The 223486-nt window shown below is 50.8% G+C and overlaps 3 protein-coding genes across 6 annotated transcripts; 2 read left to right on the top strand and 1 right to left on the bottom strand.

Moving 5' to 3' along the window:
* Positions 1 to 392: 392 nt before the first annotated feature.
* On the bottom strand, positions 393 to 78252 carry OTOG (otogelin). The gene is made up of 56 exons (XM_066360560.1): positions 78107 to 78252; positions 77660 to 77720; positions 77444 to 77513; positions 73657 to 73732; positions 72634 to 72726; positions 72316 to 72470; positions 70108 to 70226; positions 68744 to 68949; positions 67883 to 68013; positions 67527 to 67633; positions 67043 to 67152; positions 66551 to 66679; positions 65614 to 65722; positions 65287 to 65333; positions 64634 to 64779; positions 62613 to 62745; positions 61552 to 61729; positions 59154 to 59278; positions 58032 to 58244; positions 56474 to 56654; positions 54795 to 54869; positions 54484 to 54527; positions 52880 to 53033; positions 45078 to 45185; positions 43102 to 43240; positions 41447 to 41581; positions 41004 to 41150; positions 40593 to 40712; positions 38053 to 38169; positions 37281 to 37437; positions 34622 to 34648; positions 31927 to 32094; positions 28767 to 29045; positions 26501 to 26618; positions 25692 to 25771; positions 23407 to 25193; positions 22393 to 22561; positions 21898 to 22043; positions 21237 to 21326; positions 17713 to 17896; positions 14283 to 14503; positions 13875 to 14013; positions 11812 to 12006; positions 11404 to 11616; positions 10732 to 10836; positions 10433 to 10540; positions 9949 to 10050; positions 7904 to 8002; positions 6774 to 6814; positions 5673 to 5748; positions 5410 to 5588; positions 4586 to 4690; positions 4263 to 4382; positions 3087 to 3132; positions 705 to 784; positions 393 to 593 (listed from the first exon to the last, which is right to left on the bottom strand). The coding sequence occupies exons 1-56, from the start codon at positions 78216 to 78218 to the stop codon at positions 393 to 395; spliced, it is 8775 nt and encodes a 2924-aa protein (XP_066216657.1). The 5' UTR covers positions 78219 to 78252.
* Positions 78253 to 80633: 2381 nt separating this feature from the next.
* On the top strand, positions 80634 to 131238 carry USH1C (USH1 protein network component harmonin). Of its 2 annotated transcripts, none has more exons than XM_066365076.1 (21): positions 80634 to 80757; positions 92491 to 92558; positions 93902 to 94045; positions 94180 to 94318; positions 98753 to 98861; positions 98990 to 99014; positions 99221 to 99278; positions 99578 to 99672; positions 101255 to 101339; positions 102661 to 102720; positions 102882 to 102938; positions 103253 to 103395; positions 104469 to 104534; positions 104915 to 105039; positions 108484 to 108557; positions 123141 to 123182; positions 123691 to 123744; positions 124080 to 124179; positions 126922 to 127028; positions 128405 to 128460; positions 130771 to 131238. In XM_066365076.1, the coding sequence occupies exons 1-21, from the start codon at positions 80722 to 80724 to the stop codon at positions 130781 to 130783; spliced, it is 1656 nt and encodes a 551-aa protein (XP_066221173.1). In that variant the 5' UTR covers positions 80634 to 80721; the 3' UTR covers positions 130784 to 131238. The 2 variants fall into 2 exon arrangements, with proteins under 2 accessions (XP_066221173.1, XP_066221183.1); XM_066365086.1 differs by having other exon boundaries at positions 80660 to 80757; positions 123691 to 123762.
* Positions 131239 to 148643: 17405 nt separating this feature from the next.
* ABCC8 (ATP binding cassette subfamily C member 8) lies at positions 148644 to 219569 on the top strand. Of its 3 annotated transcripts, none has more exons than XM_066365103.1 (39): positions 148644 to 148850; positions 150111 to 150252; positions 152819 to 152940; positions 157935 to 158101; positions 159676 to 159918; positions 160816 to 161004; positions 168312 to 168476; positions 171554 to 171709; positions 175862 to 175996; positions 176329 to 176491; positions 185386 to 185426; positions 186592 to 186737; positions 189373 to 189478; positions 189613 to 189729; positions 190122 to 190197; positions 190916 to 191021; positions 196847 to 196882; positions 198881 to 198916; positions 199950 to 200048; positions 201086 to 201170; positions 201872 to 201952; positions 203996 to 204133; positions 205585 to 205710; positions 206623 to 206722; positions 206948 to 207189; positions 207283 to 207449; positions 208488 to 208557; positions 209012 to 209169; positions 210897 to 210989; positions 214011 to 214113; positions 214671 to 214784; positions 215159 to 215279; positions 215453 to 215583; positions 216486 to 216564; positions 216759 to 216867; positions 217244 to 217347; positions 218124 to 218257; positions 218703 to 218765; positions 219255 to 219569. In XM_066365103.1, exons 1-39 carry the CDS (start codon positions 148703 to 148705, stop codon positions 219390 to 219392), a joined length of 4749 nt encoding a protein of 1582 aa, XP_066221200.1. In that variant the 5' UTR covers positions 148644 to 148702; the 3' UTR covers positions 219393 to 219569. The 3 variants fall into 3 exon arrangements, with proteins under 3 accessions (XP_066221200.1, XP_066221193.1, XP_066221208.1); XM_066365096.1 differs by having other exon boundaries at positions 219328 to 219569; XM_066365111.1 differs by having other exon boundaries at positions 196850 to 196882; positions 219328 to 219569.
* The last annotated feature ends 3917 nt before the right edge of the window (positions 219570 to 223486 follow it).

Consider the following 223486-nt stretch of genomic DNA (forward strand, 5'->3'; position numbering starts at 1 on the left):
TTAGCCTTGGGCCCAGCTCTGGTCCTGGCTCCTCAGGAAAGCTCTCACCCCCTCCAGCAAAAGCGCTGCAGCCAGAGTCACAGATGTGCAGGCCGGCTGCCCTGATCTAAGGCCCATTCCAGACCTCCAGCCAGGGACAGAGTTGGGTTCCCCAGGCCCTCAGCTGTGACACTTTCCCAAGTGTGGAGGAGGGGCAGCCCCGAGAGTGTGCCAGGATGGGCAGGTGTAGGTGTCTTCTGGTCACTCTCTGTGCCTCCGCCCACCTTCCCACGCTCAGCACCAACCAGCTCTCCATGCCGGTAGTGCCCCCCTCGCCGCACACAGGCCAGCTGGGAGCAGAAAGTGAGGGTGGCAGAGGTGGCCCAGCCAGCCCCAGCCCCAGCCCCTGGGCCTCAGGACCACTGGCAGGCACAGTCGGTGGGCTCCTGCACTGTGTAGGGCACCCAGGTGGCGTTGGTGGCACAGAAGAGCTGCACAGAGCGCCGCTGCAGGCCCACTTCTCGGCAACACTTGCAGAAGCGGGCATAGGCGTTGATGTTGTAGTTGTAGATGCTGGCGGACGGGCACCTCCCATCACAGGACACGAGGTTCACCTAGATATGGGCAGGCCTGTGAGGTGGACTATGTAGCTCCTTCCCCCCCAAACTCCCCTCCAACCTCTTTAGCTGCTCCCCCCTCCCGACTGCCTTGTGGGTGCCACGCACAGGGGTGTTGCTTCTGCATTCATTCTTGCGGATGGTCATGCGGATGGTCACTTTCTTGCAGGAGCGCCCATCCTCTTTACCTAGGGGGACAGGGTGGGTAAGGCGGCCGTGGCTGAGAAGTGTTCCCAGGGGCAGAAGGATGGGTCAGACTGGGGCAGTTAGCGCCATGCTGGAGGGTCCCTCTACCAGCGTTAGTGCCCATGCATTAGAACCCCTCCGCATCAGAGGGAAAGCTTTTAACTCAGTGCCCTGGAAGGAGGTGGGGCAGGGAAGGCAAGGAGGATGGAGGAAGATGCCTGGGTTGGGGAAGAGAGGGCTTCAGGGACAGGCAGGCTGCCTCCCCACCCTAGTCCCAGCATCTTTCCCTAACCCCTGTTGAGTTTCAGCTTTTCTACTCAAGAGAGTTTCTAGCATCACGAGCCTGCAATTCCCTGACTGAGTGGGAACCCCAGTCCCTAGCACCATGCTTGCACACAGCAGGTCCAGTCAGTTTCCAGATCTACCACACAGGGCCAGGGTGTCACCCACCTCACACAGCTGTTACAGGGATAGGGACTGATACGTGTGCAGTTTCCTTGGCCTGGACCACACTTCCCACGGACAACAGGCCACGCCTCCCACACACAATAATCCTGTGCCTCATTCACGCTCACATCTGCTCAAATATCTCCTCACCATGGCCTATCCTGAATCCCTTCTCCGTCCACCCAGTCCTCCCTCCCTGACCCCTCTCTAGCAGATTTCTATCCAGGGCATTGTCACCATCCAGTTAGAGACACACTGCTAATCATGCTGTTGAAGTGTAAGCTTTAGAGCGTTAGTTCACACTGCCCCTTCTGTAATTTGTTGTGAGTTCTGTCCTCATGCTAAACAAACACTCACTTTCACACCTCAATACAGATTTGTAAATTTTTGTTCTTTTTCTGAATGAGGTCCTCCAAATTGCATAAGCTCAGTCCCCATTAAACAAGATGCATTCGTTTGATTGTACACTGTTTTATACTTGCTATTCTGTCTCCCCCACTAAGATGTCAGCTCCACAACACCTCGTTTATGCTGTGTCTACAGAGCCTAGAACCGGGCCTGGCACGTTGGTGCTCAGTAAATATTTGCCAGATGCATGGACTTGCTCTGTGACCCTAGGTGACTGTCAGAAATATGGGCAATCCTCTGGCCTCTGGGCCTCATCACAGCAGGTTTCCCAGCACACCAGCTGGAGGACTCCTGGCCAGAGCTAAGTTGACTTTGTCCTCTGTCTCTTGCTCCCAAGAGGCAGGAGAACTGAGTGCTATCCTGGCCATGGCCCATGGGGCCTTGGACCAAGAGCGGCTGAGTTGCCAGCAGAAGCAAAGCGGTGGCAGCATTGGGCAGTGGTGGACGCCAGGTGAGCGGTCACTGCCGAAGCATTCCCATGCAAGCCCAGGGGACACAGCTTGCTAGCCAGCATGCACTGTTGGCCAAAAAGCCTTCGCCAGAGGCAGGGAGCAGGGGTGTCACCCTCCCCGCCCTAGCCCCCAGAGCTGGGGCCACCTAGCAGAAAGGACATTATTGGAAATAGCAATGCGTCTCCCCGCTTCCAGTTCCGTGGGCTTCCAAGAGGAGTACCTGGGTGGCAGTGGACACTAACCCGTGGAGGAGAGGCAGGGCTAACGGGGACCACGGGAAACAGGGTCCCCGGGGAACCTGGGAAGAGGGACATGGGTCGCAGGTCACACGGGAGCACAGGGGATATTCAGGGAACATGAGTTGTGGGTCAGTCATCAGCCAATGAGGCACTGAGCCAACTTCCTGGGAGTATGTGAGGTGAACATAAAAAGGTCCCAATTCTATAGTGCTCTAAGCAAGGGCTGGGGCCTCGGCGGGGGAGGGGGAGAGGCATGGGTATAGGTGCTAAGACTGATGGGGTCATGCGTGCATATGTGGTTGGGGCTGTAGGCCCTAGGGTCCAGGTGTACAGACTTTTCACTCAGACACTTCAGGGAACCTGTGGCCTGAACCCCACTCTGGAGGCTCCTCCAAGACAGGGCTTCTGGCCACAGAGAGAATTCACATGGAGGGGCATCTGGGCTGGGGGTCTTGGCAGGGGCAGGTGGGTAGGTGGGCAGGTGGAGGCAGAGAAGCTGGTGAACTACTGACCTCCTCGACCCAGTATTCCAATGTCCCCTGTCTTCAGAGACGGGAACATGAGCATAGCCTCTGTCCACCCACATGTTTGTGCCATTGCCTGAACCTTGTGGTGGGGGTGTTATCCCTTCCTCTATTCATGCCTGAAGAGCTACCACCGGTGGTGCCCGGCCAGGAACCTGGCCCTCTGTGCCTCAGCATGACGCCCTTTACCCCACCAGAGCCCCTGGCCCCTGGGTCTCCACCCTGCTCACTCACATGTCCTGCAGCATCCCTCCAAAGAAGGAACCACCGAGCCCCCAACCTGGAGAGAGAGGGGGGGGATGTAGGTGTGAGATCTCATCCAGACCAGGAGCTATGCTCCCAGCAAGAGGCAAAGACTCCAAGCGACTGGACTCCTTTTTCCCCGTGATGTCCCAGGCAGGACCTCCAGGCTCTGCTGGCCACCAGGCCTCGGCCAGAGGAAGAAGGGGCCCCAGGGCTGGCCATGGGAGAGGGACAGGTGTAAGCTGATTGGTTGGGACACTGGTACTCAGACTGCCTGCAGGTCCCAGCGAGGCTGGAGCCTGGCTAAAATGCTGCAGGACCCCCAGCTTCCCAACGGCAGCTGCCCACGGGGAGGGGCGGGGAGGGAGGGGTGCAGGGGCTGGCCCACTTGGGCGAGCAGCCTGGGCTCTATCTCAGCTCTGGATAAGTAGTCCCTGTCTTCTGGGCTTAATTTCCCCATTTCTAAAATGGGGGCAATTCTCCCTTAGAGAGCTCCCTCTCTATTGTGAAGTGGATAAAACAACGAATGTGACAGATCTTTGTAAATAAGTGTGTGTGTGTGTGTGTGTGAGTGTGTGTGGGCATCTATACGTGTGTGATTTTGTGAGCATATATGTGTGTGTACATCTGTGATTTTGCATGTGAGAGTTTGTACATGAGAGTATGATTGTGTGTGTGCATTTCTTTTCTGAGTAGATCAGAAATCTTTAAATGTCCAATATTCATCTCAGGAGCTTTAACAATTTAACAATAACCCCAAGCCCTCCAGGAAATCCTTGTCCTTGAGGTGTGCCCATAGTGACAGCTGTCCATGCTAGTGCAAAAGTGCCTTGGTCTGTAATGGTGTGTGGTGTGTACACCAGTGAGCTGAGGTGTTCATGCCCCTGTGGAGTGTGTGAGGAGCCGACTGCCTGTGGTGGTGTGTCTGTAACAGTGCATGTCTGCATGTACCTGTGAGCAGCCTTGTGATGCGTGAGGACAGGGGGTGTGATGTGGTCAGAGCAAGAATGCATGGGGAGATGTGGAACTGGGGTGGGGTCAGGCCCAGGCCCCAGGGAACCCCTCCTCCTTCACTCCTGCACACTGGACCTTACCCCGCGCCACAAGTAAGAGAGCCGGTGGCCCTGGCCTCAGGCCACGCTGCAGCGGGAGGAGGCTAGCACTGACCTTGACACACTCAGTCTCATTGAGCGGCGGGCAGCTGATGGGCGAGCGGACAAGCACGGCGCCCAGGGGAGTGCTGCTGCAGTGGTGGCGGGCGCATTCCGTGACCCAGGACGCCCCAGGCTGGAGGGCACAGAGGGGGGTGATGGGGACTTGTGGTCAAATGGATGTCCTGGATGAACCAATAGGGCATACTAGCTCCAAAGACAGGTGCAGCCCAAAACCTAGCACTGCCCAGGACCCTGTCTGTACCCAGCCCTGGGTCCTGGATCTAGGTGTCTCCTCTTGGGATCCCTTTCTAGGTGGCCATTGAAGGGGTGGCATACCAAGAACAGAGAGGTGGTGCCATTGGGGAAAGTGAAGAGGCAGGACACGTTCCTGCAGGAGCCGCAGCAGGCCGCCAGGTCCCGCGGGTGCTCGTACTCCTGGTTCTGCGGCACAGGGAGGGGTGGGCTGAGCCTTAGCACATGTCCCCCGCCACCCCCTGCCTCTCCCACTGTCCCTTGTCTCTGAGCCCAGAGCAGTCCCCTGCAGAGGCTCAGGAAGGGGACTTGCAAGGTCTTCTATGGCCGGCAGGGCGGTCATCCTACATCTACTCTAAGACTCCTTTGTTGTCATGGGAATTTTGGGTGCCAGTTTTGGGTCCAGATAGACCTCAATCTGAGCCCCAGTTTCGGTGGGTCTTTTGACATTGGACTGGACCTCCCTAAACCTCAGTTTTCTCATCTGAAAAAATGGGAACAATTCTAACCCCTTTTATTCAATTAATATTTATTTAGCCCTTGAAGCCAGTCACTGTCCTAGATATTGGGCATGTTAACAAATGGCAGCAACACAAACACAGAAACCCAAAATAAGGAAATGTGCCACCACAGACGGTGTTTAATGGAGGTGTGTTCCCTCTGTCCAATCCCCACCCTTGCCAGCCCTGCACCTGGCTGTTCCCCTCCGGACCCCTCTCAGCCCCGAGCCATTCCCACCACTTTCCAAAGAGGGGTCCGAGGGGCCCCTGATGCCCCCTCTCTAGACTAGTCTAGATAGTCTGGGACAAGCTGGAAGGGCCCCTCTGGTTCAGGGAGCATCTAGGCTCTGCCAGGCCAGCCTTCCGGACCCCTCACTGCCCCTCCCCCATATCACATGCGGCCCCTACCGCCTCGCAGTGGACATCACACAGCACAGAGGTGGCGTTGATCTGGTAGAAGCCGGTGAGAGGGTCCAGCAAGTCAGTACAGCGGGAGGTGTGGCACACGCCGTCCGCCGAGAGCTCCACCACCGTCTGGCCCGGCTGCATCACCCCCAGCTCTCGGCTCAGACACACAGTAGCCTTCACTGGACGGGCGCGCAGTGTGGCCACAGTCACGGACAGCCCGCACCCGCCCTGGCTCTACCACCCTCGCTCCACCGCCCACTCACCGCACTCGTATTTGGCGCAGCCACACACGTTCTCCACACTGTGCATGAACTCCTCGTCCAGCTGGGACTTCTCCCACTGGGAGGGGCAGAGGCGGTCAGCACCTGGGTGTGGGGGGCCCCACCCCGCCCTCGAGAGCAGCCTGTCGCCTGGGCCCCTCTCTCTCCTTGCAGCCGGTGGAGAAGGGACTGGCCGGCCTGAGGACCCTTGGCACCCTATGGGCTCAGCCTCCCTGCCTCCGAGGGAGAAACGCCCAGTGTGGCTCCTGAGCCTCCCACTGAGGAGCACTCCCCAGGGTCCTGTCCCGGGGCCTCGGGCCTCTCCTGTCATCCTGAGCACCTACTGGTGCCATCGATAAGAGACCGAGGGGGGCGGAGGGCTGGCTGCCGGCTCCCAGTCTCACTCGCTCCCACTACTTCCCTTCTTCCTTTATCAGTCGCAGGGAGAAGAGAATGGGGCAGGAGACAAAATGAGAGGAGATGCATGCTAAGGTCCAGGGGGTACTTATAACTCAGGAAACTGTGCAAAATAACAGAACTCTAAACATAACTTTACATTTCTCAGAGTTTTTTGCTTCCCTCAGGGGCTTGCAGAGTTGTGGTTAACGGTATGATCTCGGGAGTCATGCTTCCTGGGTTCCAATCCCGGCACACGGTTTACTAGCTGCATGACCCTAACCTTAGTTTCCTTGTTTGTATAATGTAAGAATAGACATAGAAGCCCTAGGGAAGTTCCTGACATCTACTTAGCTCTCAATAAACATTAGCTACTGTCATAAGTATCACATCACCCTCTCACCATCATCTTTGCCATCTTCACCTTCTCCCTCATCCCCACCATCACCTCATCACCAGCATCTTCATCATCACCATCATCATAATGGTTGTACTTAATCCTCACCACAACACTGAAGCATAATCATGCCCACTTTACAAACAAGGGCACTGTGCCCAGAGAGCAGAGCTTGGGACGAGAATGCTGCCTTGCAATCCTAGGATCTTTGCACTGGATTAAAGGAACAGGATCTCCAGGGAAAGGGATGGATAGAGAGGAAAGAAAAGGGAGGCAGAGCAGGGAGAATGGGAGGGGCAGGGCCTCCATACCAGATGGCACCGGGGCACCGGGATTGTGTCGCAGTCACACTCTGAAAAACAGGAAGGGACACGACCCACCTCACCAGAGATGACTGGGGTGGGGGCCCTGGGCTTCCACACCCTTCAGTGCAGGTGCAATCCCTCCTCCGGCCTGCCTCCATCCCCCCAGGGGGCTGTGGCTCCCGTGGTTGGGCAGGTATGGGCCGTCAGTGATGGGTCATAATGCCAAGCTCCACACTAGATGTGGAGTGAGAATAAACAGGCAGATGGACCAATCACAAGTGCCTTTTCTTTTCTCCCCAGACCCCAGAGCCCATTCTGGAGCAGGTGTGGGGCCTCTCCAGGAGCAAACATGGCAAAGGTGAAACTTCTGACCATCTGCATGTCTCAAATCTATGTTTCAACAAGCTCAGCCTCACTACTTCGAGCCTTCGCCCATGAGCAGGTCCAGCTCTGAGCCAGAGGGAACCGACGGCTGAGGCGGCACCAGCAATCTTAAGAGAGACCGCAGCTCTGGCTCCAGGGCGAGGAGCTCCAGGGCAGAGTGGCTCTGACACACTCTTCTGAGAAACACGCACGCGCAGCAAACGGTTTTAAGTGCCTGCTCTATGCTGAACTCTTCTCTGTGCTCTGGGGACAAAGCAAGGACGAAAACCCTTGCCCTCCACGTTTACAGCTAGGCCCAGGAAAAAGACAAGCAAAATATCTAGGTGCAAAGTAGAGTTTCTCCAGTCTTTTTAAAATAACATTTTTATATAAAGCCCCACTGGTGGTCATTATTGATCATGGATACTCCCACCAGCTCCCTGAAAGGATTTGAGGTAAATTTTAACAAAAATCTGTTTATGATCAGATAGTTGCAACAAAGACTTTGTAAATGGAAAAAACTTTCTCAAACAAAGAACTTGGTTTTCGTCCCTTCTTTTATCCTGGGGAGAAAGAGATGTGGGCGTGCTCTCCACTCAGAGAGCGGATGCAGAGTGGGAGGAAGGGCATTTTGGTGGCTTCCCGCTGGTGACTCCAGAGAGACGGAATCGGAGCCAGTGATGGTGGTGGCCTCATTCCTCCCCACCACCCCCTCCTCACAGGGAGCCTGGAGTCCCACCCTTGGGGCAGAGCCGCCCTGTGCAGGGACTTACCACAGGACTTGTAGGGGCAGCAGCGGTCTGGGCTCCACACCTCTACCAGGGCCGTGCCCATGCCACACTGCACTTGGGGGCAGCGGAAGTTCTCACACGCTGCATGGAGGGGAAGCAGGGGACCTATCAGCTACCGACCACTTGGAGTGTGAACCCTCAGAAATGCGACCTTGGATAAGAAGGGGGAACCCCAGCTTCTCCTTAGGTCTCCCCAATGTTCTCAGATACCCTCCCAGGCTGAGTCCAGGGGAGAAGCCTGGGATTCCTGAGTCTCCCTGTAGAACTAACAAGGAGGCCCTACTTCTGCTCTGGGAAGCCTTAGCAACATGGCAATGGCAAAAACAACATCACTCAACTGGGCCTCCCCCTCTGGATTCTGTGTCCCCCTGACAGTAGCGATCAGAGGGACACCAGGGACCAGGGAAAGCTCCACCGACCCAGAACATTTCCCTCTGTAGGAGAGCATACCCCTCCTGCCTGTGAAAATCACCCACTTACAGCCCAGCAAGCTGGCTCTGCACAGCCCCACTCCAGGGCTCACACGCCCCTTCCTCCTATTCTGTGGGCAGGTGCCTCTTAGCTTAGCTGACCTTGGCCATTCTCATGTATTAAGAGACCAAGGCAAAGAGTGAAGACATCTCTACGCACAAAGTTTTGGTGGGCAGGGGAGGTACAAGAATCAACGCTGAAGGGGAAAGACTGTAAAACTTATTTAATTTTTTTTTTTTTTGTATTTTTCTGAAGCTGGAAATGGGGAGAGACAGTTAGACAGACTCCCGCATGCGCCCGACCAGGATCCACCCGGCATGCCCACCAGGGGCGACGCTCTGCCCACCAGGGGGCGATGCTCTGCCCCTCCGGGGCATCGCTCTGCCATGACCAGAGCCACTCTAGCGCCTGGGGTAGAGGCCAAGGAGCCATCCCCAGTGCCTGGGCCATCCTTGCTCCAATGGAGCCTTGGCTGTGGGAGGGGAAAAGAGAGACAGAGAGGAAGGAGGGGAGGGTGGAGAAGCAAATGGGCGCTTCTCCTATGTGCCCTGGCCGGGAATCGAACCCGGGTCCCCCGCACGCCAGGTCGACGCTCTACCGCTGAGCCAACCGGCCAGGGCCTATTTAATTTATTTTTTAAAATTATTGACCTATGTAAGGATTATCAACTGGTGTTTCAAAATATTATGAAGCGGAGGGGGAGGAGATTCATCTGGTGTCAAAGTAATGGGTTAGTTTCTGGTTGAGAGAGGAAATATATACACGTCAGGTGGAGGAATGTGACAGTCACCACCCTACTCCAGGGCCGACGTGAGCATCAGGTATAGTGGCTCAGCCACGCAGCCTGTGTCTCCTGATGGGATGTATTATGAAGCTCATGTTCTGTCCAGTTAAAAAAGTGTTTTAACTGAATTCACCAAGCCTTAGATCTAACTTCCGGTTTACATGACCAGCACAGGATAGAGGAGCAAGACAAACAGTTCTAAGAGGAACAAATGACTAAACCCAGAAGGCAGGACTTTCCGCAGAGCCACAGCCCAGGCTCCACAGTTCGCCGTCACACAGAAAAAGGGACCTGTCCCAGATTAAAAGATATTTAAGAGACATAATACTAATGTGGGGTCCAGGATTGGATCTTGGGTTGGATAAGCCAGGAGAATTGCGGACTGCATATGATATAATTTTAAAAATGCATTAACATGGAAAAGTAAAGGTCACATTTTCATAGCTGGTTGAAAAAGAATATGAACAGGTGACCTCATTTTGGTAAAACCCATACATAAAGGCAAAGAGACTGTCTGGAAAGATGTGTATTAAGATGTTGACAGTCAGTTATCTAGGAGGTAGGAAGGTAATAATTTTACTTTCTTAGATTTGCTTGGATTTTGTGCTTTCTACAAGGCATATTTACTGTTTTGGTGATAAAAATGTAATGAAGACTGGGACAAAGTAATAATATGAATGGTCCTGGGGTGAGGACTTTGTGAAGGGCCCAGTGGTACAGTTTCCAGGAGCCCCCGTCCCCGGCCATGGCCCCATGACTCGCCAGGACTCACCACACTGGTACAGCGGGCAGCAGAGCTCTGTGGTGTTCCTGTCCACAGTGAGCTCCTCCCCTTCCTGACACTCGGGGATCGGATCTGGACAGTCGTCACAGCCTGAGAGGGGACAGGGGCCACTGCTGTTACAGGAGGTCCCCCTCATGGGGGGCTCGGGACAGGACGGTTTGCTGAGTGGGGACACCTCGAAAACTCAGGTGTGAGAGGAGCTCGACTAAGAGCAGTGTTTCGGGGTCTCGTGACCTGTCCTGGAGTCAGAATTCGGAAGTTCTCCCTTGTGTCCACCTAAAGTCTTTCACTGAACACGCACCGATTTCCAGAGGCGCAATCATGGGCAGAGTGAAGTGGGGATCGGTTTCCGCTTTCTCTTACACTTCTCTCTGCCCACCCTTTCCTCCCAGCCACCCGAGGAAGCCAGGGTGAGGAGGGGGTGGCTGTGGTCCGGGTGTGCATGCTGACACCTGACGGCACGTCCACCCACCGCAGAAGTAGGAGGTGCAGCACGTATCCCCCAGGCGGCCGGCGATCAGGATCTGGTCCTGGCGGCAGCTGGGGATCACCTCTACCTCACACTGGTCTGGGTCACACTCTGGGGAAAAGACAACTTAGGCACCAGAAGCAGAGCCTGCCTGGCCGCGCCGGGCCCCCTGCCTTGGCTCTACCCCGATCTGCAGTCAGAACGGGGTCCCTGGAGCTGGCCTTGCTCCCCTACCCCAGCTGCAGGGCTGCCAGCCGCCCCCTGGTGGTTGATCCCACTGGCCCTGCCCTGGGACCTCTCACCACAGCTGTAGCTGGGGCAGCAGGAGTCCTCTTGGAAGTGGGTGATAAGTCGGTGGCCTGGGGGACAGGTGGGGGCGAGGCCCTCGCACAGAGTATGGTTGCACACTGGCCAGGGAGACACAGGAAGCTGTCACCTGGCCGCCAGGTCTCCGCCCAACCTCCAGCACTGCCCAGCCCCCAGACACCTGGTCCCTATCATGCCTCTCAGCCCTCTGGACCCATGTTCCCAGAAGGAGCCTCTGAGGGTCACACAGAAGGTCCAGGACTGGGACAAAAGAATAGTAAGAGTTAACATGCAACCCAATGGACCATGTGCCAGCTGCTGTTCTAGGTCAGTATTAACTTCTGTAATTCTCACAACAGCCCAGAAGGTGGGTCCTATTATCAGCCTTGTGTTGCAGGAGAGTCGACTAAAGCACAGAGGATGTTCAATGACCTGCCAGTGTCACAGGCTGCAGGTGCGAGAGGAAGAGTCCACCAGGCTGCCTGGCTCCAGATCCCTGGGCCACCCTAAGGGTGTGGCTCCTGTCCCCTGGGCAGGGCTCTTCACTCCCCTCAACACACCCGCAAGACATGTTCACCTTCCCTGGCCTTGTCCTGTCGTCAAGGTCGGAGCTGGAGCCTTTGAACGTCTTACAGTTAAGGCGCAGGGATGTCAAGGGTGGGACTCACCACAAACTGCCCCCAGGCAGCAGGGATCCTCAGTGGGCACGAGCAGGACCACCTCCCCAAAGCGGGGACAGCTCTCAGGGCGGGGGCCTGGGCAGTCCAGGTCCACGGGGACAATGGTGTCCTGAGCTTGGCACTGGTGCTGACAGCATCCGCTGAGGGAGCTGTTCCAGGTCTCCCCCAGGGCCCGCGGTACCCCCGAGCTGTCCGTGCAGGCTGCAGCAGGGGGGGTACAGGGGACTCAGGAGGGTGCGGAGACCCAGACTGTCCCAGGTTAGACCCTCCCTGGGACAATGACCACCCCAAAGCAGACTGCAGAGATACGGATGAGTCTCAGCCATGGGCAGCAGGAGGGTGAGGGAGACGCTAGCTTTGGAGAGTCCCCCCATCCCGGGGAGGGGAGGGACCTACCACACTTTTCCTCAGGAATGCAGAGCGCAGAGTGGCGGCGGTGCAAGATGGTGCCCTCAGAGCACACACAGCCTTCACCCAGCACCTGGCACTGCTCCGGGTCCAGTGGGCCCAGCATCCCATCCTGGCACGTCTCGGCAAGCTCACAGGCCGCCAAACAGGCCTGGTACGTGGAGTCGCTGGAGCACAGGAATGCTGCAGGGGCGCAGTGGGCACCAGGCAAGGTGAGGAAGGCGCTCAGAGCCCCCATCTGTGACTCAGCAGACAGTGCAAAGGGGTTTGGTTACCTCTTTCCTCGTGATCAGGAGTCAGCTAATGAATTTTTACTGAGAAACAGCCATAGCTGTTCATTTACTTACTGAATCTGGCTGCCTGTGTGCCACAAAGGCAGAGCTGAGTAGTTGTGTCAGAGGTCCTATCGCCCCAAAACCCTCAAATATTTATCTGGTTCTTTACAAGAAACATTTATCAACCCCTTGCTCTAGTCCAGTGTTCTCAACGTCTCTTGACTGTAAATGCTAGATTTTACACTGTGGTCCAATACACACGTACGTTCCTGTAGAACAGTGGTCCTCAAACCGGAGAGCCAAAGAATCACCTGGGAGCTTTGGAAATGCCATTATCGGGACCCCACTCCAGACCAGCGGCATCAGCACCTCTAATGGTGGGCCCAAACATCAATGCTTTTTGAAGTTTTCTGTATAATTGCAAAGGGTCACCCGAACTGCAAACTACTGATATGTTGAAACAAAAAACTTTTTCATGAAACTATACTTAACCTTTCTAGGCACAGTACATTCTAGTATTTTCTATTCAAATGCATTTTTCAAATGCTGGTGCTGGCTCCCAAGGTTGATTTCACACCCACTGAGTGGAGACCCACAGTTCAGAGAACGTCACTCTAGATGGCATTGTCTTTCCATCTTTTATCTGTCACACTAAAGGCAGGGTCTTCCTGGGAGCTGCCCAGACTTTCTGCATGGGTTCAAGTTACTTACTCCACGAAGGTAAAACTAATGGGGGCGGGACAAGGTGGACCTCACCTCTATCTTTAAGGAAGGAGGTGAAAGACTGAAAGAAGAGCAAGATGACCGACAGTGTAGAGAAAGGAATGAATATTTGCTGGACCATGGCCATGTGGTCCCTCTGTACATGGTTCATCATGTCATCTTCAAAATACTGTATTTCCCCATGTATAAGACACTCTCATGTATAAGATGCACCTTAATTTGGGGCCCAAAATTTGAAAAAAAATGTATTACATAAAGTTATTGAACTCAAGTTTTATTCATCATAAAATTCAAATAACTCCTCATCATTGTGAAAACTCCCATCCATTAGCTTGTCCTCATCTGTGTCTGATGATGAATCAGTCTTCAACAATGAGCGCAAGAAACAACACAAAAAAAGCAGGAAATGCAAGTAAAAAAAATCTACAACCACTGAATAAGACGCAGCCAGTTTTTAGACCCTAAATTTTTCTCTTTTTTTTAATTTTTTTATTTTTTTTTATTTTTACTTTATTTATTCATTTTTTAGAGAGGAGAGAGACAGAGGAGAGAGAGAGAGACAGAGAGAGAGAAGAGGGGAGGAGCTGGAAGCATCAACTCCCATATGTGCCTTGACCAGGCAAGCCCAGGGTTTCGAACCGGCGACCTCAGCATTTCCAGGTCGACGCTTTATCCACTGCACCACCACAGGTCAGGCGTGACCCTAAATTTTTCAAAAGGAGTGCGTCTTATACATGGGGAAATGTGGGAGCCCTGGAGGGAGCTACTCGTGTCCCCATTTTATAGACGAGGCAAGGAGATTCAGAGACATTAAATAATATCTATTTGACTCAATGTAAATTATAATAAAAATAAATATTAATTTATTAAAACATTTATAGATTTATTTATAAAGTATTTATAAACTTATTAATTAATGTAAATGAATGAATGAATCATTCAATCTGGAAAACCTAGACTTGGACTCAGGTCTGGAAGCCTTTTCCCACTCTAACTGTGGGAGCAAAAGAGCAGTGGAGGAGACCCCCTGCCCACCCCTTGCCCACGACTCACGGCAGTAGTCAGAGCGCCGCCACTCGATGCACACGTGGAACTTGTGGCACATAGCCACGTAGACGGCCAGGGCCACGCAGGGTTGCTGCACGTACTTGGTGTCCCGGATCCACAGCTCACAGAATGACTCTGGGGGGACCTGGGCACATGTGTCAGGCAGTGCTGCCTCTCCTGATTCCTCACCCCCTAGGGCCCAGCTCTCCCAAGCCCTGTGCAGGGGCAACAGTGAGCCTCTCTCTGCAGGCTCCCAATCGGGTTCCAAACTGAACATGTCCGGGGAGCTCACCCAGACCTGTGCCTCCCTGACCTGGCCATTGGCCCCTCTGCAGGTGGGTCCTGCCACTGCCAGCCCCACAGGGGTCCAGTATCCACAGAGGTCCCCCCACGCCAAACCCAGTGGATACGTACAAATTGGTGGCAGGCGCTGAAGGTGCCGTTGGACAACATGCGGAGGCAGGGAGAACAGTCAGCCGTGTCACAGCTGTATGAGCGGAATCGAGTCTGGCTCACTGAGGTCAGAGAACTGGGCACCTGCCAGCTGTCCAGGAAGGGAGCAGGGTCCTCGGCCTCACCCACCACAGAACCATCCTCCAGGGTGAGGTCGTTGGTTGCGTTCCCATCACAGATACCTGAAGGGGGCAGAATTTTCCAACAGCTATAATAATCACCACTACTCCCTGGTCCCCAGCTGTCACTTTGCATATTCTCAGAACAACTCTTTGAGGCTGGTGTTAGTATTATTCCACTTTATAGATGAGGAAAATGAAGTACAGAGATGCTAAGAAACCTGCAGTGTAAGAAAATGTCTTTGTTCTAAATACATACCCACGTATTTAGGGATACAAAAATACTTTCAAATGGTTCAGAAAAAATTGCATATATATATAACTTGCATAGGCATAGAAAAATAGATAGATATAAATGCATATAAATATATATGCAGTATATCTATGTCTATAACTTTATATATAGAGAGAAGCAAATGTGAACACTTGGTCAACCTGAGTAAATAATACATGGGAATTCCTTATACTATTTTTGTAACTTTGAAGTGTGACATTATATAGAAATTAAAAGCTACTCTTAAAAAATCACATCTGTTTCCTCTTCTTCCTGGGAAATCTGCTAGCCTATTTTTCCCAGGCTCCTTTGTGTTTGGGAGAGACCATGTGACTGCGTCCCAGGCAATGGAATGTGAGTGAAGGTGATGGGCACCAGGTCCAAGCCTGGTTCATGAACATTTCCCAACTCTCTTCCCTTCTGTGGGGTTGAAAGCTTGTGTTGAAATGGCAGAGTCACAAGACAGAAAGAATCTCCATGGGGGGATTTATGTGTGCAAGAAATAAAGGTCTGTTGTGTTAAGAGATTGAGCTGGGGGCAGGCTGATGTTTATCTGTCACAGCTTCTAGAGCAGAGGTCCCCAAACTTTTTACACAGAGGGCCAGTTCACTGTCCCTCAGACCGTTGGAGGGCCGGACTATAAAAAAAACTATGGCCTGACCAGGCGGTGGCACAGTGGATAGAGCGACGGACTGGGATGCAGAGGACCCAGGTTCGAGACCCCAAGGTTGTCAGCTTGAGCACAGGCTCATCTGGTTTGAGCAAAAGTTCACCAGCTTGGACCCAAGGTCACTGACTCAAGCAAGGGGTTACTCAGTCTGTTGAAGGCCCACAGTCAAGGCACATATGAGAAAGCAATCAATGAACAACTAAGGTGTAGCAATGCGCAACGAAAAACTAATGATTGATGCTTCTCATCTCTCTGTTCCTGTCTGTCTGTCCCTATCTATCCCTCTCTCTGACTCTCTCTCTGTCTCTGTAAAAAACAAACAAACAAACAAACAAACAAACAAAAACTATGAACAAATCCCTATGCACACTGCACATATCTTATTTTAAAGTAAAAAAACAAAACGGGAACAAATATAATATTTAAAATAAAGAACAAGTAAATTTAAATCAACAAACTGACCAGTATTTCAATGGGAACTATGGGCCTGCTTTTGGCTAATGAGATGGTCAATGTCCGGTTCCATATTTGTCACTGCTAGCTGTAACAAGTGATATGACGTGCTTCCAGAACAGTGACGCATGCCTTCCGCGTCACAGGAAGTAGTACTGTACGTGAGCGATGCTGCGCTTTGAGGTGCCACCGCATACAGTACTCCAGGAGCACAGGATGCATCCACCAATGAAAGAGGTGCCCCTTCCAGAAGTGCAGCGGGGGCCGGATAAATGGCTTCAGGGGGCCGCATGCAGCCCGCGGGCCGTAGTTTGGGGACCCCTGTTCTAGAGTGACTTTAACTTCCTGCTTCATCTCTCATACTCCAGGAGTCCTTGACTTTGCTTAGGCTGCTACCTCTGCCCGAAACACTTTCTCAGAAGTCCTTCCCTCCAGGGTACCTCGAATACACTGTCCACCACCTTCCCAGTTCGGTGTAACAGGCTTAGGTCTTGTTCTCAGCATAGAAATTCACATTTTCCTTCTGATTCTCACTCTCTCAGTATTCCCCCACGTTGCCTACCATGGTAACCAGGATGCCAGGTGTTAGTTTGGATGAAATAGAGATAAATTAACTGACTTCTGCTCTGATTTCTCCAGCCACCAGTTTCATGAATATAAAGCATGACTTAATACAATTTTATCAGTGGTCCCAATGGTCACATTTCTGGCATTGAGTCACTAAAGAGTGTCACAAGGGATTTTACGGAGCAGTTGGCCTGCCAGATCACTGCTGACCACAGCACTCCCTGCCCCATGTAAACAGAAGAAGATAAAAGTGGTGAGAAAATGATGGTAGTGGTGGTGGTGGTGGTGGTGTGTGTAAGGAGAGATGCTTGTGTCAGTGAAATTAGTAGCTTCATCAAATGGATTTTGTCTTTTTTGCATCCTGGTTTGTCCCCAGTAACTGGTACCTGGTAACTATGCACTGTACAAATGAAAGAATAAGCACGAAGCAGATTTACACGTGTTAGTTCAAGCGTAGGAGGCATTTTGAATATAGGGGCGGGAGAGTGAATGAACAAAATGGAAGAATGGATGGAGGCCATGCAAATATGTGTGTGTATAAGTACTCCTATGTCACCCATCATCATAATCACGGCAGTCTGTGGAGCCACTGGGTCAGAATGTGTGATGGTATCTGGATCACATACATGTGGCCTGTGTCCTCAATTTGGAACCCATACCTGCTCATGGGGGCCACTCAATCTGTGAGTCCACAGTCACTCCTTGTAGGGGTATGCCATGGGCCCGTGTCCTTCAGCCCTTACAAGGAGCAACAGTCCAGGCTTGGATTCCTTCTGTACACTGTTTTCTTATCAAAATAAGTCCAGTCCCTTAGGGCATGAGCTATGGGCAATAGTGCTGGGCTCTGAAGAACAGGAGGTCTATGTGTTGTAGTAGCTCTGCTGTGTGACCTGAAGCAAGCCACTTAACCCCTCTCAGCCCCCTTTCTTCTTCAGTTCAATGACCATCTCTCAGGGTTATTGTGTGGATGACCTGGGATAAGTGAGATCAGAGTGTGAAAGTGCTTTGTGAAGTGCTCAGGCACATGCAGACGGGAAGGATTATCTGGTATTAGGAAGCTATCAGGAAGCTGACAGACAATTCTGGCTGAAGTGACAACTGGCTGAGGCCAGAGCTCTGCTCCATCTCCCTGCTGGCAGCTTCAGCCCCAGAATATAAGACATTAGGTCTCCAAATACCAGCAGCTCAACTGGTCCCACCTCTGGTGTGGCACTCTGTCCCAGCTTTCCCTGGTATAGGAGAACTAGTGTCTGGGGCAGAGGTGGACCCAGGAAGCACCCCCCTCCCCGCAGCTGGGTCCCACCTCACCGCACAGGCCACGGCCCTGGGCCTCGCTGGCTTTGCTGGCCTCCAGGATCATGAGTCCTGAGCTGTGGAGCCACTGGATCAGAATGTGTGATGGCGTCCGGATCACATACATGTGACCTGTGTCCTCAATTCGGAACCCATACCTGCTCATGGGGGGCCACACAATCTGCGAGTCCACAGTCACCTTGTAGGAGATAGGCAATATTCAATGTGAGCACAGCTTGTCCGTCCATCCATCCATCCATCCATCCATCCATCCGTCCATCCATCATTTACCCCAACAAATAGTTACTAAGCACCTGCTACGTGCCAGGCTCTGTTTCAGGCATAGGCAGTCAAGATACAGTTCAAGGTGCCATGGAAAAGTTCGGAAAACATTTTATGAGCACAAAGCAATGATACAAGAAATGTAACACCTGGAGGCAGCTACATCTCTTTGCCCAAATTAACACAAACTCTGAGCCCTTCTAGTCATTCTTCTCTTTCTTGATCTTGCTCAGATCATTTCTTCTCAGAGATCTTCCCTAAATCCCCAACCTTTGGGTTGGGAACTTCTTCTCTGGGGTCTCCCCATCTCTGTGCTGACCATTAAGACGGAATCCCTCAGAACAAAAGTGTAGAGGTCAGACATTTTAACCACTATCATCACTATCTCTTGCCATTCTAACTTCCTTTCCATCACAGTATCCCCCCCCCCACCCCCGGTAAACTTCCTTGCTTAACATTAAGGTGGTCACCAGTATTCTAATTAAAATCACTTCCAGAAGAATCAACATAGTTAAAATGGCCATATGACCTAAAGCAATATACCTACTTAATGCAATCCTCATAAAAATTCCAATGTCGTTTTTTAAAGAAAGAAGAAAAAAATCATCACATTTGTAAGGAACCACAAAAGACCCCCAAATAGCAAAGTAATCTTGAAAAAAAAGAAAAAGAAAAAAGCAAGAAGTATCACACTATCTGGCTCAAGTTATACTATAGAGCCACAATAATTAAAACAGCATGGTATTGGCAGAAAAACAGATACACAGATCAATGGAACAGAATTAAGAGCCCAGAAATAAAACCACATATATAAGGGCAAATAGTTTTTGACAAAAGAGCAAAAACACATAACAGAGGGGAAAATAATCCTCTTCAATAAAAATGGTGCTGGGAAAATTGGAAAGCTGCATACGAAAGAATAAAACTTGACTATAGTTTGTCCCCATGCACAAAAACTGATTCAAAATGGATCAAAGATCTAAATATAAGATCTGAAGCAATAAATTACCATATTTTCCCATGTATAAGACATTCCCATGTATAAGACCAACCTTAATTTTGGGGCCTGAAATTTGAAAAAAGATGTATTACATAAAGTTATTGAACTCAAGTTTTATTCATCATAAAATTCATACAACTCCTCATCACTGTCAAAAAAGTGGGAAATGCAGTAAAAAAATCTACACCCACCATATAAGACAAACCTAGTTTTTAGACCTCAAATTTTTCAAAAAGGGGTGTATTTTACACATGGGAAAATACAATACATAGAAGAAAACATAGGTACTAAACTTATGGACTTTGGTTGTAGAGAACATTTTATGACTTTGACCCCAAAGGCAAGGGAAGTACAAGCAAGAATAAATGAATAGGACCATATCAAACTAAAAAGCTTCTGCACAGCTCTGAAAAGCAGTTAATATCCAAAATATATAAAGAACTCATACAACTCGACACTAAACAAACAAACAATCCAATTAAAAATAGTTATTAGAGAAATGCAAATCAAAACTACAATGAGATACCATCTCACACCTGTTAGATTAGCTATTATCAACAAGCAAGTGTTGGAGAGGCTGTGGAGAAAAAGTGTTGGAGAGGCTCATCCACTGTTGGTGGGAATGTAAACTAATACAACCATTATGGAAGAAAGTATTGTGGTTCCTCAAAAAACTGAAAATAGAACTACCTTATGACCCAGCAATCCCTCTACTGGGTATATACTCCCAAAACTCAAAAACATTAGTATGTAAAGACACATGCAGCCCCATGTTCATTGCAGCATTGTTCACAGTGGCCAAGATAGGGAAACAACCAAAAGCCCTTCAATAGATGATTGGATAAAGAAGATATGGTACACATATACTATGGAATACTACTCAGCCATAAGAAATGATGACATCGGATCATTCACAACAAAATGGATGGATCTTGATAACATTATACTGAGTGAAATAAGTAAATCAGAAAAAAATAAGAACTGCATGATTCCATACATAGGTGGGACATAAAAATGAGACTAAGAGACATGGACAACAGTGTGGTGGTTGGGGGGGGGGGGAGGAGAGGGAGAGAGAGGGGGAGGGGAGGGGTACAAAGAAAACCAGATAGAAGGTGACGGAAGACAATTTGACTTTGGGTGACAGGTATGCAACATAACTGAATGACAAGATAACCTGGAGATGTTTTTTTGAACATATGTACCCTGATTTATTAATGTCACCCCATTAAAATAAAATAAAAATTAAAAAAAATAGAGGATCGGATCTGAATAGACATCTCTTCCAAAAAGATATACAAATGGCCAGCAGATATATGAAAAGATATTCAACATTACTATCTAGTAGGGAAATACAAATTAAAACTATAATGAGATACCACGTCACACTTGTTAGATCAGCTGTTACCAATTAGACAGGTAATAATAAGTGTTAGAGAAATTGTGGAGAAAAAGGAACCCTCATTCACTGCTGGTGGGAATGTAAACTAGTATAGCCACTATGGAAAACAGTATGGAGGTTCCTCAAAAAATGAAGAAGAGAGTTACCATATGACCCAGCAATCCCTCTTCTGGGTGTCTATCTGAAAAACTCAAAAACATTTATTTGCAAAGATATATGCACCGCTATGTTCATTGCAGCATTATTCATGGTGGCCATGACATGGAGACAACCCCAGTGTCTGTCAGTAGAGAATTGGTTAAAGAAGATGTGGTACATATATACAACGGAATACTACTCAGCCATAAGGAAAGATGACATACTGCCATTTGCAGCAATGTGAATGAATCTTGAGAATATTATGCTAAGCAAAATAAGTCAGTCAGAAAAGGCTTAGAACCATATGATTTCACTTATATGTGGAATATAAAACTGAAACTCAGACACAGACAACAGTATGGTGATTCCCAGAGGGAAGGGAGGTCAGGAGTAGTAAAGGGTAAAAGGGTCCAAATATGATGATGGAAGATGATTTGACTTTGGGAGGTGAGCACACAATGCAATACACATAGTAGACATGTATTATAGAAATGTACACTTAAAACCTTTATGATCCTACTAAGAATATAACCCCAATAAATTTAATTTAAAATCACTTCCATATATACCTAATTTTGCATTATTTTTTAAGAGAGTCCTTCCCGCCTCTATTCCCAGTCATGAATAGGCCTTAGGGCCCTCCACCACCACTCGACATGCCTGTGTCCCCTCTGACTGCTGTCCTGCCCTGGAGGACCAGCTCCTTGGTGCACTCACCTTCCGGTTAAAGCGGTCAATGATGACCTGATGAGTCAGGTGAGTCACATTCAGCATCACAACACAAAACGGGGGCCAGTTCAGGAGTCCCTGCAGAGAAAGCCCAGCCATCATCAACCTGGAGCCCAGTCCCACCTTGTCACCCTGGTGAGCAAGTGTGACCACACTTTTCCCACCCCCACCCCTAACACCACTCCCAACCATATGCCGGGGGCACCCACCCACTGGGGCTGTGCAGTGATACGGAATCCCGTGGAACATTTTTGGCTCTACCCGACCTCATGCGAGCTCAGCCACAAAGAAACACAAACACCTGGCTCAGGGGAGCGTCCTAGTAGGTGCTTCCTGTAGCTGGCACCCTTGATCGGGTCACATCTTTGGAATGGCATCTCAGCTCCTATGCACTTCAGTGCCAACCCACATGTGCCTAGGCAGCTGGGACAAGCTGGGGATGGCACAGGCCCCAGGCAAGGCCAGGAGGTGGTGAACTCCACCTACCCTCTCCCTGCATGCTCATTTCAGGAGACCCCTGGGAGACAAAGTGAGCTTTTGCAACTGTCCTCACTTCCAACATCCCTTAGGACCCAACTCACTGCTCCATCTCCCCTCCAGACCTCGTCAGGGCCCCATTGCCTCCAGAAAGAGAAGCAGGGGCAGTCACCAGGTTGGCACTTTTGCAGTCGAGGACATGTATGGTGATCATTTCGTCTGGGCTCTGGCTGAGGATGTAGATGGCCTCCTTGAACAGGGATGCATGGCTCCCATCAAAGGTCACGAAGCTCAGGTCAGGAAAGACTGAGCACCGACCTGGGGGAGGACAGGGAGTAAGAATAAACAGATGCCTTCGAGGTCAAAACAGCTTAGGGACATCAAGCAGATGCCTGGCCCTTTTCCTGGGTAAATTCAAAGGCCCTGGCAACTGGAGGGTCACACAGAACAGGAGTCACGCAGAGATCAGCGGCTGAGAGAGTTAAAAATTTGCCAGGCCAAGGGTCACACTGAGACAGGAGTTCCCATGGAAGGTCACATTCAGGTCATGGTTAGCCTGAGGCTGGGGAGCAACCAGGTCAGAGGCAGAGGTCATGCTGGAGCAGGGGTACAAGTAGGACACAGTACGAAGAGGACACAAGGGGCTCCAATGGACCCCAGGACTCACAGGCACATTCCCAGACGGGGCAGCAGCGGTCCCCGGCCACTCTCACCGCGAGGCCCAGGACCCCACAGTGAAGGGGGACAGCGCCCTGGGGACAGTGTTGGGTCTGGTTCACACGGATCAGCTGGCCCTCCAGGCAAATGTGGCGAACGCAGTCCTCCTCCGCGATGGGCTGGGGCACAGGGTGGAGGGCAGTGTGAGTGCCTGTCCTGGAGGCCACAGCCACTCGCCAGCGCCCCACCCTCCCCACAGCCACGAGGACACAGAGCCCTTCCGGATACAGGCTGTCGCAGGAAGAGACCCTGAGGTAAACTACCAGGGAATGGTGCCCTCACTCTCCATCTCCCCACTGGGGGCCGGGGCTGGGCCGTGTGAGACCCAGTGCTGGGGACTGACTCCCTGAGGCCTCTGCATGTTTGCCTCATCTGTGCTGAGGTCCCCAGGTACACAGATGTGCGGACACACTAGTTCAGACTCACAGAAAACCAAGCATCCCTCAAACACATTCTGCCTGCCTGTCTGTCTGTCTATCTATCTATCTCACAAATGCACAAACACAGTCTCTCAACATCATGTTACACACACACACACACACACACACACACACACACACACACACAGACACCTGAGTGCTCACGGAGTCTTACACACATGAACACAAATGTGTACACACACAATCCCATGCAGGTACCTGACACAAACATGCACACTGACACACCCATGTTGTCACACTCTGGGCACCACACCGAGCCATCCAATTAGCCCTGGGGCCCCAATGGGGCACAGTGTGACCCTGCTATGGTGTCAGGGGCCCAGAGGATCTGGAGAAGTTTTCAGGCTCCAGGGCCTTGGGGCAGGGGTGAAGACAGTGACTAAACCCCCATCTGGTAGCCTGGCAGCTGGTTAAGAAGCTACAACAGGAGTGTGAGCATAGTGGTGCCCAAGCCCAGGGGCACGGGAGGAGGGGAAGCAGGGAGGGTCCAGGTATAGGAGGCCAGAACCTGGCAAATCACTCACGACACACACGGCAGATGCATTGGCCTCAGTGGTGGTTGCCAAGGCTCCGGCTAAGCCCTCTGAGATGCTCTGGACTGCAGCTGAGCGTCCAGACTGCTGCGTGGTGGCCTCTCCCACTGGCTCCGCCGGGAGCCGAGGTCCCGCCGAGGTGCCGTGGGCCTCGGCCAGCTGAGGGGGCAGAACCATGGAGCTCTCCCGGGAGGCAGTCCTGGCCGAGACGGGGCTCAAGGGGTAGGATGTGGGCACCAGTGGCACTGTGCCCACCCAGGGGCTCTTGGCCTCAGTCACCAAGGTAGCAAGAGTGGGGGCCACAGCAGGGGTGAGCTCTGTGGGCCCCTCCTGGGCAGAGCCATGGATCATGGTGGGCAGAGACACTTGCTTGGACAGAATGGCCGTCTTCTCAGTGGTGCTTTTTCGAGGGGCAACAGAGACTATAGAGGCCACCCCCTCAACTGCAGCCGGGACTCCAGAGCTTGGCAACGTGGCTCCCAGAAGCAGGCCTGGAATGGTGCCCACTGCCTGGGGGACTGTGGGACGGGGCGCATGCGCCTCGGCCACGGTAGCGGGGGTGAGAGGCAGGGAAGGGCCATGTGTCTGAGCAGATGGAGTCGTGGCCATGGCGAGAGATGTGGCCTGCTGCTGGGGTGAAGGGGTGATGACAGAGCCCTTGGGACCAGGAGTGGCCACTGGGGCAGATGTGCCCACCTTCGCCAAAGGCAGGCTGGTGTCAGGGGGTAGGCCAGAGAGGAGCTGGGGTGGCCGAGTTGATTCCAGAGATGCAAAGGGTGTGGCCCCCAGGCCATGAGCAACTGTGGCCAGGCCGGTGAGAGCCAGGGTCCCTGGGGGTGGAGCGGGAGGCCCAGTGGCTGTGGTGGGGTGTCCGGCGGGGTGGGATGGGGCAGTGGGGAGCGGGCTGGGCAGTGGGGAAGGCAGCAAGCCCGTGGGCTGGCCCGGCCCAGGCGGGACCTTCTGTGTGGACGACACCATCTCCGCTCCCTTGGTGGCCCCGGGACTGACAGGAGCCCGTTCTGTTACTGTTTGGGCCTCGGCAGGGGGGCTGCTGGGACTGGCAGTGCTCTGGGTCTCTATGGGCTGGGGCGGCCCTGTCCTGTGCGTGACCTTTGTTGTTGCAGGTGTCAGCAAAGCCCTGTGGGACTCTGGGGAAGTAGGGGGTCTGGAGGTCACTGGAGGGGAAGCCACAGGCTCGGCGGAGGGACCTGCAGGCAAGTCCAGGCTCGGAAAGGTCTTTAAGGGTGTCGTCTTAGCGGGCAAGGAGGCTGGACCTTGGACCGTCACCGCTTTGGTCATGAGCGGGAAGCGCGGGACAGGGGGTGACTGGGAGGAGACTGTAATGTTGGGGCTCCCTGCAAAGGCTACAGTTACCCTGGTTGTCTCCACGGCACCCAACCCCATGCTAGGTGTGGACATTGGCGACAAAAGGGGGAGGGGGGAGGACCCTGGGGCCCGAGGGGTGGTCGGGAGGCTGGCTGTCACTCTCCTGCTGGTCGGGGCCTCTGTGGAGCGGGCAGGGAGGTTAGATGCAGTGGCCCCCAGCGGCTCTGGGGTGAGGGCCGGAGGCAGGGCTGGCCCCTCAGTGGCAGCCGTGGAGGGGCTCAGGGCTGTGGTGAGTGGGGCAGCAGGGGTGAGGGCTGGCCTGTGGGAGGGTACCCCAGGAGTGTCTTGTGGAAACTGTAGCTCCTGGTCACTGGGGGTGGGCGGCTCTTGACTGGGAGGTAGGGTCTCATTGCCAAGGGTCTCCGTGGGAACCAGAACCGTGGGCTCTACACCTGGGGCAGATGAGAGAGGAGGCTCGGCTGGGGGGCTGACTGCTGCCCCGGGGACATTGCCGTGCGGGGCTGCGATCTGAGGCTTCCAGACCAGCATCCTCGGTGAGGGAGGGTGACCGCTTCCCATGGCCAGTTAGGCTGCCTGACTGATCTCCAGGCCTCTGCCATGTGGAAGACCCAGAGAGGTCAGCGGGTCTGAACTCTGCCCTCAAACCCTGAGCTCTGAGCCAAGAGACCCCAGGCCTAAGTCTGTCTGCTCCACCTTCTCACCATGTGACTCCATGCCGTCCCTCCTTACTCTGGGCCTCATTTTTACTCTCTGTGAAATGGGTGAACAGACTGGATGAGGTCTCAGCCTGCTCTACGGCACTCTTCCTGAGGCCCCTATGCCGACCCAGCGTGTCCAGGGGCCTGGGAGTTCAGGGCGTGAGGGGTCCATGAGACCCTAAGGATTTACTTGCAAATCTGAGGGAGGGATGAGAAATGCAGGCCACTCACAGTCCTCCAGGTAGACACATCTCTGTGTGACTTCATCCAGGACCTTGGGGGCAGGGCACGCAGGCACACAGCCCTCCACCCTGAGGACAGAGCAGAGAGCAGGTCAGCGGTCTGGAATACGAGGAGGGTCACATCTTTTCATCTGGATTGAGCACAGGCCTCATCTTTTCTTATGACATGCATGTGTTTTTATAATGTACACACTGCCGTGAGCCTCCACATACTGTCACACGTCACACCGGAGCACACATACCCAAACACTCATGCTGACGCTCCTGTCCTCAGACCAGAGGGGAACACACAGACAAGCTCCAGTTATGTACACACTGTGCACATGCTCATGCGTACTCGCACGTGTTATTCAGATACACGCGCACACCTCCTTCACGCCTGCAGGACTCAAAAACATTCACACAGACATACATAAACATCCACACAGACCACTATAAACATCAATGTATACACACTTGTGCACACAGCTGCACCAACACCCAAACATGCCGCTCATACACATGCAAATGCACACGGCTGTACAAGTCCAGGCACACCTGTGCACACAGACACACATACAAAGGGCTCAGCTATTGCACACTGTGCACAGAGTCACTTATGCCCATCTGAGGCACATTCACCCTGATACACACCTCTCATACACACAGCACACAAAACAGGCATATATGAACATAGGTGGGTACACACACATCTCAGTCTGTGCTCACGCCTCCTCCCACAGATGACACACAAGCCCATTTCCACACATGTATGCTCAAGCATGCTAATGCACACACCTTAGTGCCATGCTATCTCACCTGGGCATGTCCTGGCAGCTGGCTGCCTGGGGGTCCCGGCAGGTTTGGAAGCAGGGGCTGGCACAGGCATCGTAGCGCCACTCACAGATGGGGTAGGCAGCCCCTGACGGCTTGGCATCTAGAAAGGCAACCCGCCCCAGAGTCTCTGACTGGGCATCAGCTCTGAGTCAGGTGCCCAAGCACAGAGGTTATCCAGCTCAGTCCATGCCCGCTCTGTCCCATGGAAGAGACAAACAGACACATGCAGGAAAAGTGGAGACAGATACAATAAAAACCAACCTGGGGGAACACTGAGAGTTGGTCAGTGCTGGGAGGATCTTTGAGATGGGGCTCAGGGAACCTGGTGTAGGGGCTGAGGGTGAGGTGCTATGGAGCAGGCAGTTGAGTTGGGCTTTGAGGGGTGGCCACAACCCCTGACCTCTCCATTAGGCTGCTTGCCCCGCCCCTAGGACACAGTCCCCTGCTCTGTGCCCTGCTTCTGCCTGGGCCACTGCAGACTTCCATGTAAGCAAGAGGCTCTCCCTTGAAGGGTGGGGAACTTGTTGGGGGAACCCCTCCCCTCTCAGCTCAAGACCTTACATGACATCTGGCCCTGGATGACAGAGAACTGTTCTTTACAAGCTTTAACCTCTGTGTCCAGAGGACCTCCCTAAAGTGGCCAGTCCTGGGACACGCAGAGTAGTTTGTCTGAACACAGCCTGGGTTGCCCCTAGTAACTTGGGCTACCACTACTACTAATAACAGCTGACTCGTAAGTAGCACCAAGTACAACACTCAGCATTTCATCAGTATTTATTCACTAATCCTCACAATAATTTCATGAAGTAGCATTATTATTATTATTATTATTCCCATTTTGTAGATGAAGAAACTGAGACACAGAAGATGCTGGGAAAATTAAAGTCTCCCAGGGGAGTTCCTTATCAGACCCTGTGGCCAGTGCCTTCACAAATGAGGGTTCCTCAGGGAAAGAGTGTGTAGCCTATGAGGGGCTTCAAGGCAGACAAGACCCCAGACCTCCTTGGCATGAGTGACAGGTCTCTGCTCCACAGCGGGCTGGAGGGAGAGGCTCCACCTGCCAGCCCCTTCCTGACTTCCTAATCCCCACACTGCTGCTGACCATGAAGAAACCTGCTTTTCCAAGATCCTTGGGACCAGAACCGAGAAATTAACTCTGAGCCAGGCCCAGAGCAAAGCTCGGGAGATACAATCAGTCATCTCACAATAACCTCCTAAGGCAAGTACCCCCATTTTTCAGGTGAAGACACAGTCAGGGAGAACGGGGCTCTCCTCTGAGTGCCACGGACTGAGGTCAGGATCTGAACCCTAAAGCTGTCTGGCTTCAAAGCCTGGCCTCATTCCACTCCGCCCCAGTGTCTTCCCGAAAGAGACACTGTCCTGCCATCTCAGCCAGTGATGAATCTGTCCTAGGCGGGGCTCTTGGTGGGCTGGGTAGATGACTACTGAATGTAAGAATGAGCCGGCCCAACCCTGGTATGTGCGTGTGTGTGCAGGTGTGCGCGCACATGTATGCGCACACGTGTGAGTATATGTGCATGTGTGCATGTGCATGTGTGTGTACGTGGTGGGGATAGGGGGTGATAAGTGAAAAGCCTGGCTGGATACACGTGTGGATCCATTCATACAGTATGAGGCACCTTCACAGGTATGAACACACATGTGCACATATAGGACACAGAGGCTGGCCCGGAGTGATAAAGAAATTGTGATCACCTCCTCCAGGGTTTAGGCAGAGCATAGGAGTTTGGGGACAGACACACCTATCAGGGGAATGGCAAAGCCCTGGGGCCCTTTCCAGTCTTGGCTGGAAAGGACATAGTGCTGCCCCGTCCCTGCTCAGGGTCCTGGGCCTCCAAGGGGGCAGGGAGGGGCTGCTGGCTCGCAGGGCAGGCATGTGCCCTCATCAGCAGGAAACCTGAGCCAGAAGGCTAAGCAAGCAGTGGCCACGATCCCTTCTCCCCTCACTTCCACAAAGGCCGCCCTATTTTTAGACTGTGTAAATGGCCTGTGGGAGTAGGCAAGACCCAGGAAGCTGGCTGAGCCCCAAGCCACACTGCCCACAGCTCCCTGGCCACCAACGTGGAGGCCAGGACACCTCCCATCGCAGGGGCTGCACCCAAGTGGTCTCCCTGTGCCAGGAGAGTGAGAATGCCATCTCTCAGGGGCAACTGGAAGTGGAGTGGGAAGCGGCAGGAAGGGCGGTGACTGAGGGACTGGGGGAGGGGATGGCAGGGTGAGTACGTACCCAGGAGGCGGAAGAGTGTGCCCTGCCGGAACACCTCCGTGTGCTCATACGGCCGCAGGGACAGCGCGGGGCCTGACACATACAGGAAAGACCCAGGCTCCGCCAGGGACTCCAGGGCCACCAGGCCTGCCCGCCACGTCCCCCGGTGCAGTGAGAAGGAGGCATGGTGGTGGAAGGCATCACTGCCCTGCCATTTGGCCAGTTCCAGAGACCCATTGGCTGTGACATGGAGGAAGAAGTTGGGTCTGTCTGCTGCCTCTAGGGACACCACATCCAGGTCTGCAAAGAGCCACATGGGTAAGGTCAGCGCAGACAGGGTTCCAGATGGGGGCAGACCCAGCATCAGTCTGCATTCTCTGTGACACAAGATGGCGCCCCCTGGTGGATTCACTGGGCCTTGCTTCTTCATGCCTGCTCCGTCTCCCCCAGCCCCACTTCCACCTGCTGGTGCCCTCTGTGCCCACCTCCTCTGCCCCAGGGAAGATGGAGGGTGAGAAAAGCCACCCACTGTCAAGCTCCTCCTGTCCTCTCTCCCTCCCTTCCCTCCACAAACATTTTTGAGGACCGTCCGTAGGCCAGGAACAATTGTAGGTGCCAGGGTGCCAGCAGGGAGCAGGACAGAGAGGAACGGCCACCCTGGTGGAGTTATGTTTCATTGGTTGTACTGGACAAGCTGAGGCTTGGTCATTTGCCAGGTTTCAGGTACTCCAGCTCCGTCCTGCTCCTCACAGAATCCCAGAGGGTCAGAGCTGGTGGGACGAGGGGGCACTGAGTCCAACCCACGGATAGGAAAACTGTCCCAGAGAGGGGCAGAGGCTTGCCCAGGGCCAAGAGCTGCTTCTACCTGGCCTTTCCACAAGGGCCCATTTCGAGAGAGAAGGGCTCACTGCTGGGTGGATAGCTCCCCTCCTGCCCAGGACATTCTCCACTCTCTATCTTTTCCCACCATAATCTTTCCCATTCTTCAAGGCCCAATGCAAGGGACACCCCCATGCAGCCACCCTGGATCGCACCTGGAAGGCATTTTCTCTTTTGCTATCGTCCAGTACAGGGATCCCCAAACTTTTTACACAGGGGGCCAGTTCACTGCCCCTCAGACCATTGGAGGGCCGGACTAAAAAAAAACACTATGAACAAATCACTATGCACACTGCACATATCTTATTTTAAAGTAAAAAAACAAAATGGGAACGAATACAATATTTAAAATAAAGAACCAGCAAATTTAAATCAACAAACTGACCAGTATTTCAATGGGAACTATGCTCCTCTCACTGACCACCAATGAAAGAAGTGCCCTTTCCGGAAGTGTGGCGGGGGCCAGATAAATGGCCTCAGGGGGCCGCATGTGGCCCGCGGGCCGTAGTTTGGGGATCCCTGGTCCAGTACCTTGGACACAGTACGGGGGTGGGAGGTGGGGGGTAGAAGGGCAGGATGGAGTGCGGGGGGTGGGGGGTGGGTCCTCACTGGGTCTTCACCCTGCCTTCAGCTACCCACGAAACCCAAGCCTGACCGAGCTGGGGGCTGGCCTCTGGTGGTCCTCTCCACGGTGATGTTCTCCAAGGCCAGGCTACCAACACCCCCTCTGGACTAGACCTTACTTACTAGACTAAAATATGAAATGGAGAACAGAAAATTGCCACTCACAGACAGCCTATCACATCCGAAAGGTTGTGAGACACCCTTCTTCAAACAGGACCACCAGATCTGGGGACCAGCAATGTCTATGGAGGAAGTGTTCTCTTGGGGTTGGTGGGGTACTTCTGGCCCTCCCATGGCTCAGTGCCTGGCTCCTCACTCCCAGGTCCCCTTGTATGGTGACATGATCCTTCCTAGCACCTCCCACTGTGCTCACGGCTCATACCACCACGAACATCACCTATAGCTGGGGACCCTGGTGTGCCTGGAGCTGGGCAGGAGCTGGGGTGTCCCTCCCTTCTTACAAGCCCTCCATGGCTCCCCACTGCCCTCCGCATGAAGATCTACCTCCTGAGTTGAGCTGACGAGTCCCTTCCTTACTCCTTCCCACCCCTCAGGGGAACATCGCTTGTTCTAAGAAGCCTCTCCTGCCTCCCGAAGGTGAGTCCGGGGCTTCTCCTAAGTGTTCCCTCGGGCTTTGTGACAGCCTTTGACCCTGTTTGTCTCCTGGATGGGACTGCAAACTTTCGGTGGGCAAGGTGGTGCCTCTTCCAACCCTGATTTCCCAGTGCCCAGCTCTGTGCCTGGCCTGGGATTGGGACTCAGCGCAAGGAAGGGAAGCAAGGAGAGAGGGGATGGAGGGGGGAAGATGGAGGGGAATAGACCCGCAGAACGAGATAAGTGGCAGGCCCTGAGAATCTGAGAACTTCAATTCTTGGACTGGGATGAACTCTGAGAAGTGTCTGGGTTCAAGGTTCCAGTGGATGCTGGGCCAGGCTGCGTGGACCATCCCTGTGATGAGGAAGATCCTGACTAGATGGGGCCAGCAGGAGTTACAGGGAGAAACCCTAGTCACAGTGGCCACACCCAGAAACACGCACAAATGGCCACAGAAGAGAAGGCTCCCTGGTGCTGGTGACCCGAGGCCTTGGCTGGCCCGAGGCCCAGCACAAACAGCACTCAGGGGTCACTCCCCTCGGGCAGGGTTCGGCCACCACTCAAGCGCCACTGGACTCTGAAGCCAAAGCTAAGCTCCGGGGGTTCGTGGTGGTCCAAGACCCAGGAGGCTCCAGTCTGCATCCCACCTGCCTGGAACTCAGGATCACAACCTGAAAAAGCAAGAGCCCGCTTCTCCACTCACAGGAGGAGTCCCTGCCAGAGTCAGGACAGCGGCCAGAACTCCCTTGGCATTTAAAGTCTATCCAGCCTTAAAAAGGGAGGGGAGCAGAGGAGGAAGAGGAGGAGGAGGAGGAGGAGAAGCAGGGAGTAGGGCTTTTCTGGAGCACAGTTACTGTGTAAAGCTAAGTACAAAGGCGCATCTGGACCTTGGCCCTCCCGGAAGCATCTTTCAGGAAGAAGATGGGAAGTGTCTCTTCCAAGAAGCTAAGAGGCTGACGTGAAACCCTGTCTCAGCTGGAAAAGGAGCACCTGTTAGAGCCCCGAATTCTTCAGCCACTGCAGATGGTTCGGAGCCTCAGCATCTTCCCTCCTCTGACAACCGGCTCCCCAAGAGGGGCCTTACCGTGCGCCTTGGCCTTGTCCAGCGCAGCCGTCAGCAGGAAGTTCACGAGGTCCCCTGGTGCCACATCCTCTACGCTCACTAGGACCATGGCCCCACCTGCCGCCTTCATAGCCACCAGGGCACCACCAGCCACCTGGCTGGCCAGCTGGTAGGGACCCTTACCTAGTGCTGGAAAGAAAGGGACAGTCCTAAGGCCTGCCACCTTGGGCCTTTGCCCACCTCCCATCCCTATCTGCCCACCCTGCCAGAAGTGTCAATAGGGAAGGGTGCCAAGGAGGTGCCCTTGACCACTTCCCTCACCCCAAGCCCTAGGGACCGTGATTTCCCTGAGAAGAAAGGACAGGAACCCCAAGCTGTCAGCCCCCAGTGGGGACTGGCCCTCTGCATAGAGCCGGAATCATTTCCTAGGAAGCCTGGGAACAAGGGTCACCCCTGGGGGTCATCTGGGCCCTCCGAAGTCTCTCCATGGGCCTGTCCCACCACTTGAGACTCTAGAATGCCAGCCACTGCTCTGCTCAGGGTCGCCACTGGGAGGAGATATCAGACTTGGTCTCTGCCCACCCAAGGCTTAGAGAGCTTGGGCTCAACATCAATGTTGCCTTATTCCAAGCACATGCCACTGTTGTGTCTCTTAAGTTCCTGCAGTTGTCAGTATAGGTTGGTTTCCTAGACACTTATAACAGCTTTGTAACTGACCTCCCTGCCTCTGGTGTGCTCCCCACCTCCTCCCCAAAGGACCTGAGTCACCTTCCTAGCCACACTCCCGGCTGGGACTCATCAGTAGCTCCCCATTACCCTCAGGACAGAATCCAAGAGCCCAGCTGGATTCAAGGGCCCTTCATGCCTACCCCTCACCTCCCCACACCCATGCCCCGGCCACACTAAACCTCTCTTGTTCTTCTTGAAAGAACCGTGCTGGGTCCTACCTCATGTCTCCACTCATGCTGCCCCCTGCTCAGAGTAGCCCTCCCATTGTGTGCCTGGCAAATGCCTCCTCACACTCTGGGGCCCAGCTCATCTGCCACCTCCTTGGTGAAGCCGTCCCTGCACCCTCTCCTGCCACACACACACACAGCACCCCACCCACCCTGCACCCTCTCCTGCCACACACACACACAGCACCCCACCCACCCTGCACCCTCTCCTGCCACACACACACACAGCACCCCACCCACACTGCGTTCCACTAGCCCTGGGAGCCAGCACACACTGATTGCGGCTCTTATGAGGGCTCTTGACCTGGGGTGCATGTGTGTTTCCTCTGCTAGACAGGAGACAGGCTGTGCTGGTGAATAGTTAATAATCAGCCCTCAAAAACTGAACAAACAAAACCCCAACTTGTAATGTTTGCTGATTTGTATGGTGTAAATACTCCCACCAGTGGTCAGTTTTAAACTACCAACGGAATGCGGAGTTAGGAACACACGATGGGTTCTAGAGTCGGTGTGGGCCAGCTCCAGGGCACCAATGTGACAGCTCTCGGGGACCACTGGCTCCCCAGCACCCGGCAAGGGCCTGGACCAGAGAAAATGTGGGTAGAAAAGCAGAGCAAGGGATGGATAGGTGGGTGGGAGGGTGGGTAGGTGGAGGATGCTAGAAACAGCTTGTCGTTTGCCAGTTACTGCTACCCAAATGCCACAGAAGAGAGAAAACTGTTCAGAGCTGTCTTGCTGAAATGTCTTGCCTGATGTCAGACAGACAGACCCTGCCTGTCCCAGGGACCACAATTCTCCCATTACAGATTTATTTTTTTAGGGGGTAGAGGTGTTTGGCCATCCGGAGCCCCTGGGGAATAACAAGGCAGGTTGCAGTCCCTGTGAATTATGCTACACCGTGGCCCAGGCCTCACCATTCAAACCCCCACCTGGTGTCTTTGTCTCTAATCCATCCCCTATTATTCCACCTGCTATCCTCTTTCTCAAACCAAAATACGATAATGCAGGTAACTGGACAAGAGGACGAGGCCTTGGGCCCAAACTCACACTGGTCTGCTCCTAGCAGGCGGGTGCCCGGAAGGGATGGGAATGGGGGTGGGCAGTGTCTATCTCGGCCAGGGTCTGGCCCTGGCCCATCTGGACGGAGATCGGTGCTGAAAGCTACTCCCGGGCAGCCCTGCCCCCACAGCCCACCTGGCCCCAGTGATGACATTGACTAATTGGCTCTATCCCGCTGGACACTGGCCCCCCTGGGGTCTTCGGTCATAACCTGTTTTCACCTAGTTAATGCAGAGGTGGGGGCACATCCCGGAATCCCGTGGCCTCGGCTAAATCTGATGATGAACCTGAGCTGAGCCCGGCCATCCTCAGGGAGAGTGGTTTGCACTTGCCGTTGCCAACGCAAACTTCAGCACACCCAGGACGATGTTCCATGGGCTTGAAGAGCTAGTTTATTAAGGTCGTGGGGCAGCCCGCTGGTGCGAATGGGGTTTCTGCTTCCTGTAGAAGCTGCCCTAGGTGAGCACACTCCCCAGGAAGCTGACCTGGCCTGGGCTTCAAAGAGGCCGCGGGGGACAGAGTGCTGGGCACCCCTGGGCCCCACACTGTCAGGGCCTCTCTGCATGATGGTGCCTCTCCCTGCCCATGTCACAGCCCTGCCAGGGACAGCAGGGCCTCAGGAAGGCTGATGCTGCTGTGGCATTAGGACAGGGCTGGCAGTACCCAGCCCCCGAGGCTCCACTTGGGGAGGACGGGCTTACCTTTGTTAAAGAAGTCACAGTCGTATGCTGAAAGAGAGAGAGCAGAGCCTTCTTAAGAAGCTGGAACAGGTGGGCAGAGCCAAGGCCCCTAGTGTCCCAGCTCTTCCTGCCTCCCAAACTTCCAGATTCAGGCATGGACGTTAGATCCAAATATCTTGAGATACAGGATATACACTGGACCCTCTCTGTGCTCCCAGCACAAAGCTCAAAGCCTGGCCCAGAGTAGGCACTCAGCATTTATCAAATGGATGGATGGATGGATGTTAGGCAGAAAATTATGTTTTGTATGGCCCCAAAGGGCAAGAATAGAACCAAGGGGTGGAAGTTACAATCAGAAATGTTGTGGAAGGTCCCAGAGAAATGTAAGCACACAATAGAAGTCTGTCTGCCAAGAGCCTTCAGTGGGAAGGGACAGGCCCTTCAAGATCCAAAGTTCCTGGGTACCGTTTCCATCAAGCTTTTCACAAGCTTCTCCAAACGCGTGCTCAGCGCGCCCTCTAGTGGCCAAGACTACAAACACAGCCTGTTTCCCTGGCTGGCTCCTCAGCCGGAGTCCTCAGTCCTTTGGGGTAAACTGGGAACCTCAATCCCGGAGCAAGGCTATGAACAATCAGCTGGAGAAGCCTGGGGTAACGGTTGAGGAGGAGCTTCTCCATTTAGAGGTATGGTCTCAGAGACCCACCAACTCCACCCAACACTCCCAACCCCCTAATCAACACTATTCCTTTGCATTTGTCATTGCCCTCTGGAAAAAGGACTAGAGGTCAGAAAATTGATTTGCTGTGTTGCTATGAGCAAGTATCTGCTTCTCCTCACCTGTGAACTGGAAAGTTAGAAGCTCTCCAAGCCTCTGGTTTCAAGTGTGTACCAGGTAAATGGCAGGTGCAGCCCAGAGGAGCCATCAAGAGCCAGCTCTCTAAAGTCAGACCGGGGGCACTCTATCTCTCTCACCCACCGCTGTGCATGCTGGGACAGCTTACTCCCCCTCTCTGTAACTTAGTGCCATCCTATAAGATGGGACCACCACTAGCATCTGCCTCATAGACTTGTGACGCCTGGACAGGAGTAAGGCGAGTGCCCACCTCAATGCAATATCTAACGACCCATCAAAAAATCTCAGCAATCAAGATACATATTTTTTATTTAATGTTTTTTAAATTTCAAAACTAATGTAAAATATCCATGATGAATAAAATATCAAAATTTAAAAATAAAGACAAGATCAGTACCAGCGCCTCACTGAGTCATAGTGGAGCCTGAGGCAAAGGAAAAAGCAGTAATATTATTCCTGTCATTATTTAAAATGTTGATATTTTGTTCATTAAAGTTATTGTTACATTAGTTCTGATTTTTAAAACATGTTGTTTGAATATGTAATTTATGCTGTGCCCCAGCGAGGGCCTCACTTGCCTCACCCTAGTCCTGGGCCTGGCTAAGGCACAGAAGGCACGGAGCCGGGCACACAGTAGGGCCTCACTAAATGTGTGCACTCTTCTCCCTCCTGCAGGATCTTCGCCAGAGAAGCAGAGGGAGAAGCAGACTGCAGCAGGACCCGGGGCATCTGCGGCGGAAGGGTCTCAGGGAAAAACAGGCAGGGAAAAGGGAAGCCAAGGGCAAATTCTGCTTCACCTTCGTCCTGAGGTCATCCTGCCTGGGCCACCCAGGCTCAGGACGCGCCAGCACCCATGTCCCCATGAAAAATGACAGCAATAGCATAGAGCGCTATGACAAGTGCCTTACATGCGTTATCTCATTTAAATCCCACAGCAACCTGCAAGGAAGGTACAGTTCTCCTCCTGCCACCCTCGATGACAACTCAGGCTGCAAGCGATGTGCCCCGGGTCACCCCGCTTGCTGGAGCTCAGTTCTGAACCCAGAGAGTCTGGCCACAGGTCTGTGTAATAATCATAGCACCCCCCAAAGTGAGGTGTGCTTGCACCAGGAAGATCATTGGTATGCAGAAAGAAATAACTAATCCATTAATAATTTAAGATGCTATAGATTTTGTTTCATCTTTTAAATATTTACTTTTGTGTCTGCTTTGTGATATACATTTACACTAATGATATACATATGTACATGTATCTACATGTGCTTTTGCGTGTGTGCTCAAACTATTTTTACTTGGTAAGAGTGTGCAACCCAAAGTATTTGCAGACCGCCATTGCCCTAAATATACTGATATCTTGAGCCGCCTCTGATAGCATGTCTCAGCTAACAAAGGCCTTTCACACATACTGCCCCGATTGATCCTCACAATAAACCTAGTGGGACAAGCCTAGTCTTCTTTTTCAGATGACAAAATTGAACCCCAGAGAGGTTGAGTGACTTGTCTGAGGTCACACAGCTCACAAATGGCAGCTCCTGACTCTTCTGGCAAAGTGGTTAAGAACACAGGGTAATGGCCAGGGTTCACTACTAACCTGTATGACCTTGAGCATTTTACTTAACCCCCTCTAACCTGTTTCTGCAACTCTGAAACAGAAATAAACAGTCCTACTTCATAGGGCAGTTGGTGAAGAATTCAATGAACGATACACACAAAGCAGTTGGCACCTGGCACATAGTAAGTACGCAATGAATGCTCGCCAGGGTGATGGTACCCCCAGGCCTGCCCGCAGAGGGGCCCCACTCTCCCCTCGGGTGATCAGACACTCACGGCAGAGACGCGGGGTCCGCCAGTCAATAGCCACCCCGTGCTGGCAGCACTGGTGGGCATAGGCAGACACACTGGCACAGAAGCACTCACAGTCACCGCCCCGGCTGCACCCACAAGTGTCCGTCAGGCAGTTTGAGTAAAACCAAGTGACATCAACCTAGAGGAGGTCAGAAGTCGGCCGTCAGAAGACAGATCCTGAAGCTCTGCCCTAAGCTTCCCGGCTGGCGCCATTCAGCCGTGGGGAGCTGCAGAAGCACGAAGTGACCACAGGAGGCAGCAAGCTGCCCGCGTGGGGCTGGAGCCTAAGCTGTTGGGTCCAGGGCTGGAGGGGTGGCTGAGGAACAGACCCGGGGTATGAACTGCCAGCCAGGGTCAGAGACAGCCCAGGCCAGTCTGACAGCTGCCACCGAGGCCCTGGCGGGGCAGCACGGGGCTGAGCACCAGCTCGCCTGTCTCCACTGCCGGCAGAACAGGCAGCAGCCGAGGCCCGCGTGTGAGGCGGTTGGGATCAGTATTCAGAAGAACTTCCTGACTGGGAGGAAGAGCCAGAATGAGATAGGCTTGAAAGGGCACAGAAGCTGTTTGTCTGGCTGTCTGTCCTGCGTTGTCTGGGCAAACAGGATGGACTGTTTCATCCAAGCGGGCTGGAGGCAGGGGAATGGCAGAGATGGGTCTTACCCCTAGACTGGAGGTGTCTCTTGCAAGGCATGACAGGGGTGGGGATCCCGAGTGGGAGGGCAGGCTCTGGAATGGCCTCACTGGGCCCACTCACCACAGGGTGGCATGTCTCAAACACCTCGCTCAGGAGGACGCTGCACTCCTTCTTGGCAAACGGTTCCCGGAGAGGATTCAGGACGCATGTGTCCCGGGGATCAAGGGTGTCTGGGCACTGAGGACAAGAGCAGGGCTGCTGACCTGCCTACCCTCAGATGCCTGTTGCCTGATGTGGTGGACAGCCTCTTTGAGTGACCCCCTGATCCCCATCTCCTGGTGTTCTCGTCCTTGTACAATCCCCTCCCTCTGAGTGTAGGGGGGACCTAGAGCTTGGTTTAAACCAACAGAAGACGGCAGAGGTGATGGATGGATGTGGGCATGTGTAGGTGACTGCGTGATTATGTTGCATGATTTGGGGAGCCTGTCTTGCTGGAGCTTCTCCCCTGCTGGCTGTGAAGAAGCGAGCAGCCATGTTGGGGAACTGCACATGGCAGGAATGGTGGGTGGTCTCTAGGAGCTGAGAGTCATCTCTGGACAACAGCCAGCAAAAAAATTGAAGCTCTCAGTTCTCTGGCTGCAAGGAACTGAATGCTGTCAACAACCACGTGAGTGGGCAGGGAAGCAGCGTCTCCCCAGCCTGCCCTCCGAAGGAAAGCCCAGTCCTGGCGGACAGCCTGCTGCAGCCTGCGACACCCTAGGCAGAGGCCCGAGTCAAGCCGTGCCCTGACGCCTGGCCCACAGAAACTGGGATGGTGGAGTGCTGTTAAGTCTGTGGTCGTGTTGCTACCCAGCTATAGGTAATTAATACAATTTCCTGATGTCTGCCGAACCTCTTCCCTCGGGCCATTTTCACTAGAGCCCCCTAGGGCAGGGGTCCCCAAACTTTTTACACAGGGGGACAGTTCACTGTCCCTCAGACCATTGGAGGGCCGGACTATAAAAAAAAAACTGTGAACAAATCCCTATGCACACTGCACATATCTTATTTTAAAGTAAAAAAACAAAACGGGAACAAATATCACATTTAAAATAAAGAACAAGTAAATTTAAATCAACAAACTGACCAGTATTTCAATGGGAACTATGCTCCTCTCACTGACCACCAATGAAAGAGGTGCCCCTTCCGGAAGTGCGGTGGGGGCCGGATAAATGGCCTCAGGGGGCCGCATGTGGCCTGCAGGCCGTAGTTTGGGGACCCCTGCCCTAGGGAATGCCCAAAGGGATTAGCAAGAGAGAAATAGCAGTGGTGGGGAGGTGACAGGAGGGGAGCAGTAAAGGTTGGTCACCCACTCAGCCTCTCCAGGATGAGAATGTGGTAGAGTATATACCTTTCTGAGGCTGTGAGAACGGCCTTGTGCCACCTTATGATTACATTGAACTTCAGGCCATGACTAACAGCTCCCCTGCCCCCTGTCTACCTGGGCTCATCTCTGTTACTCCCCAATGGAGAATTTAGGACCTAAGATTATGCAGTCTAGGAAAGGCAAATATGTAACACTCTTATCACTACTCTCCATTGCTGCGCCATGGCAGGCATAACTAATCGGTCAGTTTTCCTTCCAGCTGAGCCTGACACAAGTCTTAGATATTTCTCAATACAGCATCCCTGGCAGCCTCTTCTGACTGATCAGTGTCATCACATGAGGTGAAATTTATTCACCATACCTCTCCTGACTCTCAAGCCCCTTCACAGAGGACCTGAGGAGATGGGACTTAAGGTTACCCAGCAAGTCACTGGATGATCTGAGACAAGAATCCAGGTTCAGTGCTCACAGCTTGGCAGCCTCAGTCAGACATGCCTAGCCCTTTGGGATGCCTCCCTCATTTCAGCCTCTGCTAATATTGTTTCCCTTTCAGAGGTCTTCTCTCTGATACACTCTTTCTTTCCATTTTGGCCTATCCTTTAAGTTCCACACTAGTCCCACCTCCTTCAGGAAGTTTTCTCTGGTTGCCTGACCCCATATGGGGCTCTCTTCGCTTCTCCTCTGTGCCAGATCTAGTGCCAGGCACGGGGGACACAAAGATGGTCGTGACTCAACAAGCCTCACCTTCCTGCTAGGTGATCATCTTGCCTAGGACAGAGATTTGTCTTCTTCTCAGCCCCCACTCTTCCCTTTGAGCCCGGCCAAGGGGAGGTGTATGCACCAATCTGTGAGATGGGATGGTGTGTGTCCCTGGGCCATGGGATAGTCTAGGGCTGGGGGTGCCAGCTCCTGTGAGATGGGATGGTGTGTGTCCCTGGGCCATGGGATAGTCTAGGGCTGGGGGTGCCAGCTCCTGTGGGATGGGATGGTGTGTGTCCTTGGGCCATGGGATAGTCTAGGGCTGGGGGTGCCAGCTCCTGTGAGATGGGATGGTGTGTGTCCCTGGGCCATGGGATAGTCTAGGGCTGGGGGTGCCAGCTCCTGTGGGATGGGATGGTGTGTGTCCTTGGGCCATAGGATAGTCTAGGGCTGGGGGTGCCAGCTCCAAGGCTGAGGGAACAGTCGCAGGAGCAGCCTCACACCAGCGTCCTTGTTCCCTGGCCTGGACGGGTTCTCTCAGCACTGGCCAGGGCCCATCCGAGTGAGGGAATCAGCCAGCTGGGGGAGGCTTTACCTCGACTGCAGCCCAGCTGCTGCCAAATTCTTGGGGATTGGTTAACTCTAAGTTCTCTGGAGTCCTCATCTCATTGATGGTTTTTAAGTCAAAGTTCCCACAGAGTCCTGCCAGCTGGCCCTGAAAAAAGAGAGGACACCACGTCAATTGCAGGCTCTCCAGGGTGGACATGCGCAGAGGCGTTGCCATGAGCTCAGGAGACTGACATGAACCCAGAAGCAACAGCTGGGGTCACAGTATGAAGAGGAATAGGCAAAAGGTCAGAGGAGAAGGAGAGGGGGAGCCCAGGCATAAGGCATGATGCTCCTGGCTCTCCCGTGAGGGGACAGCTCACCCAGGGACAGCCAGTGGCTTGGCTCAGCTCCAGGAAGGAGCAGAGGGCCCCTTGAGGATCACTACTCATATAACTACCTGCCACTGTGGGCCAGCCTGGATGTGCACTGTGGTCCTCTGGTCCCATAAGAGGGTGATGTGCTCCCATGGGAAATGCACCAGAGTGAAGAACCCTGCTCGCCATGTGTGGACCTCCTGCTTCTTGTCCAGGAAGCTTTCAGGACTCTAGGGGGACAAAGGTGGTCATTCCTGAGACTAAAGTATCCCCCAGCACCTGGGGTAGTTGGGCCTGGCTACAAGTCACTGCCCAGGCCCAGGACCTCACCAACTCCCATGCTTTCCTCACACCCTGCCGTTGACCTGTGTTCCTGACCCTGGCCAAGGAATTCAGTCTGGGTTGCTGACTCGATGGCTCCCAGAGAAGTCACTGTAGTAAAGCAACCAGTCCTTAGCCCTCTTCTGTCCCCAGCCCTGTCAGCCTGCAAATTGTCCCTACAACCTGCACCTGCACCAGGCCTTACGGGATTTCCTGAGTCGTCATCAAAGATGATGAGTGAGTTCCCAACATTGATGGAGATAAATTTCCTGCAGATGATGCCAGAGCTGTAGCAGTTTACATTTTCTACAATCACAGAGAAGCTGAAGTCCGATGTGCTCTGAGGAGACACCAAGTTCGTTTAGTGAAACCGGGGAGCGAGGAGGTTCTGCTGAGAGGCACGCAGGGAGGGGGACACGAACTCTGACGTGGTTGTCAATCCACTTCTACTTTTTATTGTTTGCTGTGTGACTTTGGGCAACTCACTTCAGTTCTCTGAGGCTGTTTCCTTTATGGGGCACCTAGTACAGTGTTTAAGCATGTAGTGACTCTCCAAAAAGTACCTGATGAATGAATGAATGAATGAATGACAGGGATGACAGTGGGGGAAGGGGCACTGTCTTACATACAGTGATAATGGTAGGATGGTAGTAGAAGCCTTTCTGGAGGGCAATTTATAGACTTTAAACAACATTTTATGTACATAACTTTTTATAGCAATCTCACTTCTACAAGTCTAGAGATACATTCAGAGAAGTATTCACTGAGCATTTGAATATTGGCAACAACTAAATATCCATCAATGGGGAAATAATAAAACAAACTAGAGGATGTCCTTTCTGTAACATTCAACAGGAAGAGGAAAGAAAAAAGTAGGTACTGACTATAGGAGATAATGTTCAAGGTAGGCTGTTAAGTGGAAAAAAGCAAACTGTAGAAACCTATCCATATAAACTACACAAAGAGCATGTGTGTGTGATGGAAAATGACCTTGCAGGATCCACACTGCGAAGAACGAGGAATGAAAACAGGAACGATGTGAAGAGGAATGTTTGTTTTTTAATATGTTTTTATATTGGTTTAAATTTTGGTGAAGAGCATGGATTAGCCTTGAAATTTAAAAAATAAAATAAAACGGGGGTCTGTGGAGTCATTAAAATTATGTAAAAGACCCCAGTATGGTGTCTGCCCCACAGATAGGACTTTCCATAAAAGGTTTGTGATTTGTGATTATTACTATTAGTACTGATATATAATAAGACAGGCCGTTAGCAAAACCCAGATCCCTCATGTGTCTGAGGCACTCTCCTCCCTACCCTGATGTTACCCTTTTCTCCCTCTGGAGGGCACCATGCTTCTCCCAGGCCCCGCCCCCATCACCACTTCTCTTCCTTCCGGTGCGCTAAAGACTTACAAGTGACTCCTTAAGCACACCAACTCTCAGGTCAGAGTCTTGGTTCAAACCTGACCCAGCTCTGCCACTGCCTAGCTGTGTGACTTTGGGCAAGAGGTTTGCTGTGAGAATTCAGTAAAATAATCCACAAAAAAAACCTCTCAGTAGACTACCATGCATATAATAAAAGCTCAAAAAGCATTAACTCTTATCACAGACAAGGTTATAATGATGAGTGGGCAGGCAGTGGGGTACTTTATGACTGGTGAGCTCCGTCCAGCCTCTAGCTTACTTTTCAGCATTTCTTTCCACCTCTCGATAGCCACACCCCCGGGGCTTGGATCTCCCGTCCGTCCACCCAATCAGCATTAGACTGGCATCCAGAGCATCACCATGCCCTGACAGGTCTGCAGACTCAGCTGCTCTGGGTCCCCTTGGAGCCAGCCAAGCAGACACATCCAGCTCACCTTCACCAGGTGCACCTTGCAGGCACCCACGAAGTCGAACGGGAGCCCATCAAAGGTGCGGTAATGCCGGTCGCCATAGGCCGTGCAGGTGGCAGCACAGGGGTGGAGAGCGCACTGGAAGGAGCCCTGCCGGCACACACTGAAACACAGGCGTCCGGACCAGGTCGCAGGGGCACAGGCGTCCGGACCAGGTCGCAGGGCCCACCCACCCGGGCCCACCCACCCCACCTGAATACCCTTGACAGAGACATTGCCTACGGGGCTCTCACTGTGTGCTTCTGAGCGGGGAGTCAACAAATATCGGCAACTTCCAACAGAAGCCTAGAGGGTGGGATTGTGGATCCCAACTTTATGCAGAAGACACAGGGGTGGGGCACACAGCCTGTGCACAGTCACATGTGTATACATTCATTAAGACGAGAGGAACCCCTCAGTCTAGGAGCCTTTCTTTGGCTCACAGGAGACATAGAGTTCAGGATAGCTGAGTGGTTGGGAAAGGCTCATATAGAACACACTCATCTCGGAAACACCAGACCAGGCACCAGGACACCCAGCCTGACCTCAGGCTACTTTACACAGGATCTTGTACCCAGCCTGACCCCTCTGGACAGTCACTGGAAGTGGGACCAGGACAGGATGTGGGTTCCACTGGATGGGAGGCTCCATTAGAATGAGCTGAGGCATCCTGGTCCTGTCTCCTTCCCCTTCCCATCTCCGCCCATTGTTCTAGCTAATGTGCTTTGGTTACCAACTGGAGAGTGGCAAGAGCCAGGGCTCAGGGGCCCCTGAGATGTCCCCTGGCCCCTGAGGCAGTGGCAGGACTGCCTCCATCCTGAACCACATCGAAGGCTGGAGGAGCTCTCCCAGGACCCTGGAAGGCCAGGCTGGGCCCCCTGCAGGGCTGCGAGACCACAGGAGGCACTGGCAGAGGTGGCCGCAGTAGGACCTGCCCAGCTTGGGAGATGCCAGTTGAGAGCCTTCACTGGTTGTTCAGGAGTTGTAAGGCCTTTGTTATTGGTATAGTCTCCACATTTGAATTATTTACAAAACTCAGGAGACTCTTACCTCTCCCAGAAGCAGAGGATAGGTGAAAATCAGGAAAATAAATTGCTTTAAAAATAACCACCATAGACACCTCTTGGAGCCAGACCTAACTCCCATTAACTCTTCTTTCAAAGCCTGGGTCTCTACCCACTTCCTTCACCCACCTGCTTGGCCCAGAGCAGGCCCTGCAGAACCAGTCCCCTGTTTCCATAGCACCCAATCCAGGTGCACACACTCTCACATATGTATACAGACATCACTACTGTACATACTGTATGAAGATATATTTACATATATACTCACTTTCATATATAGGCATGTAAATATTCATAGGAAAACACAAAAACACATTTACAGATATGTGTTTGTGCACATATAAATACAAATTTGTATACCCAATGAGCATACACACACACACACACACACACACACACACCTTGCACATACATGTCCTCACATATTATAGATGCATATGCTCACAAATATATATAAAAATACCTGTATACATACACAAATTCATAATTATATATGTTCGCTAACAGTTCAGGTTTATGAATGCCCACATATACATATTCAAATACATGCACATGCATGTGCATTCACATATGCACTCTATGCATTTGGATTTTTGGCCATACTTACGTATTTATATAAGTATGCAAACACATCATCCTGATTATAAATGTGTGTGTACAAATTCATATACATGTTTGAACAAATCATTCATGTAAATACAAAAAATAGCCCCCAAAATCTTCCTATGCATATACTTGTATATGTAGGAAACCCTTACAGAGCACACACAAGCACACAACATGAATATGAAATGGTGGGAGGGGGAATGCTAGACTGTGCTCATGACCTTGCATCCCATATTCACCCTCCACCCTTCCCCCGGTAGAAGTTAGCTTCTGGATGGGATCCTCACTTACCAGGTATGGCAGGGAGACATGACCTGGTCCCCAGGGAAATACTCCTTCCCCTTCCAAGTGCATGGGCACTCCTCCGGCAGGAAGCACGCATCCCCATGTCTGAGTAGGCTGTAGGGACACAGCAAGCAGGTGGTCAGGAGAGCACCCTTCCCATTTCTGCCATCTTGGAGGACTCTGAAACCACAGAGATACCTTGGGGTGGCTCTCAGCATTTACCCTAGAAGAGATTGATCAAGTACTCACTACTATCCTTCCAGGGAGGTTCAGAGGTACCTTGGTAACTGGAAAAACCAGACACAGACTTGGCCCAGTCTGGTAGTCTCTGTCATTCATCAGGAAGCAAAGGCTAAAATCTACCAACCACATCCCCCAGGCAGGCTAGATGCTAGTTGCCCCTCAGGCACAAGCTGTATACTAATAAACAGACCATAGTCATAGGCATTGACCCTCCTACCCACGTCAATCATAGAGCAACCAGTAGACCTGCACAAAAGAAATGTTAAATGGAGTTTTTCAGGAAGATGGAAATACAGCTCCTCATGAGGGAATGAAGAGTTCAAAAAATGAAAAAATATGTTGATAAACATAAAAAAATTATCTTAATTTCTTTAAGAGATAACAGCATTGAGAGTAAGAATTATGTTAGTGAATTTTAGGATTTATAACATATACAGAAGTAAAATGTATGACAATAATAAGAATGAGAAGGAAGTAAATAAAAGTATACTGTTTTGAGTATTCCACATAGAATAGTAAAATATTAATTTGTGGTAAATGATATATGGAAGACACATATAAGCTCTAGAAAAACTGCAAAAATACCAAGACATATAATTTAAAATTAATAAAGGAGATAAAATAGAATACTGGAAAATGCTTAACCTAAAAGAAGGCAAAAGAAGTTAGAACAAATAGGTCCTGGCCAGTTGACTCAGTGGGAAAGCATCGGCCTGGCGTGCAAGAGTCCCGGGTTCGATTCCCAGCCAGGGCACACAGGAGAAGTGCCCATCTGCTTCTCCACCCTTCCCCCTTTCCTTCCTCTCTGTCTCTCTCTTCCCCTCCTGCAGCCAAGGCTCCATTGGAGCAAAATTGCCCGGGCACTGAGGATGGCTCTGTGGCCTCTGCCTCAGGCGCTAGAATGGCCCTGGTTGCAACAGAGCGACGCCCCAGATGGGCAGAGCATCGCCCCTTGGTGGGCATGCCAGGTGGATCCTGGTCAGGCGCATGCGAGAGTCTGTCTGACTGCCTCCCCGTTTCCAACTTCAGAAAAATACAAAAAAAAAAAAAAATTTAGAACAAATAGATAATAACAAGATAGTAATATTAAATCTAATTAAATTACATTAAATGCAAATGCATAAACCTTCTAATAAAAGGGAGAAACTGTAACATTAACTAAAAAAGCAAGACCCAACTATATTCTGTTTACAAAAGAGATAATTGAAATATAAAGGCACAGGTAAGATAAAAGTAAAATGGTGGGGAAATACCATGTAAACACCAGTCATAAGAAAGATGGTGTGGCTATATTAACAGCAGACAAGGTAGACTTCAAGACAAGTAGCATTAACAGCAATAAAGAGGAACATTTAATGATAATAAAAAAGTCAATTTATCAAGAAAACATAACAAGCCTAAATGAGCATGCACTAAGTAACAAAGCCTCAAAAAACAAACGAACAAAAGAGAAACCAAAACAGAAACAAAAACTCACAGGACTAACAGGAGAAAGAGAAAAATCCACAATTACAGTTGGAGATTTCAATGCTTCACTCCATTAATGATAGAACAAACAGGAAAAAAAATGATCAAAGACGTAAAAGATTGGAACAACTCTAACAATACTCTCAATCTAATTGGCAGTTAAAGAACTCTCTATCCAATAACAGCAGAATGCACACTATTTTCATATATGAGAAGTTCATCAAAACAACTATATTCTGTACCATAAAAAAATACGTTTCAAAGACTTGAAATCATACAAAGTATATTATCTGACCACAAATTAGAAACCAGGAACAAACAGATATAAGGAAACCTCCAAATATTCCAGAATTTAGAAACATTTCTAAATAATCCATGGATCAAAGAAGAAATTACAGAGGAAATTGGTCCTCTGACAAGATCAATAAAATTGACAAACTTCTAGTTAGACTGGGCAAAATCAATCAATTAATCAATAAAATATTCAAACACCAATATCAGGAACAAAGAAGAGATAGGGCACTGCATACCCTACAGCTGTTAAAAGGAAAATAAGAGAATATTTGCACAATGTTAAGCTGATAAATTTGAACACCAAATGCCTATGAGTAAATTCCATAACAAATGTACAAAAACTTTCATGTACTGAAACATGGCTGAGAGAAATTAAAGAAGACCCCATAAATGAATTGATAATACCATATCTGTGCCTTGGAAGACTCACTAGTGTGAAGAAGTCAGTTCTCTCCAAATTGACCTATTGATTTAACACAATTTTAGTCAAAATCCCAGAGGCTTTTTTGTAGAAATTAACAAGTTGATCCTAACTTTAGGTAGAAATGCAAAAACCTAGAAGTGCCAAAAAACTTTGAAAAACAGCAAAGTGGGAGCGTTATCACTTACTGATTTCAAGACTTACTATCAAACTTTAGAAATCAAGACTGTTTGATATTGGCCTAAAGTTAGAAAAAAATAGATCAATAAAACCAAAAAGACAGTCTTGAAATAGACCCACATTTATACAGTCAATTGATATTTTACAAAGATACCAAAGCAATTCAACAGGAAGAGGAAAGGCTTATTTTTTTAAATGAGGATAGAACCACTAGATATCCATCAGAGAGAAATAAAATAAAACTTGACTCCATTTTACAACATATACAAAATAATTTTAGACAGCTTATAGACCCAAATGTAAAAACTAAAATTGTACAGGTCCTACAAGGAAACGTAGGAGAATATCTCTGCAACCTTGGAGTTGGAAAAGATTTCTTAGGACACAGACAGCACTAATCATAAAAAAAGAAATGACACAAATTAGACATCAAAATTTAAAACTTTTGCTCATCAGAAGTCTTTAGACATACTAAAACACATTAAGTAAAAAAACAGGCAAAACCCAGACTTGAAGAAAACATTTGCAAGACATATGTCAGACAAAGAGCTTGCATCCAGAATATATAAAGAACTTCTACAACTCAATTTTAGAAGTCAACCAAATAAAAAAATGGACAAAAGACGTGAACAGACACTTCACCAAAAAAGACATACAAAAGTGCATGAAAACGTACTTTCTCATTGTTAGTCATTAGGGAAATACAAATTAAAATCTTAATGAGCTATGAATTATATTCTTGCTAAAATGACAAAAATGAAAAAGACTGAAAACACTAAGTGGCAGCCAGCACTCATGCCGTGAGCATGCAAACTCATGCAGACGCTTTGGAAAATAGTTTGGCGGTTCTTTATCTAGTTAAACATAAATCGATTCTAGGGCCCAATTCCACGCCAACGTGTTCATCCAAGACAAAGACAGAGCAGCCTTATTCAAAATAGCCCCAAAGTGGAAACAACCCAAATAGCCATCAACATTTGAGCAGATAAATGAATTACTGTATATTCTTACAATGGAATACAGCTGAGCAATCAAAAGAAACAAACTACTGGAAAATGCAACAATGTGGATCAACCTCAAAAACATGTGCTAAGGAAAGGCAGGCAGATACCCTACTGTGTGATTCTATGGTCAGGAAGGTCTAGAGCTGGCAGAGCCCATGGATGCTGAGGTGAAGAATATGGTGAAGGGGTGGCCGAGGAACCACCTGGAGAAAGGCATAGGGCATGAGGGAATTTTTAAAAGTGACATATATTTTGAGAGGGATGTGGATTATAAGAGGGCAGAAATTTGTCAATGGTTAGCAAACTGTATACAGTACTTAGAATATGTACCTTTTACTGCATATAAAGTACGCTTCGCTTTTTAAAAATTAGAAGGGAAAATAAAAGTGAGGTACTAAAAACTGACTGGCAGCTCCATTTTAAGGGGGTGGGGCCACCATTTTCTTGGGGAATGTCCCAAATGTCAGTTTCTTTAGGTATTTTTTGTTTGTTTGCTGTTTCTCTTGCCTCAGCCAATTATCAAGGAAAGAATTCTCTTTTATCTCCAGCCTGGGAGGCAAAAACTTTGATACCACTAACCTGGAGCCAAGCTGAGGAAAAGGGCTGGGGTCCCAGGAGGCTTTCATTTAATTTCCCTGTTTCCACTCTGTCTCTTATCCCTCCTGGTCCCCCCCACACACACCTCAAGATCAAAGTCTCTAATTTGGTTTCTTTAGAAACTCTCACCACCTTTCTCCTGCTGATGGCGCTAGGGCACTCACAAGACCCAAGGGGGAGGGGAAGGCGGCCAATGGGTTGAACTGCTCCTTACACAGACTTGCAACTCATCTGCCTGACTCCCTCCCACCAACCCACCTCTGAGATTCCTGGAGCCTCCTGTTCCGACAGCTGCCAGCACGAGGCAGGCTGTTCTTGCTGTGCCAGCATCAGCTGCCAACCTCTGCTCTGCAAGGTCAGTTTCTATACAACCACCCTCAATCCTTCTTCAAAAACTATTGACCCATCTTGTGCCACTGTCACCCCACGCCTGTTCTCCTTGTCCCTGAGGATTTATACTTTATTTACTCCATTATCAACATTTCATTGTGATTGTGGGAGGAAGCAGGAATAAAAAGCATGTCTTTAATCCACTATGTTTTCCTTGAAGCCACTTAACCTTTCTAAGCCTCTATATTTTTATGTGCAAAACGGAAATAATGACACCTACCTCTCAAGGACATTGTGAGAATTTAATTATAGACCTGGGCACACTGCCTGGCGCCGAGTAATACTGTTTCCTTGCCCGTCCTTTCTCCATAGTCGCATCAGACACCAGCAGTGGGCTGGCTCATTGCCTTCCACCTTCAGTCCCAGGCCCGGCCTCTGATGCTTCCTGAGCCACTCAGCACCCACTGCTTCCTCTCTGCCCTCGACCGACCTGTGGACACCCCTGAGCACCTGCTTTGTGTCCACCACAGAGGGGAGTATGCAAAGACTGGGAGCTTTGGCTTCTGTCCCCAGGTGCCCTCAATCTGTGTAGCACCTTTTCCTTAACTGTTAAAGGACCTTCTTGTTCTGAATCTCCCTCAGGGACATTTGCAAATACATGGGGTCCAAATGAAAGAAGACAACGCTATCTGCTCACTTTGAGTGCTTGCCACTGTATGGATGAGGAAACTGAGGTTCAGGTGTTAACTGCCTCACCTAGTATGCAGTGAAATCAGGATTCAACCTGATTCAAGTCTGTGCTCATAACCATTGCACTAGATTGCCTTGTGGCCCCGGGGCCTTGGAGCCTCCTGGATAGCCTTGGTAGTCCCTACCAAGTGGCCTGGGGTCCTCTGCAGCAATACACAGCAGCCAGAGATTCTTAGAAACACTATGGAGAGAGGCATGGGAGCAGGGGGCCCAGAGGCCCCCAATAGGGGTTGTTAGGACAGTACTTGTACTTGGGCATCTTTGGGAACCTTATCCCAGCGCCTAGAAGGATGCTCCATCATGCTAGGAAATGCCTGCCCTTTCTTTACACATTGAGACTGTAATAATATCCCTTTGACAAGCCCCTGTGGAACATGTGTAAGCTCCTCACAGGGCATTTGATACAGCACACAAACCACTAGGGCAAATACCCCAAGAGGTGCTGGGGTTGAACACTAAAACGGGGGAGGGAACCAGTGTCCATGGAGACTGTGCAGTGCGGCTCCTTGCAGCCACTTCTCATTTAAATCTCACAAGAACCCTGCCCCCGGCAGGTGTTACTACCCTCAGTTCACAGATGAGCAAACCCAGGCTCAGAAAAATTAAGTGATATCACATATCTAGTGACAAGCATCAAGCCCTCCGGACTGTGGATGTTCTTGGCACAGCGCAGGGACCTGGACTGACCTGTGAAAGGCCTGGAGCAGAGGAGCTGTGCACTGCCCTGCTCAGAGGGGTCCAGCAAACAGCCAGCAGAGCCCTACAGACAAGAAAATTGATGCCCGAGTGACCACATAACTTGTCAAAGGTCACCCAGCCCATTAGAAATCTTCGCATCCTGTTCCTCCCCTTTGGAACCTGGGGTTGGAAAAAGGAGCCCCAGTCTGGCTTCTGAGATCTTCTGAGTTAATTTAGCCCCTAATGTTAGACAGTGCTTTAGAGCCTTGCTGCTCAGCGTGTGGTCCCCAGACCAGCGGCATCAGCGTCCCCTGAGAGCTCGTCAGACAGGCAGGGGCTCAGCGGGAGACTCGTGTGCACATTACCGCTTAGGGGGTACACACACCCACAGAGACCCCCCCAAAACACCTTCACAAGAGGGGCCTCACTGACGCCTCCATTCCTCAGTCCCCGCTGGGAAGGAGCCCTCAGCCCTCATTTCACAGAGGAGGACCTGTTCACACATGAGCCCGGCAGAACCGAGCCCGACTCTCCCGCCCCAGTTCCACCCGGCCTCTGTGGCCTTGCCCCCATGCTTGGCAGTGAGCGATCCTCAGTTCCTGACCCCAGAGGCCCTGTCCTCGGGTTCGTGCGTACCACGACAGCGCTACAAAAGGCCTTCAGTGACAGACACTCTTCACAAGATCCTCTGGGGCCTAAGTAACAGCAGATGGTAGTTGGGCCCAGGATCCTGTGCTGGTTCTTGAGCCCTCACAGGGTTTCTTGCGGAGGCCCTTGCCTGGGAAGGGATAGGCTCGTAACCCACATTATGACCTCTGTGTAGGGGACCAGGCCCCGGGCCTCACAGAGCAGCACACTCTAGTCAATGGGCAGGGTTTGGAGTAAACAGACTCCATAGCTCCCAGGGCAGACCATTTCCCTCCATCCTGCCCCAGGCCTCAGTTTCTTCATCTGCAAATTAGGAATAATAGTATTTCCTCCCTTTCTTCCAGGGATGCTCTGAGACTGAAGGGGATAGTAATATGCCCTTCATAACAGGGAAGCTACAACCAACTAACCTAGAAGCCCTGATTGCCACACCCCCTCACTTCCCTGGGCTGCCAGGCCTGGCCCAGGACTCCCAGCTGCCCAGTGATCTCTGCACAGGTGGAAGGACACAGCCCTGTAATGCCAAGTCATGGGACGAGGCACCCACCTGTCTTCTCAGCCCAGACCTGAAGCAAGACCAGCATCAGGAGCGAGAATGGGCAGAGCCAGATGCAGGGCCTGCAGCCACCTCCATGCACATAGTAGTCTCGGGCAACCCCAAACACAGTGCATGTGGATCTCAGAGCTTTAATAGCACCGGGGGGACTCTCGGTGGGCCTTTTTTTTCATGGATTACAGGGACACCAGCCTGTCACGTGAGGGCTCTGGTCAGACTTTTGAAGTAAAAGAGTTTGAGAGCTGAAACAAGGGTGCCCTGTCTCATGATCTTGGACCACTAGAGCCTTCTGCCCCATATTCCACTCGGTGCTTCAACTTTGGTACCTTGTATGATCCTCAGAGCAACCTGTGCAGGTGCTAGGCATTACTATTACTCCCATTTTACAATGAAAAACCGCGTCTCAGAGAGGCTAGACCCCTTCCTTGTTCAGGGTCACATGTTGGTAATAAGCAGACAGGTAGAATCCACTTCAAGTTGGCTCCCCATTGTCTTTCTCTCTCAGATTCCTCACCAGCCATTTCTCTGTCACTGGCCAGGCTGGGCGAGTGTCTGCCTGCAAGACTGCATGAGGTTTCCCCTGACCCTCATTCTAACGCTTGGTTCCAGAGTGGGAGACCATGACAACACGGATGCATACCCTTGGGGACAGGCGCAGCCTGAGAGGCAGGGGCCGCGGGCAGGCACGCTCAGGTTCAGCAGCTGCTGCTCACACGTCCTCTCTCTGCTCAGCTCGGGGTCGGTGTGCAGGTCACTGCAGTTCACGAAGACCTGGCCTGCTGGGCAGGTGCTGGCTGGAAGAGAAGCTCGTGGGTTGTGGGAAGAGCCTGGGCACTCGGCAGGATGCTTAGAACACCTGGGCCTGGGTGGGGCGGGGGGGTGGGGTGGACTGGACTCCTGGGAAGCTGGGGTGGCCAGGGAGACCTGGGTCCCAGCTCCTGGGAGGGGCAGGGAGAGAGGAAGCCGATGCTTTCTGGTGCTCTGGGTGCTCCTAAGGCATTCCTGGGGTCCCCAGATGCACATCACAGGGCGAGGGAGGGACGTGTGGAATCGCACAACAGGACAATCTCCACAGTACCAGGACCAGCTGCTGAGCAGTCCTCCCCACCAGGAACCGTTCCAGGCACTTCCCATGCCTCTTCTCATTTAACCCTGCAACAAACTCGGTGAGGTGCTCTCATTTCCCCATATAATGAGATAAGCCGTTTCTGCTTGCAAAGGGCATGATAAAAATGAGAGGAGGTGCCCCAGAAGGACCAGGAGAGGAGCCAAAAATTGGTTAGCCATTCAGTGTGGCAAGGTGGCCAGAGGACTTTTAACATCAGGAAGTCGATTTTCCATTACCCACATGTCTGTGACATGAGCCCACTCCCTCTCCCTGAGCCTCCAGCCAAGTTGGCCGTGCACGCTCAGACCTGTGTGAGTGATCTTTGATAGTGAAATCAATAACAGGGAGTTGAGTTTTGCGCCCAGCCCAGCACAGAGCAGAGAGAAAGGAATAGCCACAGCAGATGAAGTCCCAAAGAAGCAAAAATCAGAAGCCGGAGCAGTAAAAGGAAAACACTTTCAGGAGTATACATGAAACATCGGGAGAATGTTGGAATTCAGGTTATGTACAGAAGAGTTAACAAAGGCCCAGAGAAGTGAAGTGAGTTACCCAGGACTACACAGCTGGTGAGTGCTGGGCAGGATTTGAACCCAGGGTTGCCTGACTCTGGAGGCCCTGCTCTTAGCCATCAGCCACATGATTATTCTCTGATCCCCTATGTGCTGATCTCCATCCTTAGTGGACTCCTCTGTCCTAAAAGACCCTCCCTGAAGAATCCAGCCCTCTGTTCTACACCTCTAAGCCCCTCACAGGCTGACCCCCACGGTGCCACCTCGCCCCCCATCTCTATCACCTGGGAACATCTGCAAGGCCTCGGCTGACCTCCCCATCTCTGTCACCCCCATGTCTACACCTGACTGGGCAGAGGTTCAGCCTCAATAGACGTGTGACGGCTCAAACCCGGGAAATCCACTAGGAACAGCCACTAGGGTGGGGCCGAGGCTGGGGCAGGATTTCTGGACGCTACCCTCCAAGCCAGCCTTTCCCGAGAAGGCAAGGAATACAGAAGGCTTGGTGCAAGATCGGGCATGGCCTCTCCCCGTCCTGGTCTGTCCTTGAGCTCCCCACTCTCCTCTCCATAACCCCACGGCCATGGGAGGAGCCAGAAGAGCCTCATCGCTCCCAGTCACCCTTACCTGGGGCTCTGCTGTCACAGCTCATGACTCCATCTTTGCAGTGGCTGCACAGAGAGAGGGGCACTGGGTGAGCGGACCCAGCACTGCAGAGCCCAGACCTGAAGGCTCCAGTCACTGCAGGACCTGGAGACCCAAGTCACTGCTCTCAGGTCCACAGGGCTCAGACAGAGATCCGTCCCCAACCCCTGTCCCTGGCTCCCTGTGCAGAGGGCGAGCATCATTCCCTAGAAAGTTCTGCTCAGAGGCACTTTCTTCAGTTGGCAACTTCCATTTAAAGAGAAGACAATAACATTGCTACATAGGGAGCTCACCAGTGGCCCAGAGACGGAATGTCGCTGTCTCCGGGGGGATAGTCGACTCCTTGGAAGTGGCAGGAGCACTGGTTCCTATAAAGCCAAGAACAGAGACAAGTGAGCCGACTCAGGAGCTGATGCAGGGACTGCCATGGACAGGGACCCACTCCTCAGCCCGCCTGGGGCATAAGGACACAGAGAGAAGTAATGGCATCCACTGTGCAATGGGACACATCTCCAGGGAGTGAGGAGCCAACCTGGCACCAGGAACAGAGGTCAGAGCTGGGCCCCAGATTCAAAAGCCATCCACTGAGTTGGACAAGAGCAGCCTCACAGGTCTCTAGACTCCCAAAGCCAGTCTCATTTGCATGTGAAACCAAGGCCTCCCATCCAGAGCCCATGCTGTGTAGGGGCCAGGGCCCACATTCCTGTATCCTTGTTCCCACACATTCACACCCAGGATATGTTCTAATCGCTCAGTGCCTGTGCCATATAGGTTGTTACATATTTTGCACACCAGGCTAGACCCTCCAAATACATCATCTTCTCTTCCGCACAGGGATCCTATAAGGCAGGGAGCCGTCTGCTGGCTTTCAGTTCCTCATTGCAGGTTATCTGAGGGCAAAGACTGCTTCCTCCTCACACGCGTCCCACAGCACCTGTGGGTTATAGCCCAGTGCAGGCTTGGAGCAGAGCAGTTGGGAGCTGGAAGGGGAGTCTGAACGCATCCTACCCCAGGGTTTCTCAACCACCTTCTCCTGCAGCCTGCCCCCACCCCATATAACCCACAGAAGCTCCCCTTGTCAGTAATACTCAACATCAATGGTAGGGAGGGCACACATCTGGATCTCCAGGTAGGATTCTGTAACTTCACAGGGCCCCTGAGTGACTCCAGTAGGCCCCCAGAGGTGGCCTCTCTCCGGCAAGCACCCATCACTCAGCCGAATGTGATACCATTTTGCAGATGGAGAAATAGGCCTGTGGGGGATCAGGAGCCTTGCCTGGCAGCCATGGGACCCTGGGAGGTCACCACCTCCCAGCCTGCCTTCCTGCCACACTGACTCCACAACCACAGCCAGCCTCAGGGCTGGCTCCTGTCCCCTCTGCTTGCAGCACTTTTCCCTCATTTCCCTCAGGTCTCTGCTCAAATGTCACCTCGTCAGAAAGGCTGTCCTTCCATGCTCATCTCAGGTGACATAACAGTAACCTTTCCTCACCCCGAGGACTCCTAGCCTCACTCTGTTGCATTTGGCTTTATCGCGCTTTTTTACCACCAGACCCATAAAGGGTCTGTTTATGTGTTTGCTATCCACCTCACCACCTAGAACGTGAGCTCCGTGAGGATGGCGTTCTGTTTGTTCACTGATGAATTCCCAGGGCCTAGCAATGTCTGGAACACATGAGGCGGTCAATAAATGTTTGTGGAAGGAGCGGGGAGGGAGGGCAGAGAGACCCCCTTGGCTCTGTGGGGTTGTGCTGTGTTGCAGAGAGGCCAGGCTGGATGCCTGAAGAGCCAGAGCTGAGGAGAGAGGCTGGGGAGGGCTCCAGAGGAGGGGGTCCGCCCACCCACGCAGGTCTTCCCTGTGACTGCGAGATGAAGTAGGGACACGGCAGGCCCAGTCAGCTTTCCCAGCCTCAGACGCCCTGGAGAACCCGACCTCCTCCCCGAGTGACAGAATTCCAGCCGACCTGCTCACCTGGGGACACAGAGGTCAGCCTGGGTGTCCAGATAGGTGTCTGGTGGGCAGGCACAGCCCTCCACACACTCATCCTTGCTGAAGTCACCACCACAGGCCTCGGGGCTGGCCAGGTCCTGGCAGGTTTGTCCACACGGGGCCACACAGGGGCTGTACTCCTTAGTGGCCTCACAGGACAGTGCTGCAGTAGAAAATGGAACTGTGCTTTGTCTCCCTTGTCCCTACAACTGTGTAGGGTGGGGTCATCATCCTGATGAGGAGAACTGAGAACCAGAGAAGTTAAGACACTCACCCAGGGTCACACAGCAGGTCAAGGTCAGACTTGGGATTTAAACCCAGTCTGACTCCAGAGTCCCACAGCCTCCCACTACAGCAGAGCAGCAGGGCAGCAGGGCAGCAGGGCCGGCCCACCGCCCGGGTTCAGCCTGGACCCTGCCATTGGCATTTCTTTCTCTGTGCAGGGCATTCCTCTTAGGTAACGACACTGGGGGAGGAGTGGAAATCACTGCCCCCTGACAGCCATACACCCGCCCCATCACACACACAGACACACGCACATGCACAGGTGTGCAAATACACACACATTCCTGCCCCTCTTATTTCCACACTTGTAACACACTCGGGCTGTGAAAATCACTGATGCCCCTTCTAGCAGCCTCTCGTCCAGACTGCCCTTTGTCCAGACTGCCCTCATCTTCTCTGGCCACTGTCCCACTCCTCTGGGGACTCCCACTACCTGTCAGAGCAGGTAGATCCACTGAGATTGTCAAGCTCAGTTGTTCTCACTGTGGCTATGAATCAAAGCCACCTGGGGCATTTTTTTAAAATGCTGATACCCAGCCCAACTGGCAGGTGCATGGTTTTCATTGATACTGAATGTGGCCCGCATCTGTGCATTTTTAGAAGTTCCTGTGGTGAGGCTAATGTGCACCAATATTAAGCTCCACTGGTCCTATCCAATCATCCCTGGAGAAACTTTGGCTCAGAGAGAGGCAGGGCCTCACTAGGGAACTAGGGACACACAGCACTTACCTCCAGGGCTGGAGTAGAACTCGGGCCTCCTAACTCCCAAACCATTACTTTTTCATTTACTCACCAAACATTTTCCTACAGCTTACTGAGAGTGGGGTCCTGTGTTGGGGCTGGGGACACAGAGACAACTAAGACATGGGAGGTGTCCATAGAGCCACACATGTACCTGAGGGCCACAGAGCCAGTGGTCTTGAGAGAGCTCACTTTGCTCTGACTAGAGTGGGTGGCAATGGAGGTGGTGAGAAGTGGGTGAATTTGGAGTTGACAAGACTGACAGGACTCAGAGATGAGCTGGAGGCGGGGGTAAGAGAGGAGTCATGCGTCACGCGTCCCAGGTGTCAGGCCTGGAGCGACGGGGGCCCCGGCAGAGAGGGAGACACAGGAGGAGCTGCTTGTGAGGCGGGATGCTAGGCTGGAGAAGACTGGGGGACAGCCCAGTGAAGAGTTCAGGGGGCAGGTGGACACTCAGGACTGCAGCTCAGGTCCTCCGGCCCCCTCACATGGCACACAAGTGTGGGGCACTCACCACAGGTTGGCAGGTGGGTGCGGAAGTCGATGGGGAGCCCGTGGCGCCGGCAGAGGTGGGCGTAGTGGGCCAGCGTGGCACACAGACAGGGCTGCCCACAGCGGCAGGCGTCCCGACGGCACTGCTCGAAGTAGGGCACGGGGCTCAGGTAGAGGGAGCAGGGCGCAAACAGCTCCTCCGTGAGCACGCTGCAGGACTGCACCGCATAGGAGGCTGGACACAGGAGGTGCAGGGCGAGGAGCCAGGGAGCGGGTTTGCCTGGTGCCCTGGGACCAGCCCCTGCCTCCCTCCCCACAGCCCGGGGGACTGTGTGTGTGTGTGTGCCTGTGTGCACATCTGGTTGGGAACGTGTGGGTATGGTTTAGTGAGTTTAGTAGTTGGCCACGTGCTTGAGTATAAATTTAAAAATATGTATGTGTGGGTGCATGTGTTGCACATGTGTGCATGCACTACTGCAATGCATTCCACCAGGCATGAGTCCACATGCTGGCAGGAGACAAACTCTCCGCCCTTATGGAGCATACGCCTGGTCTCTGGTCAGATAGGACCATCACTAAACAATTGACAGAGAAAAGCAGGTGAAGGCTCTGAGGACAGGAAGCCAGGAAGGAGGACAGGGTTGCGAGCTGGGGCAGGAGGGGAAGTCGCAATTTTAAATCAGGTGTTCAGGGAGGCTTCAGCAGGAAGATGAAGTTTCAGCAAAAACTCAGAAGAGGTGAGAAATGTGTTTACTGAGAGAAGAGCACTCCAGGGGGAGGCCTGGCTAGGGGAGCAGACGGGCTGTGTGGGAAGAACCGCAAGGAGGCCGGTGGGGCTGGGGCCACGTGTGGGGACGGGCAGGGGCAGGTGAGATAAGGGGCGTGGGCAGAGGGTGTAGAGCCTGGTGGGCCCCTGTGGAGACTTGGGCTTTTGCCCGGAGATTGGGGAGCCAGTACAGATGTGAGTGCACCTGTCAGTGGCAGAAGGAAAACTTCCTGCCTGCCGAACCCTCACCAGAAAGGAACCCGTTTCTCAGCACTCCCACCCACTCGGACCAGCATCCTCGTGTTCAGAGTTCCCACCTCCCTCCCCCAAACCAGTCCCACTCCAACCCGTGCCCCTTCTCCTCTCCCCCCACCTCACCGGCTTGCAGGTGCACATCGCAGGGGTCCAGTGGGGAGCCAGGGACCAGCGGGGCACAGGCAGACAGGGTTTTCCAAGAATTGCCAAAGAGTTGTGGGGTGCTCTCGGGCACACCCACCGGGGACCTGCAGCCACGACACAGCCACATTCACACACTTGCCCATGTGGACTCAGGTGAACATTCAGCCTACACCCAGGTAAGCACCCACCTGGTCACCTACATAGACCAAGCATGAGCGCACACACTCAGAGGCACAGAGTACCTACCCAAACTGCAACACCATAGGCCTATGCACCCCATTTGCACACACCTTTAATACACATATACACACAGAGCACAAATATATGCCAGGCATGCAAGCAGCTGATGGGTTTACACAACCACATTCAAACACAATTCTGGCTGTGTGCGTGCACACACACAAACATCACATTTAACAGGTTTCAAAGGGACAAATGGGCTTGGGGCCACACACTGCCCTACCTTCACCATCCACCCCCAGCTCTTCCTGTCAGAAAGAGAAACAGGAGCACTATGACCCAAACTTTACTGGGTGAAGATTTCTTCCTCCCTTCCCCGGGGGCAGGTCCTGAAAACTCCTTTGCCCTCCCTTTCTCTCTGTGTAGGAGATAGTCACATGAGAGACAATAAAGAGAGGATGGGGGAGAAGCATGATCTCTAAACATCACGGGTCTCCAAAAGTCACCAAACCCGGTGTAGACGGTAGAATGAAGAGAGCTCTGAGGGTCCATGGGGGCAGGCTCTGCCCACATCACTGCTGGGGCAATGAGAGTACTCAGGCTACAGAGAGCAGTATCTCCACGTGGGGTTCACATTCAGGAGGGTGGCAAGCAGCTCACACAGTCAACCCACGTCTGCCCCCACCGTTCTGGCCAGCTGCCCTAGCATCTGCCCCACCACACAAGACAGAGAAGAATGCTACATTTTAAAGTGTATGTACATTAACAAGCTCTCAGCTTGTCCTTGTACTGGTTTTTTCCAAACAGATCGCAGCTCTTATTTCCGGCTGAGGAGAACCTGCCACGTTTCCTTTTGCATAGCCTAATGAATGTAACCCGAAGGACTAGCCAGAACCTCCAGCCTTCAAGATCAACCCTTTTGCAAATAGAACTACCTTATGACCCAGCAATCCCTCTACTGGGTATATACCCCAAAACCTCAGAAACATTGATACGTGAAGACACATGTAGCCCCATGTTCATTGCAGCACTGTTCACAGTGGCCAAGACATGGAAACAACCAAAAAGCCCTTCAATAGAAGACTGGATAAAGAAGATGTGGCACATATACACTATGGAATACTACTCAGCCATAAGAAATGATGACATCAGATCATTTACAGCAAAATGGTGGGATCTTGATAACATTATAAGGAGTGAAATAAGTAAATCAGAAAAAAACAAGAACTACATGATTCCATACATTGGTGGAACATAAAAATGAGACTAAGAGACATGGACAAGTGTGTGGTGGTTACCAGGGGGTGGGGGGAGGGAGGACAGGGGGAGAGTTAGGGGGAGGGGGAGGGGCACAGAGAACTAGATAGAGGGTGGCGAAGGACAATCTGACTTTGGGCGAGGGGTATGCAACATAATTTAATGACAAGGTAACCTAGACATGTTTTCTTTGAATATATGTACCCTGATTTATTAATGTCATCCCATTACCATTAATAAAAATTTATTTAAAAAAAAAAAAAAAAAGATCAACCCTTTGTTCTTGTTTCTGGCATGCTTGACTCCTGTCGCCTCCCAAGTTCCTAAACTGTGTCCATGCACAGAGTCCTTCTCTCTTAACTCGCAGTCAGTCAATGGGAAATAGCCCTCCCCTGGATATGGAAGGCTCACAGGGTCCAAACCTCAAACACTAGGTGGGACAGTTAAAGGGTTAGACTGGCCTGGTCGGACAGAATGCAGGCGCTTTGGCATCACTGGCTCACTGGGGGCTTACACTAAAGGTGTTCACGGTCAACTAAAGCAAACAACTGTGAGCCAGCTCAGACCCCGCCTCAGGTCTGCTCATTTTAAAACGTCACTCTAAGATGGTATGTCTCAAGGTATTGTCCACAGACCTCATAGACTAGAATCACAGCGTGCTTATTAAAAATGAGATTCGTGGACCCCAACCTAAAGCAGCTTCTAAAGGAGTGGGGCCCAGGAATCAGCGTTTTAATAAGCTGTGCAGGTGAGCCTCCTGCACATAGAAGACTAAACCACTGCCTTAAAGAAACATACGTAAGTTTAAATGCAGAGAAATAAATGATCAGTGGTGAATGTCAGGCACGGCGAGAGCCCATGGGAGTTTGAGAGAGAAACATACTCAACCCTACGGGGCCCGCCTCCCCCTTCCTCCCCATTCCAGGGCAAGGGCACATACAGAAAGTCATCCTGCGTGTTGCCGTTGAAGGTGCCGCAGAGGCCCACCGTGTCCTCCACCCACCGCTGGTCCACCTGCAGGTAGAGCCGCAGGCCTTGGCGGTCGTAGAGCACCCGCACGCCCACGTTGGTCCTCACCCGCAGGAACACGGAGGACAGCCTCTGGATCTCAAAGGCATCTGGGCACAGAACCAGAAGGAGGATGTAGGCAGTTCAGCCAATATGCACCCCAACTACTGCCATGTCTTGTGGGAGGCCCTCCCATTCGCATACGCAGCCCGCAGAGAAGGTCTGCCAAGGAGTTGGTTTGGGGAGCCTGGAGGAAATCCTATTCAATGATGAAATCAGGAGATGAAATCAGGGTCCACAGAAAACCTACTATGGCAGCTCCGGCTGAGAAATTGCTTCTAGTTTCAAGTGTCTATCAAGTAACTGGTATGTTCTTTCTCCAGCGAAGGAGAATTCCGTAACTGCCCATTCTTTTCACAGTGGCCGCTAGGAAGCTCACAATATGACTTTAGATTCAACCGCAGCAATTTAAAATTTTAGATGCAACTGTAATAAATTTTATACGCTTCGTGGTTTGTACTTCTTTGGCCATCTTTATCCTCCTTACATCCACATTCTTCTCAATCCTGAGCCCCTATTCTTTTTTTTTTTCTTTTGAATTTTCTCTGGTGTTATTTTGTTTCTTAATAGTTTTGCCATTTTTGTGAGATGCGCTTCCTATGAGCTACCACACATCCCTTGTAGAATCAGACAAGATAATAAATAATTAATAAACAAATAGTGAGAGTAGGGCTGGAAAACAGCTCCATTCATATCCTCATGTTAGAAGTCATCATACTGCTATGAAGCCTGTCATGTTGGGGTGGGGACAAAAATCATTTTATGAGCCCAGGGTCTGTGTGGCTGGGACCACAGGCCCCCTGGCCTGATTCACTCAGTATTAGAATTTGAGCTCTGTCCCGTGTGGCAGTGCCTTTGGCCAGAAGAGCCTGGAAGAAGCCTGGGCAGCCAGCTCCCAGCCAGCTCTCATCATACCCCCCCCCCAAGCCGTACCGTCCGTGTAGGGCGGGGTGACCTTGTACTGGTCAAACAGAAGGACATCTCCTGCTTGGGTCAGGGTCACCTGTCTCCGAGGGTCCTGGTGCAGAATCACTGACACCGACTGGACACAGACTCCATCCTGGTTCTGGAGAGAGAGTGAGAGAGAGAGGCCAGTGGGGCCGAGTTAGTCTGTCTGTCCTTCTGGTCCCCAAAGAGCCCTCCAGGAGCAGAGATTCGAGTGCAGTTTGGGGCCGGGGTAAGCTCCGCGTAGTGACAGGGCCTGAAAGAATATTATGCCTTCATCTGGGGGATAAGAAGGCAGAGGCTTAGGTTGGAAGTTAGTGACAGAGGATGAGCTGGACCCTTGATGGCCCAGAGTCCAGCCTCAGATACATTGGCCTTCCCACTTGACTACAAGCCAGGACTTTAACTTCCTCCTTGTATGGTTGTTGATATAGTTCTTCCCATGTGCACATCCTGCAAGTATCAAGCTCCACTCAAAGGCAGGCAGGAAATGAGCCAATATGCTCTGGGACTCAGGTTCTCATCTCTAGAACAGGTGGTACCCAGTAAGCCCGTTTGTGCCTCCCTTGCACAGGAAGACAGGTGATAAACATGACACATATAGTCCCTGCCCTCGTGGAGGGAACATATTCGTTTGGGACACAGACACTAAATGGGATCACAAAGTTTGTTATTTAATTATTATTGCGATCAGTGCTGCAGATACGTGCAGGTGCTAGCACAGAGTGAAGGAACCTGACTTACTCTGCAGAAGTGGAAAAGGTCATCCCCGGAAATGATAACAATAATAATGTAAAAATAATCATAACGATAAAACTCTTAATAATCCTACAATTTATAACAACAGTAACAGCTAACTTTAATGTAGAGTTTTAACAGTCAGGCACTGTTCTAAACGTACATTTATTCAGTTAGTTCTCAAAGCAATCCTATTCAATAAGTACTAACAACCCCAGTTTGCAGATCAGAAAACTGAGGCACAGGGAGAAAGTGACATTTCAGCTGAGGTCTGAAGGGTGCATAAGCTAGTTGGGCAAAGGCAGAAGGGGAGCAGAAGACATCCAAGCAGAGAGAATAGCCTGAACAAAGTTCTCAGACATGGGAGGATGTTTAATGCACTGAAGGACGTGGAGGAATACCAGAGGGACAGAGTGTTTTAAGATAAGTTTCATGAGGTAGGCAGGGGTCAGCTTAGACAGAGCTGACACAGCTCAGGGTCACCTCCTTTAGGAAGCCTTTCTTTTTTTTTAAAGATTTCTTTTTTTAAAAAAAATTTAAATTCATTTTAGAGAGGAGAGAGAAAAGGAGAGAAAGAGACAGAGAGGGAGAGAGAGAGGAGAGAGAGAAAGAGAAGGTGAGGAGGAGCTGGAAGCATCAACTCCCATATGTGCCTTGACCAGGCAAGCCCAGGGTTTCGAACCGGCGACCTCAGCATTTCCAGGTCGACGCTTTAAGGAAGCCTTTCTTGATCCGCCTCCTCCTGATGCCCAGATAAAATAGCAACAAGGGAAAGTTCTTCCATGGAGATCTATTCCGTACTCTCCACATTGTCCCAGCTCCTATAACACAGCGGGTATGGGGCCACTTGTCTGCCTCACTCACCAAATTGTAAGGCCCTGGAGGGCAGAACCAGGCTTAATTCATCCCAGTCTCCCAGACCTAACATAGCTTCTGGCACTAGGAGTTGTTCAGTATTTGCTGAATGCATGAATGGACGAATAAATGCAGAGATGTTGAAGATACAGTCCAAAGTAGCAGAGATTAAGTTGAAATAGAGCCATGTTAGAGATTTTTTTTAAAAAAACACTGAGATGCAAGAAAGGAAAGTGACTCTCAGATGTTCTAGTGGCAGAACCCAGGCCCCTGCCCCTGGCTCTGCCCAAGAACAATAGACAGAAGGTTAAGTGAGCTATGGAAAGACCTGAGGCCCCGCCCTAAGTCCCCAGCCTTTCTAGGGGGCAGCGAGTGGGGATGGCTGGCCGATTGTGCGTAGGTCCCCCAGCCCTTACCAGGCCACATGGGGCGTTCTGCAATGTCACTGTGAAGGTGCCCGAGGAACGGCTCTTAGCCAGGATGTACTGACACGTGGCAGGGAACGTGTACCGGCGGCCGTCGAAGGTGGTGAAGTGGATGTCGCCAGTCACCGAACACTCGGCTGAGAGGCAGAGAAAGGTGGCTGACTCATGGGAACTGCCCCATGGGGACTGACTCTGCCTCAGAGTCTCCCTGAGGCTCTGAGCAGCAGGAGAAAAGAGCACCCTGTCCTCACGAATCAGGGCCGTGTCTGGAGCCCTGGCCTGCCCTTCGAGAGCCCTGGTCACTGGAGAGACAGCTCTGCCCTGGGCAATTCCCCCTGACAGGAGACAAGGCCTTGAGCTTGGAGAACATTTTTGGTCCAAGACCTTCAAACCCAAGAAGGTCCTTGATATATAGATCCTCATAAAAAAAAGTCTTTGATGGGGTAGGACAATCACTTAATCAGGCAAAGCAGCTGTAAAAAACCAAAGGGAAGGTGTTTGAACACCCCCCCCCAATAACTGAGTGACCTCCCCCAATCTGCCACCACAGCCCCAACAGCAGGCCTGGCTCCTAGAGCTTCACTGCCCAAAAAGCTGTGAGGCCAGAGGAAGGGGGTAGAGTCCAAGGCGGGGGTCAGATGTACCTGGGCAGACAGATGTGCTGCACACCCACTTGCCCGCAGTGCATGTGCTGAAACAGAGACCAAGAAGGCAGGGGCTTACCCTTCCAGGCCTGGAAGAGATGCTGGACGATGGCAGCATCCACAGAGCTCCTGCCCCAACCCTCAGTCCTCCCATCTCTAAAATGGGTGGTGGTGATTCCGCCCACAGATTAGATCGAATTGCATCCGTGACTCAAGGTGCTAAGTGAGTCCCCCCATGTTGTCAGGGCTCTCAGACCCCAGAGAGGCAGCCCTGGTGGAAAGCCCTGGAATCGACCACCTTCTCCCACCCCAGCAGTAGACACAGACCAGGCATTGCAGTCTTCTTTCACCACAGAGCCAGTCGGGTACAGGGTCCCGTGGAACTCACAGGGACAGTCAGCTGGTGCCACACAGCCCCCATCCTCAAAGATCAACCCTAGGGTGACAGCAAAGACCCACTTAACTCACCTCTGCTCCTGTTCACAACCCTTCCCAGGGCCTGTGATAAAGATTCCCACATCAAGGTCTTGCACCATGGAGCCCACTTTCAAACTCTCTCCTGTATAAATCTTTGGCTCAGGTCAGATCTGAAAAACCTCTGAGCAAAAAAATCCCACCTCCATAACTTTGCTCAGAGACCACCCACCCCAAACAAACTTTGTACAAACTAGCTTTTCTTCTCCACCTCTCAAAAGCCTGCCATTGTATCTAGAACCAGCATAGGTACCACCTCCTCCAGGAAGCCTTCCCTGACCATCTCTCCCACCACTGAATTCCTATATATCTTCTTGTGTGAACCCCTGAGCTGGTCTTTACCACATGGGCCTTAGAGTGGAGTCATATGTGTAAGTGTCTTATCACTGCCACTAGATTCTGATCCCTAAAGTCAATGACATATCTTTACATTGTTTATCCCAACCCCTGCCTAGCCAGGTGGCCTGCACACTATAGATGTGCTGCAGAGTTATACACTGTAAAAAACAGTATGTGGATGAATGTTGAAGCAAATGCCTGAGTGCAAAATGAATAAATGAATGAATGAATGACTTGTCCTCGTCTATGCACCGAAAAAAGCTCAGGCCCAAGAAATGAACTTCCCAGAAGCTGCAGTTCTGCCCTACCCTCACTTCCCTTAAGCCACTCATTCATTTATTCTCTTATTAGTTTTTTGTTCCTTCCTTTATTCTCTGCACAAACAGGCATCCTCTGCCTCGTGCTCATCCACGCCAGGCCAGGTCAGGCACCCACTCCACCCCCGGCGTACCATCGGGGCAGTAGCAGCCGTCCACACAAGCGATCTCGCTGTCCACACAGGCCCCCCGGGGCTGGCAGGAGGCAGGGCAGCAGGCGATGCACTCGTTGTAGATAAAGGCCTTCTCCTTACAGTGCACGGCTTGGGGGGAAGGAGCAGCATGGCCTGTCCGTTACTTGCTGGCTCAGCTCTGCCAAGCTGAGCCAGCCCCTACCCCAGACTCTGGGGCAAGGATGGAAAGGCTTTGATTTTCCTGATCCCTTCATCCCAATGGGAACACTGGGTGACCAGCAAATTGGCAAGAACCACCCTCATCTCACTCTGTGCGCTTAGACCAGTCTATCCTGCTCTGAGCCACAGGAAATTTGGGGCTTAAAGCTCTGACAACTGTGGTTCTGGTTCTGAGCAGGACAGGACATTGAGCTGAGTCCTAAGAATGCCATCCACAACCCTAGGATGGAGCTTGTCTGACGCCCTCCCTGCCCACCACCAGGCTGCACCTACTGCATTGCCGGAGCTGGGTCCTCCAGCCCTGGAGGGGCTGTCCCGCCTGGGCACACGCCCGGGCATACTCCGCCAACGCCCGGCACCAGGTGGCTTCATCACCCGCTGATCTGTGCAGGAAAACTGAGGGTAATACTGGAGCAAGGCCCAATCTGCCACCAGCCTTCCACGTTTTATAGACTTCCAGGGCTCAGGGCACGCCTGCTCTCCACACACAGCCGGAACGGAAGCCAGGGAGGGCATCTCGGTGTACAGAACCCTAGACTGGACGCAGGCCACTGTGGGAGATCAGGTCCCATTTCTGAGCCTCCATGAATGGGGATCTCTGTCCTATCCATGCAGGTAAGAACTTCAGAGCTTTGGAAAACAAGTCTGTCAGTGCCCGGGATTGTCAGGCTCGGTGACCCACCGGCTGGGTCCCACCCCAACACTGTGAGGGACCTCCCACCACCCAACTCCACCCTCAGTCCTGCTTTCCACTCACTGGCAGAGATCGCTGGTGCAGCTGGCCGTGAAGGGCAGAGGGCTGACGTAGGCGTGGCAGGCATCAAAGGGGGTCCTCAGGAGCGCCTCACACCGGTCATACACACTCTGCGGCAAGGGCCAGGAGCTGGAGCTGGGGGCCAGCAGGGCTACACACAGCCCCACGTGGAACCCCAACTTGGGCCCAAGGGAGGGAAACAGGAGGGTGGGGAGGAGAGGAAAGGGTCCATGGGCACCAACATGCCTGGGCACCTGCAGCCAGTGATTTTCCAAGAGGTAGATGGAAAACCAACTTAAGCCAGACACTGGGGTAGGAGGTAGGGAGCCAGGGTGGGGGGATCTCCTCAGGGTCCCAACCTGCATGCTTCCCAGGCTCTGCTGCAGGCATGGTGGGCGAGGCAGGGAGGAGGCTGTGGGCCCTGGAGGCTGGTTGGGGGCTTGCTCCTGCCAGCTGTGCACAAACTCAGCCACGTCGTCCGTCAGCTTCCCTACAGGGAGGACCAGCATGACCACAGGTCGGGGCAGGGACAGGAGGCACAGAGAGGGCTCTGAGGGGAGGCAAGTGGAGCCAAAGAGACACCAAGAGGTGGACAAGGAGTTGAAGAATCGGCCTCCTGAGCTCCCATCTGATCTGCATTTCCCAACAAAACCAGTCTCCTGAGAAAGCTGTTCGGTGGTAAAAGTCAGGAATGCTCAAGAACCTGCAGTGGTCCCTACAGCTCCAAGCTCAGGGACAGCAACACCATGCAGTGAAGGGAGAACAGTACGGAAGCCTGGACAAGGAGTCGCAGTTTTCCTGCATGTGAAATAGGCAGATGATCCCCCCAGGAGGTGATTTTGTGGACTCTGTGAGATGATGCATATAAAGTGTTCAATGTGCTGTGGGTGCTCAAGGGCATCCCTTCTCTTCTCGGGCCGGAGTCGCCATGATTGGCCCTGGCCCCTTCACCTCCAGGGTCAGTCCACCCAGCAAAGTGCCGCATAGATCCTCATACAATCCTATTAGGAATTCTCATTATGACTATTTTACAGGTGAGGAAGCAGAGGTCGAGTGCTTAAGAACATGCTTGAGGACACGCATGTGGTAGGAAGGGGCCCCTGGCCTCCCACTGGTCTTTAGTGTCATGACCCAGGGTTCTTCCCTAAACCCTTCCCATCCCTCCCAGGCGGACTTGTCCTCCACCAAACCCACGGAAGGCCACCCAACCTGCACCTCACCGTAGCTGGTCACCAGGTCATCCTGAGGGTCGGCGTTGTTGTTTCCACACAGCCCATGGGTCCAGCCCAGGAACTCCGGGTTCATCTTGATGTAGACAGCGGAGGCGCCATCCCAGGCCAGCGTGAAGGCGGACTGATGCCGCACGAGGACGTAGCCAGCCAGCCGCTGCAGATGCACGCTCCCCATCACGTGTGGCAGCTGGACCCTGCACGGCACAGCTCAGAGCCTCAGGGCATCCACCCCACCTCTCCGAAAGCCCAGTCCCTCCCCGAAAGCATCCACCGCTGTAGCTGCAGGACCCCTCCTGTACACTGCTCCTGCCCGCTCCACACGGTCACTGTCCCATGGGACCTGTGGCCCCACTATCAGGTGCCTGTGTGTCTACCATTAGAGAGTTTCTTGTCTCTCCACAATCTTAAAATTGTTTTTTAAGATTGTAATTTCCATGGCAGGGATAAGTTTTAGTGACTGAGTTTGCGAACTCCTTTCACCTAGACAGGAGAGATGGTAGAAGCAAACAGCGGGAACGAGAAAGGGACGGGAGAAGGAAAGGCTGAGCGAGAAGGAAAACTGGGAGGAAGCCAGGGGACCATTTTTCCCGGCTTTACTCGTCTGGGGTTTGGTAACTTGCAACCCACCTGAAAATGAGGAAAGGAAAACAAATGACATGTCTAACCAGTCAAAACTGATACCGAAAGATCCATAACCCAAACCTCCACTCACAGGAGAAACCCTCCGGCCTTCCACCTTCCACTCAGCCCCAGAAACCCTGGTTACCCAGTTTCCAGATCTGACACGGAAATGAGAAAGACTCCCACCTCCCCTTCAGCAACGTGAAGTGACAGTAGGTAGCAAGGGAAGGACAGTGATGAAGGTTTCAGAAAGAACCGCAGTCCAGTGTGATAACAGAGTCCTTACTCCTTGTGTGGTCTCCTGATGTCCCAGAAAAATGACATTCAGAATGACCCTATGTCATCAGAAAAAGGTGAAAGTGTACCCAGTTCTTGTTCTAAGGATGCTTAAACTATGTAGTATCTATCCATTTGGGCAGATTTTCTTCAAATTGTGGGGGTGAAATTAAGCATGTTTTAGTAGTATACTCGCAACTATCTGGAAAATTGCTGTTTGCCTGAATACCCACCGTCTGGAAACCCACAGGGCCTGAGAGTTCCAGCAAATCACAAGGGACTCGGCTTTCTGCAAACCCAGCTGACTGACACCCAGCTGGACTGCCGGTATGTTCCTGCCCTAATAGTGGAAATTCTGCTATTTTGCCCCCGAAAACAATTTTCTTTAGGCTCACCCATCTTCCACTGGGACTGCCTGGAGCAGGAGAGGTCAGGGCAAAAGGTGTTGTAGTTACCTCACTCCTCCGTGGGTAACCTCCGTGGCCAGACGGAGCTCCTGCTCACCGGCGAAGAAGAGGCTGACAGACCGGGAGCAGCTGTATGGGGAGGAGCTGCACTGCGGGTCGTTGTGCACCTGACGGGGGGTTCAGAGGCCAGAGTGGAGGGCTCCTGCTCAGAACTTCAGTTCTGGGTCCAGTGGCTCTCTCTGAGCTGCTGCTAAATGCTGCCTGCCTGCCCACTGCATGCCAGGCACCTTTCCTCTGTGACTTCTCCCAGTCCCCACAACATCACAGGGAAGTTATATAACTATCTGAATTTCAGAGAGAACGCAGCTGGTGCTCAGAGAGGTGAACTGATGAAAGCCACACACACACAGCCAGGACTCTAACCCAGGTCTGCCGGCTCTTCCAGTACATTGTGCTGTCTCCCTATATCTGGAATCTTTGTTTATCCACCCCAGGTTGTCTCATCAGATTGAAAGCCAAGGTTATACACTCACACCAGCTCACATGCATATAGAACACACACACACACACACACACACGCACACACACACACACACACACTCCCTCATGTATCTACTCAGAGGGTACTCTCAATGCACACACTATAAACACATACTTTTACAGCGATGCCAGCAAGCACAGTCCCGCCCTCTCCTGCACACACAGGCACACAGGTTGCTCCTGTGCTGCTTGTCACATACACGTCTCCTCTGCCCCCTGCTCAGACGAAACCCTTACCTCCAAGGCCATGGGAACTGAGGAGTGGAGGTTGGGGGTACCAAGGCTCCCAGAGCTTAGAGAAAAGTCTGAAAATGTTTCTCTTCCAAGAGTGGAAACTCTTTCTGAATCTTCCACTAGCTTACATTAAATGTGGTTAAGCTGGCCCTGGCAGGTTGGCTCAGTGGTAGAGCATCGGCTCGGCATGTGGAAGTCCCGGGTTTGCTTCCCAGTCAGGGCACACAGGAGAAGCGCCCATCTGCTTCTCCACCCTTCTCCCTCTCCTTTCTCTCTATCTCTCTCTTCCCCTCCCGCAGCCAAGGCTCCATTGGAACAAAGTTGGCAGTGAGGATGGCTCCATGGCCTTCATCTCAGGCGCTAGAATGGCTCTGACTGCAGCAGAGCAACACCCCAGGGTGGCCGAGCATCGCCCCCTGGTGGGCATGCCGGGTGGATCCGGTAGGGCGCATGTGGGAGTCTGTCTGTGTGTCTCCCCACCTCACCCCACCCCCGGCTTCTCACTTTGGAAAAATACAAAAAATAAAAAAGTGGTTAAGCAGACTGCAGCTATATCAACCAAAAGAAGGACCTATGAAAGCTACCCCATAGTCTAATTAAATAATTTTCAAACCTTTTTAACCAAGACCCACAGTAAGAAATAAAAACATATTCAGATATAAATAAAACAAAAGCTATACAAAATAATATTTACCACCTGACCAGGTGGTGGTGAAGTGGATAGAGCATCAGCCTGGGACACTGAGGACCCAGGTTTGAAACTCCAAGGCCACCAGCTTGAGCCCAGGCTCATCTAGCTTGATCATGGCCTCATCAGCTTGAGCGTGGAATCACTGGCATGATCATGGGATCATAGATACGACCCCATGGTTGCTGGCTTAAGCCCTAAGATCACTGGCTTGAAGCCCAAGGTCACTGGCTTGAGCCCAAGGTCACTGGTTTGAGCAAGGGGTCACTGGTTTGGCTGCAGCCCCCCTGTTAAGGCACATATGAGAATGCAACCAGTGAACAACTAAGGTGCCACAATCAAGAATTCATGCTTCTCATCTCTCTCCCTTCCTGTCTGTCTGTCCCAATCTATCCCTCTTCGCCTCTCTCTCTCTGTCTCTCTCACTTAAAATAATAATAATAATAATAATAATAATATTTACCCCATCAATATGAAATTCATCTTTATATTTTCTATTTTTTGTGGGGGGTTTTGTGCTGGTTATGACTCATTAAGTTTATTTTATGATCCATGAATAAGTGACAACCCATTAGTCTAAGTAATCGAATATATCCATCATGCAATGACACTCCTGAAAAACTCTGATGTGTGACATCCCAAGGCAGAGTGGGCAGGATTGGTCAAGGTCCCCAGCCCTTCCAGGGTGTGGCCCCCAGGGCAGCCCCTTGGCAGGTCTATGCCTGAGACAGAAAGGGCATAGCCTCCAGGCCTCGTGGAGCCTTCCTTGACAGGCAGGGCAAGGGGGGTCTCACCTGGACTGAGAAGGTCTGTCCCTCAGGTTCATGGCGCCCCACCAGTGTGTAGCTGCCCTTTCCAGAGTAGTAGTAGTAGAGGCCATCAAATGTCTCCACGTGGTGCTGTCCCCATGCCCGGCAGATGCTGTCCCTCTCGGGGCCAGCATTGTACACTGAGCCAAGAAAAGAGAGCTTTCAATAGCTGCGGTGGTTACCAAGCCGAAGTCTGGTGGGCTCCAGCCCTGTAAGAGTTATCCCATTTCTCCCACAGTCCAGGACTCCCAGACTTTCCCTGTATCCATGGCCCCTCCCAGGGTGGGATGGAGCCAAACCCACCCATCTGGCAGCGCGGCCCAGTAGCATTGAAGCGTCTGCAGTCACAGAAGGCCGGGTGCACACATTCGCCCCCGTTGAAGCAGGAGAACAAATCTGCAAGGGAGATACAGAAGGCACCTTCCTGTCGTGCTGATGGCACAGCTGAGGGAGGCAGCACCTCCCTCATGCCAGGGCACCCAGCCCCAAGCCCCAGAGCTACACAGAACTCAGACGCCCGTCCCAGGGAGCCCCAGTATTCCTCAGTAGCTAGCCTTCCTGGGGACACAGCAGGCTGTGTGTGGGTGGGTGGGGGGGGGGTACCGCCTTCAGTGTGCACCAGGTGGCCCCCAAGCCAGCCCCACCTAGGTCTTCAGCTGTCACAGCTAAAAGTTCCTGGCCTCAGGCAAGGCAGAACTGAGACTACAGAGCAAGTAGGGTGAGCAGGGACAGTGTCCCGATATTTTCAAGTACTGCTCTTCCTCTCTGCTCCACAAGCACAGAGGCCACGGCATAAACCAGAGGAGGGAGAGGCCTCGCCTTTAGAATGCAGGGGAGAGTAAGGCCACGGAGACAAGAAGGTAAAGCAGAGCAGAGGGAGGGAGGAGAGGAACCACGATGTCAGCGGAGGGGCCACGGATAGAGGACAGGTAAAGCCACGGGCAAAGGACCAGTGAGGGAGAGGCCACGCACACAGGACAAGATGAAGGGCAATGCCACAGAACAGAGAAAGAGGCCACAGAAACAGCAGAAGGGGAAGCACCATCTAGACAAGGAAGCACGGACTCACTGGAGTCAGATAGTGTGAGAACGGAAAGCCACAAGGCCATGGTCATAACACTGGAGAGAGAACTCTCCTCACCCAGGAGGAGAACACAGAGCAAGGGAGTTGGAGGCTGGGGCTGGTGGAGGCGGAAGGAATGCCCGTGCAGGGAAAAGAGGTCACGGGAGGCCCGAGGGAAGGCCCGTCGTCCCACCCTCACAGGCCTCCCGCCGCTGGGACCCTCCCACACACAGCCCACAGACCACAGGGAGGAGACCACTTACAAGATGGTGCACATTTGGCCCGATGGAGTCGCCTTTCCCAGGAAGACATGGCCAATGAGTCCAGGTTTTCAGCCTCCTTTTAAAAACAGAAGACAATGCTATCAAGGGCAGCCTTCCTGGAGGTGACAGCCCTTCCTGTCCATCATGTGGACGGAGGGAGGGCCCCGGCCGCTTCACCTCCCCAGACCCACCTCTGAGAGCTACGGAAGGGAGAAATTTCAGGCCTGCCATAGGCCCAGAGGAATGAAGGCTTTTTTTTTTTTTTAATCTCCAAAGTGGCATCTCAATGCTAAACACATCCCTCCCCTCCATGCTCCAATATCCCCCAGCCTCCCCTACCTCCTCCCCTCTCTAGTAAACATTTGTGTCCCCACAGCCCAACACAAAACTCCCCTGTCTTGAGAACAAACGTGTTCCTCCACAGAAGCCACATGAGGCAGAGCGAAGAAACAAGGGCAGCCCTCGCCCCAGGACAGAAGAACATCTCACCCCATCCCTCAACCCAACCTTCCTTTTGGGATCTCCCAACAACAGCAAAAACAGTGCCTTGCTGATCATCAGCCACCATCCTCAGAACTCAGTTCCCAGCCCGGACTCTCCCTGATACCGCAAATCAGAGGAGGACACAGGCAAAGTGTAGCTAAGACATCCTACCACTTGGTAATTCCAAACCAGAATTCCCAACACGTGGGTTCCTGAGATATAAACCATCTGAAATTAGGACTGTCCCGAACATCCTACCACATGGTTAGCTGACTTGAAGATCTGACCTCTCAGAACTCCAGTCTGAGGTGTCTAATGCCACCTGGGACTGGAACCCTGGGCACAGCAGGCTCCTTCTCTCTCAGGGCCTCGGCCTGCTCATCTGTACAACTTCCCAGAACTCTATGCCCAGCATCCAACCAGGTACCGTGAACAGAACAAGACCCCTGCGCTTGGAGAGCTCACGTTCTTGTTCACGGTGCCAACGAGGCACAAACCATGCTGTGGGGATTTCTCACGTCTTCCTCCCTCACCGTTAGCATCTCCAGGCTGAATCCCCAGCCACCAGCGAAGGACTGGAAACATAGAGAACTCTATGTCCCTGAGCCCAACCCCAGCTCTGCGCCCCTCCTTGGCAGGTTGAGTCTCTCCACCTCATCTCCCCTCCCTCTTCACTATCCTGCTGACCGCTGGGAAGTCACTGGCCCCACCGCGACCAGGTTTCAACAATCTCATCTCCTCGCACTTGGGCCCTGGTTCCTGGGGCCTCCCCAGTCCTCCCTCCCTGCAGACCCAGGCCAAGCCCCCAGGAGTCAGCCACCCACCCTGGCCGTAATTGATCTCACTGCCTCTGAGACCACGAGAAAGAGGAGAGAGCAGCCAGGGAAAACAATCAACGCCAAAGTCCCTGAAGAGCTTAATCAAACTTGGTCTTTGTGTTTCTCTTCTCGCTGCCACTCCGATGTGGCCTTTGAAATTGGTGCAGTGAGGGCAAGACAGCCTGGGCCGCAGAGTCAAGGCCATTTTCTGGAGAAAAATTTTAAATCCTGTCCACATGATTCATCTCTAGTGTAGATCAGGAGTACTTAATTACTTTTATGCCATTTTTATGAACACTTTTGACAATCTAATGAAGCCTATGTTATAACATTTCTAAATACCTAAAATCAAACATAAGGTTAAAAAGGAAATCAAATATATTACAATGTAGTTATGAAAATATTTTATAAAAATGTGTGCCTCAGCAATATTTGTACTTTTTTATTAACACATTAAATAACAAAACCTAACAGCAGGTGTTATCACTGCCAAAGTTTTGAAGTAGCAAGCATAAGTGAGATCCGGAGAAGTCAACAGCCATAAGGTGATAGGATATATCTGTAGTTTCTTTGGAGACAGTCACAGACACTGCTAACACTCTTGTGGTTTGTAGCCAATAATAATAATAATTGAAGGGAATGCTAAATTTTAGTTAGATCGAGGTTCCTATAAATAATGTTTTCCTCACCCCAGTTCATAGATCTCTGGTCTACACCATCAATTCTTTGAGGATGACTGAGCTCCATGGGAGTGAGGCAGCACTGAAAAGAAGGGTGGTTGGGTGCTAGTCTGGGACCCCACTCTGTTACAAATGAGAGCACTCCAGGCAGAGGCCCCCAGAGGGTCCCTGGGTTCACTTTCTGGCTGATGGCCTCATTCTCCCAACCTCCACTCCCATCACCTTAAAAAGAGGGCCATTCGAATGCCTTATTTGCTCTAAGGAGTAATGTGAGAATCCTACTGGGATTGCCTGGGCCCCATGCTTCCCAAGGAAAGGGAGAGGCCTACCTTGCAATCCAGCAGGAAGGAAGCCCACCAGGGGAAAAGGCATTCGGGTAAGGATCATTTCCCTCACTGAAATACAGAGATTCCTGGAGTCCTGGGGGGCATCCACGGTGCCAAGGAACAGGCCACTATACCAGGGGACCTGGTGCAAGTCACCTACCTACCTTGATTTCCCCAGCTACAAATGAATGAAGGTATTATCTTTCCACTTAAACTATACCTAAACACGACTCTAAAAGTTGGGAGCTGGGAAAGTATGCAAACAAGAAGTAAAAAACCCCAGATAATCCACACGTTGGAGAATTAGCACGCCCCTTCCTACCTTGGAGTCTTCATATCTATTTCCAAAGGGCAGGAATTTGAGGCACCTCGTTTCCTATTACAAAGGATGCTCTCAATCTGCTGGCACAAGGAGCTACCCAGGCCTGATCTCTAAGGTGCATGAAGTGAGGTTCATGATGCTTGGGACCTGTCCTGGATTTATAATATGTCTGTGATTGTAAGAAAGAGACAAATGCAGGCCAAGATTAGAGAGAGAGCCTGGGTCACCCGTTCCAGAGCCCAAAGGAGTTTGGCGAAGAGGAAAAACAAACCGCCACCTCTCCCGAAAGCACGGAGGATGCCAGGAGGGTGGGCAAGAGGAAGTGGTCTGGATTCAGAGGATGGTATAGCTCAAGGCTCTGCTTTTCTCTTTCTTTCTTTCTTTTTCTCTTTCTTTCTTTCTTTTTCTCTTTAGAAAATTAAATTTAAAGGGGTTACATTGATCAATAAGAGTACATAGGTCCCAGGTAAACATTTCTAAAGCATTTGAACTATTGATTATGTTGCATACCCATCACCCAAAGAAAACTCATTTTCTATCACCTTATATTTGTCCCTCTTGGCTCCCCTCCACCTACCCCCAGGGCTCTGCTTCTCAACCAGCCCTTCCTTGCAAACCCCACCAGGTGGCCCAGTTTTTCTCCCCTCTCATGGCAGCACTGCTGGGACACTGCTCAAGGGATGGAGAGGGGCCTCTGGAAGGGTTTAGGGTCTTCACAGGCCAGGCAGAGAAAACAGAACTCTATTCTCCTAACCCTTTACCTTCTGACTTTTCACCAGGGAAGGCAGAGCTCAACTGTCTGCTGACAGCACCTTGATGCCCTCTTCTCGTTCAAAGATAGATGATAGATAGATAATAGATAGATAGATGATAGATAGATAGAGAGGTGGATGGATAGATAGATAGATAGATAGATAGATAGATAGATAGATAGATAGATAGATAATAGATAATCTGAGCCTGCTACAGGGCCCTAAGAGATTAAGAGTGGGAATAAAAGTGATTTACGAACTTGTGTACTTCAGACACATACCAGAAAACTTATTCACTCCCGTCTGAATAACTGCAGACAGCCTTCCTGAAACCTGACCAGCCTCAGACCCCGACAGAAATGAGCCCCCTCCCAGTGAAGCCCCCCTTTACCAGGCCTCCCCTTACCTGGCCTCCCATCAATGTTGTCACGTCCCCTATGGCAAGGGTTTCCTCCTGAAGGCTGTGAGAAACAAGCCTGACATGAGCAAAGGGATAAGAACGGGCCATGCCTCCCCACCAACACCAGGCCATCCCACCTTCCGTGCTAGCTCCTGGGGTCACCCACACCAGTTATAAAGAGGGGGACAGTAGGTGGGGCAGCCATAAGTTCAGCCTACTCACCTGGGATCCTGGGCTGGCTCAGGCTGCAGCTCTGTGGCGCTGGGGGGCGTGGGAGCTGCAGCTGGAGACAGGAATTCCTCTCCCGCTCAAATCATGCCTCTTTGTTGGGCCTCCCACCACCTGTCCCCCACCTGCTAGGAAGCCTCTCCCACATCTCCCCTGGTACCTTCTCAAGTCCTTTTTCCCCTGCCCGGTGACTCTTCAAGGGTCTCCCTGTTTCCTCCCACTGACTGCACGCAGTTCTCTGTAGTTCCCCACTGTGGGTCTCTTCTATCCTGCCCAGTCTGGAACCCATTCCCTTGACTGTCACTAGCCTCTCTTTCCTTCTGCGCCCCTCTTTTCAGACCCTCTCTTTGGCTGCCCCTTGCCTTCCTTTAAACCTTCTCTTTTTCTTCTCTCTCTTCAACCTTTCCAGGCTCAGCCTCCCCTAGTCCACACTCTTCTCACCTAGAGCCTGCACCTGTAGGGACTCCCCTGCCAGCTCACTCCAGGACAGCCAGACGCAAGCGAGGATCAGGCAGGGTGCGGACGTGGGGACGCGCGGGGCTCGGGCCCCCATAGGGGCGCACGAGGACTGGGAAGCCTGAGCGCACGCCCGGGTCCCGAGTGTCTCTCTCAGCGATGGCTAGGTCACACCTCCACTCGGCAGCCGCCGTCCGTTTTGCTCTTTTTGCCCCAGAGTTCCCTTGGCCCCTCCTACCAGGCCCTTGGCTCCTCCCTAAGCTAAAGTGACAGGACTGCCCAGCTCATTACCATAACCTAAGCGCTTTCGAAGGTCCAGCCTTCGCCCTTCTAGTCCTGGATGCCCCCCCGCCCCCCGGAAGGCTGGATTCAGGTCGCTCAGTCCTAGATCTCCTAGGGGAGCAAGGAGGCAGCCTGTGCAGCCTCCAACATCCCTACTCCTCACAGATCCCGGGCTCAGGAACGTAGGTCCGGGAAGCCCCTTCCACCAAAGACCCAGGATGCTGGTATGAGTCTTGTCCTCTGCTTTCCTTTCACAGAGGTCATGGCATATACCACTCAGTGATCAGTGGTCAGTAGCAGAACCAGGGCTGTCCTTCCACCACTGCCCACTACAGCCTCCCAAGTCCCCAAATTCCCACCATGCCCCAGCTTCCAGCAGCTCAGGGAAAGCTGACTTAATGAAGAGCCTCACACTCCCATATTATTGCTCCCAGCAAGGCCAGGCTTTGACCAAACAAACAAAAATCTTTAATTTGTAAATGAGGTCGAGGGGTGGGGGTGGGGGGGATTGAAAATGGAAATGTGGGCCTCAGAGCCTTGGAAGTCTGTGCATCATTCACTTGTCCAGCTAAGTGTTGGAACACCAACTGGATGCCAGGCCTTGGAGATGAAGAAGATGTTAGCCCCAGTAGACCCCTGAGCAGGGGTGTAGATTTGGGATGCATTCATTCATTCATTCATTCAACTAAGTTGTTGAGCATCTGTTCCTCACCACATACTGCTCTGGGAATAGGTGGTAAATAAAACACACAGCTATCCTCACACAGAGGATCTGAAGCCATGGGCGTAGATGAGTAGATGAAGCAGGAAAGCCAAGCATGGAGCCTGGTTAGGGAATGGATAAAGGCAGAACTGTCTCAGAGAAAGCTTGAAAAAGATCATTCCTGGCAGAGGAGAACCAGGACTTGGAGCTACCCTCAAAATCAAGAGGGAAAAATTTTAAGAAGGAGTTTGTGGGGGAGGCAGTCCTGTGAAAGGAGGATTGGGATGCCCTGCCAATAGACCACAGTTCCTCTTGTAAGGGCATTTGCCATTCTGCCTGCACTCTAAATATGGCTATTTGATATAGCAATGAGATGTAGAGAATCAACAAAATAAATTGGAGAGGAATATATTTTGTGTGTCTTTCCTAGACTTTTGAAAATCCCACGAATCTTTTTCTTTTATCTCTGATGTAACTAGTTAATACTAAGGTAAGATCATGGATAATATTTTATGGTTTTTCTCGAAGAAGGATTTACATCTTAAACTAAGCAATAATTTAGCCCAAATAAAAATAGTCTGCTGGCAAAACTTCAGCGACTGAGGGTGGAATGCAAGAGAGAGGGACTTTAGCCTGACCTGTGGTGGCACAGTGGATAAAGTGTCCCTTCCTCCAATATGGTGCAAACAGGTCAGGCCCCCCATCCTCTGTTAAGTCTGGGAACAAGCTCCCCTAATTAAAGGTCCCCACTCTCCCCACTCACACCTGTTTATTATCCCTTCCATGACCCCTCTTTCATCTCAACCTGCCCCAAGCTTGGTTCCTCGTTGTCTTTGCACTCAGCACCTGACCTGGAGTTGAGCAACATTGGTTAAATTGAATCAAATAAACCAAGTGGGATCTCAGACCTGGGTAATGGGTCAGTCATAAACCAGGCTGTCATTGCCAGGCCCTTCCACGCTCTAGTGAACATGTGTGCACAGGTGTGTTTCAAGGGAGTGGGCTAGGGGAGGTGGAAGGAGAAGTTGATTGAGGAGGGGCACTCCTATCCACTGGTTCTGGCCTTTGGGGGCCATAACAAGGAATTCACAGATGAAAGATTTCTTCCTGCTGGCTAAAGCCCATGAAGGAGGCCATTATGAAATGTATGCTGAAGGTGAGACACGTGGCAAGGGGTAACAGACAGCCTCATGAGAGGGAATACGGACTAGATTATTCCAGTCCCTACCCACCTGTGTGCAAGTCTCAGGACCTCTGTATTCCAAGCCCCCACATAAAAAAATGTCCCAAACCTCCTCCCCACACCTCCAGAAAACCTCTCCTTCAACAGCATGTGTTTGGAGGGTCATTCCAAGCGGATTAGAATAGCGGCAGCTACCCACATTCACCACCACAAACAAATCCAGCAGCCCATTTGCGCCAGGGACGCCTCTGCAAGAGGCAACGAGATTCAGGACAGGTGTCCCCCGCCTTCCTGTGGCCCTGCCCTCGCCCCCGCCTCCACCCGGCCAGGCCCCGCCCCTACCGCTCCCAGGCCCTGCCGGTCACTGTCGCCGGCAGCCAGGCATCCGAAGGAGCGAGTTGGGCAGCGACCGCGGCGCGATCTGGCCCAGCCATGGACCGGAAGGTGGCCCGAGAATTCCGGCACAAGGTCAGAGCTGCTAGGGGCGCCCCAAGCGCTCGGGACCCCTTCCTTTTCCAGTCAGACCGGAGGGCTCACGCTAGGCTGGGACCCCATCCCCTGCCCCCCTCCCATGACTATTTGGTTGCCTATAGGATTGCCAGTAAAATGAGGGAGGAGCAGTGGGACTCCAGGTGTTGGAACTGCTGAACTGATCTGAAAGTGTCCTTTCTCCTTCTGCCCTCCAGGGGCTGGGACTTATTTGGTGTTGGAATTTCTTCCAGCCTTGGCCTGAGCCAGGACACTTCTCTGAGATGCCCCATAGTGAGCAACCCCACCCCCACCCCCAGCTCCTGGTGCCCCCAACTCAGCTGGAACAAGTGGAGAGGGTTGGGACAGTGTCTGAGAGGTAGGGGAACTGCATGTCTCTCTTTGTCTTTTGACCTCAAAAACTTTTAAGGGAGTCCCCCCACCCCACCTTCCCTGAGTAAGGGTATTTCTTAGATCCCTGAGAAAAGAAGTGGTTGAAGAACTTGATTTGGCCAGGGGGCAGTAGGAGGAAGGAAGGAGGTCCAGAGAGTCAGCCAGGCCCTTCCTGCAAAGCCACATCTCCCCTGGCGGGTCCCAGTGAGGGCCTCATTGGTGGATGGGAATCCAGACCATCACTGACAGCTGCTGGATTTCAGCCCGAGAATTTCCAGAGCAATTTCCAGAACTGTGCAAGAGCCACTGAGGCCCTGAGGCCAGAGAGGACCATTCAGGAGACCCAGGGGACCTCCCCACCAGGCCCTAGGATGCCTCAAAGCTCAAAGGTGAAGCCAGGGGTGCATGGAGCTACCCACAGGCCTCGCCTGAAGGACTGGCAACTGTGTGCCCTGTCCATCTCCCAGAGCCCAGAGGGGCAATATATATATTTAGACTGAGTCAGCCCCCTTCCCCAGCTTGTGGGACAGAACTCAGATAGGCAAGATCAATATACTTAACCCCTATCTCCTCACAGAGAGGCCCAGGGCAGCCTAAGGAGCCAACCAGTGCAAGAGCCAGGGGCCAAACATTCATTTAATAAACATGTTTTGAGTACTTATTCTGTGCCAAACCCAGCCTCTGCCCTCAAATTGTTGTTGTGTGGGTGAGGCAGACCTACCTTAGCATTTACCCAGGGCTGGCTGCTGAGTGTTAGGATCAAGGTTTGCTTGGGACACAAAGGGAGCAACTCGTCCTGGCAGAAGTCTCCTAAAAATGAGGCCCTGGGCATCCAGGGGTGAGAGATAGCTTGGAGTGGGGGAGGGGCTATTGACTAGCTGAGGGAGGATGAGACTTGCAAAGGGACAGGAGGGGAGAAATTTCAGCAGCGAGGACATTTGGTGAGTGTAGATTTCAGACAACCCACTTTAAGGAGCACAACCTCCCGTCCCCCACCCCAAGACTCAGGCTTGAATTTCACGTTCCTGCCCCTGGGCTGAAAGTAAGGTCAGGTCTTCTTTTGCCTTCTTCCTGTGGGGTACCCTTCTTTGCCTCTTTCGAGAGAATTCTCTCTGGGGTCCCAGTGTCTGCCTCAGCCCCTGGGTCAGCCCTGTTCCTCTTCACAGGCCCTGCAGGCTCCAAAGGGCTCAGGCCTCTGTGTTTACACCTGCCTGCTCTTCCTCATCACAAGTCATTACCTATTAATGCCCCTGTGCGTGCAGGCGGGGCAGGCGCCATGCTGGGCAAGGCCAGGGCTGGACTTTGAGCCCTGAGGCTGTAGAGGCGGCAGCAGCCTTCCTTCCCAGGCTGGAGATCATCTAGGAAGTGGGGAGAAAAGATGAAGCAACTGAAGATAGAGATGGGGGCATATAAGCACATTGTGGAAAATCTACTACTCACCATTGATTGCTTTCTGGATATCCCCTCTTTAGCATTTTGCAGCAAATTGACCCCTTGGTAATGATTTGTCATTTAAATTCATAGTGCATTAAAGGTAGTATGTTGTCATGGAAAGTGCTGTGTGACCTCGAGCCAGCTATTAACCTCTCTGTGCCATAGTACTCCAATTTAAGGATAAGGATAACAATAATATTTAACTAGTCAAGTTATTTTGAGTGCCAGATGAGATCTAAACGTGTGTAAAAAGCTTAAGTCTACCCTGAAACTTAGCAATTCCTTCACAAATGGCTACTGCTGCTGTATATTATCTGGGTTTTTGCAGAACTAGGGTCAAACCTCAACCCTGTCAACTCACTGCCAGTGAGACCATGGGCAAGCCACCTAATTGCTCCATGTGTAAGTTCCTCAGTTGTGAGATGAGTTTCATTGTGCTTACCTTAAAGGACAGGATTTATGAAATATGAACTCAAGTACTGGCCACTCTGGATACATGGTAACCATTTGGTAAAGGGCCACACTGTTCTCACTGATGGATTCAGAACAACAGGAGTCTGTTCCTCTGGGCTTGTGCAGGCTCCCAAGGCCACCAGCAGCACTTGCATGGCCTTCCCGGTCACAACCTTGGGGCAGGGTACCAAGGGGAGGGGAGGAGGGCAGCAAAGACTAAAGCTTCTCCCCCAGGGAACCAGCTTCTGCAAAGAAGGCCGTCCCTCTGCTCACTCACCGGCATGGTGCAGGAACTTGGTTACTCATTTGCTCAAAAAGTGTTTATTGCCTGTGGGCATATGTAGTGTACATTGCCCCAGGCCAAACATCTGGAGGTGAAGTGGATACATAAAAAGGTCAGAAAGAGCCCTGCCTTCTAGGCCTTTCCTCCTCATTCATTCATTTATGCATGCAATAAATATTGAATGAGCTTATAATATATGCCAGACAGTATTCTAACCATTGAATAACAAAACAAAGTCCCTGCCCTCTTAGTTAGCACATTCTAGTAGGGAAGACAGTTAACAAGCAAACCAATAAAAGTAGTGATAAATGCTATGAAAAAATAAACTAGGGTGAGGGAACGAAGAGGTGCTTTCTATACAGAGTAGTCAAAAAGGCCTCCTTGAAAAGGTGATATTTGATCAGAGACCCCGAAGAAGTGAGGGAAGGTGCCTTGGGAATATATGTGGAAGATCATTACAGGAAAGGAAACGGCAAGTGCAAAGGCCCTGAGGCAAGCAGGTGCTTGTCTTTTTTTCAGAAAGCCACGTACAATGGTATTTCTGAGAGGAATTATAGAATACTGAGAGAAATTCAGAGTGGTGGCAGATGGATCAGAGGGTGGCGGGAGTCTGGTAGGCCATGGTCAAGACTTTGAGATTTGTTTTGATGAGAAATTAGCATGACTGATTTACATTTAAAAGGAATTGCTCTAAGGTTTGACCATAAACTTCCCCAAAAGATACACAAACGGTCTATAAGAATGTAAATAAGTGTTCTACATCATTAGTCATTAAGGAAAAGTATCATAAAACAATTAGAAAATATTTTACATCCTCTAGACTGGCTTAAATTTAAAAAACTGACTATAAGAAATGTTGGTGAAGATGTGGAACAGCTAGAGCACTCATACATTGCTGGTGTGAATTCAGAATGATACAACCAAATTGTAAAATATGCAGCTCAGCAGTTTCTAATAAAAGTTAGACATACATTTACATATAATCTACTAATTTCACTCCTAGTTATTTACTCAAGAAAATGAAAATATACATCCACAAGACTCATAGGTGAAAAATAGATGAACACACTGCAATGTACTACCCAGTAGACTATTACTCAGTACTAGGAAGGAGCACGGTATTGTACGCAGCAACACAGATGAATCTCATAAACGTTCTGCTGAGCAGACCACTGAACACAAAAGTGTATTCTGTTTGATCACGTTTAAAGGAATGGGCCAGGAGCAGGGCTGACTAAAGACGAAACTTTCTGAGATGATGAGATGATCCAGGTGGTGGCTGCACAAGCGTGGAAATTTGTTGAAGCTCATCAAACCAGACATTTAAAATAAAAATTTTAAAAATTAAAATAAAGGAATTGCTCTGACTGCTGGTAGAGAGCAGACTGACAGGGTCAAGCAGGGAATCGGGTTAGGAGGTTTCGAGAGTAGCCAGCCCAGACCAGAGAGGCAGGGGCTTGGGCGAGGCTGAGGAGTGGTCAGACCCACACATGAGTGTGGAAGAGAGACATCAAGAGTGAGTCTACATTTTGGGAGAAGGAGCAAGTTGGTGAGGACAGATCGGGAGGTGGTGGAAACAAAGAGTTCCGTTTGGATGTCTTAAGTTTGAGATACCTGCTAGACCTTCAAATAGGTGAGTGAGAAGGCCAGTAGCCGTAGGAGTGGGAAGACTGGGAGACGTCTGTGCCAGACGTAAGTCTCAGTGAGCCCTTGGGGTATAAATGGTAGTACAAGCCCGGAGACTGATGAGGGCACCTAGGGACACCATGTAGAGGGAGAGGAGAGCCAGGACAGAGCTTGGGACACCCCAACCTCTAGATATGAAGGAACAGTGAATAAGGCAGGAGAACCAGGAGAAGGGAGCATGGTCAACTGTGCAAAGCACTGGACCAAACGCTACCAGCTAGTTGGCAAGATACGAGTCTTTTGAAAAGATGAAAGATAATAAAACCAGAGACAACCCAGTACTATCTGGGATGCAAGCCGTGAAGGCCCGGGAAGAATGTGCCCGGGTCTGTGCGTCCCACTGACACTTACGGAGGGTCCACTCTCTGCCAGCTGCTGAGAATATAGCATGTGTATCACTTATTCTTACTTAACTGTGTTAACAAATACTTACAACTTAATATTTGCTAGGCACTGGCAAATTAACAACTAATTACTCATGAATAATTTAAAAATTATTAACCCCTCATGAGAGGGTGAAATCTTATGAAATAGATACTTTTATACCCATTTTACAGACGAAGCACAGAGAGGTGCAGACCCAGGTGGGGAAGGAGCTTGTTGGCCTCACTCTCCACGCATCGCCCAGGCCTGGGCCACACACACACTAGTGGGGAGACAGGCGGGTGATGAGAAGGTACAACACAGCTTGGCCAGTTGCATGGCAGGGGTGGGAACAAAGTGCCATCTTGTGTGCATAGAATGACAGGACAGCCTGACCAGGCGGTGGCGCAGTGGATAGAGCGTCAGACTGGGATGCGGAGGACCCAGTTTCGAGACCCCGGGGTCGCCGGCTTCAGCGTGGGCTCATCTGGTTTGAGCAAAGCTCACCGGCTTGAACCCAAGGTCCCTGGCTCCAGCAAGGGGTTACTCAGTCTGCTGTAGCCCCACGGTCAGGGCATATATGAGAGGGCAATCAATGAGCAACTAAGGTGTCACAACAAAAAAACCTGATGATTGATGCTTCTCATCTCTCTTCGTTCCTGTCTGTCCCTCTCTCTGACTCTCTCTCTCTGTCCTTGTAAAAAAAAAAAAAAAAAAAAAAAAGAATGACAGGACAAGCTTTGTGACAGAGCCTGAGGAAAGGGTTGACCAAGGAGAGCTGATGTTTGAGTCGAGGAGTCATAAAGATGGAAGAAGAGGTCACAGACAGGAAATGCTGCTGGCATCACCATCAGTAACAGTCCATGTTCAGACCTGCCAGGGTCAGGCGGAAGCAGCTGGCTCCTCCGGAAAGGAAACTGAAGAGAGTTTTATGAGGGACTATGTAGAGCAATAATTTTCAACAGGTGTGCTGCAAGAATCTTTAAAATATGCAATACAAGACTATTTACTCAGGGGCACTGACCTCTTTTCCGTTATATTGTCAAATTTAAAAAAAATGATAACAGCCAACACAACAATAGCCATCAATGTGAATAAATCAAAATTATACCTGGTTTTTCTGTGTGTGTGTGAGATTAGCAAAATATATATTTTTTGGTGTGCCGCAGAATTTTAGTACAGTAATTAGTTCATGTGTGCCATGAGATGAAAAAGCTTGAAGATCGTTGATGCAGAGGGCAGGGCAGGACCACGTGAACCCACAGGCTTGGTAACACAGCCTGGGAGGAGCAGCAGCTGGAAGCCAGGTGCTCCTGAAGGCAGGGGCGGTCTCCCGGACAGGGGACAGCCATGGCCCACACGGGAGCTGCAGCCTCAGGTGGGGGAACCTGCCTTAAGGTGATCCAGTTTGGTGGGAGTGAGGTATCAGAACCCCCCTGCTGAACACGGCAGGAAGCTGCGGGCAGGAAGCTCAAGCGAAGCGTGCTGGGACACAGGGCCAGGTGGTGAAGGCTGGAGAGAGCGTCTGGAGGCACAGAGGAAGAGACTCAGCACATGTTTTGGAGCCCTGGGCACTGTCCTAAGCACTCTACATGCATTCACTCATTTAATCCCCACCACGGCCCTAGCTGATTGGCTCAGTGGTAGAACATCTGTCCGGCATGTGGATGTCCTAGGTTTGATTCCCAGTTAAGGCACACAGGAGAAGCGACCATCTGCTTCTCCACCCTTCTCCCTCCTCTCACTATCTATCTCTTCCCTTTCCACAGCCATGGCTCAGTTGGAGCAAGTTAGCCTTGGGCACTGAGGATGGCTCCATGGCATCGCCACAGGCACTAAAATAGCTCGGTTGTCGAGCAATGGAATAATGACCCCAGATGGGCAGAGCATCACCCCATAAGGGACTTGCCAGGTGGATCCTGGTAGGGGTGCATGCAGGAGTCTGTCTTTCTGCCTCCCTGCTTCTCACTGAAAAGAAAAAGAAATCCCCACCATGGCCCAAGGTCAAGTGGAACAATATGCATTATTTATTTTGTTCTTGCTCTCTTTCTCTTTCTTTGGCGGGATGCAAATGTGGAGTTGAATTTGCATGAGCTGAAGGTTGTTGCTTCCCCTGTGTGTATGTCCTGAAGGACCAGACCATACAGAGGAATACTGGGAGAAGAGGCTGCAGAGGGCCCAAGGTCAAACCCAAAATGTGCCCCTTGTTCCCCAGGAAGAGGGCCTGAACCCCCTCTTCTGCCTGTCATAAAGGCCTATAGGACAGAACCAGTTGAGCATCAGCTAGAGAATGCTGACATTTGACAGAGGGGACCAGACACAAGGTCAGAGGGAATGGAGGAATTGATGTGATAAAGAGACCCCTTTTCAAGAGTTATTTATAGAGGTGGGCTCCTTTAGGATTTCTGTGCCCATTATCGAGAGGGAATCTAAGAAAAGGAAAAACTTTCTAAATCAAGTTGGAGAAAGGAGACATGATGTCTCACACATGGTATTAGACAAATAAATACCAAAAATAGTTATATCTGGTAAGTGGATACCATGTAGTGGTTTGAAAAACACAGCGGGGGCTTTGCAGCCAGCAGGCATCGGAGGAAGTCTCAACTCTGCCTCTTCTCTGAGCCTCTCTTTACTCATCTGTGAAGTGGGGATAATATTGTCCATCTGCCTCAGAGGGTTGTTGGGAGGTTAAAGTCAATACATGTATACCTCAGACATGGTGGACAGTGAGTAAATAGAGTCTGTCTTGAATGAGGGAGCCAGGCAAGAAGGGCCTCAGGCTAGATGGCTGGTGAAGAGGCTGTGGGCTGCACAAAGTCAGGGAAGACTCTAGAAGGAGGGGCTTACACTCCCCTTACATGCGAGTTCAGGGGAGGAGGGAAGACGGCCCATCTTGTGTGAGTCTGAGACTTACTCTTTTGTGACAAGCTGAAACTGAGCTAAGAGGAGAAAGAGCCAGGAAGCTGTGGCAGGTGTGTGCTGAGAGGTGATAGGGAGGTGGTCACCCAGGACTGGGCTGAGGCTGGAAGGAAGGCTCCAGACTAGAGCAACTGGAGGTCATCAGTCATTCAGTCGACAGCACTGCGCATGGGCGCCTGGGTGCACAGCACTGAGCACAAGGTATCGGGAGAGAGCCACCGAGTGTCCTAGAGCAGGTGCTCCAAAGCTGATCTTTGGACTGCTGCTGGGCGGATCCTCCTGGTGAGTTTGCTAGAAGCCAGACTGCAGGAAGACAAGATACCGCATATGTTTTTTAATTATTGAAGAAGAAAAATTTGAATTATGGTGGTGACATTACTGCGTGTGAGGCCTCCAGAGAAAGTTCCATCTTTCTCAGTTGTCTTTCTCGATGCCTTTAAAGCCCAATGAGTGAGGTGTGAGTGTGTGTTTTCACTTGGCTGTAGTCTGAAAACAAAGCAGATATGTTTCCAGGTGGGTAGCAGCAGGACCTCCATTTGGATCTATCCATTAGATTTGTGTTTCAGGAGCGTTTCACATAACCAGATATGTTTTCCCAGCTGTATGGTACGTAGATGACTTTTCAAATGAAAGTATCGAAGTTATACAGGTAGATGGACCATATGAATAAGGATGGGCAGGTTCCAGTGTTTTGGGGAAGGGTCTGTTCCACTGCAACCTGAGTCCCACTGAAAAACTGATGGAGATGATCCTGGAGAATCAGGGAAGGGCAGAACTCAAGACCAGGATTTGAGTGACCTAACGTGAGAGTGAATGGACATCAGGCTAAAGAGCTGAGCTTTGCAGCTGCCTTAGGAGACTGGTAGGATGTGATGGGGGTGGGGGGACTCAGGATGCAGTGGTCAGCATTGGAAGGGTATCTACAAGGACCAGGACCCTGAGACCCCAAGGAACAGGTGCTTGTCCACAGAAGCCATCTCCAGGGGATCTGTGCTTGGCCAGGGAGGTAGGAAAACAGAATCCTAGACTGGAATGTTGGAAATTGCTTTTGTCTTCTACTCTCACTTTCCACCCAGTGCATAAGCGCTGCCTACTGAGGACAGTGAAGGCACTTCTGCAAGGAGGGCTGGGAGACAGCATCAATCCTAAGGCCTTAGCCAACAAGTGACTCTCTCTCCTATCCTTTTCCTCATGCACCCCCACGGCTGGAGTTGGGCTAGAAGCCCTTTGGTCAAAGTGTCACTCCAGCCAGAGCAGAAAGGATTTTTATGCTCCGCTTGGAGAGCAGAACATTCATGGGTCAGAGTCATTCCAAAGATTTCTATTCTCTCACTTATTATGGACCAAGCCAAAAAGGTTTTTCTCAACAGAACAGAGGAAATAGATGGGAATCTGAGAGGAGGGCCAAGTTCTTGGAGCAAAACATTTGCACTCTTGGCCTAAAGAGACCCTGGAGTTTTTCCCTGGAAAGCCTGACTCACACCCACAGTGCAACAGCAGGAAGAGTATGGGCTTTGGAATCAGATAGACTGGGGTTCAAATCTTAGCTCTATCTCTTATTAATTGTGGGGCCTTAGGTGTGTTGACTTAACTTCTCTAACTTCAGTTTCCTCAACTGCAAAATGGTATGAGAATATCGGCCTCATAAGCTGGTGAGATAAACAAATGGAAGGAAGGCAAGAAAAGCTCTGGATGACTCCCTTGGAGACTCTGCAAACATCATTTCCCTTCCCCTTCTGTTTCTCTGGTTGCCTTCCTCCCGTCTGCTTGTGTGAGCATACCAGGAGGCAGGGAGATGGACTAATCCATTCGACACTTATTCATTGACCACTTACTATATGTTAGGCACAGAAATTTAGAACAAATGGACCTCATTCCTGCCCTCATGGGGTTTTCTGTCTGATGAAGAAAACAAACTAATTCACACACAAAAAAATAGCAAGCCTTGCCCTGGCCGGTTGGCTCAGTGGTAGAATGTCGGCCTGGCATGCAGGAGTCCCGGGTTCGATTCCCAGCCAGGGCACACAGGAGAAGCGCCCATCTGCTTCTCCACCCCTCCCCCTCTCCTTCCTCTCTGTCTCTCTCTTCCCCTCCCACAGCCAAGGCTCCATTGGAGCAAAGTTGGCCCGGGCGCTGAGGATGGCTCCATGGCCTCTGCCTCAGGCGCTAGAATGGCCCTGGTTGCAACAGAGCAATGCCCCAGATGGGCAGAGCATCGCCCCCTGGTGGGCATGCCAGGTGGACCCCGGTCGGGCACATGCGGGAGTCTGTCTGACTGCCTCCCCGTTTCCAACTTCAGAAAAATACAAAAAAAAAAAAAAAAATAGCAAGCCTTGAATTACAAATTAAGACTGCTGCAATGAAGGAATTGGAACATCTCTGGGGGCTGGAATCGGTCCTTTTTGGGTATATGAACAGAAAGACCTTCCTGGGAAGGAGGCTAGCCATACAGGGAAAGGAGAAGCAATCAAACAGAAGAAATAGCATATGCCAAGGCCCTGAGGCTGGAGCAACTGTGGCCTGTAGGAGGAACTGACTGGAGGCCCTTGTAGCCAAGAAGAATGGCAGGAAATGAAGTTGAGCTTTGATAAATCAAGGTAAAGAATTTGGATTTGGATTTTATTTTAAGTACAATGGGACTCTATTAAGCAAGCAAGCGATATGATCCAATTTATAAAGATAATTCTGGCCCCGACCCTGGGGGAGTTCAGAATTTTTCTCTGCTCAGACTTCTCCACCACAGTGAAGTGTGGGCAGTGCAGGCCCGTCTCAGGAGGTCTCCCACCCCTCTCATACAGGCCCAGACCTAAGAGGAGAGAGTCAGACTTTACAGAGATGGGCTTTGGGAGGTGCCCACTGATGGCATATACAAGAGCCTGGCCTATCACCCTGCCATTCAGTACCACCCACTCAAGCAGATGCTTCCTTCCCCCACCTTCCAGCTGTCTGGAGCCCCTGGCCTGGAGGAGGGGGCAGTGAAATAGGAGAAGGCAGAAACGCTCTCATTGGGTAGGTGGGGTGAATTCTGCAGCAGTTGAAGCTCAACTATGAGTCAGGGGAGGGCAAACATCACATTCTCATCTTCATTGAAGTGTTCTGTCTCACTTTAGAGAAAAGGGTGGGTACTGCCAGAGACCAGATAACTGCATTCTGCACCCTCTGCTCAGGCCAGAAATCCCCAGGGCTGGGCCCAGTGTACTGGGGCACACAGACTACCCCAGAACCCCTGAAATACCCATAGAAAGAGACAAAGCTGCTCTGGCCCTCCTCTGAGGACCAGTCAAGTGGGAACTTGCAGCCTCCAGAAACAGCTTCTCCCTGTGAGTAGCTGAGGCCCTGGACCATGCTGTTGGGCCTGGAGACCACAGGAGGGAGGGACCCAGGGACCCCTCTAGTCTCTGACCTTGCCCTCTTCCTCAGTCTTGGGCTGAAGAGGATCCAAGGATACAGTGCATAGAGATTTGCACCAAGCTGTCCCAGGGAGTGGAATTCGAGGCTCCTGGTCCACCATTCCCCCTGGGACTCAGGTGCTAATGAAGCAGCTCCTGACCCTGACCTGGGAGTCCCAGCCATTGACGTCAGCAAAGATGAAACAAAGTAACCTGACTCTCCCTCCCCCGCCCCCAGTGTAGGGGGGTGCACATTCAGGGACCTGGGGAGGGGAAGGAGTGGCCAGAAGTCAGGACCAACCAAGCTTAGGCCAGGAGGGGACAGGGTGGAGTGGCCCCTGGCATTAGTAACGCAGAAGAACTCATTGATGGGGCGCTTCAGGCGGGTGGGATGTGCTATCTGAGCGAGTGGCCCAAATCCTTTCTGAAAGCGGTTATCCGGCATTACAGCCACCATCAGGTAAGACCAGGGAGCTGACACTGTTGTTGTCACCCTGGACGCTGAGCGACAGCACTACTATCATGGGGTGTGTCACCATCATCTGTGTGCATATGCTTGTGCTCCCACCTGGGGAGAGGCTTGGTCTGCCACATCTGGACGAGCAGAGATAACTCCTGTGGCCACACATCAGTGGTCTGCAGGGCTGCAATGCGTTGGGGTCAGAGGGCCAGCTTGGCCTGTGGTTTTCCTCCTCTCCTCACAACCCCAGCTCTTAGGAGATGCTGAGGTCCCCAGCGATGGTCTCCTCCACTTTGGAATCTGCTATGGGGCTGCTGGGCCTGGAGCTGTAATTCTGCTCTTGGGTTTTCCAGGTGGATTTTCTGATTGAAAATGATGCAGAGAAGGACTATCTCTATGACGTGCTGCGGATGTACCACCAGTAAGTGTGCTGAGTCTAGCTCCTGTGGACCACCTGGATACCTCTGCCGGCAGAGAGCCCTGGGATGGGTTGTTCTGAGACAGGAGGACCTCCCCCCGCCCATCCTGGGGAGCCTGGAGGGCGGGCAGATGCTCAAGGCTCCTGGAAACTGAATGGACACACCGTTCACTTGTCTCAGCAAATATGTGCACACTCTGCACGCAGCTCTGTACTAGGGGCTGGTGCACGCGTGCGAGCATGACAGGCATGTTGCTGCCCTCAGTTTGCTCACAATCTGATGGGGATGCTGTCAAATAGCCAGATAGGTTCAATTTTAGTGTGACTGCTGGGATAAGACAGTAAATGCCAGCCGCAGCCAGCACCAGCGTCAGATGTCTCTTGTCACCCACCTGCTTTTTGATTCATTCAGCATACATACACTTATAAGCTCCTGCCACTTGCTGGGTGCCATGTAGAATCTGATCATGAATAAGATCTACTTTCTTTTGTCAACTGACTCACGACTTAGAGAGAGGAGATAGACAGACAATACAAACACAAAATCTCTAATATAAGTCATAGTGCAATAACTTTTAAGTATAAATAAAAGCAGGATGTGAAGAAAGGAGTTTTCTTTTCTAACCATGGGAGAAAGGACCAAAAGAGCTTGAGCTAGGATTTGAAGGATAAGAGGATTTTGATAGGTGTAAATATCAGGGAAGGCCATTGTAGGATGAAAGATCAGCATTAGCAGACACGAGACAAAGACGTGAAAGCGCAGGTGTGACTGGGAGGTGACCAGTCGCCTGGGGGAGCCGAGCTTGGGACTCAATGGAGATCATAAACAGCCACGGGCCTGGAGCAGGTCCATGGAGCCTGCCTGGGGGAATGGGTGGGGTCCTCTGGACAGTGGGCAGCCCTCGAAGCGTTCTAAGAAGAGGAGTGACTTACTTTAGAAAGAGTAGGTGAGAGTGAACAAGTTGGCAGGTAGTTGGATCAGAAGTGTCAGCCCAGGTGATGATAAAGGTCACCATCATCCCCCATGAGATTTCCTGTCTGCAGAGATCCTGGACTTCAGAACTAGGCAGACTGAAGTTTGAATCCTGACTTGATTTCATTTGCCAAATGGGTTAATAATCCCTACCTCATCAGTTTCCTAGTGATACTTACATGAGGGAATAGAGCTGTTCTGAGATGCCTGGCGCACAGTTAGGGGCTCTGGGCTTGTCAGGAGAGTCCTCAGTTCCCAGGCTGGGTCCGGTGGGTGAGGACCGACCCAGCCAGGACTGCTTTCTCTGGGAATCCTTGGGTCTCCAAGGTCATGGTCATGGGTGATCCTCCAGGTGTCCCCCATGTCTCTGCAGGACCATGGACGTGGCTGTGCTTGTGGGTGACCTGAAGCTGGTCATCAATGAGCCCAGCCGCCTGCCACTGTTTGATGCCATCAGACCCCTGATCCCACTGAAGCACCAGGTGGAATACGACCAACTGACCCCCCGGAGATCCAGGTGCGGAGGGAGCCCCCAAACTATAAGCAGGGGATGGGAGAGGTCACCCTGGGATGGACAATCACTCCCTAGTGGACGGGGCAGCACTGGTGGCCAGGCCAGACCTGGGCTATCATTGACCTCTCCTCTGACAGGAAGCTGAAAGAGGTGCGTCTGGACCGTCTGCACCCCGAAGGCCTCGGCCTCAGCGTGCGTGGCGGCCTCGAGTTCGGCTGTGGGCTCTTCATCTCCCACCTCATCAAAGGTGGTCAGGCAGACAGCGTCGGTCTCCAGGTGAGCGAGCAGAGTCCTCAGGCCTCCTGCCTTCCCCTCGCTCCCTTGCTGGGTGAGCGAGACACCTTTCTGAGACTTTGGGAAAGGAGGAGGCTGACACATCCTCGTAGGTCTTCCTCGGGCCCATAGAAGTGTGGCTGCGGGCAGCTGCCTGTTTTCTTTAGTCATGCTGGGAGCACGTGCCCATTTGCTGCTGCATGCACCCCACCTCCCCTACCTCCTAGTTATATCCTGACACCTGAAGTTTTGACAAGTAGCCTTTTCCTAGAAGGTAAAAGGAAATCCCGGTGTAGTATCCTGACTGTCCTGACTTTGTTCTTCATTAGCTATGTGACTTTGGTGAAAACACTTAAAAACCCCGTGCCTCAATCTCCTCATCTGTAAAATGGGGGTGTTGATGATACTGCCTACCTCATCAGGTTGTTATAAGGAGTAAATGAATTCATATTATAAAATACTTAAAAAGGTGCCTGGAATGTAAGTGTTCTGTGTTTGTTAGGTAAGCAGAGAGGGAGGTTGATAAACACCTAGAATGTTCCAGGTCACATGCTCACAACTAGTCCTCATTATATGCCTTGGCGGTGTCACCCCCAGTTTACAGAGCCTTTAGAGGCTCAGAGCCTTGACTAGAGTCACAGCCAGTAAGTAGCAAAGCCAGGATTTGAACCCAGGTCTCCTGACTGCCAAGCCCAGGGATCTCTCTTCAGCACCCCAAGTGCCCCTCCCCTAGGGTCCGCACACCTCAGTGTCTGAGCAGAGATGGGCAGACCTCCAGGTCTCACTCCTGCCAGGGCCCAGAGCTGTGTTTTTGTATGTCTCAATAAAAGAGGCCCTCCCACCCCCTGCCAGAGCTTCCAGCAGGTTTGTTATCAACATCCTAATCTGAGCTGCCAAGCCGGGGGCTTCAGGGGCCCGAAGGCAGAGGGTACAAGACACTGCGGAGTGGGAGGTGGAAACTGGGAGCTGACAGACATCGCTTTGTTCTAAATCCCTGTCTCACGGCTCGCCGGGGCGTCTGAAATTTCAGCCGCTTCATTATTCCTCTCCTGTGCGGCACATTTTCCAGCCCAGAAATGCAGCCAGAGAGGAAAACATAATGAGCTCCCCTCCTGGCGTCAGCAAGGCCCTCTTTTCTCCAGCGGAGCTCTCCTTCCAGGACAAGCATTTCTCAGCGATGCCTCCGTGATCGGGGGCAGCGGGGCATTTTAATGAAACGGAGTTTTATCTTTCCACCCGTTTCTCAGGCTTATAAATTATCAACTCTTTCTTGGACTGACGGGCTCATCTCTCCTTTGTGCTGCTGTCCCTCAGCCTGTCCTTTCATTGTGGCCCTTGCACAAAGGGTCTTTTGCAGGGCTCCACATGGGAGCGAGAGGAGAGGAAAGCTGATCCAGCAACCTGAGCCAGGGGCTGCGTGGGAATCATTTTGACTGGGGTCCCGGGCCAGCTCCCTTTAGGAACCAGACAGGGGGAAACATCTGCATACAGCCAGTCACCTGTCCGTGTTCATGTTTCTGGGGCGATGTCATGCCAGAGTGCGGCTGGAGGAAGATTCTGGAAGGCAGGGGAAAAGGGCCTGTTCAGAACCACCCTGGCTGGACTGAGGCCCTGATCTGACCTGTGAGGGTGGGCCCCCAGGTTGGAAGGCTTGGACCCACCAATAGGACCCAGCCCTGGAACTCCATCTCTCTGCTCTTATCTCCCTACTGGGAATATTTTAGATATTTTTTTCTCAAGTGTACCTTGTTTGAACCTACATCCTTTGCCCCGCACAAGGCGGTCTGCGCTGCACAACCTGCAGTGTGATCAGAAGCTATAGAGTGATTCTGCGCACCTCGGCTGTCCCAGCTATGAAATGGACAGAGTAGTCCCTGCCTTTTCTGCGGGACTTGAGGGCTCTGACAGGTGGCAGGTTTCTAGAAAGGGCAGGACACAGGGAACTGCAGCCACGCTTGGCCACACGCCCTTCTTTTCTGTTTCCAAACGCCCAAGGGACAACACTTGTTGTCTGTCAGGGAAACCTGACTTCAGATCCCAGCAGCACTGTTTATTAGCTGGGTGACCTTAAGCAAGTGACTTCACCTGTCTCAGGTTCCTCATCTGATTAACAGAAGTGCAAAGTTGTGAAAAGTGGGTGCAAGGAGCTAGTTCTTACAGGAGATGATCCCAGAAACCTAGAGAGTTCTTCATTGAGTCCCTTTTCATGGCACCTTTTTTGAGCCCCTTGTCACTCCTGTCAGGCCCCTGAGAAGATTAGAGTCTGTGTCCAGGTGAGGAAGGGAAGTGTCCAGGTGGCAACAGGGAGAAGGTCGTTCTGTGGCGGTGCTATAGAAGGTAGTAGTTGACACTCAGAGGCTTTCTGGCTGCCCAGCCCCAGACCCCACAGAGAGTAAAGCTGTGCCCCCAACATCTACCAACAAGTCTCCAACGGGCCCACGCGCGTGTGATGTGAGCTATACCCCCAGCTGACTTGTGTTGGCCTCAGGCTGGAGAACAGCACCCAAGATCCAGTCCCTGTTTTATACCTAATAGCTATGTGACCATTAACAAAACAGCACCTCCCTGAGCCCCAGTTTCAGCCGATATCTGAGGTTCCTTCCAGCCCTGCAGTGATTAAATGAGGAGCTTCAGGCCTGATCCCCAGGGCCAAGATACTTGAAGGAGCCCCAGGCAGTGTCGAGTGGGGGGCAGTCTCAACATGTGTCTGTATCCAAGGCTGGCTCCGCAGGCCCCTGAGCACCCCCCTACCCCCCTCTCTCCCAACCTAATGAGGGCTAAGTCCTGCAAAGAGGGATCTGGTCAGAATATTTGGAGCTCAGGCTCAACTAATAATAATAATAACACGTATTTATTATTTGTGGGGTGCCAGCACTGCCCGGCTTTATGTGTACACAACCAGTTTTCACAGCAACTATGGCATTTCCCCATTTTGTAGATGAGGGAAATTGAGGTTCAGAAAGTTCAATAGATTTTCCCAAGGTCACATAGCTAATAACAATAAAAGCTCGGGGCCTGACCAGTGGTAGTACAGTGGATAGAGCGTTGACCTGGGATGCTGAGGTCCCAGGTTTGAAACCTGAGGTTGCCAGGATGAGCATGGAATCGTTGACATGATCCCATGGTTGCTGGCTTGAGCCCAAGGTGACTCACTTGAGCAAGGGGTCACTGGCTCAGCTTGAGCGCCCCCACCCAAGTCATGGCACATAGGAGAAACCAATTAATTAACAACTAAAGTGACTCAGCTACGAATTGATGCTTCTCATCTCTCTCCACCCTCTCTCTCCCTTCCTCTCCATCTCTCTATAAAAAAATAAAATAAAATAAAAGGAATAAGAGCAGGGATTTGAACCCAGGACACCTGATGCCAAAACCTTATGTTCATTTGCTCATCCCAGAGTGGAAATTCAGAGGTCAGGGCTCTGGCAGGTTAAATGTCCACCAAGTTCTCATAGAGTGAAAAAGAAGAGATCGTGTGTATGTCAGTGATCGTGTGTGTGTGTGTGTGTGTGTGTGTGTGTGTGTCAGTGATCGTGTGTGTGTGTGTGTGTCAGTGATGGTGTGTGTGTATGTCAGTGATCGTGTGTGTGTCGGTGATCATGTGTGTGTGTCGGTGATCGTGTGTGTGTGTGTCAGTGATCGTGTGTGTGTGTCAGTGATCGTGTGTGTGTGTGTGTGTCAGTGATGGTGTGTGTGTATGTCAGTGATCGTGTGTGTGTCGGTGATCATGTGTGTGTGTCGGTGATCGTGTGTGTGTGTGTCAGTGATCGTGTGTGTGTGTCAGTGATCGTGTGTGTGTGTCAGTGAGCCTGTGTGTGTGTGTCGGTGATCGTGTGTGTGTGTCAGTGATCGTGTGTGTGTGTGTCAGTGATCGTGTGTGTGTGTGTGTGTCAGTGATCGTGTGTGTGTGTGTGTGTGTGTCAGTGATGTGAGCTTGAGTCGGGAGCCATGCAAGCTCCCCGCCCGACTCCCTGTGGTGCTGCAGGGCAGCCTGCTCCTGGGGAGGGGGCGGGACACAGGCCAGGGGAGAGCTGCTTAAATCTGGGTGAAAGCTCATCCTCTGCATGGATTCCGGAACCTGTTGGTGCCCCAATAGAGTGAAAGGAGGGTACAGAGTAAGGGAGGGTACAGAGTCCGGAGTTCTACTTCCAGCTCTGCTTCCCATTCCCTGTGCCCCTTCCCCACCATCTCGGTCTCCCTCTCTGTAAAATGACGTGGCAGAAAGACTGCTTGAAAGTGCATGGTCCCGGGACCCCTCAGGCTGGTGGAGAGTGGGTTGGTTGTGGCAAGGCACGAGGGCACATATCAAGGTTCCTTCAGAGGACAGGCATGGCCATCATCCTGTCTCCCAGGGAGCAGGCCCAGGGCATCTGGCAGTGAGCCTGCCCAGTGTCCGATACTCCCTCAACGTGGTGCTGTTTCATCCGTGTGGCCAAGGTAGGGGACGAGATCGTCCGGATCAATGGGTATTCCATCTCCTCGTGCACCCATGAGGAAGTCATCAACCTCATCCGCACCAAGAAGACTGTGTCCATCAAAGTGAGACGTGAGTGAGGTCCGAGGGCAGGGGCGGGTGGTACTGATGGTAAGGTGAGTAGGCAGCGGGGACTCAGCTCCTGGGGGAGGAAGGGAGGGCAGGAAAGCCATCCTAACCCCCATGCCTTTCTCCCACAGACATTGGCCTGATCCCCGTGAAGAGGTGAGCAGGACCCTCCTCGGCAGCCAGACTCTTCCCTGTGGGCTCAGGGACCTGGGGTCAGACCTGGGGTCTGGCTTTCTGCAGGCCAGCACTGCCCCTGGGCCAGTGGTGGCTGGAGGCTCCAGATGGGGCAGATCTGGATTTGGGGCCTGGTCTCTCAAACATCTCTCTCTAATGACCCTCCTTCTCTTTTCCCTTCCCATCAGCGCTCCTGATGAGCCCCTCAAATGGCAGTATGTGGACCAGTTTGTGTCCGAGACTGAGGTAAGGGCCAGTACCTTCAGTGATGGGGTTTGGATGGAATGGTCTTCAAGGAAGGAAGCCGGTCCTGAAGAAGGGCTTGCTTTAAAGATGCCCCCTCAGGGCCTTCACACAAGCCCCCAATGCATTCAGAAGCCCATGTAGGGGGTGAGCCCTCAGCCAAGCCAGGCAGGTATGGACACCCCCCAACCAAGGGCAGAATGGCCCTCAGGCTCACATGGGGACAGCAGTGCTTATGAACTCTCAAGAGGCCACTTGCACACAAGTGACACCTAGTGACCCTTATTCTGTCCTTCCTCCAGGGTGGGCGGAGCATCCTGGGCTCCCCAGGGAGTCGGGAAAACAAGGAGAAGAAGGTCTTCATCAGCCTGGTGGGCTCCCGGGGCCTTGGCTGCAGGTGAGTGGCAGGCACGCCCTGGGGTTTACTCGTGGCAAACAGATTCCAGTAGGCCCCTAAAACCTCTCCCCTCTCTCACTGCTGCTTCTGAGAAAGCTTTTATCCACTGGTGATGCTACTTCCTGGTACCTGGTTTCCCTTCTGAGCTTCATTCACAACAGTCCTGTAAGGCCAAGGGGACAGCTCTAACAGGGCCATTATACAGATGAGGAAACTGAGGCCCAAAAGAAAGAGCCATGTTCTTTGGTGAGCCCTCGAGTCACTGTAAAGGGAGCCTGTCCTGCTGGTCATCTCTGTCACTGTTCCTTTGTCACTTATTACCTTGTGGGCTTCCTTAAGAAGCAGCCAGGCAGGAACTGCAATCAGGCATTAGATCGGCGGTTCTCAACCTGTGGGTCGCAACCCCAGCGGGGTCGAACGACCAAAACACAGGGGTCGCCTAAAACCATCGGAAATACACGACCAAAACACAGGGGTTGCCTAAAGCCATCGGAAAATACATATTTATTATACAATACATTTTTAAATAAAATATATATTTCCGATGGCTTTAGGCGACCCCTGTGTTTTGGTCGTTCAACCCCCGCCGGGGTCGCGACCCACAGGTTGAGAACCGCTGCATTAGATCATAGGACATGTTGTATTTCAGCACACAGGTGCTACAGTCATAGACCTAGGGGCCAGCCCCTGCTCTCCCACCTGTGAGCTCCAGAACCTTGGACTAGTTACTTAACCACTCGGAGCCTCAGTTTCTCCCTCTATAAATTAGGGAAAATAATATCCACATTGTGGGGAGGAATGAGATGACAGAAGTAAAGACCAAGCTTAGTGCCTGGCGAGTAATAAGCAGTTGGTAAATGTTACCATTATTATTTAAATTATTCTTATTTTTTCCATTCATTCATATTTACTCAATATTGTCTGCTAATATAAGTGATAAAAGGTCCCTCCTTTCTAAGAAATTACAGCCTAGTATCAAAACCAGACACATAAATAGTTTCAGTATAGAGTGACAAGGATGTTAAATGTAGCTGCATGCGACGTCAGGAATGGCAAATAGGTTTCCAATCCTGTGCTATCTCTAACCAATTAATAGTGGCTGCCTGGAGTACTATTTTGAAAAGAACACTAAGGTGTCATCTAGGCTTGGTGGGAAGAGTGCTGTGATCCATTAGTGATGTCTGCCACAGACCAGGGAGAGGAGATTAACAGTAAAAATGCTACCTTAGCTATAGGTGTTTTAAGATCACTTAGAAGGGAGCAACTAGCTTAGTCTTAAGATAGAAGAGGAGTTTGGTTAAAACTTTGTAAAGAAGCTACCATTTGAGTCTTAAGGAATGAATAGAAAAATGCTAGGGAAAAAAAGCAACATGTGTAATATATTGGGTGAGGGGTTGGGCAGGGGGGATTATAGTAGTTTTTGGTGGTTATTGCTACAACTAGACAGTGGAGAGCCTTGGCTGCTGAGCTCATGGGGGACCCATATCCTGAGGGGCCGGAGCCCTGGACACACAGGCAGAGCGGCATTGAGAATGAGCAAGCGTGAAGGCAGAGGCTCACTCCATTCCCATCTCTTCCACAGCATTTCCAGCGGCCCCATCCAGAAACCCGGCATCTTCATCAGCAACGTGAAGCCTGGCTCCCTCTCTGCCGAGGTGGGGTTGGAGGTGAGTGACCCTGGGCCAGGGTCAGACTGCGATCGCATGGCGATGGAGGCGCATATCTTCCCACACAGCCTTCTCTCGGCAGTCACCGGCTGGTGATTCCTTCCCACCCCCAAGGGAAAGGGTCGCAGAAAGGGAGGCATTTGACCCTCCCTACAGTCTTTTCCAGCTCTAAGAGCCTTTCTTCTTGAGCTTTGGAGTATATTAATAATAATCAAAAAGTTGGCGTTCATCGAGTGTTTACTGGATCAGACATTGTTCTAAGCCCTAAAATTTATGAGAACTCTGAAAATTAGATACCATCATTATACCCCATTTTACAGAGGAGGAAACTAAGACTCAGAGAAAATATGTAGTTTTTCCAAGATCATGTACCTAGAATGGTAGGGCTGGGATTCACACCTCAGTGATCTGATGCCAGAGCCAGAACTTTTTTTTTTTTTTTTCTGGAGTTGGAAACGGGGAGGCAGTCAGACAGACTTCCGCATGCGCCCGACCGGGGTCCACCCGGCATGCCCACCGGGAGCGATGCTCTGCCCATCTGGGGCTTTGCTCTGTTGCAACCAGAGCCATTCTAACGCCTGAGGCAGAGGCCATAGAGCCATCCTCAGCACCTGGGCCAACTTTGCTCCAATGGAGCCTTGGCTGCGGGGAGGGGAAGAGAGAGACAGAGAGGAAGGAGAGGGGGAGGGGTGGAGAAGCAGATAGGCGCTTATCCTGTGTGCCCTGGCCGGGAATCGAACCCAGGACTCCTGCACACCAGGCTGATGCTCTACCACTGAGCCAACCGGCCAGGGCCCAGAGCCAGAACTTTTAATCTCTACTTTGGACAAATTACTTTCTCTTTTTTATGCATCAGATTCCTCTCCTATAAAATGCGGTAATAGCTTTCCTTCTAGGGTCATTGTGTGGATTCAGTGGATTAATGTACAAACTTAGAGCTGGCATATGGATCCCTTAGGGTAAGGGATCCGTGAATGTTAGCTACCAATTGTTATTATGATGACTCAACACAGCCTCTGCTATATGAGAACAGCGAAAACTTCTATGTCTACATACTAAGTTTTAAAAGCAAATGTCATAAACTCAACCAAAGGAATGAACCTTTAATGACATATTTGGCAGCTGATGAAAGATATGAGGTAGAGGGGCCTTGGGAGGACCCCATCAGAGCTTTCTAATTGCTCTGCTCATCAGGAATAGCTCAGATGCAGCCACTTGCAGACCCAGCGTCTGCCCTCAGCCCCCAGAGTGAACCTTTCCTGCCGATAAGTGAGTATACAGATGGTGCAAACACACTAATCTCTCTCTATTTCTCCACCAGACAGGGGACCAGATTGTCGAAGTCAATGGCATCGACTTCTCCAACCTGGACCACAAGGAGGTGAGATTTGGGATCTTCACCTGCTAGCTGTTATCACCTCTGCCCTCCACTTCTCACCCCCCCCCACCCCCCACCAGGGTGTCTGAAACCTTCTGGCTCTCTAGAGGCCTCGGCTGCTCTGATCTGTCAGGCCTCAGCTGACTGTCCACCTGTCCTCACAGGCCGTGAACGTGCTGAAGAGTAGCCGCAGCCTGACCATCTCCATCGTAGCTGGAGCTGTAAGTTTGGAATGAGCTGGTGGGAGCTCCATGATCCCTGACCTCCAGGCTCAGCCACTCAGAGCCCTGATCTCTGCCACACACTCCTGAGAAGGTCCACGGGGTCCTCTTCCTGGAAGCTCTGACAGAGCAGAGGGAGAGGATCCCTGCCCAGCCGGGAAACGTTTGGTCAGAGACAGCAGGAACCAGAGTACCTAACACTGGGGTCATGATGATGAGAAAACCACCCTCATCTTGGCCCCCAAGGCTGTGGCAGTGGGTGGAAGCCCAGGTTCTCCAGGGGCCTGAGCAAGGGGCCTCTTTCTCCCCACGAGGGCCGGGAGCTGTTCATGACAGAGCGGGAGCGGCTGGCAGAGGTGAGGGAGCGGGAGCTGCAGCGGCAGGAGCTTCTCATGCAGAAGCGGCTGGCGATGGAGTCCAACAAGATCCTCCAGGAGCATCAGGAGATGGAGAGGCAGTGAGTGTGGCCCGTTAGAATGCCCCTTCCCCACCCTACCCAACCACCGCTTGACCCCACTTGCCTTGCTTCCTGCCCATTGTGTCCTGAGCCGACCTCATCCCCTCCCCCTGAGGCCTGTCCTCAGACCAGATGGGGCTGACGGTGGTCAGCATAAGCATCCCCTGCCTCCAGACTACCGGGATCCTCCCTCCTTGCCAAAGAGGACTCCCAATTTCTAAGACCCAGGAATATGGGGATCCTACTAGCAATAGCTAACTTCTATTGAGTACCAACTCTGTAGCTGGCCTTGTGTATGTTACTTGATTTCATTCCCACAATAGCCCTGTGAGACAGGTGGTAATAATAGCCCATTTTACAGGTGAGGAGTACTGAGACCCAGAGAGGGTAAGCCACTTGTGTACAAAGTCACACATGGTCAAGAAGGGATTCATACCACATAGTCTGGCTGCTCCAGCTACGGTGGTACACCCCCCATGTAGGGTGCTCGAGATGATAGATTGAGAAAATAAATGGGTGAGCAATTCATAAATCAAAAACTATTGTCAACATCTAAATTCAGGTGCTATAGGAGTACCTGAATTCATAAGAACTTGACAAAGAAAGGTGGACAGGATTTTCCAGTCACTCTCATCACAGAATTAGCCTGGAGAACAACCACCCCTGCGGGTATCCCCCACCCACAGCCCTGGGCCTTGGGTAGTGGCTGCAGCTTTTCCCCCAAGGTCTGGAGTCCTCTTCTGGGAAGACCTTCCTCAGGCCAGGCCCTGCCTATCATCAGTCACTTCACCTCAGTGTTTGGAGGTGGGTGGGTGGAGCGTGGCCCACGCTGACCTGTGCTCCAGCTCCAGCAGCCCAGAATCTCCGCTAAGTGATGCCAAACAAAACCACACAAGAGCACACGACCCAGACTTTGTTGGACCTGCTTTCACAGCATCCAAATTTGGTCTGGCATCCTTGAGAGGGAACCCGAAAGAAATACTTACAACTTTATTCAAATCAGGGGTTCGCTATAAGGAAGAGTTAAATTCTCTTGTGTAGACTCCAGCACGCCAATCTGCATTTGTTTTCAGAAGGAAAAAGGAAATTGCCCAGAAGGCAGCAGAGGAGAATGAGAGATACCGGAAGGAGATGGAACAGTGAGTGTCTCAGCTCCATGCGTGTTTGCACACGTGTCCGTGTGTAGACTTGAGTGTCCTCTGTGACTGTGGCCAGCCAGAGGCCACCTCCAGGCCCAGTTTGCCTGACCCTCTTGTCCCCTGGTGAACACTCATTTATTTTTAGTGTTTCCATAATCCTAGTAAAGCCCATCCTGTTTGAGATAACTGGAACATAGTCTTACATAATTTCCAGGGTGGCATTTGCTCTCAATTTAGAATACAAGCACTAAGGACTTTGTTGTCTGCACTACAGCTAGAACCAGATGGCCTTTCCCAGGCTGTCTGGGGTTTCCCTATAGGAAGAAAGTGGGCCTGTGAAGGTTCTGACTCCACTCACAGAAGTGGGGGTCTTATTTCAGGATCGTAGAGGAAGAAGAGAAGTTTAAGAAGCAGTGGGAAGAAGACTGGGGCTCAAAGGAACGGCTGCTCTCACCTAAGACCATCACCGCCGAGGTGCATCCTGTGTCCCTTCGCAAGCCAAAGTGTATGTATTGATGTACTGTGTGCTTGTGGGCAGAGAAGAGGGCTTCCTTCTGGGGCCAGGGGGCTGAGGAGCCCAGACAGAGATGCTGGTCACCCTCCACTCACCACCAGCCCCCCAGGCAAATAGCCCACGGCTCTCCGGGCTGTGTTCCCTTCATGGAAGGGCAGCCATGTGCCAGAGGCTGTCTGCCAGATCCTGCCCACCCTCCTTATCCTGGAGGCATGCTGCCAGGCTCTCCCCTATAACACAGACACAGGCAGGTGGACCCTCCCCATACCCTTGGGCTACTGAAGAGAGAATGGAGAGCTGTAGCAAAGGTGGGCTCCTCGTGGGATTATCTTAGTTTGCTGGGTGTTGTATCTTCTTCCTGCCTGGTTCTAAATTGGGGCTGGGGTGAAACTGCAGCAGGATAGAAGGCAAGGGACACACATTAGAGAAGATTCTGGTGGTCCACGGTTGATGGGCAACTGTGGGAGGAGCTTGCCTGAAGTGCCCCTACCACCTGCATCCCTGTGCATGGACCCTGCGAGGTCCCTCCCCTCCAAGGATGCAGTCAGGACTCCCAGGCACCAAGCGATGGCCAACCTGTGGCCTCGGCTCCCTCTGCCCTTACCTCCTTTCTTCATTTGTCCTGCATTTTCCTCTCCAGTTTCGGTCTAGGCCTCCACCAGCTGATTTTCTTTCCACCTGCTCTCAGCCCAACTCCCAGCATGCCTCTTCAAGGGGCAGCACCAGGGCAAAGTGGGGGGCTCAATTTCAGTGCCTCTTAAGTCAGCTCATGGTGGGAAGCCAGGAGCAAGGCAGCTCAGGGCCATGGCAATCACAAGCCCAAGATGTCTGGTTGGGCCTTTACTCCTTTTTTTTTTTTTTTTTTTTGTATTTTTCTGAAGTTGGAAATGGGGAGGCAGTCAGACAGACTCCCGCATGCGCCCGACCAGGATCCACCCGGCATGCCCACCAGGGGGCGATGCTCTGCCCATCTGGGGTGTCGCTCTGTTGCAACCAGAGCCATTCTAGCACCTGAGGCAAAGACCACAGAGCCATCCTCAGCACCTGGGCCAACTTTTTGCTCCAATGGAGCCTTGGCTGCGGGAGGGGAAGAGAAAGACAGAGAGGAAGGAGAGGGGGAGGGGTGGAGAAGCAGATGGGCACTTCTCCTGTGTGCCCTGGCCGGGAATCGAACCCAGGACTCCTGCATGCCAGGCCGACGCTCTACCACTGAGCCAACTGGCCAGGGCAGGCCTTTACTCTTTATAGCTGTTTCCATCATTCTTGACATGGGGCAGTTCTACTCCAGCTTATTGTGCTCAGCTGACCTGGGACCCTCCAGATGGGCAAATCCGTACCCAAGAACCAAGGTTCCCCATGACTGCTGTGTGGCAGCCATTTGGGATCCTGTGATGGGGTCTGGATAGCTCCAGCTCCAACTTTGAATCATACCCAAGCCCTAGAGGGACATCAATTGAGGCAATGAAGAGGTTCAGAGCATCTGAATGGTTCCCTCTCAGCTCTCCCAGTGCAGGGCAACCAGCACATTCCTTCCTGGCAGCGGGCACAGTATCATCTCAGGGTCCTCTCCGAAGGACAAAGCATGCTCTCATCAGCTTTTCCTGTGACATTCGGTGTTAGTTGAGGATGCAGCCAGAGCTAAATTCCCAGTGAATAATCTGTGTTTTAGACAGTGAGTTAATTTGCTCTTATACGTGAAATAGGAGCTTCAGAAGGAGAGAAATCGATTTTAATTGCTTCTCATGAAAATAATCCTGGTCAGTTTAGTACCTTCCTTGAAATTCGGTCTTGGCTTCAGAGCAAACACACTCTGTCTGGAACCATAGAAAATAAAAACCCTTTCTCTAACTAGCTATTTATTTAGTGCTTTTAAAACAAATCAAGCTTTTTGAATAAAAGGCCTGAGGACTTTCCCTTTGTACAAGATATAAATGTTTTCTAAAGGAACGTCGCGAAGCATGAGATGGATGACAGGAGTCTGCGGCCGGAGCTGGCCAGCGGCTGCCTCCATCCATCTCCATATGTGCTGGCAATTTAATTCTCGTTTGGAGATAAGTCAGGAAGTGCAGGAAGTCTGAACCATCTCGATTTTTACCTGTCCCCGCATTCCTGGGAGGCTGGAATGGTCTCAGCCATGTTGAGCCAGCAGGCCCAGGCGTATTCAGTTCATCCCTGATTACTCTTTAACTCGGGCCCAATTAGCTGACAGGCTATACCTGACTCAGGTGTCTGTGCCTGATGAGGGGTGGACCCTACATTTTTGAACAGTCAGTAAAGAGTGTAGAGAACTCTTGCCCAGAAAATGAAGCCACTCATCCTAATGATGTGGGCGGGACTGACTGTTCCTCTCGCCACCTGTTCCAGGGGCTCACCCTGCCCATCCATGGCCGCCCCAGTAGAACCCCAACATTCTGCCAGGTCCTCAAGTCCAGGACACGCTGTCACAGAGGCCCCAGAGGAACTTCCTTAGCTAAACCAATGGGAGTAGGGGGTTATATTAAGGATCCCAGAGCTAGAAAAAGCCCTGAGAGATGAAGAGATTGAAACAAGAGATTTCTAGCCTTCTCTCACCATTAAGGATGCTACACCCAACAGTGGTTTGGAAGTTGAGTTTTTTCACTACCAAACTTTTAAGTACAGTAATCACTTGTGTCCCCACTGTTTGATTAAGTAGTCGTTCTTATTAGCAAGAAAGCATCAGTGTACCCCTGTTGAGTAATCATAAATTGAGCCAAAAGCACAGGCTCTTAACGTTAACCTTTTTGTAGGTAATTGAGCAAGTTCTTCTGATTAATATTTTGTAATATTAACAAACAGCTCACAACAGACTTATACACTACCTGCCACCATCCCAGGGAGCCAGAGTCCAGGTTGGAAACCACTAGAATGGATGTTTTGCTCTTCTCCACATTATGTCAAAACTCATGTCTTCTTGACCACATGTGCCCCTTGACCCTTGGGAATCTCCTCACTCCCTCAAGATCCTCAATCCGCCCACACAGCTCTGATATCCTCCAAGGACCCAGAGCTACAAAGGTGGTAAGAATCCAGGAGGACCTGTTCTCCTATTGTAAGCCCTGGCACCAAACGTGGATAATACTCAGAAATTCCCATCCTCTGTGGCACACCTCCCAAGTTGCAGCTGAACACCTTGCAAGATGCTTCTCACTCTGGTGTCAGATCAGAAGCCCCTGTTGTTAGTAGCCCATTTTTACAAATAAGGAAACTGAAGCTACCAAGGATGAAAACACTACATGCACCATTCCAGAACAAGAAAGCTTTGCACTGGATTCCTGAGCCCGGTTCCTGTGCCTGCCCTCACAGCTCCCACAGAGCAAGCTGTCCCAGGTCCCCAGGCTCCTGGGAAGCACCTCTGGCCTCTTGGCCTCCTGACCCCCTCTTGGTTCACCAGCTTCCTCCTGTTTTCCTGGGTAGATGATCAGGGAGTGGAGCCCGAGCTTGAGCCTGCCGACGACCTGGACAGAGGCACGGAGGAGCAGGGAGAGCAGGTTTGCGGCCCCCGCTTCGCTCTCTGGTCTTGCTGCTCTGCTTGTCCTGCCCACCTCCCCCTGCCAGCCCTGCAGACACCCAACTCTCAGGGGCCAGCACATGGTGGGGACCACTGGAGTTTGTGAAGCTCCTTCAAGCCCCAGCTTGGTCCAGGCACTGCACACAAAACCTTGAGAACAGGACTCGAGGCCAGGCTGAGATGTCCACTGGTATACACCACTACAATTGAACTACTGGCTCAAATATTTAAATACTGCCCAAGGTCAGGTTCTTCCTCTAGCCTCTCCCCAGGACTCCCTACATCTCCCTAAGATCCAGGAACTAGGGGCTAGTGCTTGGTCCAGCAAGGGACTTTCAAGAATCTGTTCTAGAACCCTGTCTGGTCAAGAGTTGGTATTTAAGCCTTCACCGCTGGCCCAGAGAGCTTCAGGTTTGAAGTATTACCCTGTCATGCTGCTGCCTGAGGTGGGCAGGAGGCTGGTGCCTGGTTATCTGGCCTGAACGGGGATGTGCTTTCTTAGAGGCCGATCTCCGGCGCATTGCTGCCTGAGCTGTCCTTCCCAGAGCTGACCCCGATCATTGCTTTCTCTTTAAACGTTGAAGGTGGAGAATATGGCCCGAACCACGGAGACAAGATTGTTTTGTTCTGTCTGACAGCAGTTCTAGGCAGAGACCCAGGCTCCCTTTTGTCTCGAACCATTTCTTGGATAAAGGGACTAGACGCTCGTCAGGAAAAGCCTCATTCTTTTTCGTGGGGGCTTTGTGTTTTGCAGGCTCTGGCTTTGGTTTGGAAAAGCTCATCCTTCCACAAGGGGCTTTCTCTTTGATTTTTCTGGCACTGACTTTAAAGCCAGAAGCAGTTGCCAGGGACCCAGGGCCTGGCAATCAGGGCCTTTCTCAGGTGGTTTTGGGCCCGCTTTGCATCCCTGGTGAGGCCAGGTAAGTGGAGAGTCAGGCAGAGGGTGCAGTTTTGCCGTTGGAGCTGCTGTTCTGTTCTCCGTGTCTCGCAAAGCCACGCGTTCCTCGAGAACCCAGCTCCTGGCCTCTGCCCTCGCGAGACACGTCCACTGAGCGGAACTGAGTCTCACTCACTACCTTGTTTGTTCTGTGTTGTTACAGCCTTTGGGTGGTTTTATCGTTATGATGGCAAATTTCCAAGCTTCCGGAAGGTAGGACAGGGCTGGGTGCTGTGCCGTGTGCCACTGAGTTTGCTGTGGGTTTTTGGCCTTTTCGAAACATTGTCTCTTTTCTTGTCAACTCTCAGAAGTGTGGCTCTGCCCCTTCACTTGAGGGGCTAACCTCAAGCGTCTGCGCCTCTCTGTCAGGCTGGCATCAAATGGCAGGGCACTGTCCCAGAGGCAGCGTGGAGGGGGGGGGAGCGTTCACGGGTGACACCTGCCTAAGCACCATCAGGCACCACCTGGGTCAGCAGCAGCCCCAGTGGGCACAGGGCTTAGAGGCGGGGGCACAGCAGGAAGCCGCCACTTTGTTTCTCAGTCAAGCAGAATCAGAGGCCAAGACAGTAGGTGAAGTCAGGCAGAGTGAAGTATCAGGTTGGGTGTACACAGTGCAGATTATCAGACCAAATGTACCAGACGCAGACTGGCTGCCGAGGCGAGAGTTTGCTGCCCCAGACTGGGACCAAGAGCCACGCCAATCATAACTCTCCACAGAAATATCCCTGCATGTGCCCACGTTGATGCAATTTTCAGGTCTCTGGGGCCTTGGATTTTCTCTCTAAATCTTATTACTAGATCTCCAGGCCCCATAAACTTTTCTCGTCCTTTTTTTTTTTTCTAAATTACTTTGGCATTTGATTATGAAAAGGCCGCTGTTAATATCTATAGATTAGACATTCAAGATGACTTGGTATTTGGAATTCAGGCATCAGCATAAATCTGGGTGAACCAATTTAGGCGTTATCACTCAACTGGCTCTTTCTGGCAGGATGCCTGGCCTCCAGAAAGCAAAGCCCTGGCAGCAGAGCGCACTTGATGATGTGTAACTTCTGCCTGCCTGTGAAATAGGAATGTCTGATGTGCTAGAAACATCTACCCCCTCCCTTCCTCCAACACAGTCCTGGTGAGGTAATAGAGAGCGCTAGTGTTCCTGACAGAGGGGAGCGTCTTCACCCAGAAGCACAGACCATGTTCGTGCGACACTGATTAAACCAGGGCAGGCCCCTCCGGGCAGGCAGCCCGTTCACCGCCATCTCAGAGAGGACTGGGTCTTGTCAAACTGTCCCTTTCAGTTTACAGGCCACTCTGGCTTAGGATGCCTCACTGGGTTAAACTCTGAATTCTTCCCTCTCTACTGTCTCTTCTGGAATTTAACTAGAGAAACACACACACACACACAGGATTTTACTTGAAAAGCCAATTAAAGGAGATGGATAGGTTCAGTCTTTCCCAGGAACTGATAACTAGATAAATGTAAAAAAAAAAGTCTGTGTGTCTCCTACACCCCCACACACGTACACTTCCTATCAGAGATCATGCCACTTGAAAGGTGCTGTTGGTAAAGAAGCTGACCTGTTTTCCGTTATTCATTAGTTCAGTCATTCCAGAAACAGCTGGTATTATGGTTTTCATTTCATTTCCAAAAGAGAGGAAAATTGCTTCTAAGTAGCAGCAAGAACACATCCATCCCATCTGCCTCTCCTCTTAGTCCAGACTGAAAGGCATATTTGCCATGAATTTAATTGACAGCTAAAAGGACAACAGAATTGTGTTCCTCATGCTGGCTCTGAAGACCTGTCATCATTTTCTCTAGCGCCATGTGAGATGCTCTGTCTCCCAGGAGCTGGAACACCCGGTGCCCAGGCGATACAAGATGGCCATGACCATCAATGCACAACATTCCCCATATTTATAAAGCTAAAGACTCAGTGTCTTTGATTCTTAACCTGGCAGTAGTGCCTTTGGGGCTCAAAGCCCTCAGGCCTGAGGTCCCACAAAGTCTATGCCAGGGCCTGAGGATTCATGGTTCTGAATAACCCTTTCACCAGGATTGCATGAATAAATCACGCAGGCCAACCCTACTTGTAGGAGCCCACCGTCTGGCAGGGAGGCAGATTCACACACAACTAAGTACCTTATGAAGTGGGTTGTTATGAGATCAGGAGACAATGCTATGGAGCAGCTGGCCCTTCAGCAGTAAGTAGGTGCTGCTTTCTTGGAGATGGGACAGAAACTGTCATATATGCCTGCCCCACCCAGGAGCCCTAACTCTAAAAATCCCCACTGGTGGGTTTTTTTTTAAACCAACAGAATGGCCATTCCTATCATAGTGATCCCTGTGGGAGGTCATGCCCTTATTCTAGCAAGCTGCCATCAGGCAGAAAGTTTCTGGCTCCTCTTGGGGAATTGCTGTCTGAATCTATAACATGATAACAGAGATTCATCTACAACTGAGCTACGAGTTTAGTCAACAGGGCAGGCAAGGAACCGAACAGGACTCTGAAGCAAAGAGAGCCATGTTCAGACTGCTCTGGGGGTTGATCCCAACCCTCCGATAGAGGGAAGGGGAATGTTGTCTCCAAATCACATTACATTCACAGAGGTAGGGGTAATCTTTAGGAGGCAGTATAGTATGGCTTAATCATAGGCCCATAATGACCCCCGAAGTCCTTCCTTCTGTGGGCAAAGTTCTATGTTGCTGGTAAACTCAGTTTTTTATTCCTGGCCTTTGATGCTGGGATGATTCAGGAATTCTGAAAGCAGACCCCAGGAAGGCTTGTTGGAGTAGGGGTGAGCTCACAGATGGGTTTCCTTCTTGCCCCAGACATTCCCCAAAATGTTGACTCTGATGTCCTGTCTCCAGAGTGCTAGCTCTGCCCTCCATGTTGTGTGTGATGGAGCGGACACTCCCTTTCTGCACACTCCCATTGCCCTCAGCTCGTCTGGACACAATAAAGAATTTGTGGGAACTAGAAGACTCAGGTCCCAATCCTGGCACCACCACTTACTAGGAGTTTGATGTTGGACTAGAAACTTGACCTCTCAGAGCCTTGGCTCCTTCAGCAAGAGAGTGGGGTAGTAACTACATATGAGAAAATCAATGTAGTTTCTTTGACATATAGGCAGTCTACCAATGTCAGTTCTCTTCCTTCCTCACTTCTTGGCTTCCCTGCAACTCTTTGGGAGAAGCAGCCAGAAAAGTAGGCTTTATGGGCTCAATTCCAACAGGCACAGTAAAGAGTCCTTGAGCCCTGCACCTCCCTCCCCAAGTCCTCTTGAGCCCTGACAGCCAGTGAAAAGCAGTTGGGCCATTCTCCCCATCCCCAAGCTCCAGTCCTGTAGTTTCTGACTAACCCTCATTTCAGGGGGCTGGTTCAGAGAGACTGATGGGCTCTTGAGGATGACATAGTCTAGAGCCTAAGCATCAGGGCAAAATCTGATGTCCTTGGCTCTGGGATTCCAGGTCAAGTCTAGCTTCCACCTCCTCTAGCTCAGAATAGAGGATTTCTACAAATGCTTGTCAATCTCCCTGATTTTCTGTAGACTCTCCCAGAATACACCTATGGTATCTGAACATGAAACACCTTTCTCTCCAAATAATGGAGAAGGCATATGCCCAGATACTAGGAAATAGATACAATGCCTTTTATTTATACAATACTTTAATGCTCTTTTATAGATGTTATTTCATTGCCTTTGGATAGCAAGTGTATGGGGAAGTTATTTCTTCCATTTGGGAGCTAAGGTGGATCAGGCTCAGAGAGGTTAAGAAACTTAGCCAAAGTCACATAGCTAATTAGTGAAGTAGTAAGCCCCCTTCATCTGTCTGGCAAAGGAATATCTCTCCTACTCTGTGATAGGTAGCAGCGATTGGCTTGTCCTAAGCCTGAGGTTCATGCCCAGGGGCAGAGCTGGGGAAGGGGCTCTCCAAGGGGTGGTTGCCTGCTGTGGTGCGAGGACTGAATGCCCTATTTGTGGTGCTGTGCCAGTGCCATCACTACCTTGTAACACTTGTGTAAAAAATGCCACATCTGCTCAGAGAGGAAAGGATAAGAAAGCCAAGTATGACGACAGCCTGCAGGAGTTGAGAAAGAATAAGAAGGAACTGGAGTTTGAGCAAAAGCTTTACAAAGAGAAAGAGGAGATGCTGGAAAAGGAAAAGCAACTGAAGATCAACCGGCTGGCCCAGGAGGTACGTGTCCCGCTCACGGGCCGGGTGAGCGCCCCTGGGATGCGCTCTGGGTGTGCCCCTCAGCCTCCCGGGGAACCAGCTGGAGTGGTTCTCCCCAGATGGAGTCCGAAGGTGGCCTGAGCCCCGCCACCCTCCTTAGTCTGGAAAAGGAGACGGTCCTCCCTGCTCAGGCTCATCTGAGACTCGCTTCTGGCTTAGCTGTGTGTGTGAGATTGAAACTGACCTTGCTCAGGTGCAGGTCTGAGGTTAACTTCTTGCCCAAACTGTAGGGCTTAGCCCTCCACACAGCTGGCCAGAGGTTTGAGTCAGTGCCCTCCACCCCTATGCTATCAGAGGATGAGTCCAAGACTAGGCCTCTGCCCCCTGGGTGTGGCTCTGAGTCTGGGTCTCAACCCTCTGCCTAGGCGTAGATCTGAAGTGAGCCTTCCACCCACCTGTCATTAGATCTGAATCCGTTTGGTCCCTTACCCAGGTTTTCCGTTCAAGACCGGGTTTCGCCAGAGTGCCTGGCTCTGAGGGTATGGGTCTGAGGGTAACCTCATTGTCCAGGCAGAGTGTCTCCGGCTATCCCTCAGTGAATCAAGCTATGAGTCTGAGGCCGCTCCTGTCAGCAGAGGGTGTGCTGAGGCTAGACCGCCTCAGGCTGGGACGGTCCCTAGGCTGTCTCCTTTAAGACGTGCCAAAAACTGTCTTCCAGCATGAGTAATCCCTATTTCCTAGGTGAGCTGGTGACCTTAACTCCCTAGCTGTTCATGATCTGATTGGTTCTGCTGCTCTTTAATGCTGCCATGAATCAGATCGCCAGGCTGATTACATTATAGAACCAGAGCTGTCCTGGAAAATGTAAAGTGCATTAGGTCTGGCATTAGGAACAAATTAGCTACCGAATTAAAAAAAAAACAAAAAACTAAACTTGTACTTCTGAGGACAAGGCAGCCTGGAAAGGGGAAAGATAAAAGTAAAGGTAAACTCTCAGAATGTGCTAGGAGCCTATAAAAGGGCCATTCTCAGAGAATCATAGGAGTTGCAGGGTCCACGGGGATCCCGGGGGCCAGCTAATCCCAGAGGATGCATGAGCCCCTTCTCTGATTTTCCTACGAGTGGTGTTAGTCACCCAACACCTCAGCACCCTCCCCCGGCCCGCTTCCCCCTGCTCTGGGCCCGGGTGACGTGAGCTTGGGCCTTCTTCTAGACAGCTGACACACCCAGCAGTACTCTGGAGTTTTTTAAAAAATGCTTTTTCGCTACCATTTCAAGTATGCCGTCCACGTGTGACTCTAGTGTGCCCTTTCTCCTCTCTTTTTTGCATCGGCCTTGGGTCCCAGGTGTCCGAGACAGAGCGGGAAGACCTGGAGGAATCAGAAAAGATTCAATATTGGGTGGAAAGGCTCTGTCAGACGCGCCTTGAGCAGATTTCTTCTGCTGATAATGAGCTTCCAGAGGTAACGGAGCTTTTCCTTCCCGCTAACCCTTCTGCTGCCTTCAGAATGACCCGTCCTCAGGACAGCGGGAAGCAGGATGCCCCCTGTCCAGGGCCAGCCCTACCAGCTCACTCTCCCTTCCTTTCTTGAAGAAAGGGAACATAACCTTTTTTCTGGGCACCTTAGAGTGACCACTAAGTCCTAGTTTATCTGAGATGGTTCCAGTTAGGCCCATTGTCCTGGTGTGATTACTAAGAGTGTAGTATCATGTCCGTTGTCAAATGTGTTCCAATTTAGATGATAAGTTATATGGTCACCTTATTTGTCACCCACATATGGCATAACTCTATCAGCTGCCTGGTGTGAGCTTAGGTGGCAGAGAGGTGACACCCCCCAGGCTCTGGTCTGAGGGTGGTGGGTCTCCCACAGTAAAAGAAATAGATTAGGAGAGCCGTGTACTCAATGTATTGTGAAGTGAAACACTAGCCAGACGATTACAGAACTTCCTTGCAACCCCCCAGATGACCACGGGGCCTCCACCTCCCCCGTCTTCTATGTCCCCCCTGGCCCCACCCCTGAGGCGCTTCGCAGGCGGGCTGCACCTCCATACCACGGACCTGGATGACATCCCTTTGGACATGTTCTACTATCCCCCCAAGATCCCTTCTGCCTTGCCTGTGATGCCCCACCCTCCACCCTCCAACCCACCTGCCAAGCTTCCCGCACCCCCTGTCCTTCCGTCTTCAGGCCGTGTGAGTGCCTCCTCCTCACCCTGGGTGCAACGCACTCCACCCCCCATTCCAATCCCTCCCCCACCATCTATTCCCACCCAAGATCTCACTCCTGTCCGCCCACTGCCCACTGCACTGGAAGAGGCCCTGGGCAACCACCCCATCCGCCCTGGGGACACAGGCAACCCTACAGAGGACTGGGAGGCAAAGAACCACAGCGGGATGCCCGCCAGTTCCCCTGTCCCTGAGCGGAGCTTCCCACCCACCCCAAAGGTACTAGCCCTGTCCGCATGCTACTCAGCAAAGCAGGAGGAGTGGGCAGGGCTGCTGTTTCCCATGTCCTCCACTGCTGCGAGTGGAGACGAGAGGAAACATCACCCCACCCCATTTTCCAGGAATGAGCTCCCTAAACTGCATGTTGTGGACATCCTGCATGTGTGTGGTTTCTGTTGATTTTGAAGTGCTGTGCTGTTTGCTGAATTGTCTATGATACCTGGGATGAGCAACAGTGTATCGATGTTCATTGCCCTCTCTTCCTTTAGGCTAGTATGGGCTGGTGACATTCAATGTAGTACTTGTATTGCTGTATTGAATAGCCAGGGCTCTGTGTCACAGCTAGTCATTTCTTGATATTAACCTAGAAAGACTTGATTGTGGGCAATGAGTTCCCAATTTAATAGGGAAAAAGGGGTTGCAGGGGAGCAACTTGAAGTTCTGTAAATGAAATAATAACACTGTCCAATGTGGTATTAGGACACTGTGGTGTCATTCTCTATGGCACTAACCAACTACATTGGCTGGAAGTATAATTCCCAGAAATGTCTGGCTATCTTCCAGCTACAGAAATGATGAAGATGGAGGATTCCTAGAAATCTCCAAATTTACTATTAAAAGACTGGGGATCTTTTTCTTGGATGACAGGAGGCAGAACTGTAATCTTTCTCAAAAAGGCATATTTCTTATTAATTGTTCATAATCCAAAGACTGTATCAGAAGAGGCAATCCTTGAGGAAGACATGGAGCTTTGACTCTCTGGAAGGAGAGACAAAACATTCCTCTGCTCCGGTAGCTGTGGGGCCAGGCTTGAGTCAGACCTGCTGCGGCTCAGGCCAGCTGGGGGAGGAGTGGTGGGGGCGCGTAGACAGTAGTTCCTGATCAGTGGTTTTTACTAACCTTCCATGCATGGACTTGAGATTCTGCATGAAGGACAGGATAAGCATTTCAGAGCATCCAGGAGCACTTGGGGGAACAAAAGTGGGAGTGAAGAAAGGACCAGATACAGACAAGACTACAGCTTTTAGCAGGGGACCCTCAGAACGTCTGGTGGAGTCCTGAGCCCTGCAGCTCTCAAGAGGAAGTCTGTCTGTTTCAGGGATGTCTCCCCCCAGAGTCCAGCCAGGACTAGATTTGCAGAGGGTTAAATTAGCCTGGCACAGAGAACCACATCCTTCTTGTGAGTGATCTCCACCGAGATAGGCGACAGCTTTTCCTTAACAAATTTGATTCGAAACTCATTGATTGACAGAGCTCCTGCTTTGTGCATCTCTGTGTCAAGGGGAGAGGGGAGCAGTGCTGAAAAGGACTTAGGGGAGATTGGGCCACCTGTGCTGTCCAGGACTTTGCCATCTGAAGGATGAGCAGTTGCCCAGGCAGGATTCAGCCACAAAATCAGCACAGGTCAGGTGTTGTGGGAGAGACTCCTTCTAATGCAGGGGTCTCAAACTCAACTCAGCATGTGGGCCGCAGAGCAAGATCACAGCCGTTAGGCAGGCCGCACTAGGTCTACAAAAGGCAACTGTTACGCAACACTTTTCTCACTGCAGTTGAAAACAAAAAAAAGTCAGTACAACAAGCACAATCGTACATGCAGTTTACTCAGTGTCACAAAACGACCAGAAACTGTAGTTCGCATCACAACTGCTGTTAACTAAGCTAATATCTAGCTAGGATGCTAGAGAAATGAAAAATACAAGTAGGCCCCTAGGCTTACTTAATTTTATCCAAAATATTTTGAACTTCGTGGATTAGTCTGCGGGCCGCACAAAATTGTTCAGCGGGCCGCATGCGGCCCGCGGGCCGCGAGTTTGAGACTCCTGTTCTAATGGGAGGTTGCAGGCACCTCTGTGGAGTAAAATGCTTTTAGAGTTGAGCCTTAAGGGAGGGTGATACAGGGAAGACAGGAGGAAGGGCATTTCAGGTACAGGGATCATAAAGGTGGCAAGGAGGAACTGTCTGTTTAAACCCTGGCTCAATCACTGCCTGAATGACTGAGTATCTGTTACCCATCAATCTGGGTATCTTATTCATAAAATGGAAATGCTAATGGCACCTACCTATTATGAGAATCAAATGAGTTAACACATGAATTTATTCTAAGTTAATACTGAGGAGTATTAATACAGGCACATCGTAGGTGCTCAGTAGACATTAACTGTGATGAGTGACAAATCAGAGTACAAGAAAATTTGGGTGAAGCTGCAATAATGAGATTGGAGGTAACTTCTGCCAACCTTTGAGTCAAGATCAAGATTCAAAACAGGATCCAGCTTTCTCAGATTGCTTCAGGAACCCTGAAGTTCCCACTGTCAGTTACCAATCAGAGCACAGGGAAAGTTGAAAGCTCCCCCAACACCACCCCTGGGCAGGTAAAGCAGGAAGCAAGGACATGTGCAAAAGCCTTGAGACAAGGAAACCTGGCATTTTGGAGGCTAACGTTAGCAGTGTGAGGAGGGTGGGAAGGAGTGAGGGACGAATCTGTAAAGGAAGGTGGAGAAGCTCATGAAAGACCTTGGGGTCAAGTCAAGGAACTCAGTAGTCAGTGGGGAGCCATCAAGGGTCCGGGGCAGTGTTGTGACCCAATTAGTTTTGTCTTGGCCAGGAGGATCAAGGGGGTTAGAGCAAAGCAGACAGGGCACATCAGCTCTCTTGGCCCTCCCCCAGCCTCCGGAGACTGCCCACCCACCAGGAACAGAGGATGCTGGGACTGGAACCACGGCCAGAAGAGAGTCTTTAGGGGGAGAGGAGGTTGATTGGCATCCAAGGCCACTGAGAGAGCCTTGAAAACCCGTCCTCTGAGTGGCAGTGGCTGCTGGTGACCCCATAACCAGACTCTGGCTCAAGTCCCTGATTCCCTAGAGCCACGTAGTTTCTTTGACTTCGGGCACACTGTGGCCAGTGCGTTCTCATCGCTCTGCTGAAGATCCTACGCCAGGACCTCTGGCAGGGTGAACGGACCAGGCTGGCTCAGCATGGTCATGGTGTGAATCTGCATGTGTTAGAGAGCTATGGCTGGCCTGGCCCACGCCCACCATGGCCTCACATGGATCTCTCTTAAACTAACCCCTGTAGACATTTTGCCCAAGCCCACAGCCTCCACGAGGCCCTGGCGTGTCCACAATCTCCAAGCCTGTCATGGTCCACCAGGAGCCCAACTTCATCTACAGGCCAGCCGTGAAATCCGAGGTCCTGGTAAGCCTCTCAGGGCCCCTCCAGGGCATCTCCAGAGGAGCAGGCCAGGGCTATCTCCCCCAGGTGTTGTTGGAGAGAGAGTGAGGTAGGGTACAAACTCATATCAGGTGCCATCTCCTAACCTTCTCATTGGCCAAAAGATGAATCCTCATGGATTTAAGAGTTTGTTGACATGACCAATGCCTTTCTTGTTCCCCACTTGACCAAACAGGCTGGAGCTCCATCTAGAAGTAATAAAAATAATAGCTCAGACTTATTATGAGCTACCATGTGTCGGGCTCTGCATGGTCTCATTTAATCCTCACAGCACTCCAGCGGATGGCACCTGTCACTATCCCTGTTTCACAGTTGAGGAACCTGAGGCTTACAGAGGTTAAGTCAGTTGCCCAAAACAAAGCCAGGGCTGACTACTTACTCCACAGTCACTCAGACACCAAAGCGCAAGCTCTTCCCTATATTTCCATCTTTCCAAAACTTACAGTGATTCCAGTTGTCCTGGCCTCTGCCCCCTGCCCCTGAGGCCCATCATGGCATGACCTGGCACGGGACCCCCTCAGATGGGGAAGTAACCAAAGCAGATTCACTCTCTTTCTCCATTTTCAGTCTCACTTTTCCCTGGGACTGGGAGTGCGAGGTGTGGTCCTGGGGCAATGGAGAAGGTCTGCCTGCACTCAGGCACCTACAACTGAGAGAGCTGGGACTCGTGTGTACTCTGCTCCAGGGGCCCTGGCCACTGTGGGGCCTCCCACCCATAGGAGAGAAGTCATGCCAGAATCCTGCTTCTCCTTTCTGGGAAACCCTATCCAAATGTCAGGGCAGGGTGGGGCGGGTACTTATTTTGAGCTTTAGCTGCCCTGTCAGCTCCCCAAAGAGCTAAGTTCATGCTCCTGTGACAGCCTGCTGGTGCATCTGTGTCGCGTTCTCTGGCTGCCGGCAAAGGGGGGTGTCTGCTTGACTAGAACTGGGTAGCTGCTGGGTCTGGGACGACACCGTGCAGGCTGAAACATAAAGCAGGCTGTGTCTGTGAAGGGAGGATGTTGGCAGGGCAGTCCCGGGCTGGCAGGCCCAGGGTCTGGCACCAGGGGGCGGACGAGACCTATTGGTAACATCCAGCATGGAACTTTTTTTTCCCCTGGCAGCCCCAGGAGATGTTGAAGAGGATGGTGGTTTATCAGACAGCATTCAGACAAGTAAAATGATACCCGTCGTGTGTCTGTGGTCCTCTCTGCCACCCCCCCCCCCCCCGTGCCTCCCATTCTGACTTCTCTCTGTGGGAGTTCTGGTCAGTCTCTCAGGTGGCCCCAAGAGCCATCTGCCAGGAGCCTCAGGTCAGAGCTGTGTTCCCAGGGCCACCTCCAAGGATTGGGGAGGGTCTCATATCAGGAGAGAACATTGGGCTTCTTAGACCCCATGCAGGGTCCCTCTGCCCCGGCTCTGTTGTGGCTGTTTGTTCAAAGAGGGACAGAATAGAGGGAACCTTCAAAGGGTCACAGAGGCTGAGATGGACTCTTGTTCCAGTCCTCGGTGCCTGAGGTTTCGCTCTACCCCTCCCCCTGTCTTGACCCCTCAAGGCAGATACAGCTTCAATCCAACCCCACCTGGCACTGAGACAGCATCAGGGAGGAAGTGGTGGCCCAGGTCCTCTGCCTGCCCAGCACGCTCCTGTGCATGGGCCGCAGAAGTCCTACCTGGCCCGTGAGTGGAGTCAGGCAGCCAGCCGCTTGTCCTCCCCACCTCCTGGGGCTCACATCCACAGAACCAGCCGTTGGATTGGCTGCCTCACCACCAATGAGAGCGACCCCCAGATGGGGCGAGATCAAGCCAGCCCTTGGAGCCAACCTCCTCACTGAAGAGTTTGACTCCAGGCAGGGAGCTAATGGGAGGTGTCAGCCATAGTGAGATATGGGGGGGTCTGCAAAGAAGGCTGCTCCCAGCCCAGGACGGCAGTGACGGGCGGTGGCGAACGGAAGGTGTGCTACACCAAGCAGAGTTTCTAAATACTTTGTGTATATTAACTCATTTAATCTTTACAACAAATTAGGAGTTAAGTGCTATTATTAGCCCCACTTTGTAGATGAGAAACTGGAGCGGACAGATTAGGAAACACGCCTGTGATGCTGCAGCAAGTGTCAGACCCCAGGTTTTAACCCAGGAGGTCGGGCTCCTACGTGCTTCGCCATCCCGCTTCTCCAAGTACCAGGGTTATAAAATAGACATTTAAAGACTTTGTTGTTTAGAGCACACACAGGTCTCCAAGGGAGAGAGGCAGGAAGGTGAGAAGCCCCAGGGCCCGAACCCTTGCTCTACTACCCATTGACTAAGTGTCCTTGGGCATGAGTGTCACCTCTCTAGGCCTCAGTTCCTTCATCTGTTGGGTGAAGGGTTGAGCTTTCTCTTCAAGGGCTGACCAGCTGTAGTGGCTTATAAGTCGCTGATCTAACTGTACACAAGACAGGACTTGCCGTGCGGCCCACCCCTGAGAGCAGATTCTCAGGCCCAATGCCAGCCCCCACCCCCAAGTTTTGCAGAAGAAACAGCCTGGGTAGGCTGGCCCTCGGTGAAAGAGCATTGACTCCATATCCTGCCCAGTAATCTCTCTTGCTTATGGATTTGCTGCATCCTTTCTGTCTGCTGCCTTGACACCCACAGACCAACCTGGGGGTGGCCTCAAAGCTGGGCCAGGCTTGAGAGTCTCTGGCTTTTTGGGGTTGAGCCAAGGCGACAAAGACTAGTGAGGAGGGAGGACAGGCAGATGCCCAGGGATCCACCTGCTGATATTTGGCCCCCAGCTTGTGCCCACCCAGAGCTTGGCTGCTGCATGCTGGACATAGAGGTGGCTGTGGCCTGGCCATGTTGCTGACCACAGGCCCCAGGGAACACCTGGTGTAGCCTAGGGATCTGTGTGTCGGGGAGAGGGGACTCTGCTCAGTCCCACAATGCCTTATCTTCGCTCCCACCTTCCCATGGGACTCACGGAGGCTTTGCCGCTCTCAGGCTTGGTGCGGCTGACCCCTCGGTCTGTGGACCTCGGGTTCCCACTGTTTGTGTGACTCCTGAGAAAGGGGTGTGTTCTGGCTCTGCCCCCTTCTCCCTTCTCACCAGCTCGCTTCTACATCATAGGGCTCTTGTTCCCACAACCTCCACCCGCCAGGCCCCCAGGGCTGCGCGTCCGCTCTCCTCTCCCCGGCCTCACACTATCGCCTTCTAGAGAAGCATTACGTTTAGAACAGCACTGGGCATGGGCAAGCGCAGACTTCCCACTTTTCCTCTGGGTGCCTGACGTCCCTTTGTCCCCTGCCCCCTCACCTTGTGGCTTTGCAGTCCTCAGGAAGAACAGTCTCTTGAGCAGCATTGGTCTCCCTTCGGGATCAGGGCTCTGTATAGAGAAAAGCTGGGCTTCATTGCCCCGAGCCGGGCCCTGGCCTCACGGCGCTCCTGGAAGAACTGAGGCGGGGCCCACAGAAGCTGTGCCTGTGGGAAGACGAGACCTTCGGCAAGGCTGGCGCTGCAGCCTAGGCCACCTAGACGTCAGCTGGTACCCCTGCCAGCTGCAGAGGCTCACCCTCCTGGGACAGTGCAGGGGCCAGGGCTAGGTCCTTCCAGTGCTTCCCAGAGCTTTCTGCTTCTCCCGGGCAGCGGTACGCTGGCTGTTGGGGCTGCCGACCTCCTCACTGCATCCCCCATCCAGGGCGCATCTGGCCGCCTCTCCCCTACCTATGACCCATTCACCTTCCTCTGCCCTAAGTTTGTTTCCTACAGTGACCCCCGGGGGCCTCTGATCTATTGCCCTAATACCCTCCGTTGCTTCCAGGATTTCCGGAAATATGAAGAAGGTTTTGACCCCTACTCCATGGTGAGAGAGAATCCCCCCCCCCCTTCAGGGAATGACCCCAGGAATGGGAGCTGGGGGTTATAATGGGTTTGGTGGTGGCACAGTCTGGGGTCTGGGGGTCCTGGGGATGAGATGGGGCATGTGAGGAGCGCCAAGGAAGCCCCAGCTACTCTTTCCTGTGAAGGCTCCTTTCAAACAGCGTTCCAGTAGGGAGTGTGTGTGTGTGTTTTATTTTATAACAAGTTACACTTACTGAGCACTAACTGTATGCCGGGCACTGTGCTGTGTGTTTACAAGGCATGCTCTCACCAGTCTCACAGTATTCCCAGGAAGACCGTACCTGGGATTTGTGTGTGTGCCCATGTGTCCCCCGTGGAGTCTGGGACCTCGCAGTTGAAGACTGATGGCAGTAGGGCTGGGAAAGGTCCCCGGGTCCATGTCCTCTGTGGAGCCCAAAGTCCCGCACCTGCCACCCTTGCCCCACCCTCATCCTCCAGGCAGACTAAAACCTCCCCCCTGTTCCCTCCAGTTCACCCCGGAACAGATCATAGGGAAGGACGTCCGGCTCCTGCGCATCAAGAAGGTACCTGGGCACATGGAGGTCGGGTAGCCACCACCCTTCCCTGACTCTTCCTCCTCCCATCTTAGCTCCCTGCTTCTCCCATTCTCAAGAGACTCCTGGGTGACTCCCCAGATCCCCACTATCCTCCTCTCTGCCCCTGAGGTGTCCCCTCCTGTGATGGGGCCCCATGCCCAAGCCCTGCTTGGTGTCCATGTCTCATTTTCTCCCTTATGGCCCTGCCATCGGCCCATGGCTTCTTCGTCCTCTATGTGGCCCTGTCAAGAGGCTCATTGGTGCCCAGGTGCCCAGAGGCTGCTGTCTGTTTGGCTTCCTAAGGCTTGTTTTTCTTTAACCAGGAGGGATCCTTAGACCTGGCCTTGGAAGGTGGTGTGGACTCCCCGATCGGCAAAGTGGTCGTCTCGGCTGTTTATGAAGGGGGCGCCGCTGAGCGGCATGGTGAGTGGGACCAGCCGTGTCCCAGTTTGGGGATGGTATGATGGTTATACAGGGCTCTGCGGGAAAGCCGACAGCTGCCCCTTGGAGTGGGTTGACAGTTGCTCAAGAATGGCCCCTCCAGTTCACCCATCCCCCCAGTCCTACAGGTTGCCTGTGGGCATGCAGTGGTGCCAGGGCCTGTGGGTATACAGCCAAACCGTATACAGAGGCTCCTCATCTGGTGGTGAAAGCATGCTCAGAATTGCCAAGTACTGACGATAACAACGTGGTCTGCCAAGGGCTGACAAAGGACCTAGAGGGTGGAGGGAAGCTGTGGGAGCTCTGAGGGGCCCTAACCCACCAAGGGAAAGGGGGACGCTGGCAAGGCTCTCCTGAAAGGTGATGCCTAAGCTGAGCCTTAAAATGTGTCAGTGTTGCCCCGGGGAAGGTGGAAAAGATCTTTCCAGGGAAAGAGAACAGTACATGTAAAAGCAGGAGACAGCCCATCAGAGCCCGGCCCATCCTTTTAATAACGATGAGAACTAACCGTGTGCCAGATGCTATTCTGAGCACCTGTCGCGTTACCCTGTGTCTAAGTCATTTGTGTGTATTAACTCATGTAATCCTTACAACAATCCCCAAAGTGGGTGCTCCTATTCTCATTTTACAGCTTAGGAAACTGAGGCATGGAAAGGCTAAAGGACTTGTTCGAGAGCCTACAGCCAGTAAGAGCCTTTGTGGACCCCAGGCACAGATGCTTGCCTCCGGTCGCCACCCGTTCACCTGTCAGACAGTGTCTGAACCTTCACCATTAGTGATTTCTTCTTCCAAGTCCAAGAGATTTTTCAGTGCTCCTAGGTTTTCTGTGGAGGCATAAATGTCTTCAGAGGAGGAGCCTGGGCCTTGCTGGTCCAGAGCAGGGAATCATTTGATCAGATCCTTCCCGGGTAGTCTAGGCTGGGGTCAGGCTCTCCCACAAGCCCAAGGTGGCAGAGGGAGAGTGGGTGAGGGCCTGAGGTGGGAGTGGCGTGACGTGATGGCAAAGTTACCTCTTTGCTGGCAGCCAGGCTTTTGTGAGGAACTAAAGCAAGTCCAGTTCTGCCACTCATGGCCTTGGTGACCTCAGGCCCCTCACTGCCACACTCTGAACCTCCATTTCAGCTCTAGGAGGGAGGCTTACTCAGTTAGGGAGCTGCCTTGCCTGCCACTGCCTGCCCTGGCCACGCCCACCTCCCCTGTCTTATTTCTGTGCCATTTGAGGGGTGGGTCGATGCTTGGCCAAGAGAGACCTCCTGTCTGCCATGTCTAGCAGGGAGAGAGGACCGAGGTGGGTGGCTGACTTTTCCTGGGTCCTTCCTCACCTTACAGAGCCCCAGCCCAAGCAGTGCCTTACTGCCCCTTAGGCTCCATTGCGGGTTTGTACAGAAATGAAAAAGTGAGAGTCATTTCTCCCCAGGCCACTATCCCCAGGAACTGCTGTGTGCAGTTCGGTCCCACACTGCTTTGGACATACCAGCAGCTGGTGAAGCCTCCACAACTGCCTTCTTTAGTAACAGACGCCACATTTCTATGGGCCTTCATCCCCACAAGGCTTCTTCTGGGTGATCTATTTCAACAAAGCCAGAGAGTGTTCTGGGAACCCCAGGACTGGGAGAAGAGAAAAGAAAGTTCTGAAATTGAAGATGCATGGGAAACCATTCACAATCTATCCACTTCTTGGAAAGCCACATACATATTAGCATATTCAACATTCTGACAAGTCCTGCCGTGAATAACTGGTTAGCTTACAACTCTGCTTTTCCCAGATTTATTAGATCACAGGTCATCTTATCCAGGAACACCTTCAACATCAGACATTTATTCAAGAAATATCTATTGAAGTCCTATTTTGTGCTGGGGATGTTGAACCAAAAAGGTAATTCCTGCTTTCATGGAGCTGACAGTCTTGTGGAAGAGACCATCAGTCAACAACTACATACATGGTTACAAATTGTGAAATGTGCTGTGCAAAAGACCAGGCTACTGTGATAGAATAAAAAGAGAGGTCGGCTTTAGAGCGAGGGGGGTCAGAGCAAACCCCTTTGAGGAGGAGACGTTTCATCTCTCACATAGTCCAGAAGAAAGAGAAGGGCCAGGTGTTTCAGGAGGAGCAGCACGTGCGGCCGGAAAGAGCTCGGACCGCTCCGGGACCTGAAGGAGGAGCAGCACGTGCGGCCGGAAAGAGCTCGGACCGCTCCGGGACCTGAAGGAGGAGCAGCACGTGAGGCCGGAAAGAGCTCGGACCGCTCCAGGACCTGAAGGAGGAGCAGCACGTGAGGCCGGAAAGAGCTCGGACCGCTCCGGGACCTGAAGGAAGAGCAGCACATGCGGCCGGAAAGAGCTCGGACCGCTCCGGGACCTGAAGCAGACCAGGGCTGGAGCACAGAGCGGGACAGCCTGCAGAGATAGTTTGTGTTTCTAGCAACCTCATTGGCAATGCAGGTCTCCCTCCCTCTGAAATGGCAGAGACCCCTGAAAAAGCCGTGGTGACAAAGATTCACCCCGGCACCCCTATTCTGCTGAGCAGGGTAGCGGCATGGCGGTGGTGTGGGAAGGAGGCGCCCCCTGAGGAGCTGCTGGATTGTCTCCCTCGTGCTTTCTGAGCCTGTGTGAGCTTCAGAATCCAGGAGTCGGGCTCCTTCTGCATTGACCCCGTTATCCAAGCCCTGGGCCAGGCATATCTCCCATACAGCCCAGTTGCCAATCAACCTCATCTTCCTGCAGGTGGTATTGTGAAAGGGGACGAGGTCATGGCAATCAATGGCAAAATCGTGACGGACTACACCCTGGCTGAGGCTGAGGCGACCCTGCAGAAGGCCTGGAATCAGGGGGTAAGAATGAAGCTCCTCCCTGCCTCCCTCCCTCGCCTGCTTGCCTCAAACCTGGCCTCTGCAGCCAGGCCTTACAGTGAGGGTGCACCATTCCAGGGCAGGTGTCCAGGGTCTAGGCAACGCATGCAACCCACATACACCATACAGCCAATGGTCTCAATCTGACAATGTGGGGTTCAGAAAAATAAATGTCAGTTCCCGATCTTGAATCCAAAAAGCAAGCGATACAAATACAGACTCCAGAAGACCAGGTGTGGCAACCTACCCAAGAAAAAAACTTAAGGTCTTCTCTAAGAGCACACTGACCAGGCATGGAGAGAGTGCTTGGGGCTATTAGAAAGCATTAACAGAAGTAGAGGGCCCAGAATGGAGGAGGGGCTAATGGTAGTCTGCTCTGTGCTCATTAGACACCCACCTGGGTCAGGGCCAACACAAGATCTCCCAGGCTGTGCACTGCACAGTCCGAGGGGGCGCCCTCCTGCCGACTACAGTGTGAATGGTGCCCGCTCATGTTGTGCAATGCACAACCTGTGCAACTGTATGCAGGCAGCCGAGCCTGGGGTATTAAGTTCAGAGCCGAGGAAGCTGACCAGATGGGACTGGGACCCCCATGAAGGGATGTGGAGAAGAGAAGACTTACGGGTAACATGATGACTGTCTTTGATTATCTGAAGGGCTGCATTAGGGTAGAGGGAGCAGAGTGTTCTTTGTGATTCTTGAGAACAGAACTGGATTGGATGGAGGGAGGTCCTGGGAAGAGATTTCAGTTCACTATTAGGAGCTACTGCATGGTAGAGGGGCCCAGTGATAGCTCACATACCTTTTATTGGATACATCCAAGTCAAGGATGGACAATGAAGGATAAACCAAGGATGGAAGTGATCCACTGAGGGGATCGTGTGTTAGGATCAGAGAGCTAGGCCTGAAATTCCCTAATTGGCTGTGCATCAGAATGACCCAAGGACCTTGTTAAAAATACTGTTTCCCAGGACCTACCCCAGATTTCCAGGGGCCAAGTCTATGAGTCTAGAGTTTTAAGAAATTGCCCCCATGATCTTGAGGTTGCTGCCTGGCTCTGGTCCACAGACCAGCATTTGGGAACTTAATGTCATTCAAGAGCCTGGCAATCCTGGCCTCTGTGGTTCTGACACCACAGAGACTAGAAGCTTCCCCAGACTGTGGGACTGCACAGTGAGGCCCTTCCCCACCAGAAAGCCCTCCAGCCCCGTCTGGACCCACCTTCCCATGGGAAGAAGGTCCTAGCCAGCTGATCCTGGGCTATGGTGCCCAGGAATGGGAATGGAGTGTCAGGGCCAGACACTCTAGGCCATCAATCCTTGAGCATGCCCCAGAGTCCATATACGTTCTCCCTACAGGACTGGATCGACCTTGTCATTGCCGTCTCTCCCGCGAAGGACTACGATGATGAGCTGTAAGTGTGTGCAGGAGCCTGGCCCACCGCTCCTCTGCCTCCTCCTCTTCCAGACTCTTGCCTGCCTTCCGTTAGCCCACTCCCAGCCTCTATTCAGCCTGAAGGAATGGCCCAAGCATACAGCTTCTAGTAGTAAGCATTCCTAGAAAGCCTGGGCTGGAGAAAGCCTGGAACTAAGACACTGTCTTCGAGCATTGTCAGAGCTGCCTCCAAGACTATCTTGTCAAATTCGTTACATACAGAAAACTGCGGCCCAGAGAGGTTAAGGTCTCAGACCAAGTAAATGAAGAAGTTGATACAAAACTTCAGGACTTCTGATTCCTCACTCACAACTGCATCCCCTGCACTGTCATCAGCTACTTTAAAGATTTCTGTCTTTCACTCTCTGGAAAGTCTCCCTGATAGGTAACTGCATTCCTTCTTGCTAAGTCTCTGAGCTGCCAGGCCCACAGGCTTTGGCCTCACTTGCGGGATCTCCAAAGGGCCCTGGCCCGGTCTCGGTCTTCCTCTGTGATTCCCTGTATGTCCATTTCTCTGTTTCATTCCTGTCGCTGTATCTGTGTGAGTGTCTGTCTCATTCTCTGTGTATCCCCATCTCTCTCTCTCTGCTCCTTCTCCTCTTTCCCTCTCCCCATCCTTCCTGTCAATCTCTCTTTCCCATCTGCCCTTCTTCCCCCATCATCCTTCTTCCCTTCATCCTCTCCCTCTTTTTTCTTACCCTCTCCTTTGATTGCTTCTCTCTATCTCTGGCTCTGAGTCTCTGAATCCATTTTTATCTCTTTGCCTTTCTCTGTCTCTTGGTCTCTGTCTGCCTCTGTGACGCCTGACTTCCATCCTCGTCTTATCACATCACCGCCCTAGCCCTCTGCTTGCCTGTCGTGGCTGTCCCTGCTTGCTCTCCCTTCCCAGCAGAGGCTGAGTTCTGTGCCTGTCATGGAGAAATCAAGGTCTCATAGCAATTCACTCTGGAACCCAGGGCCTAGACAGCAGCCGCGTGAAGGGAGAGGTCCGGTGGAGCTCTGCCTGGCAATAACGGAGCCCTGTTTTGTGTTTCCTGCTCTGCTCTGCGTATGTAGCTCTTCTCTTCCCTCCTCTGCAGCCGAAAGCCCCCAGCTGGTCCCAAAGCTCCTTGAAGACCATGCTCCCGTGCTTAGACACGGGTTCTTCCTGCAGCTGGAGCCTGGCAGCCCCCCACGGTGAATAGGCAGGCGGGCTGCAGGGCCCCGTCTGTCCACGCTGCATGTAGTGGCCGTCGGCTGCCGTGCCGTCGGCAGGTTCTTTGGACTGGTGTCTGGAGGGGCACACGAGGCACCATTCCTGAGGTGCCGCCCAGGCCTGTTGTTGGGATTCTATCAGACTCAAAGGCCTTCTTACTCAGGGCAGCTGAGCAGAGCCCACTTTGTAGCATGCTTGCGACCTGGGCATCCTGACAGACCGAAGCCTTTGGGACCTGCCACGGATCCCACGCAGCACCCCAGCGAGCAGGATGGAGCAGTGAGCACCTTTCTCTGCTGGGCACAGATAGTGCTGCAGACCGGGCATGAGGCCAGGGGACCTAGGGAAACACAACCTGGAGTTCCCCTTTCCTGGGGGCGCCACCTTCTGGGAGCTCTGCTCCTCTCCACCCCGGGCTTGGGCAGAACCAGGGCAATTAAGGCAATTAAGGCTAGTCCAAAGAACCAGGGTTGGCCTATTGGGGTGTTCATGTACTGTGGTGATCTGTCGTGGCCTGAGCCCTGCTCAGACCAAACTGTCCTCTGTGCCTTCTTGCTCCCTCGGCTTGGGATTCTTACCTGTGGGACACTGGGGAGCCCAGCTCTGGGATGTTTCCCACCCTGCGACTGGGCTGTGACCATGGGCAGAGCTGACAGGTGGCTGTGAACTGGTGTTCGTGTGGTCTGGCAGCATCTAGGGCAGACCCAAGCCTGGACTTGCTGGCTCTTCTGTTACATGTTTCTCAAAACATAGGGCCTCGCGCTCCCAAGACAGTGTGCCTGCTGTGCCGTGGTTTCTGGGAGAGCTTCAGGGGCCCTATGTTTTCTGCCATCTGTCATCTGCTCTTTGTGGGGCACCCCAGCCCCTCTGCCTCCTGGTTCCCTCCTACCTCATCCCAAGTGTTCCTATGCTTTCTCTGTGGCCCCCTGTGTGCTGTGGCTATGGCTGGTGCATAGCTGCTAGGGGCCTGCACCCAGAGGGGCTGCCAGCGCCTGGTACCACCAGGGGGGTCGGCCCTGCTGTCAGGCCCTTCCCTGGGCTGAGTGGGCACCCACAAGGCCTGCACCTTCCTGGTCTGCTTCGTCTTCCCCACAGGACCTTCTTCTGAAGTCTAGAAGGAGAAACCAAATTCACCACTAGAAGCCGGTGAGCCCTGGACCCACCCTTCTGAACACAAAGCCTGGAACCAGCTTTGAGAGATGCCAGTCTGCAGGCACACTGGGAACCCACAGCCAGCACGCAGAGGGTTCAGACTCCCACGGGCCCTGCAGAAGAGCTGCCTGGGGAGCATCTCTGGCCACTCCTCGGACAGCCAGTGTGCAGGAGACTGTAGCCAACTGTTCTGGAAAGGGTCCCTGGGAACCGGACTCTCATGTCTTCTCTCTGGCCCTGTGAATTTGGTCTCTCCCAGCCCTGAAAGACTCCTCCCTTGAAATCTAATAGGACTTGACTCTTGAGTCTCTTTCTCTCTCTACCCTTCTTGCTCCTGCTGTCATTGCTGCTAAGATTGCTGCCACAAAACTCACTCTGAACTATCAATAAAATAAACGTATTTCCAGCTTACGGGAGAGAGTGTGGAAGACTGTCGAATAAAAAACCATAAGGTTCGGCCCTGGCTGGTTGGCTCAGTGGTAGAGCGTCGGCCTGGCATACAGAAGTCCTGAGTTCGATTCCCGGCCAGGGCACACAGGAGAAGCGCCTATCTGCTTCTCCATCCCTCCCCCTCTCCTTCCTCTCTGTCTCTCTCTTCCCCTCCCACAGCGAGGCTCCATTGGAGCAAAGATGGCCCGGGCGCTGGGGATGGCTCCTTGGCCTCTGCCCCAGGTGCTAGAGTGGCTCTGGTCGCGACAGAGCGACGCCCCGGATGAGCAGAGCATCGCCCCCTGGTGGGCGGGCCGGGTGGATCCCGGTCGGGCACATGCGGGAGTCTGTCTGACTGTCTCTCCCCGTTTCCAGCTTCAGAGGAATACAAAAAAAAACAAACAAAAAAAAACCCATAAGGTTCTGGCTCCTATTCAAGAATTCGAAACAGAACCCAGTGCTGGGATTTGGTTCTGACATGAAGGACACGATCCAATGGCCAGGTGCTGGCTTGGAGCCAAGGCTGGGGAGCAGGAAACGGGCTGAGCGGGACTTCAGTGTCTTCTCAGCAGAAAGATAGAAGGAAATGAAGCCCATGTGGCAGGGACTTTGCTGAATTCCAGAAAGCATAGCTGAAGGTCACCTCAAGGTGTGGGGTGCCCCAGCTCCTCTCAGGAATGTCATAGCCATAGCTGCTTCCCCTGAGGTCACTAAGGCAGGGTGTGAGTGAGGGAGGTACAGGGATTCACTCTGTCCAGGAAATTACATCCAGCAGAACCTCATGGAAGGAGGCAAGGGTTTGAGCCAAGGGGTGGCCAGGGGGGTAAGTTGAGGCCCTCCTGGTTACAGAGCGCAGGCATCTCATGGACCTCCAAGCCAAGGAGACATGATGTCCCCAGGCTTCCTGAGAGAAGTGGAAAGTAGTTCTGACTTACGATGTCTTAGCGGGGTGGCTTCCTCTGTTAGGCCTCCTGGCTCTGCCACCAGCTTCCTCGCTTCTCCAGGGCTCAGCTTGAACACGGTCATTATAAACTTCTGCCTAACTCTAGGTAATCTTTCAGTTTAGCTCCATCACCACCTCCTGGCTCAGTTTCCATTTCCCAATTCCAAATTATCAAGGCAGAATCTGATTGGGTCAGTCACCTGAGTGGGAAGTGCTGGGGTCAAGGACCATTCCCAAGTTCAATTAGCTATGGCAAAGAGGCGGGGTCACATCCCACCCAACATGGAGGTTGAGGCAGTAGAAACTAGGCAGCAAGTCATAATCATTGAGAGGGCAGAGAAAGAAAGAGGATCTGTGGACTTTCTGATCTCAGCGGAGACAAAGCCACAGTGAGCTTCTAATAGCTGGCTCCCAGAGACAGCAACCATGCTGAGAACTTCTCTGTGATTTCTTAGCTAGCTCCTAACTTGGCTCGGAAGACAATTCCAAAACAAAGGTAATAGGAAGGGGCTCATATTTGCTGCCAACTACTGTGTGTTAGCCCTGGGCTTTGGACCCTGGTGTCTACCATCAGAAACTGCAATGACTGGGATTGGGGCAGGGTTCCCCAAGGAGCCACGTGATAGCAGCCAATACTTAGATAGCATTGACTACATGCCAGGATACTGTTCTAAGCACTCAGCTCATCTGCTCCCCTTACAACTCTACAAGGTAGGTAGGACCATCATCAACTCCATTACATTAAGAGAAGATTGAGGTACAAAGAGGCTAAGTGACTTCCATGAGGTCACTTGAGAGAAAGTAGCTGAGCTGGCATTTGAAGCCCAGGCTATCTGGCTCCAGAGACTGCACCCTTCTCCACTCCCTGCTGCATAGGGCAGGGCAGGCCTCACTGGACTGTCGGGTTCCAGACCTCTGGCAGAACAATTCTCCCCACAACAGAAGAACAACCAATGTTCTGCTGTTCTGTGATGGTTGCCTCCTGTTGTGACTCACAAATACTGCTGCTGAGGCCTCCTGTTTGTTGATGCTTGGAACCTCACCATTCGAAGTTTATCTTCAGCTATTCTTAGTTCTTGGCACCTCAGAGTGAATGAGTTTATCTCTGCCTATCAGCACTTGATGAGTGAGACAGTAAAGACAGCTTTGAGCCCCTAGGTAGAGGAGAGGGGCAAGGGAAGGTGTGCCCCTGGGCAGGGTGGGAAGAGGGAATAGGGGAGGCTGAGGACATGGGTGACATGGGTCCTGAGCCATGAGGTCCCCTAGGACTGGCAGGGTGTATGAGCTACCATGGACTACAGCTTCCTTTTTATGAGGCCTGAGTTCCTCTTCACTATCCAGGAAATCAATTCTCATGCATGGGGAAGTTGTCCCATATTGAACCCGAAGTACACAGCTCTCCCCAGCAGATATTCGCGATAACCAGGCAAGAAGTTGAACATCCTAGAGAACGTGTGTAGAGTGGGATCTAAAGCAGTTCTTGACCTTCTGTGGGGGCCGTGAGAGGCACTACTGGGGCAGAGTCCCCTGGAGCACTGGGCCAGACCTGGGAATCCACCACAGTGCCAAGACTGAGTATTTAGGACTAAAACTCATCCAGGCAAAGAATGCCCATGCACCACCCATGGGCGCCCACATGCATGCAGACATCACTACTTTAATCCCACAGCCCTCTCTAACCAGCCAAACAGGTAGACACTAACAACTGCGTCAATCTGGCCAACAAAATGAGCCCTAATAGCCACTTTGAATCAAACTCCCATCCTTGAGGATTCAGGAAAATTGATGCCAAGGAAGGAATGGCTTGTCCAGTATCCCCCTAACTTGGTGGCAGAGCTACCATTTCTATTGCACTGTGGAAACAAACCCGAAAAAGGCTGGGAATTCAAGGTGCCCTTTGACTCTGAACTCCTAGTGTTTTATTTATCTCATTGAACTTGCTTCCCACACCTAGTCCCTGGGTTTGCAGACCTGGTCTGCCTCTCCCACTGCGCTCTGGAAGTCAAGAGTGCAAGGGCTGTGTGCTTCTGAGACACCCCCTTTGGGCCCATGCAGGGCTGGGAAGCTGGTTTTCACCTGGTTCCAACTAAATTCCCAACCCTGAAATTTGGATTAAAAAAATCTGTTTTCAGAGCTAAAAGCCCTTTTCTCCTCCTGTCCCTGCAGTGACCCTTCCTAGGTCCCTGGGGCCCAGGCTGGCCATGCTCAGTGAGAACTGGAGGGCTCAGCCACAGCCTCCTGGGAAAGGCAGGTGGGGGCTGGTACAGGGAGAGGGCAGAGGGCCAGAGGCCCTGCCACAGTTGTCCTCCTGAGGCCTGAAGGCTGCAGCCTAGGAACCCACCCATTGACCGTGGCCCAGAGTTAGATTGCTGCTAACTAGTGGCTATTTACTATGTCAAGCATGGTGCTGAGCCCTTAACATGTAGTGACATTTAATCATTATAAGACATTACTAAGAGATAGACGATGCTGTTACCTTCATTGAGGAAACCGAGGCACCAAGACTTAAGTCACATGCCTGAGTTAAAGTGGAAGGGCCAGGATGTAGACCCAGGCGGGGTGGCTCCAAGAGTCCATATCATTAACCAGCATGCTATACTACTCTGAGTAGATGAGAAAGAAATGACGGACAGAATGTGATTCCAGGAGCACCAGGGAAAACTCCAGCCATACAATAACTTCTCTCTGCACCTATCTCCTCTCTGCTTATTTGGCCCTTCCCCCTGCAGAGCAAAGCATCCAAAGCCTGGCTCTCTCTAAAACTCTTCAATGCCTCCCGTGCTGTCCTCAGGAAAAAATCCACACTCTTCAACCTGGCACATAAAGTCCTCCATCGCCTGGCCCCTGACAGTTTCTCCAGCTGGTCTCTTGCCAATCCATTCTTTTATTTCAGCCTCACTGAACTCTGATTCCTGGGCTTGCCATGCTCTCTACCTTGTCTGTGTCTTTGTACATATTCATGTTCACTCTGCCTATCTCCTCCTGCCCGTGTGATCTATGCATCCTTCAAGGCCCAGGTCACTTATAGAAGGGCAATGCTGGGCCTGGCATAGAGTGAGAGCTAATGCTTTCACCTGAGATGGACCCTTTGGTTTGTTAGTGACAGAAACCCCAGTCAAGATGACCACTAAAGTAAAATATCCAGGGGTTTCTGACACCAGGTCTGGTGAGATCCAAGTATTAAAACAAGACATCAGGATTCTGTCCTGGCCATCTGTACATGTCAGGGGGTTGGGGGAGAAAGAAAAAGGAAGAGGAGCAGGAAGAGAGAGGAGACATTTTAAGGAATTGGCTCACACAATTGTGAACTTTATCAAGTCCAAAATCTACAGGGCAGGAGAGCAGATTGGAGGCCCAGAGAAGAGCTAACATTGCAGTGCAAGTCTGAAGGCATGTATTGAAAAGTACTGGAGTCCCTGGCTGGTTGGCTCAGCGGTAGAGCATTGCCCAGTATGCGGAAGTCCTGGGTTTAATTCCCAGTCAGGGCACACAAGAGAAGTGCCCATCTGCTTCTCCACCCCTCCCCCTTTCCCTTCTCTCTCTTTCTCTTTCTCTTTCTCTTTCTCTCTCTCTTTCCCTCTGCAGCCAAGGCTCAAATGAGCAAGTTGGCCCTGGGCACTGAGGATGGTTTCATGGCCTCCGCCTCAGGCACTAAAATAGCTCATTTGCCAAGCAACAGAGCAGCAGCCCCAGATGGGCATAGCATCAGCTCCAGACTGGGGTTGCTGGGTGGATCCCAGTCGGGGTACATGCGGGAGTCTGTCTCTCCACCTCCCTGCCTCTCACTTGATTAAAAAAAAAAAAAGTAAGAAAAAAAAGTGAAAAGTACTGGAGACAGAACTCCCTCTTCTTCAAGGGCATCAGTTTTCTTCTATTAAGTTCTTCAACCGATTGGATGAAACTCACCCACATTATAGAAGATAATCTCTACTTAAAGTTTACTAATTTAAGTGTTAATTTTATTTAGCCAAGTTGATACATAAAATTCCCCATCACACCATCTATTGGTGGGATTCAAATAATTTAACAACTGGTTCTCTGCCCTAATAACCATTTTAAGTATATAAAAAAAGATACACTGAAAGGTAGTTTATTATTTCATGCATTTAATACTTAAATAAGAACAGTAAAAGAGGTACTCAAAATTAGATTATGTTATAAGAAAGAGTTTTAAAATATTAAGTAATACCTGACAAAAAAAACCCAGTAAAACTGTTATTTAAGATATTTCCAGTGACAGCTTGTCACCCCCCTGGTTGTTTGGGACTGTTTTTCTTTCCGTTATATGTTTGTTTACTGAAGTAACAAATGCAAGAGAATTAAAGTATTTCATCAGAGGTATAATGAGTTTTATGAAATGAGTAAATAAATATTACAAGCATAGTTTCACTTAATTTTTTTCACCTATGGACGGAATGAACATTACTATGGGTGCTTAGAATATACTGTTGTGCAGATGAACATTAAAAAAAAGCTAAGGAGCCTGACCTGCGGTGGCGCAGTGGGTAAAAGCATAGACCTGGAACACTGAGGTCACTGGTTCGAAACCCTGGGCTTCCCTGGTCAAGGCACATATGGGAGTTGATGCTTTCTGCTCCTCCCTCCCTTCTCTCTCTGTCTCTGTCTCTGTCTCTCTCTCTCTCTCTCTCTCTCCTCTCTCTAAAATGAATAAATAAAATCTTTTAAAAAATTAAGAAAAAATAATAAAAATAATAAAAATAAAAAGAGACTAAGGAATGTAAATTTGTGATTGATTTCCACATTGTGGAAATTTGTAATTTCTACAAAGGCTGGACAGCCGCCTACCTTAGACAGAACCCTGATTACAAGTGCCATTTTAACAACACATTCCCCGAACTCAACCAAAAATTAGGTATCAGTTTTGCTAAACCGGTGCGAACCAGCTGAATCCCACCACTGATACCATCTCTTGGCTCTACTCCCCTCTGGTTGGCTTTGTTCTCATACAGGCTCTTCTCATGTGATGCCAAGGTAGCCCTCCAGTATTCAAAACATAGTCTACCAGGTAGTGCAACCCCAACGGGAAAAGCACGTCTCTATCTTAAGAGTATCAGCTAAATCTCAAGGATTTACCCTGATTAGCTTGACTTGGGGATATGGCCTGAGTCACAATCACCCACGTAGCTCCAGCAGCACTGCATGGACTGAGTGAAGGAAAAGGGTGGGTTCTAAAAGGAAAACAGGGCGTTGCTACCGAGGAAGGGAAATAGATCTTAACAGGCAAAAGCAGGGTCCACTAGGATCTCAGCCTCCAAAAGTCCCTTCCTTCCTCCTTTTCTTCTGTTCTTTGTTTTTCCTCACCCTGCAACCTACTCTGGGAGGAACCTGAGGCTCAGGAAGCCTGGGGTTAATAGCCTTCGGTGTAAAACCCTCACCAATGCCCAGCTGCCAGGGGACAAGAAATGAGGAAATGGGGGGGGGGTCTGCTATGACCACAGAACTCCCGGGGCTGAGATACAGCAGTCCCCACCCTTGCTTTCCAAGCATCCTGTGAAGTAAGAACTGACATCTGATGTGGGCACACTACTTAATCTCCATCTCCGTTTGCCCAACTATACCAAAGGCTATAAATAGTACCTGTGTCACAGAATGACGGGAATCTCAAAGAATATAGATAAAGTCTTTAGAAATAGTTCTTGGATCTCAAGTGAATGTTAACTTTTTTTTTTTTTTAATCTGGAATAGGTGCCATTGAAAGAGTAGCTTGGAACCCCAACCCTCCGAATGGAGCTTCCCCCAAAATAGGCTCTAGGGCAAGAAGCTGTTCCCTACCTTGCCTCTGTGCCGCCCAGACTTAAACCTCCAGCAACTGGGGAAGCTGTCATCCTTCTCCACGTGCTAAGTGCAGAAAATCCTCCATGAACCAGGGAGCACTTGCTCCCCCGACATCATCAGCTGAGAGCATATGCACATGTGCATACAGGTTGAGTTTTAGTAGTCATCTTTATTAATTATATCCTGCAATGTACACAAGGTATTCTAGAAAGACAGAGTTCTTATCAATTACAATAAATAATAAGCACGTCAGCCCCCTCCCCCTTCTCAACTGCCCCAGACCTTACCCCTGGGGTGATGCAGTGAAAGCCAGATGGAAAAATCTCCTACATGAGTTGTGAGATACTCCATAGGCAAGGGATGAAAAACAGCAGATTTTCTTTATTTGTATACAGGAGAGAGACAGAAAGGGAAGGAAAACGAAACACCTTTGCTTCTTTCAGAAGGGATGGAAAGGATTGTGGATTCTTACCCTAGACTCTGGGGATTTACACACCTAGGGAAAGAGTGAGTATTCCAGTCTCCATGGAATCTTAGAGGCTTCACCTAGAAACCTGGTCCTGGCTATAACACTTTGGCTCTCTTGGAGAGATAAAAGAAGTTTCATTATCTTTTTTTAAATTGTGGTAAAATACACATAACATAAAATGTACCATCTTAATCATTTTAAGTGCACAGCTCAGCGACGTTCAGTACATTCACATTGTTGTGCAACCCTCACCGCCATCCGTCTCCAGAATTCTTTATCGCGCAGAGCTGAAACTCTACCCACTCATCTGCCACTCCCCTACCCCCCACCCCGGTAACCAACATTCTACTTTCTGTCCCTATGGTTATGACTACTCTAGGTACCTCGTAGAAGTGGAATCACATAGTATTTCTCTTTTTGTGACTGGCTTATTTCACTTAGTGTGATGTCCTCCAGGTTTATCCATGGTGTGGCAGGTGTTGGAATTTCCTTCCTTTTTAAGGCTGAATGATATGCCATTGTATGTATACACCACATTTTGTTTATTCATTCGTCTGTCAGTGGACACTTGGATGGCTTCCACTTTTGGCTATTGTGAGAAAAGCTGTTATGAACATAGGTGTACAGATATCTCTTTAAAATTCTGCTTTCAACTATTTGGGGCATGTGCCCACAAGTAGGGTTGCTAGATATGTTTTATTAACCATTTGGGTCAGAGCCATTATCTAGACAAATAGACATAGATCCAATTCTCATAGTATATGAAGGGCAAAACGCTTCCAAGGACAGTGAAAGCAAAAATGCCTTATCTTATATCATATATTTTCCAAGTCTCAGGAGGCTAGGGCTTTTTACAGGAACACTGATAAATCCAAAGATGATTTATTTCCCCACACTCCATGTGCTGCTTACAGATGGGCAGGCAACGGAGGTTCCCAGCAAGCACTGCAGGCAAGCAACGAAGGCAACCAGCTCAGAGGAAGAATAGCTTCTCCCTCTCTGCCTGTCTGCTGCACAACCAGCCACTCTGGCCACAGACTTTTCAATAGTCAAAGGCAATCCTGAAACCAATAAGTCAGCTCAGACTCTGCAGTTCAGGCCCCATCACTCACTTGACAGGTACCATGAAGCAAAATTCCATCTGACGGGGCTCCAAACCCTCAGCACAGTTCAAAAGACACCTGGCAGCGACCTCAGACCAACGGTTCCTAATGCAGGGTCCACAGGTGGATTCAGGGGTGGCTTACAAACCCCAGTGTTTGAGTCTTCTTTAAGAAAAATGATCCAAAGCTTTTATCTGATGTTCAAAAGTATCTTTAACAAAAAAAAGGGGGGGTTAAGTCCACTCTCATAAAAGGGTGACAATTAAAACAAAAACGTTGATAGTGAGGTACTGGGAACTCCCCAAAAATTAAACAGTGAGCTCCTTCAGTGTAGGCCTCGTATTCACCACTGAATCTTTCGCTTTCAGTAAAGATATGCCCACAAATAAAGGAAGAAGAATCTGTCAAAACCAGACAAAAAGAAATGCAACTCAATGAGATAATGCAAGTCAGTGAGAAAGTTGAATTCAGTTTATAGACATCAATTTTTCACTTAGCTGAGGAAGCACACAGCTGTTACGCCCATTGGTAAACATTATCACTGATCGATTCGTTTGTTCTTTTACCCGTTAATCATTCATTTCACAAATACTTATTGAAACTGAGCACCTACTCTGTGCTCAGAACCAAAAATGCACAAGACAGTCTCAGCCCTCACGCAGCTCCCAGTCCGGTGGGACAGACATAGCCACAAATGAATCATCCTGATATTGGGTGGTAAGGGTAGTGACAGGGTCTATACCCAAGACTGGGAGACCCAAGCCAGGGACTGCCTTGTGGGAGGTCAGGGAAGGCTTCACAGAGGAAGGGACATTTGAAGCCAGTGCTGAAAGCTGAGAAGCAGGTAGCCAGTGGGTGAGAGAACCTGTTTTTAGCTTCCATCACCCAGTGCTGAGCACACACAACAGGTGCTTCCTAAATGTGGATTGTCGGGTGAGCAGCGACCATCTGTTGGGCCAGTTCCTTAGCTGGAAACCCCAGAGCATGAGCAATCCAGCCCCCCCCCATTACTTTTTCTGCTCAATGTGCCCCAGCCCAGCAAGACCTATGGTTCCCTCACTGCATCTGAAAAGCCTTCTTCCAGCTTCCCCATCTTTACACACACTCTATTCCTCCTTAGCCGTACAGTCTTCCCGCTTCTCCACCTGCACGGGCCAGGCCATCCCTCAAGGCCACCTTTTCCCCTAAAGCATCCAACAGGCTACCTCTCCAAGCCCGATCACCTTTTTTTTTTTTTTTTTTTTTTTTGTATTTTTCTGAAGCTGGAAACGGGGATAGACAGTCAGACAGATTCCCGCATGCACCCGACCAGGATCCACCCGGCACGCCCACCAGGGGGCGACGCTCTGCCCACCAGGGGGCGATGCTCTGCCCCTCCGGGGGCGACGCTCTGCCCACCAGGGGGCGATGCTCTGCCCCTCCGGGGGCGTCGCTCTGCCTTAACCAGAGCCACTCTAGCGCCTGGGGCAGAGGCCAAGGAGCCATCCCCAGTGCCCGGGCCATCTTTGCTCCAATGGAGCCTCGCTGCAGGAGGGGAAGAGAGAGACAGAGAGGAAGGGGGGGGGGGTGGAGAAGCAGATGGGCGCCTCTCCTGTGTGCCCTGGCCGGGAATCGAACCCAGGACTTCTGCACGCCGGGCCAATTTTTTTTTTTAAATAAATGTGTTTTATCTTGTTTTTCCAACCAGACTGTAAGCTCCAGAGGGCAGGGACAATTTGTTATTCTTTCTTAACAAGAGACAACGTGGCCAGACCAGGCAGTGGTGCAATGGATAGAGTGTCGGACTGGGATGCAGAGGACCCAAGTTCGAAACCCCGAGGTCGCAGGCATGAGCGAGGGCTCATCTGGCTTGAGCACAATCTCTGGCTTGAGATCAGTGTCGCTGGCTTGAGCATAGGCTCATAGACATGACCCCCCCTGGTTGCTGGATTAAAGCCCAAGGTCGCTGTCTTGAGCCCAAGGTTGCTGGTTTGAGCAAGGGGTCACTCACTCTGCTGTAGCCCCCCGGTCAAGGCATATATGAGAAAACAATCAATGAACAACTAAGGAGCCGCAATGAAGAATTGATGCTTCTTATCTCTCTCCCTTCCTGTCTGTCTGTCCCTCTCTCTGTCTCTGTCACCAAAAGAGAGAGAGAGAGAGAGAGAGAGAGAGACATAATGTGGCAGAGAGCAGTGGTTCGCAAATTTTGCGTGCATCAGAATCACCTGGAAGACTTGGTAACACAGGTTCGGAACCTTTACCTCCAGCACTTCAAGTTTAGTAAATCCGGGGTGGGCCAGAGAATTTGCATTTGTACAACTTCTCAGGTTATGCTGCTTGTCCCAAATCCACATGTTGAGAACCAGTGGTGTGGGAAGCACAGGGGTCTTAATCCCAGCTTAATCTGGGTTTCAGTCTAAACTATGCACCTCACTGGCTGTGTGAGCTAGGATAAGCCCCTTAGCCTCTCTGGGCTTCAGTTTTCTACGGACACAATAATACTCATGTTGCAGGGTTACAGGGGAACCCAACTGGCACATGGTAGATACCCAATAAATGCCTGCTCACTGTTTGGCTAATTGCCTCGATTATAGATCTGGGCACTCATTGGCTGAGGCCGGTTATTTTTCCCAATTAGGGGAGCAAGCAACACCTCAACACCCTCCTCCCCCACCTTCTCCCACCAAGGGGCTGGACCCGACAAGGAATTTGATTTGGTTTCTCAAACCCCAATGGCAAAGGTGATATTTTTCTCTAAACCACCAGGCTCACTCTTAACAAAACTTCTCCAAGCTGTGTCCTTTGCTCAAGCCCCCAAGCACCAACATCATTAAAGTGATTATCTTCTCATGAGCTTGAAATTGAACATAATCACAACAATTTGAGCTTTATACTCATTGTAGCTAAAAATTGATTTTGAATCTACATGGGGCATTAGGAGAGTACTTGAGCAATGTTTCCTTCAAATAGGTAAATGTTAGGTAGTGGCTGTGAGTCTGTCTTAATGTCTCTGTCTCTCTCACCTCCAGGCCTCCCTCCCTCCCTTCCAGATCTCAGCTTGCCTGAGTGAAGAGGTCTTTCTTTGCCCAGGCACCAAGGGTCCCGCCCTCCTCCCCCACAGATCACAGTCACAGGCTGCCCGCAACTTATTTCCATTTATGCACCGAGTTTCCACCAGTGCATAAGGAAGTCAGCTACAGTATATACATTATGGAGAGGCACATACTCAAGCAGCAAGTCTAAATAAGGATGTGGGCTTGCTCTGCAGACTCCACTTCCAGACAAGTCCACCCACCTTACACTCCCTACGACTGGATAGCTCCCACTCTCCTCATGTACCCCACCCCTACCAAGCCAACCCCTGTTTCTCAGCAGGAGGAGCCCAGGCTCTCCTACTTGCTTTGTTGGGGGACCTTGGGTAAGTAAGTTTTCCTCTCTGCCTTTTGCCGCCTACCTTAAAGGAAGATGACGATCAAGCCAGATAATGCAATAAATGTCCTGGTACTTTGTCCTTGTCCACTTACGTTTTAGGTAGGAGCTCAATTAATTATTAAAAATCAGTAAGTGTTGCCATATTATTTATAGTAGTCAAGACATGGAAACAACCTAAGTGTTCCTTGATGCATGGACGGATAAGGAAAACGTGCTATGGAGTGGAATATTATTCAGCCATAAATCATCTGGCCCCCAGGTAGAGAGAGGGGTGGGTCAGCACACTTACTGAGAGCTGACCCGCATGCTAGCTAGGTCAGATCATGAGCTATCCCTGTACAGTTCACATGCAGTCATTTCCCTCTGTCACTAAGGGGAGTTTGTCTCCAAAACAAATCACCACGGGGGTCATTTGTGTGGCTGCTTTACTTACAGGGTGAGGCCCCGGCCCTTGCTCAAGTCCTCCTGTCAGGCGTCCTGACTGCTGCCAGCAACAGATGCTGTGACAGGGACTTCCCTTGAGTCTCTAACACAGAGAAAAGGCAAAATGCACAGATATGCAGGTTTCCCCAAAGGCTTCTTCTCTCAGGACTGCACTTCTTCCTTGTGAGACAATCTCAGAGGTGGGAAAATCCTTAGCAGGTCCAGCATCCCCTTGGGAAAAGGAGTTAACCGCACAGGCTTGGGAACCAGGTCTAACCAGCATTGAATGCTTTCTTTACCAATTCCCAGCTGTGTGACCTTGGGGAAAGGCTTAACTCCTCTGAGCCTCAGCTTTCTCTGACAATATAACTACTAAAAGGAGGTACTCTGAGGTTTAAAACAAGGAAACTACACACTATGTATTCAACGAATATTGATGAAACAAAAGGGGAAATCCTTATTCTCCCCCCCCCCCCCCCCCCATTTAGCCATCCAGGAAGAGAACAGGTTTGAGGATGGTCAGCAGCTTGGGAAAGGAAACAGGCACGTGTGAGAAACTCAGAGTGAGTATGCAAACTAGATGCAAATGCTGAATTGCTCTGGGGAGTAAGAGGCATGTTTTTTAAAAGAGGCTGTATGGAGGAAAGGAAGAGGAGATACAAGATAACACATGAAGAAGACCATTGGGGGTAGAGAAATAGGGGAATCTTACTAAGTTTCTGCTGAGAGGTGTGAAAAGTACAACTTTCCACCTCCCCTGGAAGAGTTTAGCAAGGCCTTCATTTTTAATTGATGGACTGGGGATCAGAAATTTTGGGGATACAATGGGAGGCTGAGTGTGACCTCAAGAGGCCTCAAGTACATAGAGCACTCAGGTCATGCATGGAATCGCCCTTCTGAGTTATGTTCTTGTAGTGAGGATGATCTTGGACCAAAACTTAAATGGGCAAGAAGAAGAACTTTATTTAATTTCTATTTCAAGCCTCCATTCCACCCAGCTGGCAGAAAATGCTAATACTGGGCTTCCTTGGGGTTCTTTCCCCATCTCCCCAGTTATATGGGGCCAAGACACTGCAAAGGGTGCATCTTGCTCCTGCATCATCCACCATGCAAGTATGGCTGAGGGTCCCCTGCCTCTGTCAGTTGGGTAGCCCTGCCTTGGGGTAAGGAAACCTTTCTCAAAATAGATTGTGGATTTTCTAGCACAGTGTATGGCCTTTTGCTTGCTGGGTGACTGAGTCCCACCACATACACACACACACACACACACACACACACAGAGCAGGCAGGCGGGGAGGCTGGGCAAGGGTTCCTGCTCAAAAGACCTTCTTTCTCTCCTCTTTCTTCCTACTGATGTCGGGTGGGATGGAGATGAAGGGAGAATGGCTTTTCCCTCCCAATTCCAGCCATGATATTTTGTCTATAACTCAATCTTCCCTTTTAGTGATTTTATAGTCTTCTAAGTCCCCCCATGGACACAGGCTTTGAAACAATTGCCTGCTTTCCACCTGGTCACAGCTTCAATCATCTGCCTGAAAGGGGGATGGAGGTGGGGTAGGAGACATCTTTCTACGTCAGTACAGATGGCCCTACTTTATTCTCTGTATTTGTTGCGCAGTGTCAGAGTATGGCTAATACCATGATCTCTGTTTTTAACCAGCCCACTATTGATTGGGGTTATTGAAAGAGTTACTTTCTTGAAATATCGCTTCACTCTAATCTGTCATCATTATCATCCCGATGACCTTCTCTGCCATAATCACTGACACACCTGATCAGCCAAATAGAGACAGGGTGCTAAAGCCTGCGTATCAGAGCTGGAAGAGACTTCCATGAAGCTCTGCGCCACACCCTTGCCTGACAAAGAAGAGGAGGGGCCCTGTCTTAGGCTACGCCCACCCAGTGGGCCAGTGAGTGAGGAGAATCCAGGTCCCATAAATCCATGCCAGGTTGTCTATCATGCAGGGAGGAAGGCTGAGAATTCTCAAAGGAGAATGAATTCCCCAGCTCTGAGCTAGCTCCTTGAGCTGCCCTTCTTCCAGCACCCCACATCAGAAGCTAGAAGGCGAGGCTGGAGGTGAGAAAACGTGCGACCCAGAGCCTCCCCACAGAGACAGTTGTAGCTCTGTGTCTGTTTATTTCTGTTGTAGAAATAGTAGCTTCCTGCAGCACAGGCTGCTCCACATCTAAGCCTTGGACATCTTTCCATGTCTGTATCTATAACTCTACTTTATTCTCTGTACTTGCTTCATAGTATTTCCCCAGTATGAATAATACCATAATTTTTTTGTTTGTTTTGTTTTAACCAGCCCTCTATTGATGAGCATTAGGGTTGTTTCCAAGACTCTAATCCATGCTACAGAAGCCCTTCCACGCCCCTTTGTGCACCTGACTCTGCACTTCTCAAATGACTCTGCAACCACATGGTGGGCAGTGTGATGGGCATTTTTACTATAAAGCTAGGTGTAGGAAAGGGTGAAATTTGCCCACCGTCACACGGTGGGCTTGTGCTAGAGAGGACTAACCCGGTGCCCCACTGTAGCCTCCAGACCTAACACTCTCTTAGTCCCAGTTGAGGATCCCTTAGTAATCCATTATTCTTAAACCCTAGTTGGACCAGGCTTTTTGTTTATTTCAAATAGCCTGGAAGAGGCAAGTGTCTAGGTTGTGCTAGGCACTGCATGCTGAGTGCCAAGGAAAGGAAGAATCACTAGATAAACTTCAATGGTAAGTGGGTCCCAGGGGATGAGGTAGCCTGATTTACAAAGCATATTTAAAACTTGTGATCTTGTTTTAATTTTCTGGGATCAGTATTACCATCTTCCCCATTTAGAAAGGAGGAAAATGAAGTACAGAACTGTTACTTGTCCAACATCACACAACTTAGTAGTGATGGATGTTGGTGACATGTTATTTAAAAATACATATGTTGTTAGTACTAAAAGGAAAAATAGCATTACTGAAAGTGTGAAATAGTGAAACTGTAACTACAAAATGGCAACATTTCAAAAAGTTTGAAGTGGGGTGTTTTTTTTGGAACAAACAAACAAACAAAAAATCTTGTTAGGTGACCAACCATCTCATCAATCTGAACCTGAGTTGTCTTATTTGTACAGAAAGAAAATGGTACTAACAAACACAAGCACAGCATGGTAGGCAACAGATAACTGCACACCGCTGTAATGCAATAGCCATTTGCAACTCTGAGCTTCCTTCCCCTGCAGGCTTGCATTCAAACATCCATATGTTTTAATATGGCCATAATCATAGGCAACACACAATTTTGTTTCCTCCTTTTCCCCTGACGTTATCTCACAAGCTTTTCTCACTTGGCTACGTGGATATAGCAATTGCCTTTTCAGAGCCTACATTCACCCCACATTAATTAACTCCTGCAGCTAGTACTAAGTATTTATGGCCACCAAGTTTTCACTATTTTGGCTGATGCTGCAGGAAACATCTTTTAACTTCAGAGAGATTTGCCAAACATCAGAGACTATGAGGCCTTAGGACCCTGCGCACCTGCTCTCCCCAGGCTGTTCCCCAGCCCCACCAGCCTTCCCTGGGCTACCAGGGCCTGAGGCAGAGATGACACCTCGCCTGATTATGTCTCAAAAAGGCTCTGAGCCTCAAAGCAGCCTCAGAACAGGTTCAGAGAAGGTCAGAGGGAAAAGGCTGAAAAGAACTTTTTGCACCACAGCCCTAACTCAGGAAATTCTTCTAAAAGCTAAACTAAATTCTCATTTGCTCTTCTTTCTTCATAAGCTTCTTTGGCCATGGACCTGTGAGAATCTCTTCAAAAAGTGTGGGAATGCATAACATTGTCTACAATTTCACCAGGTCCTTGACCTTCTCAAACCTGTCTGTGTCGGATTACGTAGGGTGACATTCTCTCTTTCCATCCTTCCTGACTGCCTCCAGTTGCTTTTGCTAGAGACGACTCCCTCCACAAGCAGCCTCCTTTTAGCTGTGGGCCAGGAATATTCTACCCATTCACTTGCCAGTCGCTGGGAGGTTTGAATGTATTAGATGCATGCATTAGAAAGATGGAGAAGGCCTTGGCCGGTTGGCTCAGCGGTAGAGCGTCGGCCTGGCGTGCGGGGGACCAGGGTTCGATTCCCGGCCAGGGCACATAGGAGAAGCGGCCCATTTGCTTCTCCACCCCTCCCCTCCTTCCTCTCTGTCTCTCTCTTCCCCTCCCGCAGCCAAGGCGCTGGGGATGGCTCCTTGGCCTCTGCCCTAGGCGCTAGAGTGGCTCTGGTCGCAGCACAGCGACGCCCCGGAGGGGCAGAGCATCGCCCCCTGGTGGGCAGACCATCGCCCCCTGGTGGGCAGAGCGTTGCCCCTGGTGGGCGTGCGGGGTGGATCCTGGTCGGGCACATGCGGGAGTCTGTCTGACTGTCTCTCCCCGTTTCCAGCTTCAGAAAAATACAAAAAAAAAAAAAAGAAAAGAAAGAAGGAGAGAGGGAGTGAGGATCTGAAAAGCTGAGTTCAAGTTCTACTTCCCCACTTTTGGGTGGTGAAACCTTGGGTCACTCATGTAACCTGTCTGAGCCTCAGTTTTCTCATCAGAAAAAAAATGGGAGAAATCACAACTTATACTTGGCCACAGTGTTGGGAGATTCCATTTGTGAAAGCGCTGGATACACCTTAAAACACTCCTGAGCGTCCCACGACTGGGACCACTTTTGAAAATATTCCAAGCGCCCCCGCTCAAGGTAATGTTCTTCACTGCTTTTCTTATCCATATGGGGTAAGGACTTAATCCACTCTGCCCCCACCGGGACACTCCGATCTAACTACATCTACTAATTCCCTGCGCAGGTGAGCCCACATCTCAGACCCCCGACAATGACCTCACATTCGAGACCCCGAACGCTTCCACTCCAGACCCACGAGGACTTTCCTCCTCTTTTCTGCACCCCCTACTCTTCCACCCAGACTTGGGCGTGCCCACCCACCCAGCCTGTCTTCTCCCTCTTTCCAAGCGCACGCGCGCAGCGGGGCGCTCACAAGGCGTCCCCGAGCACACCTGGGCGCGCAGGCTGCTCCAGCTGGGACCCGGGCCAAGCTTGGCCCGGCCGGTCGGGCCCCCGACCGTCCCCCGGGCCCCGCAGAGAGCGGAGCAAAGCCAGGTTGGGGGGAGCCGAAGAGCCGGCTGGGCGGGGCCCGCGGGGTGGGGGGCGGGGGCCTGACTGCCGGGCCGGGCAGCTGAGCGGCCGGGGCCAGAGGCGCGGAGGCGCGTGGAGCCAGCTGCAGCCGCAGCCGGAGCCGAGCCCGCGCCCGCCCCGCGCCGCCATGCCCCTGGCCTTCTGCGGCAGCGAGAACCACTCGGCCGCCTACCGGGTGGACCAGGGTGTCCTCAACAACGGCTGCTTCGTGGACGCGCTCAACGTGGTGCCGCACGTCTTCCTGCTCTTCATCACCTTTCCCATCCTCTTTATCGGTGAGCGCGCGCGGGCAGCGGAGGAGGGGAGGGCAGAGGCGGGGAAGGGGACGCGAAGGCGCTGCGCGCTGCGCTGCTCGGTGTCCTCTTCCGGCCCCGCGACCGCGGCTCGTCCCGCTGCCAGAGCCCCTGCTCTGTGTACTACCCCGCGGTCCCTGCACTGGCACACCTGCACACCCCCTTACTCCCCGGGGTGTCCCCGAGCCGGCATCAAACACGGCGGACGCTTCTGACCGAGGGGAACCCCAAGTTTTGCAACCTCAGGGTGGAGCTGGGATGGAGAAAGGGGAAAGCAGAGGTTTCCGTACGCGCTGGAAAGGTCGGTGGTGCCGAGCAGGGAGTCGGATCACCCCTCCCCCAACGCACCCTCCTTGTCAACCGCAGCCAGGCCCAGGAGAAGTGCAGCCTGCGCCTCGAAGACGGGGACGGAGGCCCTGCAAACCCCTGTGTAGTCTCTTATAGTCCCAAGGTCCTACTCGGCCTGGGTGAGGAGAGGCGGGAGCTAAGGACTGGCTCCCCTTCCCTGAGACCCGCCTGGGCGCGTGTCACTGGAGCGCAACTTGTCAGGCTCCACGCCGAGCAGCCCCTGACTTTGGACGCCAGAGGCCCCCAGCGCCCCTACTTGAAAGCCCTCTGCAAAGTTGAGTGTCATTGCCCTGACAGTCCTGCCTACCTCTTCACAGGGTCCCCTTCATCTCTTCAAGACCTTGATTTTCTCAAGCTGGCTAGCTCTGTCGTTTCATAGGGTGTGCTCCCTGTCTCCCGGAAAGGTGTTAATTCACTCTAATTAACGGGAGGGGGGGGGGGAAGCAAATCTTAAAATTTATATATAGCTTTGAGGAAGAAAGAAAATATTGTCACAAAATTAAAAAGCCCGAAGCTGCAGAAGTAGAGTTGCTAGTTGTCGACAGAACAGAAATAAGAAGGGAGCCTATGCAACATATGCATATATGTGTATTAAAAATTATACCAGCATTTACACTTCTGTTCTCAACCAAATAGTTTATTTATGTGATAACTTGTCACATGAGAGATTAGCATACAAAATGGTACCTGTGTAGGTGGGCCTGGGCAGGTCCAGGATTCAGGCTTGGGCATTTAGTTCCTGTGTGCCAGACGCTGGCATTCTCACTCACAGGTGTACAAAGGGGTACACTCCTCACCCCCACTGTGGACTCCAGGCTTAAACACCTTCTTGGGGTTCAGGCACCCTCCTCCCGGTCCACTCGGCTTCCCGACTCTGCCTGTCTCTCCTTGCAGGTTGGGGCAGTCAGAGCTCCAAGGTCCACATCCACCACAGCACATGGCTCCACTTCCCCGGGCACAACCTACGCTGGATCCTGACCTTCATGCTGCTCTTCGTCTTGGTGTGTGAGATCGCCGAGGGCATCCTGTCTGATGGGTGAGTGACTCTCCGAGAACTCAGGAGAATGGATCTGCTCCAGGGTGCTTCCTGCAAGGCTCAGGGAGAGCCCAGCGCCCCTGCATCCCATGAGCCAGTATCATTTGATAATAAATCCAGTGACTGTTTACCCAGCATCTCCTGTGTGCCAGGCTATCTGTGCCAGGCACTGGACACAAGTGAGACCCAGGCCCTGCTCTCTGTGCAGCAGCGTTGTGGAGGGAACACAGATCTGCATGCCACACCCAGTGAAACAATCCTAGAGCCTATTAGGGTGCCCTGACTATTGTGGAAGATTCCCAGCCTCTTCCACAACCTGCTGGAGTTACCCTTGGTGGTGGAGGTGGTGGTGGGGGGGGGACAACAAATCACTCCTGCTTAAGATCTTTCCTTGATTTCCAAGGAAATATAAAGGTATTAGGTCCCAAGTCCTCAGCCTGGCATCCAGCGTCATCACAGTTCGTTCTTCCTGCCTGTAGGAACAAAGGCACCACCTAGAGAAGCGGGTGGGGTAGGACTAGTCCATGGAGCTGAAGCATGAAACAGCAAGTGAGTGAGGGGTGCAATGGAGGCTGGGTAATCAGCGCAGCACTTTTCGCTGAGAACCGGGGGGGGGGGGGGTGTCCTGGCCAGGTTTAGAGTCAGAGAAAGCCTGGAGGTAGAAACAGCACTTTGGAAGTGATTGCAGCAGCCTAGATGAGAAATAACAGCAGCTGGAAATGGTGTGTCAGCATTCCTGGGTGCAGAAGAGGAGGAGGTGAAGCAGCCTTGTCACTAAGGAAGAATGGAAGAATCAGGAAGACTCAGCGACTGCCTGGGTGGGGGTGGTGGTAAAGAGTGGGGGCATTTGGCTTAAATATCTCAGGTCCAACCCCTCTGAGGGGAACTCAGACTAGGCCCAGACTACACTCCTGCCAGTCCTGGCTCCTGCAGCTGGATGGCCGGGGGATGGGATTCCCCACCTCCACACACACTCCTTCACCTTCCCACCTGCCATGTCCCTGCATCCTGGCTTCACTGATAATCTTTGTGATGACTGCTTGCCTTGGGGCTGCTTCTGACTCTCCATGTCTCCAGACCAGCAAGAAGACCAGAATGCATACTACCCTGTAACTAGCAGGTGACAAGTCCCCAACATCCCTTTCAAAGCACACAAATGCTAGATAGGGGAGGGATGCCTTGTGAGCCTTTAGGCCAGAAATACTCACTGGGTTATAATTAGCAGGTGACAGAGAGGAAGGCACTCTGCCGTGGAGAAGGTAGGCCTGGGTCTTCTGCTAGCTCTTCTGCTATGTTCATACCAGCTGTGGGACTTTGGACCAGCCACCCAGCCTCTCTTTCTCTACCTGTGAAATGAGCACTGTAGTCCTGCCTTGCCTGCTTCACAAGGCCATGGAGGAGGAAATCAGAGCACAAATGGGATGTCAAGCAAGGAGTGGCAGAGCCCTGGGCAGATAGCAAATCCCCAGAATGTGGGAGGCTGGAATGAGTCAGGTGGAGGACTTCTTTCTTTGGCTGTCCAGTAGCCCCTCCTGTGTGGGCTGCTCCTGAATCCCAAGCTTCTCCAGCTCAGTGCACACTGCCATCTCCTCCCCAGCAGACAGGTCAGCTGCTGGCTCCATTTGTGGGCAGTGCTTGAAAGATGGTTTGAAGCCGCATCGCTGACCCTGTGGTGCTAGCTGTGGGTTTTGCTATCTATAGAAGGAAGCCTTGGAGGGGCATAATCAAGACCAGGTAAGCTGAGTCATGGGGAAGCCTGAGATCTGGGAGAGAGCTCTGGCTCCCTATGGGTCTTATTCCCCAACCAGAGCCCACCCACTGAGGCCTCTGTGGGTTAAAGTGGGAAGAGGATGAGCCGGTATTAGCTGCCTCCATCCCCAGCCCAAGGGAGGAAACAAACGCAGTGGCCTTGGGCTTGTTACTTAACCTTTCTATGCCTCAGTTTCCTCAAGTGTAAAATGAGGAGACTGAGAGTACAGACTACATGGGATTTTATGAAGACGAAGTGAGTTGACATACATCAAGTGCTTAGAACAGTGCCTGGTACATGGGTAAATGCTCAATAAATATTGACTCTCGGTATTACTGTTGCACCACCTGGGAAGAATACCAATGCTGACTTGTGCTGTTTATGTTAAATGGGGCTGTCACTAAGAGAGCTGTGGTGTATGGGCCCTGTACTGCCGAGAGAGCCCCAAAGACAGGGGCCCAGCTGTGCTCACTCCCAGAAAAGTGGTTCCAGGACAGAGGCTTTGCAGCTGCGCCTGCCAAGGCTGGCTTTCCTATGCCAGGTTCTCTGAGCATGAACCCAGGGAAAGAGGCCATGAATTCCAAAGCCTTAACACCAAGCCTTTACAGCATCTCTGTGTGGCCTCTGGGCCCCTTAGTTAACAGGCATGTTTGAAGTGTGGGCTGGGCAGAGCGGCCAACATATGGTGTGGAGCTGACCATGTGTCCTGGAAGCCCCACTGTGTGCTGAGCCCGAGCCCGAGGCCTGGATTACTCTGTTGGGGTATTCAGCATATCCACATCCTATCTGTCTCTCTCTCTCTTACCCCCATCTCAGGGTGACTGAATCCCGCCATCTTCACCTGTACATGCCAGCTGGGATGGCATTCATGGCTGCTGTCACCTCTGTGGTCTACTATCACAACATTGAGACCTCCAACTTCCCTAAGCTGCTGATCGGTAAGGGAGGTAAAGAGGCTGGGGAGAGAGAGGTACCTCCATTCATTCCTTCAGACAATGCTTACTGAGGACTTCCTATGTGCCAGGCACCCTTTTAGGTGCTAGAGGTTCAGAAGTGGAGAAGAAAAGAATCCTGCCATCTCATGGAGCTTACAGACAGGCAAAGACAGTAAATAAACAAACAAACAAACAAGTAGTGATGATGTTATGAAGAAAATAAAGCTGGGTAAGTGGTAGAGAGTGATGGCAGTGTTGCTGTCTGTATAGAGAAGAGAAGAGTGAGCTTGCAGATATTTGGAGGAGGAATGTTCCACGCAGATGGAACAGCAAATGCAAAGGCCTTCTGATCGAAAAAAACTTGGCAAAGGGCCAGTGTAGATGAATCAAAGGAAAAGGGGGAGGGGATCGGTAGACGATAAGGTCAGGGATGGGAACAAGCAAGGAAGACTCATGGCTTTGGGGCCCAGTACCTAGGCAAATACTGGTATTAATAACTGACATGGCAAAGGAGCAGGAACTGGGGTGGAGTAGGGGTCCATTCTTCGTTCTGCATGTTAAGCTTAAAATGTTTCAGACATGCCAACTCAAGTGTCAAATAGGCAATTAGATAAATGAGTCAGAATGAGGTAAATGGAGACTTCAGCAGTTACAGGCTTACAGGTAGCATCTAAAGCTTGAGCCCCGATGAGGTCACTTGGGGAGAGAAGAGAAAGGCCTAGGGCCAGAACCTGTGGTTTGACTCAGGAAGGAGGGCCAGCTTAGAGTTTCTGACACCATGTGGCTGGGGTCCCAGGCAGAAGCTAAAGCGATAACTGTTGACATTTATTGAGCATGTGCTGCGTTCCAGGCTCAGTGCTAAGCTTCTTACATGCATTATCTCACTTAATCCCCACGATCTCCCTCTTACTACTATTACTATCCCCATTTTACAGATGTGGACACTGAAATTCGGAGGTTAAAAATACTAGCAGTGGACACTCAGCACTTACTATGTGTCAGACACTATCCTGAGCATTTTATATGTATTAACTCATTTAATCCTTATATCAACGCTGTGAGGTAAGCACACTCTCATTTCCCCTCCACAGATCAGAAATGGAGGCTCAGAGGATTTGTGACTTACTTGCACTAGTTTTCCCAGCAGGGTGCCAGGAGTCTGGTACCCCAGCAGGCTCTTAACTGTCTCGAGAATGCGTACCTAAGGGTCCTCAGGCTGTGCGTGGGCCAGAGGGATAAATCACAGATCTGCCTCTGTGTTTGGGCTCAGTCTGCATGTCTAACACCAGGCTGTTCACTTGGCTGTTAGGCTGTGGTCAGACTGTGTGTTTCAAGCCAGACTGTGATTTTTAGGAGTTATAGCATCTAATTGACATCTGGAGTCTGGAACTCTCTGTACTGAGCCAGAGGTAGCACAGTGTCATGAGGGGGAAGATAGTGTTTCCCAAGCTAATCACAGGCCTGCCTTCCCGTGTAAGGTGGGAAGTGAGCTCCATCGGGATCATCCAGGTGATTCCGCCACCCCAGGTGAGTGTGGCTAGAGGATGAGGTGAAAGCAGGTGGAGAGATGTTAAATACAGGCTTCGGAGAGCCCCCTCCAGGTTCCAAAGCAGCTTCTCATGCATAGAGAATCCCTCATTAACCACAAGGGCCTGGCTGACTGGTGCCCCCAGAAACATCCTGTCTGGGCATCTGATGAGTTCATTTTCTCATTCTCCAGGAAGCACATCATGTTCTCTTCTTAAAGCCCAAATTACCCCCATGGATGGACCTGTCTTTCTCCAAGGAATAAGGACCAACTCCATCCATTCCCCTTTGTTAGAGTTTTACCCTCCACAGAGCCAGAAATTCTAGGACAGGGAAAACTGGAGATGACAGAGGGCAATGGGTCTTGGGGAAATAGCTGGCTCTCTGAAGAGGCTACCCTCTGCTCACAGGGCTGGAGTCCCACAGAAAAGTGAACCGCGATGCAGCTTACATTGTCCCACAAAATAACCTTGATTCTGGGGCCCCAGGTGAGGTCAAGGAAATATTCTATGAGAAAGTCATGCTTGGACTGAGAACTGAAGGATAGGTAGGAACTAACTAGAAGAAATGAGAAGGCAGTACTTTGGGTGAAGGACTAGCACATGCAAAGGCCCTGAGGTGGGAGAAGCAAAATACACTAGGAAATCTGGAAGAATAGTGACTGGGGTGCAGAGAAGAAGGAAGCTAAATTTTGAAGACTGGCGTGGCAGCTGGGGCATGCAATAGACAGGGCCTTGAAGGCCAAACCACAGGTATTGGCTGTTATCCCAAAGGCAATGGGAAACCATTGACGATTGGTGTGTGTGTGTGTGTATGAGTGTGTGTGGTGTGTGTAATGTATGTGACATAATATTTACCTTTTTAACCACTTTTCAGTGTGTGGCTTAGAAGCATTAAGTACATTTCTATTGTTGTGTTACCATTATCATCCATCTCCAAAATTTGTCATCTTCCCAAACTGAAACTCTACCCATTAAACAAAAACTCCTATTTTCCTGCCCCCCCCCAACCCCTGATAAACACTATTCTTTCTGTCTCTATAAATCCGACAACTCTAGGTACATCATATAATTAGACTCATACACTATTTTGTTCTTTCATGGCTGAGTCATTTAACAGCATAATATCCTCAAAGTTCACCCATGTAGTAGCATGTGTCACAATGTTCTTCCATTTTATGTGTATACCACATTTTGTTTATCCACTCATCAGTCCATGGACACTTGGGTTGCTCCCACCCTTGTATATTGTGAATAATGCTGCAATGAACATGGTGCATTGAGATCATATTTGATATTTATTGCTTTATGGAGGCTAGATTGGAGGAGGGGCAATGAGGAAGCCATGAGAAGGCTCTCAAGATAGTCCAAGGGAGAATGAGGGCAGCCGGGACCCAGGTAGCCACCCAGATGGAAAGAAGTGAATGGATTCAAGATATTTGGGGAGAGTGCAAAATCGACAGAACTTGCTAATGAGTGGAATGTGGGGCTGAGGGAGAGGAAGGGGAGGAAAGAAAACAGGAGAAATCAGCATTCTGAGCTTAAACCTCCCTAGCAGCCTCTGTTTTATACCATTCTTTTTCCTTTTCTCAGTCAAGCACTAAGCCTTTGCTGGGTGCTGCCGTGTCTGGAAACAGGCTGAGGGCTCAGCACTGTAGGATGAGGACTGTGGGATTGTGGAAATAACACCTGGGCCTAGTTCAGCGTCTGCTGCAAACTTCCTGTGACCTTGATCAAGGCACTTAGTCTCTCTGAGCCTCATTTTCTTATTGGGGCAAGAATAGTAAGTCCCTGGCTAAGTCATAAGGTTATTATGAAAATCAAATCAGACCATGTCTGCTAAGTGTTAGAGGCAAAACCAGTGTGAGGCATACTGTCAAGTCTTGGCCCCAGTAGGTGACCCCCAGTAGGTGACCTTCACTAAGGGCAAAGAGGTACTGATGCCTGGGATAGTCTGTCTTGGGGTGTGTATATGTGGAAGCAGGGAGATGGCCTCCAGCTATGGGATTCCTTGTGACCTGGAGACCAGACTGAGAGGTGAGGGCATCATCCCAGTCCCAGGATGCTTCTGCCTTCTGTCCTAATGCTCTCGCCTTGGGACCTGAGATTAAGGGCATTTGCCCCTCCCCAGGCAAGTTTAATGTCTCAACCTAACACCCAGCTCACAGTCAAGCTGGGGCAGACCCCAGTTTTTGTCCCCAAGAGATGCCCTGACATTCATGTCCAGACCCACCAACGGATGGAGAGCAGGGTGAAGGTTCCTTCTCTCTCTGTGGTTCTTCTACAGAAGAGCTCTAGGAGATTTAGGTTGACTATCTGCAAATGGCTCTAGGGAATATGGGGTGGGGTGAGGGGGTAGATACCTGGGCTTTTGTTGTTGTTCTTGCCAACTGATAGTGGTTTATTGGTGGGTGGAGGTGGTGAAAATTGGGATAGAATTCACTAATAGCTTCTGATGTTTATGGCCTCAGGTCTGAAATACGAAGATAATAAAAATATTAACAGCTGATGCCAGGCTCACTGTGCTCAACGCTTTTCATACATTGCCCACAGCAGGCTCTGAGGTAGTACTATTATTGTCCCCATTTTATAGATGAGGACACTGACACCTAGATGGGTTAAATGACATACCTACATTCACGTAGCTATTAAGTCACAGGATCTGAGCCCAGGTGTATCTGGCTATAGGACCCAGCTTTAATCTCTGTATGCGCTGCCTCCCAGATCTGTGACTCACTATTTGTCTCCCTCACTTTCCCGGGGCCCCTGAGGAGCGTCACCATGCTGTAGTGGGCTCTGCCCTGGAGAGCCAGGGACCTACACACTCATTCTCTCTCCGTTATTAGCTTGCAGTGAGCTTGGGCAGGTCACCTCCTCTCTCTGGGCCTCAGTTTCCTTATCTGTAAAATGAAAGGGCTAGGATAAAGGGCAGTTCAGATCTCAGCCTGGGAACTCCCCTGGCTATAAGAAAGCCATTATAGGGTGGAGCCTATGGACAGCTCTGCCACTTAACGACAACATGACCTTGGATCAGTAACCTAATCATTCTGAGCCTCAATTCCTTTGTTAATACTTCTGTCACAAAGTTATTATAAGGAATAAATAAAACCGTATTTTTTAAAGTGCTTATTTGGCACAGCACCTACAACTTAGTTAAATTAATAAATAAATTTTCTATTTTTCTTCTTATTATTTATTGTGAAGGGTGACCAGCACGACTTCCAAGGTTATTGTTTTTGAACATGACTCTCATGAGTGTTTTAATGTATGTACATCATCTCAAAATTACACACTCATGTATTTACGCTTGCACATCTCATACTCAGAAGTATGCACACTCACATCTGTTAACACCTGCTTATTCACACAATCTCCTCTGACACTCTCATTTCCATCTTCTCCCACACACTTCTACGTACACACACGAATTGTGCACATGTGTCCTCAGCGCTCTCTGTCTCTCCTCCACAGCCCTGCTCATCTACTGGACCCTGGCCTTCATCACCAAGACCATCAAGTTTGTCAAGTTCTACGACCACAACATTGGCTTCTCGCAGCTGCGATTCTGCCTCACGGGGCTGCTGGTCATCCTCTACGGGATGCTGCTGCTCGTGGAGGTCAATGTCATCAGGGTGAGGGTAAGCAGGCCTCTCCTGGCTGCCACCCTCGTGAGGACTCACCTGGGCTAGGGCGGGGCTTCTGACCGGTGTTCTGCCCCATCCTGCTTCTTACCCCAGTCCTAGAAGAAGTCAGCTTGTTTCACCTGCCTCAGAAAGGGGAGTTGAGGCCAGTGGGCGGAGTTTTGAAAGCAACATTCCATCTGGCCCAGCTGCCCAGAGGGAGCCATGACAGAATGTTAGCAAGGTTCTAGGATTCTGAGTTTAGCCCCACAGAGAGGAAATAAAAGCTTCAGGTACTGGCTTCTCCAAGTTTATGTAATTTGGGGGTCAAGGGGTGAGATAGTTGTTTTTATATTAATGTGTTCATATAGTTACACAAATATATGCATTTTTGTTAAAATTTTTGCTTGCCCCCTTTTCTCTCTCAGATTCATCCTCTCCCCTCCCTGACTTTTCCTTTCCTGGGTAACGCAGATTAACAACCTTATGTGTCTTTCCATTCTTTGTTTTTATTAATGTAATCCATAAACTTCTATCTATTCAGGATATTTTTCTCCACATATATGTATACACTTTTATTTCCTCAATATTTACTTTATAAAAATGGCATCATATTGTACAGTTTTCTACATCTTGCTTTTCTCATTCAACAGATATCTTTTAGGATTCCTTCCAAGTGTGGTTTAACTAATTTAGTTTTCTTAATGGCTGCATAATATTCTAGCATGTGGATAAGCCATAATTTATCAGCCATTACCATATTAATGGGCATACACTTTGATGCCAAGATTTTGCCTCTGTAAATAATGGTGTATTAAGCATTCTTGCTATATCTTTATGTATTGCTGCTTTTATTTCTATGGGAGAGAGTCCAAGAAGTGGAGTTACTGGTTCAAAAGCTCTGTGTATTTTAAATTTTAATTGATGTTGCAGATCACCTTCCAGAAAAGCTGTAATGTACTAGCAGTGAATAAGAAAACACTTCCCCTTCCTCCGGCCAGCAGTGGGGTTATAGCCATCTCTGATTTGGGCCAGTCTGATGCATATGAAGTGCTACTTTAATGTGCATTTCTCTGACTCCTCTGCTTTTAGGTGATTTGCAGGGTACAAAGGTTTTCTGCATCCCCTGGCTCAACTGACCCTTCCAGCAGCCCCTGTGATGCAAGAAATACCCCTTTCCTAGAATAGGAACCATTTTAGATAAGATTTGTCCAAAAATCTAGTAAGTAGAGGAGGCAGGATTTGAACCCAGGCCTGCATGGCTCCATGTCCTGGAAACCCTACACAGTGGTATCCTCAGATTTGTGAAGAAGACAACATATGGGAGAGCTCTGCTCTTCCCCAGTCTAACTTGAAATGAACCCAAACCAGCCCAGGGAATTCAGAGTAGGCCTCAGCAAAGGGTCAGGAGGTCCTGGTGATGGTGGCCAAGAGGATTGAGTGTTCCTTTTCCTAGAAATAGGCAAACAGTGGCCTCGTCTATTAGAGGTTGAGAGTGGGATGTCATAACCCCAGATCTTTGCTCCTAGGGCAAAGAGTAGAATGGTGTGAAGTTGCACTTACCCATCCCAGTGGCCTATGTGCCCCCACAGAGATACATCTTCTTCAAGACGCCAAGGGAGGTGAAGCCCCCCGAGGATCTGCAGGACCTGGGGGTGCGCTTCCTGCAGCCCTTTGTGAACCTGCTGTCCAAAGGCACCTATTGGTGGATGAACGCCTTCATCAAGACTGCCCACAAGAAGCCCATTGATCTCCGAGTTATCGGGAAGCTGCCCATCGCCATGAGGGCTCTGACCAACTACCAGCGGCTCCGTGAAGCCTTCGATGCCCAGGCGGTCAGTAGGGACATGGCCACACCATCCATTCCCTGCCCTCCAGTTTAGACTCACAGATGGGAACCTCAGAAAGCATCAAGTCAAACCCCTGTTGGGACAGGTGGGGAAACGGGCCCAGGGAAAGGAAGAGGCTGGCCCTAAGTCACACAGTGAGCCAGCAACAAGTTGAGGGTCAAAGATTCATAGGGTAGTCACAGCTAAGATGGCGCTATAGTTTAAGTCATCTGGTCTAACACCTTCATTGTCCAGGTGGGGAAACTGAGGCCCTGAGAAGGGAAGTGACCCCACTGGATTCCCATGTGGCCTGTGCTTTCTCCTGGAGCTCAGTTTGAAGGTGGGGATTTTCACCCATTTTAGAGAGCAGGAGCATTAGTGGCCTGATCCTTACAATAACTCTATGAGTTGGGCCAGCTAAGGATCTCCCCCTGTCACCGAGGAGGGAACTGAGGCCCTGAGGAAGGCCATGGCCTCCCAAGGGCTGGCCCACAACCGATAGGTAACAACCAGTCTCCTAACTCCCATTTCAGTGCTCCTTCACTGCGTCTGCTCTAGCACGTTGGGGAAACACCGAGGCAGACGTGGTGGCAGGTGGCCACAAATGAGTGTGGTATATGCCACTTCCTCATTACAGTTCTCATCACATAGTCCCTGACCAGCAGTGTGACCTTGCTCAATATTCTGGCCTCGGTTTCCCCATTTGGAATGTGTTGGCATTGATAGGGCCCACCCAACTGTGCACTTGGTGGTTCCGTGATTTTTCCTGTAGTTCACCTATTTGCAGCAGACATGGCCACTGGGTTTCTCCAGGCAGCAGGTGCCAGGGGCTTCCTGGGATGCCAGGCCCTGCTGTGAACGGGTCTCAGCCACTCTGACCTGGCCATGGGTCTCTCTGGGCAGCGTAAGAACACGCAGAGCCCACAGGGTGCCCGGGCCATCTGGCGGGCACTCTGCCATGCCTTCGGGAGACGCCTGGTCCTCAGCAGCACTTTCCGCATCTTGGCTGACCTCCTGGGCTTCGCCGGGCCCCTGTGCATCTTTGGAATTGTGGATCATCTTGGGAAGGAGAACCGTGTCTTCCAGCCCAAGGTAGGCCACCCAGGGGTAGAGCAGGGAACCTTTTGGAAGGTTTTCACTGGTGAGTGAGAATGTGCCAGAGTCCGATGTGTGTGTGAGCTGTGTCTGCAGGAAGGCAGCTCCTCACACATGCTCAGTATTCCTCCTCACTTGGCAATAGCCCCCATCCAGAAGATGCTCTGCATCGGTCAACAGAAATGCCAGGAGGCAAGCTTGTGCCCCGGAGGATTTCTGGCACCCTGCTCATCTCACCACACGGTCACCACCATATCACCACCATAATACCTCTCCCGGTTATTTAATCATTGAGAAAGTTGCAAGGAAGTGCATTTGTTTACTCAATGTCAAGAGTGTTTATGGTTCGTTGGCCTTTAGTTTGTGTCATCTTAATAAACTCTACCTACCTTTTCAGGGCTCTGCCTTCCTCGGGTCTGTATACCCATAGCACTCAAGGTTCTGCAGGAGCAACTTGGGGGCTGCTGCTGGGGGAGGGGAGTGGGAAACCCCCATGCACAGGGCTTTTTCGCCCTCATTTCCAAAGTTCATTCAAAAGCTGCCCAACTTTTATTAATATGTTGGACTTTCTCCCATTGAACTTTCTTTTTAAAAAAGTGTTCCATATCTTAAAAATATTTGAAACCTGTTGGACTAGATAGATGATAGCCACTGGCCTTTCTAGCTCTAAAGATGCTACAAACTGAAATTTGATGGACCAAAGAGACAGAAAGTCTTTCTGGGGGTTTATTTTCCCTGCTTGCATCAATAGCATTCACTATGAGGGGGAGAGGACAGGGTACCTAATTTCTTCATGTTTCTTTGCAGCCACTGAGGTGTAGATGGTCATGAAATGGAAAGCTTGTCACCTCTAATAAGACCAGAATTTTATCTTCCCAGAAAGAACATTGTTATAATCTTTTAACCACAGACAGTCCAAAAATGATGCAGAGAATTACTAATTAGGGATCTTAATAATTTATGATACTCCCTTGTGCAATGTTATTCATCTCATGGGCGCCAAAATCGCAGATAGCATTTAATTCTCAGGAGGTTTATATTAATTTTTTTGAGCTATAATTAATTAGCTGAGCACTTTTGGTCAGGAATATGAGATATTCCAAGTCCATTTGTCTGATTTATTCGCAAATGTTTATGTGCCAGGCCTACTATGTGCCAGGCTGTGGGAATACAGAGGCAATGGTTGTGATGAGGACTAGTAACAATAACAACCACTTACTGACTGCTTACTACCTGCCTATCTGTGTGCAGGAGTTATCCCATTTAATCCTCAAAACATTGGGTATTCTTTTGTAACAGCTTTATTGAGATATAATTCACACACCATATAATTTATGAGGTAGGTATTTTTATCTCCATTTTATAGATGAGTCACTTGAAGCTCAGAGAGGTTAAGGAACTTTCACGAGGGCCTTTCAACTAGTTAGTGACAGTCAGGATTTGAACCAAAACCTCTTTCACTCTATAATCTGGGCACTTACAATTATGATGCCAAATTGACTATTATTATTATAAAGCCATCACCTCTGGGTCCAAGAATTATACAATAAAATTCAATGGAGGAGAGAAAAATCTAAATAAAATATTTTAATAATAAAATATGTTAAACACTACTCTTAAGAGATATATACAGGGAACTATGAGAAGATGGAGTGACTAAGTTAGCCAGTGGTCATGACAGCTTCATAGAGAAAGGGGTATTTGAATGGGGCCTTGACAGATGAATAGGAGTTGGCCAGGCTGAGATGGGCAGATTTCTTATTCAATCAAGAATATGAGGACTCTTTTGCTTAGTTAGGCTTCAGTGGCTTTTGAGGCCTTTTCTGGGTTTTGAGCCTCTGAACTTGACGTGGCCCGGGTAAAAAGAGGGGAAGAGACTGCTTCTCTTGTCCACAGGAGTGTCACCCTTTAACTTAAGTCTGACCATAGGTGACCCTAGAATACTCTATATTGGTAATCCTGCAAACACGGAGCCAGTTGTTACTATTAAGAGGAAGTGACACAGGCCAGAGCCTTTATCTGCTCGTCCATGCTCTCTTCTTCTTCCTGTGTTTCCCCAAAATCTTGTGGAGCTCTCCTAAGGAGAGAGCGCTGAGGCAGGATGTGCCAAAGAGACGGTAATATTCAGTATTAGTTCATCCGAACACTAGCTGTGCCTTCTCTTTCCTCTTCTACACAAACCCTGGGCTTACCTGCCCTCTCATTGGAATGCTCTTGTCCCAGTTACCTGACAGCGTGTAAATCCCTGAGACTGATGGCCCTGCCTCAGTGGTAGCCAGCCTTATCGGATTTATTATTAGTTCCCTGTGGCCCAAATACAATCAGCACATTACAGACAGAGAAAGGCGAGTTGACAGTAAATACAGTCTCTAATGTCAGCAACAAAGACTCCTCAATTATGTGGTTGCCTGGGACATGACTTAATTCTCATTTGGGCTTCTGGCCCAGAAAATGGGGGAAGGGGCCACTTATTGAGGTCATTTGGTTCATCCTCCTGCCTCCCAGAAGCTCTAACCTAGAGAGTCAGGTGCTATTCTGGTCTTCTTGAACGTACAGAGAGGGAAGCTCTCTAGCTACACGGTGTGGTGTTTAACAAGCCTCTAAGTGAGAAAGCCCTTCTTTCCGCTTAGCCTGTATCTACCCTGCCGCAGTCTGCACAGTGGGCAGCACTGTTTACTTCCTTAGCAGTGGCTGCCCTGTCCTCTCTTCCCTTTCCAGGACTCTCACTGTTGGCAAGGATCATACCGCCCTTGGCATCTACAAGGACAAACATTTCTTGTTTCTTCTTTAATTACTGAAAGTATCTGATAGCTTGCCAAATCTTTGACACTTCTGTCCCCCTGCCACTCCCCAGGAAAAGCTGGGACCCACTGGGCAGGGCCCATTATACCATGTATCTCTTTCCATCCCCTTTCCCGCCCAACCCCCACCCACAATCTGTCACCGGCCATGGATGCCGCTGATCTGGCTGGAGGGTGAGGAAATTGGATTCAAAGGAACTGCTGGCATCTGAAACTTGCCAGCACTGCTCTAGGATGTCACTGAACAGAGGAAGAAGGAGCAGTCTGGGTACGAGCTAAGGGCCAAAGCTTTGAATGGCCTCTGAATCTCAGTGGAAAACGTGTAGGTTTGACTGTATATGTGCTTGTTTCTGAATGAGTTCTCCTGGGAACTGTTTATGATTCTATCTCTGTGTCCTTTGTTTTGTCCCTGTATCTGTTGGTATGTCTTTTTTTCCATGTGTGTCTGTGGCCCCATTTGAGTGCCTGTATTTGTGGCCATCGCTGTGGGTGACTTTGTGAACTTACGGGCATTTCTGTGACTTTGTGAAATCAGTGTGTGGGCTGATCTCTTCATGACAGTGCCCACGCCTCTGCTCTGGCCTGGGGTGCCTTTCATCGTTCACCTCACTAGCCCCCTTTCAGCTGCCAAGACTCGACTCAGATGTCACTTTTTCCAGGAAGCCTTCCTCTGGTTGAATTAAAGGCCCCTCTTTTGTACGCCATCAAAGCACCCTGACTCCTTCCTCAACTTGACCCTGAGTGCCTTAAGACAGGAATTACATTGTCTGACCTCTGTGTGCTCAGCTCCCAGCTCCAGACCTGGCACCCAAGAGGCACAGGACAAATGATTCTTCAATAAATAATACAGAAGTTACCATATATTGAGTGCGTACATATACTAACTTATTTTTAACCTGCATGGCTACATGAATCCTCACAACAATGCTCTGAAGTAAAAACTGTTAATGGCCTCATTTTACGGGTGAGGAAACTGAGGCTCAGAAATGATGAGAAACTTAGCCTAAGGATATATGGCTAGTATATAATGAGTCAGGACTGTAATTCAGATATGGCTGCCTCAAAGTCCAGGCTCTAAACCATCATGTCAAATGGTCATGGACAGATGGGTGTATATGTTAGTCCATGGGTAGTCAAAGAGAGTTCTTACTGTTTTTACCCATGGCCTCCCAGGGCTGGGACCTGTGGGCACTTCACCTTTTGAGTCCTATCACAATCAGAAGCAAAGGCGCAGGTGACTCCTCTCCTTTGAGCTCCAGAGAACAAGGGGAGGGGGCCTTTCTAGTTACACCTCTGGCCAGGCAGGGGCACTGAGGGGCCATAACTGTAGAGTCACGAGTCCTGGGTTCTAGTCCGACCTCTGCAATAAACTCTCCTCGTGCTCTTCATCAGTCATGTATATTCTGCAGCCCTTGTTGGCTTAACTGCAAATTGGGGAAAGGTGTAATAACTTCTGTAGAAATTTGATAGTGAGTGAAGACCATATACATTGATTAATTTTTAAAATATTTATTAGGGAAATCCCTAGAAACGAGCAGAATTTCTTCCCTTGTAAAAATGTCAGACTAGGGCATTGGATCTTCCAAAGCATTTACCTTCCAGCCAAAGTTAGGTTGTAGGTCCTTGGCCTTTTCTCTCCTGCCATGATGCCTTTAGGGAGCTGGGCAGTGGCCAGGCCCTCATACCCATGCACAGCCTCCCGGGACCCTCTCCTCACTAGACTTCAGCAGGGCCTACCTTTTTGGGCAGCACTCCAGGTCTCTTTGGCGAATCTAGAACTCACTTCTGAATCAAAACTTTGCTGTTCTACACTCCATCCTTTTTATTTTTTTATTTTATTTTATTATTATTATTTTTTTTTTTTTTGTATTTTTCTGAAGCTGGAAACGGGGAGAGACAGTCAGACAGACTCCCGCATGCGCCCGACTGGGATCCACCCGGCACCCCCACCAGGGACGAGGCTCTGCCCACTAGGGGGCGATGCTCTGCCCCTCCAGGGCATCGCTCTGCCTCGACCAGAGCCACTCTAGCGCCTGAGGCAGAGGCCAAGGAGCCATCCCCAGCGCCCGGGCCATCTTTGCTCCAATGGAGCCTTGGCTGCGGGAGGAGAAGAGAGAGACAGAGAGGAGGGGGGGGGGTGGATAAGCAAATGAGCGCTTCTCCTGTGTGCCCTGGCCGGGAATCGAACCCGGGTCCCCCCCACGCCAGGCCGATGCTTTACCGCTGAGCCAACCGGCCAGGGCACTCCATCCTTTTTAAACTGTCTCTTTGAAGAGAGATGAAATGATGACCTCATTAATTACACCTGCAGGAAGATTTTTACTTTAACAGGTCACAAAACTGTTGATTCAAAGGCATACAGTTTCTAACCCCAGAGTGTATGTGTTGCAGGGGGAATGGTAAAAGCTTTGCCTTTAGAGCTGCAAAAAGATCATCTGTTGCCTTGCTAAACATAGAGAAATATGGATGAGTGCATTTAACAAATACTACCCATAGTCTAACCAACATTTAGGATCCATTTATTTTTCCAGCCTGCATTCTCCACCCCGCATTCTCCGTGTTTTCTGATCAATATGACAACAGCACACTGTGGCATTATGAACTGCTCAAGGGCTTTCCTGACGATCAGTGTTCTTGAGTACATAGCAGTCCCATGAGTATCATTCTATCCCTGACAATTCTCTATGGTGAGACATTTACAAGGATTTTTGCACTCTCCCCCTGCTCTAATCCAGAGATAGCCATTTTTGCACACATAGCCATTTTCTTATGTTAAATTATTTCCTTTGGGATGAATTCCTATGATGTGCTTTGTTGCTTTAAAATCATGGACTTCATTCTCCAGAGCTGGGTCTCCGAGGAGGACAGTAGAACAGAAGAATTCCCTGCAACTCTTCATTTTTTGACTCAAAACCAGCTAAACGGGCATGTTTCCCTCCCCCACAAGTCACAAACGATAGCTGACAATAAAAGACTCAAGGTCAAAAGGCTAGAGGACCTAAGCATTAGGTCGGGGAAGTGTTTTTTGCCATCACACAGGTTCATGTTCACATGCTCTCCTTTACAACATGAAACATGAGGCCAGCCCCTTAACTGTGCTGAAATTCCATCTCCTCATGTACAAAACTGGGCTAATAAATCTACCCTTCTCACTAGGATCTTATGAGGGTGGAGTTCTGCTCTCTGTAAGGTCAGTTTCACGCCCACCCCACCCTGCAGCCTAATTTTAAGGTCCATTTGCTATTTCCTGCCTACCCCCACCCACTACCTTCTCCCTTTGGTACTTTGACAAATAAGAAAGAAAATCGGAGGCTTCAGGCCTCAGTTGGCCTTTCTCTGAGTCCTGCATCTATCCCTCAGTGGTCTCCCTATGTCTCCTTCCTGCTGTCTCCAAAAAGGAGAGACCCCTGTCCCACAGAACAAGGAAGAAACAGTGAGAGCTGTTTAGACAGCCCTGTTGAACCAAAAGCAGTCGCCTTCCTCCCATCAGGAAGCCCTGTACCAGGACCCAGGAATTTCTCACTAGAGAAAGGACTGCACTGAGCTCTGCCCTGCCCTGCCCCTATCTGCCTGACGGCGGTCAGGGACATGCCTGCGGCTCCTTCCCATCGCTTTGTTCCCGGCACTCTTTCCCCTGCAGCAGCTCCCACGCCATTCCCAATAGCTTGCAGAGTTCAGGGCAGAGCCTCGGAAAGGGGAGATTTCTGTCTCAGGGACAGATTGATGTGGCTCTGCTGGGGAGCAATGAACTGAACCAAGATCGGAGTTTCTCTGGGAGCTCTTGATGCTGAATTTGGAAGCAGCCATGCGGCAGTACCCTGGTATCTTTAGCAACAAAGTCAGACGGGTTTTTTTCTCCACTGCTTCTCACCTGAGATCTCGCTGGAGGTGCGGCATGAGAACCTTAAATTTGAAAGGAGGTCCTGAGAGCCCACAAGGCAGGGGTGGGGGAGGGCATGGGCCTGAAATCTTTGCAGTCTATGATAGGCAATGCATTCCCATCTCTCGCCTGGGAGCACTGCCATGCTATATTTTCTCTGGTCTTTTCTGCCCAGAAATGACTACAGAGCAGCCTGGTGGTGAGTGTGGGACAAGGCCTCCTCTGATTCCGTTTTTGTTGCAGAGAGCACAGATCATGGGATTTGTCCTAGCTCTTCCGGTTTTAGCGATTCTGTGATTTGCTCCATTTATTCTTGTTCCATTCAGAGTGAGCTCCCCTAGGCCTGGTGGCCACAATGCAGCAAGTCATATTCAGGGGCGTGAGGTTAGAACTGGGCCTCATTCTGTTCCCCTAAGCAGGATATTGAAGAGGATATAGGCAGCCCTCCCTGTACTTAGAATGTTTACTGGGATTTATCAATCTGATTTTTCTCTTGTAAACAATTGCACAAGGTTCTGCAAGCATGGAGGGTCCTAGAATGATCAGTATGACGCAGTAGCAGGTACTCATGGCAGTCTCTTTGCTGGCAGTGACAGCCACCTCTGAACTTCTCTTTCCAACAGACTCAATTTCTCGGGGTTTATTTTGTCTCATCCCAAGAGTTTCTTGCTAACGCCTACGTCTTAGCCGTGCTTCTGTTCCTTGCCCTCCTACTGCAAAGGACATTTCTGCAAGCATCCTACTATGTCGCCATTGAAACTGGTATTAACTTGAGAGGAGCAATACAGGTACTTGAATGATTATGTTTTTCACTTCATAGTAAGAACCACATTACTTGTCTTCATGGGCACTCAAGGATAATTCTGCTGTGAATTTATCTTATTTATTTTTTAATTTATTTTAATGTGTGTGTGTGTGTGTATGTCTTTAACAATGTTTTGAAACAATGATCACTGACAAAATGATGTGGGGTAAGTGAAAAGCGCCTTGGGCTGGACTTAGGAAAGATAGTAGTTCTAAATCTTGGACGAGACCCCCACTGTCAACTGCTCAGCCCCGGGGCCTCCATGTTTTCCAGACTTGAATGGAACCAGCATCACTAATCCACCACAGACTGTTTTCTGCTGAATGCAAATGCAGCCTCAGAATCCTTTTCTGGATTCTATTTTAGAGTTCCACTACCAGACAGTCTTCTTTGGGGACAAAAGGGGAAACATATTTGACATACCAAGATTAGAGAGCCTCTGAGATGCATTGGAAATCTTAAATCTTGGGTCATAGTAAGAGAGACTTATCGGCCTGATGGGTCCGTTGGAACTAGCTCCTTGCTTGCCTTCTGTGGAGTCCTTTTTGGAATCCATTGGAAGGATGATCAATGTCACGAAGGATTCAGGGCCCCTTTAGGCAAGCTGGCAATGAGAGTTGTCTAAGCCCCAGTGTTTTGATGAGAATTTTGGTCTAGCGGTTGGAATGAAAAGACCCAGTATGGTAGTGGTTTACATAGAAGTTTATTTTTCACAGTAAATCAAAGCCAATATGCTAGCTACACAATCATCAATGACCTTGGTTCTTTCTATAATGTTGCTCTGCCTGCCGTCTCACAATTGCTTTTATCTTATGGTTTAAGATGACTATTGAAATTGCCACTATCACGTCTACATTGAAACCAGCAGAGAGATGGGGCAATAGCAGGGAATGCTGCCTCCTTTTAAAATCATAATGCAGAAGTTGCACATATTCTCTTCCATCCCATTAGTGAGGGATTGCCCACCTGGCTGTACCTAGAAAGATAAAAAGTGGGGTCTTTCATCTTGACTACCTTATATGCCCTGCTAGAAATTCTTTGGATAAAAAGGAGACAATGGATGTGGGGGAACAACTACAAAATCTGCCATATCCAGCAATTCCCATGAAGTCAGTAAAACATTAAGAAGTTGTGCTTAAACCCCAAAGCCACCTCATTCTTCAGAAATGTGCCTCAGAATAATTAACATTGACTGGTCCCCTGGGAGCCGTGATCAGAGGCTTTGTAGAAAAGGAGAAAGGTATATATAGCCTGGGTTGGGGACAGTGTCAGGGTTTGGACACTGGTGATCTTGGTGTGGTCCTTGTTCCCTCTGAAATCATGTAATGCACAACCTGTCCATGACAACCCTGCCCATCCCCAGTGGTTTTTCATTGAGGAAACAGAACCATTTCCTCAGGAATGTCATCATGTGAGAAGGGAGAAAAGAGCCCAGGACAATCCAAGACCCTGTAAGACTCAATCACAGAGCTAGGAAGAACCAAGCTATTGCCCAGCTCAGAAAACCTCTCTGAAAATCCCAGTCTCTGCTCAAACCCCTCCAGTGACAGGCAGACTTGCACCACCACAAATGACAGCCAATTTTGTAGTCAAACAGTTTCGTAATTAAATCTACTTTCTATGTGCATGTCATAACTCACGCTGTGGCCCAGTATTTTCCAATTATACAAAAGAGGCAAAATGATTTTTTAATGTATTAGCATGTAACCATTTTTATCAAACTGAATCTTTTGCAATAAAGAGAGATCGATTCATGTCACAAAAAGAAAATGCTAGCATTAACACTGGAAACAAATTAGAAAAAAACTTCTTTCTTTCAGAGATTTACAGAAAATTAAAGGCAAGAGTCTGTGTCTTCATGAGTTTGAGAGTAATCACATTTCTCACATGAAAAGTTATTAAGCAAAATTTCTTTTTTATATATAATTTTTTTGACATGCTAGCTATCAGTCGGTTGGATATTTCTGTGTATCCTGATGTTAATAATTCTTTCGTTGATAGACTAGCCTATGTTTCTACTTCCCTGAAACAAGGTTTATTATTCATCTTTAAAGACCAATTTCAAATAACCTAGGATGTGCATAGATGTAGAAAATGTGACTGCCATTATTTTAAACCTTTCCCATGGTATATAAATTCACCAAAAAAAGAGACACAGAATAGGTTTATACTTTAAGCACCCCTGAGCCACAAAAAAGCCTGGGTTTACACAAAAGATGAATTAAGGGCCAGGAATCCGCCTGACAACAGAATGCACAATAGAATTTCACTCAAGAGCAGGCACCCCTAGGATATTTAAGACAGGAATGTGTTTTTCTTTTTTCCAGAGCACAAAGCATGAAATTTGCTATCTTCCTGGGTGACACATCACTGCATATAGAGCTTTAAGGGTCAGAGCTCATGGGGAGCCATTACCATAGCTGTTCCCATTGCCTGGAGGAGGCAGAGTGAGGTCCCCAAGGTGGCTGGACCCCAGGACCGTGCTGCCAGGGGCTGATCGACACTCATAGATTATGTCTCACAGAAGACCATTCGGGCTGAACCCTGGTTTTGTTTCAAGGCTCAGTTAAGATGGGACTTGGCCCCAGAGCACACCACACTGCCTGGTTTGAGATGGCTGCATCAAACCAGATGGCTGCCCCACTTTGTCATTTTTATGGCTCTGAAGTATGTTCTGCACTGGCCTCTGGTAAATCAAGACAACAACTGGACATGATGATCTGCTTTTAAGATTTAAGAGCTAATTAAGTTCTGTCCCCAAGGGAGAGGTCTTGCTTGCTGGGGAAGTAACTTTTCATGCTGGCCTGGATCCTTTGTTTGAATGCTGCCTCTCTGGCTTGCTTGATCTGTCCTCAAAACCCCTTACCTCTCTGTGCCTTAGTCACATTATTTATGAAATTGGAATAATAATGCAGGACCCCCTTACAGAGCTGCTCTACGCTTCGTAGGGGGGGGGGGGATACCTGGAAAGGACCTGGCACACTATAGACATGTGGCATCTGGGATGGTGATTAGGATGATGATGATGACAAATGCAAAACATTCTGCTCTCATTTCCAGACCAAGATTTACAATAAAATTATGCACCTGTCCACCTCCAACCTATCCATGGGGGAAATGACTGCCGGGCAAATCTGTAACTTGGTTGCCATCGACACCAACCAGCTCATGTGGTTTTTCTTCTTGTGCCCAAACCTCTGGGCTATGCCAGTACAGGTAAGGGATGTGGGCTTTGGTGGGAAGTAGAAGAAGGGACACAAAACCAGAATCTGCTGGTATGTGCTTGGTCACTAAGAGTTCACCATCTTCCTTTCCATGCTTGCCTGTGCCTTCTACCCCACTGGGGTCTACAGGGTCCCTCTACTGTCTCACACTCTGCCAGCATCTAACCATCTCTCTTGATGTTCAGAGAGGGTAGTGCCATTAAGACTTAAAATGCAGCTTAAACCTTAAAAACCTTAAAAAATACTATGGAATAATCATATGTAGAACACTTGCAGACATGAAAAGTTATATTGTAGCAAAGGGCTTGATTACGCTGAAAAGTATCCTGATTTGTTTAAGCAAAAAGAGTAAATTTAAAAATAGTATATGCAGTACACTCCTCACTAAATTGGAATATATGTGTGTGTGTGTGTGCATTTGCACAGATTCACACGGAAAAAAAGAACTGAAAGGTCACATGGTAGGACTGCAAGTGATTTCTATTTTCTTTACTCATTTCTAAATTCTCCAAGAAGCACTTATTGTTTTTGAAAATAAAAAACATGATTGTTTTTAAAACTAAACAATCTTTGAGACTAGCTCTGAAGGGGGTGCATTCTCCCCCAGCTATAGCTGAAGAACCTTGGATATGGTTTACCTGACTCTTGGCCTCATCCGCCCTGACTCCCACCTTCCACCAGGGAGTCTATGATCCTGTCCTGTTGCTGGAAATGAATCATCGCTTGGATGGTCAGGCCAGAAGTAGAAATCCCAGACCCATTCTCAGAGGGCCTGCCAGCTCCTGGGGCTTGCCTGGTATAGAGGAAAGTGTCTGTACTTGGATGAGACAGGCTGATTGAAATAATCTCTGTGAGCCTCACTGTCCTCATCTGTAAAATAGGGGTGCTTCCCTCCCTCTGGAGTTGCTATGACAATTCAATTAGATGATGTAAGTAAAGCACCAAGCAGAGTGCCCTGCTCAGAGTAGTCACTAAGTAAATATCAAGTCCCTCTAATCTGCACACTTTGTGTGAGTGAAGAGGACTTTATGCACATTCCATAAACAATCTCAAGTGATTTTGATTGGTCCTCCTTACCTGTAAAGCTTATATTTGATGAGAGGCTCGTATGGGAGGCAGCTAGGCAAAAGACAAGTAGGGCAGAGGATCTGGTGGTTCTTTTTACCAGAATATCCCTGTAAGCCACCCCCATTACCACTTACCCACAACAGATCCCTGGGTCTCCCTCTGCTCTGCCAAGATGGATCACTGGCAACGAAAGCTATAGAGGGCCTGGAGAGCTCAGCTGATATAGTCACCAACCTTTTGTTCTTCCAGTCGTGCCTCCTTGAGCAACCTGTTTCAAAAGGTTTTGTCTAAGGAACCTGCTGCATTGTTGTTGTTACTGTTATTTATGTTTACTGTGCATGCATCATTGCTAATAATACTAATTAATACTAATCACCCCTGCCCAGTGCCTAGCCCTGCCCCAGCCTCTCTCACTTGTGTAAATAACCCTCATAACAACTGGGGAGGTAGGGATTTTTATTTCCACCAGTTACTTGCCTTTGCTTACCTCTCATGAAATGTTATTTGGCTTTCCATTTTTAATTGCTTATAGACTTTCCCTTTGCCACTTATAGCTGTGACCAGCCCTCAAGGCCCAGTCTTACCATCTGGAGTTGATGCAATCCCTTCGACCTGGTCAGGATTCTGTGTGCAGCCTGGTTGGCCACAGGGCACATGAGGATTTTTATAATATTGAAATTAGTTCAGGAACCCCATTCCTTTATTCCCAAGGCTCTCCCTGGGTTGTAATCTTTTTTTTTTCTGGTCACATATACCTTTTTAGATAACAACTTTACTGAGATATAATTTATCCATTTAAAGTGTACAATTTTATGGGTCACAGGCTTGTGCAAGCATATCACAATATCAGAACAGTTTTTTCACCCCTAAAGATGCCCATACCCATTGGCAGCCACTCCTCATTCCCACCCCAGCCATAAGCAACCACTAATCTACACATATTTTAAGAATCTAATGAGCCTGACCTGTGATGGCGCAGTGGATAAAGCTTCAACCTGGAATGCTGAGGTCGCTGGTTCGAAACTCTGGGCTTGCCTGGTCAAGGAACATGTGGGAGTTGATGCTTTCTGCTCCTTCCCCCTTTTTTCTCTCTCTTTTATCATCTTCTCTAAAATGAATAAAAATAAAATACTTTTTAAAAATCTAATGAAACCTTCTCTCATAGAAACAATATGTGTTCACACATTTTGCCTACAATGTCAGGGGCTTTCTGGGCCCCTGAAGCTTGCAGACACCTTGTTAAGGAACTCAGCCATTGTGTGGACCTCTGTGTTTCCTCTCCCATGTCTGGAAATCAGGGGCTCAGGGAGAGCAGGGGCTCACTCTGGACCACACAGCGAGGTAGCAGGACCACACCCAAGTATCTCCTTTCTGTGGTTCCCTAGTGACAAAGTTCCCAGAAGGCCTGTTTGTTTGCTTGTTCGTTTGTTTTTAAGAAGGGGGTCAGCCATCGTGCATTGATGACCAACTATGTGCCAGACACTATTCTAGGTGTTTATCACATATCTCCACAACACTCCTGCTAAGTGGATATTAAAATCAACGTTTTAAAAATGAAGAAGCTGAGAGTCAGAGAGGTTAAGTAAGTTGCCCAAGATTGCACAGCCAGTCAGTGCTGGGACTGCATTCAAACTCAGGGATGTAGGTTCCAGGAACTGTGATTGCCCCACTACTCCCCTAGATTGTTTTTTCTAACTCATGAATAGGAGCTAAAGTAGCCCTTTCTCCCCCATACTTGCTTTGCACATGTAGAATCCCTGATTTCTGGTATGTTCTCCCATGGGGTCCATTCAGACCCCTGCAGAAGAGAGGAGTGAACAGAGCTGTGTGAGGGGCACGAGGAGGGACAGGTGGAGTGTAGGGAGCCTGGGCTTGGCAGCAGCATGCCCAGCTCCTGCCCCAGCAGCTGCCAGCGCCTGGAGGGGTGGGGGTGAGGCACCGACCCCCAGCCAGTGCACTGGTGGTGGTTCTGGACGCGCTCTGGGAACTTCCTTAGTGTCCGGCTCTACCTGAGCTGCTGAGTGACAGACACCCTGATCGCTTCCATAAGAGAACAGCTCATGAAAGGACTGGATGCCAAGGATAATTTTCCTGGAGGGTGACAGCAGCCGGGCCCAGCAGGAGTAGAAGTGTTCTTCATCTCCTAATGCGCCCCCTGCCCATCCGTGCCGCATCTAACATCAGCTAAGTACTGGGAGGCAGGTGCTGAGGGACCACTTAGCAGCCCTGTAAGAACCTGCGAGTGCAGGAGGCGTTCTGTAATTAATGGGCATTACAGAGCCACCCACCCACTCTTCTGTCCTGGAGGTGGTGCAGGAGCTTAGTGCCACTTTGGGGTGGGCCCAGGGAGTGCAGAGGCAGCCCAAGCAGACTTCATTTTAATGTTCAATTAAGGAAGGCAGCACAGCTGTTCCTCTCGCAATAGCCCTGAATTCAGAGGTGCCTGCTTTCGAAGGCAACCTGAGAAACTGTCATCTTGATGCTTTGGAGGCTGGCAAGAGTAACTTACACTTCCCATAAATATTCCGAAGCAGGCAGTCATTTGCATAAAGCTAGATACAGAATAAATTCTCTTTTCAGAGAATATCTGTGAGATTCACTAAAAAATTAAAGAAGCCAGGAACATAAAAATGAAAAGGAAATCCTCAGATTGTGGACCGGTTGTGTCTGGTGTGGACATGGCTTTTGTGCCCCTCTCTGCTCATCTGTTCCCTTTTCCCAATGAGAGTAAAACGTCAGCCTTGCACAAAAGGTGCTGTCACACTGGTTGAGTGACCTCCGCTCTGAGACCTCCACCTGTAGACTCGGGGAGAGAATGCTTCAGCCAGCCTTGCAGATAAATGCAGTTGGTTCCCAGCCCAGAAACTCTGCTGGTGTGAGAGCCCATCAGGTTAATCCCTCCTCCTGAAATTGCTTTGTCACACCTTTTCCTCTGCCTCCCCCCAAGACAGTTTGGAAACCCGGACACCAAGGCATGTCCCACTTTAGGGGACTGAGGAAGGGGGAATTTTGCCAACACCCCCTGGCAGGGCAGCCACCAGGTCAGAGGGAACTCATGCCCGTGCCCCTCCCTCAGATCATCGTGGGTGTGATTCTCCTTTACTACATCCTCGGAGTCAGTGCCTTAATAGGAGCAGCTGTCATCATTCTACTGGCCCCTGTCCAGTACTTCGTGGCCACCAAGCTCTCCCAGGCCCAGCGGAGCACCCTGGTGAGTGTCCCCCACTCTGTGCACCTACTCCTTTTCCCCATCTTTCCCCCATGTATCTGCCTGCTCCTGCTCCCCTGTCATCGCTGGGTCTCCTCACTCTCCCCCTAGATGCCACCAATCAGCTCCCCCACCTACCTGCACACTACCATCGACCTTAAACAGGTCAGTCCACCTCTCCAAGCCTCAGTTAACCAATGCAATGGGATTAATGGAGAAGGCAGGGAGCAGCCCCATGGGCGCCGGAGCGGGGCATTGTCTGTGAAATGGCGAGGACACTGGCTCGGCCCCTACCTCCTGGGTGGACTGGCCCCTGACGCGGTGACCCCTGGCAGGAGTACTCGAACGAGAGGCTGAAGCAGACCAACGAGATGCTCCGTGGCATCAAGCTGCTCAAGCTGTACGCCTGGGAGAACATCTTCCGCGCGCGGGTGGAGATGACCCGCAGGAAGGAGATGACCAGCCTCAGAGCCTTTGCCATCTACACCTCCATCTCCAGTGAGTCCACCCCAACTGGCCAGCCCTGCGTGCTGCTGCCTGCGTGCTAGGATGAGGTACCAGGGCACGGGGGAGGGGACACTGGCAGAAACGGGAGGCTTTGGGGTCATCCAATCCAGGTGAGCCTCAAACTATCTCATGCAGCAGAGCTCCCCCTCACCCCCGCCCCGAAATCACAGTGCTCCTCAGTCATTTATTCAGAAAACATGTGTTAAAAGCCTGCCCTGCGTGGGGCACTGTGCTGGCCCTCAAGATGCAGCGATGAGAAAGTGAGACGAGGTCTTTGATATGCTACTGAGCCGATCCTTTCCTGAGAGGCAGCAGTAAAGGGATAAATAACAGTTTGAGTTCTTGGAAGTGTGAGGGCTTCTTTTCAATAAGTCAGACCAAACGGCCACCGCCCTGGGGAAGCTGCAAGGAAGTTTTCATTTATCTGGGGCCCTGAGGAGGAAACATTGTCTCCAAACAGAAGCTTCACTAACCGAATTTACATTAGCCAACTGGTTTGGGAACCCCAAGCCCCGAAATAGAGGAAAAAAAGACCAAAACTGGTAAAACTCCTAGGATCCCAGCAGACATAAATAATAAAACCACTTTCCAGAGAACAGGGAGCTCTTGTAGCAAACATTCTGTTGAACAAGGAGCTAATAATAAAGAAATAAAAATCCACCAGAGTGAATCAGCAAATGCAAAATATAGGAGAATTACTCTCTTGATACCTGGAGATGTTAGAATAGACTGAGAGGCATAATAAAATAAGTATGTAAAAAATAATAATTAAAGAGCTACAGAAGGTGAAAAACCTACAGGACAAAACAAGAAAATGTCAGGGGAAAAGAAAGCCAAAGGAACTTACAGAAATTAAAATTTTAGTTACTGAAATTAATTTGGCAGACAGTAGTCCCCAGGTCAGAGTCAGGGTGTATGGAGGTCAGCTGATTGACGGAGTCCTAGCTCAAGTTCATCTCAGTTGGTCTAGTGGCTCCATGTACCCACCTGGTGGTGGTTGGTGTATCCAGCCAGGCCCTGGTGCATAAATGGGACGTTGATAATTAACAGCTGGCAATCCACACTCTGGTTCTGTGACCTATCCTGTTTAAGAGCCATTATGGTAGAAAAAGCCAAGAGGAAGTCCTCCAAGAGAAAAAACAAAATGGAAACAAAAATCAGTGTACAGGTTCAATGAAAAAACATAGCTACAGAGAGAATATGTGAATTAAAAGGTAGACCTGTAGAAATTACATGAAATGTGTGGCAAGGGGGGTAAGTGGAAAATATTTTCTGCAAGTGGGGAGAACCGTTGACAGATGGGATACTGAGGCCCAGAGGGGCGTCTTCCTGAGGTCACGCCCCAGGTTAATAGCATGACTCAGACTAGATCCTCTGGAGTCTCTAACTCCCAGCCTTAAGCAGTTACAGAGCTGAGAACCTGGAAGCTGAAGAAGACTTAGAACACAGTGGGGCACCATTGTCGGTCTGTTTTCTCTTATTGGAAGAGAACCTAGAGTGGACTCTGATGGAGGTAGAAGTAGGGGAGGAGATTAGAGGAGTGGAACAAAGCTGATCACCTCCCCCAGCTGAGACTGGTCTTTCGGTGGGCAAGGAAGAGACACACCTGGTGTGTGTGGTTGTGGGTGACAGTGGCTGGGGGGCAGTAGTGGAAGGTGCATGTGATGTGTCTCCCTAATAAGCTCATGGAGAATAAGACGGTCCCTCAGGTCATCTCTGTATTCTTGGTGTTCGCATTGCCTGGAGAAGGTCTGGTGGGGACAGATGGCCGTCATCCAACCTGAAGGCTCTCACAGGGCGGGACACGCACTGAGCACCCAGGTGTGCTGCCGCCCTGAATCCAGCCAGATCATGGTGCCCTGTGCCTCAGGCAAGGACCCTTGTCCAGCCAGCAGTGGCCAGGCCATCCACCATATGGATGTAGCAATCATGGCATCTTTCTGCACAAAGTCCTGCTAGAACAAGATATTCCTAGACTGGAGCTGCGAACATGGCAGGCAGCCATTGCTTCCTGGGTTCCTCACCGAAACACCACAGGTTGCTAGTCTCGCCCCTTTACCCTCCTCCCTGACCTTGTGCCTCCGACCCGCAGGCTGAGCACTCCATAGGACAGAAGAAATTGGAAAGGACTCTCTAAGGAGCTCAGAAATTACTATCCACAAACCTAGGTTTTCTGTATTCTTCTCTCTGCCAGCTCTGCTTGCCCTGGGTCTCCTTGTGTTAACAGTAACACCACACTGTACAGCTACACACACCTGGCTTCCAGGCTCCCATCAGGGCAAACAGCCGCTGAGGTAGGAGAGGGCTCCCCCCAGCAGACAGGGGACTGCCTCTCCCAGCAACAACATGGCAGGGTAGGGTAAGGTAGGCTCATTGTCACCCTAGTGGGGGGATGCAGCAAGGAAATTGGGGCACTGGGTCCCCAAGATTCCTGACAACAAAGTAAAGGCAGCCTCAGGTCATAGCGATGGGGGCAGGTGGCAGCCACTTTGCTTCTAGGAGATGTAGGCTCGTTTCCTGCATTCCAAACTGCAACCTGGGATGTATTTTTCTATGTAAACAACATCACGACATGCCTGGATTCCCAGGCTAGCCCCCTGAAGCCTGTGTAGTAGGTGTTCTTTGTCCCAAAGGGCCCTGAGAAGACAAGCCAGAGCTTTGTGAAGGGCCCGGAGCCAGAGGACCTGGCGAAAGGAGACTCTGTGTTGTCAAGAGCTGAGATGACTTTGGAAGCAGTAAGGGGCTCTGGAGCCAAGAAGGGGTCTTCCCAGGGCCCCTCACTTGTCTAGGACTCAGCAACTTAGGAGGATAGACATTGCAGCCCAGGCTATCTCTGTAAGAGACAGACAGAAAGGGAAGGGCCCTGGGAGAGCTGAAAGCCAGACACTGTTTACTCAGCGTCCGCCCTTCCTGGGACAGGTTTGTTTTGTGTTGGTCAGTGGAAGGGGGAGGGATAGGACGGCAGGGTGGGGCACCTCCTGGCTGCAGGTGTATGCTTTGAGTATATTTTCATTTATCTCCTCCTAGACTTCCTGCCTTCTGCTCTCTGTCACCAGGGATCAGGATACAGGTCATTAGGCTTGAGGTAATGGGGCATCTTTCTCGCTCGCCCCTGGCGCCAACCATGGGGTCACGTTTCCTGACGGGGCCCATCTGGTGCTGCCTACTGGGCTTTCAGCCTGTCATCCTACACCAGTCAGTCAGACCGTTGGGCAAACAAGGTTACCCCTGACACTATCTGATGGTCTCCACTTCGGCATCACTGAGAGCTCCTGTGTGTGGAACCTTGGTGCAGAGCAGGGCGGGACGCACAGGGGGACAAAGGGAAATGGGTGCAGCTTCTCCACCATCAAAATCCAGAATCAAAGGAAAACAGACGTGAGTTACTCAGGGAGGCTGAGTGAGCCGGACCCTGCGTGGTTGGCCCTATGCTAGGTGTGGGCAGAGATGCAGGAAACAGTAAGATGTGTCCCCATTCTCAAGGAGTGTATCGTCTGCTGAGAAGTGAGAGCTAAGTGACCTAGAACAGTGTGACAGGAAGCTCCACACGATGTGGGCCTGCTCTGTGCCGGCTGCCTAGCAAGCCCGATTGCTCTTCACTCTCATATCCACTTTGAGAGGTGTGTGGCTCTATTATCCCATTTTACAGCAGAGAAGACAGGGGCTTGATGCAGTGAAACGACTCCCTGAGGTCCTCAGCCAGTAAATGGCAGAGAACAGAGAAGAAGGAAGCCCATGTGGACCAGGAGTGCACACAGTGCTTCGTGCAAAATGAGGTTCGGGCAGCACCTTGCAAGATGGGCAGGGCTTCAGTGAGCAGAAGATAAAGTGAGAAAAAGTTGGGGATAAATGCTGTGGCCACTCCCCTTAAAAGTCAGTTCAGTCTGTATTTCCCAGCTGAAGCAGCGTTACTCTCGTTTTTCAACCCCGCCGTGTATTTGAGGACAAGCTTTGCAAGTGTGACAGAGGGGTCCTAGGCCCTACTAGTCAGCCAGCCAACATGCTGCCAGTTTGTCTGTCCTTTGTACAGCACCCATCCCAGAGTTTTCTCTCTGTGCCAGACTCTACTAAGACCCTGTAGGTTAAAGGGGAGGCTGGCATGGTCCTCACCCTCACAGTCTTGTGGGAGACCATGCTGTGAACAGTGGCCATTCGTGTGGTCAGAGCCATGGGGTCAGTTCCAAATGCCCCACTTTCTCTTTTGTGGTACTCACCGGGCCCTGGCCCCTTTGTTATTTTTATTCACTTACCTAACAAGTTTTCACTGGACACCTGCTATGTGCCAGGCCCTGTGCTAAGCATGGGGGATCTGCTGGGGAGAAGAAATACCGGTCCCTGTGCACAGTCTAGTAGGGAAGCCAGTCATGAAACTGTGTCATGAGGGACAGGAATAGAAAGGGGTATTCTAGGCGGCCATGAGTTGCACCCAACCTAGTCTTAGGGGTGGTGTGTCAAAGAAGCTTTGTCGGAGGTGAAGCTCATTGCTGATTCCCGAAGAATAACTGTAAGTTAACCAGATGAGGGGAAGAATGTTCCAGGCACAAAGCCTAAAGCTGAGAAGGGTGATAGTGTGCTCAAGACTCAAACATAATTCGGTAAGGAGAGGAAAACAAACCCAGATCATGCTGGACCTGTGTTCAGGCCTCTGGGTTTTCTCCTGAGGCAGGAGAGCTGTTAAAGGAATTTCAGTGCAGGGAAGATGTGTTTGCCATCTATTCTCGTGTTCTGGGGTCACGAGACCCCATCTTCCCAGTCGGGTATGAACCACAGTCAGGTGCGGCCTCCTCGGATAAATGTGGCTGACCTCATACCATGTCCCGAAAAACAAAAAACAAACCCTGAAGCCCAACTATGCCATAGATGGGGTAGGGTGGGCAGGATGAAGCACCCAGCACCTGTCCCCAGCCACAGCCCAAGACTTGGGCTCCTTCTGTCCTCAGTGGAGGCCCTGACTCAGAACAGCCAATGTCAGGGGACAAGGGGACCTCCAGACCCCGTGCCTCTTCTTTCTCCAGCTTCTCTGAGATTCTTTTCAGTATCTGCTCTTCCTGCCACCGGCTGGTGCAGCCACAGTGGGTTGCTGATGCATATGCCGGCCTGCTGGCCAGGCGGTGGCTGAGGGGGAGCTGGGGAGGTCCAGCAGTCAGGAGGCAGGAATTGGTGTGACTTGTGGGGCCTTCTGCTCTGTTCCCACCACTGCCAGCAGCAGATACACCATTAACCTGCTTTCCTTCCCCCTCTGCTGACTTCAGAATGACCGTTGGACTGAATGGGAAATAGCCCTGTGTGCTTCAAACCGCACGACCCTGTCCTGCGGTGCAGCCTGCAGTTAGGCCCAGGATGTGAGCCTGCAGCTCCCCCGTGACCACCCCCTCGCCCCTCAGCCCCATCCCCGGGACCAAGCTGAGTTAATCAGAGGCACAAATGGCGGGCTCTGCCTCCCTGACACATGGCTTCTGAAACGTTTATCTTTACAAGTGAGAAGCTGTGGCATTGTGGGTGGTGCAGGTCGCAGCACAGGGCTGGGCAGCGCTCCTGGGCCAAGCCCGGGGGGCCCGGCTTCAGTTTCCGTTGGTTTGTGGGTTTGTTTCATTTGGGGAGATTAGGAAAAGCTTACACACTGTTCATTGCTGGAGCCCCGGAACCCAGCATTGTGTCTAGACAGAGGACACCCTCAAAACTAATCTCTGATAAATACTTCTTAAAGGAACTCTGTGGGAAAGGATTAAAACGACACCTACTCACATCTCTACAAAGGCTTTTGCTTTCAAAGGATGCCTTTCAGGCCCGCCTATGTGCAGCTAAACTTCTGCATCATGGCCTCACACTTACACATCACTTTGTAATCTGCTCTCACTTAGTGTCCCTTAACAGGATTTCTTGCTCCCTAACATGCAAGATTTAAGCACCATCATGTTCTCCTTTTTTTTTTTTTTTTTTTTCTGTCTGACATCAAATCAAAATGAGTCAGCTCACTCCATGCCAACATTGGAGAAAAACCTATTCTTGGTCATATGTTTTTTACCTCTCCATAATCTTTAACGTCTTACGGGGCTTTACGCGGTTCACAGGTCTTCAACCCATGATAGCTGGGATCCCCAGCTCCCTGCCCTCCCAACCCCACCAGGGTTCAGAGGTGTCCATTGAGCTCAGAGTGATGCCAGAGCCTCCTAGCCTCCCAGCCTTTGGCACTGACATTTCTCCTTCCAGCCTTGTCCACCCCAGGGCCCAGTGGGTTGATCTCCAGAGAGGCCTTTTAATGCAAGCAGCTGGTAATGCCATCCCCCATTCCCCACCCCACAGGGCACTCAGCGTTCCTTGCACAAAAGCCATCCTCGCAAGACAGAGCGGGGGAAATGGGAAATTATATTTGGATTCTCTAGTGTCTCCATACAACAGCCAGAACAGGGTGGAAATTACCTATAGATTCTCTTTTAAGAGAAATCAGGTCATTTTTAAATTTATGTATAGCTTGTCTCATTCCTCAAAGTAACTGAAGCAGTTACAAGAATAAAGACAACAAAATAGAAAAAAAAAAACATATAAATTGAGAAAAATCACAAGGGAAAACATGCAGTAGAACAAGATTATGACATGTCTTGTGACTGCTGAATTCCCCTGAGAGTTGACAGACCACATGAACTAAAACAGCCCCTCGCCTGGGATGTTGCCAGTTGGTTTCATTTCCGGTGGTTTGTTGCTGTGGTTGTGGTTTTGTTTCGCCTTGACAGTGCTCTGTCTAGCTAACAACGTTTTACTGAGGGCTTTGTGTTGTCTCCAGTGATTACATATTCAAGATAAATTTCCAGGAGAGGGATTATAGGATTAGAAGGTCTAAACTTCTATGTGGCTCTAGCTGCAGAGCACCAGATTGCTTTCCAAACAGAGTTGTGCTGATTTACAATCTAACTCTGAACCTATTCTTTAACTGAGAGTTGAGTCCCAGAATGTGTGGGAGGGGTCTCAGCCTGGAGCAAGAGACCAAGGGGGTGGTACACAGGTACCTTATAGCTTGAACCCCTCCTCTTTGGTAATTGCTGGGGTGGGCAGGAAAGAAATAGAAGGAGGCCCCTTGTCTTAAGCGAGCTCCCTGGAAGAACTGGAGGGGAGGGACAAGGCTACCTTGTGTTTAGAGCTATACGGTTGGTGATGGTCAAGGGCCCAGGCCTCACGGGAGTCCTTCTCCTGCTCCTTCTCCCCAGCCGGTGTCGGCTGTGCTGTGTGCTAGGTTCCAGCTGTAAGAAAATCAATAATTCTTATACTGCCCCTGCCAAAGACTATGGGGAAGGGCTGTGGGCGCCTGGAGACATGGAGTCCTCTTCAGGAAGGACAGTTAAAGTGCAGTCATGGAGGATATTGTGTTGACTGACAGGAAGCCGTGTGGTCAGACAGACTAGGAGTGACCCAAGAACCCAAGCCATATCTCCTTCATGAGACTGGGATCTCTACAGGGGCTGTGTTTCTCTCAGCAGACTAGAAACCCCCCAAGATGAGCACAAATGTCTTTCCTATCTGCTTGGCAACTCCCTAGAGCCATGTTTCCTTTCTCCTGGGCATATCGGGGCCTTTCTGGGAGCGTAGTTCTGTCTCCTTCCTCAAACTAGGAACCCCTGTGGGCAGGGGCCATGTTTTCCCTCCCACTTGGAAGTCCAGACCTCTGATACACACTTGTTTATGTACTAATCGATGCAGAACCCTTGGAGTAAGTAAACAGCCAGCTTCCTGGATTGGTATTGACCATCTGGACTTCTTCAGAGTGTCAGAGACCTCACCATTCACTAGACAGGAGCTATATGCACAGGCTGAGCCCTTGGCCTTTGACTCCTGGCTCTTGGCTTGTTCTGCTTTCATTTGGCTAATTACGGAACCAGACTCCTTTCTGGGCTAGCCTGGAAGAGGCTCCTGGAAGGATGAAAGATGAGATAAGAAGGTGGCAGCTAGGTAGTCATCCTTACTCTAGGAAGGTTGCTCTCTCTGCAAGTTCAGGACCCCATGCCCAGACTTTGGGCATCTTACACATTGGGAGGCCAGAGGAGCTGTGACCTATGGAGCAGGGCTGAGCTAGAGGTTGGTCGGTGTGATAGCACGTAGAGCTCACAGAACCTGTTCCCTACATCATCTCCTCTCACCCTGGAGAAAGCCAGAATGTGTGAACAAGTGTACAAAGATCAGGTGCAGAAACTAAGCCACAGGGTAGGGAAATGACCTGCCCAAGGTCACACAGCTTGCATGTAACAAGGACTCCACCATTCTCTGACTTTAAGTCTAGCTCTCCTTGCTCTCTGGAATCTCTATGAAGGGTCTGAAGACCACACTTTAAACAAACCAACGGCCCAACCTGGGCATGGACTCTCAGGCTTAGACCTCAGGGAGACCCTGTTTTTAGCTGTCCTTAGTCACCGATACCTCAGTGTGCATGAGTTTAAAATTTTTCCCAAGAGCCATGGGAGATCAGGAAGCCTCTAAGCCTCACGGAGAACCTGGCTTGGGGGGATGCAGGGACCAAGGGCAAAGGAAGGAGCAGCAACTTGTTGACTCCAGAACCCATGCTGCTGACCTCGGAGTTGACCCCAGGTGGCCAACCCTTCAGTCTCATCTCCCACCACTTTTTCCTGGGGCTCCCTTCATACTGTCCATGTGGAGTGGAATAAGAACATGTAAGCCTTTATTTAAAGGCTTAAGATTCAGAGACGTGGGACAGGAGTCCAAAGGGAAACAGGTAAGGAGCTGTAGGTGCCACAGGGCTGGACTTCTGCCCCTGCCCTGCCCCAGCTGCACCCCGTGGCTGGAGAAAGGGCCCCACAGGCGGCACTGCCTCCACCAGCCTGGGGAACTTCGCTGTTAGCGGTCTCATCTCTCCCACTAAACTTGTGCTTCCTCCACAGTTTTCATGAACACGGCCATCCCCATTGCAGCTGTCCTCATCGTAAGTGGCCTCTTCCTCCATCTCCTGGTGGGGTGGGGGGTGGGGGGCAGAATGTCTGGAATGAGTGGACACCCAGGGTTTGACCGTTCCATGCAGGGACTTCAGAAGATGACTCAGCAGCGGCACTGAGAACAGGGCAGTGGACTGCCAGTCCTTACACGGGCGGGCCCTCCCCGTCCAGGAAGACAGGGGCCTCTGGCCTGGAGGAACTGATGCTTAGGCTTCAAAGAAATTAAACTTGCTTTTAAAAATAGCTATCAAACATGGTCGTTGTAGAAATGTTGGGAAATTCAGAATGGAAAGGGCAGTGAGAATTTAAATCACCCATAATCCCACTGGCAGCAACTTTAATGTGCTTCTTTCCAATGTTTTCTGAAGATATATAATATGACCATTTTACAAAAATAGGACCGTGCTGCACAGGCAGTTTGTAACCTGCCCTTCGAAATGTAAGAATATGGCATGAACAATTTTCCATATCATTTTATACTCTGGTGGAGGTTTTTCTAAAGCCATTTTCACCAAAGCTATGTATGAGCTGTGCAGGGGAGGCCCACAGTGGAGGCCAGCAGTGACCCCTCCAGAAAGGCCTGGACCCCACGAGCCTGCAGCCCCTTCAACCAGGACTCCCATCCCTGGCTTTTCTGATGGCTGCAATTCTTTAAAAAGATGCATTTATTTCCCCAGGGGCCAGTGTCCCTGAGCTGTGGTGAGTTCACAGCCTGTCAGGCATGCTTGGGAATTCATTTTCAACGTGATTTATTGGGTTGGTTCTGGCCTGGCTCTTCAGGGAATTCTGGGTAACAGAGGCGGCTGAGCCAGCCAGGTAGCCTGGGACAAGCACTGTGACCAGGGGGTTATAATTCTCCTGATTTCATTTTCTTGACCGGAGACTGCTGTCTGAGAGGGGGCAGAGCTGACCTAACGTGAGGGCCCCTCCCTGTCAGGGAGGGGGCAGGATAGGGAAGGAGCAGCCTCAACCCTCCGGCCTGAAGTCCTGAGCTTGCAGGGTTCAGGGGACGTTGCCGTGAGATGACAATGAGGACGATGAAGGTGTCTCTAACTGAAAGATCCCCTGTTGTTTCCTTCCCTCAGGCTGAGTGCTTCACTTTGGAAGGGGCCCATGCTCTGAGTCCCCGTCTCACATGTCTACCTCTGTCCACAGACCTTCGTGGGCCATGCCAGCTTCTTCAAAAAGGCTGACTTCTCACCCTCAGTGGCCTTTGCTTCCCTGTCCCTCTTCCACATCCTGGTCACGCCACTGTTTCTGCTGTCCAGTGTGGTCCGCTCTACAGTCAAAGCTCTCGTCAGGTGAGAGAAGGGTCCAGCAAGGACACGGGACAGGCAGTCCATGTGGCAGCCCCAGGAACTGCTGAGGTGACTGACCATTGCCACCATAGTTATTTGGTACCAGGACACATTTACCCATTGATCCGGGCCTCACTGAGCTGGTTGTGGTTGGTCAGAGGGATATAGGCAGTGGTGGGATTCAGCCAGTTGCATTGTTTCGGCAGGGCCGATACCTAATTTTTTGTTAAGTTCGGCAAACCAGTTGTTAAAATGGCACTTGTAATCAGGGTTCTCTCTAAGGTGGGTGCCTGGGCAGCTGCCTAATGTGGAAATCACAAATTTACATTTCTTACTCTTTTTTAATGTTCATCTGAGCAACAGAGTATTCTAAGTGCCCGTAGTGATATTCGTTCTGTCCATAGGTAAAATAAATGACAAGTGATGATACCAATCAAGAAGCAATATGGAAATATCTTAAATAACAGTTTTATTGTTTTTTGTCAGGTATTATTTAATATTTTTTCATTAATATTTTAAAACTCTTATAATCTAGCTTTCTGTACTTTTTTATTGTTCTTAAGCATGAAATAATAAACTACCTTTCGGTATATTATTTTTTTATACTTGAAACAGTCATTAGGGCAGTCATTAGTCAGTCAATGGGACCAGGCAGAGAACCGGTTGTTAAATTATTTGAATCCCACCACTGGACACAGGCCCTGTGTGGCTCCCTTCTGCACCATCCCTGAGACAGGACTAGCCAACTTGCTTACACACCTCCAAAGAGGGGGGATTAAAAAATGTCACCTCCAAGATAACTCTGTAAAAAAAATTTTTTTATTTTTCAATATTGAGCCAGAATTGGTATATCTTCATAAATTCTACCCACTGGTCCTAGTTCCACCCTCTAGAGACACCAGAATGAGCACCATTTCTTCCCCAAAGGATAGCCATCAGGTTTCAGAAGTTGTCCACTGAATCTTTGTCTTCCCCAGTCTGAGCACCCCTGTTCTTCCCGCGGGTCCCAGAGCCTTCCCAGCCTGGTCATGGAGCGGCGTCCCCCACAAGCCTGCATGTCCTGCCCCCGGCTGGCCCGCAGCTCTGGGAGGCCCCACTTCCAGGCTCGAGCCCATTGGTGACTCTGCCACTCTCCCGAAGGCATCACCTCTTGGGAATGAGAGCCTGAAGGTTAGAGGCCGAGGCTTTGACTGTGAAGATCTCCTGGGGCCTCAGAAATAGCCCCTTGAAAACATGCCTCTGGGGAAAGCTGGCTGTGTCCTTTCTCATCTTCAATGGGACCAGACAGTAACAAATGTCCCCTGTTCCTGAACCCCTCCAGCCTTGAGGAAAATGACATCCCTATCTCATGGGGTCCTCGCAGGTCCTAGGCAGCTGGCAGGGAGAAGTAGCTATTGGATTGAAACAGCCGATAGAAGGAACAACTTACATAAGGAAGCTCTGGCAGGGGTTCGAGGATGGAAGGGGTATAACCCAGCAGAACTGTGGTCAAATAGTTAACCAGGGAGGAGCAGGCTGGAAAAAACCAGCTCCCATATCCAGGGTTGGCTGTGCTGGCTGTTTTATTGCCGTGGCACTGTGACTTCAAACGATCACTCCTCCTCCCCCACACTCACCCCAGCCCTGTGGTCCTATGTAGAAACCACAGGTTGGAGGGTGCTGCACCTGTTAGAAATCCCCTGTGCTGGTTCAAACGCATTTCCACGTGCAGACACTCCTAACTCAGTGTCATCAGGGTCGCTCAGGTCTTTTTAAAGAGGGAGATGAGACTCTAGGTTGAAAGTGGGAACAGGACACAAGGCCAGCTCTTCCCATCACCGACGGTTGAGAGGGTGCTGGGTGGAGGCGAGACAGAGGCGAACGGGCAGAGGCTGGCAGGCTACTCCTGGTCAGGGAGTGGGGGTCGTGCACAGAGCAGAAACCAAGGACCACAGTTCATTTAGAGCTTCAGACTGTTCTTGCCTTAAGAATTGGAGGGCTTGTCTGGGCCCAGGCTTATTGGGCATTTAGCAAAAGGGAGGAAAAGAGATATACAAACAATGCTCAAGCTTCCCCGGACAGCTTCCATACCCCCAGAGAGGAGAGAGAATGAACCAAAACTTTTAGAGCCTCCTCTGGGTCCATAGGAAAATTCCTGGTGGGGGGAGAGACTTCTTTATGAGTTGAAAATAATACCTCTCCCCTAGAAGAATTAAATTATATTATTAATGTATTTATAAAACATATAGTGTCTGGCATATAATATGCACTCAATAAATATTAGCTACTGTTAATAACCAATTCTAATCCTAACTAACCATAACAGGGACCAACCTTAATTCTAATAGTAGCTAATATAGTCCAACACCAACCATCTTTTAGTCTAACTATCCTTAACATTGAACCGTTCCTAAAACTAACTAAATCTACCCTAATCCAGACCCTGACCTACTCCAGAGGATTAGTCAACCCTAACAAATCCTGGTGACCCCTGTTGCTCCCCCACTGATGCCAATGCCTTATCCCCCTCCAGTGGGGACCTTGTAGGGGCTGCACCTCAGGACTCAGAATCTCCTTAGAGCTGCTCTCTCAAGCTTCACCCTCGCCCCTCTCTCTGCCCCTGGCAGGGGTGACAGGTGTCTCTGTGCTTCCTCTGTAGCGTGCAAAAGTTGAGTGAGTTCCTGTCCAGTGCAGAGATTCGAGAAGAGCAGTGCGCACCCCGGGAGCCGGCGCCCCAGGGCCACGCCAGCAATTACCAGGCAGTGGTGAGTGCCTGGCCTCGCTTTGCCACTTGGTCTTGCTGCATCCTGCTTCAGCCTTTCCTTCCAAGAAGGAGGGGATCCCTTCCTTGCCCAGCTCCCAGCCCCATGGGCCCTCACCTTTTCCTAACTATCCCCAGCCCCTCAAGGTCGTGAACCGAAAGCGTCCCACCCGGGAGGACTGTCGGGGCCTCACGGGCCCGCTGCAGAGGCTGGCCCCTAGTGCAGACGGGGATACTGACAACTGCTGTGTCCAGGTGAGGCCGAGACCCTGCACCCCACGCCCAGCCCCCCACATCATCGCCAAGAGGGAGCTCAGCACCTGCAGGGCCAGAGACTTCTGCGCTGAGTCCTCTGCCCCAAGGTCACTTTACCTGCCTATAGGGTCCATAGGAGTACCAAGACCAGGAACAAGTCTTTTATCTCCACCAGTGGGTGAGGGCACCCGTGGCTGCCCTCTTAGGGAGGGTGCCTCAGGCAGGGTGGGCATGAGAAAACCATTTCCTCACTCCTCTGTCCTGGAAGCGTTCCAGGGACTAAAACCAGTGTTTTCTTGGCTTTCATGGGGGAGGGGAAGCAAGAGACTTTAACAGTGAGAACCCGACTGTCTTTCTGTTCTCTTCTGGGCGGTGGGGTGTGACCAATGAAGATCATCGGAGGCTTCTTCACGTGGACGCCCGATGGAGTTCCCACACTGTCCAACATCACCATCCGCATCCCCCGAGGTATGGCCGTGCTCACACCTCCATCAAGGCCGGGGTTGCCCCCTTAGAGTCATGTCTGAAGTGACCTTCCCTATGTCCCATGGAGTGACATGGAGAGAATAAAGAATATCTAGCATTTATTGAGTATCTGTTCTATGCACATTCATGGTGGGTACTCTGGGGCATGAACTCTAGAAAGGGGGTGGGCTTCATCCTTGGGGAGTTCATGTGCCACGTGGGAGTGCAGCAGCAAGGACAAGGCAAGACAGGGGCCTGATGTCAAACCATTGGTGGCAGACATTATGGGCACTTTGCAAAAAGGTCAGACCCAAGTAGCCAGGAAAGGCGTTATGGAGGTGGGTTTGTCAAAATGAACAGGTCCTCGGCCATGAGGCAGGGTGGACTTTCTGGCAGGGGCAGCAGCTGCAGCAAAGCAAAAAAGGGGGATGGAGGTGGGGCCCAGGGTGGTATTAGTGGGGCCACAAGGAGCAAGGGAGAAACAGGAGCTTTGTTAAGGGTGCGGGAAATCACTGGTGAGGAAGGATCTGGGGAGCCAAAAGGAGGATGTAGTTTCCAGAAGGAAGGGTTCAGAGCGGAAGGACTCCCTGGGAATTCTAGGTAGGAGGAAAGCAAATGGAGGCCCCAGGGTTGGCTGTGTCTAGCTGTCTGTCTCTCTGGGTGGTGGTGGATCAGACTCGCTCCTATCCCTAACCCCCTGCATTGCCCTCACTCCCTGCAGGCCAACTGACCATGATCGTGGGGCAAGTGGGCTGCGGCAAGTCCTCACTCCTCCTCGCCACCCTGGGGGAGATGCAGAAGGTCTCAGGGGCCATCTTCTGGAACAGGTAATAAACACATCCTCTAGGCTCAGTTAGTGGGGAGGGACTAACAGTGGGCAGGCGGGCAGCCCTCCTTTCAACCGTCCTGCCTAGCTGAGGAGGCATTCATTGTGCGTTTGTGGAATACCCACTGTGTGTTCAGTAAGAACTCAATAAATGCTGTGAATTGTTATTCTCATCGTCCTCATTAGGGCTTATTAAACCCTTACTAGGCCTCAGGTACTTTGCTAATTCCTCTGCATGCATTATTCCACTGAATCCTTATGACAACCAGCAAAGTGAGTACAGTTAACAGTTCTCATTTTATAGATGAAGGTTGAACTATTTGCCCTAATTCACCCCCCCACACCCCAACTAAGAGGCAGAGCTGGGATTCGAACTCAGTTCTGTTTGACTCCAAAGCCCATGCTCACTCAGCGGCACTGCCTCCCGGTGTGGGAAAGTGCAACACAAACATTGGTTTCTGGCCAAAAATAACCCAGACAAATGTGGGTTTCTGGGGAAAGATCACTATCTTAATTAAAGAGCCAGAACCCAAGGCTAAGTCAATCATGAATCTATTGTCTATATCCACCTATTTCCCAAAAGCACTTGAAACTAGTTGGTAAAAGATATATCTAAATAGGAGCTTTTTATAAACTAAGAAAAAAGGAACCAATACGTGAAGAGGTTGGAAAAGATGTTCAGAAACCTGGGCAGAAGTTGACTTCTGCAGTCGACACGCAACCAGGCTAGTGCTCCCCCGTAGCCCAGGGGAGGAGGCGGGAATAGGGACCATAGCCGTTTGCAGAGGGCAAGCTTTCCCTAGCAATCACTTCTAGGGGATGGTATCATTCAGTATGTCAGGTTTTTCATAAGTGAGAGTGTAGAATTTAGCAGAAAGACCTTGGGCCCGAAGTCTGAACACCTGCATGCACCCCCATTTGCTGCCTTTCCAAAATGTCCCTGAAGAGTACATCTAACAGATGGCAAGCTTCCCTCCTCAGTGGGGCTGTGGGCTGTCAGTGTGCCCACTGGGTTTCTTGTGACCCCCGTCTCTGTAGCCTTAATCCCATTGGGTACTGTTTGTTCTGTGTTTGGGGGCAGACAGAGGAGTCTTCTTTGGATGGTTTTTAACACAGCCTGACTAAGAAGGTCTAAGCATTGGGTTTGAGGTCACTCTGCCAGCCTCTTGAACAAACTTCCCCTAAGGATTTTGGGATGACTCCTCAGCCTTGCCTGTTGGCCGACAATGTATGTCTGTGACAGGAAGACAGGAACCCCTAGTGAAGTGTGAATTGAAGAAAGCAGCCGGTATTGATTGGGCATCTGCTGCGGACCACCTGCCCCTGCCCGGCGCTCTGCTTCAGTGTCTCCCAGCCTGGGGATTTGCAAACTCTCTCCTTAATCTTTGAAAAGAAAACATTTTGATAAAAAAGTCAATATTAGCAGATATACTCAAGTGAAATCTTTTTCCTGAAAATAAAGAATAGGGCCATTAATGTCTGCAGTAGAATGAATTTAAATGTCCCCAGGGAACCAGCAGGAAGCTGGGCTTCTGAGGAAAGCATGGGGTGGGTTAGAAGGCCCCACCTCCCTATGAGGAGCTGCAAGTCAGCCTCGCTGCTGCCGCTCCCTGCTGCCCTGCCCCCACCTCCTGCAGAGGCTTCCACATGTCAGCTATACATTACATCTGTCTGTGTCCACTCCGGAGACCTGGGCCCTGCTTGCCCGAGGCCTGCCTCAGAGCATCATTGCTTTGTGGTGGTTGGTGGGGAGGCTGTCTCCTGAGACCCCTGATTCCCCAGGGATGTGGAATAGGCCCCTCTCAGGCTATAGTCCCATTTGCTGATATAGTTCCTGCAGCCTTTGGGGAGTTGGGCCCAGGAGCTCAGATGCACTCCAGGTTTTCTTGAGGAGACAGGTGTGGTGAGATGGTGGGCAGACAGGATTAGGAGCCCTATGTGGAGCCAAGCTTGGAAACCAGATGGTCTCTGGATGTAGACCTGACTGTGCCACTCACTAGCGGTGTAACCTTGGGTAGTTTACTTTACCTCTTGAAGCTTCGTTTCCTCATCTGGATGATGAGAAAACCCTTTCCTCTCTCAGGGACTGGCATTAGGATCCAATGACATCATTTGGAAAGGGCACTGTAGATGAAAAAGGTAACATTTCAGGGCAACAACAGTCCTTCCTGGGGCAGGATGAAGGGAAGTAGAGACCTTTAAGTCTTAACTTCTCCTTCCAACCTCAGTGTCCACTTCTGCCCTTTTTATTTATTACTGTGGTCTTAAATGAGTGTTGGGACCATTCAGTTCCTCCACCTGTACCTTTGAGACCACGCACTGAGCTGAAAAGACAGTCCACCCTTCCCCCACCCCCAGGTAGTTCTCCAACCCCATGTCTTTCCTTCCAACCAGCTACAAGCTATATAGTATATACATACATATATATATTTTTTTTTTTTAGTGAGGGAGTAAGAGACAGGAAGGGAGAGCGATAAGAAGCATCAACTTGTAGTTGTGGCACTTTAGTTATTCATTGATTCCTTCTCATACATGCCTTGACCAAGGGGGCTTCAGCCAAGCCAGTGACCCCTTGCTCAAGCCAGTGACCTTGGGTTCGAGCCAGTGGCCATGGGATCATTTCAATGATTTCACACTCAAACCGGCTACCTCAGGGTTTTGAACCTGGGGACATCAGTGTCCCAGGTCAATGCTCTATCCACCGTGCCCCCACCTGTCAGGCTACAAACTATATTTATAATATAGTCTCCCAGTGTCACTGTGAGGTTTGTGCCATTACCCCCATTTTATAGATAATGAAACAGAGGCTCCCCTAAGTAAAGGGACTTGCCTAAGATTTCACAACCAGTAGAGTAGAGAAGCCCCTTGGATACGAACTTTAGAGCCCGTGTCCTTTCCACTTCTCAGGGCTGCCCGCGCTCTCTGCTGAGCGCCTCCCCCCACCTCCACTGTCTCGGGGCTCCCCTGTACGAAGGAGCAGCTCAGCTGTAACTTCTAGCCCTTCCTCACTTTCTCAGATTGCTTCCTCTACCAAACTACCTTTAAAAATTACATTTTTTCCCTGAGTTTAAAAGAATGCACATTACATAAGATACACAAGTATAAAGAAGGTAAAACCCGCCTAACATCCTATCACCCAGGAGTTTCCAGTCTTTTCTCTCTGCATTCGCATGTTTTTGTGAGTATTTTCTCCTCAATTTTTCTGTAGTACTTTCTTGCTCCTGCTTTTCTTCTGGCCACTCTAACTTCCTGTTCCTGTCTGATTCACTCTGCCAGACCGTGAGCCCTTGCAGGGCAGGCTCTGTGCCTTGATTCGGGTTGATGGACTCACATGTGCCCAGCTCATGGCTGGCTCAGGGAAGGAAGTAGGATTGGAAAACTGGGGGAAATTGTCCTTTCAGGTCAGTACTTGGTCCCTAAAGTGCAGGCATGAGGGGAATCAAATGTCCCCAACACTCATTGAAGAGCCCAGCAATCAGTGAGAGAAAGTGAGTGCCATGTGTACCATTCTTTGCAGGCTACTTTTCAGGTTAAAGCATAGACACACACGTCTTGGGAGGCTCACTCTAGGGAGCTGGGACTACACTAGAAAGAGAAGGTGAACCTGGATTCACCCCCAGTGCCCCACCTCTTCCCAGCTTTGTACCGCTGGGCACATCATACAAACTTTAAGCCTCAATGTCTCTATAAAACGGGGATACTAACATCTCTTTATAGGGCTGTTGTGAGGATGAAGTGGTGAATACAAACAGCTTCACACAATGCCTGGCATGAAGACAGCTTTATTATGTGCTAGTCCCCTCCCTTCTTCCCTAGTGATTAACATGTCAGTTAACAACCTCCGTTTATTACAGATCTGTCATGTGCTCAGCACTGTGGGGGCTGAAAAAGATGCTCTTCCTGCCATCCGATCCCACTGGGGATAAAAGATTTACACAGGAGCTGATTAGAGAGCGACCCAGTCTATTATGAGGGCTAATTGAGCAGCCCAGACAATGATACAAACTGAATTAAGGCGGGAGAGCTCACTGTGCACCTCAGTCCTCAGGGAGGCCACGGATGCGCTTTTCTCCAGATAAATAGCAGCCTTTGCGGCTCTGGAAGCAGCCAAGGCAGCAGAATCCACAGATAAGCTTATCTGGGCTGTGGCTACAGAGTTGGAATTTGTAAACTTGGGTATTTTAATCTGTCTCACATTACCAGCTTGTCCATAAAATAAAGCTATCTGATGGTTTAGGGAATGCAAAGTTGGGTGGGGTTGAGAGGAGATGAGACCATGAAGGTTAGAGATGAGTGATTATATATCCGTCAAGGTCTCCATTCAGGTCTGCCCCTCAGCTGATGAGGAAGACGAATTTCCTCAAGCTTCTCTCCATCTCTGCCTTTGTCCATCTGGTCTTCCTGACAAGAAGGCAGTATCAGAGCTAAGTTATGGCATGCAGAATCCCAGTGAAGTTATGTAACATAGTCATTAAGAATACAAAGCTTTGAAGTCAAAGAAATCTATTTTCTCTACTACTTGCTGTCTGTGTGACTTTGGGCAAGTTACTTAGCCTGTCTAAGCTTCACGTTCTTTGTAAAGTGGGGACAATCAAAATAAACTTCATATCATTATTTTGAACTTTTAAAATAATAATATTACTGTGTTTATAAAAGTTCAATAAATGTTAGCTGATTTTAGTACTGTTACCGTAAGATCTATTTGAAAACAGAGCAGATCATTTTCTCTAAATGTTAATGTCAGAAGTACACATTTCGGCCCTGGCCGGTTGGCTCAGTGGTAGAGCGTTGGCCTGGCGTGCAGGAGTCCCAGGTTCGATTCCCGGCCAGGGCACACAGGAGAAGTGCCCATTTGCTTCTCCACCCCTCCCCCTCTCCTTCCTCTCTGTCTCTGTCTTCCCCTCCCGCAGCCGAGGCTCCATTGGAGCAAAGATGGCCCGGGCGCTGGGGATGGCTCCGTGGCCTCTGCTTCAAGCGCTAGAATGGCTCTGGATGCAACAGAACAACGCCCCCTGGTGGGCAGAGCATCGCCCCCTGGTGGGCGTGCCGGGTGGATCCCGGTCGGGCGCATGCGGGAGTCTGTCTGACTGCCTCCCCGTTTCCAGAATCGGAAAAATGAAAAAAAAAAGAAAAAGAAGTACACATTTCACTGTCAGGAGGCTGCTTCCAAAAGGTTGAGAGGTGGCCGGAGGCAGAAGAAAGAGCACTGGCAAAAAACTGGCACCAAAATTCAGGTCACCTCACTCAGCGTTTTCAAAAAAACTTCTACTATAATCCACAGTATGAAATGCATTTCACATCACAGCCCACTACATTCATGCATTCTTTGATAAATAAGAGAAGCAATTTTGCAAAAAAAAAAATACACATCTTGACCACATGCAGTGCATACTGATACTTTTTTTTTTCAATGCAGTTGCAATTCACTTATTTCAGATCCACTGATTGGCTCCCATGCCACAGTTTGAAAACTCTGTATGAAATGATCATGACCTCGGAAAAGTCACTTTCTTTCAATGAGCTTTAGTTTTCCCAACTACACTATAAAACGGCCCTGGTGCCAGCCAGCTTCACTGCCACTCTGAGTCATGCCAGGAACGCTGATGAGGTCCTTGCTACTTGGAGGGTGTCCATCCATGTGACTTTGGGAAAAACAGAGATTGAGAACAACATTTTCTTCCCCAAGGAAGCCACTTGGGGCCAGTGGGGGTGGGCGGGGGTGGGGATTGGAGGATTGCTTCTCCCTATAGACCCGGTAAAATGGAGAGAAAAACAATGGAGTGAGAAGTAACTGGTGCTATTTTTTTCCCCTCATCTGTGCCCCAGCAGCCTTCCTGACAGCGAGACGGGAGAGGACCCCAGGTACAGCCTTGGAACTGGGTTAGAAGTGGGTCCCAATAAAGGGAAGGTTCTGGGTGTGGGGCAAGGTGAGGGGGGGTTATGGTGATGGGGATACTGAGTATGAATTCAAGGGTGTGCAGCCTACATAATTTCAGAAACATGAGGCCTTCTTATAATAAGGCATGCCTTCTCAACGAGGCCAAAACGTGGTCCTTGAGGAGAGAAAAAACTAAGGCATTACAATGATTTGTGGCCCTCCAAAGGGCCATAGTATATACACAGATATACAGTATATCTGCAGTATTAAAATTTCATGGTGGCCTGACCAGGTGGCGGCACAATGGATACAGCATCGGACTGGGATGCAGAGGACCCAGGTTCAAGACCCCGAGGTCGCCAGCTTGAGCGCGGGCTCATCTGGTTTGAGCAAAGCTCACCAGCTTGAACCCAAGGTTGCTGGCTCGAGCAAGGGGTTACTCGGTCTGCTGAAGGCCTGCAGTCAAGGCACATATGAGAAAGCAATCAATGAACAACTAAAGTGCCGTAATGAAAAACTGATGATTGATGCTTCTCATCTCTCTCCATTCCTGTCTGTCTGTCCCTCTCTATCCCTCTCTCTGACTCTTTCTCTGTCCCTGTGTAAAAAAAAAAAAAAAAAATTCACAGTGGATAGAGTCAGAAAATAGATTTGCAGTTGCCACAGGTGGTGGGCAGGCAGGCAGGAAGTGACTACTAATATGTATGGGTTTACTTTGGGGGTTATGAAAATGTTCTGGAATTAGATAGGGGTGATGGTTACACAACCTTGTGAATATTAAAAAACAAAACACTGAATTGGAAAAAATATATCAAATAGAGGACAATTAGAAAACAATCTGTCTAAAATGTCCCTATGGGTGATCATGAAAACAACACTGAGAAAACAGGGCTGTAAGAAGAGGAGGTGGCTCTCTCCCAGGTCAGACAAAAATTGGGTCTTGTTGCTTTATGTTCTTGTTGAAAAGTCAAAGTGAAAAAGATTAATGAGGTCCTGAGACCCTCAGAACCCTCTGTGACCTCACCTCCCTCAAGAACATTCAACACACTGCAGGTGATGGGAAGCCGGGACTGGAAAGGTTGACTCAGTGTTGTAAGTTTAAGCCCTGGCCTTCTCTCTAGTATCACAGAGGGTTCGTTTTCCTGTCTTTGTCTGCCCTTTCTCTCACCTTGTCCCCAAGTGCCAGGGTGTGATGACAGGCCCAGCCTCTCTTGCCATAGTGATCATAGTTTTTAAGCCAAAAATCAGGCTCCATGGTATGTGACAAGTACGCTTGTGTGCATGAGACTAACGGGACCGAATAGTTGGTACTGGAGCAAGTCAGGTCAGTCGAGGGCGCGTGGCACTGCAGCTGATTGTGTCTCTCCGAGCAGATCCCCAGGTTCCTTGGTTGTCAAGAGGACCACATGGGGCTGCAAATCACACCTGGAGCCCCTCTCAGCTCTCTAGGTGCCACCCAAGTTCCATCGGCTGTACTTTCCCACCCACAAACTGTAGGCAATGCTGGTGCCTGCACAGCCAGGCCTGGCTCCTGCCAGACAGCACTCCCTGTCTCAGCTGTTTGTGCAGCTGTGTCAGCCTGAGTCCCCGGCCAGTGCACTTGAGCCCTGATGCAGAGGCTGGGTCTGAAGGAGCCACACGTTGGTCCCTTACTCCTCTGACGAAGAAAGTGTCCCTCCCATGAGCCTACACCAATGGTGTCTTTCCCCACTTCTCCCTCGTACCTGACCTGGGTCCCCAGGGCCCTCCTCACACACCTCACGTGGGTTCTTGATAGTATTGGGGCTCACACAATGAAGGCTCCCCCAGGATGGCCACAACCCACTCCTACACCTCTCCATGCAGCATCTGTGGCTGCAGACTTGGTCACAGGGATGATGACAAAGACACTCATGCTGGGTTTTGAGGGAGCTCAAAATGTCTCTGGAGAATTCAGTCCACTCGTTGAACCCTGAATGTGCATCTTTCTTCCCCTGCTGCAGCCCAGACCGGGAGCCCGCAGCCAACACAGACATCAGGTACAGTGTCCTGGGAGCACTTGCCCTCAGGGCAGGCTTCCTCAGTGGGTTGTCAGGCCAAGAGAGCCACAGAGCGCTGGAGAGCAGTCCCCAGGCGCACCACCCCAGCTGCAGGAAGGAGGCCTTGGAAGGCTCTGTGCTCCAGGGAGGCGGTTTGGAAGCCACTGTGCTTCTTTCTGTATGTCAGGCCATAAACTTCACATCAGGTCATTTTTATCTACTGGTCATCTTTTCCTTTTCTTTTTTAGTAGGGGTGGGGGGTCCTTCAAAATTGCATCAAACTAAATGTGGTTTCTTTGGCTCCACTTCTTTTAAAAGTTTTGGCCCTGGCCAGTGGCTCAGTGGATAGAGCATTGGCCTAGTATATGGACATCCCAGGTTTGATTCCTGGTCAGGAAACACAGGAGAAGTGACCATCTGCTTCTATCCCCCTACCTCTCTCCTTTCTATCCCTCTTCTCCTCCCACATCCAGTGGCTCGATTGGTCCTAGCATGGCCCTGGGTGCTGAGGATAGCTCAGTTGGTCTGAGTGTGTCAATCTCAGGTGCTAAAAATACCTTGGTACTCGAGCATTGGCCCTAGACAGGGTTGCCAGGTGAATCCCAGTCAGGAGGCATGCAGGAGTCTGTCTCACTATCTCCCCTCCTCTCACCCCCAAAACAAAAAGTTTTGTTTGGAGAGTTTTCTTCTAATGTCAGAGTTGAACGGTTTGAGAGCTACTCAAAGAAGGAGGAGACCAGTTTACTTGGTTTCCTCCTGGGCTCTGGGTAGAGACTCAGAAAGGAGTACATACTGCAGGGTTGGGGTACATGGGATATGGGGCAGGGAAGCATCAAGGCCCACCCAATCAGCTAAGACCTAACACCCAAGCCTGCCTCAGACCCTAGGGAAAGACAAGCCACCAGAGGCCACACAGCAGATTTCTGCCAATAGCACCTCCCATTTTAGTGCTGCCCCACCCCCTTGCCTTAACAATTGCCTCTGAGAATGAGGCCCTGAAAATGCCTCCCTATTCCCACCCTGCTTTTCCTAGGAAGAGAGGCCCTGTGGCCTATGCCTCTCAGAAACCATGGCTGCTAAACGCCACTGTGGAGGAGAACATCACCTTTGAGAGTCCCTTCAACAAACAACGGTAAAAGCCTCTCAGAAGGAGGCAGGCCGGGGGAAGGGAGAAATTGACCATGAGCAGCATTAGCTACCTGCCCCAGCCCCCAGTCCCCTCAGCAGTTGCCCACATCCAGCCATACACTCTCCAGCCCGCTTATCTGGATTCCAGCCTGTTCCATGTGGTCCATTTGGAAACCAGCCAGATGTGCCTGAGCCTCCGAGCAGCCCAACTCCTGTGTGAGAGGGCAGGAAGCGAGGGAGGCGAGGGAGCCCTGCTGCTGCCCTCTCTTGTGGCTGGGGGAAGAATGACCCAGCTCCCCAGGCCTGTGCATTATTTACCCTCCAGTGAATCATAACCACCAACACTGACTGAGCTCTTACTAGGTGCCAGGCGCAGTGCCAAGTTCTTTGTACGCATGATTTCCTAATGCTTATGACAGTCCCAGTAGGCAGGTACTATTATCATTCTCATTTTACAGATGAGGAAACCAAGGCTCAGAAAGATTAAGTAACTTGCCCATGGCTACCCAGCCACTGAGTGACAGAAATGGATCTCAAATCCAAGGCTGTCTGATACCCAAGTACATGTTACCAAGACGCTCTGATGCCTCCTCTGTGCATGCTGGTGGGCACCTGCCCAGGCGAGACCTGGCCAGGGAAGTATGAGAGGAGCAGGCTGGGCAAATATTTGATCAGCCATTATCATTACTGCCTAAACCAACTAGCAGTGATTTTCCCGGCAGTGCCCCAAGCATCAGCTCTGACTGTCACTTTTCCTACTGCGCAGGGGCCATGGGCCCTCTCTTGTCACTATGTGGTATATTTTCTGCCATCTAATTCCATCCTTCAAATATTTAACTTGCTGAAAGACCATGTAAGGTGCTGCTCTCAGCTTTTTTTAAGCTTACCTGGTGTTTGTTTGCACCCAAGCACGAGACCCATTAAAGCCATTGCTCGCCCTGGGTACAGCTGCCCGGAAGCTAATGACCCTCTGCAGGTGCTCATGCTCCGCTCTGGCCTGGCTGATCAGCTGTGTCCCCACCCCACCCCACCCCACTCCAGGTACAAGATGGTCATCGAAGCCTGCTCCCTGCAGCCGGACATCGACATCCTGCCCCATGGAGACCAGACCCAGATTGGGGAACGGGTTAGTAGAGCTTCCAAGGGTTTTTTTTCAAAATTGGGGACCTCAACCTCCCCTGCTTCTCACCCATCATCACCACCAGGCCCCAAGATACTTCTCAGGGAGAGCAGGTACCTGGGAAATGAGAGGGTGAAGCCTACAGAGCTTCCTGCAGTGGGGTCAAAATGATCTCCTCATGCCCTGGGCCAGAGGCCGTTCTTGACAAGTTTTCAGCCCTGCTTGGTGCAGAGGTGAGTTTAGCACCTTCCCAGGCTGGACATCACTGATATCTCCTTTATACATGCCTCAAATACATACTGGGAGCTCCCACAGCACTGTGCTAAGCTTAGGGTGATGCTCTTCCTGTTTGCGCTCGAGGCGGGGCCCCTCCTCCACAAGCTTAGACAATAGGATTCTCCCATGGCTGTCCTCCTTGTGTATGATGAAACCCCTACATCCTCTTCTTGGTTTTCACTGGTCAGATGGTCCCTAGCACTTATATGATGACTCTTCAGAGACTTGGAGATTATATTTCCTACTTCCCAGTGAGTTCAGTAAACATGTACAAGTTTCTTCTTTCTGCAAAGTGGGGGTGAGGGGGAAGGAGGACAAAGAGACGGACACAGCCAGCCCTCTATCCCGAAGAGCTCACAGTGGAGTGGGTGCAAGGGCAGTCTCTACTGAAGGGCTATGAGGGCATGACCTTTCCTCCCGTTTGGTGACAGGGAATCAATCTGTCTGGTGGTCAGCGTCAGCGAATCAGCGTGGCCCGAGCCCTCTACCAGCACACCAACGTCGTCTTCTTGGTGAGTGCCCCAGCCAGCACCTCCCTAGGGGTCCCTTTATCTGGCTTGTCTCCATGACTCATTGCCTACACACACACACACACCATCTCCCAGCTACCTCCCTCGTCAGGAGAAAACTTCTCTTGCCAGAGATACTACTTATACATCTTATTGATGGGGAAACTGAGTCAAAGATAGAGCAATTAACCCACTGTGGACTTCACTCTGAGCTCTGCAGTAGCCGTGAGGGAAGGCAAGTAGTAGTTAAAGGCCACCTCTCTGTAGTACATCCCCAACCTATCAATACTTGTTTAGTCTGACTATAAGAATAGCCAGTGCATGGAATGTGTGCTGCCCCTTCCCAGCTCATGCCCACAGCAGGCATTGCTAATTGATCACAGAATTTTTTTCTCATAGAAACTTAATTTGGCCTCAGAATCATTCTTGACACAGCACAGCAGGTAATCACTAGCAATCAAACATGAGATAAAACTTATTAGCTATCCCTGTCCTACTTCATGCCAAGTTCTGTGTCAGGTCTTGGTTGATAATGAAGAATTCTTAGACCCTTCTAAGACCCAGCCTTTGGCCTCAAAGATTTAGAGTCATAAAGGAAACAAAGCTCACCTACACGCAAGAGCCACACCCAGCTGAAAGTCAAATTAAGTGGCACAGACCATAAGGAGCCTTGTCCAAGAAGACAACTGTGAGCACTAGAGTAATCAAGGAGGGCTTCCTGGAAGAGGGCCTTGAAGTGTCACTTAAATAGAATGAAAGAGAGAGGCCATTTAGAGAGAGAATTGGAAGAAGGAAGCTCAGGTCTCTGATCCCAGCTTTATCCTCTCTTCCCCACAACACACATAAATACTCCCTACTAAATATACTTCATTATGTAAGGCTCATAGTCTGTAACTATCTGACTCATGCACAGTACTTTACAAAGTACTAGCTCATTCATGATCCCATGTAAACTTTAAACAACCTTGTTTAAAGAGAGGTAAAGTGAATATTTTAGTTTACCTCAGCAAACTTTCATTAAGCTCCTACCTTGTACCAGGCACAGGCACAAGGGGTTGTCAGTTCATTTGGGGGGGAAAGGGGTTCTCAGTTCTTAGAAGCCTCATGTAAATAATTATCAGATCTGACTCTGTGAAAGTTACTGCTGAAAGAGAGAGGAGGGGAGGCTAGGTATGAGGGTCAGGAAAGGACACAGGAAGAGACAGTGCTTGGGTGGAACACTAGGGATGAGTAGGAGTTCAGCAGGCAGACAGAAGACACACCGCACTCCAGGCAGAGGCAACAGTTTAGACGAAGGTCTAGAATGGCAGGTTCCCTGGAAACCTGACCTTGGGAAATACAGATGAGCAGGGAGACTGGAAAGGAAGACTGAGCAGTTTGTAAAGGGCCTGGATTCCCATGCTAACGAATTCAAGCCTTGTAGACTATGGGGAGCCACTGGAGGATCAGGAGTCGGGAAAGGATTGTGATTAGATCTGTTTGAGAATGATAGCTGATAACAGCCCCATTTTAAGATGAGGCAGCTGAGGCCCAGAGAGCTTAGGTCCAAGGCCACACAGCTAATAAGGTGGCCAACTTTTTTACAATGAAAAGAAGGACAAAAATAAATTGAAGAAAACAATATCATAAAGAAAAGAAACATTTTATTCGTTGCAACAGTAATACACTAGAATCTGATCGATGCATAATAAAAACATTTGTAATATTTTGTATTATAATTAGGCTTACATGCCTATTAATTTTTAATAATAATTGTAAGAAAAAAGTACTCATTTAGATAAAAATACATCACATTACACACAATGGATTGACTCTGCATAGATCAAATATAGTCTTCCAATATCAAAAAGGAGGACATGTTGGAGGACACTTTTTGAGGGAAGACAGAACTTACAAAAGAAGGACTGTCCTCCCTAAAGGAGGATGATTGGTCACCTTACTAATTAGTGTCAGTTCATAGACCAGAGCTGATACTACTCTGCTGGGTTTGGTACTCACTGTCACCCCTCCCTTTACATTTGCCCCTGCCTTCTCCCCTCTATCCAGGATGACCCCTTCTCAGCTCTGGATGTCCATCTGAGTGACCACCTGATGCAGGCCGGGATCCTCGAGCTCCTCAGAGACGATAAAAGGACAGTGGTCCTAGTGACCCATAAGCTGCAGTACCTGCCGCACGCAGACTGGGTGAGGGCCCCAAAGAGGCCACGCTGCAGAGGGCTGAAGTGGGAGAGGCGGTCTGACATCGTCAGAAGAGTTCAGCATATGTCTCAGAGTAAGGGCTGAGGGCTACCAAGCAGAAGAGATCAACAGCAGGTGGCTTTGTGCTGACCGGGCAGATCAGAGAGACCTGCATAGCCCCAGCATTTGGAGTCACCTACAGCTGCAGACGGTCCCCATCCTGGCCTGGGCACCACAAGGGCTGGCACTGAGACATCTCAGAAAGAAGCAGACATTCAGTTCCTACCTTCTGTTTCCTGCTCAGTTGGATGTCTCATCCCCCTGTCCTTGGGGAATGACCATTGGATGGGAAAACCAGCTTTCTGCCACCCAGTGGGTCATATTCAAGTTGGGACAGGATAGGAAAGATGGAAACAAACAATAGCAGTGGTAATGGGAACTTCCGTGTTATCAGTGGAATGCAATGTTGTGAAACCCCATTATTAACTAAGTCCCCGTACCCCTCAACATGGACACATGGTTCCTTCTCAGTTCATTAGAAATCACTTAGTTTTTAAGATAAGAACTATGTGACTTGAAATCTGGGCCTTGCCTGACCCCTATATAAATTTGCCCCTGAAAACTTAGGTCTTCCCTGAGCCTCAGGCCTGTGCTAAGTGTCCTTCTAATTTCCCCCAAATAAGTCTCCCATCTACATGCAGTGAGACCCTCCCTCCACTATGAAAAAGGCAGGGGGGGGGGGTGATCTAGACTGGAAAAAAAAAAACTGAAATAGGTGCAGGTTCATATCTAAGTCTCCATGGTGACCCTGGCAAGACAGTGCAGGACAATTCTGAATCCAAAGAAAGTAAACATGGAGGTGCCTGGTTTCCTAAACTATCAGTGGATAAGACTCCCCCCACCCCTCCCTAAACATGGGGTGTGGGAGGGACGAGAGAAGCAGGAGAAGGTGTCTGAATTAATCACAAGTCTACAAGAGTGTGAAACACTGAGTCTTTCAAATAAAATAAGTTTTATTGATTTCAAAGAGACATGGCCACACGTACTTAGACCAACGGATGCTTTGCCAAAACTGGTGGAACTCTCAGACCTGCATCAGGAGGAGCTAAAGACAGTATGCAGTCAGCCCATTAAGTGTGTAAAGACAGCTGCCTCAGCTGCCTTGCAGATAACCAGACAGTTTGACCAGGATGCGTTAAGTTGCTCTGCATATCCTCCTGTCAACTATGGGCAACCATTGAGAATCACCCCCAGATGTACCAAACTCTAAATCCTGGGAGTGTGTTGATGAGGGTAGGTTATCACTACCAGCTCACTGCAGTGGGTGAGCCAGAGGCCACTTGTGGTGGAGAAAGGATGTGTGTGTGTCCACCTCCGACTCCTTGGTCAGGCGGGGGTGTGACTTCCACTTCCCATTCCCAGGCAGCCCTTAGCAGGGTTTGTCTCTGCCTTTCCAGATCATCGCTATGAAGGACGGCACCATCCAGAGGGAGGGCACTCTCAAGGACTTCCAGAGGTCTGAGTGCCAGCTGTTTGAGCACTGGAAGACCCTCATGAACCGGCAGGATCAAGAGCTGGAAAAGGTGGGTGTATCCTAGGAGCCAACAGCCACCCCCTGAGTGGAAGGTTCTGGTAGAACTAACCTCATAACGGCATATCCTGCCCTCACTGGCCCAGGACACCCCCAAAGGGCAGATGTGAGAGCTAAGTGTGAACTTACTCCGATCAGAGGAAAACTAGGACCTATTCCTGCTGCCCAAGGCAGAATCAGGGGGATGCCTTCCCCTTATCCTGAGATAATCAGATACCATTGAGTTTGCAAAGTTTCATAAAATCCACTCAAAGTCACTAGACAAAGGAAAAAAAGGGGGAGAGGAGTTAAAGATTTATTGACTCATGAAACAGAAAGTCCAGGGGTGTCATAGCTTCAGGTAGGTCTGGATCCGGGCAGTTAAACAATGTCATCAGAGATCTGTCTTTCTCCATCCGTTGACTTTGCTCCCCTCAAACTGGCTTCATTCCCATGGTAGCTGTGAGGGCCATTGGCAGTCTCAGGTTTACTTTCTCTCAGATCAACAACTGCCGGAAAGTGAGTGCCTCTTTCAGAGTTGTTTAGCAAAAATCTCAGGGCTGATTCTCATTGGTCCAATTTGGTCATGTGCCCACCTCTGAACAAATCATTGTGGCCTGGGATATGGAATGTGAGTAGTGGTCAGTCCTGTGCCATATGCCCACCCCTGGAGCCAGGAAGAATGACCAGTCCATTTGAATCACAGAAACTAAGAATAGGGGAGAGGTGGTCTTCCACAGGGACATTGGGGTGCTGTCAGCTGATGAAAGGGAAGGTAGTACAAACATGTGTCCCTCTTGACCCTCTCCTATGCAGGGGCAACCTGGACATTGACACTGTTTGTTACCAGGGGTGGTTGCCCCCTGTCCTCCCTTTTCCCCTCTGTGTACCTGAGGACATTACCCAGGCCCCATTTGTCTTTCAGGAGACCATCATGGAGAGAAAAGTCCCAGAGCCACCCCAGGGCCTTCCCAGGGCCATGTCCTCGAGGGATGGCCTCCTACTGGATGAGGAAGAGGATGAAGGTACAGACAGTGGGCCTGGGAGCGAAACCATGGCTTGAAGTCAAATCATTCACTGGGAGACTTAGGTTTGGGCTCTGAGGGTGGTAAGATAGAATGCCTTTGATTATACCCTTTCCCCTCTGTGTGCCTCAGTCTTCCCATCTGTAAGTGGGGATAATATACCCCTGGTTTACCTCAGAAGGATATGAAATGGGAAGCCACAGGGTGGGTTCCTTCGGCCTGCAGAGGAGGCAGCTGAGAGTGAGGAGGAGGACAACCTGTCGTCGGTGCTGCACCAGCGCGCCAAGATCCCATGGCGAGCCTGCGCCAAGTATCTGTCGTCCGCTGGCATCCTGCTCTTGTCGCTGCTTGTCTTCTCCCAGCTGCTTAAGCACATGGTCTTGGTGGCCATTGACTACTGGCTGGCCAAGTGGACCGACAGCGCCCTGACTCTGAGTCCCATGGCCAGGAACTGCTCCCTCAGCCAGGTGGGGCCAGCAGCCCTGGGGCAGGGGCTGGGGGGGGAGAGGGCTGAGCCATGGACACCCTCAGGAGCTCGCCTCACTCTCTGCCTGGCCCAGGAATGCTCCCTCGACCAGACCATCTACGCCATGGTGTTCACGGTGCTCTGCAGCCTGGGCATCGTGCTCTGCCTGGTCACGTCTGTCACAGTGGAGTGGACGGGGCTGAAAGTGGCCAAGAAGCTGCACCGCAGCCTGCTGAACCAGATCATCCTGGCTCCCATGAGGTACCCCCTTGTCCCTGCCATGCTGGGGCTGTGGGCACGTCACTGTTATCTGGGCTTCAGTTATCCCATGTGTAAAATGGGGACAAGCAATCTCTGTCACAAGCTGTTGAGATTCAAGGAGCCCAAAGTGTGTGTAAAAGTGCCCTCTTAGGTGCAGAAAGCAGAGGCAACCTGGCGTTTAATCAGCCAGACAGTGGTAGGCATTTTACATAGTTAACTCATCTAATTGTCACCAGTCTTTCAAAGTGAGCATCTGCAGGCTCTATGTGAATGTTAGTTTCCCTTCCCTAGGCAGGTACCATCTGCCTGTCTCCACCTACAAGTTCAGCTCTCTCCCTCCTCCCTCAGCCAGCCTGTAGGTTCTGACACTGCGGACATTAGCTGTTCTAATCTTCTACAATGATATGGATAAAAATCCCAGAGACCACTTGGTGTGAAAGAAGCCATTGTCCGACTGGCTGGCCAATTCAGCTTAAAAACACAACTGGCAAACAGGTTATCCGGCCCCACCCCTGTCAATGCCAGACCTCACCGTCTGACTACATTATTTACTTGTCAACCTCTCAGCTCTCTGTGGCCCAAAGACATGGTCTCAAAGTTTACTTACCCTCTAATTGTCCCAGATCTGTGGTTCTGAAATACTCTGGTTGGGGTTAGGCTGGCTCTCTGTCACAGCTAGCGTGATGACAGCCAGAGTGGCCTTGCAGGGTCAGCCAACCGACAGGCTGTCCCCAGGGCTCTGTTCCCCTGACTGGTTGTCCCTTGGAGAGGACGCTATGTCCTGAGGAGGACAGCTGCTGAGTGAGTCAGGCTTAGCAAGCAGCTGAGAAAGGTGGCAGTGGTCACACGTGGGCTTGGTAGTAAGAGAGGCTAGTGAGGGGCCAGCACCCCTCTGGGCTGCTGTGGAAATTCTCAGGGACTCAAGCCAGATGTCTATGGACCTACAAAGGCCACCACGCCTGGGATGTTAGACCCAGAAATGACTCCAGAAACGGGGAGGAAATAAACAAATGAAGAACTTCTTCTGTTGCTTTTTAGGTTTTTTGAGACCACGCCCCTTGGAAGCATCCTGAATAGATTTTCATCTGATTGTAACACCATCGACCAGGTACACAGGACGGCAGACCATTTCTCCAGTTCAGAGAGAGGCCAGGCCCCTGTCTGTTGCTGGCCTCCCCAGATCTGGTGACCTGGGCCCTGGAGGAGGCACCCAGTGGGCCCCAATCTGATTATAATGCCCCCTGTGAGGCCCTTATGATAAAGCTGAGGGGAGCCACAGCCCTTGGCTCTCACTCCGGTAAGGTACCAAGATATTGTGAACCGAGGCAACTGATTTTGTGGAGAATATTTATTTTGATTTAGCCTATGTTTTTCATCTACCATAGTACTAGACAGTGAGAAAACCAAGTCCGGACTCCTGCCCTCAGGGAGCCTACAGTGTAGCTGGTGATTGTGATTAGACGTGTGCCTGTAATAATGTGAGAGAGCAAAGCCTGGTGCAGGAAACACTAACCATCATCAAATATTGAAACTCACCTTCCTCTCCCCCTCCCCTTCCTCAGCACATCCCGTCCACACTGGAGTGCCTGAGCCGCTCCACCTTGCTCTGTGTCTCCGCCCTGGCCGTCATCTCCTATGTCACACCCGTGTTCCTCGTGGCCCTTTTGCCCCTGGCCATTGTGTGCTACTTTATCCAGAAGTACTTCCGGGTGGCATCCAGGTGATGGTATCATTTGCTAGCCCCTGAGGTTGGGAGTGGGGTTGGGAGTGGGAGGTGCTTTGCAATGGGCAGTTTGGTACTCTTGTTAGAGTCCTTATCCTAAAAGTAGTAGAGTCTTGTTCCCCATGAAGAGGAAAACAGACATGAAGGAAATGAAATATTCATATTCCACTGCACTAATGTAACCACGTGTCAGCACACATGCTGCAGTTAATGTCTGGACTATTTCCTTGGGAGCCACGGTCAGGAATGCAACTACTAGGTCAGGGTGTATGATGTATGCGTGCCAAAATGCTTCTCAGGAGGGTTGTATGAGTCCAGTGACCAGGCTGACTGCTGATGCCGGAAGTCAGAGGGCAGCCACACCTCCCAGCCACGTGGATCAGGGGTTCAGATGGAAGCCTTTCCCGAGGGAGTCTCTCACCATTCTCATTGTCACATTCACCCTCACAAGCTTGGAGCCACACATGCCTCTTTCCTGCTCAAAATTTTCTAAGAACATTCTTTAGGAAATGTTTCTGGGAGTGATTCTGTTAAATTCATAGATTCAAAGAAGTTTGAAGAACCTCTAAGAGGCCACCATTTCTCAAACTGCCTATTACAACTGAGCTGTGGGTTACGAAATTAGTATCATAGATCACAACTAGCTTATTTTTAAATGAAATAGAACAGAAAATATCAGACTACATTCACATAGTAACAGTAAGCTTTGCTTCATGGAAGCTTTGTTTAGGTGGTATGGGGTGGGTGTATGTGTGTGTGTGTGTGTGTGTACTTATTTGTAATATAAAATGTGTTTCTTACTACAGGTTGTGGTCAGAAAGGCTAAGTACCTTTTCCAAGTGCACAAAGTTGGTTAAAAACTAGAGTCAAAATGCCAATTAGCAATAATAATAATAATTAAATTTAGATACATCTTGGCCTTGTACAATTAATTACTTTGACCACAAGGATCAAGATCTATATAAATGGCCTTTTGCCTAAATGATCCAGAATCCCCTGGTACCTACAAGGAACGTAGTACATTGACATTCACAAAATTACAGTGCATTTTAAACACTGTGAAAACTGTTCTACAAAGCTCGCTTCTCCTGCCAGGGACACTGCCTGTCGCCCTGGCACCCGCTGTGGAGACGGCTCGTCCAGGAACGCCGCCTCCTGCACCCCAGCCCGGCCTCCTGGGCACCAGTGCACTTGTGCAGCTGTGGAGAGCGGCAGCAATTCTGTTTCCATGGAAACTTCTGGCTTTTCCCTGCAAGGGGCCCTTTAGATTCTGACCCGCAATGTGCTGAAAGCTGTTGTGGTTATTGGAGAGATGACTGGAAGCTCTGAGTTGGCCTTTCTGTTCCTTTGACTACCTGACTCAAGGCTCAGGTTGTTCGCCTGTGAAGGGAACTAACCATCATGGCCGGCCCAGCCTTACTGCAGAGCGAGGCTGTGCGGCAGAAGTGCAGGGACAGAAATATAGGCGGGAGGTAGGTGATGCCCAGGACAGCAGTCACTGTGCCAGTGTGCTGGTTAAGCACTCTACTAGACGAGCTGTCCTGTCCCCACAACTGCTTGATGGGGATGGTACCGCTGACTTCCCTCTTTACAGGGTGAGAGAGTGAGGCCTAGAGAGGTACAGCCATTTGCACACATGGTCAAAGAGATGGAGCTAGGATTCAGACCCAGGCTGAGCCCTGAGCCTGCCCCCCTAACCGGTCCCCTCTGCTCCCCTGGCACAGGGACCTGCAGCAGCTGGATGACAGCACCCAGCTCCCGCTGCTGTCACACTTTGCTGAAACCGTGGAAGGTCTCATCACCATCCGAGCATTCAGGTACCAGATTCACCCTGGGGTGGGCGTGGCTGCGGTTGGGGCCAGGGTCACAGGTCATGAGATTCGATTCTCAGGGCTCCACTTAGGAAGGCCCAGGACATACATCTCTCATCCCCTCCTCAAACCCCAAGGCCAAGATAATGTCTACCAGAGGGGTCAGGCCAGGTGGGCTCCACTGTGTGCTCCGGAGAGGAAAATCTCAGCCCTGAAGCCAAGCCCAGGTCCTTTGTGGACTCAAGCAGAATTTCAAAAGAAACAAGGCTGGGACAAGCACTCACATATCAACGCTAAAAAGGCCCTTAAATCATCTGGGCAAGCATGAGGCCATGTTTGATTAAGAACATCCTGTAAGCCAAACACTTTGCTCAGTTCTTTCCATGCCATTTCCATTCTTTCTGCCCTGAAATCTGAGGTGGTGACAACGATTATTCCCATTTCTCAGATAAGGAAATTGGGGCTCAGAGAGCTAATAGAGCTGCTCTGTGTAAGGCCCCATAAAGCCCAGACTGAACCTGCTCATTCATTCAACTTGACTGAGCATTCACCATGTGCTAAGCTCCACGCCAGGCACTAAAAAGAGATGAGTCAGATGAGCACCTGCCCTGGGGGCATTTTCAGTCCAGGCTTCGAGCAGACTAGGACAAACCATGTGATAAGTACTCTGAAAGGAAGGAGACATGAGCTGTGGGAGCATACAAGGGAAGGGCTGTCATGGAAGGCTTCATAGAGGAGGTAGCAATGGAGCTAGGACTCAAAGGGTAGATAAGAGTTCAACAGAATGGAGGAATATCCCCAAATATTTCCCTGCCCCTGCCATCCTTTTTCTACCCTGTGTTATGATGTTGGCTGGACTGGAGCATCTGAGGCTGCCTGGGGCGTGGAGGGGGCTGGTGCTCCCCTCCCTCGTCTTCGTCTGATGTATCAGGGCGTCTCTCCTCCAGCCAGACAGGTCAGAAACCCCTGACCCAGATAGTTGGGCTCTGGTATCTAAGCCTCAACCAGAGAGTGATTCCAGGTTATTTTTAGGACGGCACAGCTGTGCAGGGTGTGACAGGAACCAAGCAACACCAAGCCCTGTGTCCAAGGACCAGCTGAAAGGGTCCAGGGAGGATTACATCTTTTCCCCCACAATCCCCAAAGTCCAGCTACAGCTCCAGGAGAGATATCCAGGCCCCTGGTGCAATCCTCTTAGGGGTCTTGTCTGAGTAAAGCAAAGGAAAGCAGAGCTCTACCCTGGCCTTGGCTCTGCTCACTGGGCAGCCCCTCCCCCAGCCAGCCTGTGCTGTCTTTCACACAGAAGCTCCCTGGAGCCAAGCATGTGAATCTAGGGTCTCCTCCCAGCCCCCTACTCAAGCCTGAACTTCCCAAGTTGCTTCAACGTCCAGGCCCCTTGACACCCCTGGACCTAGCCTCTACTCTGTTTGATGTTCCTCTTGTAACTGGTGTCCTGGAGGCCTTCAGGCTGGGCTTGGGGCAGAGAGATTGTGACTTTCCTAGCATGGGCTGGACCCTGTCGGGAGGATCCGTGTGACTCCCAGCATTCTGTAACCAGCCCCAGACCAAGCCTGTGGTCAGCCAGAGGAACGGTTGCTTAGTGAGGCCTCCCACACACTACACTAATGCTGTGGATGGTTTTTAAATGCATGGAGAACTTTATAATCATCCCTTGATGTGTTTAATTCATTGGCTTTTGCCCAGCAGGCTGCCCTGTTGAGAGATGAGTAGCTTTTACTGATTGCACACTTGCCAAGTACCAGGCCCTGACTGAGTTAAGCATTGCACGTGTACTGTTGTGTTTCATCCTCACAGGAGTTTAATCTTCATCACAGTTACTGTAGCCCATGCTAAAATGAAGAGATGAGCCCTGGCCAGATAGCTCCATTGGTTAGAGCATCATCCTGATACACAAAGGTTGTGGGTTCATTCCCTGGGCAGAGCACATACAGGAACAGAGCGATGTTTCTGTCTCTCTCTCTCTCTCTCTCTCTCTCTCTCTCTTCCTTCCTCTGTCTCCCTAAAATTAATAAATTTAAAATTAAATGAATAAATAAATAAAAGATTCAAAGAGGCTGAGGAACCAAAGCAAGGCTACGCAGCCAGTGAGAGCTGGGGCTGGGCTTGGACCCAGGCCTGTCTGAACTTCTGGTTTTTCTAGTTCCTGCTTTTCCCAAAAAATCTTTCAAGAGTACCTAGCACTGGGCTCCGTGTTGGGCTCAGAAGCTCTTGCTGTCCCTGTGGGAATTTACTACTATCCAATGAGGAAACTTAGTCTCAGTCTTGTCACAGAGCCAGTAATGGACTGGATGTCAACCTGGGCTCACATGTCCCCAAAGATGGGGCTCTTTCCGCCATCATACATGTATCACAAAAGCTCACACACATTCTCATCACATTCGCCCTCAGATCAGTCACATACGTGCACGTATGCACTCAACGTCTTCAACACATACTTAAGCCCTTCAGATGTGTGGTTTCACACTCACCTCAGACACCTCACCCCCCACACACATCCACCCTGTGGCTGTGCACACACGCTCTCTCACACCTCAGAGACTCACTTTACTCTCCTCACACATAGAGCGTAGTCACAGGCCCTCTACCCAGAAATAATCAAAGCAGAACCCACATCTTCCAGGAGTGAGAAGCAAATGCCCACCAAGCCTTGTCTTGAGTCCCTCTGAGTCCCGTCAGTTGTGCCCCTGAGACCAGTGCTGAGGTGGCTTTCTTTCATTCCATAGCTCATCATCAAACAAGTGCCCCTGCCCTTCCTCTGGGCCTGGCCCAAGCAGCCAGGTCTGAGGAGGTGGCCAAGGAGGGCAATGCCAGGAGCCCAGGCCAGTCAGGGAGAGGCCGACCTATATGCAGTAACCTCAGGAGAGACCGCGATGAAGGCCCAGGGCAGGAGAGAAGCCTCCAGAGTCCCTTGTACAGAAAGATCTCAGCTGCCCCAGCGGGTCGGGGAAGGTTCCCAGAGGCCACGTGGACCAAGATGATTCCCTCAGACTTTCCTCCTCCCTCCAGGTACGAAGCCCGGTTCCAGCAGAAACTACTCGAATACACAGACTCTAACAACATTGCCTCTCTTTTCCTCACGGCGGCCAACAGATGGCTAGAAGTCCGCATGGCAAGTGCCACCCACCCCCAGCCCAGCCCCCAGGACACAGTTCCCATAGGAGTGTGGAGCTCTGCAGAGCAAGGGCCAAACCAACATGGACCAGAGGGTGGGAAGAGGTGTGAAACACCACCAGCCCACGTGTGCATGCAGGGTGGGCACCAAGGCCTCCGCCCAGCCCTGCTGGTCCTGGTGTCTGACCTGAGCCCTCTTTTCTCCATATTATTGCCTGGGGACTGTGTGTCTGAGGTATGTGAAAACGGGTGTGTGTTTAACTGTGACGAGTGTGTCTGAAGTGGATCATATGACACGTTAGGTACACGTGTGGGCCAGCTGGTAAGGCAAGTGTGCAGGTGACAGGAGCAGGGGGAGCACAAGCAGTGTGTACGCCTTGTCCCCTGGAGCTCCAGCCTTCACAGGCCAGGCCTCCTGTGCATCTGTTGATGTGTACTTGAGTTTGGGGGCTGGGGCTGAGCCTCAGTTGAGCTACTCTCTGCCCTAAAGGGCAGGCGGGGAGGACACTGTGGTTTTAACCTCCGAGGGCCCAGGCCAGCCCCGTCTCTCCACAGGAATACATTGGTGCATGTGTGGTCCTCATCGCAGCCGTGACCTCCATCTCCAACTCCCTGCACAGGGAGCTCTCTGCTGGCCTGGTGGGCCTGGGCCTCACCTACGCCCTCATGGTGAGTGGCAGCAGGCTAGGTTGAGGGGTGGGGTCAGAAACCCCCTCAGAAAATCCCAGGCACTTTTTCCAAATGAGACACCCCCAAGCCTTACCCCAGCTGCTTGAGTCTGATGCTAGAGGGAGCATGCAGGCAGAAAAGCCAACTACAGGGCCCAGCCTCTTCACCCAGGGCCCACATGGGCGGTGGGTAAGAAACCACATTTATAGTAACCCTCCCTGTGCCTCTAGGAAAGGCCACCCTGAACAGGCAGCCGGCGGGCAGCAAAAGATATTGGGGACCCCAGCCCTTCCTCAGCTATAGGGAGAGCGTCCGGGAGCCAGGGATAGATAGGTCCACATGGTCACTGACTGTGGCCGGCTCACTCTCCACAGGTCTCCAACTACCTCAACTGGATGGTGAGGAACCTGGCGGACATGGAGATCCAGCTGGGCGCCGTGAAACGCATCCATGGGCTTCTGACAACTGAGGCGGAGAACTACGAGGGGCTGCTGGGTGAGGGTGCCGTGTCTGGGTTGAGGGGGACCATGAGGGAGCCTGGGGGTGAGGTGGAACTCCTGCACCAGCTGTGGCCCACACCTGGTGGCTGACCCCCGGCCTGGGGTGAGGTGGAACTCCTGCACCAGTGTGGCCCACGCCTGGTGGCTGACCCCCGGCCTGGCCCCCAGCCCCATCGCTGATCCCGAAGAACTGGCCGGACCAAGGGAAGATCCAGATCCAGAACCTGAGCGTGCGCTACGACAGCTCCCTGAAGCCCGTGCTGAAGCACGTCAACGCCCTCATCTCCCCGGGACAGAAGGTTGGGCGGGAGGGCACAGGGCTGGCGGCCTCACAGCATCACCTCGGGGCCCTCCAGGGCCCTCCAGGGCCCACAGCCTCTCTGAGCACCCAGTCTCCTCGCCCTGGGCCCCTCACCCGCCATGGCTCAGCTCACCTCTGCCCTCACGCCCTCTTCCCTTCTCCTCCTGCTGCCCTCAGCCACCCACCAAGGAGGACACCCCAGACTTCCCTGGTTAAAAGAGCTTTTCAGCACCCCTAAGCTGATGGCAAATGGTCAAGACTTTCTCAGGGACTTCCCTGTGAGCTCTGGAGCAGGGCCTTAGGGGTGGTGTGGGAGGCCCTCGTCCTGGGGAGGGAGCCCCTGTCTGGCACTCTGACCCCCCTCTCTCACTGATTCCCTCTTTCTCACTCCCACTCTGCTCTTTCTGCTACTGCCCCTCCCCTTCCTTTTCTCTGTCACTCTCTCTGTTCCTATATTCATTCTTTATTGCCATTTCTGTTGGTTTCCAAGTCCAGGAAGCGATGCAGCCAGAGATGGCTCCAGTTTAAGGTGGGACACACAGGCACATCCCTGCAGACCTCACTCAGCCACCCTATGCCCTCCTGCCACGCCCATGCATATAGAGACAGACTAGTGCCCCCAACTCCCCTGCAACTAAGTGCCAGGCACAGCCAGGCCCACACTCAGGCCCAGGCAAAGGGACATCTACACCCTGCATTTGCTTACAGGTCCCAATAGGAGCCCCTTCTGGACCCACGTTAGGAAACAAGTCCAAAACCAAGGGCCCAGCTCTGGCCAATCAGAAGGCCAGGACAAGAAGATATGCTGTGACCTCCTAGACCTGTGTACCCCCCTAGCTAGCACCAGAAGCTCCCAGTACCCCCAAAACCCCCACAGCGTACCTGCTCCTCTCTTTCCAGATTGGAATTTGTGGTCGCACAGGCAGTGGGAAGTCCTCCTTCTCTCTCGCCTTCTTCCGCATGGTAGACATGTTTGAAGGTGAGTGGTATGGTGGGTACCCCACGAGTACCCACAGCCGCCAGATGGAACCTCAGTCCTGGTGGATGGTCAGATGTCACAGCAGACCCAGCAATCACTGCATCCTCACTGGGACACATGTCCCAGGCTGAACCTGTGCCCAGCACCTCCATTCCCTTCCATGGTGCCCTACCTGTGACACAGTCTCCACACAGGGCGCATCATCATTGATGGCATTGACATCGCCAAACTGCCGCTGCACACCCTGCGCTCGCGCCTCTCCATCATCCTGCAGGACCCTGTTCTCTTCAGTGGCACCATCCGGTGAGCCCCCTCACCCCACCCAGCCTCCACCCATCGACTCTGGAGCACAAAGAGGAAGAGGCAGACAAGGCCAGGAGTACTTAGCTGGGCACCCAGCTCCCTGGGCAAGCAGCCCTACTCAGGCTCTGGGAACAAGGGGGCTGGCCGGTGCTGGGTCAGAGGCATTTTACTCTCATGCCCTTCTCTTTCCCATTAGGCCTAAGCAGGCGCTAGTCAGGGTATGCCAACCCTTAGTGCCCGCCTCCCAGCCAGACCTCCAAGTCAATCAGTTTTCACTCACTGCTCCTTTCACCAGCCTCACCCTCTGTGAGTCCTCCGGGGATGGAGCCAGGACCCTGATTCCCTCCCTAAGGGGGCTTTGTGTGCCACCCTGCAGATTTAACCTGGACCCCGAGAAGAAGTGCTCTGACAGCACTCTGTGGGAGGCCCTGGAGATAGCCCAGTTGAAGCTGGTGGTGAAGGCGCTTCCTGGAGGCCTCGGTAACTACTGCTGGCTGAGCAGCTGGCTGGGCCCAAAGGGCATTTGCACGGGCTGGGGAGGGAAAACTCACCTCTTAGGTTTGTCCAGAGTTTGGAGTCTGAGGTCTGGCAGGACCCCACAGACCACTTCGTCCTACCTCTCACCATACAGGAGCTCAGAGAGGTCAGGTGACTTGCCCCAGGTCACACAACTGACTGATCAGCTCAAGGTCTGGCCCAGAGGGGACAGTAGGGTGACTGTGAGATGGAGCTTGCAAGTCCCCAATACCATGGCAGTATATTCAGTATATACCTGTCCTTCCCTGCTTACCTGCCTGCCCAGTTCTGCCAGAAAGAGAAAAGAGAGAACAGACAGGAAATCACAAGCCCAACGCACTCATCGAGGTTGCTGGGAAGACTCTGCCCCCACCCCACTTAGTGTGTTTGCTGCAGCCCCTTTGACAGCAGAGGCTGGCCAAGCCTTGCTTCGGAGAATCGTACCACCAAGGCCCCCACATGGGAAGGACATACATACTAAGTGCACACACCCCTCCCAGAGCTTCCCAGGTCCCCAGCAGCACACAACTCCAGAGGGTGCTCTTCCCATCATAAGCCATGCAGGTGGCATCCATGTTGTTGTGTAAGGCACAACAACCCTACACACCTGTACTCATGACACACACCCACACATTTGCTCCCATACAGACATTTCCCCACACGCCCCAAGCCACACTGTCTACTCTACTCACAACACAGGAGTCACTGAGCTCTGCTCCTCTCCCTGGGGCTGCTTTCAGATGCCATCATCACAGAAGGCGGGGAGAATTTCAGCCAGGGCCAGAGGCAGCTGTTCTGCCTGGCGCGGGCCTTCGTGAGGAAGACCAGCATCTTCATCATGGACGAGGCCACAGCTTCCATCGACATGGCCACGGTCGGTGCTGGGCACAGCCACGGCATGGGGGTCACGGAGAGGGTGTGGGTGTTAGGGGGAAATTCACACAAAGTGGTCCTGAAGTTCAAGTTGTCTTGAACATCAAGGCCATTTGTGGCAGAAAAGGCAAAGGGCTGAGGACCCTGGCTCTAGCTAGTCCCCGGGCACACAGATCCACAGACTTCACACCTGTCACCCACCACACCGCACCCCCAACGCATGCTCACAGCACACACACACACACACAGGCACAGGAGCTGAGCTACTTGAATGCTAGGAACCTGGTCAGTCCTATGTGGACTAAGGCCAGACAGAAGGAGGGGGTGGGGCTAGGATTGGGGTCAAATGGGAGTTGGACCACAACCTTGAGCTCCAGATCCCCAAAGCTGGGCCAGACCACATCCACTAGGCATGTGAGCCAATAGCTGTTGCTCCAACCTGGCAGGAAAACATCCTCCAGAAGGTGGTGATGACAGCCTTCGCAGACCGTACCGTGGTCACCATTGCGGTAAGGGGCCGTTGATGGGGTTCAGGGGGAACACTCATAAAGCATGCCTTAAGGCAGCAGAGTGGTGCAGCGGAAGTGTGCTGGGCCCATAAAGCATCCCTTGGGTTCCCTGGGGCCTGGTAATCAAGAGAAGACCTTGGAGCAGGGAAGGACAAGGAGTCTGGAGGGCTTGCAGGGACCTTGGATTGCAGGATATGGAGTGGGGAGAATTTGCACCTGCCTGTCCATCAGACCACCCTCTCATTCTCTGAGTTCCAATACCTTCCCTGTCCCAAGGCCCTGTGAGCTAGGCCGGGGTTACATCTCCATAGGAAATGAGAGATGGGTGGGGGCCTCTGAGACTTGAAGCCTGAAGGTTTGGGCAGAGCTGAGACTTAATGAGTAGAGAGGGTGTCATTAGTGGGTAGAAGGCTTGGAATTATAGCCACCCCACGAAAGGCCAGTCACCATAGAGATAGGACATTCTGGTCATATGCCTCCTCCTCCAAGCTGCAGGAAGGATGCCCTCAGCTGCCAACCCTTTCCCCCGCCATCCTGACCAGCCCCCTCCTGCTCCGTTCAGCACCGCGTACACACCATCCTGAGTGCAGACCTGGTGATTGTCCTGAAGCGCGGTGCCATCCTTGAGTTTGACACGCCAGAGAAGCTGCTCAGCCGGAAGGACAGCGTCTTTGCCTCCTTCGTCCGTGCAGACAAGTGACCTGCTGGAGCTCAAGTGCCATCCCATGCTCCTCCTGGCCCCACCTCCTGCCTGGGTTTTCTAACTATAAATCACTTGTAAATAAAGAAATTGGCTATTTCCTACCAGAGGCCTTGGTTCTGGTGGGCAGGGGTTGGGGTGGACAGTGGGTCCCAGTGGGGCCAGCCTGACTATGGCATCGGGCAGATCTGAAGAGATTGTGTGAGCATGAGCAAAAGCAGGTTTTCTTACCTGTAAAATGGGGGTTGTATTAGTGTCCTAGGGCTGCCATAACAAAACACCAAAGACTGCATGGCTTAAACAACAGGAAGTTCTTTCTCACAGTTCTGGAGGCTGGAAGGCCAAGATCAAGATGCTGCAGATGTGGTTTCTCCTGAGGCCTCTCTCCAGGGTTGCAGGCAGCTACTGTCTAGCTATGTCCTCATGGCCTTTCCTCTGTTTGCACATCTGTGGTGTCTCTGTCTTTTCTTTTCTTTTTTTTATAATTTTATTTTTTTAATGGGGTAACATCAATAAATCAGGATACATATATTCAAAGAAAAACTGTCCAGGTTATCTTGTCATTCAATTATGTTGCATACCCATCACCCAAAGTCAGATTGTCCTCCGTCACCTTCTATCTAGTTTTCTTTGTGCCCCTCCCCCTCCCCCCTTTCCCTCACCCTCTCCCCCCACCCCCTGTAACCACCACATTCTTATCAATGTCTCTTAGTCTTGCTTTTATGTCCCACCTACGTATGGAATAATGCAGTTCCTGGTTTTTTCTGATTTACTTATTTCACTCTGTCTTTTCTTATTAGGATCTCAGACATTCTGGATTAGGGCCCCGCTCCTATGACCTTGCTTAAGCTCTAATTATTTCTTCACAGGAAGGACCTATCTCCAAATAAACTCTCATTGAGGGGCTTCAACATATGAATTTTAGGGCCTCAACATATGATTTTGGGAGGTGGTACATAACAAGAGTTACAGCATTGGCCCTGGCCAGTTGGCTCAGCGGTAGAGCGTTGGCCTGGCATGTGGAAGTCCCGGGTTCGATTCCTGGCCAGGGCACATAGGAGAAGCGCCCATTTGCTTCTCCACACCCCCTCCTTCCTCTCTGTCTCTCTCTTCCCCTCCCGCAGCCAAGGCTCCATTGGAGCAAAGATGGCCCGGGCGCTGGGGATGGCTCCTTGGCCTCTGCCCCAGGCGCTAGAGTGGCTCTGGTAGCGGCAGAGCGACGCCCCCTGGTGGGCAGAGCGTCGCCCCTGGTGGGCGTGCCGGGTGAATCCCGGTCGGGCGCATGCGGGAGTCTGACTGTCTCTCCCCGTTTCCAGCTTCAGAAAAATATAAAAAAAAAAAAAAAAGAGTTACAGCATTTTTGTGATTATCTCATCAGATAAGGTAGCAAATCTCCTTATAGCTTGGTCTCTTTCCTTACTTTAAATCAGAGGTCCCCAAACTTTTTACACAGGGGGCCAGTTCACCGTCCCTCAGACCGTTGGAGGGCCGGACTATAAAAAAAAACTATGAACAAATCCCTATGCACACTGCACATATCTTATTTTAAAGTAAAAAAACAAAACAGGAAGAAATACAATATTTAAAATAACAAACAAGTAAATTTAAATCAACAAACTGACCAGTATTTCAATGGGAACTATGCTCCTCCACTGACCACCTATGAAAGAGGTGCCCCTTCCAGAAGTGCGGTGGGGGCCAGATAAATGGCCTCAGGGGGCCGCATGTGGCCCGCGGGCCATAGTTTGGGGACCCCTGCTTTAAATACTGGACTAAATCATGGGAACCAAAGTACCTTGGATTATCACTATTTCCCTTGCAAATGACAGGAACTCAACTCCACATGACTTAAACAAAAACTGGACTGTATTGTCTTATGTGACTGAGAAGGGCGGGAGATGTACTACTTCAAGCACAGCTGAATCCAGGTGTTTGACATCAGGGCTATGTCTCTTTCCGGGTTCCATCTTCCTTTCCCTCCCCAATGACAGATGGCTACTAACAGCTCTAGCTTACATCCTACTCCTCTGAAAAAGAGATGTTCTTTCCTAAATAGTTCCAGCAAAAATCTTGGGGGAAAATTTCAACTGACCAATTTGGGCCACATCCTCACCCCCAGTCACTGTGATCAGAGGACTGGAACAAACTGTCTGGCTAGGTCTCATCACATGTCTCAATCTCCATTCCCCCTGTAGGGATATTCAGAAGGAGGAGATCATGGCTTTTCAGAGGGAAAACATAGTGCATACCACAAGTCAGCCAGGTGGTGGCTAGGAGATTTTGGAGGCTAGATACCAGAGACCAAAACAATAGCTGTTCTCAGACTCCCTCTGTGCCATGAAACAGGAGAGCACACACATGCCTTCAACCAAGAAATGGCAGGTGCTGTACCAGACCCTGGGATGCAGACCCAGGAGTCTCGGGCCTGCATTTCTTTTGTTTGCAAGGGGGTCAGAGGCATACAACAGAATAAAACCCATCGGTCATTGGAAAGGGGACCAGTATAAACCCTTCTGGATGTTCTAGGAGCCACAGGAGATCAGAAAGGGAGAGTCCTATAAGGCTTCCTGGGAGAAGCAGGGTTTGAGCTGGGCATGGGAGGGGTAGGAATTAGATAGGCAGAATTAGAGAAAAGAGCCCACGAAGTGGTGGTGGTGAAGGGGGGGGGGGCATAAGATCAGAAAGCCTTGAATGCCAGGACAAGAAGTCTGTGATAAGCCTATAAACAGGGATGCCCACGGCTATCCTGACCCAAACCCCTCCAGAGCATCCCTAATGGTCTGCCAACCTTGGCTTGGATACCCTGGCAGAGGTAGGTCATCTCTGGTTATGAGAACTGACTCTTCCGTGTGTGGAAATCAAAGCCTGCCTCTGTTCCACTCAGTGTCTATACCAGGTGTTCACTTGGGGCCACACAACACTACTAGTCCATCCTCCTTGGACCCCAAGGGTTTCTTCAATAGTGCCCAAAGTCTCTGGATGAGGAGCTCTTCAAGTTTCCTTTTCAGGTGGCTAAACAGCTATAGTTGCCCAGAGGTTTCCTGTGTAACCCTTTCTCCTTGAGTTCCCCACTTTGCTCATCCTGTTTGCGCCTCCCCACCCTAAGCACTGCCCCTCTGGTAATATAGCCCAAGATCACATTTACTCTGAGTAGTAGTGTTTGTTATGCCTGCAGGTGGATATGGGAAAGAGGAAAATTCAACATAAAGTCACACTCAGCCCCACTGAGGCCCACGAACCCATTGTCCTTAACTTTTCAGTCCCTGCCTCAAGCCCCCACTCCAACAAATGGACTTAACATAGGTCAGGGGTTCCTCCATAAGGACCTGAGCTCCAAAGAGGGAGTGGGGTCATTACTGCCACAACAGAGACCTGGCAGGCTTTCCCTTTCAGCTAAGCACTGGGGACCTCCCATCTGGGGCCTAAGCCACAAGGCAACCCTAGGCTAAGGCCTGCAGTGAAAACACCACTCATATTCAGGCCAAGAGCTTGAATCCCCCACAGACCCAAGTGCCTCCCATTACCTAAGGTAGAAGAAATCAGGCTGTGGGTGTAAGGAGGTGTAAAGTAAGTACCAGTAGCTCAAACCCTTTTTAAAATGCAGGGGTGGGGACGGGGGACAGAGCAGTCATGATCGAGAAGATGCAACCAACCGCCCAGGCTTCTGGGCTGCAGTATCCAGCATCCCCCATAGTGGCTCTTAAATTGTGTTCCTACACCTTCTAAGGTACATTTTTTTTTCTGGGGAGGTAAATTGTGAATTTCATCAGATTCTCAAAGGATCCATGACCTAGGAATGATTAAGAGCATCTCCAAAAAAGAAGAAGCGGACAGTTGAGAAGTCATTGGGCCACCTACTCTCCCCCAGTCACGGCGTTGGTTATGCAGCCCCTTCGTGCCTCCTTTCTCTGGGAACCCGCAAAGCCCAGCGCTGCACCCCGAGGCGGATGCTGACCCAAATGAGGACGGGAAAAGAGGGGAGGGGAACTAGGGCGACAAGCGCTGTCGTCCGAGGGGAAGG

This window comes from Saccopteryx leptura, chromosome 1 (genome assembly GCF_036850995.1).
Source record: "Saccopteryx leptura isolate mSacLep1 chromosome 1, mSacLep1_pri_phased_curated, whole genome shotgun sequence".
Lineage (NCBI taxonomy): Eukaryota > Metazoa > Chordata > Mammalia > Chiroptera > Emballonuridae > Saccopteryx > Saccopteryx leptura.

Coding starts and splice junctions, on each gene's coding strand:
- OTOG (XM_066360560.1), bottom strand. CDS start 78,218: ATGGGGGCCCGAGCCCCGCGCGTCCCCACGTCCGCACCCTGCCTGATC. Junction 45,186..52,879: donor GGCTGCGCCTGTCCCCAAGG/GTATGCATCCGT, acceptor GTGTCCCTACAG/CCTACTCAGACATGGGGATG. Junction 26,619..28,766: donor CACACTCTTCCGCCTCCTGG/GTACGTACTCAC, acceptor TTGCCTTTCTAG/ATGCCAAGCCGTCAGGGGCT.
- USH1C (XM_066365086.1), top strand. CDS start 80,722: ATGGACCGGAAGGTGGCCCGAGAATTCCGGCACAAG. Junction 99,279..99,577: donor AGTTTGTGTCCGAGACTGAG/GTAAGGGCCAGT, acceptor TCCTTCCTCCAG/GGTGGGCGGAGCATCCTGGG. Junction 123,763..124,079: donor AGGTACCTGGGCACATGGAG/GTCGGGTAGCCA, acceptor TTCTTTAACCAG/GAGGGATCCTTAGACCTGGC.
- ABCC8 (XM_066365103.1), top strand. CDS start 148,703: ATGCCCCTGGCCTTCTGCGGCAGCGAGAACCACTCGGCCGCCTACCGG. Junction 186,738..189,372: donor ACAGTCAAAGCTCTCGTCAG/GTGAGAGAAGGG, acceptor CTTCCTCTGTAG/CGTGCAAAAGTTGAGTGAGT. Junction 189,479..189,612: donor CCAGCAATTACCAGGCAGTG/GTGAGTGCCTGG, acceptor AACTATCCCCAG/CCCCTCAAGGTCGTGAACCG.